Raw genomic sequence first — 288358 nt, 5'->3', positions numbered from 1 at the left:
CCACATAAGACTGCACCTGATGCTGCTCCCAGGAGTCACTACAACCCTCTTTCTCTCTGGGTCTTTATTTCTTTGTTAGGAAGGAACATCTTTAAGTGTCTTTCCATGTAAACCTGCAGCTAAAGCCAGTCCTTGTGTATCCGAGGGGCCAATGTCTGAACGAATCTGAGTATAATCAGAGAAGCCACCTTTCTATCTAAAAGGTGTCAAAGCAGCTTTATATAGATTCAGCATTCTCAAAGGCGAGCTGTTTAACTGCCAAAGTCCTGCTTCTGCATCTCTAATCAACCTGCTTGATACCTGCTTCAGCCTGGAGACAAAGTCCTGAAACAGCTCATCAGGTCCACGTTTTACATTAGAAAAGTGCTCAGCCTACTCTTTAAAAGATGGAAGTTTATTTATATGCAGGCCTTGTTGGCAGCTGCTTTAATTTGGGCAAATGTTGCTATATCAAAGTTTAAATGCTGATCTGTTCCTCTATAAGGCCCCTCACCTGCAGGCATATCCTACAAAATAGGAACTTGTTGGGCCATATTTCTCTCAGCTGTGGCCTGACATTGTTTTGCAAACTCATTTGTCCACAACAGATAGTTCCCTCCTGACAGGCAAGCTTTGGCCAACTGTTGCCAATCCTTGAGGACAGGGCTTCTAAAGCCATATTCTCCAGCTGTGTTTGCATAAAAGGGGCCACTGGATCATATTGTGTACAAACTATTTTTAATTCTTCTTGTAGTTTGAATGAGATTGGAGCATGTACCCTGACGTCCCTGAGAATGAAATATTTGAAACCCTTGCATATCCTTCCCTCTGTGTGCAATCTCTCTGTTGCTATCTTGCAAGGGAGATGCACAATTAATACTAAATGTGTGCCGTCCTCCTGGAGCTGTCTGCACCATAGACAGATCTAAACCAGCTATTATGGTAGGAAAAGGCTTACTCTTCTAATAAGAGGAGATTTGCAGAGTGTCTAGTTTCTATGAAAGTGATGCTATCAACTCGTTCAAGTCTTTTAGATCCTTCTGGATCTTCCCAGCAGGTCTTTGCCTCTCAGTATTCCAGATCATAAGGGAGGGAGGTGTAAACTCATCATTATGGTATTTAACGCTTCTTCCTTTCAGTCGTGAGGCTCAGACAGATCACAATCACACAGTCCTGTACATGCTTCCTCATCTAGCAGCTCCTCCAGCAGCTTGTAGGGCTCTGTTTCACTTCTAACTGTTTCAGGTGGAAGTATCTCCTACCATTTGGGGCATAAATTCAAACTTTTCTATACTGGTATACTATTTGCCTTTTAATAAATAAAACCTGCCTGAAGATCACAGGGCAATGCAACCATACTAGTCAGCCATACAGACCAGGAAGTGGTGGCGCACACCTTTAATCCCAGCATTTAGGAGATGGAGGTGGATGGATCTCCATGAGTTGAAGGCCACCATGGAGTACACAAGATTGAATCTGTCTAAAAGGGACACAGAGCTCATGAAAAGGGGATCCTAGAACTTGGGATCCCACACCTTTAATCAACACTAGGGAGGAAGAGACAGGATCTATGTGAATGGGAAGAGAAAGGAATATAAGGTGGGAAGAGACAGGAACTCAGTAGAGTGTGAAGTCTGAGGATTCATGGGTACAGGATCTTATCCTTTCTGTCTGCAGATTTCGGAGAGATAAAAGGTCTCCCTAGCAGTTGGATGCTTTTGCTTTTTTATTTTTAGCTTGAACTCTAATATCTGTCTGTGGGTTTTTATTATTCCTGCTACACTCTCCTGTATGAGTGTTCAGAAATGAAGAGTATCTCTACAGATATTTTCAGGCCCATATTTGTAATAATGTTGTTAGATTTTTTTATCCCAATTCCTTTCCATGTTCCCATGTCCAAGGTCCTGTACTTGGGAAACCAAGGGCTCAGCTGCCGTATAAATTCTAATATTCTGCTCTTGCTGCTGCTTCACTCGAGCCTCTTTGTCCTTTAAAGTGTCTCTAAGTAAGTTCACATAAAACTGATTACATTTTCCATGCCCCATATCTATAATTTTAATTTACATTTTTATCCTGATATTTTAACTGATTTTCTACTTTTATTACCTATTTGAATGCTTGATTCCCACCTCTGCACCTGCAGTGTGATATTCATATGCAATGTCCATCATTTTCTCTACCTGGACCACTCACTGGTCACACATCTGGGTGCCGTCAGGGTTCTGTCTTGATGGGTTTATCTGTTCCAGGGTAGAGGCATGTGGATTAGAAGTTATAGGTAGAAAAAAACAGAGACACAAAAGGAAAGGACAGAGACACAGAACAGAGTCAGGAGGGCAACCCATGAATACTGAATTTGCCTAAGTTTATGTTCCATATGCTTTATATACGCCAACCCCAATGGGGGGAAGAAGGCAAAAGACTACTTTACTATGACAGAAAGAACAAGCAGTAATTACCTCTTTAATACCTGAAACATCAAGTAACTACATCTTGAGTTCATTATTTCATCCTTTAGAGAAGACATGCAGTGACCACCCTCTAGGTGAAACATCCTGTAGGTTGCTACACCCTGGGTCAAGTATTCTGTTATAACCTTGAAGGAACAAGAATAGGCCTAAATTCCAATCTTTGGTCAAGTTAGAACAAATTCATTTCTGTGGGTTCTGACACTCCAGGTACCCTGGTTCACTTTTGTGAGTCTGCAGTTCTTCACCAATGATACAGTCTTATTTGAAGATGCCACCAAGACCAGTGAAATTCCTCCCAAGCTCTCAGCTGTGGTTATGTTTGTCTATGAGGTTTCTGACATAAAATTTGCAGGAAGATATACCAATATGGTCTCCTGATGCTCATAAAAACCAGCAGAACTGTGATTCTGCTTTTCTGACACAGGAGCCCAGATCTCAAGGTCCCATTGTAATCAAAGCATTGTTATGGCTATTTTCAGTATGAGGTGCACTTAGAGCTCATCAGAGAGTCACAGATAGATAGCAGGTGTCTTAATGCTTTCTCCTGCTGCTGGCAGCTGGTGCCCAGTAGTTGGATTTCTGAGTGTTTGAAAGTTGAAAGCTGTCTGTTATGTGACTGAACCCATAAGCCCAAAAGGGCCAGCTTCAAGCCCCAGAATTTTCTTTAGAAAAGGTTTAATATTAGGATCTGCCCCTGGTGATTAGTCAACTTTTGGGCACCTGTTTCCCATGCTGGATTACCTCCCCCAGCCTTGACACAAAGGGAGGAGCTGGGTTCTGGATCAATTTGAACTGCCATGCTTTTATCTAGCCTATGCTAGGCCTGATCCTTTGCCAATGGAGATGGAGGAGTTGATGGAGAGGAGGGTAGATGGGAGGTGGTGGGATGGAACTAGAAGAGATGAGGGAGGAGGAACAGTGGTCAGTATGTAAAATAAATGAAAAATGTTATTTAAATAAAATAAAAAGAGAAAACGTTTTGTGTCCTTAACCAGTATGATGGGAAGTTGGGGGATGGAATATTCTAGAAGAGCATGAAGATTGAACCTCTCTGTAGTACCTGCCCAAGGGAAAACTAGGGCAGAAACTTCTCAAGGCAGGGCACTTTATAAACTAATATGTTGTACCAAATAAGGAAGTCATTCCTGTCAGCTTTTTTTTTTCCTTTTCTCTCTGCTGGTTTTTCTTTCTGTAAAATGTTAAAACTACTTTTCTTATACTAATCTGTTTAATTTATTACATAGTTACAGTCTTGTTTCCCACATTGGTCTCTGATTGACACTGAACTCAGAAAACTTTCCATGGAGTTGGGGCTGAAGTGGGTTTTCAAGGTTGCTATTTTAAGGGGTAATATGGGGAAGAGAAGATGACCGTGAGTGGGTAGGAGTAAGACACCTGCTGGGTGTGTGTGACAGGTTCCTTACCAGAATCTCTTTGTTTGAAGGTGTTCAGTGTGAATTTATCTGGTGTAGTCCTGGAGTACTTGGGTCATCCTGGGGTTCCATGATACTTTCCTGTTCAGTCTTCAACTCATCTTCAGTGATTAGTGGATGGATGTAATGGTCCTGTCAGGCTCCAGGAGAAGTCCTAGAGTGGTTGGCTCTCATATGGTATATTAGAAATTTATTTAGAACTCCAAATGGACACAACCATGCATATTGCAATCAGGATGTCAAATGTTCAAAGTAAAGAGTGAAGTCTAAGAGACAAAAGGGCAGGGTCGAGTGGAACACAGAAGACCCTGCAGCAGAAGCTGAAGGTGCCCTGCATTCCCCTCCGGCCACCCTGGCAGGCAGACACTCACCCCTCTGGGTGGATAGCCTTAGAGCAGGAGCAGGAACTGTTCCTGGGCCAAGAACCTTGCAGACAATAGGGCGCTATCTCTTGTATTCTGTTGGCTATTCTTGTCTCTGTAGTCCCTGTTCGTTTACCAAGATTTTCCATAAAATCTTCTGGTACAGGATCAGGGCCACTTGCTGGCCAGGGACCTCACAGACAAAAGGATGCTCTTGCTGGGTGCAGGCTCAGTGGGTCAAAGAAACTCCTTCAGCAGTTGCCCTCACCGCTTTGTTTTCAGACCCCCAGCCCCGAAGCAGGCTGAACTGGGGGATCCTATGTCCCCACAGAAGGAAAGAAAAACAAAGACAACCACAAACAATTTTTTTATTAATATAGATGTACAAATTCTAATAAAATGCTTGTCTTTAATCCCAGTATTTAGGAGCAGAGGCAAGTTGATCTCTGAGTTTGAGTCTTGCATGGTCTACAAGGTAAGTTCCAAGACAGTCATGGCTACACAGAGAAACCTCATTTTAAAAAAGAAAAACAAAGCAAAAATCAAAATATTTTAATAAATTAAAAAAGATTACACATTCATATCAACTGGATCTTCAGCCTAGTAAAACAAGATTTTTTTTCAACACATGCAAATCAATTAATGCAATAAAAACACCATAAGTACAAACTGAAGGAGTGAAATCACATAATTCTTTCAATGGATTATTAAATGACGTAAGACAAAATTCAACATGCCGTTATGATGAAATTTCTAGAAATTTTTTGAATAGATCAAGCATATATCAAAATAATAAAGGCTTGGTCCAAAACTCTTGTAGGCAACACATATTAAATGGTTACTTACCAAAATATTTCTTCTAAAATCAGAAATGAGACAAGACAAGGAAGTCTCCATCCCATCTCTCTTTCAATATAGTTCTCAAAGTCTCACTGCTGACACATAGTCAAGAAAACACACAAAAGGACTAACAATAGGAAAGAAGAGTTCAAACTATCCCTACTTGAATATGACATAATTCTTTACTGAAAATGCCATGATGAATCCAGGATAAGACTCTTGGACCTAATAAACACTCGCAGTAAAGTGGAGTAGAAATCAGTATAAAGAGTAGTCTCCATTTGTAATAGTAGCCTACTCTTCAGAAAAAGAAAACAGGAAAAGTATTTCATCCAAAATGACTCACTCAAAATTGTTTAGGGATATACCTAATCAGAGACATCTCACAAGGTGCTGGTGTGTGCATTACAGTCAGGGCTGGGATCTCATTGATATTCAGAATTCCTAATATAATGTTTTATAGTCTTATTTACATATAGTATCTTCAAAGCTCAGCTTCATCAAATAGAAAGAAAAAATGGTGTTTGACAAAGCATTGAGATCAACAGGAATGATTAGGAAAAGGAAAAACAAGTTACTGAGTTAAGAATTGGCCCTTAAGAGTTATATGTTTTATCTATAATCCATAGCACACATAGGTAATAATAATAATATATATCTCAAAATTGAGAACGTGCCTTCTTTAAATATTGCCAATAGCATAACAAACACATGCTGACTGTATCAAATCATTGGATGACTATTTCTGCAGTGTCATACTTCAAAAATCAAGGAAAAGATCTACTATTTTGTAAGTATAATAAAAAATATAAGTTAAGTGTAACAGAGAGATGGCTCCAGTTAAGAAACGCTAATCAAACCTGCTTCCAGATACTCCCATTAGCTGCCAATGACTTCCTGCAACATTAGCTCCAGGAAATCTGAATCTATTTTCTGCTGTCTTGGGGCTGCTGCTCACATACAGAACACATAAGCAAACACACACGTATACAAATTGATAAATAAAAATAAAGCATACAAAACACAATGTAGACATAAGCAAACACACATACACACATACACAAATTGATAAATAAAAATAAAGTATACAAAACACTATGTAGACATAAAAGGTAAAACATTTATTAGAAATTATATAAGCAGAAGAATACTACTCCGAATAAATATGCCAGTACCAACTGTAAGATTGTTCTTTAAAAGTTCTTTCCAGGAGACCTCAGCATTTCCCCAAACAGCAGCTATTGTCATCTTCTTTGTTGCCCAGCAGAACTAGATCACTAGACTCTATTGCTAAAGACATTACATTTCTTTGATGTAAGACAGATATAAGTCAAGATGGAAGGGAGTTGAAAGCCTCCTCCTACTTGTACAGCTTTCATCAAGGTAATAGGAATAATGCTGTGTAGGCTGTGGTGGAGAAAAGGCATCAGTGGTCCGACCCAGCTGTGAACTCTACCAGCATCAGTACTAACCAACAAGGCAGCATGAGCCCACTGCTGTAGCTGTGACAAGGCTTTTACACAGGCAACCAAGCTAACTCTGATTGGATCTGAAGTCTATTCCAAAGGAGGAAATCCATGTCTGGTTCTATAACCTCTGTCAAAAACCCATGGCTAAGAAGGTCAGAGACTCTAAAAGTGTGATTCCTTTAAGATCCCTAAAGGGATCTATTATTGTTTTTTAATGAAACCAAGATGTCACTCATTTGCTCTCTAAACACACATGTTTGTAGCCACAGAGAAACAGTATGCTCAGACACAAGTTAGGTTAGATTGTTAATTGATTGGTCAGAATGCAGTGACTCTTGATTGCTTAGGATGCTAGAAAAAAGAATGGTTGTGTCCTCAGCCCTCCAATGTCTGTTATCACTCTAGAACTCATAGACTATAGTGTAAGAGCTGGAAGATATGGAGAAGGGCTGCAAAATGCTGTGTCCTGGTCATAACAAAATTATTGCCATCACTCATTCAGCAGCGGCTGTGGTTGCTTATACTGGACCCGTGCAGGGACAGCTCCATGAGTGATGACTCTTGGATAATGGAGGGGATCATGAGATCCTACTGCTTCCCTCATTAATTAATGAATTCTGATAGATTCTGGGTGAACAGAGTATTATATTCAGGTGTACGCTTTCTGGAGTACCCACTAAGATCCACTTGTCTTAATTCCATGGTTATATAGACAACCCTTGTTAAAGTTAATGGGTCCAAAACAAATCAAAATGAAATGAACATGTGCAGGGTCTTGAGGAAGAAAGGAGGTTGTGTGACAGGGACATGAGAAAGGTGAGAGATGTATGAGTCATTTACATGTATGTAAACTTCAGAACCCAAAATTAGTTAATAAAAACTAACAAATAAGCAACTAAAACATTTTTTTCTTTTCAAAGTATTTCAGAGACCTCTTTTTAAGCCAAATTCTCTTATCAGGATCCAGTTCTAACTAGAAAGTTGGGAGTTTACACTGGAAAGTCCACTCAGTGTGTCAGTGAACACAGCCAAGGAGCAATTCACCCCGAAGCTGAGCTCTGTTGCCACTAAAGGCACAGTCTTGTGTTACTGTGCAGCAGACACAGTGAGCAGGTTCTCTGTCTGCTCAGAAACAACCTCAATTGAGGATGCTCATGATCTGCAGGGGATGCTGTTGGTCCAAGTTTCACCAGGAATGATCATGTAGTGGGTAAGAGAAACATCTGGAGAGTGGGGGAGTCCCCTGAGGCTCTAAGGTTTCCTACCCTAACCTCAAATAACTGCAGAGACCATGTACAACATGTGATGTACTACTGTGTGTAACATATGACTATACTCTAAACTTAGTACAGTAAAAATTCTTTCTTAAGCAATATTGTACATATATTTTATTCCTTACATATGAACCTATTGGATGGACAAAATCAATGGCATTTACATAAAGTATAATAGAAATTTTCAAACATGAGGTATCAAACACCTGATCATCATCAGCTGCACCAGAATCAGTAGCAGCATCTGTAATTATATCTGTAACTACTTTTCTCTGGCAGGTGGGGTTTTCTCAGCTGGAATATATGATTGTGACCTGGATTTCAGGCCTTGATGTTCCATCCACAGTGTTGAGCCCATGCAATTCTGCTAAGAAAGTGTAGGAGACCTGGTATCAAGACATTGTCCACTGCCCCGTGAATCCCTCAGCTCAGAAGAAGGAGGGAATAAGATGGGCATAATTGCATACTCTGAACTTTGTCATAGGTTTTCATCATTTATTTTTCTGTGAATGTTTCCCCTAAAATGAAAGATTTTGATCAAAATAGTAATTGTATGGTTTTTGTAACTTGGGAAAAGAGAAGAAAGTCAATTAATTACAGAAGTCCCTTTGCATATCTAGGATCCTGAAAGTGGAGAAGTCCTCACAAATAAACCACAAGATAATCCCATTCATGAATTTATTCAATGTACTGAATACTCTGACTGATTTTACCATGTAACTTATTCTTTGTGGGAAGCAGAAATGGATTTCTCTGAGGGCTTCTGTGCCTTTTATAACAGACTGGCTCTTCCTGAATCTTAAACTTAAGTCCACCAGCAGGTGGGGAGGGCATGCAAATCTCTGCCTGCCCCACCCAACCCTGGGTGAAAAGCCAAAGTGGGGTCTGGGTACACTCGCTGGTGTGCAGTCATGGACAGGCTTATGTCCTCATTCCTGCTGCTGATTGTCCCTGCATGTGAGTGCCAAGTCTCCCTAAGGAATGAACTTCCATATCCTCGCCCTGTTCCAACATAACTTCATCCCTTTTCTCCACAGATGTCCTTTCCCAGGTTATCCTGAAGAATTCTGGTCCTGGGCTGTTGTAGCCCTCCCAGACTCTCAGTCTGACCTGCACATTGTCTGGGTTTTCACTGAGCACTTCTGGCATGGGTGTGGGCTGGATCCGTCAGTGCTCAGAGAAGGGTTTGGAATGGCTGGCAGACATTTGGTGGAATGACGAGAAGTATTACAACCCATCCCTGAAGAGCCAGCTCACAATCTCTAAGGACACCTCCAACAAGCAGGTATTCCTCAAGATCACCAGTGTTGACACTGCAGATACTGCCACATACTCCTGTGCTCGGAGAGCACAACAGAGCACAGAGACACAGCCTCGGCTGACAGCTGTACAATACTTCAAATTGTTCTCATCTCTGTTCCTTCCTCAAGCAGGGAGGAAGTCTGGTGGATGGGACAGAACTTCCCTGCTAGCCTCTGAGGTTTCCTCTTCATTTTGAGCTTCAGAGCCTGGATTTCCTGTCATATACCCTAGGTTTCTGTTAAAATGTTCAGAAATGAGGGTTTGTCTATGTTTGGTTTTATTAAGATAAAGGGTGCCTGGTCCCTAAACCAGGTGGTTCAGGACTGTGGTTCCTTTATCTGTAACAGGTTTCAGGTTATTGTGATTTCCACCTTCAGAAAACAATGGACTTCGAGAAGATAGGTTTTAGTGGATAAGCATACTCAAATGGAGTCATTGGCCAAAGAGGTCCCAGGAAATCTTGCAAATATCTCTGGCTATTACTAAGACTCCTACCCCCACAAGTTGATGGCAGCACCCTATCATTGAAAACACTACTTAAGTATTTCAGCGATCACAGAGAAGTTGAGCCCAAGTAGAAACTTAATCCCTACTGATAACATTCACAGTGTTGCATGCACTTAGCAAGCTTTCAGAGGACAAAGGTGCTTCTTCTTGAAATTGATTCGAAGTAACAGAGAACCACAAATGAACACTGTGTACAGAGAGATTCGTGAACTCAGCCCTAAAAGGAGGATCTTCATCAAACCTTCGTCTCAGAACGGATGGACCAAGGTAGAGGAGGAGGTGGAAAGATTGCAAGAGCCAGAGGTGTATAATATTTAAGAGAACCCACTCATGAATGCAACAGAAAGTTTCTCTTCTGGATCTGTGAGTGTCGATATCATACCAGGGTATAGTAATGACTTCAACCTACATAGATTTTTTTCCATTCACAGAAACCTGATTCAATAGGCAAAATTATATGGAGATTATTAAAGGTAGACTTACCATATCCACTGACAACTCTAGGAACAGTTTGTGCTGATCCTATTGTTCTTTACTACTGTGTGAGAAACACCATGACTAGTCATCACTGCAATTCCAAAAACAGTATTCTCTTCATGGGGGGCTGAATACCAGCAATGGGTGTTCAGCAAATGTGAGCTCATACTTACGCTAGGAGAAGGTCAGACATAGTAACTGTCTCCTTGCAGATTTGCAGTTGCCTTTCAACCTAACATTTATTTTTCCAGAATAATTCACCAAATTTATGGTGTACATTATTCTGTGACATCTCTTAATGTAAAATTATTCTTGAATTTTCTAAAATAAAATATTGTGGAATATCAGATCCCAAGGAAGCTCAGGAAAGCACAGAACTTTCTGTTGATTCTGGGCAGAACTTCAGTGGGATTTCCTGGCTAAGATAGTATTTGAGATTCTGGAGGAACCAAGAGAAAGGCAGGGAATGCTCCTGAATCTTGGAATCCTTATAAGTCTAAAACCTCCATTTCTCTTCATGAGGTACATTCTAAGATCAGATATGCTCAATTTTGACTTTTATCAGATGCACTTCCTCACCCTCAGACCGTCTGCACACTATGCACTTCACTTTGTTCCCTAGGAGAGAAAACATAGTTTCTGAATTTTGTAGTCTATTTTTATATAGATGGTCAAATTTATAGGACCTAGAATTACCTGGGAAATGAGTCTTGGACTTGCTTTTGATGGTGTCATTAGATTAGCTTTAGATATTAGATTGTCCAGTGAGAGAAGTACAAGATTGCTGAAACCGAGTTTAAAACCTGTCCCAAGTGTTGACAACACTATCGTTACAGTCTGGGGTCCTGACGTGAATATAAATTAGATAGCAAACTAAGTGTAAGTATTTATCTTTGCTGCTTCTAAATGTGGAATCTACGTGACTTGCTCCATCAAGGTCTTGAGTTCACGGCTTCCCTGTTGTGATGAACTGGGAACATATGTCTTTCCTCCTTGAGTTGTTATTGCCATATAGTTTTTCCCTGCAATACAACTAGTAACTAACACCATAAGTGGTGTCATTATTCTGAAAAGCTTGAATGCAACCTTATTGTTCTATTGCTATGGAGAGACACAATGACCAAGGTCACTTTTATAAGAGATAATATTTAATTGGAGAAGTTCTTGCATTTAAAGGGTATTCCTTTTCATCATAGTGGGTACCATGGTGGCCAATGAATCTAGTACAGGAGATGAGAGTTTTATCCTGATTTGCAGGTAGAGAAAGTCACAGGCCCTGGTACAGTTTATGAAACCACCAATCCACTCCCAGTGACTCTTTTTCTTCAACAAGGTCACAGACTCTAATTCATCTAATTTTTTGAACCTGTTTTATTCACTTGTTATTAATAAAAATATGCATCTATGTAGAATGTGCTTATTTAAAATTTACGACATTTAGCAACATTATTTCCTGCTTCTGAAAGGGTCTTTACACCATAGCTTAAAGTGACCGCTTTTCCCAATCTTGAAAGCTGAGGGCAGGCACAAAATAGCCGTTATCAATGACTATGGGGTCTTCGGTTTGTCAGAATAGCAAAACTTTAATGGAAAAAGTTCATTATCCTGTAATAATTCAAGACTTAATGGTGCAGTGTTAGTTTTGTACAAGTGTTAGTGTTTGGCTTGTACTGCAGATTTATATGGTATGCTTGTTTTATGAGTAGTACTGAAGTGTTGTAAAAGTCTTGAACTTATCAGATATGTATGCAAGGCCATTATCAGTTTTGATTATCTTAGGATTGTTCATAGAGGCATAGAGGCAAGCATGTAAGACTGATATGGTGTGAATAATACACTCTTCATGTTGTTGGGCTGCTACCCATGTCATATTTGGGAAGAAAGCTACTGAGATATTAGCATACTTTTTCCTTGACAAGTTCCAGGATTATCTCAATGTCCCTTACTGTATATAGCATACCATATATACAAATAGTCAAAGGCTATTTTTTTGTTTTTCAGGGATTAATCCTTGGAGATGATCACCATTTTTTCGACTACACCATTATCATTAACCAAGCTTACATTAAACACTTACAAGTCCTTGAAAATCTTTAGTAGCCATAACCTACATAAGAGTAGGCTGAACTTGGTGAAGTTAAATCCAGAGTGAGAATAGAGCTGCCTGAAGAAACTCAGAAAGATTTATGGCAAAAATGGACCACTCCACCCCTTTTAAGTCTTTTGTTTTTAAAAGTAATTTTATTAAATTATGAAAGTTTCCATTTCCGTCCCTCTTCCCAACACCCTCCCACTCCCCCCACTCCCTCTCCTCCTCCCTCTTCATCCCTTAGGGCAGTCAGGGTTTTTTGCCCTGTGGGAAGTTCAAGTTCCTCTCCCCTCCCTCCAGGTCCAGGAAGATGAGTATCCAAACAGACTGGATCCCCAAAATCCAGTATATGCAGAGGAAGCGAGTCCCAGTGTCATAGTCAATGGCTTTTCAGAAAGACTTCGGGCCAGCCACATTCAGTGAATCCGGCCAAATTCCGAGAATCTGGTTAGATCACGTCCTCGTTCAGTCCCAGTCCAACTGGCCTTGGTAAACTCTCATTAGATCCGTCCCCTTGTATCAGTGGGTAATAGCATCCCTCGCAGTCCTGATTTCCTTTTTCATGTTCTTCCTCCTTCTGCTCCTCATTTGGACCTTGGGGGCTCAGTCCGGTGCTCCAATGTGGGTCTCCATCTGTATCGCCATCCATCGTCGGATGAAGGTTCCCTCTGATCTTGCCTTCCTTGCTCACGTTCTCTTTCCTTCTGCTCCTCATTTGGACCTTGGGGGGCTCAGTCCGGTGCTCCAATGTGGGTCTCCGTCTGTATCGCTGTCCTTCGCCAGATGAAGGATCTATGGTGATAAGCAAAATATTCATCAGTATGGTTATGGGCCAAGGCCGGTTCAGGCACCCTCTCCTCTGTCCAGATAACAATCTGGGGATCTCTCCTTGGACCTGGGATCCCATATAAACTCAAGTCTCCTGTAAACCCTAAAATGACTCCCTTAGTTGAAATATATTCTTCCCTGATCCCATATTCATCCTTCCTCCCTCCCCCCATCCCAGGCCACCTAGCTTTACCCATTCCTCCCCTACTCCCTTCTCTCTAACCCTCTCCCCTTCCAACAACCCTCCCACCCCCCCATGCACCCGAGGTTACATTTTCAACAATTAGAGCCATCAGTCTACCACCACACTAGAGCATGAAGTAGAGTCTTAGAAACATCATGTAGACAATAACAGAAGATGAAATGCCAGATTAAGCCCATCCAGCACCATGAATTGTAGGAGAACTGTTCCTTTTTAATGAGGCAGTGCCTTGATGGTGCTGCCCTTTGGCCTGAAAGTCCCAATGACATCATACCAATTCTGTCCAGTGATAGAAGTCATGCAACTGAATGTTTCAAGATGCTTGTCTCCTGTGGTATTTAGTGCAACAGATTCATGATCCTGAAGTTAGAACAAAACATACATAAATAGGTAGACTTTCTGTAGCATGAATTTTTGTGTTTATATATGAAGTTGTATTTCAGACATTTAAAGAGGCAAATTGACAAAATTCTGGGTTGTATTATTGGTTTCTCTCATTCCTGGAGGAACCTTCCAAATTTAGCCTTCATTGAGAAAACATTCAGCTCCTAAAAGCTTTACTAACACATTCTCTGTCCAGGAGCATGAAGATTCTGAATTCATAGACGTAGACAGAGAGAGATTAAGCTGTCTAAGGAGACATACACTCTATACACAAGGACCCTTGTCAAATATTTCTTCTCTCCCCTTTCATTATCTTAAATACATGCAAATGCAGTATGAGAAATATATTGAGTCACAGTCCAAACTAACCTGAATTTAATCTCTATTTCAATATGAACATGTTTTTTTCTTTTTTGAGTTTTTAACTGGTCTGTGAATGCTTATTCTTTGTGTTGACTCCTATACCTGAGTTTTCAGGACACATGAATACATGGGGTATTACATCTGAACTAAAGATTCATTGTGCCTCTTTGACTTCTGGTGCTCTGCCCCAGTTGTAGCCCAATGAAGGCTGCAAAGAACATAGTCTCTCATTTTGTCACATATTATAAGTCACTGCCAGAACTGGATCTCCCAGTGCAGCGTCTGTGCAAGTATACAGCATATGGCAATTGATAATTCAGTAGTTGACCCACCAGATGTATAGTTTTTTGATGGATATGATTCTTTTTAGCAAGGCTTATAGGACCACTGACTCTGAAAATCAGTGGGCTGTATCTGTAATTCCCGTATCTGTAATTTCTCTCATGTGTCACTTCATTTCTTCTTTAAGAACTGCTTTGGCTCTATTCCACTGCTTGAGTGTTCATCTCTTGAAAATTTTCCATCTATTGCACTCTAATATAGCTGTGGATTGTGAGAAAGATGGTTTTGCTTAATAAAAATAATAGTAGGATATTTTACACTACTCAAACTGACATAGGATTCTCAGTCTCAAAGACAGCCTTTTGAACAGTCAGGTACTTTTGTACCCCAGAGAAGATTCACAGGATGATGGTTACACCTAGATAAAAATATCTGGTTTCCTCTAGACAAATAAATGAGGTCATTTTCCCAAATGTTTTGCTGATTCAAGACCAGAGCTTGAAGTAACTTTAAAAATAACTCCCTTCTACAATGGTTCTTTCTGCACATACTCTTCAACCTCAAAGTCCAGATAATAATATTGTTAAGTTTCAATATACAATACTGTGGGACAATGGTATTATTGCTTGTAAAGTTTTGTAAGTTGTACTGGTTTAATAAAATGCTGATTGCCAGTAGCCCAGCAGGAAGTATATGTGGGACAACCAGAATAGAATTCTGGGAAGAGGAAAGGTTCAGTCTGCAGTTGTTACCCAGGTGAAGAGGAAGCAAGATGAGAATGCCTCTCTGATAAAAGGCACCAAGCCATGTATGTAGCTGATACATACAAGAAATATTGGTTATATTAGGATAAAAGAGTTATTAGCCTGAGGTAAAAGGCCAACCAGTTTAAAATTAATGTAAACCCCTGTGTGTTTATTTGGGGCAGAACAGCTGCAGGATTGTATAGTACAGAAACTTCTGTCAACAATCCAATATCATTTTCTGTATGGAAAAGAGTTGTGTGCAAGGCCTAGGATTGATCACTGGTCACTCAGAATGCCGTTCCTATCCTAAGAGAAACTGTGTGACTTGTTTTCTGCTAAGGAAATGGCTTAGGTCCTAAAATTGTAACTTATAATTGTCCAGAGTTTTCACAGCGAGAAAAGAGCACAATTGGTAGGAGAGAGAGAGAAAGAGAGAGAGAGAGAGAGAGAGAGAGAGAGAGAGAGAGAGAGAGAGAGAGAGAGAAGAGGAGCCAGTGTAGGAGAAGAAGGTAGAGTTAATTAGAAGATGCTGAGTAGAACAGTGGAAGGAGATATGTAGGGCTAATTGGGAAGCTGTGTAGAGGAAGAGAGATTTTTAAGAGAGAATTTTTCAAGATAAAGTAAAAGAAAGTTACCATCAGAAAGCATCTGTATTTCATTATTTTCCCCTCAGATAGAAAAGTCTTGCTTGTCACCTTCATAGATTTTCTTACTTTCCCTGGTGTTGACTGGGGGCTGACACCTCCCATGTGTGTTACACACCAGAGGAGAGTCTGGCATAAATAACAGTCAATGTCTCCCTGAAAACAAAGTTTTTATCTCTGCACCTGGGCTCTGTGAGCACTAAAGCTTCAGGGATAAGTTGGTGCTCATGGCAGAAAGTACAACTTTAGTGTAAGCCATGACTAACCAACCTGCAGGGAAGCTCAGAATCAGCAGGGGTCACAATGGAGCCAAGAATCTCCATAGAGAGATGAGATCGGTGTGGAAGGGACTCTGTAGCCTCTGTGGTTTTAAAGACTGTTAACTGACCTGCACCTGCTGTGAATGACATGTTCATATGCTCAAACATAGTAACGATTTTTGTCAAACTCTTCAGAGGTTTACACTTTCTTGTTTATTTTATTCAGTTTTTATGTACTTTTTTATGTTTTTGAAAATAAATTTTGATTTTTTGAATTACTGATTCCCCTCCACCACTTTTTCCTAGATTCTTCATACCTCCCCTCTAGAACTCTTATTTCTCTTTGTAGAAAATAAACACATAGGTGAAAACAAAATAAAACAAAATATTTAAGAAATAGTAAAAACACAAAAACATACACAGAACACAGAAATACACCCGCCCAATCACCCCCAACAAATAAAATCCAAAACCAAACCAAATCAAAATAAAAGGAAAACCTACCAGAATACAACTATGGAGTCATTATATCAGACAAAAAGAAATGCACTAAAATTTGATGCGATAGAAAATGTCTGCAAACATACCATTGAGTTCATATTGTGTTGGCCTTCTACTGTAGGGCATGGATCCACTCTTCAGTGTGGTTAATATAACAAATGAGACAGGTTTAGATAAAAATATTTTTCCTTTGCCAGCAAGTTTCAATTGCTCAAACTTCTTGATTCGTGTTAAGAACCTAAGTCTGTGTCCTCGCAACTCTGTTACTCAATCTGTATTAAATCTGTGCACACCTTGTGTATGCTGTTACATTCTCAGTAGGATCATAAGTGCATTAGTCCTGCTATATCTAGAAGATTGTTTCCTTAAGTCATTCATATGCCCTGGATCCTACAATCTATTGTGTTTGAAATTTACCCAGAAATAAAGTCTAACTATTGAGTAATTTTGTGGGCAACTAAAAACAATGGCAGCACCGCATACTGTTTTCAGCATCTATTGGGTTGACCCAATAGATTGACCAGTAAAGCATAGGGAGTTAGCTGAGCTCGGCACTGAGACGTTCAATTAGTAACTCATGTCTTTGGAAGCAGCACTGTCCAGCCATGCAGATACTTCTGTAGAAAGGCTCACAGGTTAAAAAAAATACAAAATACAAAATACAAAAAGGCTCATCCATGTTTTTTGCCTTCAGCTTTCTGCAATAACTCAGATAACCATGGAATGTGATGAAGACCAGACCATTGAGACAATACTAATAGCTAAACTAAAAGTCTTACCTAAATATAATCAGTTTTGTCTATGGCTTTCTTCAGTTTTAAATTATTATACTTTTTTAGTAAAATACTGTATCAGCAGATACATGAAAGCCACACCAAAAGCTGAACAAAAATATTGTCAACACAAAGAAAATTGAAATTGCAATATAGAATTAGGTAAACATGAATTGGTCATTATATCCTCATGTTTTGTTATAGAAATAACAAAGGCAATTTATAGTTCTCTACTTTATAATGCTTTTCCCTTTACTACCAATATTATTACTGTTTTCTCATGATATACACATTCCATGTGTTTTGTGGATTTATTTTTTGCTTATTCTACAAGATCAAATATTGACACATAGTTTTATTTTCATCCCTAATTTCTGGATTGACCTACACCAATGCTGCATTTCTTCATTTTCCAACATCATTTCATGTTTGAGCCTTTTCTTCTCCAGTATCTCCAGCTGGTTTAACTTTATTCCTGTTTTACTATATCCTCTTCCCTACTTCTCCAGACCCTAATATCTTCTTTCTAGTCACTTGGCTTCTATAAATTAAACCCACCAAGCAAGTATTCAAACCTTGGAACCACATATAAATGAGAGCATGAAACATTTGTCTTCAAGGACCTGGGAGACCTCACTTAACATATTTTTACAAGTTCTATCCACTTAAATGTAAAGTTAACAATTCTTTTCTAACCACTGAGTAATATTCCATTGTCTGTATGTCTCACCTTTTCAACATATATTTGTTCTTTGTTGGAAATCAAGGCTGATTCTGTTTCCTAGGTTCTGTGACTAGATTGACAATAAACACTGATGTGTAAGTGTCTTTCTAGTAAAATGTATTCCTGTACCAGACCTTACAGCTTACAATATTAGACTTCAGGTAAGGTGCACCCTCTAGTACCTGACTCTTATTTAGTGATTAACTGATTTCTAATTGTATTCATTGCCTGATTCACAGGGAAGTCTTCATCCCAGGTAAATATGTCTTGGGATGACATAGGCCCTAGTAGACCTTATGCTAGTATCTTTGCTAATAGCTTTGTAATCAAACTGTCTCATACATATTTATGTTTACACCCAATATATTAGTTCTGGTCACTTCCTTGATCACAGAAACTTCCATATGCCAGATGTAATGATAAATACAGACATTCGCCTCTGGCCAAAGTGCTAAGAATATGACTGAATATTCATCCACAGATGAGTCTTCTTTGTTTATGTTCCACCCACAACTCAAGGACTCTCATAAAAAAGATTGGAAAGCATTAAGATCCAGAATATGGAATTGACAGCCTTGAAATGCTGTCTCCAGGACCTGACATGACCTCTGTACACATGAGCTCACAGCAGCTATAATTACCAGCAGAGGACCTTAATTAAGTCAAACTTAGCAGTATTATTTTGGTTGCTTGGACTACGTGGTGGAAATGTGAATTCAATATCATAAGTTGTTCTTCAAGATTCTTTCATGCAACTTGCTGAATTTTTGCCTTGATTTCAGCAATAAACAAAATGTAACATGTTTTAAAAATATTAGAACATGACTAGTTGAGGCTCTATGTCTCCCATTACTAAGAGTCTTTGCTAGGGTTAACTTCATAGATTGCATGAATTTTCCATTGTATTTGGTTTCATGAATTCACTATCTTCTGTACAGGGCCTAAAGTGAAAGGATCAGATACCAAAGCAGTCAGAAATCCTTTGACCTACAGTTAGGTTGTCCTGTCTGGAGAGTTTTCTGGGACCGGAATGTAGCCCAATCATCGTGAAAGAGACCAGAGAGACTTCATCCAGAAACTTATGAGAGCAGGTGCACAGTGACACAGCCAAACAATAAGTGGAATTCATGTAGTCATATAGAGGAGAGGAAGAAAATATTGGGGGAACCAGAGTGTAGTGGCAGCAAGAATAGGAGGGGCAGGAGAAAATGATAAGCCAGCGCAGACGGGTGCTGGGTACACTAGTGTTAGTGTGTGGCACCCACACAGCTTCTTGAAACCCTGCCCACTGCTTCCTGTGGCTGCTGCAGTTTGGCAGCTTACCCCAGCGTCATGTGTGTGCAGCTACCTACGTGGCTTCCACAGTTTTCTTGACTCCTGCATCCCATGGGCAACTTCTGTACATCCTTCCTGACCTGTGTCTCTTTAACAAAAGTCTGTTCAGTTTGGTTTTGAGTTCTGCTTCAAAAATCAACAGAGTTTTCTGGCTCATGTTGTTATAAAACCTTAAAAGTATAAGCTAAGGCAGGATTTTAACAGAGGTAAGTCATCTGCTAACTATATATATTTTTGAATTTATAAATCACTTCTAAGATAATGTCTGATAATATCCCCATTCAGGAATTTAATATTTTTTTCATTTCTATTATGAGTGAAATTCTAGGAGAGGTCTATGACCTAACTGGGGTGTATACACTCTTAGTCACAGTTGCTATCAGTTTGATAATTCATATTATATCTTTAAAGAAAAGGTTTGATAATAGAGCCAAGAATGAGAGGCTTTTAGAAATGATACAGACTTTACAGACTAGTAATGGGAAGGTGGCAGAAAGGATTCATACCACTGAAAATGGTAACCATAAATTGAGAGGTAAAACTGATTCCATGTCAATGGGTTATGAAACCATACCAAATGATACTGAGAGATTATCTGAAAGGATTCATACTATTGAAATTGACAATCAAATCGTTAAAAAGTTATGATAAGCCATTAGATCGAACATACCTCCTGGAAGGCAATCTACATGCCATCCAAATAATCTTTAAGGATGAGAAGATATCATTAATGGAAAAATTAAAAAAAACTTGAAATCACATGTGCAGAATGAGAACTAGGAATTATTGGATTTGAGGAAATCATTAGAAATTTTCACAGGCCAGTAGATTCAAACCTTATAAAATACAGTGATAAAAAGATTTGAATCAATTTAGGAACTTGTCAGAACTAGCAAGCAAGGAGAGAAGGTAGAGGCAAAAGACAAGTGAAAATTTAGCATCTCCAGCACCTTTCAGAGTCAGAGATCACTTACCAAGAGTTTCTGCTACTTTTGCTGTTGCTACCTATAAAAAGTCACCAAATACACAATACCCAAAAGGGATCTAGAAGTAGTATCAAAAAGTTACACAATAGCTCAGAATGGACTATAGCAAATATTTACTTATTTGGGGGTAAACTCATAGTAAGGGTAGCTATCCACAGACCTCTGCATGTGCTGATAAATGGAACCAAATCTAGAAAAATGGGAGTTGCACATGTTTATCATCTGCACTTATAGTACATGAGAATATGCCCTAAATGGCTGGTATCTTAAATGCTATTGTTTGAAGGAGTTCCCACAACAGTTTATAGAATGAAAATGGGAACCTAACATATGAAAACTCTGAAAGATATTAAGCAAGCAATGGTGTCATATGGCATATTTTCACCATATATTGAGGGAGTTGATAAAGTCATGGGCTTCAAGAAATAAGGTTTTTCCACATGATTGGTTTCAACAAATCTCAGCTATACTAGACCATGGGCCACAGCTTCAGTGAAAGAGTTTTTGGAGTAAAGAAACTAAGGCCCTTTAACATCAAAGTAGAGTCAGAGGTTTTGAGGTCTTCCAAGATCAGATTCTTGGTGAGGGCCCTTATTCTGATTCAGATAGGCAAGATATATACAATGATTACATCTCGTCCCTATGCCATACAGCAGTCATGAATGGTTGGGACAAGATTCAAGAACCTGGAAAATAATCCAATTACATACTAAGGTTATTTAAAGCTCAAGAGATCCTTTTAGTTAATCTTTATGAAGATTAACTATAGCTGATAGATAGGGCTCGCATATCTAGAATCCAGAGAAGTACTCATTGAATCTCTGGCTTTTGAAAATGCTAACTTAGAATGCAAAAAAATACTTTAGCCCTTAAATATAGATCAGCACCAACTGATGAATGGATCCTACACAAACCAATATTGAGTCCTTTGACTATATCACTGAGTCTTTTTAGCTAACAGCCCAGACCAGAACTTGGATTAGAATTCCAGCTTTAGGAATTGGAATCTAAATGAAGCCACCTGGGTTTGGGACAACTGCTAGCACTTTCCGCTCCTTTTGCTGCCATGCCCATCATTGCTGCCACTACACCAGAGAAGTCATGAACACCATGAGATATTGGCCCACCGATCAACTGACTGGGACAAATATGGCTAGCAGAATTCAGGGTGCCTCTAGGGACCTAACTTAGGTCGTCTGCATATGTGTTATTGTTGAGGAGCTCGGAGTGCTTGCGTGATTACTAACTGGGAGTAGGTCCTCTCTCTGTCTCTTTTGACTACTTGCAGGACCCCTTTCTTCCTACTTAGTTGTCTAATCAAGACTTTATATAACGGTAAGTGATTCGTCTTATTGTAGCTTACTGTGAACCATTTGTTAAATATCCCTGGGATGCCTGCTCTTTTCTCAGGGGAAGCAAAGAGGGTTGAATGTTGGGAAGAGGGGGAAGTATGGGTAAGAGGCTGGGGGAAAGGGGAATTGTCATCATTATTTATACCCCAGCAATGTTCAAATAAGCATGGACAGCATGCTTACTGCAATTCTCCAGTTGTTCCTATCCTGGGCAGTTCTAGATGCTTGGGTGTGGGAGCATTTAATTGCCCAAGTTTCAGAGATGTAAAGAAAGCAGCTCAAGACAAGTGTCTCATATATTTGTAATTTTGTTGTTGTCGTTATGTTTCTTGCTGACCAAACCTTTTCCAATGTCTGGAATGCAGCCCTCGCTATGGCTATCCACCTCTTGACATCTGAAATAGTTCCCTCCTTTTATCTGAGGTTTCCTCCCTGATAGAAATAATTGTCTGGTTTTTTTTGAAGTTCTGATTATTTATTACAATGTTAAAATCCTCTTGTGCCCTTCCCATGTATTGTATCTTAGTCCTTTATGTTTACTTTCATATAAATATTTTTGTTTACTTCCACCACTCTATCTACCATGGTCTGCAGCTCATTTGGGCTTTCTGCAAGTAGTGATGATCATCAGTAAGATATTTCAGTTAGTGAACATCTTTCAGTAAGGTCTTCTCCCCCATTGTGCTGAAAAGGACCAAGGCCAGAGCAGAAGAAATCCTAGCAGAGGCCCAGAGTGGATTCATAGCACAAATTATCATATCTTCACCTTGAGGTACCTGGACGAAAAAATATGAAGATTTTGGAAAAGACTTGCATATCTGTTACATTGACTTCAGGAAGGTATTTGATAGCATTTGAAGGAAAGGACTTTGGGAAACAATGAGGTTCTATGGGTAAACAGAGAAAACCGTAAGAACACAAGAAAAGACCTATAAAGACACCTTTGCATCAGTCAAAGTCTGTGGAGAACTAAGTGATTAGTTTAAGATAAATGTAGGAGTGTTGTGGGATGTTTCCTGTCATCAGTACTCTTTAATACATTCCTGGAATTCATAATAACAACAATAATGGAGGATGAGGAGATGGACATGCACATAGGTGGTGTGTGAATCAATACTTGCATTTCACTGACAATGAGGGGGAACTGTGGTCAGGATGTAATATATGAGAGAAGAATTAAAAGTTGAAGTAATGTTTAAAATAACATTACAACATGACAAAGAGGGACTGTTGGGGGCCCCATGAAACTTTGGGTCTATTGGCATTTGATAACTGATGAGAAAAATACAATCACTTTGTTTAGGAAGGCTTTTAAAGGTTCCTTATGTACTAGTGAATGACAACATGTTTGTCTACAGCTAGCCCTGACTAGCTAGACTGACTAGGACTCAGTCTGTTATTATGAAAGAAAGAGGTCAAGAAGTTGGAGGAGAGACTTATTAAAAGGTCCTAATGGAAGTCAGTGGGACATACTTGGGGATACACAGAATCACAATATATTTAATACGTGATTGGAAATTTCAAAGAATATAAAATTATTTGGAATTATGAAAATACATTTTTATACATGTTTATAATTTTATACCTTTATATTATACACTCTGCTAAACTTCCCCCCAAATTTCCACCCTTCTTTTTCTTGATATTCCAGTTTTTTGCTATATTCAAATACACAGTTTCATTTATATGTTGTTATATATTTGTATACATAGTTCTGTGTACCTATTCAATTTCTAAAAATTAGAGTCTCATATAATGTCTGTGTTTCAGAGATAATCTTAATTAATACAGTTATCTCCAGTTTGCTACAATTTATACAGTGGTATAATTTCCTTATTATTTCACATGAAATATTTCTCTTCCGTTGCATGTATATCCATATCTTCTTGATGCAATCATCTAATGATAGACATGAGGTTTATTTCTTTATGTTATTGAAGATAGTGCTGAATAAACAACCATGTATAAACATTTATGAGAAGTGTTCCCTTTAGGTAATTTCAATAAGTTTTTTTTGTTTGCAAACTTATGGAATGGCAATATTAATTGTAAGTATCTAAAAGGAGGTTGTGAATTCTCAAAACTTAGCAGACTTTAAAATTTCCAGTCACCACCATCATCATCACGATCTCCTTCTGCGCATCAATCTGACAACCATGTTACAAAGTAGAACAACTGCCTCAGACCAGAAATCTTTTGTGAGCTTGGGTCCTGATGTAACACCCAAAGCATCTGCAGAGCTGAGGGAAGTTGAGTGGGATGGATTTGTTCAGATAGGAATCAAATTAGAGCTCAGTTTTGTGTGATTTGACCAGGGTGTGCTGCCTCCAACTTCTCCAGCTAGAGTAGGTCCTTATCTAAGAAGTTCATTGCTCATGAATATGCAAATTACACGAATATATTATGGTAAATGCTGGGATGCCCACATCCCAGACGAACATATAATCCTTGCCCTCTCTACAGTCACTGAGCACACAGGTCCTCACCATGGGATGGAGCTGAATTGTTCTCTTCCTCATGTCAGCAACTACAGGCAAGGCACATTCCAGTTCCAAACCTACAGAAGAAACAGGGACTGACGTGACACTGACATCTAAAATGCCTTTCCTCCACAGCTCTCCACTCCCAGGCCCAGATGCAGCAATCTGGGCCTGAGCTGGGAAACCCTGAAGCCCCAGTGAGTTGTCCTGTAAGACTTCTGGCTATACTTTCACTGACTACTTTACTACCTGTGTGAAGCAGAGGACTGCACAAGGCCTGGAGTGGATTAGATGAATTGATCCTGAAGATGGTTAAACTAAATATGCTCAGAAGTTCCAGGGACAGAACATGCTGACTGCAGACACATCCTCTAGTACAGCCTACATAGATCTCAGTAGCAGCAGACCCTGCAGTCAATCACTGCGTGAGACACAGCATTGCAGCCACATCCTGAGACTGTCAGAAGCCCAGGAGTAGCAGGAAGCAGTTCTGGGACAGAGATGACAGAGAATATTAGACTGGAGACTTGCTCATAAATAATCTCTGAGTGTCCATTTTGTGCCTCATCCTCATAGTACTTTAGTTTTCTATATTTTTCATATTACAAACATAAATAATATGATGCTGATTGAACAAGTTCTCATTATATCATACTGTGACATTCTCTTCACCAATGACCATCTCCAGTGACAAGTATGTTCCTTAATAAAATAATAAAAACTGAAAGCTGGGATTATGCTTTATGACAAAATACCTCTGGATTATTAAAAACTGGGCCCTTTGGCAGGGTAACTTTCAATGAAATAAATACAAATTTGGCAAATAAGAGGTCAATAAATAAAGTGTAGCTAAACAAAACCATTTTCATGCTCTTAAATGTTACTTAATATCATATGTATGGTTAAGTCTGGCTTTCTCGTCCAGCAGAAGTCCAGTGTCTTAGAATGTATAAAAATGCACAGCCACATGAGTGTAATTTCTGCAAGTTTGTTTTACTAAAGTACATTTCACAAAAATCATTAAGCCAATCAATGCACTTTCTAATTGAGGTGTGATCTGAGATCATACATTACTCCTTGGTCTCATATTTACTTCCTTCATGGTCTCAGAAACCTGTCCTACAGTCTCAAGTATTAACAGAATGTGAACCTATACTGATACAGCACCAACTCTCACAGGCCATTGGATTCCTGCTGGTCATCTTTCCTGTGTAGTGTATTTTTATTTTGTCCAGGTGGAGTGCTTGTAGACATCCATCATCTGTTGAGGTGTGTATCAACTTCATCATCAGTGATGACTGCTACAGATAGACCTCTCAACACCTAAAGAAAGGAGTGGGTTTTGTGGAGATGTGGAAAACGGCTATGCACAGCTCACCATTCTTCCTTGAATCATCTACTCAACATCACCTGAGGACACTGAAGACAGACGTCAGAGTCATAGTTTGGGCACTGTGTGAGCTCATATATAAACTTGTATTAGCCGATTCTTCAAACCAGCAGGTGGCACTGTAGGTCCATCCACCAATGCCTGAGAAATAAAAGACAGCAGAAACTGATAAGGAAGTTGTGCACTGACTGATTTCCTCTGTGGATTCCATTGCCAACATTATTATATTCAGAGACTGTAGAGTAGTTGAAATGTGAGATCCCTGTGGTGCTACAATACTTGAGAGCTTCTTTGTTTAATACAATCAATACGTGACGTCAAATTGTAAAATATGAGCTAAATTGAAATTAGTCTATTGCCACTGGATAGGAAACTAGGTCATGAACCACTCATTATTATAGGTTAAGAGTATTTGGGCCTCAGGATCATGGGAAATATTTTGGGGAAAATTGTCCCCAAACACACAGATGATATCTCAGGCGTATTCAAAGTTCTGCAGACCACTGGTAATGAATGGACGACAGCAGTGTCCAGTGTTCTATGCTAGTGTCTGTTGGGGGCAGGATGGTCAATGCATCTTCACAGCATCACTGTTATGGTGGACTCTGAGGAGAACCAGATGGCCCATCAACCATTTACATGTGGGTCACATTAACAAACATGGATGTGACATTGTTCTCAGCGTGATGGCAGAGCTCTGTCTGCAAAGGTGCAATAATGGAACACGGAATGCATTTCCCCAGACAGGTTTAGGACTTGAAACTCACCATCCCAGTGACTAACACAGAGAACCTTTATTTTTCTCTGTCCAACAGATTCCTGCTTTGATTGAAGGAAAGCTGTTTTTCATGTGTAAATTTCAGAAATTATGTTTTTAAACACATTTATGTTCATCTACCCCACAGTGACACATTAATATTCTCTTGTTCACTATCCCTGAGCACACAGGTTCTTAGCATGAACTGCTGGTAGATCATACTCTACCTACAGGTAAGTATGTTCCCAGAACCGGGTTTGGTGTGAAGCCACAGTATGGGGTTACAAAGGCATTCTTTCCAAATTGTCTACTCTTATATTCACATACAGCAACCTGTGGCTGAACCTAGGAATCCTGGAGGCACATTAAATGTGTCCTACAAGGATATTTACTCATATCTTCCCCACTGGGTATTGTAGAACACTGAACATGGGATTGAAAGGATTAGGTGGAAACTCCTAAGCATTATGAGAACAGCACATGGACAGAAGCTTGAGGACAGAGCTCCTCTGGATGTAGACACAATGCCTGATACTTCCTACATGGAGCTCAGAAGCCTGATATGAGTAGTCTGCCATCTATTACTGTGTAAGTAAGACACAGTGTCATGACCACAGCTGAGCTGTTTCAGAAACTCTGAAGGAGCAGGAGACTGTCTTGGGATGAGAGAACAGGAAAGGGTAACTTAAAGACTTGCTCAAAACTTGTGATTAAGTATTGATGAAATAAATATTTGACAAAAATTAATACTTATTGTGTAAAGAAATTCCTAATCACCATGCATGCAAAAATCAGTTTTTAATTTGTAAAGTTGACCCACATATCCCCCTGCTATTGTCAGTGTCAACACCTGTGTCTGCCATAATTGGGTCAACACTGAAACAGAAATGTTTGATCACATATTAAATAAATGTCTAACTCCTAGGACATTACCAATATTGCTGTTGGGATATTAAAAGTACTGATTGATCAATACAATCCATATTTATGTGTTTTGAGAAATAGATTCAGGGTTTAAGACATCAATAATCTCACAGAGTACCAGGCCTTGCAGTCCTCTCTATCAGCCTCCAGGTAAGAGGTACCAACTAGTGGTTCCTGTTACACGCTGAATAACCATTTGCTAAATCGAATTGTGACCTGTTCCATAGTAAAGACTTCATCCCAGGTGAACTTGTTCAAAAACTCATGACTAGGAATGATATAGCCCAAGTAGACTCTAGTTGTATTACTAATGGTCATGTTGTCTAACTGCCTATAAATATATATGTTTATATATAATAGATTAGTGCTGCTTTCAGTCTTAATCATGGAAGCATCTGTATGCAGTGTGCAATGATCTTTGTACACATTCATGACTGGTCAAATTGATGAGAATGAATGACTGAGTGAGTACTCAGCCACTGTGAATCCTCTTTGTCAACCTCCTCCCTTCCTAGAACACAGGTAGAGGAAGGACACCCCATGGATCTCTGTAAGCTAAAATGATGTTAGGATTGGAAGAATGCATAAGAAGTTAGAATCACTTTTTTTTAGAAATATGGCCACTTGGCAGTTACTCATGACCTAGTAGATAACATGCACCATATCCATATAGACAGCTTTTATTAGACATACTGAATTATTCATTAATAAAACAAAAGAGATCAATATGTTAGAAGAAAGACCTTTTTTGGGAGATCTTAAGGAGAGCAAGAGCCATATAGTGGCTGAGAATATGATCAAGATATATTGCATTCATAAATGAAAAGTTCAAGGGATGAACAAAATCCTTTGAAATAGCAATATTCCATATGTTTAGAATTTTCATATAGGTGTATAATTTACACTGTACATATTTAACCTATAAAGTCATTCTAGCATTTTCTCCCCCCCACATCTATTTGCCACTTTTATTTCATTGGACATTTTCAGTTCTATGGCCTTACATATGTGCATTGACAATTATTTCTAACTATATGATATCTAAGGACTACAAATTAAACTCAGAAAATATCTGTTTCTGAGAGGGTCTTAGATTACTTAATAATGTCATCACCAATTGCATTCATTTTACTCAAAGTGATATAAGTTCCTTATACATTACTGATGAATAGACCATGTTTTAAGCATATATATCATGTTTTCTTTATACAGTCATTTGTTCAAAGACATATAGTTTGTGTCTATAATTTATCTACTGTAGACAGTGCTGCAATAACATTTGTGTACAAAAATTTCTGAGACATTTTCACTTTTAATCATTTGTGTAGGTGTTTTAGAATGCAATCTTCTGGAAAAACACTTGCCAATGTAATGTATATTAACAAAGACAAGAAGTTCTCTTAATTTATGATTTTTGAAATCCTTTTCACAACTACTAACTGTAAATCTTTTGTCACAAGAGGAACAGCTGTCTATAGCTCAAGTCACATTGTAAACTGTGAGCTTATGTCTGGATGTTACATCCACAGGTCTACACAAGGCTTGGGGATATAGTATTTGCTTCATTTATGCAGACAGGATTAGAACTGGACTTCGGCATCCTCCTGCCTGACCCAAGGTACCCTACCTCTTTCATCCAAAGCTGTACTAGGACCTTATCTAAGAGGTACACTGTTCATGAATATACAAATCACATGGAAAATATAGAGATGTCCACTCCCCAGAACAACATATGATCAGTGCCCTCTCCACAGTCACAGAGCACACAGGTCCTTACCATGGAGTGGAGCTCAATCACTCTCTTCCTCATGTCACTAACTACAGGTAAGGGGCATTCCAGTTCCAAATCTGAAGAGGAAACAGGGACTGAGGTGACAAAGAAACACAAACTGTTTTTTCTCTACAGGTGTCCACTCCCAGGTACAGCTGCAGCAGTCTGGGCCTGAGCTTGTGAGGCCTGGGACCTCAGTTAAATTGTCCTGCAGGACCTCTGACAATATCGTTAATTACTATATTTACTGGGTGAAGCAGAGTCCTGGTCAGGGCCTAGAGTGGACTGGAGATATTGATCCTGAAGATGGTAATACTGAATACAATCAGAAGCTCCAGGGAAAAGCCACACTGACTGCAGACAAATCCTCCAACACAGCCTACATGGAGCTCAGAAGCCTGACATCTGAAGACTCTGCGGTCTATTACTGTGCGAGACACCGTGTTGCAACCACATCCTGAGTGTGTCAGAAACCTTGGAGGAGCAGGAAGTTGTCCTGGGACTGAGATGACAGAGACGACTAGCCTGAAGATTTACACAGAAATAATCTTCTGAGTGTCTGTTTTTCTGCCTCCTTCTCTATAAATAAAATGATACTAATTGATCTCCATTTACATGTTTCTCTGTAATAAAACCCTAAGGAAGGGAAAATTGTGTTAATGCGCAGTGACAGAATTATCTCTGGATTCAAAGAGACTTGAAATTTTTGGAGTAGCTTTGAATAATGTATTATATGAATTTTATCAGTAAAGTTTACCTAAAAAGTATATTACCAATCCAGAACTCCTCACACATTTTTAAGTAGCATGAATGTGCGTTTTTTAATTCTACCTCTGTTGTGTAGCAGAATTTCAGTTTCTCAGAAAAGAAGATTTATTTACATCATAATGTACTACCACATAAGTGTAAATCTTATAAGCTGACAAAATATGATTAAATTACATTTCATAGTACTGGTTTATTTACCCAGTGTGTATACATGTCAGTTAATAATAGGTTTGAGATTCTTCATATTAATCTGATCTTAAGTTTACTGCCTTTCTAGATCCAGTACCCTGACCTACAGTCTCAGGCTTTTACAGACACTGTCTTACTCTGACATGCCATCATCCTTCATGTTCCTCTGGATATGTTGAAGTCACTCTTGTTCTATAGAGTGATTGGTTTTGGATACCTGGGCCAATAGCAAACAACATGGAATCCTGTTTGAATTTAAAATACTGTCTTCATAAAGCTCTCTCCTGTCTCCACCAACAGAAAAGCATTAATGATTAACTGGCAAGTGAATCTCCCAATCCTGTCCTCTGAATTGAATAAGACTCAACAATGTAAGGCGTCAGTCAAGTGACTGTAAGTCCTAGATTCAGGCAGTTGTCTGTTGCATGCTTCAGAGCCACTTTGAAGTACCCAAACCCCTAATACTGCAAACTTAAACACCTTGTACTCCCTACTTTGTAGAGCCACTGTGGAATCTGTGTGACTTCCACAGAGGAAGACAAGAATTGACCTACCCCAGCATCTAGCTATACCACTCTGGAGCATATAACCAAATGACTCTCCATCCTACTAGAGACACTCACTCAAAAATTTTCACTGCTACTATGCAGATAACAGCCAGAAAATGGAAAGAGGCTCTTTACTCCTGTTATCAACTATCCCAGGATCCTTTTTTCCTGAGTAGCCATTCTACTCCCTGCCTTTGATGAGGTTATTTATGATGATCTTTGAATCTCATGGAGATAATGTCACATACTTTCCTATTTCAATTTCTTTCTTCAAAACCTTAAAGTTCCTATCAAATAGATCTTTCATTCCCTTGGTGAGAGTTACCCCAAGATACTTTATGCTATTTGTGGCTATCGTGAAAGGTGATGTTTCTCTGATTTCCCTCTCTGTATCTTTGTTCTTTGTGTATAGAAGGGCAACTGATTTTTTTTGGAGTTGATCTCGTATCCTGCCACAGTACTAAAGGTGTTGATCAGCTGTAGGAGTTATCTGGTAGAGTTTTTGGGGTCACTTATGTACACTATCATATCATCTGCAAATAATGAAATTTGACTTCTTAGTTTCCAATTCGAATCCCCTTGATCTCTTTATGCTGTCTTATTGCTATTTCTAGAACTTCAAGCACTATATTGCAGAGCTATGGAGAGAGTGGACAGCCTTGTCTTGTTCCTGATTTTAGTGGGAAGGCTTTGAGTTTCTCACCATTTAAATTAATGTTAGCTGTCAGCTAGCTGTATATTGCTTTTTACTATGTTTAGGAATGAACCTTGTAGCCCTAATCTCTCCAAGACCTTTATCATAAAGGGGTGTTGAATTTTGTCAAATGCTTTTTCAGCATCTAATGAAATGATCATGTGGTTTTGTTCCTTCAGTTTATTTATTTTTTATTTTTTTATTTTTTTTGTTTTGAGAACTCTTTTTTACTTTAGGATATCTGTCAGTATAAAATTTTGTATCATATGGATTTCTTTTTCTTTTTTAACTTTGAAGACACTACCCTCAATTTGTCTCACTTGGTGGTCAAAACAATCCATGAACCAGGCATGGAAATTAAATAACTATTACTCTTAATAAAGATGAAACTGAAGTTCCGAGACCTCTAGGGGCTCAATTATTCAGTGACCCTGATGAGTCTGATGGTGTTTTTTTTTTCTTGTTGTTGTTTTATTTATTTATTTATTTATTTGCTTGTTTGTTTGTTTATAAAAATTTCCACTTCCTCCCCTTCTCCCCATACCCTCCCATTCCCCCCACTCCTTCTACTCCCCCCCAATCCCTGTCCTCCTCCCTCTCCAGTCCTAAGAGCAGTCAGGGTTTCCTGCCCTGTGGGAAGTTCAAGTTCCTTCCCTCTCCCTCCAGGTCTAGGAAGGTGATCATCCAAAAAGGCTAGGATCCCAAAAAACCAGTACATGCAGATGAAACAAGACCCAGTGCCCTTGTCAATGACTTCTCAGTCAGCCCCCATGTCAGCCACATTCAGAGACTCCGGTTTGATCACATGCTCGTTCAGTCCAAGTCCAGCTGGCCTTGGTGAGCTCTCATTCGATCAGTCCCCTTGTATCAAAGGGTGAACGCACCCCTAGCGGTCCTGACTTCCTTGTTCATGTTCTCCCTACTTCTGCTCCCCATTTGGACCTTGGGGGCTCAATCCAGTGCTCCAATGTGGGTCTCCGTCTCTATCTCCATCTATCGTCAGATGAAGGTTCCCTCTGGTCCTGCCTTTCTTGCTCACGTTCTCCCTCCTTCTGCTTCTCATTTGGACCTAGGGAGTTAAGTCCAGTGTTCCTATATGTGTCTCTGTCTCTATCTCCATCCATCGCCAGATGAAGGTTCTATGGTGATATGCAAAATATTCATCAGTATGGTTATGGGCCAAGACCAGTTCAGGCATCCTCTACTCTGCTGCCCAGGGAACAATCTAGGGACCTCTTCTTGGGCCTGGGAACCCTTCCAGAATCAAGTATCTTACAAACCCTAAAATGGCTCCCTTAGTTGAGATATATACTTCCCTGCTCCCATATCCATCCTTCCTCCCTCCCTCTCCATCCCATTCCCCCAAGCCATCCCCAATCCTCCCCCTCTACCTTCTCTCTAACCATCTCCCCTTACTTCCACCCTCCCATCCTCCGTGCACCCAAGTTTTCCTGGCAATCTTGTCTACTTCCAATATCCAGGAGGATAACTATATGATTTTCTTCAGGTTCACCTCCTTATTTAGCTTCTCTAGGATCACGAATTATAGGCTCAAAGACTTTTAATTATGGCTGGAATCCACTTATGAGTGAGTACATACCATATTCCTCTTTTTGGGTCTGGGTTACCTCACTCAGTAAAGCGTTTTCTATTTCCATCCATTTGCATGCAAAATTCAAGATGTCATTGTTTTTTGCTGCTGAAGCAATAATGTATTATTGGAGTTGTTTTAATTTTAATTTCATGGGCGAACTGAGGACTTTGGTTGCAGGCCATAGAGAATTCAGTCTTGAAATGAACAGGAAATTCTCTCTGCTGGTTATGTTTTCTACTGCAGGAAGGTTCTATGAAGCCTGCAGGGAGAGAAAGACATCAATAATCTTACACAGTACCAGACCTTGTAGTCTACTCTATCAGCCTCCAGGTAAGAGGTACAAATCAGTGATTCCTTTAGATGCCGAATAACTAATGTCTAAATGGATTTGTGACATGCTCCATAGAAAAGACACCATCCCAGATAAAAATTATCATATGGGTTTTTTTCCTTCAGCTTATTTATATGATGGATTATGCTAATAGATTGTCGTATGTTGAACCAGCCCTGCCTCTCTGGGATGAAGCCTACTTGATCATAATGGATAATTTTTGAATATTTTCTTTGTTTCTGTTTGCTAGTAATTTATTGAGAATTTTTTGCATCGATGTTCATGAGTGAGATTGGCATGTAATTCTCTTTCTCCGTTGTGTCTGTGTGTGGTTTTGGTATCAGGGTGACTGTAGCCTCATAAAAGGAGTTAGGCAATGAGTCTTCTGTTTCTATTTTGTGAAACACTTTAAGGAGTATAGGTATTAACTCTTCTTGGCAGTTCTGATAGAATTCTGCATTGAAACCATCTAGTCCAGGGTTTTTTTTGGTAGGGAGGTTTGTGATGAAAGCTTCTATTTCCTCACGACTTACAGGTCTTTTTAAACTGCTCACCTGGTCTTGATTTAATTTCGGTATATGGTATTTATCTAAAAAAGTATCCATTTCTTTCATATTTTCCAATTTTGTAGCATACAGGCTTTTGTAGTAAGATCTAATGATTCTCTGAATTTCCTCTGTGTCTGTGGTTATGTCCCACTTTTCATTTCTGATCTTGTTAGTTTGCATGTTCTCTCTCTGTCGTTTGGTTAGTTTGGATAGGGGTTTGTCAATCTTGGTGATTTTCTCCAGGAACCAGCTTTTTGTTTCATTGATTCTTTGGATTATTTTCTGTGTTTCAGTTTTGTTGATTTCAGCCCTCACTTTATTTCCAGTCTTCTGCTCCTCCTGGGTGAATCAGCTTCTTTTTTTCTAGAGCTTTCAGGTGTGCTGTTAAGTCTCTAATGTGTGCTTTCTCCGTTTTCTTTAATTGGGCACTTAGTGCTATGAACTTTCCTCTTAGCACTGCTTTCATAATGTCCCATAGGTTTGGGTATGTTGTGTCTTTATTTTCATTGTATTCAAGGAAGACTTTAATTTCTCTCTTTATTTCTTCCTTGACCCAGGGATGGTTCAGTAGTTGACTGTTCAGTTTCCATGAGTTTGTAGGTTTTCTGGGGTTAGAATTGTTGTTGAATTCTAACTTTATTCCATGGTGATCTGATAGTTTCTTGTAGGCAGCAGAATGTTGGATCCTGATTTCGTATTCATTCTCTTAACCTGTGCCTTTTTATAAATGAGTTAAGTCCATTGATATTAAGCGATATTAATGATCAGTGATTGTTGAGTCTGGATATTTTTCATGGTGGTAGCATTTGTGTGTTTCCCTTCTTTGAGTTGTGCTGGTGGAGGGTTGTCAGATACTTGAGTTATTATGGGTGTTGTTGGTTTCTTTGGTTTGTGATTTTCCTTCTAGTATTTTCTGTAAGGCTTGGTTTGTGGCTATGTATTGTTTAAATCTGTTTTTGTCCTGGAATATCTTGTTTTCTCTGATGGTGAATGCAAGCTTTGCTGGGTATAGTAGTCTGGGCTTCCTTCCTTGGTCTCTTAGTTTCTGAAGCACATCTATCCAAGACCTTCTGACTTTCATGGTTTCCATTGAGAAGTCAGTTGTAATTCTGATAGGTTTTCCTTTGTATGTTACTTGATCTTTTCCCCTTGCCGCTCTTAATAGTTTTCTTTATTTTGTATGATTGTGTTTTGATTATTATATGGTGAGGGGATTTCTTTTTGATCCAGTCTATTTGGTGTTCTGTATGCTTCTTGTACCTTCATAGGAATATCTTCTTTATATTGGGAAAGTTTTCTTCAATAATTTTGGTGAATATATTTTCTTGGCCTTTGAGCTGTATATCTTCTCCCTCTACTACCCCTATTATTCTTAGGTTTAGTCTTTTAACGGTGTCCCAGATTTCCTGGATGTTTTATGTTAAGAATTTGTTGAATTTGTTTTGATCTTTAATCAGTGTGTTTATTTCCTCTGTAGTATCTTCAGTGTCTGAGATTCTTTCTTCTATCTCTCGTATTCTGTTGGTAATACTTGTCTCTGCAGTTCCTATTCGTTTACTCAAATTTTCCATATGCAGCTTTCCCTCGGTTTGTGTTTTCTTCATTACCTCTATTTCATTTTTCAAGTCTTGAACTGTTTTCCTTACCTGTTTGATTGCTTTTTCTTGTTTTTCTTGGGTTTCTTTGAGAGATTTATTCATTTCAGCTACCTTTTTATTTGTTCTCTCCATTTCTTTATGTCAGTTTTTCACCTCCTGTTTAAGTTCCTCTATTATTTTTCATATAGTTCCATTTAAAGTTGATTTATTCTACTTCTTTTGTGGTAGGGTGTTCAATTCTTCTTGTTTCGTGATCCCTGCATTCTGGTGATGTCATGTTGCCTTTCGGGTTGTTGGAGGAATTCTTGCACTGGTGCCTGCCCATCTCTTCCTTCAAATGCAGCCAGGAGAGTGTTGGTGTCTTGGTCCCACCTTTGCTGTGACTGACTCTGGGTGGATCTCCTCAGTGCTGGCGCAGGAACTGTTCCCAAGTTGGCAGGTCTGAAAGGTTGTCCCCAGCACAGGGGCAGGACTCCTGGAGGTCTAACGACCCAGCAGTCAAAAGGGTGAAGTCGAGGGTGAGGGGAGAGTTGTGCGGAGCCAAGAAGCCCCTACAGCAGGAGCTGGAGGGACCATGCAGGCTGGGTGGGTGCAACTAACATAGATTTCTTTCTTTTTTTAAATTAATTAATTTATTTATTAAAAATTTCCACCTCCTCCCCACCTTCCTTCCTCCCCTCCCCATCTCCTCATCCCTCTCTAGTACTAAGAGCACTCAGGGTTCCCTGCCCCGTGAGAAGTCGAGGGTCCTCACCCCTCCATCCAGATTTATAAAGGTGAGCATCCAAATAAACCAGGCTCCCATAAAGTCAGTCCAGGCAGTAAAATCAAAATCCAGTGCCTTTGTCCTTGGCTTCTCAGTCAACCTAATTGCCATCCACATTCAGAGTGCCCAGTTTGATCACATGCTCCATCACTCCCAGTCCAGTTGGCTTTGGTGAGCTCCCATTAGATCAGTCCCACCGTCTCTGTTGGTGGACACACCATTCGTGGTCCTGACTTCCTTTCTCATGTTTTCCTTTCTTCTGCTCCTCATTTGGATCTTGGGAGCTCAGTCCAGTGCTCCAATGTGGGTCTCTGTCTCTATCTCCATTCATTGCCAGATGAAGGTTCTATGGTGATATGCAAAATATTCATCAGTGTGGCTATGGGACAAGGCCAGTTCAGGCACCTTCTCCTCTGCTGCCCAAGGACCAATCTGGGGACCTCTCCTTGGACCTGGGAACCCCTCTAGAATCAAGTCTCTTGCAAACCCTAAAATGGCTCCCTTAATTAAGATATTTACTTCCCTGCTCCCACATCTATTCTTCATCCATCCCACCCATCCCATTCCACCAAGCTTTCCCGAATCCTCCCCTTTTCCCTTCTCTCTACCCATCTCCCCTTACATTCACCCCTTCTCACCCCTGTGCACCCAATTTTTGCCTGGCAATCTTGTCTACTTCCAATATCCAGGAGGATAACTATATGATTTTCTTAAAGTTCACCTTCTTATTTAGCTCTCTAAGATCATGAATTAAAGGCTCAATGTCCTTTAATTATGGCAAAAATCCACTTATGATTGAGTACATACTTTATTCCTCTATTGGGGTCTGGGTTACCTCACTCCATAAAGCGTTTTCTATTTCCATTCATTTGCATGCAAAATTCAAGATGTCATTCATTTTTACTGCTGAGTGAAACTCCAATGTGTATATGTTCCACAGATTCTTTAACCATTCTTCTATTTAGGGCACCTAGGTTGTTTCCAGGATCTGGCTATTACAAATAGTGCTGCTATGAACATAGTTGAACAAATGCTTTTGTAGTATGATAGAGCATCTCTTGAGTATATTCCCAAGAGTGGAATTGCTGGGTCCTGAGGTAGGTTGATTCCCAGTTTCCTGAGAAACCACCACGCTGACTTCCACAGTGGATGCAGAAGTTTGCATTCCCACCAACAATGGATGAGTGTTCCCCTTAGTCCACATCCTCTTCAGCATAGACTATCATTGGAGTTTTTAATTTTAGCTATTCTGACAGGTATAAGATGGTATCTCAAAGTTGTTTTCATTTGCATTTCCCTGATTGCTAAGGAGGTTGAGCATGTCCTTAACTGATTTTTGGCCATTTGAACTTCTTCTGTTGAGAATTCTCTGTTCAGTTCAGTACCCCATTTTTTAATTGAGTTAATTAGAGTTTTAGTGTCTAGTATCTTGAGATCTTTGTATGTTTTGGGGATCAGCCCTTTGTCTGATGAGGAGTTTGTGAAGATCTTCTCCCAGTCAGAGGGTAACCTTTTTGTTTTACTGACAGTGTCCTTTGGTTTACAGAAGCTTCTCAGTTTCAGGAGGTCCCATTTATTCATTGATTCTCTTATTGTCTGTTCTACTAGGTTTCTATTTAGGAAGTGGTCTCCTGTGCCCATGTCTTGTAGACTACTTCCCACTTTCTCTCCTATGAGGTTCAATGTGGTCAGATCAATATTGAGGTCTTTGATCCATTTGAACTTGAGTTTTGTGCATGGTGATAGATATGAATCTACTTTCATTCTTCTACAGGTTGACATCCAGTTATGCCAGCACCATTTATTAAAGATGCTTTCTTTCGGTAGCAGAAGATTCATCTGAGGGGTGCGTGTGCTCCTGACCCTGGCAGAAGCCCCGAAACGGAGCACAGTCTTTCTCCGGCCCCCTTAACTCCCTGGTCATTCTGCAGGGGCTGCTCCACGCTGCTACAACCTCTCTGTTCCTATCCCATCCCAGCTTTCACCCTGGAACCCCTTCCCTTCTTCTTTCCTTCCTTGGGCCCATAAAATCCCCCAGCTCAGCCTGTTTGGGCGTTGGGATGGGCTGGTGAGTGCAACTGGGAAGGCAGGAGTTACTTTGTTTCAACAGCCTGCCCCCAGAAAGGTAGGCCTTTTGCCAGTGAGATCCCTGACCAACAAGGGAACCTGACCCTGTACCAGAAGATCCATTAGAGAGCATTTGAAGGAAGAGGTGGGCAGGCGCCAAGGAAAGAATTCCTCCAACAATCTGAAAAACAACATGAAAGCACCAGAACCCAGCGATCTTACAACAGAAGGACTTAAATACCCTAATCCAGAAGAAGTGGAAAACAGTGACATAATGAACATGATATAGTCCCTTAAATAGAATATGAATAACCTCCTTAAAGAAATGGAAGAGAGGTATAACAAAAAGTTTGTAGAAATGAGTAAATCCGTAAATGATACACTCAGAAACCAAGCAAAAACAATCAAACAGGTAATGGAAACAGTTCAGAAATTGAAAACTGAAATGGAGGCAATGAAGAAAACACAAACCAAGGGCCAGCTGGATATTGAAAGTCTGGGTAAACGAACAGAGACTATAGAAACAAGCATAACCAATAGACTACAAGAGATAGAAGAATGAATTTCAGATTCTGAAGACACCATAGAGAAAATAAACACTCTGATCAAAGAAAACAGCAAATTTAACAAATTCTCATCACAAAACATTCAGGAAATCTGAGACACAATGAAAAGACCAAACCTAAGAATAATTGTTGTAGAACAAGGAGAAGAATTGCAGATCAAAGGCCCAGAAAATATATTCGACAAAATTATAGAAGAAAACTTTGCCAACCTAAAGAGCAATATTCCTATGAAGGTTCAAGAAGCATACAAACCAGGCTCCCACAAAGTCAATCCATGCAGTAGAATAAAAATCCAGTGCCATTGTCCTTGGCTTCTCAGTCAGCCTTCATTGCCAGCCACATTCAGAGTGTCCATTTTTATCACATGCTCCAATACTCCCAGTCCAGCTGGCCTTGGTGAGCTCCCATTAGATCAGTGCTGAGGAGTTCCATCCAGAGGGGTGAGTGTGTGCTATCTGGTGTGGACTGTCACCCAAGAGAGCACAGTCCCCATGCCCTGCTTCTGCTGTAGCATCTTCTTTGTTCCACTCAACTCTATCCTGCCCCCACGGTCGCCCTTTTGTCTCCTGTGTTCTTGGAATACCAACTGTCCCTATTTCAGTGCTGAAGAGTTCCATCCAGAGGGCTGAGTCTGTGCTATCTGGGGCGGACTGTCCTGGTAGAGAAAACAGTCCCACTACCTAGCTTCTGCTGCAGGGTCTTCTGTGTTCCACTCGACTCTGCCCTGTCCCCACGGTCACCCTTTTGTCTCCTGTGTCCTTGGAATACCAGCTGTCCCCATTTCAATGCTGAGGAGTTCCATCCAGAGGGGTGAGTGTGTAGCATAAATTTTTGTGTTTATATATGCAGTTATATTTCAGACATTTAAACAGGAATATTGACAAAATTCTGTGTTTTGCTCTTGGTTTCTCTCATTCCTGGAAGAACCTTCCAAATTGAGCCTTCATTCTGAAAACATCCAGCTCCTAAAAGCTTTACTAACATACTCCCTGTCCAGGAGTAAGAAGGTCCTGAATTCATAGAGGTAGACAGAGAGAGATTACACTGTCTAAGGAGACATACCCTCTTACCCACGAGGACCTTTGTCAAATATTTCTTCTGTCTCCTTTCATTCTCTTAAATACATGCAAATGCAGTATGGGAAATATAATGAGTCACAGTCCAAACTGACCTGAGTTTTGATGTAGGTGGGTCTTCTGTCTATGTGTTATTTTCATTGGTTAATAAAGAAACTGCCTGGGCTTTCTATAGGATAGCAGTTTAGGTAGACAGAGTAGACAGCACAGGATCCTGGGAGAAAGAAGCAGAGTCAGGCAGGTGCCATGCCTCTCCTTTCCTCTCCGAGACTGACACCGGTTAGTCTCATCCTGGTAAGCCACAGTCAAATGGTGATACAGATTATTAGAAATGGGTTAAAAGAGTATGTAAGAGTTAGCCAAGAAGTGGCTAGATATAATGTGCCAGGTAGTGTTTAAAAGAATAGTTATTGTAAAAAAAAAAAAGAATACAGTTTCCATGTCATTATTTCCGGTAAAGCTAGCCAGGTGTCCAGAAGATGGGCAGGACAAAAAGCAGCCCACTGTTCCTTCTACAGAGTTTAATCTCTTTTTCAATATGAAAATGTTTTCTTGAGTTGTTAACTGGTCTGTGAGTGCTTATTCTTTGTGTTGACTCCTGTACCTGAGCTTCTCAGGACACATGAATACATGGGGTATTATATCTGAACTAAAGATTGATTGTGCCTCTTTGACTTCTGGTGCTCTGCTCCTGTTGTAGCCCAATGAAGGATGCAAGAACATAATTAAAAGTTGCTGAGTAGAAGAGTGGAAGGAGATATGTAGGGCTAATTGGGAAGCTGTGTAGTAGAGGAAGAGAGATTTTTCAGAGAGAATTTTTCAAGATAAAGTAAAAAAAAGTAACCATCAGAAAGCATCTGTATTTCCTTACTTTTCTCTTAGATTGAAAAGTCTTACCCTCATCATCTTCATGGATTTTCTTACCCTGGTACTGACTGGGGGCTGGCCCCTCCCATGTATGGTACACACAAGAGGAGAACCTGGCATTAAGAGGTATAATGGTGATTATATAGACAATATTTAAAATAAATATCTGTAATAAACAGTCAATATCTCCCTGTAAACAAAGTTTTTATCTCTGCAACTGAGCTCTGTGAGCACTAAACCTTCAGGGATAAGTTGGGGCTCATGGCAGAAAGTGCAACTTTAGTGTAAGCCTTATCAATCCCATCTGCAGGGGAGCTCAGAGCCAGCAGTGGGCACAATGGAGCTAAGAATCCCCATAGAGAGATGAGGTACCTGTGGAAGGGACTCTGTAGCCGCTGTGGCTTTAAAGTCTGTTAGCTGACCTGCACCTGCTGTGGTTGACATGTGAAATTTATATGCTCAAACATAGTAACGATTCTTTGTCAAACTCTTCAGAGGTTTACACTTTTTTGTTTATTTTATTCAGTTTTTATGTACTTTTTTATATTTTTCAAAATAAATTTTGATATATTTTCATTACTGATTCCCCTTCACCACTTTTTCCTAGATTCTTCATACCTCCCCTCTAGAACTCTTATTTCTCTTTGTAGAAAATAAACACATAGGTGAAAACAAAATAAAACAAAAATATTTAAGAAATAGTAAAAACATAAAAACATACACAGAACACAGAAATACACCCACCCAATCACCCCCAACAAATAAAATCCCAAACCAAACCAAATCAAAATAAAAGAAAAGCCTATAAGAATACAACTATGGAACCATATTATCAGACAAAAAGAAATGCACTAAAATTTTGTGCGATAGAAAATGTCTGCAAACATACCATTGAGTTCATATTGTGTTGGCCTTCTACTGTTGGACATGGATTCACTCTTCAGTGTGGTTAATATATCAAATGAGACTCCTTTAGAAAAAAATATTTTTCTTTTGCCAGCAAGTTTCAATTTCTCAAACTTCTTGATTCATGTGAAGAACCTATGTCTGTGTCCTCGCAACACTGTTACTCAATCTGTATTAAATCTGTGCACACCTTGTGTATGCTGTTACAATCTTGGTAGGTTCATAAGTGCATTAGTCCTGCTATATCTGGAAGATTGTTTCCTTAAGTCATTCATATGCCCTGGCTCCTACAATCTATTGCGTTTGATAGATATTTGATATTGCGTTTTCTGTGCCTATATCTTGTAGACTACTTCCCACTTTCTCTTCTATCAGGTTCAAACTGGACAGACTAATGTTGATGTTTTTAATCCATTTGGACTTTAGTTTTGTGCATGGTGATAGATATGGATCTACTTTCATTCTTCTACAGGTTGACATCCAGTTACGCCAGCACCATTTGTTAAAGATGCTATCCTGCTCCCATTGTATACCTTTAGTTCCCTTCTCGAAAATCAGGTGTTCATAGGTTTGTGGGTTAATATCCGGGACTTCTATTCGATTCCATAGGTCGACTTCTCTGTTCTTATGCCAATATCAAGTTGTTTTCAATACTGTAGCTCTGTAATAGAGTTTGAAGTCAGGGATGGTAATGCCTCCAGAATTTCCTTTATTGTATAAGATTGTTTTGGCTATCCTGGGTTTTCTGTTTTGCCATATAAACTTGATTATTGTTCTCTCAAGGTCTGTGAAGAATTTTGATGGGATTTTGATGGGGATTGCATTGAATCTATAGATTGCTTTTGGTAGAATTGCCATTTTTACTATGTTGATTCTCCCAATCCAAGGGCAGGGGAGGTCTTTCCATTTTCCGGTATCCTCCTCAATTTCTTTCTTCAAAGACTTAAAGTTCTTGTCAAATAGGTCTTTCACTTCCTTGGTTAGAGTTACCCCAAGATATTTTATGCTATTTGTGGCTATCATGAAAGGTGATGTTTCTCTGATTTCCCTCTCTGCTTCTTTATCCTTTGTGTATAGGAGGGCAACCAACTTTTTGGAGTTGATCTTGTATCCTGCCCCATTACTAAAAGTGTTTCTCAGCTGTAGGAGTTCTTTGGTAGAGTTTTGGGGTCGCTTATGTACACTATCATATCGTCTGCAAATAAAGAAAGTTTAACTTCATCATTTCAAATTCGAATCCCCTTGATCCCCTTATGTTGTCTTATTGCTATTGCTAGAACTTCAAGCACTATATTGAAGAGGTACGGAGAGAGTGGACAGCCTCGTCATTTTCCTGATTTTAGTGGAATGGCTTTGAGTTTCTCTCCATTCAATTTGATGTTAGCTGTCGGCTTACTATATATTGCTTTTATTATATTTAGGTATGATCCTCATATCCCCAATCTCTCCAACACCTTCATCATAAAGTGGTGTTGAATTTTGTCAAATGCTTTTTCAGTATCCAATGAAATGATCATATGGCTTTTTCTTTCAGTTTATTTATATGATGGATTACATTGATAGCTTTGCATATGTTGAACCAGTCCTGCATCTCTGGGATGAAGCCTACTTGATCATAATGGATAATTTTTCTAATGTGTTCTTGGATTCGTTTTGTAAGTATTTTATTGAGAATTTTTGCGTCAATGTTCATGAGAGAGATTGGCCTGTAATTCTCTTTCTTGGTTGTGTCTTTGTGTAGTTTTCTTATCAGAGTAACTGTAGCTTCATAAAAGGAGTCTGGCAATAAGTCTTCTCTTTCTATATTGTGAAATACATTAAGGACTGTAGGTATTAGCTCTTCCTGGAAGTTCTGGTAGAATTCTGCATTGAAACCATCTGGTTCTGGGCTTTTTTTGGTAGGGAGATTTTTGATACCAGCTTCTAATTCTTCACGACTGACAGTTCTATTTAGATTGTTCACCTGGTCTTGGTTCAATTTCGGTATATGCTACTTATCTAAAAAAAACTGTCCATTTCTTTTACATTTTCCAATTTTGTGGCGTACAGGTTTTTGTAGTAAGATCTAATGATTCTCTGAATTTTCTCTGTGTCTGTGGTTATGTCCCCCTTTTCATTTTATTAATTTGCATGTTCTCTCTCTGCCGTTTGATTAGTTTGTGGAGGGGTTTGTCAATCTTGTTGATTTTCTCCAAGAACCAGCTTTTTGATTCATTGATTCTTTGGATTGTTTTTTGTGTTTCTATTTTGTTTATTTCAGCCCTCAGTCTGATTACTTCCAGTCTTCTGCTCCTCCTGGGTGAATCAGTTTCTTTTTTTTTCTAGCATTTTCAAGTGTGCTGTTAAGTCTCCAATGCGTGCTCTCTCCGTTTTCTTTAATTGGGCACTTAGTGCTATGAACTTTCCTCTTAACACTGCTTTCATAGTGTTCCATAGGTTTGAGTTTGTTGTGTCTTTATTTTCATTAAATTCAAGGAAGTCTTGAATTTCTTTCTTTATTTCTTCCTTGACCCAAGGGTGATTTAGTAGTTGACTGTTCAACTTCCATGAGTTTGTTGGCTTCCTGGTTGGTAGCATTGTTGTTGAATTCTATCTTTAATCCATGGTAGTCTTACAAGACACAGATGGTTGCTAATATTTTTTTTTGTATCTTTGGAAGTTTGCTTTGTTACCGAATATGTGGTCAATTTTCGAGAAGGTTCCATGAGCTGCAGAGAAGAATGTACATTCTCTCCTATTTGGGTGGAGTGTTATATAGATGTTTGTTATGTCCATTTGATTCAATACCTCCAATAATTCTCTTATTTCTCTCTTATGTTTCTGTCTGATTGACTGGTGAGAGAGGAGTGTTGAAGTTTCCTACTATTAGTGTCTGTGGATTGATGACTGCCTTGAGTTCTTGAAGTGTTTCTTTTACATTATTCCCTGGTCCCATATTTACTTCCTTCATGGTCTCAGAAACCTGTCATACAGTCTCAAGTATTAACAGAACGTGAAGCAATACTGATACAGCATCAACTCTTACAGGCCATTGGATTCCTGCTGGTCATCTTTCTTGTAAAGTGTGATTTGATTTTGGCCAGACTTGTAGAGTCCCTCCATCAGTTGAGCTGTGTATCAACTTCATCATCAGTGGTGGCTGCTACAGATAGATCTCATAACACCTAAGAAAAGACTGGGATTCATGGAGATGTGGAAAACGACTATGTGCAGCTCACCATTCATCCTTGAATCATCTACTCAGCATCACCTTAGGACACTGAAGACAGATTGAGATTTATAGTTTGGGCACTGTGTGAGCTCATACACAATCTTGTATTAGCTGATTCTCCAAACCAGCAGGTGGCACTGTAGATCCATCCACCAATGTTTGAGAAAAAAAAGGTAGCAGAAGCTGATTAAGAAGTTGTGCACTGACTGATTTCTCCTGTGGATTCCATTGCCAACATCATTATATTCAGAGACTGTGTAGTAGTTGAAATGTGAGCTCCCTGTGCTACAATACTTGAGAGCTTCTTTGTTTAATACAATCAATACGTGACATCAAATTGTGAAATATGAGTTAATAGGAATTTGCCTATTGCCACTGGATAGGAAACTAGGTCACGAACAATTCATTATTATAGGTTAAGAATATTTGGGCCTCAGGATCATGGGAAATATTTTGGGGAAAATTGTCCCCAGAATACACAGATGATATCTCAGGTGTATTCAGAGTTCTGCAGACCACTTAATGAATGGACGACAGCAGTCTCCAGTGTTCTATGTTAGTGTCTGTTGGGGGCAGGATGATTAATGTATCTCCACAGCATCACTGCTATTCTGGACTCTGGGACGGAACAGATGGCCATGAACCATTGACATGTGGGTCACATTAACAAACATGGATGTGACGGTATTTTTCTCAGTGAGATGGAAGAGCTCTTGTCTATATAGGTGCAATAATGAAACAGGGAATGCATTTCCCCAGACAGGTTTAGGACTTGGAACTCACCATCCCACTGACTAACTCAGAGATCCTTTATTTTTCTGTGTCAAACAGATTCCTGCTTTGATTGAAGGAAAGCTCTTTTTCATTCATGTGTAAATTTCAGAAATTACGTTTGCAAATACAGCGATGTGCACCTACCCCACAGTCCCACAATAATACTCTCTTGTTCACTGCTCCTGAGCATACAGGTGCTCAGTCTGTACTGCAGTTAGCTCATCCTCTACCTGGTGTCAGCAGCTACAGGTAAGTGTGTTACAGGAACCAGGTTTGGTGTGAAGCCACAATATGGAGTTACAAAGGCATTCTTTCCAAATTGTCTACTCTGACGTTCACTTACAACAGCCTGTGGCTGAACATAGCAATCCTGGAGGCATTTTAAATGTGTCCTGCTAGGATATTTACTCATACCTTCCCCACTGTAGAACATTGTACATGGGATTGAGAGGATTAGGTGGAAACTCCCAAGCATTATGAGAACAAAACATGGACAGAAGCTTGAGGACCGAGCTCCTCTGGATGGGATGTAGACACAATGCCTGATACTTCCTACATGGAGCTCAGAAGCCTGATATGAGTAGTCTGTCATCTATTACTGTGTAAGACACAGTGTCATGTCCACAACTGAGCTGTTTCAGAAACTCTGAAGGAACAGGAGGCTGTCTTGGGATGAGAAAACAGGAAAAGGTAACCTAAAGACTTACTCAAAACTTGTGATTAAGTATTGATGAAATAAATATTTGACAAAAATTAACACTTATTGCATAAAGAAATTCCTAATCACCATGCATGCAAAAATCAGTTTTAAATTTGTAAAGTTGACCCACATATCCCCCTGCTGTTGTCAGTGTCAACACCTGTGTCTGCCATAATTGGGTCAACACTTTGGAACAGAAATGTTTGATCACATATTAAATAAATGTTTAACTCCTAGGACATTACCAATATTGCTGTTGGGATATTAAAAATACTGATTCATCAATCCAATCCATATTTATATGTTTGGAGAAATAGATTCAGTGTTTAAGCATTTCACATAGTCTTCTCCAGTCTGAATAACTTTCCCTGTAATCACAAACCTGTTACATATTGGATACTCAATTTGTGCACCTTAGGAGATGATGCCCTTCTCATTTCTCCACAATCTCACAGAGTCCGGGACTTTGTGAATGAATTCCCTGATGATAACTGGATGTCTCTGTTAATCTATACTGCTTAATCTGGAAAGTATTTCTCTATTATCACCTATGATAGGAATCAGCATTCTATCAAACTGCTCTTTTCCTTCCTTCTCTTCCTCCAATTCCTACCTACATTTTCCCCAGTTCCCCCATCCAGTTCTCAATTTCTATTCAGTGGAGGTCAGGTTTCCCATGGATATCAATAAAGCATGGCATATCAATTTGGTGAGGCAATTCAATATGAACAAAAGGGTCCCAAAAGCCAATAAATGTGTGAGAGACAGATGCCCACTTTTCAGAATCCTACAAGAAGACCAAGTTACGTAACTGTAACCTATACAGAGGGCCTAGGTCAGGCTCTGCTTTCCAGTTAAGACTCTGTGACCCCTTATCAGCTTACATTGATACTTTGGCTTTTCTTGTAGTGGTCGTGACACCTCTGGACTCTACAATCTTTCCTCCTCCTCTTCTACAGGATTCCCTGAGTCTGCCTAATGTTTGACTGTGGGTCTCTTTATTTGTTTCCAATAGCTGTTTTATGAAGCCTTTCTGATGACAACTGGGCTAGGCACCAGTCTATGAGTATAGCAGAATAGCATTAGTAATCATTTCATTAATTTTACAGAGTCACGTGTGGTTTTATTTTAGGTCACTGGACTATCCATCCTCTGGATCATGGCCCTGCAAGCAGGGTTAAGGGTGGTCTCCCTTTCATGCCATGGCTCTTAACATGGACCAATCATTGCTTGACCACTCCCAAATTTCTGTGCCACCTACACCCTAGCATATCTTGTACCTAGGACAAATTGTAGACTGGATTTTTTTGTGGATGGATTGGTGGCCCAGTCCCTCCACTGAAAGTTTTACCTGGTTATTGGAGATTGTCAGTCAAGATTCTGTATCTTCCATTGTTAGAGTTACCTTCATAGATTCCAGGGAATTTCTATTGTGATAAGTATCTATCTTGTCCCCCAGATGCCTCCCCAATCCAGTTGTCTCTCCCAGCACACTCTCCTTTCCATCCTCCCTACACTTGACCCCTTCTGTTCCTGTCCCACTTAAGCCTCACCTCCAGCCATGATGTCTATTCCATTTCCCCATCATAGGGAGATTCATGTGTTACTCATTGATCTCCCCTTCTTACTTTGATTACCTGTGGATTATAGCACGATTTTCCTTTACAGATAATATCCACTTACAAGTGAGTACATTCCATGTTTGTCTTTTGAGATCTTGGTTGCCTCACCCAGGATGAATTTTTCTAGTTCTATTCATTTTCCCACAATGTCACGATGTAATTTTTTAATACCTGAGTATTCCTTCATTGTGTAAATGTATCACAATTTCTTTATTCACTCTCTGTTGAGGGACATCTAGTTTGTTTGCAGTTTCTAGCTATTATGTATAATGCTGCTATGAATACAGTTGAGCAAGTATCATTGTGACAAGGTGGAGTGTCATTTCAGTATATGCTCGAGATTGGTATAGGTAGATCTTGTGGTAGAGTTTCCCCATTTCTGGGTAAATTACATATGATTTCCAAAGTGTCTGCACAAGTTTGCACTCCCATCATCAGTGGAAGAGAGTTTCTCTTGCTCTATATCCTCTGCAGGATGATGTATTGTTATGATTTTAATGTTAGCCATTATGACAGGTATAAGATGTAATCTCAGAGTTATTTTGTATTGGGGACCTCTGAGAGACAGCGTCAGAGTCCTGTCAGTGTTCATGATGACTAACAATGTTTAAAATCTTTTTAAAGTGCTTCTCCAACATTGAATTTATTGAATTTTTGCTTTTTATTAATTTTTATTGAGCTCTGTAAACTGCCATATAGTTTCTTTGATAGTTTCCTTTGCCTTACAAAAGCTTTTTATTTTCATCTGGTGCCATATGTTAATTGGCGATCTTATTGCCTGTGCAATTGATGCTCTATTCAGGAAATTTTCTCCTGTGCCAATGTGTTCAAGGCTATTCCCCACTTGATCATCTATCAGGTGCACTGTATTTCGTTTTATGTTGAGGTCTTTTATCCACTTTGCCTTGAATTTTTGCAGGGTGATAGATGTGGACCTATTTGTACTCTTCTGCATGCTGACATCCATTTAGACCACCATTTTTGAAGATGCTTTCTTTTTCCATTGTATAATTTTTTCTTCCTTCTCAAAAACCAAGTGCCCATAGGTGTGTGAATTTACCTCTGGGCCTTCAGTTCAAGTCCATTGATCTACCTGTCTCTTTTTATGTCAATACAACAAAATTTTTATAACATTTCTCTACAGTACAGGTTGAAATCAGGGATGGTGATACCTCCAGATGTTCTTTTTTTAAAAAGTTTATTAAATTATGAAAGTTTTCATTTCCGCCCCTCCTCCCAACACCGTCCCACTCCCCCCTCCCCCTCCTCCTCCCTCTTCATCCCTAAGAGCAGTCAGGGCTTCCAGCCCTGTGGGAAGTTCAAGTTCCTCCCCACTCCTTCCAGGTCCCTGAAGGTGAGTATCCGAACAGACTGGATCCCAAAAATCCAGTATATGCAGAAGAAACAAGTCCCAGTGTCATTGTCAGTGGCTTTTCAGAAAGGCTCCAGACCAGCCACATTCAGAGATCCAGCCATATTCAGAAAATCTGTTTGGATCACATGCTCGTTCAGTCCCAGTCCAAGTGGCATTGTTGAACTCTCATTAGATCAGTCCCCTTGTATCAGTGGGTGCTCGCACCCCTCGCGGACCTGAGTTTTTTTTCATGTTCTTCCTTTTTCTGCCCCTCATTTGGACCATGGTGGGCTCAGTCTGGTGCTCCAATGTGGGTCTCCATCTGTATCGCCATCCATCGTCAGATGAAAGATCTATGGTGATAAGCAAAATCTTCATCAGTATGGTTATAGGCCAAGGCCGGTTCAGGCACCCTCTCCTCTGTCTAGAGAACAGTCTGGGGATCTCTCCTCGGACCTGGGATCCCATTTATAATCAAGTCTCCTGTAAACCCTAAAATGACTCCCTTAGTTGAGATATATTCTTCCCTGATCTCATATCCATCCTTCCTCCCTCCCCACATCCCAGTCCACCTAGCTTTCCCCATTCCTCCCCTACTCCCTTCTCTCTAACCCTCTCCCCTTCCAACAACCCTCCTACCCCCCATGCACCCGAGGTTACCTGGGACTCTTGTCTATTTCCAATCTCCAGGCAGATAGCTACATGATTTTCAACAGGTTCACGTTCTTATTTAGCTTCTCTATGATCACGAATAATAGGTTCAAAGACCTTTAATTATGGTTAGAATCCACATATGAGTGAATACATACCATATTCCTCTTTTTGGGTCTGGCTTACCTCACTCAGTAAGGCGTTTTCTATTTCCATCCATTTGCATGCAAAATTCAAGATGTCATTGTTTTTTACCGCTGAGTAGAACTCTAATGTGTATATGTTCCACACCTTTACTAACCATTCTTCTATTGAGGGGCACCTAGGTCAAAACAACTTTGAGATATCATCTTACACCTGTCAGAATAGCCAAACTCAAAAACACCAATGATAGCCTATGCTGGAGAGGATGTGGAGGGAGGGGAACACTCATCCATTGTTGGTGGGAATGCAAACTTGAGCAGCCACTGTGGAAATCAGTGTGGCGGTTTCTCAGGAAACTGGGAGTCAACCTCCCTCAGGACCCAGCAATTCCACTCTTGGGAATATACCCAAGAGATGCCCTATCATACCACAAAAGCATTTGTTCAACTATGTTCATAGCAGCACTATTTGTAATAGCCAGATGTTCTTTTATTGTACAGTATTATTTTAGCTATCCGCAACCTGATTTCTAAAGTCACTACAGAAGTTTACACTTACATCAACATGTGTCTATAGATTACCCTTTCCCTACATCCATGTCTGCATTTGTTGTCTTTTATTTGCTTGTTTACAGTCATTCTTTTTGAGCCAATAATGTAGCATTGGAGATGTTTTAATATGAATTTCATGGATGAACTAAGGACTTTGGTTGCAGACCATAGAGAATTCAATCTAGAACTAAACAGGAAATTCTTTCTGCTGGCTATGTTTTCTAATACAAGAAGGTACTATGAAGGATGCAGGGAGATAAAGACATCAATAATCTCACAGAGTATCAGGCCTTGCATTCCCCTCTATCAGCCTCCAGGTAAGAGGTACCTACTAGTGGTTCCTGTTACATGCTGAATAACCGCTTTCTAATTGGAATTGTGACCTACTCCTTAGGAAAGACTTCATCCCCGGTGAACTTGTTCAAAAACTCATGACTAGGAATGATATAGCCCAAGTAGACTCTAGTTGTATTGCTTATGGTCATGTTGTCTAACTGCCTATAAATATATATGTTTATGTATAATAGATTAGTGCTGATTTCAGCCTTGACACAGAAGCATCTTTGTGCAGTGTGTAATGATCCCTGTAGACATTCATGAATGGTCAAAGTGCAGATAATGTACAACTGAATACTCAGCCACAGTGAATCCTCTTTATCAAGGTCCTCCTTTCCACCAAATTAACGATCATCATGAAACAGAGAAAAGAAAGAATGTAATTTTCAGAGAATGAGGTTGAAAGTCATGGAATTCTATCCACAGAGATTGAAATGTTCTCATTGCACAAATGACCTCCTAGCAGCTCTTGAAACCAACCTAGGTCCTGCACAAAATCAAATCAGTTAAAATTACAGTGGCAAAGCCTGTGGAAAGGCTAAGCAAGTAAATACGTCTCTTGGCAAAACTGACAAAGTTAGTTTGATTTCTGAAAGCCACCTCTTAGAAGAAGAGAACAACTGAACACAATAAATTGTCTTCTATGTCCTTGGCACATGTGTGCCCTGCCCCTCCCCCTACTAAACCCAGTATATCTTAAAAGACTACAACACAGGTAGGGGAGGGACGCCCCATGGATCAGTAAGAGGAGATGTTAGGACTGGAAGAATTCTTAGAAGTTAAAATCACTTTTATTCTAGAAGTGTGCCCACTTGGAGGTTACTCATGACCTAGTAGATAAGGCCCACCATATCCAAACAAACAGCATTTATTAGACTAACTGAGTTATTCATTAATAAAACAAAAGAGATCAATATGTTAGAAGGCACATCCTTTGTTTTGGGAGATCATATGGGGAGCATGAGGGATATAGTGGGTGAGAATATGATCAAGAATATTGCATTCATAAATGACAATTTCAAGGGATAAACAAAATCATTCTGAAATAGCAATATTCCATATGTTTACAATTTTCATATAGATGTATAATGTCAACTGTACATATTTTCCCTACAAAGTCAACTTATCATTTTCTTGCCCCTCTACATTTGTCACTTTTATTCCATTGGACATTTTCAGTTCTACGTTCTTATATATGTGTGCGTTCGCAATTATTTCTAACTATATGATATATAAGGACTATAAATAAAACTCAGAAAATATCTGTTTCTGAGAGGGTGTTAAATTACTTAATAATGTTATCACCAATTGCATTCATTTTCCTCAAAGTTATATAACTTCCTTATACATTACTGATGAATAAATTATGTTTTATAGCATATGTATCATGTTTTCTTGATACAGTCATTTGTTCAAAGACATGTAGTTTGTGTCTATAATTGATCTACTATAGGCAATGCTGCAATAACATTTGTGTGCAAAAATTTCTGAGAAATTTTCTCTTTTAATCATTTGTGTAGGTGTTTTAGTATGCAATCTTCTAGAGCAACACTTGCCAACTTCATGTATATGAGAAAAGACAAGAAGTTCTCATAATATACTAGTTTTGAAATTCTTTTCACAACTACTAACTGTAAATCTTTTGTCACAAGAAGAAGAAATGTCTCTGGCTGAAGTCTTTTGTAAGCTGCGAACTTATGTCTTGGTGTTACATCCACAGGTCTACACAAGGATTGTGGATAGTAGGTGCTTAATTTATACAGATAGGATTAGAACTGGACTTTAGCATCCTCCTGCCTGACCCAAGGTCCCCTCCCTCTTTCTTCTAAAGCTGTACTAGGATCTTATCTAAGAGGTACACTGTTCATGAATATACAAATCACATGGTAAATATAGAGATGTCCACACCCCAGAACAACATATGATCAGTGTCCTCTCCACAGTCACAGAGCACACAGGTCCTTACCATGGAGTGGAGCTGGATAACTCTCTTCCTCATGTCACTAACTACAGGTAAAGGGACATTCCAGTTCCAAATCTGAAGAGGGAACAGGGACAGAGGTGACAATGATACCTAAACTGTCTTTTCTCTACAGGTGTCCACTCCCAGGTACAGCTGCAGCAGTCTGGGCCTGAGCTTGTGAAGCCTGGGACCTCAGTGAAATTGTCCTGCAGGGTCTCTGACGATATCAGTTATTACAATATTGACTGGGTGAAGCAGAGTCCTGGTCAGGGCCTGGAGTGGATTGCATGGATTTATCCTGGAGATGATGACACTAAATACAACGAGAAGTTCCAGGGCAAGGCCACACTGACTGCAGACACATCCTCCAACACAGCCTACATGGAGCTCAGAAGCCTGACATCTGAGGACTCTGCGGTCTATTACCGTACAACACACAGTGCTGCAACCACATCCTGAGTGTGTCAGAAACCCTGGGCGAGCAGGAAGTTGCCCTGGGACTGAGATGACAGAGACGACTAGCCTGAAGATTTACACAGAAATAATCTTCTGAGTGTCTGTTTTTCTACCTCCTTCTCTATAAATAAAATGATGTTAATTGACCCCCATTTACATACTTCTCAGTAATAAAACACTAAAGAAGGGAAAACTGTGTTAATACATAGTGACAAAATTATCTCTGGATTCGAAGTGACTTGAACTTTTTGAAGTAGCTTTGAATAATGTGTAATATAAATTTTACCAGTAAAGTTCACATAAACATCATCCTACCAAATCAAAACTCCTCTCACCGTCTTAAGTAGCATGATTGTTTTTTTTTTTAAAATTCTACCCATGTTGTGCAGCAGAATTTCAATTTCTCAGAATGGAAGAGACATTTACATCATAAAGTACTACCACATGGGTGTAAATCTTATAAGTTAACAAAAATATCACTAATCAATTTTCATAGAACTGATTTATTTACCCAGTGTGTACACATGTCAGTTAGAATAGGACTGAGGTTATTCATATTAATCTGATCTTAAGTTTATTGCCTTTCCAGAATCAGTACCCTGACCCACCGTCTCAGGCTTTTACTATGACATGACATCATCCTTCATGTTACTCTGGAGATGATGAAGTCACTCTTGTTCTATAGAGTGATTGGTTTTGGATATCTGGGCCAATAACAAGAACCATGGAATCCTGTGGTACTTGATAATTTCAAGGGGTTGATTCAGTACGAAATCTCTGTAGTGTAGAAGGATAGTTTGGCATTTTCCTGTAACCAACAAAAATCCCCTTGAAATATGAATTCTATGTACTGAATATCAATGTCATAATGTTCATATGCTGTGGTAGGCAGAAATACCATTGGCCTATTCTATGATAGAGACATTTAAACCTGTCTTCATAAAGCACTCTCCTGTCTTTACCAACAGAAAAGCATTAATGACCAGCTGGAAAGGGAATCTCCTGATTCTGTCCTTGAATTGGATAAGACTCAGCAATGTAAGGTATTAGTCAAATACCTATAAGACCTTCATTCTAGCAGCTGTCTATTGCATGCTGCATAGTCATTTATAATGCCCAAACCACTTATACTGCAAACTTAAACACCTTGTACTCGCTACTTTGTACAGCCACTGTGGAATCAGCTTGACTGCTCCAGAGGAAGACTGGAATAGACCTACCCTGGCATCCAGCTGTACCACTCTGGAACATAACCCAAAAGACTCTACATCCTACTAGAGACACTCACTCAATAATGTTCACTGCTACTCTAAAGATAATAGCCAGAAATTGGAAAGAGTCTCTTTGATCTTGTTATCATCCATTCTAGGATTCTTTTTTCTTGTGGATCCATTCTACTACCTGCCTTTGACAAGGATATTTATGATGATCTATGAATCTCATGGAGATAATGTCAAATACATTCCTATTTCAATATATGTAATTTAATCATAAATGAAAAGTCATTGTGACATTGAAATGCCTTGGAAAATGAACCAAGTTAGGTGTAGGCCTTATTGCCCATCCTTCCATGAGGGTTCAGTGCCTCAGCTGGCTCTCAGCATTGAGAGTTTAGTTTGTTTATATTGTGTTACTATAACTTTGTGATAAGTGCAAACTCATGGTTTAGACACATCTTTATGCCTTCATATTTTAAACATTTAAATAAAATATAGTTTATTCCTAAAAATGAGTTGATCATTTTTGACATAGATTTCTTTAAAGAAATCAGTTTACTCAAGTTTTTTTTTTGACATTTACAGTCATATTAATATCACAGTCACTGCGAAAGGTGTTCAAAGTTAGGCAAATAATTGTCTTTCTTAACTCTGAAACATCCAAAGTGGCAAAAAAGAGATTTCATTGTGTTTTAACATCACAGAACCAGTGAATAAAATCCTTGGCCCTGTGCGGTGACTTTCAGTGTCTTCTGTCCTTCTGGCCCTCCTCCAGTATTCTCGAGGTCTGAGAGAAATAAGTTAACTAATCATGTCTTTGCCTACAGCTTGTGTTTTCTGTTGGTGCAGTTTTTAAAGAATCGGAGGGCAGCATAAAGATGAAGCTACTGTTATTGAATAAATAGAAATGCAAATACATGAGGCAGAAATTAAATGACTATTAACAGTCAATGAAATATCACTCTCTTCCGTGTAATTACAGACTGCATAGCCGCCAGCCTGCAAGGGCACCTACTTTTTCTTGCTGCATTCACACAGTGCCCATCTGATGTGTTGTACACTGAACGCCTGTCTCTACCAGGTGGGCTACTTTCTTTGCGGAAATAGTTAACTCCCATGAGGGCTTCTGTGCCTCTCCTCACAAATGGCTCCCCCTGAATCCTGAAACTTAAGTCCTTCATCAAAGCCAGTTCCTGGCATGGAATGCAAGTCTTTTCTGGATCCCCCCAACCCTGGGTTGAAAAGCCAAAGCTGTGTCTGGGTACTCATGGTGTGCAGCCATGGACAGATTTACTTCTTCATTCCTGATGCTGATTTGCCCTGCATGTGAGTGTCAAGGCTCATTACAGGGCAGAATTATATTATCACCTATTCCGACCTTATCCCATGCTTTCCTTTATCCACAGTTGTCCTGTCCCAGGTTACCCTGAAGGAACCTGATCCTGGGCTCTTGCAGCCCTCCAAGGATCTCATACTGACCTGCTCTTTCTCTGGGTTTTCACTGAGCACTTCTGGTATAGGTGTTGGTTGGATCTGCCAGCCCTCAGTAAGGGGTTGGAAGTGGTTTGCAAACATTTGTTGGCATGATACTAAGTTCTACAACACACCCACGATGATCTGGCTCACAGTCTCCAAGGACACCAACAACTGGGAATTCCTCAAGGTCACCAGTGTGTATGCTGCATGTACTGCTAAATACTATTGTGCACGGCGAGCACACTGACAAAGTCTCAGTCGACAACTGCTTCTCAGTTGAGGGTGCTTCTCATATCCATGCCTTCGTCCTACAATTTATGGGTTTGGGAGTGAACACAGATTTTCTGCTCGCTTCTCAGGTTTCCTCTCTACTCTTTGTTTCAGAATCCTGGCATTCTGATAAACAAATGAAGTTCCCTTTGAAAATTATTCAGAAATGAGAATCTGTTGCTAAGATTTTTGTGGAGATACAAAAATGTGAACCTATTTCCAGCTTGTCTGAATGTCAGAGAATTTTTACTTGTCCAAAGTTGTTGACAAGTGTGATTGCACATCCTGACCTATGGTGCAGTTACTTGGTCCTTTTGACATTGAGATGGTCCATATAGGCAGATCCACTCCATCCTGACTAATGATCATGATTTTTAAGCATACCTCTTCTCCTTATTTTGAAATAGGAGTTTTCACCTTGGGAATCTCTTCCTTCAGGATAATTGGTCTAGGGTAGGTTCACTGCCTAAACAACAAAGTGCTAATAACTTGATCTCTTAAAGTACTGAAACAAATAACTGTTCTAGTTGTCCTTTGTATCATGTTAAAGCAGTTGCTTGTCTTCTGTTGTATTATGTGTGGAAAATTAAATGCAGCTAATTTTCAGTATTCACTGTAACCTTCTCTCGATACTATCCTATGCTTTGTTTTATTATTTTTATTCGTGTACTCATACTCTTTACTGATATTTCTAATCTCCATACCCCTACCCTGGTAAGTGGTATCTTTACTGAACCTGGTCTCCAACAGTTTTTTTTAAATTTTTATTGCTATATAAATAATAACATTCAAAATTTCCACTTTCTGCTCTCTTTCCCCCTTCCTCCTGGGGCCACAAGATCTCCCCAGAGCTGCTCCCTTACACACTGAGTCTGGGCTGTGGGCTCAGCCGGGCAAGGGCAGTTCCTGTGCTTTGAGAGCCTGCCTGAGGACAAGTAGGCCCTGAATCAGCTAAGCCACATTCCTGGCCAGCAGGAGACAGTGAACTTCTAGCAGACATCCATTGGAGGAGGGGTGAGTTTGCTCCTGGCCCGAGGGCTTCGGCTAGGAGGAATTCAGACTTTTCCCGCTCCCCTCAACTTTCTGGTTGCCCTGCAGTGGTGGCTCCACCCTGTGGAGCTCTCCCGAATCCCATCCCAGCCTTCATCCAGGTACACCTTCCTCTCTTTCCTCCTTCCCCCTGGGGCCACAAGATCTCCCCAGAGCAGCTCCCTTGCGTGCTGGGCTGGGGTTGTGAGTGTAACACGGAAGGAGGGAGTGCCTGTGTTTCAATAGACTGCCTGAGGAAAGGTAGACCTTCTGTCAGTGAAGTCCCTGCCCAACAAGGGAACCTGACCTGGTACCAGAAGATCCAATAAAGAGCAGTTGAAGGAAGAGATGGGCAGACGCCAAGGCAAGAACTCCTCCAACCATCTAAAAAACAACATGAAATCACCAGATCCCAACGACCCTACAATAGAAGTACTTGAACCTCTTAATTCAGAAGAAGTGGAAAAAAGTGTCATTATGAAAGCAATAGAGTCCCTTAAACAGGATATGAATAATTACCTTAAATAACTGGATGAGATGTACAACAAAAAGATTGAAGAAATGAGTAAAGAAATGGATGAGAAGTATAACAAAAAGTTGGAAGAAATGAGTAAATCCATGAATGATACACTGGGAAACAAAGAAAAAACAATCAAACAGGTAATGGAAACAGTTCAAGAATTGAAAACTGAAATGGAGGCAATGAAGAAAACACAAAACGAGGGCCGGCTGGATATGGAAAATCTAGGTAAACGAACAGAGACTACAGAATCAAGCATAACCAATAGGATACAAGAGATGGAAGAAGGAATCTCAGAGTCTGAAGATACCATAGAGAAAATAAATGCTCAGATCATAGAAAACAGCAAATCCAACAAATTCTCATCACAAAACATTCAAGAAATCTGGGACACAATAAAAAAACCAAATCTAAGAATAATTGGAATTGAAGAAGGACAAGAACTGCAGATCAAAGGTCCAGAAAATATATTCAACAAATTATAGAAGAAAACTTTCCCAACCTAAAGAATGATATTCCTATGAAGTTTCAAGAAACATACAGAACACCAAAAAGACTTGATAAAAAAAAATCCCCTCTCCATATAATAATCAAAACACAAAACATACAGATTAAAGAAAGAATATTAAGAGCTGCAAAGGAAAAAGGTCAAGTAACTTATAAAGGTAAACCTATCAGACTTACACTGGACTTCTCTATGGAAACCATGAAAGCCAGAAGATCCTGGATAGAGGTACTGCAGAAACTAAGAGACCATGGATGCAAACCCAGACTACTAGACCCAGTCAAGCTATCATTCACTATCAACGGAGAAAACAAAATATTCCAGAATAAGAACAAATTTAAACAATTCATAGTCACAAACCCAGACTTACAGAAAGTAATAGAAGGAAAATCACAACCCCAGGAAGCCAACATTGCCAACACTGCCTACAATAACTCAGACATCTAGCGACCCTTCACGAGCTTAACTCAAAGAAGGGACACATACAAACTCTATAAAACAAACAAACAAAAAATAATAGTAACTGGAGTCAACAACCACTGGTCATTAATATCACTTAATATTAATGGACTCAATTCACCTATATAAAGGCACAGACTAAGAGATTGGATATGAAAATATGACCCAACATTCTGCTGTTTACAAGAAACACACCTCAACCACAAAGACAGAAATCTACTCAGAGTAAAGGGCTGGGAAAAGGTTTTCCAAGCAAATGGACCTAAGAAACAAGAGGGTGTGGCCATTGTAATATCGAACAAAATTGACTTCAAACTAAAATCAATCAGAAGAGATGGAGATGGACATTTTATACTCATAACAGGAACAATTCATCAGGAGGAAGTCTCAATCCTGAATATCTATGCCCCTAATATAAAGATACCCACATATGTAAAAGAAACACTTCTAGAACTCCAGGCAATCATAAATCCACAGACACTAATAGTAGGAGACTTCAACACTCCTCTATCACCAATGGACAGGTCAATCAGACAGAAATCTAGCAGAGAAATAAGAGAATTATTGGAGGTATTGAATCAAATGGACTTAACAGACATTTATAGAACATTCCACCCAAATAGGAAAGAATATACCTTCTTCTCTGCAGCTCATGGAACCTTCTCGAAAATTGACCACATACTGGGTAACAAAGCAAACTTCCACAGATACAAAAAAATATTAGTAACCACCTGTGTCTTGTCAGACCACCATGGATTAAAGTTAGAATTCAAGAACAGTGCTACCCCCAGGAAGCCAACAAATTCATGGAAGTTGAACAGTCAACTACTGAATCACCCCTGGGTCAAGGAAGAAATAAAGAAAGAAATTAAAGTCTTCCTTGAATTTAATGAAAATAAAGACACAACATACTCAAACCTATGGGACACTATGAAAGCAGTGCTAAGAGGAAAGTTCATAGCACTAAGTGCCCAATTAAAGAAAACGGAGAAAGCACACATTGGAGACTTAACAGCACACTTGAAAGCTCTAGAAAAAAAAGAAGCTGATACACCCAGGAGGTCTAGAAGACTGAAAATAACCAAACTGAGGGCTGAAATCAACAAAATAGAAACACAGAAAACAATCCAAAGAATCAATGAATCAAAAAGCTGGTTCTTGGAGAAAACCAACAAGATTGACAAACCCCTATCCAAATTAATCAAACGGCAGAGAGAGAACATGCAAATTAATAAGATCAGAAATGAAAAGGGGGACATAACCACAGACACAGAGGAAATTCAGAGAATCATTAGACCTTACTATGAAAATATATATGCCACAAAGTTGGAAAATGTAAAAGAAATGGACATTTTTTTAGATAAGTACCATATACCAAAGTTGAACCAAGACCAGGTGAACAATCTAAATAGACCTGTCAGTCGTGAAGAATTAGAAGCTGTTATCAAAAATCTCCCTACCAAAAAAAGTCCAGGACCAGATGGTTTCAATGCAAAATTCTACCAGAACTTCCAGGAAGAGCTGATACCTTTACTCCGTAATGTATTTCACAATATAGAAACGGAAGAATCATTGCCAAACTCTTTTCATGAAGCTACAGTTACTCTGATACCAAAACCACACAAAGACACAACCAAGAAAGAGAATTACAGGCCAATCTCACTCATGAACATTGACAAAAAAATACTCAATAAAATACTGGCAAACCGAATCCAAGAATATATTAGAAAAATCATCCATTATGATCGAGTAGGCTTCATCCCAGAGATGCAGGACTGGTTCAACATATGCAAAGCTATCAATGTAATCCATCATATAAATAAACTGAAAGAAAAAACCATATGATCATTTCATTGGATACCGAAAAAGCATTTGACAAAATTCTATACCCCTTTATGATAAGGGTGTTGGAGAGATTGTGTTTATGAGGATCATACCTAAATATAATAAAAGCAATATACAGCAAGCCGACAGCTAACATCAAATTGAATGGAGAAAAACCTCAAAGCCATTCCACTAAAATCAGGAACACGAAAAGGCTGTCCACTCTCTCCATACCTTTTCAATATAGTGCATGAAGTTCTAGCAATAGCAATAAGACAACATAAGGGGATCAAGGGGATTTGAATTGGAAAGGATGAAGCTAAACTTTCGTTATTTGCAGACGATATGATAGTGTACATAAGCGACCGCAAAAACTCTACCAAAGAACTCCTACAGCTGATAGACACCTTTCGTAATGTGGCAGGAGACAAGATCAACTCCAAAAAATCGGTTGCCCTCCTATACACAAAGAACAAAGAAGCAGAGAGGAAGTCAGAGAAACATCACCTTTCATGATAGCCACAAATAGCATAAAATATCTTGGGGTAACTCTAACTAAGGAAGTGAAAGACCTATTTGACAAGAACTTTAAGTCCTTGAAGAAAGGAATTGAGGAGGATACCAGAAAATGGAAAGACCTCCCCTGCTCTTGGATTGGGAGAATCAACATAGTAAAAATGGCATTTCTACCAAAAGCAATCTATAGATTCAATGCAATTCCCATCAAAATCCCACCAAACTTCTTCACAGACCTTGAGAGAACAATAATCAAGTTTATATGGAAAAACAAAAAACCGAGGATAGCCAAAACAATCTTATACAATAAGGAACTTCTGGAGGCATAACCATCCCTGACTTCAAACTCTATTACAGAGCAACAGTGTTGAAAACAGCTTGGTATTGGCATAACAGGAGAGACGTCGACCTATGGAATGAAGTAGAAGACCCGGGTATTAACCCACAAACTTATGAACACCTTATTTTTGACAAGGGAGCTAAAGGTATACAATGGAAGAATGATAGCATCTTTAACAAATGGTGCTGGCATAACTGGATGTCAACCTGTAGAAGAATGAAAATAGATCCATATCTATCACCATGCACAAAACTCAGGTCCAAATGGATTAAAGACATCAACATTAATCTGACCACTTTGAACCTGATAGAAGAGAAAGTGGGAAGTAGTCTATAAGATATATCACAGGAGACCACTTCCTAAGCAGAACACTAGCAGTGGAGACAATAAGAGAAACAATGAATAAATGGGACCTACTGAAGTTGAGAAGCTTCTGTAAAGCAAAGGACACTGTCAGTAAGACAAAAAGTCTAACTTCCGACTGGGAGAATTTCTTCACAAATCCCTCATTAGACAAAGGTCTGATCTCCAAAATATAGAAAGAACTCACGATACTAGTCACTAAAACTCTAATTAACCCAATTAAAAAATGGGGTACTGATCTAAACAGAGAATTAACAACAGATGAACTTCTAATGGCCAAAAGGCACTTAAGGTCATGCTCAACCTCTATCAATCAGGGAAATGCAAATCAAAACAACTTTGAGATACCATCTTACACCTGTCAAAATAGCCAAACTCAAAATCACCAATGATAGCCTATGCTGGAGAGGATGTGGAGGGAGGGGAACACTCATCCATTGTTGGTGGGAATGCAAACTTCTGCAGCCACTGTGGAAATCAGTGTGGCTGTTTCTCAGGAAACTGGGAGTCAACCTCCCTCAGGACCCACCAATTCCACTCTTGGGAATATACCCAAGAGATTTCCTATCATACTACAAAAGCATTTGTTCAACTATGTTCATAGCTGCACTATTAGTAATAGCCAGCACCTGGAAACAACCTAGGTGCCCCTCAATAGAAGAATGGTTAAAAAAGGTGTGGAACATGTACACATTAGAGTTCTACTCAGCGGTAAAAAGCAATGACATCTTGAATTTTGCATGCAAATGGATGGAAATTGAAAACGCTTTACTGAGTGAGGTAAGCCAGACCCAAAAAGAGGAACATGGTATGTGTTCACTCACAAGTGGATTCTAGCCATAATTAAAGGTCTTTGAGCCTATTATTTGTGATCCTCGAGAAGCTAAATAAGAAGACGAACCTGATGAAGATTATTTATCTATCTGCCAGGAGATAGGAAATAGACAAGAGTCCCAGGTAACCTCGTGTGCATGGGGGGTTGGGAGAGTTGTTGGAAGGGGAGAGGGTTAGAGAGAAGGGAGTGGGGGAGTAATGGAGAAAGCTTGGTGGACCGGGATGGGGGGGAGGGAGGAAGGATGAATATGGGATCAGGGAAGAATATATTTCAACTAAGGGAGTCATTTTAGGGTTTACAGGAGACTTGATTATAAATGGGATCCCAGGTCCCAGGAGAGATCCCCAGATTGTTCTCTGGACAGATTAGAGGGTGCATGAACCGGCCTTGGCCCATAACCATACTGATGAATATTTTGCTTATCACCACAGAACCTTCATCTGGCGATGGATGGAGATAGAGACAGAGACCCACATTGGAACACTGGACTTAACTCCCTAGGTCCAAACGAGAAGCCAAAGGAAAGAGAATGTGAGCAAAGAAGGCAAGACCAGAGGGGAACCTTCATCCAAGGATGGATGGCGATGCAGACGGAGACCCACATTGGAGCACTGGACTGAGCCCCCCAAAGTCCAAATGAGGAGCAGAAGGAGGAAGACAATGTAATAGTAAATCAAGACTGTGAGGGATGCGATCACCCACTGATACAAGGGGACGGATCTAATGAGAGTTCACCAAGACCAGTTGGACTGGGACTGTACGAGCACGTGATCCAACCAGATTCTCCGAATTGGCTGGCCCGGAGTCTTTCTGAAAAGCCATTGACAATGACACTGGGACTTGTTTCCTCTGCATATACTGGATTATGGGGATCCAGTCTGTTCGGATACACACCTTCCTGGACCTGGAGGGAGGGGGGAGGAACTTGAACTTCCCACAGGGCAGTAAACCCTGATTGCTCTTAGGGATGGAGAGGGAGGAGGAGAAGGAGTGGTGGGAGTGGGAGGGTATTGGGAGGAGGGGCGGAAATGGAAACTTTTATAATTTAATAAAATTACTTTCCCATAAAAAAAATTTCCACTTTCTCCCCTCCTCCCATATCCTTCCCACTCTCCAACTCACCTTTTCCCCCACCCCTCCAGTACTAAGTGAGGGCAGGGTACTCTGCCCTGTGGGAATTCCAAGGCCCTCCCCTTCTCCCCAGGCCTAGGAAGGTGAGCATTCAAACAGACTAGGATCCCCAAAAGCCAGGAAATGCAGTAGAGACAAATCCCAGAGCAATTATCATTGGCTTCTCAGTCTCCCCCAGTGTCAGCCACATTCAGAGTGTCCGGTTTGATCACATGCTGATTCAATCCCAGTCCAACTGGCATTGGTGTGCTCCCATTAAATTAGGCACATTGTCTCAGTGGGTGGACCAACTCCTGGAGGTCCTGTCTTCCTTGCTCATGTTCTCCCTCCTTCTGTTCTTCAATTGGACATTGGGAGCTCAGTCCAGTGCTTCGATGTGGGTCTCTGACTCTGTTTCCATCTGTGGCAGGATGAAATTTCTATGATGATATTCAAGATAGTCATCAGTATGACTATGGGACAAAGCCAGTTCAGGCACCCTCTCCTTTACTGCCTAAGGACCTAGCTGGGGATATCCCCATGGACCCCTGGGAACCCTTCTAGAGCCAAGTCTCTTGCGATCCCAAATTGGCTCCCTTAATTTCGATATATTCTTCCTTGCTCACATATCTGCTCTTCTTCCATCTCAACTATCCCGCTCCCCCAAGCTCTCCCCAATCCTCCCGTTTTCCTATCTTTCTCCCCCTCTCTCCTTCTTCATTACTTCACTCCCACACCCATGCTCCCAACTTTTGCCTGGTGATCTTTTCTGCTTCCAATTTCCAGGAGGATATATATATATATATATATATATATATATATATATATATATATAAAATTTGGGGGAGTTCACCTTATTATTTAGCTTCTCTAGGATCTCAAACTATAGGCTCAATGTCCTTTGCTTATAGCTAGAATTCACTAATGAGTGAGTACATACCATATTCATATTTTTGTGAGTGGGTTATCTCCCTCAGGATAATGTTTTCTATTTCCATCCATTTTCATGCAAAATTCAAGGTGCCATTTTCTTTTCTGGCTGAGTAGTACTCTAATGTGTACATGTGTCACATCTTCTTTACCCATTCTTCCATTGAGGGGCATCTAGGATTTTTCCAGGTTCTTACTTTTACAAATAATGCTTCTATGAACATAGTTGAACAAATGCTTTTGTAGTATGATTGGGCATCTCTTGGGTATATTCCCAAGAGTGGTATTGCTAGATTTCGAGGTTGGTTGACTCCCAATTTTGAGAAATCGCCACACTGACTAGCACAGTGGCTGCACAAGTTTATATTCCCACCTTCAATTGATGAGTTTTCCCCTTATTCCATATTCTCTGTAGAATAGGTTATCATTGGTGTTTTTAATTTTTAGCCATTCTGATAGGTGTAAGATGGTATCTCAAAGTTGTTTTGATTTTCATTTCCCTGATCGCTAAGAAGTTGAACATGACCTTAAGCATCTTTTTTCCATTTGACTTTCTTCTGTTGAGAATTCTCTGTTCAGTTCAGTACACCATTTTTAAAGGAGTTATTTAGAATTTTAATGTCTAGTTTCTTGAGTTCTTTATATATTTTTGAGATCAGATCATTGCCTGATGTGGAATTGGTAAAAATCTTCTCCCATTCAGTAGGTTGCCTTTTTGTGTTAATGACAGTGTCCTTTGTTCTACAGAAGCATCTCAGTTTCAGGAGCTCCTATTTATTCACTGTTGCTCTTATTGTTCATGCTGCATAGGAAGTGGTCTCCTGTGCCCATGTATTGCAGGTTACTTCCCACTTTCTCTTCTATCATGTTCAGTGTGGTCAGATTTATATTGAGGTCTTTAATCCACTTGGTTTTGACTTTTGTGCATTGTGTTCGATATGGATCTATTTTCATTCTTCTACAGGTTGACATCCAGTTATGCAAGCACCATTTGTTAAAGATGCTTTCTTTCTTCCATTGTATAATTTTAGTTTCTTTTTCAAAAATCAGGTGTTCATAGGTTTGTGGATTAATATCCGGGTCTTTAATTCAATTCCATTAGTCAATGTCTCTGTTTTTATGCCAATACCAAGCTGTTCTCATTACTGTATCTCTATAATAGAGTTTGAAGTCAGAGACGGTAATTACTTCGGAAGTTCCTTTGTTGCATAGGAATATTTTGGCTATCTCCATATTTTTTCCATATAAAGTTGATTATTGTTCTCTCAAGGTCTGTGAAGAATTTTGTTAGAATTTTGATAGAGATTGCATTGAATCTATAGATTGCCCTTGGTTGAACTGCTCATTTTTACTATGTTGATCATCCCAATCCAAGAGCAAGGGAGATCCTTCCATTTTCTGGTATCCTCTTCAATTTCTTTCTTCAAAACCTTAAAGTTCTTGTCAAATAGATCTTTCACTTTTTTGGTTAGTGTCACCCCAAGATACTTTATGCTATTTGTGGCTATCGTGAAAGGTGATGTTTCTCTGATTTCCCAATCTGCTTCTTTATCCTTTGTGTATAAGAGGGCTACTCATTTTTCTGAGTTGATCTTGATTCTGCCACATCACTGAAGGTATTTTTCAGATATAGAACTTCTTTTGAAGAGTTTTTGGGGTCACTAGTGTACACTATCATATCACCTGAAAATAGCAAAAGTTTGACTTCTTCCTTTCTAATTTGAATCTCCTTGATCTCCTTATGTTGTCTTATTGGTATTGCTAGAAGTTGGAGAAAATGGTCAGCCTTGTCTTGTTCCCCGATTTTAGTGGAATGGCTTTGAGTTTCTCTCCATTTAATTTGATGTTAGCTGTCAGCTTGCTGTATATTGCTTTTATTATATTTAAGAATGGACCTTGTATTCCTAATCTCTCCAAGACCTTTATCATAAAGTGGTGTTGAACTTTGTCAAATGCTTTTTTGGCATCTAATAAAATGATCATATGGATTTTTTTCTCAGTTTATTTATATGATTGATTACATTGATAAATTTTTTATGTTGATTCATCCCTGCATCCTGGGATGAAGCCTATTTGATCATAATGTATGATTTTTTTGTTTTCTTGGATTTGGTTTACCATTATTCTATTGAAAATTTTTGCATCGATGTTCATGAGCGAGATTGGTCTGTAATTCTCTTTCTTGGTTGAGACCTTTTGTGGTTTTGGTATCAGGGTAAGTGTACCTTCATAAAAAGAGTTTGGCAATAACTCTTCTGTTTCAATATTGTGAAATACATTAAGGAGTGTAACATAAGGAGTGTTAGCTCTTCTTGGTAGTTCTGGTAGAATTCTGCATTAAAACTATCTGGTCATGGGCTTTGTTTTAGTAGCGAGGTTTTTGATGACTGCTTCTAATTCTCACGACTTATAGATCTATTTATATTATTCGCCTGTTCTTGATTTAATTTTAGAATTGTTAGTTATCTAAGAAATGTCCATTTCATTTACATTTTCCAATTTTGTGGCATACAGGTTTTTGTAGTAAGACCAATGACTCTGAGTTTCCTCTGTGTCTGTAGTTATGTCCCTGTTTTCATTTCTGATCTTATTAATTTGCGTGTTCTCTCTCTGCCGTTTGATTAGTTTGGATAGGGGTTTGTCAATCTTGTTGATTTTGTCCAAGAACCAGCTTTTTGTTTCATTGATTCTTTGGATTGTTTTCTGTGTTTCTATTTTGTTGATTTCAGCCCTCAGTTTATTTATTTCCATTCTTCTACTCCTCTTGGCTCCTGGGTAAGTCTCCTTTTTTTCCTCGAGCTTTATGTTATGCTGTTAAGTCTCTAATGTGAGCTTTCTCCGTTCTGTTTTTTTTTTTTTTTTATTGTGGGCGCTTAGTGCTATGAACTTTCCTCTTAGCACTGCTTTCATAGTGTCCCACAGGTCTGGGAGTGTTGTGTTGTGTCTTTATTTCCGTTTAATTGAAAGAAGACTTTCATTTCTCTTTTTTTTCTTCTGTGACCCAAGGTTGGTTCAGTAGTTGACTGTTCAGTTTCCATGAGTTTGTAGGCTTTCTGGGGGTAAAACTGTTGTTGAATTCTAACTTTTTTCCATGATGATCCAATAGTACACAGGTGGTTACTACAATTTTTGTTTTGTATCTGTGGATGTTTGCTTTGTTACCGATTATATGATCATATTTTGAGAAGGTTCCATGAGATGCTGGGAAGAAGGTATATTCTTTTCTGTTTGGGTGGAATGTTCTATAGATGTCTGTTAAGTCCACTTGGTTCATTACATCTATTAGTTCTCTTATTTCTCTGTTAAGTTTCTGTCTGGTTGACCTGTCCATTGGTGAGTTAGGAGTGTTGAAATCTCCTGCTATTAGAGTGTGGGGTTTGATGTATGCTTTGAATTCTAGTAATGTTTCTTTTACAAATGTGAGTGCTTTTATATTAGGGGCACAGATATTCAGGATTGAGACATCTCCTGATGAATTGTTCCTGCTATGAGTATAAAATGTCTTTCTCCATGTCTTCAAATTGATTTTAGTTTGAAATCAATTTTGTTAGATATTAGTATAGCCATATCCACTTGTTTCTTAGGTTCATTTGTTTGGAAAACCTTTTCCCAAACCTTTAATCTGAGGTTGTCTGCCTTTGAGGTTGAGGTATGTTTCTTATAAACAGTAGAATGTTGGGTCCTGTTTCCATATCCATTTTCTTAACTTGTGCCTTTTTATAGGTGAATTGAGTCTATTGATATACCACCCGGTTCTGCATCACCCTTTCGGTACGGTCCACGCACCTCCATACCGATCACGAGTTTGGGCAAAGGCCTGGAGATTGAACAAAAGACACAACACAAGAGACCAGGGTCATCCAAAAAGAGATCACTGAATGCCACATTATTTAGCTGAATGCAAGGCTAATATACCTTGGTCCCAGTAAGGGAACTCCCTCCCAACCCTAGGGGAAACTGGCGCTGTATGGGACCTGTCACCATAGGGAATTCCATCCCAGGCAGGGCGTGAAGAGCAGCAACAGCAGGGAGACCTTGGCGCCATGTAATTCTCCAGGGCAGGTGGGAAATTACCATACCAAAGGTGGACTGTGCCCTGTAGCTAAATCACCAGGCTAGCAGAATGAGCACAAGAATTAGCAGGAAGCTTTAGCTGGCTGACCAGGACTGTCCTCAGCGACGCACCCTAGGGAGTAAGGGGAGACAAGGTCCAACACATTGATATTAAGTGATATTAATGACCAGTGGTTTTTAACTCTGTTTTTTTTTGGGGGGGGTAGTAGTGTTTCTGTGTTTCCCTTATTTGTGTTGTGCTGGTGGAGGGTTGTCAGATGCCTGTCTTATTATGGGTATTTTAGGCTTCCTTAGGTTTTGGTTTCTTTCTAATACTTTCTGTATGACTAGGTTTGTGGATACATATTGTTTAAATCTGCTTTTGTCTTGGAATATCTTGTTTTCTCCATTGATTGGAAATGCAAGTTTTGGTGGGTATAGTTGTCTGGGCTTGCATTCATGTTCCCCTAGTGTCTGCTGCACATCTATCCAATACCTTTGACTTTCGTGGTTCCCATTGAGAAGATAGGTGTAATTCTGATAGTACCTTTATATGTTACTTGACCTTTTTCCCTTGTGGCTCTTAATATTTGTTCTTTATTCTGTATGTTTTGTGTTTTGATTATTATATGGTGAGGGGATTTTTTTTTGATCCAGTCTATTTGGTGTTCTGTATGCTTCTTGTACCTTCATAGAAACATGGTTCTTTAGGTTGGGAAAGTTTTCTTCTATAATTTTGTTGAATATATTTTCTGGGCCTTTTAGCTGTAGTTCTTCTCCTTCTTCTACCTCTATTATTTTTAGGTTTTGTCTTTTCATGGTGTCCCAGATTTCCTGAATGCTTTGTGTTAGGAATTTGTTGGATTTCTTCTTTTCCTTGGTCAATGAGTTTATTTCCTCTATTATCTTTTGTATCTGAGATTGTTTCTTCTATCTCTTGAATTCTGTTGGTTATACTTGTCTCTAGTTCCTGTTCCTCTACCCAGATTTTTCGTATCCTGCCATCTCTCGGTCTGTGTTTTCTTCATTGCCCCCATTTCATTTTTTAAATCATGAACTGTTTCCATTACCTGTATGACTGCATTTTTTTTGTTTTTCTTGGGTATCTTTGAAAAAATTATTCATTTCTTCTATCTTTTTGTTTGTCTTCTCCCTTTCTTTAAAGGAGTTTTTCACATCCTGTTTAAAGTCCTCTATTATTTTCATAATGTTATGTTTAAAGTCTATTTCTCCTTCTTCTGAAATAGGGTGTTCAAGTCTTCTTGTTGCATGATCCCTGGATTCTGGTGTTGTCATGTTGCCTTTCAGGTTGTTGGAACAATTCTTGCATTGGTGCCTTCCCATCTCTTCCTTCAAATGCAGCCAAGACAGTCTTGGTTTCTTGGTCTAATCTTTACTGTGGCTGACTGTATACTTGGGGAATTTTCTTGATTTGGCTTCTCTTAGGGCTTCTTGGCACTGGAGCTGGCCATGCTGGTGGGTCTTAGGACCTTACAGAGGGAAAGAAGTGCCCTCTGGATGTTTTATTTAAGAGCAGAAACAGGATCTGTTCCTGAGCCAAGGACCTCTCAGACAGCAGGGCAGGCTTGTGGGAGGCAGGGAAATGTGGAACAAAGAAGCCCCTACAGCAGGAGCTGAAGGGGCCCTGTGCTCCATTCCAAGACCATCTGCCCCAGGCTGGCACATACTCATCTGTCTGGTTGGATCTCCTCAGTGCAGGAGCAGGGACTCCTGGTAGTCCAATGACCCCACAGACAAAAGAGCAAACTTGGAGGGGGGGGACAGGGTCATGTAGAACAAAGAAGCCCCTGCAGCAGGAGCTGGAGGGGCCTTGCAGTGGCTTTGTCACTATCCCCTGCATTGGAGCAAAGCAAAAGGATGGGTGTGCCCAGGGCAGTTCATGCTGTTTATCAGCCACTAGAAGCTTCCTGGCTTTTAGTGCTCTATGCCTAGCCTCTGGGGTTTCTTTTTCTGTGTACTACATCTAACCTCCCGAGTGACTCATTCCCCCCCAGTTTTGAAACAAATAACAGGGCAGATTTTAAAACAAGATTTGTCTTGATGCCTACAGTGTTTCCAGGTGAGACTCGGAAACAGCACGATCTGCTGGTTAAAAGGGAAAATGACAGGTTTCATTTTTAATGGGACTCTTGCTGCGGTTTTTGCTGCCACTTTGGAAGAAATCAGAAGAGGCCTTTATGCCTATGGAGATAATGTCAGGGCTAGGCCCCATGATTTCTCACAGTTAGCATCCGTGGTGTGGGAAGATGGACCTTCCTTGATGTTTGGAATTTATTTCAGAGAAGAATCCAAACATATGGAACAGCAAGGGAGAGCAAAGGGTGTGGAGTTTCCCAGGATCAAATTCTTGGTGTAGGAGCTTGTGCTGATCCACAGGTCCAAGTTCTTTTCGATGAAGAAGTATTGTCCCTATGCTACAAAGCAGCCTTGAATACTTGGGATAGAATACCAGAAGTAGGAAAAAATAAAAAAAAATAGAGTCATATACCAGAGTTATGCAGAGACATGGAGAATAGTATACTAACTTTTTGCATAGATTAATTAAGGCTCTGAACATAGGAGTAACAGACCCAGAAACTAGAAGAATAGTTCTTAGCAAACCTCTACAAATGTTCAGAGACCAAGGCTGAGAGTATATGTAAATGGAATTGTGATTGTTGACTTGATCGACACAGGCGCAGATGTATCATCAGTCCATTATCTTGGCATCAAAATTGGCCTCTTCAAGAGGCAAATGTTCAATCATTAGGAATTGGAACCTTATCTCTAGATATACAAAGAATGAGATGAGTTGACTGTATTGGGACAGAAGGTCAAAAAGGAAATCTAAGGCCATATGTAGATGATATTGCAATAAATTTATGGGGCCATGACCTGCTACAGCAATGGAATATGCAGATTAACATTCCTGCATTCCCAGGAACTCATAATTCTGGGAAGGATGTATTAAAGTACTATGCACGAAGGTCACCATCCATTCATGCTGTACAAGAACATAAAGCAACTAACAAACCTTTAGAGGTACATACAGTCCTACCTTTAAAATGGCTGACTGTGAAGTCAATATGGGTTAAACAATGACCTGTAACTGAAGATAAATTGCAGGCTTTAGAACAGTTGGTACGGGAGCAATTAGATGCTTGACATATTGAGGAGTCAGCTAGCCCTTGGACATCTCTGGTGTTTGTTTTAGAAAAGGAATCTAGCAAATGGAGAATGGTGACAGATCTAAGGGCTATCAACAAGCTAATTCAACCTATGGGCTCTCTACAGTCTGGAATTCCTTTGCCTTCTCTGTTACCCAAAGGATGGCCTCTTATAGTTATTGATTTGAAGGATTGCTTCTTCACTATACCTTTACAAGAAAAGGATAGAGAAAAATTTGCCTTCACGGTGTCTACTTATAATAAGTCTCAGCATACTAGGAAATGCCACTGAACTGTCCTACCAAGAGAATGCTCAATAGCCCTAGCCTGTGTCAATACTTTGTAAGCCATTAGAAATAATATGTAAGCAATTCCCTAAGTCTATAATTTACCATTGCATGAATGACATTTTGCTATCTAATTCAAACATGAATATATTGGACAGAATGTTTGAGGAAATAAAGATAGTTTTGCCGAAATGGGCAAAATTTTCAAGATTGCTCCTGAAAACATTCAAAGAGGAGATTCTGTTAATTATCTAGGTTTCAGAATAGGTTTACAGAAAATTAGAACATAAAAGACACAAATTATGAGAGACTGGTTACAGACTCTTAATGACTTTCAAAGATTGTTAGGAGACATTTCCAGCCTACGACTGTTTGTTGGGATAAAACCTGATCAAATAGTTCATTTAAACAAAACCTTAGATGGTGACAAAGGTTTGAATATCCCCAGAGAATTGACAGCTGAAGGAGAAAAGGAACTTATGATGGTTCAGGAAAAATTACAGGAGGTACATGTGAATAGGGTGAATCCTAATCTTAGTTGTATTCTAGTCATATTACCTTCTAGAATTTTCCAACAGGAATTTTAATGCAGAGGGAAGGAATTATTTTCGAATGGAACTTTTAAACACACAAACCAAGTAAAAATTTAAAAACTTATATAGAAAAGGTCTCTGAATTAATTACAAAAGGTAAACTGAGACTTTGTCAACTAGCAGGTATAGACCCAGCAGAAATTACAGTGCCCTTCACTACTGATGAAATAAAAAGAGTTATGGGAAGACAATGAAGCATGGTATAGGTTTTGTTCTAATTTTGGGGGGAGAAATTAATAGCAACTATTCCCAAAACAGTAGACTTTACCTTATAAAGAGAACTTCCTGGATTCTTCCTCAAATTGTATGTGATACTCCAATAACTCGAGCCCATACATTTAATACTGATGCTAATAAATCAGGGAAGATGGGTTACAAATCAAACAGATTGATTATAGTGAAACAAACCTTTATACATCTGTCTAGAAGGCACGTTTATATGCCATTCTTATGGTGGTAAGGGATTTTAAAGAACCTCTTAATATAGTTATGGATTCACAACATGTAGAAAAAGTTCTCTTACATATTGAAACCGCTGAATTTATACCAGATGATACAGAGTTGACTTCATTGTTTATCCAGGTACAAGACATATTCAGGAATAGGCTTTGTCCGGTGTATATAACACACATCCATTCTCATAGAGGTCTGCCATTTCCTCTAGCACAAAGTAATGCAGAAATTGATGAATTATTGATTGGAAGCATGTTGCAGGCCTCAGAATTTCATAAAAAATCATGTCAATAGCAAAAGTTTAAAGACAGAGTTTTCTATTACATGGCGACAAGCTAAGGAGATTACAAAGTGATGTCCTACTTGCTCTTTACATATCCAAACACTGCTACCTTCAGGGATTAACCCAAATGTTACTATGGTACTCAAAGGAATTAAATCTGACAGATTGATGTGTTCTACTGTGCAGAATTTGGAAAATTAAAATATGTACACCATACCATTGACACTTATTCAGGCTTTCAATGGCCAACTGCTTTAAGCTCAGAAAAAGCTGATTTAGTAATCACACATTTATTAGAAGTTATGGCCACCATGTTCATACCGTCACAAATAAAAACTGATAATGGCCCAGCTTATGTCTCTAGGAAAATGAAACTGTTTTTCGCTTATTATAATATTAAGCATATTACAGGTATACCACATAATCCTATATGTCAAATAGGGATAGAAAGATCAAATCGAACTATAAAGGATATGTTAAATAAACTGAAAGGGGTGAAAAATGCACCCAGAAATAGATTACATAGTGCCTTATTAACCTTGAATTTTCTTAACGCTAATGAGAAAGGACCAACAGCGGCAGAAAGACATTGGATAATGGAAAAGTCTGCTGAACTAAATCAACTGGTTTATTTCAAGGATGTGTTGATCTCTCAATGGAAGCCAGGAGATATGCTGCATTGGGGAAGGGGTTTTGCTTTTATTTCCTGAAGAGAAGAAAAATTGTGGATACCACCAAAATTAATAAAAGTTCTATTTGAAGAGGAGAAACCCCTTGGATAAGAGAAATGACAGCTCATCCACAATGATGATAATCATACAGGTGGTAAGAAAAACATGTATAATGGGGGCAGGGTTCTGCTCTTATCCCTGCAGAACAACACTCATCTTCAAAAATTTCAAGGGACCCTGGATATTTGAATACTGGCAGATGGAAAAAATTGCTACCCAGTACAGATCACCAAGAAAATCGAATAGTTTCTGTAAGTAATAATGTTTGCAAATATTTTTGTTAATTTTCACTCATAAGTATATAGAGCTGGTTTTGGAGTTTAATTCTGGCTCAGTTCCTCTCAAATTCCAAGCCTATTGTTAAGAGAAAAGCCCAGAGTTTCTGTCTCATGTCAAGTGCCTGAATATGGGACAGAAGGAAAAAAGGAATTTGGAAAACATCTTTGCTTTTCTTCATATCTATCATACTTTTCATTGAGTATATCTATCATGCCTTTCATTGAATATATGTATGTCTGTATGTGTTTATATAATTAATGTTTAAGTTTTCCACAATGAACAATGAAGTTTTCTGTAAAAATCTTTGAAGTTTCCAGGAAAAAGATGGGTCCCCACAAAAACAACTCCACCTGGTTGATATGATATCATGATACTGATAGCATGACTACAAGGACTGTTTTGGGTGTCAACTGCTCAAAATGGTTCCAACTTGGTTAGCTGAAATGGTACACATCTTTTACAGCATTCTGGCCAGACCTCCACAAAATACTCAGAGACTATTTGCAAACTTATCAGACTTTAATCCTGAAATTTAACTATAATTTTACTTTCACAGGATCCCCTAGAAAGAACATCGCCCCATGACAGCTGGAAGTAATTCTAGTCAACAATGTCCCTGAGTTTGTCTTCGGGTTTAAGGACATCGTTTAGGGGTTGATTATAATTAGTATACAGTTGAGGGTTGGTGAAGGAATTTATAAACTCAGGGATCGTTTTAGGAAAAAAAGGGAAAATTGGATGATGGTATAATACATTGGTATTTGTGAGTTATTGTTTATAGATAATAACATTGGCATAGATTTTTGTATATGGATACAAATTTAAATTATATTGATATTGTATGCATGCAAGCTTCTACCTCTGTTTAAAACAGTTTTTACGTGTTGATATATATATATATATATATATGTAGTATTAATATATATATATTTACTATATTGCAGTGTACATTTTTACCTCTGATTAAGAAACTTACATATTTTTACGTATTGATATATATTTATCATATTGCAATGTATTATTGTACATTGTTTTTATTTGGAGGTTATTGTCCTTATTCATTGCACAGTTGTTTATTCTCTTAGTCCTTAGTAAGAAAGATATTAAGAATTGTAGATCAATAGTCATCTATGTTTGTCATATTTATACTTAGACTAATCAGATTTTTTAGATACATAGAGTATATATTCTGTATAAATAATCTTCAACTTCTTCAAAGAGTTGTAGAAAATGGCATTTACTTTAATCTTAGAGTACTGTGGTAGTGAGACACAATTGCTCCTGGCAACCCCGATCTATTCCCGAGAGATTGTTGAGCACCAAAGACACTCCACTTGGTGCTTGTCTTCTTGGCAAATCGGCCTCTGGGCAAGGAACTACCCATACTTCAACTACTGACAAAATACATAGTATCCACAAATGGATAAGCAGAACTGTCAAATCTTGCCAAGACGGGATAAGACGGTTTTGAAAAATTTCTTGCCTACTAAAATTAATCTGCCAGTTTTTCTAGGCCTTAACCAAAGTTGGTTGCTTCAACGCTGCAAACGTGTCTTTGGGTGATTGCCCAGGTAGCCAGTTGCCTCTGTGATTTGTTGCATATTTTAGAAGTTGTTTGATTGCACCTCCCAATTACTCAGGTACATTATTTCCCTTCTCAGATCTTCGATAGGGTTGAAGACTGTATAAATGTAGTTACTTTCCTCTCATAACTTGGCCAAGTTATTTATTATACAAGACTTAAGCTAGTTAGAATAGGATATTTGTTCTTATTGTATATAATTTCATTGTAGGTTTAGAACTCTGTTACATAAACAAAAGGGGGAGGTGCTGAGGGAGCTCCTTCTGCTCCTTCAGCCAATATCTACTGAGATATCAGCCCACTGTTGTGTGGTCTCTCTCACTTTAAAAAGCAACAGCAGCTCTCAGCTCACACTCTTGCTCCAGCGACTAGACTTCTTTCCTGGCTATCGTGTAGGACAGTGTTCTGGAAGTTTTTCCCCTCAAATAAATACACTTTTGAATCCAAGCTTGTGTGGAATTGTTTCACACATTAAATATACAAAGGAAAATTCTTATGTATTTTTGAAAACCTTGCTAAAGCCTGGTTACAATATACTAACTTAGATCCAGAAACCACAGAAGGGAGACAGTTACTCATGACTCACTTTTTTTCCTGAGTGCTTCCCTGGCATGCAGGCTAAACTTAGACATTTGGAGAAAGGTCCCTTGACCCCACAAGCAGAAGTCGTAGAGTTGGCTTTTAAGGTGTACCATGTGAGGAATGACAAAGCCCACAATCATCACTGTCATTTGATAGCTACAGCCCTCTGACAAGTTGAGGCAACAGACTTCCCTATCTGTGCTGTCTTTGCTGACAGAACTTCTTTAAAGTAATTTTTGTAACTCCCACAGCTGCTAAGCTTGAGATACTCTCCTATTGGATCTACCTGTCTCACCTGAAACCGTTTACTCTTCTAGCTCAACATATTTCCTTGTATATGGGAACTCAAACAGGGCTACTCACTTAAGTTCCAGAGGGCAACAAGATCAGTCACTCTCTAGTTCTCGAAAAATAAAATTTTCTTTCTTTTTTTTCTCAAAGTTTATTAAAATACAAAAGCCTCCATTTCCGCCCCTCCTCCCAACCCCCTCCTACTCCCCCCACTCCATCCCCTCCTCCCTCTCCATCCCCAAGAGCAGTCAGGGTCTCCCACCTTGTGGATAGTTCAAGCTCCTCCCCCCTCACTCCAGGTCCAGGAAGGTGAGCATCCAAACAGACTGGATCCCAGAAATCCAGTATATGCAGAGGAAACAAGTCCCAGTGTTATTGTCAATGGCTTTTCAGAAAGACTCCAGGCCAGCCACATTCAGAGAATTCGGCCTCATTCAGAGAATCTGGCTTGATCACGTGCTCGCTCAGTCCCAGTCAACTGACCTTGGTGAACTCTCATTAGATCAGTCCCCTTGTATCAGTGGGTGATTGCACCCCTTGCGGTCCTGATTTCCTTTTTCATGTTCTTCCTCCTTCTGCTCCTCATTTCGACCTTGGGGAATCCCGTCCAGTGCTCTAATGTGGGTCTCCCACTGTATCGCCATTCATCGTCGATGAAGGTTCCCTCTGATCTTGCCTTCCTTGCTCACGTTCTCTTTCCTTCTGCTTCTCGTTTGGACCTAGGGAGTTAAGTCCAGTGTTCCAATGTGGGTCTCTGTCTCTATCTCCATCCATCGCCAGATGAAGGATCTATGGTGATAAGCAAAATATTCCTCAGTAAGGTTATGGGCCAAGGCCAGTTCAGGCATCCTCTCCTCTGTCCAGAGAACAATCTGGGGATCTCTCCTTGGACCTGGAATCCCATTTATAATCAAGTCTCTAGTAAACCCTAAATTGACTCCCTTAGTTGAGATATAGTCTTTTTTTTTTCATTTGCATGGTTTGCTGGCTTATTTTTTTAAAAGTAATTTTATTGAATTATAAAAGTCTCCATTTACGCCCCTCTTCCCAACACCCTCCTACTCCCTCCCCTCCCTCTCCTCCTCCCTCTTTGTCCCTAAGGGCAGTCAGGGTTTCCAGCCCTGTGGGAAGTCCAAGTTCGTCCCCCCTCCCTCCAGGTCCAGGAAGGTGAGTATCCAAACAGACTGGATCTCAAAAATCCAGTATATGCAGAGGAAACTAGTCCCAGTGTCATTGTCAATGGCTTCTCAGAAAGACTCCGGGCCAGTCACATTCAGAGAATCCGGCAACATTCAGAGAATCTGGTTGGATCACGTGCTCATTCAGTCGCAGTCCAACTGCCCTTGGTAAATTCTCATTAGATCCGACCCCTTGTATCAGTGGGTGATAGTATCCCTCGCAGTCCTTCGTCATTTTCTTCCTCCTTTTGCTCCTCGTTTGGAACTTGGGGGGCTCAGTTCGGTGCTCCAACGCGGGCCTCCATCTGTATCGTCATCCAACGCCAGGTGAGGGATCTATGGTGATAAGCAAAATATTCATCAGTATGGTTATGGGCCAAGGCCGGTTCAGGCACCCTCTCCTCTGTCCAGAGAACAATCTGGGGATGTCTCCTTGAACCTGGGATTCCATATATAATTAAGTTTCCTATAAACCCTAAAATGACGCCCTTAGTTGAAATATATTCTTCCCTGATCCCATATTCATCCTTCCTCCCTTCCCCCCATCCCAGTCAACCAAGCTTTCTCCATTCCTCCCCTACTCCATTCTCTCTAACCCTCTCCCCTTCCAACAACCCTACTACCCCCCCCATGCACCCAAGGTTACCTGGGACTCTTGACTATTTCCTATCTGCCTGGCAGATAAATAAATAATCTTCATTAGGTTCGTCTTCTTATTTAGCTTCTCTAGGATCACAAATAATAGGCTCAAAGACCTTTAAATTATGGTTAGAATCCACTTATGAGTGAATACATACCATGTTCCTCTTTTTGGGTCTGGCTTACCTCACTCAGTAAAGCGTTTTCTATGTGCATCCATTTGCATGCAAAATTCAAGATGTCATTATTTTTTACCTCTGAGTAAAACTCTAATGTGTATATGTTCCACACCTTTTTTAACCATTCTTCTATTGAGGGGCACCTAGGCTGTTTCCAGGTTCTGGCTATTAAAAAAGTGCTGCTATGAACATAGCTGAACAAATGCTTTTGTAGTATGCTAGGGAATCTCTAGGGTATATTCCCAGGAGAGGAACTGCAGGGTCCTGAGGGAGGTTGACTCCCAGTTTCCTGAGAAACAGCCACACTGATTTCCACAGTGGCTGCACGAGTTTGCATTCCCACCAACAATGGATGATTGTTCCCCTCACCCCACATCCTCTCCAGCATAGGCTATCGTTGGTGTTTTTGACTTTAGCTATTCTGACAGGTGTAAGATGGTATCTCAAAGTTGTTTTGATTTGCATTTCCCTGATCGCTAAGGAGGTTGAGCATGACCTTAAGTGTCTTCTGGCCATTCGAAGTTCATCTGTTGTTGATGGAGGAGGGTTATCTGTCTATTGTGTTATTTTCATTGGTCAATAAAGAGACTGCCTTGGCCCTTTGATAAGACAGAAAATTAGATAGGCGGAGTAAACAGAATAGAATGCTGGGAAGAGGGCAATGAGGCAGACACCATGGAGCCAGCCACCAGATCAGACATGCTGAATCTTTCCCGGTAAGCCACCACCTCGTGGTGCTACCACGAGATTATTAGAAATGGGTTAATATCAAGATATGAGAGTTAGTCAGTAACTAACTCTCTAGAGATAATGGGCCAGGCAGTGCTTAAATGAATACAATTTGTGTGTTGTTATTTCTGGGACTAAGCTAGCCATGCGGGAGCTGGGTGAGGCAAAAAGCAGGCCTGCCTATAGCCCCTCACTACAGATGGCGCCAACGTGGATAACTGAATCCACAGAAAGCTTAAGAAAGTTTGGGAAAGAATAGAGTAAGGCATGTTTTCTTGGTGGCAGCAATTTCTCGGGTCTGTTCTGCTTGCTAGAGGCAAGCAATGCTCTCATTTAAGAGAGGCTTCCTGACTCAGCTTTAGATGCAAAACTTTGTATCTCATTAAGAGGTCCTGCCGCGAAACACTTAAATGGTATTGATGAAAAGCTGAATGCATGCTTTTCAGTTTTCAGTCGTAGCAGGAAAAGCGCTGCGCTGTTTTAAAATGCCGGTTTTCTGGGCCGTCCTGCCAGGGCAAACTCTGATTCTTTCAGGCAGGCAGTCCGACTGAGTGTGGTCTGTGAGCAGAATGCTCCAGCTTGTTTGCTGGCAGGGACCTTGAAACGCCATAGAGTTGTGGCAGTAAAAGGCTCCAATGGTACCTCTAATATGAGTCTGGAAAGCTAAAAAATGGACTGGGTCTAACCGTCAAAGCCACGGTTTTAGACTCATGTGGTCACAAAAAAGAGAGAGAGATACAGTAAAGAGAGGTTCAAAGACAAAGAAAACCTCTAAATGGTTTACTATGTGTTAAAAATATATGCAGGCTAAAGGTTAAAGTTCTTAGGGTAAAAGAGGAAGAAAGAAAGTAGTTGGATGTGGTGGTAGCATACACCTTTAATCCCAACACTTGGGAAGCAGAGGTAGATTGACCTCTGTGACCTCAAGGTGTGGTAGTACACACCTTTAATCCCAATGCCTGGGAGGCAAAGGTATATTGACCTTTGTGACTTCAAGGGGCAGAGGTAGATTGACCTCTGTGACTTCAAGGTGTGGTAGTACACACCTTTAATCCCAATGCCTGGGAGGTAGAGACAGGCTGATCTCTGTGAGTTCAAGGACAGCCTGGTCTACAGAGTTATTCCAGGACAAAGATATACAGAGAACCTGTCTCTAAAAGTAAAAGTAAAAATAAAAGAAATAGAGGTTAAAATAAAGCTGCATAAAGATGGAAAATACACAGAGAATCTTGTTACTGTATGCTATTTTGCTCTCTTTGAATTGTTTGAATGCTGAGGAAGGAGCAACAGCTGCTAAAAGATATTTGTTTATAAATGCTGCTGAACTAATCCAAGATAGATATGTTGAAAATACCTTGACTTCTGAATTTGGATCTAAGGATATAATACTTTGGAAAGGAGGTTCTTCTTTTGTTTTCACAGAGGATGAGACCCTGTTGATTGCTTCTATCCCAATATGGTATGATAGACCACGCCCTCCTGAAAGGTTTCTGTAAACACCCTCAAAAAATTTCTTCACTCAACTGCCGACTGAGATGAACCTGGCAGACAGGTTATACCATGAAAGACCTGATTAACTGCGCCCCTATACAGCAGGAAGAAGTTTGGAGAGAAATAACTACGTCCATATTCCCAAATATTGTTTATAAATGTTCTTTTACATTTAAAGGGGGATATGATATAGATATGAATAATTTGCTTTGTTTTGGATTTTAAGGTCAATTTTGTATATGTTTCTGATCTTGATTGAGATATTGTGATTGTGTAGTTTATTTAAAAATGCAATGTATAATTAAAAATACAGGTTGTTAATGGATAATACTAGCTTGTAGTAATGTTAGTCTGATTTTCTAGAAGTGCATAGATATATTTCAGATAGACATTCATATCTTTCAAAGACTACAGAACATGGCATTTAATGTTTTAATAACTTAGGACTTTTCATGACAATGAGACACGTCTGCTCCTGGCAGTACCAATCTACTTCAAGAGGAAGATGGGCATCGAAGAGGCTCCTTATGGAGTTGGTTAGCCATTTGGACAAGAAACTGCCCTTGCCTGGACTGTTATATAAACTGGACACAGAGAACCCGCAGAGAGAGGACTGCTGAACTTGCCTAAGGTGAAATGATCTTTCGGGGTTCCTGATTCATGAAAGAGTCTGCGAGACATTCTGCATGACACAGCAGATAGTGACTGAATTGCCTTTGAAATTTCCTGCTTCATGGAAATGTCTCTGGATATTATGGGCCTGAAGGCCGAAGATGGGTGCCCCAACGATACAGAGGAACTTTGGGTGACTGTTCAGGCAACGAGATGTCTCTGTCATTTCTAGAGTTTTGGAAGTTGCTTACTTCTTGTTTACTTAGGTAATATATCCTTCTGGAGTCTTTGATGGAGTTAAAGAATGGATAGTCGTAGTTATAGTTTTCCGTTATTATGATAAAGATATAGTTATAAATATTGTGACTGTAATTCATGCTTGATAACTGTTTTATTATGTGTAATTTTACTATGTTAAAATGAAAGCCTTTCTTTTTTGTTTAAACAGAAAAAGGGGAAATGATGGAGGAGGGTTATCTGTCTATTGTGTTATTTTCATTGGTCAATAAAGAGACTGCCTTGGCCCTTTGATAGGACAGAAAATTAGATAGGCGGAGTAAACAGAATAGAATGCTGGGAAGAGGGCAATGAGGCAGACACCATGGAGCCAGCCACCATATCAGACATGCTGAATCTTTCCCGGTAAGCCACCACCTCGTGGTGCTACCACGAGATTATTAGAAATGGGTTAATATCAAGATATGAGAGTTAGTCAGTAACTAACTCTCTAGAGATAATGGGCCAGGCAGTGCTTAAATGAATACAATTTGTGTGTTGTTATTTCTGGGACTAAGCTAGCCATGCGGGAGCTGGGTGAGGCAAAAAGCAGGCCTGCCTATAGCCCCTCACTACATGTTGTGAATTCTCTGTTCAGTTCAGTACCCCATTTTTTAATTGGGTTAATTAGAGTTTTAGTGCCTAGTTTCTTGAGTTCTTTGTATATTTTGGAGATCAGACCTTTGTCTGATGAGGGGTTGGTTAAGATCTTCTCCCTGTCAGAAGGCAGCCTTTTTGTCTTACTGACAGTGTCCTTTGCTTTACAGAAGCTTCTCAGTTTCAGTAGATCCCATTTATTCATTGTTTCTCTTATTGTCTGTGCTACTGGGGTCCTGCTTAGGAAGAGGCCTCCTGTGCCTATATCTTGTAAACTACTTCCCACTTTCTCTTCTATCAGGTTCAAAGTGGACGGATTAATGTTGATGTCTTTAATCCATTTGGACCTGAGTTTTGTGCATGGTGATAGGTATGGATCTACTTTCATCCTTCTACAGGTTGACATCCAGTTACGCCAGCACCATTTGTTAAAGATGCTTTCCTTCTTCCATTGTATACCTTTAGCTCCCTTGTCAAAAATTAGGTGCTCATAGGTTTGTGGGTTAATATCCGGGTCTTCTATTTGATTCCAAAGGTCGATTTCTCTGTTCTTATGCCAATACCAAGCTGTTTTCAATACTGTAGCTCTGTAATGGAGTTTGAAGTCAGGGATGGTAATGCCTCCTGAAGTTCCTTTATTGTATAAGATTGTTTTTGCTATCCTGGGTTTTTTGTTTTGCCATATAAACTTGATTATTGTTTTCTCAAGGTCTGTGAAGAAGTTTGATGGGATTTTGATGGGGATTGAATTGAATCTATAGATTGCTTTTGGTAGAATTGCCATTTTTACTATGTTGATCCTCCCAATCCAAGAACAAGGGAGATCTTTCCATTTTCTGGTATCCTCCTCAATTTCTTTCTTCAAAGACTTAAAGTTCTTGTCAAATAGGTCTTTCACTTCCTTGGTTAGAGTAACCCCAAGATATTTTATGCTATTTGTGGCTATCGTGAAAAGTGATGTTTCTCTCATTTCCCTCTCAGCTTCTTTATCCTTTGTGTATAGGAGGGCCACTGATTTTTTGGAGTTGATCTTGTATCCTGCCACATTACTAAAGGTGTTTATCAGCTGTAGGAGTTCTCTGGTAGAGTTTTTGGGGTCACTTATGTAAACTATCATATCGTCAGCAAATAACGAAAGTTTAACTTCATCCTTTCCAATTCGAATCCCCTTGATCTCCTTATGTTGTCTTATTGCTATTGCTAGAACTTCAAGCACTATATTGAAGAGGTATGGAGAGAGTGGACAGCCTTGTCGTGTTCCTGATTTTAGTGGAAAGGCTTTGAGTTTCTCTCCATTCAGTTTGATGTTAGCTGTCGGCTTGCTGTATATTGCTTTTATTATATTTAGGTATGATCCTTGTATCCCCAGTCTCTCTAACACCTTTATCATAAATGGGTGTTGAATTTTATCAAATGCTTTTTCAGCATCCAATGAAATGATCATATGGTTTTTTTCTTTCAGTTTATTTATATGATGGATTACATTGATAGATTTGCGTATGTTGAACCAGCCCTGCATCTCTGGGATGAAGCCTACTTGATCATAATGAATAATTTTTCTAATGTGTTCCTGGATTCGGTTTGCCAGAATTTTATTGAGAATTTTCGCGTCGATGTTCATGAGTGAGATTGGCCTGTAATTCTCTTTCTTGGTTGTGTCTTTATGTGGTTTTGGTATTAAGGTAACTGTAGCTTCATAAAAGGAGTTTGGCAATGACTCTTCTGTTTCTATATTATGGAATACATTAAGGAGTATAGGAATTAGCTCTTCCTGGAAGTTCTGGTAGAATTCTGCATTGAAACTATCTGGTCCTGGGCTTTTTTTGGCAGGGAGATTTCTGATAACAGCTTCTAATTCTTCACGATTAACAGGTCTATTTAGATTGTTCACCTGGTCTTGGTTCAACTTTGGTATATGGTACTTATCTAAAAAAAATGTCCATTTCTTTTTCATTTTCCAACTTTGTGGCATATAAACTTTCGTAGTAAGATCTAATGATTCTCTGAATTTCCTCTGTGTCTGTGGTTATATCCCCCTTTTCATTTCTGATCCTATTATTTTGCATGTGCTCTCTCTGCCGTTTCATTAGTTTGGATAGGGGTTTGTCAATCTTGTTGATTTTCTCCAAGAACTAGCTTTTTGCATCATTGATTCTTTGGATTGTTTTCTGTTTTTCTGTTTTGTTGATTTCAGCCCTCAGTTTGATTATTTCCAGTCTTCTACTCCTCCTGGGTGAATCAGCTTCTTTTTTTTCTAGAACTTTCAAGTGTACTGTTAGGTCTCCAATGTGTGCTTTCTCCGTTTTCTTTATTTGGGCACCTATTGCTATGAACTTTCCTCTTAGCACTGCTTTCATAGTGTCCCATAGGTTTGAGTATGTTGTGTCTTTATTTTCATTAAATTCAAGGAAGACTTTAATTTCTTTCTTAATTTCGTCCTTGACCCAGGGGTGATTTAGTAGTTGACTGTTCAACTTCCATGAGTTTGTTGACTTCCTGGGGGAAGCATTGTTGTTGAATTCTAATTTTAGTCCATGGTGATCTGACAAGACACAGGTGGTTACTAATATTTTTTTGTATCTGTGGGAGTTTGTTTTGTTACTGAGTATGTGGTCAATCTTCGAGAAGGTTCCATGAACTGTAGAGAAGAAGGTGTATTCTTTCCTATTTGGGTGGAGTGTTCTATAGATGTCTGTTAAGTCCATTTGATTCAATACCTCCAATAAATCTCTTAATTCTCTGTTTGGTTTCTGTCTGATTGACCTGTCCATTGGTGAGAGAGGAGTTTTGAAGTCTCCTTCTATCAGTGTGTGTGGTTTGATGACTGCCTTGAGTTCTAGAAAAGTTTCTTTTACATATGTGGGTGCCTTTACATTCGGGGCATAGATATTCATGATTGAGACTTCTTCCTGATGAGTTCTTCTTGTTATGAGTATGTAATGTCCATTTCCATCTCTTCTGATTGATTTTAGTTTGAAGTCGATTTTGTTAGATATTAGAATGCCCACACCCGCTTGTTTCTTAGGTCCATTTGCTTGGAAAACCTTTTCCCAACCCTTTACTCTGAGTAGGTGTCTGTCTTTGTGGTTGAGGTGTGTTTCTTGTAAACAGCAGAATGTTGGATCCTGTTTTCGTATCCAATCTCTAAGTCTGTGCCTCTTTATAGGTGAATTGAGTCCATTGATATTAAGAGATATTAATGACCATTGGTTGTTGACTCCGATCATTTTTTTTTTTTTAGGTAGTAGAGTGTATGTGTTTTTCTTCTTTGATTTGTGCTTGTGAAGGGTCACTAGATGTCTGAATTATTGTAGTCAGTGTTGGCAATGTTGGATTCCTTGGGATGTAATTTTCCTTCTAAAATTCTCTGTAAGGCTGGATTAGTAGTTACGTATTGTTTAAATTTGTTTTTATTCTGGAATATTTTGTTTTCTCCGTTGATAGTGAATGAAAGCTTGGCTGGGTAAAGTAATCTGGGCTTGCATTCATGGTCCCTTAATTTCTGCAGTACCTCTATCCAGAACTTTCTGGCTTTCATGGTTTCTATAGAGAAGTCTGGTGTAAGTCAGATAGGTTTACCTTTATAGGTTACTTGACCTTTTTCCTTTGCAGCTCTTCATATCCTTTCTTTAATCTGACTGCTTTGTGCTTTGATTATTATATGGCGAGGGGATGTTTTTTCTGATCCAATCTATTCGGTGTTCTGTATGCTTCTTGCACCTCCATAGGCATATCCCTCTTTAGGATGGGAAAGTTTTCTTCTATAATTTTGTTGAATATATCTTCTGGACCTTTGATCTGCAATTCTTCTCCTTCTTCTACTCCTATTATTCTTAGATTTGTTTTTTTTTTTTTGTTGTGTCTCATATTTCCTGAATGTTTTGTGATGAGAATTTGTTGGATTTGCTGTTTTCTTTGGTCAGGGCATTTATTTTCTCTATGGTGTCTTCATAATCTGAGATTCGTTCTTCTATCTCTTGTATTCTATTGCTTAAGCTTGATTCTGTAGTCTCCGTTCGTTTACCTAGATTTTCCATATCCAGCCGGCCCTCGGTTTGTGTTTTCCTCACTGCCTCCATTTCAGTTTTCAATTCTTGAACTGATTCCATTACCTGTTTGATTGCTTTTTCTTGTTTTTCCAGGGTATCATTTACGAATTTACTCATTTCTTCAAACTTTTTGTTATATTTGTGTTCCATTTCTTTACTCATTTCTTCCATCTTTTTGTTATATTTCTCTTCTATTTCTTTAAGTGAGTTATTCATACCTTGTTTAAGAGACTCTATTGCTTTCATAATGACACTGTTTTCCACTTCTTCCGTAATAGGGCGTTCAAGTCCTTCTGACGTAAGATCGCTGGGATCTGGTGTTTTCATGTTGTTTTTCAGATTGTTGGAGGAATTCTTGCCTTGGCGCCTGCCCATCTCTTCCTTCAGATGCTCTCCAATGGCTCTTCCCTCCGCTGGGTCTTCTTCTACTGGATTAGTGCCCCTTGCTATCCAGGAATCACTTTGCCTGCAGTCTTAGCTTGCTGCAGGCAGGCTATTAGAACAAAGGGACTTCCTTCCCTTTGCACTCACCACCTGTCCCGACTCGCGGTGCCCACCCCGGCTGAGATGGAGCAATTTAAGCCCGAAAAAGGGAGAGAGGAGGGGAGGGGTTTGAGGCCGAAAGCTGGGATGGCGTAGCAGGAGAGAGGGATTAGCTGGGGGAAGCTGCCCCTTTGGAGTAGCCAGGGAGATAAGGATGGCGGGAATATTGTGTGTTCCCTAACCGGACTTGTATGGCGGTCAACACACTTACCCCTCCACAGGATCAGAGCCCCTTGCTGGTCAGAAGACTCCCTGCCTTCGGTCTTAGCTTGCTGCAGGCCGGCTATCAGAACAAATGGACTCCCGTCCCTTTGCACTCACCACCTGTCCCGACTCGCGGTGCCCACTCCGGCTGATATGGAGGAATTTAAGCCCCGAAAAAAAGAGAGAGGACAGGAGGGGTTCGAGGCCGAAAGCTGGGATTGCGTAGCAGGAGAGAGGGATTAGCTGGGGGAAGCTGCCCCTTTGGAGCATCCAGGGAGATAAGGATGGTGAGAATACCGTGTGTACCTAACCGGACTAGTATGGCAGTCAACACACTCACCCCTCCACAGGATCAGAGCCCCTCGCTGGTCAGAAGACTCTCTGCCTGCGGTCTTAGCTTGCTGCAAGCCGGCTATCAGAACAAAGGGCAAGATATATTCTTCCCTGATCCCATATCTATCCTTTCTTCCTCCTCCCCTCCCAGTCCCCTGAGCATTCCCCATTCCTCCCCTACTCCCTTCTCTCTAACCCTCTCCCCTTCCAACAACCCTCCTACCCCACCCCATGCACCTGAGGTTACCTGGGACTCTTGTCTATTTCCAATCTCCAGGAGGAAAACTACCTGAATTTTCTTCAGGTTCACCCTCCTATCCAGCTTCTCTAGGATCACGAATAATAAGCTCAAAGACCTTTAATTATGGCTAGAATCCATTTATGAGTGAATACATACCATATTCCTGTTTTTGGATCTGGCTTACCTGACTCAGTAAAGTGTTTTCTTTTCTAGAGAATTCACAACAGATGAACTTCGAATGGCCAGAAGACACTTAAGGTCATGCTCAACCTCCTTAGCGATCAGGAAAATGCAAATCAAAACCACTTTGAGATACCATCTTACACCTGTCAGAATAGCTAAACTCAAAAACACCAACGATAGCCTATGCTGGAGAGGATGTGGAATGAGGGGAACACTCATCCATTGTTGGTGGGAATGCAAACTTGTGCAGTCACTGTGGAAATCAGTGTGGCGGTTTCTCAGGAAACTGGGAGTCAACCTCCCTTAGGACTCAGCAATTCCACTCTTGGAAATATACCCAAGAGATGCCCTATCATACTACAAGAGTATTTGTTCAAATATATTCATAGCTGTACTATTTGTAATAGCCAGAACATGGAAACAACCTACGTGCCCTTCAATAGAAGAATGGTTAAAAAAGGTGTGGAACATGTATACATTAGAATTTTACTCAGCAGTAAAAAACAAGGACATCTTGAATTTTGCATGCAAATGGATGGAAATAGAAAACACTTTACTGAGTGAGGTAACCCAGACCCAAAAAGAGGAATATGGTATGTACTCACTCATAAGTGGATTCTAGCCATAGTTAAAGGTCTTTGAGTCTATAATTTGTGATCCTAGAAAAGCTAAATAAGAAGGTGAACCTGAAGAAAATCATATAGTTATCCTCCTGGATAGTGGAACTAGGCAAGATTGCCAGGCAAACTCGGGTGCATGGGGGTGGGGGGATGGAAGTAGGGGAAGATGGTCAAGGAGTGGGGATAGGGGGAGGATTGGGGAAGGCTTGGGGGAAGGGAGGGAAGGAGGAAGAATGGTTGGGGGGAGCAGGGAGGTTTATATCTCAGCTAAGGGAGCCATTTTAGGGTTTGCAAGAGACTTGATTCAGGAGGGGTTCCCAGTAAAAATTAAATAAAAAATAAAAATAAATAAAAAATTAAAAAAATAATAATAGAAAGAAAAATAATATTTTCATCACCATACTCAACTCTCCTGTGCCCAAACTGCCATATACTCTCTCTTCCTGTTTCTCCTATCGGCCTTACCAACTTCTCTATATCTCCAATGTCATACTTAAATTTTCATTTAACCACTCAGCTTTGATTACAAAGACCATCATTAAACACAGAGCTGGAGGTACAAGAATTGCCAAAAGCCCAGATGGTAAAAAATAATAATGAGTTTGAGGAAATTCATAGCCCCAGCTCCAAAAACTCACAAAGCATACTTAGACATAACAGGTTAATTAGAGACCACAACAATGCCATCTGGATGTTAAGGTAATACCATGATGCTAAAGAGAACAAGTGCCTTAAGATTTGCTTCAGATAAAACACTGAGAGGTCTAAAAATTTCCCTTTCTAATAATTACACTTTCCACCATCCTACCCACATTCTTCCTTTCCAACACTATATCATTGTGATCATAAACATTTAATATGTCTTAAATTTATTTCTTTTCAAACATTTTTTCATAGGCTCCAGAGAGCCAATTGTATTAACAGACCATATTTGTCCAGAATAAGTTTCATTTATTTTCTTCCTTATCATTCTTGGTCTCAGAAACCTTTGAGAAATTCTGTCCTCCAACCCCCACTCCTATATTAAACTCTATCTACCATCTTGGAACTCTCCTCCCTTAATCATCAAGATCTACAATATGTCCAGACATAATTTTCTGCGTTTCTAGCAACTTGCGAGGTCCAAGCTGCCAGGCAGCCAGTTCCAAAGAGCCCCAAAAAGACAAAAGCAATTAGTCACCCCAGGATGTGGTCAAGCATCTCAATTCCCTGACGCCCACAAAATCAGTAGAAAGCAGTCACAAAAACCTTATGATGCCCCATTCCCATCTATTAAAGCCCCCATATTGTAGTATGGAGGAAACTTTTTGTTTATTCTTGGCCACTTTGCCCCAAAATAATCATATAGAAACTGTATTAATTAAATCACTGCTTGACCATTAGCTCTAGCTTCTGACTGGCTGATCACTTACATATTAATTTAATCCATTTCACCACCAAGCTCCTTAAATCTTTTTTTTCATTTTTATTTTTGTTAAAAATTCAAGCATTTTATTTTTATTGCTTTAAAAATAATACCATTCAAAATTTCTACCTCCTCCCCTCCTCCCATTTCCTTCTCACTCCACTCATCCTCCCTCCTCCACCTCCATTCCTAAGAGAAGGTAGGGTACCCTACCCTGTGGGAAGTCCAAGGCCCTCCCCCTTCTATCCAGGCCTAGGAAGGTGTGCATCCAAGCAGACTAGGATCCCAAAAAGTCAGTACATGCAGTAGAATCAAATCCTAGTGCCAAGTGCCATTATCATTGGTTTCTTAGTCATCCCCTATTGTCCAGTTTGATTACATGCTCATTCAGTTCCAAACCAGCTGGCATTGGTAAGCTAGCCTTAGATTAGTCACACTGTCTTAGTGGGTAGATGAACCTCTCGTGGTCCTGACTTCCTTGTTTACCTTCTTCCTCTATCTGCTCATCAACTGGACCATGAAAGTTCAGTCCAGTACTCTGATGTGGGTCTCTGTCTATCTCTATCCATCGCCTGATGAAGGTTCTATCATGATATTCAAGATATTCATCAGTGTCGTTATGGGACAAGGCCAGTTAAGGAACCCTCTTCTCTACTGCCCAAGGACCTAGCTGGGGACATCCCCTTGGACACCTGGGAGCCCCTCTAGTTCCAAGTTTTTTTTTAAATAAATTTTTATAGTAAACAAAAAGGTGGAATGTTATGATTTCAGCCACAATAAGGCTGATACTTCTGCTTCTAGGGACATACTAATGGCCCTGGGGATGTTAAAGGGCCCTGAGTGACTCATGTATGGTATAGTAAGTCCTTCTTCCTATGTGTTGCTTGCATTGGTTAATGAATAAAGAAACTGCCTTGGCCTCATAGGAGCAGAACCTAGGTAGGCAGAGAAGACAGAAATGAATTCTGGGAGGAGGAAAGCAGAGTCATAGAGAAGTCATGGGTCCTCTGCCTGAGATGGACATTGGTTAGAATCTTTCCCAGTAAGCCACTGCCACACGGTAATAAACAGATTAGTAGAAATGTGTTAAATCTAGATGTGAGTGTTAGCTAATAAGAGGCTGGAAATAATGGTCCAAGCAGTGGTTTAATGAATACAGTTTCTGTTTGAGTATTTTGGGTGTAAGCTAACTGGTGGCCTTGAAGAACAAGGTGCCCTCTTCTTACTACAATTGGCACTCCAATGTGATCAATTAAATCTACATAAACCTTAGAGGGCTTGAAAAAGATAATTCTAGAATAAAAAAATATAGAGGGAACTTAACACATCCTTTTTTCTGTTTAGTGTTCATGTGCTGAAGCTCCTTGAAGAAAGATATTCCTGACTCAGCAACCACAGCAGAAGAAAAGCCACACAATTTTAAAATGCTTACTTTCTAGACTATGCTGAAAGCTCTTTTGTGAGACCAGCATTTGGATAGGGCTTGTGAGTAAAGTGCTACAACTCACTTGATGGCAACATGAACTTGCCCTGTACCTGAATGTGGGGCACTGCTCGGCTCAGAGGCACAAGCGGCTCTGCCATGCTAGGCTGTTCAGAGCAGCAGGAACTACGGTATTTATCATAATAACGGCACAGCTTAAGTTTTAGACTAGGCAGTCAAAGAGTTGGTATCGTATTGCCCTTACTAATGGTGCATCTTTAGTTTTTTAAAAAGTGCTTATCAGTCGGGCGGGGCAGGGTCCCGGTGAGGAGGAGCTTGGGCGTTCCCCGACCCCATAGACGCCCAGGTCGCCCTGCAGTGCTGGCTCCCCCCTCCCGCCTGCCATCCCAGCTCCCATCCAGGTACGAATTCCTATATTTCTCCCTTCCCCCTGGGGCCATAAAATTTCCCCAGCTCAGCTGCCTTGCGAGCTGGGCCTGGGCTGTAGGCACATCCCGGCTGGAGGCAGTTGCTGGGTCTTAAAGGCCTCCCTGAGGTCAGGTGGACCAGAGGCCAGCTCAGCCACATTCCTGACCAGCAGGGGCCCTGACTTCTATCTGAGGGCCATCAGAGGGGTGAGTTTCCTTCAGGCCGGAGCAGGGTCCCGGTGAGGAGGAGCTTGGGCGTTCCCCGACCCCATAGACGCCCAGGTCGCCCTGCAGTGCTGGCTACCCCCTCCCGCCTGCCATCCCAGCTCCCATCCAGGTACAAATTCCTATATTTCTCCCTTCCCCCTGGGGCCATAAAATTTCCCCAGCTCAGCTGCCTGGCAAGCTGGACCTGCATTGTAAGCACATCCTGGAAAGAAGGAGTGCCTGTGCTTCAATAGCCTGCCTGAGGAAAGGTGGGCATTCTGTCAGTGAAGTCCCTGCCCAAGAAGGGAACCTGACCCAGTAACAGAAGTTCCAATAGAGAACATTTGAAGTAAGAGATGGGCAGACGCCAAGGCAGGACCTCATCCAACAATCTGAAAAACAACATGAAAACACCAGATCATAAGGACCCTACAATAGAAGGACTTGAACACCTTAACCCAGAAGAAGTGGAAAAAAGTGCCATTATGAAAGCAATAGAGTCTCTTAAACAGGATATGAATAACTCCCTTAAAGAATTGGATGAGAAATATAACAAAAAGTTTGAAGAAATGAGTATAGAATTAGATGAGAAATAAAACAAAAAGTTTGAAGAAATAAGTAAATCCGTGAATGAGACCCTGAGAAACCAAGAAAAACAATCAAACAAGTAAAGGAAACAGTCCAAGAATTGAAAACTGAAATGGAGGCAATGAAGAAAACACAAAACGAGAACCGGCTGGATATGGAAAACCTAGGTAAACGAACGGAGACTACAGAATCAAGCATAACCAATAGAATATAAGAGATAGAAGAACGAATCTCAGAATCTGAAGATACCATAGAGAAAATAAATGCTCTGGTAAAGAAAATGGCAAATCCAACAAATTCTCTTCACAAAACATTCAGGAAATCTGGGACACAATAAAAAAACCAAATCTAAGAATAATAGGGATTGAAGAAGGAGAAGAACTGCAGATCAAAGGCCCAGAAAATATATTCAACAAAATTATAGAAGAAAACTTTCCCAACCTAAAGAACAATATTCCTATGAAGGTTCAAGAAGCATACAGAACACCGAATAGACTGGATCAGAAAAAAACATCCCCTCGCCATATAATAATCAAAACACAAAACATACATATTAAAGAAAAAATTTTAAGAGGTGCAAAGGAAAAAGTCAAGTAACTTATAAAGGTAAACCTATCAGACTGACACCAGATTTCTCTATGGAAACCATGAGAGCCAGAAGATCCTGGATAGAGGTACTGCAGAAACTAAGAGACCATGGATGCAAACCCCGACTACTATACCCAGCCAAGCTATTGTTCACTATCAACAGAGAAAACAAAATATTCCAGGATAAAAACAAATTTAAACAATACGTAACTACTAATCCAGCCTTACAGAGAATTTTAGAAGGAAAATCACTACCGAAGGAATCCAACATTGCCAACACTGACTACAATAACTCGAACATTTAGCGACCATTCACAAGCACAAATCAAAGAAGGAAAACACATACACTCTACTACCTAAAAAAAAAATGACCGGAGTCAACAACCACTGGTCATTAATATCACTTAATATCAATGGACTCAATTCACCTATAAAGAGGCACAGACTTAGAGATTGGATACGAAAACAGGATCCAACATTCTGCTGTTTACAAGAAACACACCTCAACCACAAAGACAGACACCTACTCAGAGTAAAGGGTTGGGAAAAGGTTTTCCAAGCAAATGGACCTAAGAAACAAGCGGGTATGGCCATTCTAATATCTAACAAAATCGACTTCAAACTAAAATCAATCAGAAGAGATGGAGATGGACCTTTCATACTCATAACTGGAACAATTCATTGGGAGGAAGTCTCAATCCTGAATATCTATGCTCCTAATGTAAAGGCAGCCACATATGTAAAAGAAACTCTTCTGGAAATCAAGGCAGTCATAAAACCACACACACTAACAGTAGGAGACTAAAACACTCCTCTCTCACCAATGGACAGGTCAATCAGACAGAAACCAAACAGAAAATTGAGAGATTAATTGGAGGTACTGAATCAAATGGACTTAACAGACATCTATAGAACAGACATCTATAGACATCTCCACCCAAATAGGAGAGAATATACCTTTTTCTCTGCAGCTCATGGAACCTTCTCGAAAATTGACCAAATACTCGGTAACAAAGCAAACTTCCACAGATATAAAAAAATATTAGTAACCACCTGTGTCTTGTCAGATCACCATGGATTAAAATTAGAATTCAACAACAATGCTTCCCCAGGAAGTCAACAAACTCATGGAAGCTGAACAGTCAACTACTAAACCACCCCTGGGTCAAGGAAGAAATAAAGAAAGAAATTAAAGTCTTCCTTGAATTTAATGAAAACAAAGACACAACATACTCAAACCTATGGGACACTATGAAAGCAGTGCTAAGAGGAAAGTTCATAGCACTAAGTGCCCAATTAAAGAAAGCAGAAAAAGCACACATTGGAGACTTAACAGCACACTTGAAAGATCTAGAAAAAAAGAAGCTGATTCACCCAGGAGAAGTAGAAGACTGGAAATAATCAAACTGAGGGCTGAAATCAACAAAATAGAAACAGAGAAAACAATTCAAAGAATCAATGAATCAAAAAGCTGGTTCTTGGAGAAAGTCAACAAAATTGACAAACCCCTCCATAAACTAATCAAACGGCAGAGAGAGAACACGCAAATTAATAAAATGAAAAGGGGGACATAACCACAGACACAGAGGAAATTCAGAGAATCATTAGATCTTACTATGAAAGTTTATATGCCACAAAGTTGGAAAATGTAAAAGAAATGGACATTTTTTTAAATAAGTACCATATACCAAAGTTTAACCAAGAACAGGTGAACAATCTAAATAGACCTGTTAGTCGCGAAGAATTAGAAGCTGTTATCAAAAATCTCCCTACCAAAAAAAGCCCAGGACCAGATGGTTTCAATGCAGAATTCTACCAGAACTTCCAGGAAGAGCTAATACCTATACTCCTTAACGTATTCCACAATATAGAAACAGAAGAGTCATTGCCTAACTCCTTTTATGAAGCTACAGTAACCCTAATACCAAAACCACACAAAGACACAACCAAGAAAGAAAATTACAGGCCAATCTCTCTCATGAACATCGACGCGAAAATTCTCAATAAAATACTGGCAAACCGAATCCAAGAACACATTAGAAAAATTATCCATTATGATCAAGTCGGCTTCATTCCAGAGATGCAGGGCTGGTTCAACATACGCAAATCTATCAATGTAATCCATCATATAAATAAACTGAAAGAAAAAAGCCATATGATCATCTCACTAGATGCAGAAAAAGCATTTGACAAAATTCAACACCCATTTATGATAAAGGTGTTGAAGAGACTGGGGATACAAGGATCATACCTAAATATAATAAAAGCAATATACAGCAAGCCGACAGCTAACATCAAACTGAATGGAGAGAAACTCAAAGCCTTTCCACTAAAATCAGGAACATGACAAGGCTGTCCACTCTCTCCATACCTCTTCAATATAGTGCTTGAAGTTCTAGCAATAGCAATAAGACAACATGAGAAGATCAAGGGTATTCGTATTGGAAAGGATGAAGTTAAACTTTCGTTATTTGCTGACGATATGATAGTTTGCATAAGTGACCCCAAAAACTCTACCAAAGAACTCCTACAGCTGATTAACACCTTTAGTAACGTGGCAGGATACAAGATCAACTCCAAAAAATCAGTGGCCCTCCTATACACAAAGGATAAAGAAGCAGAGAGGGAAATCAGAGAAACATCACCTTTCACGATAGCCACAAATAGCGTAAAATATCTTGGGGTTACTCTAACCAAGGAAGTGAAAGACCTATTTGACAAAAACTTTATGTCTTTGAACAAAGAAATTGAGGAGGATACCTGAAAATGGAAAGATCTCCCCTGCTCTTGGATTGGGAGAATCAACATAGTAAAAATGGCAATTCTACCAAAAGCAATCTATAGATTCAATGCAATCCCCATCAAAATCCCATCAAACTTCTTCACAGACCTTGAGAGAACAATAATCAAGTTTATATGGCAGAACAAAAAATCCAGGATAGCCAAAACAATCTTATACAATAAAAGAACTTCTGGAGGCATTACCAACCCTGACTCAAACTCTATTATAGAGCTACAGTATTGAAAACAGCATGGTATTGGCATAAGAACAGAGAAGTCGACCTATGGAATCGAATAGAAGACCCAGATATTAACCCACAAACCTATGAACACTTGATTTTCGACAAGGGATCTAAAGGTATACAATGGAAGAAAGAAAGCATCTTTAACAAATGGTGCTGGCATAACTGGATGTCAACATGTAAAAAAATGAAAGTAGATCCATATCTATCACCATGCACAAAAATCAAGTCCAAATGGATTAAAGACATCAACATTAATCCATCCACTTTGAACCTGATAGAAGAGAAAGTGGGAAGTAGTTTACAAGATATAGGCACAGGAGGCCTCTTCCTAAGTAGGACCCCAGTAGCACAGACAAGAAGAGAAACAATGAAAAAATGGGATCTACTGAAACTGAGAAGCTTCTGTAAAGCAAAGGACACCGTCAGTAGGACAAAAAGGCTGCCTTCTGACTAGGAGAAGATCTTCACCAACCCATCATCAGAAAAAGGTCTGATCTTCAAAATATACAAAGAACTCAAGAAACTAAACACTAAAACTCTAATTAACCCAATTAAAAAATGGGGTACTGAACTTAACATAGAATTCACAACAGATGAACTTCGAATGGCCAGAAGACACTTAAGGTCATGCTCAACCTCCTTAGCGATCAGGGAAATGCAAATCAAAATAACTTTGAGATACCATCTTACACCTGTCAGAATAGCTAAAGTCAAAAACACCAACGATAGTCTATGCTGGAGAGGATGTGGGGTGAGGGGAACACTCATCCATTGTTGGTGGGAATGCAACCTCGTGCAGCCACTGTGGAAATCAGTGTGGCTGTTTCTCAGGAAACTGGGAGTCATCCTCCCTCAGGACCCAGCATTTCCACTCTTGGGAATATACCCTAGAGATTCCCTAACATACTACAAAAGCATTTGTTCTACTATGTTCATAGCAGCACTATTTGTAATAGCCAGAACCTGGAAACAGCCTAGGTGCCCCTCAATAGAAGAATGGTTAAAAAAGGTGTGGAACATATACACATTAGAGTTTTACTCAGGAAAACCTGACTGCACTAAGGGACCAAGAGGGAGGAGGAGAGGGAGTGGGGGGAGTGGGAGGGTGTTGGGAAGAGGGGCGGAAATGGAAACTTTTATAATATAATAAAATTTACTTTAAAAAAAAGTGCTTAGCATTACAAGAAGTTCTTTTGGACAGTAAACCATTACAGATTTACAATAGGACAGATTCAGACATAAACGACCACTAGATGGGTCAAAATGTTTGATAAATGGACATAGGTTTGGGAAAAAAAGAAAAAGAGTATAGAGAGTCATACAATAAAGTTAATGTTTTTAAAAGGGGGTAAAGTCTTTAAAGAGATAGAGTACAGTTAATTATATATGAAAACGAGTAAAGAAATGTAAGCCACATACAAATGGAAAATTCACAGGGAGTCTGGATCATGTATATTGTGTTTTCTTTGAATTATTTGACTGTGAAAGTGCTAAGTACAGAGAGACATTTCATTGTATGGGCCACTAAGCTAAACCAGAACGTATATTATAAAGGTATCTTGACTTCAGAATTTGGGTCTAAGGATATGGTGCTTAGAAAAAAAGGTTCTTCTTCTGTTTTCATAGAAGATGAGATCCTGTGAATTGCTTCTACACCAATATGGTTTCATGGATCAAGGCTACCTGAAAGGTCAACGTGAACACCCTGAAACAACTACTTTGCTCTGTTGGTGACTGAGATGGACCTAGCACACAGGCAATACCATATAAGACCTAATTAATGAGGCCCTCAAACAGCAGGAATCACCAGGAATGGTACTAAAGCCATATTCCCAAAATTGTCTATAAATGTTTCTTCATATTTATAGGGGATATGAAATGGGTATGAATAATTTGTACTGGAATGGATCTTGGTTTTATTGATAAAAATTTAAGGTTAATTTTGTTATATGCATGTTTCTGCTCTTGATTAAGGTATCCTGTTTGTGTAGCTCATTTAAAAAATATAATGTATAATTAAGAAATATAGGTTAGTAGATAATCATCAATAATAGTCAAGTTTGTAGTCATGTTAGTTAGTTTTTTCTAGATGTGCAGAGAAGTATTTCAGATGGATAGGGATTCTTCAATCTTTCAGAGACCTTCAGAATATGGCATTTAAATGTTTTAAAATTTTAGGACTTTTCATGACAATGAGACACATCTATTCCTGTCAGCACCAATTACTTCAAGAGGAAGATGGGCATTGAAGAGACCATTTGGGCAAAAAACTGCTCTTGCCTGAACTGCTTCCCTGGACATGCAGTACTCACAGAAAGGTGATGCTGAACTTGCCTAAAAGGTGAGATGATCCTTCGGGATTCCTGTTTCATGAAAGAGTCTGTGAAACATGCTGCAGGATACAGAATAAAGTGACTGAGCTGTCTTTGAATTTACTTCCTTCATGTAAAAGTCTGCTGGAGCCTATGGGCCTGTAGGCTGAAGATGGATGCCCCAGTGGTACAGAAGCTCTCTGGGTAACTATCCAGATAGCGAGATGTGTCTGTCAATTCTAGAGCTTTGGAAGTTGCTTAAAATGCACTTTATGTTTATTTAAGTAATACTATATTCTGGATTCTCTGATGGAATTGAAAAATAGATAGTAATAATATAGCTATCCTTAGTTATAAAAGATAAAGTCGATTAAAATATTGTAATTGTAATTCTTATTTGACACCTATTTTGTCTTATGTAATTTTACTATGCTAATTTTAAAAGCCTTCCTATTTGTTTGAACAGAAAAGGAGAAATGGTATAGGAGGTCCTTCTTTCTATGTGTTCCTTGTATTGGACAATGAATTAAGAAACTGCCTAGGCCTGATAGGGGCAGGACTTAAGTGAGTGAAGAAGACAGAACTGAATTCTGGGAGGAAGAATGCAGAGTCAGAGAGAAGCCACGGATCATCTGCCTGAGATGAATGCTGGTTAGAATCTCTTCCAGTAAGGCACTGCCATGCGGTGATATACAGATTAAGAGAAATAGGTTAAATCAAGATATGAGAAGCCAAGGACAATGGCTCTGGGTTTTTATTCTACTGTATGAACTGACTTTTTGGGAGCCTGGTTTGTTTGGATGCTCACCTTTATAGACCTGGATAGAGCGGGGAGGACCTTGGACTTCCCACGGGGCTGGGAAACATGACTGCTCTTAGTACTAGAGAGGGATGGGGAGGTGGGGAGGGGGAGGAAAAAGGGAGGTGGGGATGAGGTGGAAATTTTTAATAAATAAATAAATTAATTAATTAAAAAATAAATTAAAAAATAATTACATAGAAACTCTATTCTTTTAAACACTGCCTGGCCCATTATCTGTAGCCTCTTATTGACTAACTCTCACATCTTGACTAACCCATATCTAATAATCTGTGTATAACCATGAAGTGGTGGCTTACTGGGAAGATTCTAACAACTGACTGTCTTGGGTAGGAGAAACATGGCATCTGACCCACCTCCCTTCTTCCCAGCATTCTGTTCTGTCTACTTGCCTACCTATGTTCTGACCTATCAGGCCAAGCAGTTTCTTTATTAATTAATCAATGAAAGCAACAAATAGAAAGAAGACCCACCTACATTAGAGTCTAATAATTATCCTTATCATTAATTTCCTCCTTCTTCCTCCCTCCCACTATTTTCCATTTTATTGTTATAATCATAAACTGTTAATCTGTCTAAAATTTATTTCTTTTCAAACATTTTTATAAGCTCCAGGGAGCCAATTTGACCTACCTAATTGGATCAGACTTGCCCGGAATAAGTATCATTTAATTATTTCCTTGTCATTCCTGGTTTCAGGAACCCTTAACTCCCCTCTATCTTTCATCTTAATCCTCTCCTCTATTAATCACTAGAATCTAATTTTTTTCAGCCAAACATAATTTTGTCTTTCCAGACTTTTGCAAGGTTCAAGCTGCCAGCCTACCCCGTTCCTCTGAGCACGGAAAATACAGCCATAATCAGTCACCCCAGGATGTGTGGTCAAACATCCCAAACTCCTCAACGTCCACAAAGTCAGCGTGAAGCAATCATGAGAGACCTTACTGCACCCCATTCACACCCATTAAGATCCTCAAACACCCCAAATTTTTTTTTTTTGTAATTTTATTAAATTATAAAAAGTTTCCATTTACGCCCCTCCTCCCAACGCCCTCCCACTCCCCCCCTCCCTCTCCTCCTCCCTCTTTGTCCCCTAGGGAAGTCAGGGTCTCCTGCCCTGTGGGAAGTCCAAGTTCCTCCCCCCTCACTCCAGGTCCAGGAAGGTGAGCATCCAAACAGACTGGATCCCAAAAATCCAGTATATGCAGAGGAAACCAGTCCCAGTGTCATTGTCAATGGCTTCTCGGAAAGACTGCAGGCCAGCCACATTCAGAAAATCCGGCCACATTCAGAGAATCTGGTTGGATCACATGCTCGTTCAGTCACGGTCCATCTGGCCTTGGTAAACTCTCATTAGATCCGACCCCTTGTATCAGTGGGTGATAGTATCCCTCGCAGTCCTTCGTCATTTTCTTCCTCCTTTTACTCCTCGTTTGGATCTTGGGGGGCTCAGTTCGGTGCTCCAACGCGGGCCTCCATCTGTATCGTCATCCAACGCCAAATGAGGGATCTATGGTGATAAGCAAAATATTCATCAGTATGGTCACGGGCCAAGGCCGGTTCAGGCACCCCCTCCTCTGTCCAGAGAACAATCTGGGGATCTCTCCTTGGACCTGGGATCCCATATATAATCAAGTTTCCTGTAAACTCTAATATGACTCCCTTAGTTGAAATATATTCTTCCCTGATCCCACATTCATCCTTCCTCCCTTCCCCCCCATCCCGGTCAACCGAGCTTTCTCCATTCCTCCCCTACTCCCTTCTCTCTAACCCTCTCCCCTTCCATCAACCCTCCCCCCCCCCCATGCACCCAAGGTTACCTGGGACTCTTGACTATTTCCTACCTCCTGGCGGATAGGTAAATAATCTTCATCAGGTTCGTCTTCTTATTTAGCTTCTCTAGGATCACGAATAATAGGCTCAAAGAAAATTTTTATAATAAACAAAAGGGTAAAATGTAATTATTCATCCACCCATAAGGTTACACTTCTGGGTTGTAAGGCAGGCACATGTGGGTGCACCCTTGGGAACAAAGGGTCTGTGTGACCCACGTGCACGCATGCATGGTTACCTTCACCTGCGACTCAACTAACTCCCTGTGTGCGCTTGTGTGGGTCGCCCACCATCTGTGTCATCAGTGTCTGATGTGTTCACGCACAACCCCTGTGTGCATGTGCAAAGAGTAGGGTTGCCCTTCATCAGTGTCTGATGTAGGCACGTCTTCCCCCTCATGTGCATGGAAGCCTTTAATAGCAGGACGCGCCATCTTTACCCTCTCCCCCTGCCCCACACACTGTTTCCTCAGGCTCGTGAGCACATTCCTCTTTTTTATTTTATTTTACTTTTTCTCAACGTTTATTAAAATACAAAAGTCTATATTCCTCTTCTTTAATAAACTCCTATGTGGGTTTGTTTTTGTCTCATGTCTTTTTCTCACTCACATACAACATTTCATACATAGAAACTGTGACTAAGCAAGCCATTTAGGTTGGACTCAAATTTTAGCTACTGACCCAGTTCTGGCTCCAGGCTGGCTTGAAGAGGATTCTGAAACCCTGAATCTTGAGATTCATGGACCTTCTTTCCCTTACTAATGTTGTAAAACTGATAAAGGATTTCTTAAAGTGTCCCAAACTCTCATAATTCATAAAATATAATTGGAAATACGTTATTAATAATCTCACAGTCACCACACAATTTAACTGATGCAATTTGAGAGTCCTCTTGAAAGCAATTCCTTAAAAATAATACTGTGATAGAATTTGTTTCCCTAAAGTTTAAATTACACAAAAGTTAGTTAATCACCCCAAAAGAAAGGTTTATTTTTTGTTTCTCTTTTTACTATAATTTTGTCACATTTAAGATACGCAAATAATAGTATGAAACAAGTCAACTCATATGAAAGTAGTGGTTATTGCATTAGCTAGATTTTCTAAAGTGTATGTATGTGCCACTATATGCCTTAATTATTATTTTTATCATTGTGACTGATATCTTATGATATAAACGAGGTCCAGAATGAAAGAAATTTGTTGAAGACAGACTCATAAATAATTTTTCAAATACTACTTTTTCAACTCAACCCTTGTCAAGAGAGCCAAGTAAATATTACCCCAAAGAGAGATGAAGGCTACAAGTGTAATATTCTGGACCCTGGTTTATAGAAAATGAAGCCATGATTCAAGAGTCACACAAATGCTCTGCTATCATAAGGGTGGATAAGTGGTAAGCCAAGATCTGACCCAGATTTCTCTTGTTTTGCTGCTAAAGAAGAAAGTAGATAAAATTTACATTTAATTTTTTATATAGTAAGTAATAAGAATAATTAGCAACATACTTCTTTGCAATCAACACAAATAGCTGGTTTAAGTAATGCTATAAAATTATACACGGGGAACTCAATTTCTTTTGTGACTCAGTGAAGATGTACAGACTGTGGTGGTTCTTTACTACAGAGATGGCAGAAAGGCTCTGGTTTTTATGGTTTTCTGTGAATCCCACGGCAGACTTGACTGTTTTCACTCATAGATTTTCTCACAGGGTGTTGATCTATGAGAAAGTCGATTCTCCCTCTTCTCCTTCTAGCAGAAACCAAGGGAACATGGAAGTCTGTGCTGAGAAAGAAAAGCATAAAACAAGAATCTTCTCTGCTCTCTGAGACTCCTGACCCACGATACTAAATCTTCTCTGAGAACAGGTTGCTTAATGCTACTCTTCTCAGATGGCGAGGGATGGCTCACCATCTATGAATAACTCAGGTAAAGAAACACACTCACCTCTCTGTGCTTCATGGAGCAGTGGACTTAAAAAACACCTGCTTCCTAGAAAGAAGACCAGTACCCCAGAGTCTGGAGACTGTCCACATTTGTGCTTGCTGTCTAAGATTAACAGTTAGCAGTGACCCCTTCCCTTTGAAAATATTCCTGTTTTCAGAATAAATGATATTATCACTTTAATGATAAAAAAGATAAGAGTTAGCCAAGAAGATGCTAGAGATAATGGGCCAAGCAGTGTTTTAATGAATATAGTTTCTGTGTGATTATTTCAGGTGTAAGCTAGCCAGGCAGCCAGGAAGAACAAGTGGCTCTCTCCCTAAAACACACCTGTGGTGTGGTTGCCTCATTTATATATGACTCAGCTAAGGCCTTGTGCATATGCGTGGTTGCTAAAACCATTTATGACTCAGCTAAGCCCTTGTGCCCATGCATGAGCTCCATAATCTATGTATGGCTAAGTCATGTCAACCCCCAGTGTTTGTGTGCTAGGCAGCTTTTAAGAGCTGGATATGCCATCCCCCTCTTTCTCTCTCTCTTTCTCTCTTTCTTTCTCTCTGTGCAGACAGACTTTATAGGCCTGTACCCGCCCCCTCTAATAAACTCCCAAGAATTTTTGCTGCATGTTCCATGTTTCCTTCTAACTTGGGGAAGGTAGCTTTATGTACAGCACATGGATATTACTCACATTGCAGAGTTTGGAAAATTAATATATGTGCATGTGACAGTTGATATACAGTAAGAATTCTTGATGGCCATTGCACAAATTGGAGAAGCCATTAAGCATGTAATAACTTCTTACTTAAAATGCTTCTGATGTATGGGAACCCCAAAAATCATAAAGATGGATAATGGGTCAGGATATGCTAGGAAAACATTTCAACAATTTTGCAATTTTGAAATTGCAAACATAAGACAGGTATTCAAGGAAAGGAATTCTGGAACATGCCATGGCTCCTTGAAAACATAACTTCAAAAAATAAAAACAGGACAATTATATCTTCAAACACCACATAGTGCCTTGAGCCATGCACTTTTTACACTATACTTCTTGACTATGGATATCCATGAGCAATCTGCGGCAGACAGATTTTGGCATGATGACACAAAGGCGACCTTTGCTAAAACAAGGTAAAAAGACAATTGTACTGGATTATGGAAGGGATCCAATCCTGTATTAATTTGGTATTGAGATTAGGCTTGTGCTTTTTCCACAGAAAAAAATAAAGCTATATGAGATGAGGTATATGCAGAAGGAGCCTATAGTTCACCACCCTAGAAAAGCTAAGTAATAAGGAGAACACAAAGAAAAACATGCATAGATTCCCCTGAGATGGGAAAAAGAAAAGTTCTCCTGAGAAAATTAGAAGTGTGTTGGTCGGGGAAAAGGGAATGCAAAGTTCACAATGATATACATTGCTGAGGTCAAAATACAAAGCAGCTCTCTTATTGATAGCTGATGTAATTTTCTTGCTATGGTAGATTTATAAACAAAGGTTATGATTATTTCCATATGTCTGTCCTCAATTTCCTGATATAAGAAACTATTGATGAGTGGGTATATGCTCTAAAGTTTTAAAGTAGAGTTGACTGATTCTTTTTTATGTATAGATGCTTAGATCTGTGATTCCATTAAGATTCCTTATTAAATCACCTCTCAAGATAAAGAATTAAGTAATTGTTTTTTTGAAAGTGTAAAATGTAGCCTGCCAGTGAAAGATCTGACTAAAAAGAATACCTTCCTTGCCATCACAGTTAATCTTTAAGAACTTACTTGGATGTTTCACTTGAAAAGCAAAATGAAGTCACATTGTAATTCCTAATTTGCCAGAAAAGCTTTGTTGAGGAATATAAATTACAGAAAAAGTTCACAGTATAAAGAGCATGGAAACAATAATCAATAAAGAGGAAAACAATGAAGCGAGTGTTTGAGTGTCTTTTTCCTACCCCACCACCCAGACAGAAAAATCATAGTATGCATTATAATCTGGGATTCTGTTTGAGTCTCTGTAGGCTGGCAACCAAGACTGTAGTAGAAAATACTTTAGCTAACTATCCAATAGGATTGGAAGTTGGGGAATAAAATATTCAAAATGATTATGAAGGTAAAATCTCTCTGGAGTACCTGCCTGTGGGAAAAAGAGGGCATAAATTTCTTAAGGCCAGTGACTTTATGAACTAACATTTTGTACTATATTAGAAACACAACCATTTTTTTCTTTTTACCTATGTTAGTTTTTCTTTCTGTAAAATGTTAAGACTGGTTTCCCTTCACTAGTCCTGTTAATCAATTATGCAGTGTCAGTCTTGTTTCTTACAACATTCATGATTTCCATTGAATACAGAATATTTCCCATGGAGCTGGGTCTGAAGTGGGTTTTCTAGTGTTGCTCTTTTAAGAGGTAAATTATGGGGAAAGTGAAGCTGAATATGTGTGAACATGAGTGAGAGTGATGTTGTGTGCCTGTAACCAGATCCTGACCAGAAATATTTTGAATTATGTCTTCAGTGTGAATGCATTACTTGAGTCTTGGGGGTACTTGGGGTAGCATGGGGGTCCCATGATACTTTCTTGTGCAGTTTTTAGATTCAGCCACAATGAAAAATAAATGTGTTGAATTGTCCTGTCAGGCTCCAGGCAAATTTCTGAGATCATTGAATTACATAGGTATGGTAGAAAAGCTATTTAGAACTCCTTGTCACATTCAAATAACATGTCAAATATTCTTAATAAAAAATTAAGTCCAAAAGAAGCATGGGAAAGAACTGACAACTGACATAGAAAGACAAACACTAGTAATAGCTAAGATTTTTATCAGCAGTCATGAAGTTGGAAGGAAATGGAATGCACTATTTTAATTTCTTAAAGTAACCAACTCTGAACCAAGAAAACTACTCTGTTAGACTACCTTTCAATACTTATTGAAAAATCAAATATTTCAAAGCAAACACATAATTAGGGCAACTCATGACAACTAACTCAGAAGTACAGTAATTTCTTTGGGATTACTTTCTAGGAATTCAGATTAAATATAGCCTGACAGTACATAAACTAGTCATGGGTATTAAACAGCCATGCTCTCTATACAGCAGATTTGCAAATCCCCAAAACTAGCATGGGAAAAAGAAAAGAAAGAATCAATATCTCTGAAAAAAAGAACATCACTAAAAAATGTTTATTGGAAATACCAAAGCTCTTTCTACACTATACTTATATGTAAATAGCTCTAGTAAATCACCAAAAAATACAACAAATCAATGAGATAAAAAACCAACTATATTTTGTGCTCAGGGAACACACTTTATCTGGAAAGATACCTAAAATCTCATTATAAAAGGATGAAAAAGCACTGTCCCCAATTGGAAATTGTACAAAAGCATGTGTAGTTATCCTCATATCAATCAATGTAAACTAACTAAAAATAATTGGAAATAATTTTAGTGAAAGTAAGAATTAATCCAGGAGATATAACAATTACAAACTTTTATTCTAAAGTTTTCCATTTAGAATTTTTATAAAACAAACCCTAAAAGATAAAATACTATATACATCCTGACATTCTAGTTATATGGAACATCTATACTCTACTCTAAAATTAAGATTGTTTTTCCAACTAAAATCTAGTAAACAAAATTCAGATCTACCATGTACTAAGAATTAACTTCATTTATGAGTTATATGAGACTATTCCACCTAACCTCTTTGGAATACACCATATTTTACTTATGAAACCTCTCAAATTCACTTCATTGGACACAAGTTAAATCTTGAGAAATTCTAAACATTGAGATAATATATTATTTTCTATAAGAAAAGTACAGTAAAATTAGAAGTCAACAGGAGAAATGACAGAAACCAGAAAAGAGCTTGGAGAGTAAACATCTGACTTCTTAACTGAACAACAGGTTATCCAGGAAATCACAGATGGTATTTTTTTAAGGATTGATAATTGCAATTATCATAATTTCTGTAAATTAAAACAGTTCCTGTCACACAGTTTAGTTTTGCTAAGGCAGTCTATGAGAAAAGTTAATAGCAAGAAATGTTTATTTAAAACATCTGAGAGATCTCATATGAATTTATTTATGCACTTCAAAACTCTTAAACAACATTTAACTGCAAACACAGTTGATGATAATAAATAATAAATATTGAAGAAAAAAATTAATGGCATTTAGGTTAAAATACGACACAAAAGCAGTCAAAGAAATGGCACTTTAAAAAATTTAATAATATAGACAAATTTTCAGCTAAACTGACAAAAAGACATAGGAAAATTACATGTTGCTATAGCTTCAAAATGAAAATAGTGTTGTTATAAATGATTCCAAGAAAATTCAGAATATCATTAGAAATTGCTATAGAAATTTATGTTGTGCAGTGCTGAGTGACTTAGAAGAAATATGTTGGTGGTGGCTTCTCATTCATCCCAGCTGTCCAGACCTGAAATAAACACACAGATCATTTGGTAGATCATGAGACTCTTAATCTCAGGGTCATGGGTTTGTGCCCCACATGGGGTGCCATTCTGGTAACAGAGGCTGCATGGTCATTCCTGGCCACTCAGACTCAAAATATTCACACAGAAACTATATTATTTGCAATAGTGCTTGACTAATAGCTTAAGCATTTTTCCAGCCAGCTCCCACATCCTAAATTAACCCATTTCTATTCATCTGTGTAATGTCACATGTCTAGGGCTTACTAGGCAAAGTTCTGGTATCTATCTATTCCAGTGGCTTCATTGTTTCTCCTAGATTCTGAATACTTTCCTCCTCTATCTGGTTGCAATTCCCACCCGGCTCTATTCTGCTAAGCCACTGGCTGAAACAACTTTATTCATTAACCATTAGAAGTAACGCATATCCAGAAGGACTGAAAAATTCTAAATATAAAATACAAAGTTTAGATGCATTTTTTCCTTGTTGTTGCTGAATGGGCTCTGTTTTCTGAAGGCGAACAGGGTTACCATACCTCCTTTAAGACAGGTCTTACTAATTCAGCATTAGCAGAAAAAAATGAGGCTTTTTAAAGAAATGATGGCTTTCTGTTTTGTTATAGCTTCACATCCAGGTCTGGCTCTTTCAGAAGGCCAAGCATTTAAATGGAGTCTGTGAGAAGTATGTTACAAATTGCTTAATGGTGACACAGTTCCACTCTGATCCTAGATCTTGGTGGAGAGAATATGCTCTCAGCAGCAGCCGACATGCCTCCACCACGCTGTGCTGGATTGGGTGGAATAAGCAGAGGGTGGGGACTGCGGAGATCGTTCTAGCCATGGCTGCTTAGCATTTAAAAGAAAAAACTGCTCCTGTTCAAAAAATAAAGATATGCACACAATAAAGACAAATCCAGATAAAAAAGACCTCTAAATGAGTCAGATTGTTGGATTATTGTACATAGACTTGACAGAGAAATGAAAAAGAGTATAGACAGTTAGGATATAAGAGTACAGACCGTCATAGTTTAAAGGAGTAAAGATGTTGAAATGAATAATAAACTTTAGAAAAAGTAATGGAATAAGAATAATAAACCATGGGTCAATTGAATATTCACAGAGAGACTGGATTATGTACGCAATTGTGTTTTCTTTGAATTTTTGACAGTGAATGAGCTAAGTACAAAGAGACATTTCATTGTATGCACTAAAAGCTAAACCAACATATATCTGATAAAGGTATCTTGGCTTCAAAATTTGAGTCTAAGGATATGTTGCTTAGGAAAACAGGTTCTAATTTCGTTTCTCAAAGGATTAAAACCTGTGGATTCTTCCCAGACTAATGTTGACTGATCAAACAAGAGCCCCTGAAACAATGCCCTAGATGATCCAATATCCATCACGGCTTCAGGACTGCTGGCTGAGATGGACCTACCATACAGGATATACATGACAGACCAGATGAACAGCACTCCCCATAAGCAGGAAGTATTCTAGACAACTTGCAAATTCCCTAAATAATTCTTTATACATGTTTGTTTACATGTAAAGTAGGATATACTAGAGATATGAATATTTTGCATTGGTTTGGATCTTGGTCTAATGATAAAAATTTGATGAAAATTTGTTTTATGTGCATTTCTGTTCTTGATTAAGGTATTGTGTTTGTTAGGCTGATTTAAAATGTAATTTATGAAGTCAGGAGCAAATCCGGTTCCGGGAGCCAACCCAGTCCTTGGACACTTGCAGACCAAGACTGAAGCAGTGACCTGATCCAGAGTTTGCGATCTCCACGGCAACGAAAGTGTGACTGAACCAGATATCTAGGACAGAGAGGCCTAAGGAAGTAAGCTCTCCTGGGAGTAGAAGCCAGGAGCAAATCTAGTCACTGTTGTCAACCCAGTCCCAGCAGATAAGAACTGAGCCAGCGAACAGATTCCGAGCCTGTAATCTCCACTGGAGTAGGTATTTACTTCTGTCATAGGCTCAGAAACCGGTTCTATAGTCACAAGTATTAACAGAACATGAACCTATACTGATACAGCATCAGCACTCACAGGCCATTAATAACCTGCTGGTCACCTTTGGTGTATAGTGTGTTTGGATTTTGGCCTGGTGGCGTGTTTGTAGACTCCCTCTATCAGCTGAGTTCATCATCAGTGGTGACTGCTACAGATGGATCTCATAACACATAAAGAAAAGACTGGGTTTCAGGGAGATGTAAAAAATGGCTATGCACAGCTCATCATTCATCCTTGAATCATCTACTCAACGTTACCTGAGGACACTGAAGACAGATGTCAGAGTCATAGTTTGGGCACGGTGTGTGAACTCATATATAAACTTGTATTAGCTGATTCTTCAAACCAGCAGGTGGCACTGTAGGTCCATCCACCAATGCCTGAGAAATAAAAGATAACAGAACCTGATAAAGAAGTTGTGCACTGACTGATTTCCTCTGTTGATTCCATTGCCAACATCATTATATTCAGAGACTGTAGAGTAGTTGAAATGTGAGGTCCTGTGCTACAATACTTGAGAGCTTCTTTGTTTAATACAGTCAATACATGAGGTCAAATTAGAATATGTGAGCCAAATTACAATCCTATTGCCCCTATATAGGAAACTAGGGATGTACCACTCATTATTATAGGTTCAGAATGTTTGGGCCTCAGGATCACGGGAAATATTTTGGAAATTGTCCCAAAAGCACAAAGCTGATATCTCAGGTGTGTCCACATTTTTGCTGACCATGGTAATGAATGGATGACAGCACTCTCCAGTGTTCTATGCTAGTGTCTGATGGGGGCAGGATGGTCAATGCTTCTTCACAGCTTTTATGTGAATCACTTTTATGGCTGACTGTGAGGAAGATCAGATGGCCCATGAACCATTGACATGTGCGTCACATTAATAAACATTGATGTAGTGACATTGTTCTCAGTGGTATGGAAGAGCTCTTGTCTATATAGGTGCAATAAGACATTTCCTAATCACCATGCATGCAAAAATCAGTTTTAAATTTGTAAAGTTGACCCACATATCCCCCTGCAATTGTCAGTGTCAACACCTGTGTCTGTCATAATTGGGTCAACACTGCAACAGAAATATTTGATCACATATTAAATAAATGTCTAACTCCTAGGACATTACCAATATTGCTGTTGGGATATTAAAAGTACTGATTCATCAATACAATCCATATTTATGTGTTTTGAGAAATAGATTCAGGGTTTAAGCATTTCACATAGTCTTCTCCAGTCTGAATAACTTTCCCTGTAATCACAAGCCTGTTACATATTGGATACTCAATTTGTCTACCTTAGGAGAAGATGCTCTAATCATTTCTCCACAATCTCACAGAGTCCAGGACTTTGTGAATGAATTCCCTGATGAGAACAGGATTTCTCTGTGAATCTACTCTGCTTAATCATGCAAGTATTTCTCTAGTATCACCTGTGATAGGTTCCAGCATTCCACCATACTGCTATTTTCCTTCACACTTCTTCCTCCAATCCATACCTACATTTTCCCCTGTTCTCTCATCCAGTTCTCAATTTCTATTCAGTGGAGGGCAGGTTTCCCGTGGATATCAATAATACATGGTATATCAAGTTGGTGAGGCAATTTAATATGAGTAAATGGGTCCCAAAAGCCAATCAAAGTGTGAGAGACAGATGTATTCCCACTTTTCAGAATCCTATAAGAGACCAAGTTACATAACTGTAACATATACAGAGGGTCTAGGTCAGCTCAATGCAGGTTCTCTGCTTTTCAGTTTAGACTCTGTGAGCCCTTATGAGCCTACATTGATTTTTTGGCTTTACTCGTAGTGCTCATGACACCCCTGAAATCTACCTACCTTCCTCCCCCTCTTCTACTGGATTCTCTGAGCATGCCTACTGTTTGACTGTGGGTCTCTTCATTTGTTTCCATTAACTATTTTTGAAATCACTCTGATGACAATTGGGCTAGGCACCAATCTATGAGTATAGCAGAAGAGTGTTAGCCTTCATTTCATTAATTTTTTTCACAGTCATGTGTAGTTTTATCCTAGGACACTGGGTTATTCACCCTCTGAATTCTTGTCCTCCAAGCAGTGTCAGGGTAGGTTCCCTTGCATGGCATGTGTCTCAAGGTGGACCAGTCATTGCTTGACCACTCTCACAATTTCTCTTCCACCTTTACCCTAGCATATCTTGTGCCAGGAAAAATTTTAGGCTGGAGGTTTTGTGGATGGTTTGATGTCCCAGTCACTCCACTGAAAGTTTTACTTGATTATGAGAAATTGTTAGTTCAGATTCTGAATCTCCCATTGTTAGGATTCACAGTTGGGGTCACCTTCATAGAGTCCATGGAATTTCTATTTTGATAGGTGGCTAAATTGTTCCTGAGATGCCTCTCAGATTCAGCCATCTCTCCCAGTACTCTCACCTCTTCATCCTCCCTACTCTTGACCCCTTTTGTTCTGTCCCACTTAAGTCTCAACTCCAACCATGAAGTCTATTTTATTTCCCATCCCAGGGACATTCATGTGTTACCATTTGAACTCTCCTTGTTACTTTTGTTACCTGTGGATTGTAGCTTTGTTCTCTTTTGTAAATATCCACTTACAAATGAGTACATAACATGTTTGTCTTTCGACGTCTTGGTTACATCACTCAAATAAAAATTTCTAGTTCTATCCATTTGTCCAAAAATGTCATGATGTCATTTTTTAATATCTGAGTATTCCTTCATTGTGTAAATGTATCACAATTTCTTTATCCACTCTTTGTTTGAGGGCCATCTAGTTTGTTTCCAGTTTCTGTTTATTATGTGTAATATTGCTATGAACATAGTTGAGCAAGTGTCCTTGTGTTATGGTGGAGTGTCCTTTGGGTATATGCCAGAGGTGGTTATAGGTAGATCTTGAGGTAGAGGTCCCTCATTTCTGAGAAACTGACATATTGATTTCCAAAGTGGTTGTACAAGTTTACACTCCCATCATCAGTGGAGGAGAGTTTCTTTTCTCTATATCCTCTTCGACATGATGTGTTGCTGTGATTTTAATGCTAGTCATTCTGACAGGTGTACGATGGAACCTCAGAGTCATTTTGTAATGGGGACCTCTGAGTGCCAGCCTCAGTGTCCCCTCAGTGTTCATGATTGCTAACAATGTTGAAAATTTCTTAAAGTGCTTCCCCAACATTTGAGATTTCTCTGTTGAAGATTTTCCTTTTAGATCTATACCCTATTTTTATATTGAATTTTTTCTTTTTCATGAATTTTTATTGAGTTCTACATTTTTTTCTCTGCTACCCTTCCTGCTTCTCCCCTCCCCTTCCACCCTACTCAAGGTCCCCATGGACCAATTTACTCAATAGATCTTGTCTTTTTCTACCTCCCTTAGAGACTAGATTGATGTATGTCTCTCTTAGGGTCCTCATTGTTGTCTAGGTCTCTGGGAATTGTGATTTGTGGGCTGGTTTTCTTTGCTTTATTTTTGAAAACTACTTATGAGTCAGTATATACGATAATTGTCTTTCTGGGTCTGGGTTACCTTACTCTAAATGATGTTTTCTAGCTCCATATATTTTCCTGCAAAATTCATGATGTTGTTATTCTTTTCTGCTGTGTAGTACTATGTTTATAGCAACATTCTTTGTCATAGCCAGAACCTGGAATTATTTTTTTATGCCTATTCTTGAGTTCTTTATATATTTTAAATATTAACCCTCTGTTTGATGTATGGTTGGCAAAGACCTTTACCACTTTGTAAACTGTCATTTAGTTATTTTTATAGTTTCCTTTGCCTTACAAAAGCTTTTTAGTTTCATCAGGTGCCATTTGTTAATTGGTGATCTTATTACCTATGCAATTGATGCTCTGTTTAGGAAATTTTCTCCTGTGCCAATGTGTTCAAGGCTATTCCCCACTTTATCATCTATCAGATTCAGTATATCAGATTTTATGTTTAAGTTTTCTATCCACTTTGCCTTGAGTGTTATGCAGTGTGGTAGATATGGACCCATTTGCTCTCTTCTACATGTTTACATCCATTTAGACCACCATTTGTTGAAGATGCTTTTTTCCATTGTATAATTTTTTCTTCCTTCTCAAAAATCAAGTGTCCATAAGTATGTGGTTTACTTCTGGGTTTTCAGTTGAATTCCATTGATCAACCTGTCTGTTTTTATGTCAATACAATGAAACTTTTATTCCTTTTCTCTACAGTACAATTGAAATCAGGGATGGTGATAATTCCAGAAGTTCTTTTACCGTACAGGATAGTTTTAGCTATCAGCCACCTGATTTCCAAGGTCACTGCACAAGTTTACACTTATGTCAACATGTGACTATAGATTATCCTTTCCCCACATGCATGCTTGTATTTGTTTTCTTTTATTTGCTTGTTTACAGTCATTTTTATTGAGGCAATAATCTATCATTGGAATTGTTTTCTTCTGAATTTTATGGGAGAACTAAGGACTTTGGTTGCAGGGTCATAGAGAATCTAATCTTGAACTGAACAGGAAATTCTCCATGCTGGTTTTGTCTTCTAGTGCAGGAAGTTTCTATGAAGCCTGCAGGGAGAGAAAGACATCAATAATCTCACACAGTCCTAGACCTCACAGACTACTCTATCAGCCTCCAGGTAGGAGGTAACAACTAGTTATTATGCTGAATAACTGCCTTCTAATTAGATTTATGACCTGCTCCATAGGAAAGACACCATTCAAGGTAAACATGCTTAAAAACCCCCAACTACGAATGATACAGCCTAAGTAGACCCTAGTTGTATTGCTGATTGTCATGTTGTCCAACTGCCTACAAATATATATATATATATATATATATATATATATATATATATATATTCCCACTTTCCCCCAAAGCAGCCCCTGCTGATACTGGCCTGGAGATACCACGTGTGTGTTGGGTGGGGGTCGGTGGATTGGCAGCAAGGACACCAACTTCAAAGCTGCACATAGATCGCCGGGGAAGGGAGTTTCGATCGCCCAAAGGCTGATTAGTGCTTGTTTCAACCTTGATCATGGAAGTATCTGTGTGCAGTGTGCAATGGTCATTGTAGACATTCATGACTGGTCAAAGTGCTGAGAATGAATGACTGAGTTTTCAGCCACCATGAATCCTCTGTATCAACCACCTCCCTCCCCCAAATAAATGATCATCATGAAAGAGAGTAAAGAAAGAATGTAAGGTTCAGAGAATGAGACTAAAAGTCATGGAATTCTATCTACAGTGATTGACAGGTTCTAATGGCACAAATGAGCTCTTAGCAGCTATTTTTACCAGCATAACACCTGCACATAATCAAATCAGTTAAAATTGCAGTGTGAAAGCCTGTGGAAAGGCTAAGCAGGTAAAAATGACAATATTAGTTTGACTTCTGAAAGCCACCTCTTAGAAGAACAGAACTGAACTCCATAAGTTGTCTTCCAAGTTCCTTAGCACATGCATGCCCTGTCCCCTTCCCCTACTAAACAAAGTATATTTAAAAGACTATAACACAGGTGGGTGAGGGACTCCCCATGGATCACTGCCAGATGAGGAGATGTTTGGATTGGAAGAATGCATAGGAAGTTAGAATCACTTTTTTTAGAAGTGTGTCCACTTGGCAGTTACTTATAAGTTAGTGGATAGTGCCCAAAATATCCATATAGACATCATTTATTGGACTTACTGAGTTATTCATTAATAAACAAAAGAGATAGAAGAAAGAACTTTTGTTTTGGGATATCATAAGGGGAGCAAGAGTGACATAATGGGTTAAAATATGATTAAAATGTATTGTATTCATAAATTAAAATTACAAGGGATAAACAAAATCATTCTGAAATAGCAATATACCATATGTTTAGAATTTTCACATAGGTGTATAATGTCCACTGTACATATTTACACTAAGAAGTCAACCTTTCATTTTCTTGCTCCTCCATATTCATTTGCCACTTTTATTCCATTGGACAATTTCAGTTCTATGTTCTTACATATGTGCATTCACATATATAAGATATTCTAACTATATGATATCTAAGAACTCCAAATAGAACTTAGACAATATCTGTTTCTGAGAGGGTCTTAAATTACTTAATAATGTTATCACCAACTGCATTTAATTTTCTCAAAGTTATATAAGTTCCTTATACATTACTGATGATTAAATTATGTTTTATTGCATATATATCATGGTTCTTGATACAGTCATTTGTTCAAAGACATGTAGTTTGTTTCTATAGTTTATCTACTATAGATAATGCTGCAATCACATTTGTGTGCAAAAATTTCTGAGACATTTTCACTTTTGATCATTTGTGTAAGTGTTTTAGTATGCAATCTTCTGGAGAAATACTGGCCAACTTCATGTATATGAGAAAAGACTAGAAGTTCTCAGAATGTACAAGTTTTGAAATCCTTTTCACAACTACTAACTGTAAATCTTTTGTCACAAGAAGAAAAACTGTCTCTGGCTGAATTCTCTTTGTAAATTGAGAGCTTATGTCTTGATGTTACATCCACAGGTCTGCACAGGGCTTTGGGATAAAGAATGGGTTTCATTTCCTCAGACAAGATTAGAACTTGGATTTGGCATCCTGCTGCCTGACCAAGCTCAACTACCTGTTTCTTCTAAAGCTGTACTAGGACCTTATCTAAGAGGTACACTGTTCATGAATACACAAATTACATGGTAAATATAGAGATGTCCACACCCCAGAACAACATATGATCAGTGCCCTCTCCACAGTCACCGAGCACACAGGTCCTTACCATGGAGTGGAGCTGGGTCACTCTCTTACTTATGTCACTGACTACAGGTAAGGGGGCATTGCAGTTCCAAATCTGAAGAGGGAACAGGGACAGAGGTGACAATGATACCTAAACTGTCTTTTCTCCACAGGTGTCCACTCCCAGGTACAGCTGCAACAGTCTGGGCCTGAGCTTGTGAGACCTGGGACTTCAGTGAAATTGTCCTGCAGGGCCTCTGAGGATATCAGTTATTACTATATTAACTGGGTGAAGCAGAGTCCTGGACAAGTCCTGGAGTGGATTGGAAGAATTTATCCAGCAGATGGTGATACTGATTACAATCAGAAGTTCCAGGGCAAGGCCACACTGACTGCAGACACATCCTCCAACACAGCCTACATGGAGCTCAGAAGTCTGACATCTGAAGACTCTGCAGTCTATTACTGTGCGAGACACAGTGTTGCAACCACATCCTGAGTGTGTCAGAAACACTGAAGGAGCAGGATGTTGCCCTGGGACTGAGATGACAGAGACGACTAGCCTGAAGATTTACACAGAAATAATCTTCTGAGTGTCTGTTTCTCTGCCTCCTTCTCTATAAATAGAATGATGCTAATTGACCTCCATTGACATGTTTCCCTGTAATAAAACACTAAAGAAGGGAAAACTGTGTTGAAGCATAGTGACAGAATTATCTCTGGATTCGAAGAGACTTGATCTTTTTGGAGTTGATTTGAATAATGCATAATATGAATTTTATCAGTAAAGTCTACCTAAACAGCATATTACCCATCCTAAACTCCTCACACAGTTTTAAGTAGCATGAATGTGTGTTTTTAAATTATACCTATGTTGTGTAGAATTTCAGTTTCTCAGAAAGGAAGATTTATTTACATCATAATGTACTACCACATAAGTGTAAATCTTATAAGCTGACAAAATATAATTAAATTACTTTTCATAGTACTGATTTATTTACCCAGTGTGTATACATGCCAGTTAATAATAGGTTTGAGATTCTTCATATTAATCTGATCTTAAGTTTACTGCCTTTCTAGAACCAGTACCCTGACCTACAGTCTCAGGCTTTTACACACACTGACTTACTCTGACAAGCCATCATCGTTCATGTTCCCCTGGATATGTTCAGGTCACTCTTGTTCTATAGAGTGATTGGTTTTGGATACCTGGGCCAATAGCAAACAACATGGAATCCTGTTTGAATTTAAAATACAGTCTTCATAAAGCTCTCTCCTGTCTCCACCAACAGAAAAGCATTAATGATCAGCTGGCAAGGGAAACTCCCAATCCTGTCCTCTGAATTGAATAAGAATCAACAATGTAAGGCATCAGACAAGTGACTGTAAGACCTAGATTCAAGCAGTTATCTGTTGCATTCTTCAGAGCCATTTTGAAGTGCCCAAACCCCTTATACTGCAAACTTAAACATCTTGTACTCCCTACTTTGTACAGCGACAGTGGAATCTGTGTGACTTGACAGAGGAAGAGTGGAATAGACCTACCCCAGCATCTAGCTATACCACTCTGTAGCATTTACCCAAATGACTCTACATCCTACTATAGACACTCACTCAGTAATGTTCACTGCTACTCTACAGATAAGAGCCAGAAATTGGAAAGAGACTCTCCTATTCTTATCAACTATCGCAGGATCCTTTTGTCTTGTGTATCCATTCTACTCCCTGACTTTGATGAGGATATTTATGATGATCTTTGAATCTCATGGAGATAATGTCACACACACACACTCCTATTTCAATTTTTTTCTTCAAAACCTTAAAGTTCTTGTCAAATAGATCTTTCACTTCCTTGGTCAAAGTTACACCAAGATACTTCATGCTATTTGTGGCTATCGTGAAAGGTGATATTTCTCTGATTTCCCACTCTGTATCTTTTTTCTTTGTGTATAGGAGCGAAACTGATTTTTTGGAGTTGATCTTGAATCCTGCCACAGTACTAAAGGTGTTGATCAGCTGTAGGAGTTATCTGGTAGAGTTTTTGGCGTCACTAATGTACACTATCATATCATCGGCAAATAATGAAAGTTTGACTTCATCCTTTCCAATTCGAATCCCCTTGGTCTCCTTATGTTGTCTTATTGCTATTAATAGAACTTCAAGCACTATATTGAAGAGTTATGGAGAGAGTGGACAGCCTTGTCTTGTTCCTGATTTTAGTGGGCTGACTTTGAGTTTCTCTCTATTTAATTTAATGTTAGCTGTCAGCTTGCTGTAGATAGCTTTTATTATATTTAGGTATGATCCTTGTATCCCTAGTCGCTCCAAAACCTTATCATAAAGTGGTGTTGAATTTTGTCAAATGCCTTTTCAGCATCTAATGAAATGATCATATAGTTTTTTTCCCTTCAGTGTATTTATATGATGGATTATGCTAATAGATTTTCGTATGTTGAACCAGCCCTGCCTCTCTGGGATGAAACCTACTTGATCATAATGCATAATTTTTTTTGGATGTGTTCTTTGATTCTGTTTGCCAGTAATTTATTGAGAATTTTTGCATCGATGTTCATGAGTGATATTGGTCTGTAATTCTCTTTCTTGGTTAAGTCTTTGTGTGGTTTTGGTATCAGGGAGACTGTAGGTTCATAAAAGGAGTTAGGCAATGACTCTTCTATTTCTATTTTGTGAAACACTTTAAGGAGTATAGGTATTAACTCTTCTTGGAAGTTCTGATAGAATTCTGCATTGAAACCATCTGGTCCAGGGCTATTTTTGGTAGGGAGGTTTCTGATGACAGCTTCTATTTCTTAGCGAATTACAGGTCTATTTAAACTGCTCACCTGGTCTTGACTTAATTTTGGTATATGGTATTTATCTAAAAAATGTGTCCATTTCTTTCACATTTTCCAATTTTGTGGCATACAGGCTTTTGTAGTAAGATCTAATGAATCTCTGAATTTCCTCTGTGTCTGTGGTTATATCCCCCTTTTCATTTCTGATCTTGTTAATTTGAGTGTTCTCTCTCTGGCATTTGATTAGTTTGGATAGGGGTTTATCAATCTTGTTGATTTTCTCCAGGAACCAGGTTTTTGTTTCATTGATTCTTTGGATTATTGTTTGTGTTTCAATTTTGTTGATTTCAGCCCTCAGTTTGATTATTTCCAGCTGTCTACGCCTCCTCGGTAAGTCTGCTTCTTTTTTTCTAGAACTTTCAGGTGTGCTGTTAAGTCTCCAATGCGAGCTTTCTCCATTTTATTTAATTGGGAACTTAGTGCTATGAACTTTCTTCTTAGCACTGCTTTCATAGTGTCCCATAGGTTTGAGTATGTTGTGTTTTTGTTTTTGTTGAATTCAAGGAAGACTTTAATTTCTCTCTTCATTTCTTCCTTGACCCAGGGATGGTTCATTAGATGACTGTTTAGTTTCCATGAGTTTGTAGGCTTTCTGGGGTTAGAATTGTTGTTGAATTCTAACTTTATTCCATGGTGATCCAATAGTACACAGGTGATTACTACAATTTCTTTATATCTATGGATATTTGCTTTGTTACCAATTATGTGATCAATTTTTTAGAAGGTTCCATGAGACGCTGAGATGAAGGTATATTCTTTTCTGTTTGAGTGGAATGTTCTATAGATATCTGTTAGGTCCATTTGGTTCATGATATCGGTTAATTCTCTTATTTCTCTCTTAAATTTCTGTCTGGTTGTCCTGTCCATAGGTGAGAGAGGAGTGTTGAAATCACCCACTATTAGAGTGTGGGGTTTGATGTATGCTCTGAGGTCTAATAATGTTTCTTTTACATTGTGGGTACTTTTATACTTCGGGTGAAGATATTCAGGATTGAGACTTCCTTCTGCTGAATTGTTCCTGATATGAGTATAAAGGGTCCATCTCTGTCCCTTCTAATTGATTTTAGTTTGAAATCAATTTTGTTAGATATTAGTATAACCACAACCACTTGTTTCTTTGGTCCATTTGTTTGGAAAACCTTTTCCCAACCCTTTACTCTGAGGTAGTGTCTGTCTTTGTGTTTGAGGTATGTTTCTTGTAGGCAGCCGAATGTTGAGTCCTTATTTCGTATCCATTCTCTTAACCTGTGCCTTTTTATAGGTGAATTGACTTCTTTTTATATTAAGCGATATTAATGACCAGTGGTTGTTGACTCTGGTTATTTTTCCTGGTGGTTGTGTTTGTGTGGTTCCCTTTTTTGAGTTGTGCTGGTGGAGGATTGTCAGATGCTTTTGTTATTATGGGTGTTTTTGACTTCTTGTTTTGTGATTTTCTTTCTAGCATTTTCTGAAAGGCTGGGTTTGTGGCTACATATTTTTAAGTTTGTTTTTGTCCTGGCATATTTTGTTTTCTACATCGATGGTGAATGCAAGCTGTGCTGGGTATAGTACTCTGGGCTTGCATCCTTGGTCTCTTAGTTTCTGCAGCACATCTATCCAAGACCTGGCTTTCATGAGAAGTCAGGTGTAATTCTGATAGGTTTCCCTTTATATGTTACTTGACCTTTTTCCCTTGAAGCTCTTAATATTTGTTATTTATTCTGTCTGTTTTGTGTTTTGATTATTATATGGTGAGGGGATTTTTTTAATTTTATTTTTATTTTTTCAAAGTTTATTAAATTATGAAGTTTCCATTTCCGCCCCTCCTCCCAACACCCTCCCACTCCCCCCTCCCCCCCTCCTCCCTCTCCATCCCTATGGGCAGTCAGGGCTTCCAGCCCTGTGGGAAGTTAAAGTTCCTCCCCGCTCCCTCCAGGTCCAGGAAGGTGAGTATCCAAACAGACTGGATCCCAAAAATCCAGTATATGCAGAGGAAACAAGTACCAGTGTCATTGTCAATGGCTTTTCAGAAAGGCTCCGGGCCAGCCACATTCAGAGAATCCGGCCACATTCAGAAAATCTGGTTGGATCACGTGCTCGTTCAGTCCCAGTCCAATTAGCCTTGGTGAACTCTCATTAGATCAGTCCCCTTGTATCAGGGGGTGATTGCACCCCTCGCAGTCCTGAGTTTTTTTTCCTGTTCTTCCTCCTTCTGCTCCTCATTTGGACCATGGGGGGCTCAGTCCGGTGCTCCAATGTGGATCTCCGTCTGTATTGCCATCCATCGTCGGATGAAGGATCTATGGTGATAAGCAAAATATTCATCAGTATGGTTATGGGACAAGGTCAGTTCAGGCACACTCTCCTCTGTCCAGATCTCTGGACATCTCTGGGGATCTCTCCTTGGACCTGGCATCCCCTTTATAATCAAGTCTCTTGTAAACCCTAAAATGACACTCTTAGTTGAGATATATACTTCCCTGATCCCATATACATCCTTCCTCCCTCCCACTCAACCCAATCCCCCGAGCTTTCCCCATTCCTCCCCTATTACCTTCTATCTAACCCTCTCCCCTTCCAACAACCCGCCCACCCCCCTATGCACCCGAAGCTGCCTGGCACTCTTGTCTACTTCCCATCTCCAGGAGGATAACTACATGATTTTCTTCAGGTTTACCTTCATATTTAGCTTCTCTAGGATCATGAATAATAGGCTCAAAGACCTTTAATTATGGCTAGAATTCACTTATGAGTGAATACATACCATATTCCTCTTTTTGGGTCTGGGTTACCTCACTCAGTAAAGCATTTTCTATGTCCATCCATTTGCATGCAAAATTCAAGATGTCGTTGTTTTTTACCGCTGTGTAAAACTCTAATGTATATATGTTCCACACCTTTTTAAACCATTCTTCTATTGAGGGGCACCTAGGTTGTTTCCAGGTTCTAGCTATTACAAATAGTGCTGCTATGAACATAGTTGAGCAATTGCTTTTGTGGTATGATAGGGCATTTCTTGGGTATATTCCCAAGAGTGGAATTGCTGGGTCTTAAGGGAGGTTGACCCACAGTTTCCTGAGAAACTGCCACACTGATTTCCACAGTGGCTGCACAAGTTTGCATTCCCACCAACAATGGATGAGAGTTCCCCTCTCTCCACATCCTCTCTAGCATAGGCTATCATTGGTGTTTTTGAATTTAGCTAATCTGTCCGGTGTATAATGGTATCTCATAGTTGTTTTGATTTGCATTTCCCTGATTGCTAAGGAGGTTGAGCATGACCTTAAGTGTCTTTTGGCCATTCGAAGTTCATCTGTTGAGAATTCTCTGTTCAGATCAGCACCCCATTTTTTAATTGTGTTAATTAGAGTTTTAGTGTCTAGTTTCTTGAGTTATCTGTATATTTTGGAGATCAGGCCTTTATCTGATGAGGGGTTGGTGAAGATCTTCTCCAAGTCAGAAGGTAGCCTTTTTGTCTTACTGACGGTGTCCTTTGCTTTACAGAAGCTTCTCAGTTACAGGAGGTCCCATTTATTCATTAATTCTCTTATTGTCTGTGCTATTGGGGTTCTACCTAGAAAGTGGTCTCCTGTGCCTATGTCTTGTAGACTACTTCCCACTTTCTCTGCTATCTGGTTCAAAGTGGTCAGATTAATGTTGAGGTCTTTAATCCATTTGGACTTGATTTTTGTGCATGGTGATAGATATGGATCTACTTTCATTCTTCTACATGTTGACATCCAGTTACGCCAGCACCATTTGTTAAAGATGCTTTCCTTCTTCCATTGCAGACCTTTAGCACCCTTGTCGAAAATCAAGTGTTCATAGGTTTGTGGGTTAATATCTGGGTCTTCTATTCAATTCCATAGTTCGACTTCTCTGTTCTTATGCCAGTACCAAGCTGTTTTCAATACTGTAGCTGTGTAATAGAGTTTGAAGTCAAGGATAGCTAAACCTCCAGACATTCCGTTATTATATAAGATTGTTTTGGCTATCCTGGGTTTTTTGTTTTTCCATATAAAATTAATTATTATTCACTCAAGGTCTGTGAAGAAGTTTGATGGGATTTTGATGGGGATTGCTTTGAATCTATAGATTCCTCTTGGTAGAATTGCCATTTTTACTCTGTTGATCCTCCCAATCCAAGAGCAAGGGAGATCTTTCCATTTTCTGGTATCCTCCTCAATTTCTTTCTTCAAAGACTTAAAGTTCTTGTCAAATAGGTCTTTCACTTTCTTGGTCAGAATTATCCCTTGAAGCTCTTAATATTTGCTATTTATTCTGTCTGTTTTGTGTTTTGATTATTATATGGTGAGGGGATTTTTTTTTTTGATTCAGTCTATTTGATGCTATTCTATATGCTTCTTGTACCTTCATAGGAATATCCTTCTTTAGATTGGGAAAGTTTTCTTCAATAATTTTGGTGAATATATTTTCTGGGCCTTTGAGCTGTAAATTCTTTCCTTCTTCTACCCCTATTAGTGTTAGGTTTGGTCTTTTCATGGTGTTTCAGATTTCCTGGATGTTTTGTGTTAAGAATTTGTTGGATTTGTTTTGTTCTTTTATCAGTGAGTTTATTTCCTCTGTAGTATCTTCAGTGTCTGAGATTCTTTCTTTTATCTCTTGTGTTCTGTTGGTAATATTTGTCTCTGCAAGTCCTATTTGTTTACCCAATTTTCCATATCCAGCCTTCCCTCATTTTATGTTTTCGTCATTACCTCCACTTCATTTTTTAATTCTTGAACTGTTTCCCTTACTTGTATGATTGCTCATCTTGTTTTTCTTGGGTTTCTTTGAGAGATTTATTCATTTCATCTACCTTTTTGTTTTTATCTCCATTTCTTTATGGCAGTTTTTACCTCCTTTTTAAGTTCCTCTATTATTTTCATATAGTTCGTTTAAAGTCTATTTATTCTACTTCTTCTTTAGTAGGGTGTTCAATTCTTCTTGTTTCGTGATTCCTGGATTCTGTTGATGTCATGTTGCCTTTTGGAGGAATTCTTGCACTGGCTCCTGCCCATCTCTTCCTTCATATGCAGCCAGGAGAGTCTTGGTGTCTTGGTCCAACCTTTGCTGTGACTGAATCTGGGTGAATCTCCACAGGGTAGGCACTGGAACTGTTCCCAGGTTGGCAGGTCAGTCTGAAAGGTTGTCCTCAGCACAGGGGCAGGAATCTTGGAGGTCTAAGGACCCCACAGACAAAAGTTCAAACTCGAGTGGGAGGGGAGAGCTGTGCAGAGCCAAGAAGCCCCTGAAGCAGGAGGTGGAGGTGCCTTGCACTTCCCTCTGGCCGGGTGGGTGCGCAATCATCCCTCTGGGTGGGTAGCCTCAGTGAAAGAGCAGGACCTGTTCCTGGGCCAAGGACCTCACAGACAACAGCGCAGGCTTGGGGGGTGGTGAGCAGTGGGCAGAGAAGTGTGAAACAGAGAAGCCCCTGCAGCAGAAGCTAAAGGGGTCCAGTGCTCCCCGGGTCCCAGGATGGCACCCACTCACTGGTCTGAAAGGCTGTCCTCAGCACAGGGACAGGACTCTTCAAGGTCTAAGGCCCCTGCAGACAAAAGGGCAAACACGAGGGGGGGCATTTTTTCTTTTCAAACAGATTTCAGAGATCTCTTTTTAAGCCAAATTCAAATGATCCAGTTCTAGTAAGATAGTAGGCAGCTTTCACTGAAAAGTCTACTCAGTGTGCCAGTGAACACAGTCAAGAAGCAGTTCACTCTGAAGCTGAGTTCTGTTGCCATTAAAGGCAGAGTCTTGTGTTACTGTGCAGCAAACACAGTGATCGGGTTCTCTGTCTGCTCAGAAACAACCTCAATTGAGGATGCTCATGAACTGCAGGAGATGCTGTTGATCCAACTTTGACCAGGAATGAACATGTAGTCGGTAAGAGAAACATCTGCCGAGTTGGGGAGTTCCCTGAGACTCTAAGGTTTCCTACCCTAACCTCAAGTATCTGCAGAGACCATGTACAACCTGGGATGTAGCTACTGTGGCTAGACTCTAATCTTCTAATCTGTGACTAGACTCTAGAAATCTTTGTTAAGCAATATTGTACATATATATTTTTAATTCCTTACGTATGAACCTATTGGACTGGCAAAATCAATGGCATTTACATAAAGTATAATAGAAATTTTGAAACATGAGTTATACAACACCTGTTCATCAGCAGTAGCACCAGAAACAGTAGCAGCAACTGTAATTCTACCTGTAAGTTCTTTTCTCTGTCAGGAGGGGTTTTCTCAGCTGGAATATATAATTGTGACCTGGATTTCAGGCCTTGATGTTTGATGTTCCATCCACAGTGCTGAGCCCATGCAATTCTGCTAAGCAAGTGTAGGAGACCTGGTCCGAAGGCATTGTCCACTGCTCAGTAAAGGAGAGAAGAAGATGGGCACAATTGCATGATCTGGACTTCATTGTAGGTTTTCCTCATTCATTTTTATGTGAAAGTTTTCCCTAAAGGGAAAGATTTTTAGTCAAATTAATAATATTAAACTGTAACATATGTTTTTGTCACTTGGGAAAAGAGAAGAAACTCAATTAATTACAGATGTCCCTTTGCAAATTTGGATCATGAAAATGAAGATGTGATGTACTCACAAATAAACCACACGATTACACCATTCATGAATTTCTACAATGTTCCTGACACATCCTGGGTTTGAGGTCACCTTCATCTGTTCACAGCATGCTGGACTGCAGGTGTAATTAGGTCCCTCTCCTTCTAGTACTGTATTTAATGGATGAGAGTCCTTCAATCTGGTGATTTTCTAGGTGAATGTACCCACCCTGTCCTAGTGCTCAGATTTACTCCCAGAAATAGAAAGTAATATAAAGATAAAGCCACTGACTGTCAAATAAATAGAAATATTAAATCTGTGAGTCAAGATATGACAGACAAGTAAAAACAGCAAACTACCATTCTCTTCCATGGAAGTTTAGAGTTCCAACTGGCAGATTGTAATGCCCTTAAACTATACAAAAGTCACCAATCACTGGACCATTTTGTGGAAAATATTTTTATTGACAAGGCTCAGATAGGAATCCTTCTCTGTATCCTGGTACAGAGCATCATAAAGGTAAGAAGAACATCAAATCTTTGAGGTCTTTTTATGTCCTCCAGGATAAAATTGGGTAATGAACCCTGGATGAGTGAGGACTCAGGTCCCTTCATTCTGGAGTGATCTTTAATCTTGCTGCATCCACACAGCACTCATCAGAAGCATTGTGCACTGAACAATCTGTCTGATTTTACCATGTAACTTACTCTCTATGGGAAGCAGAAATGGATGTCCATAAGGGCTTCTGTGCCTTGGCATCACAGACTGACTCCACCTGAATCTTAAACTTAAGTCCACGAACAGTTGGTGAGGGCATGCAAACCTCTCCTGATTCCACCCAACCCTAGGGTGAAAAGCCAAAGTTGGGTCTGGGTAATCGTTGGTGTGCAGTCATGAACAGGCTTACCTTTTTCATTCCTGCTGTTGTTTGTCCCTGCATATGAGTTCCAAGACTCCCTAAGGAATGAACTTGCATATCCTTGTCCTGTTCCAACATAACTTTATCCATTTTCTCCACAGATGTCCTTTCCCAGATTATCATGAAAAATTCTGACACTGGCCTTTACAGCCCTCCCAGACTCTAAGTCTGACTTGCCTATTGTCTGGGGTTTCACTGAGCATTTCTGCCATGGCTGTGGGCTGGATCTGTCAGTCCTCAGAGAAGGGTTTGGAATGACTTACAGACATTTGGTTGGAGTGATGAGAAGTATTACAACCCATACCAATCTTGAAAGCTGAGGGCAGGCACCAAATAGCAGTTATCAATGACTATGGGTCCTTCGATTAGTCAGAATAGCAAAACTTTAATGGGAAAAGTTTGTTATCCTGTAATAATTCAAGACTTAATGGTGCCATGTTAGTTTTGTACAAGTGTTAGTGTTTGGCTTGTACTGCAGATTTATATGCTATGCTGGTTTTATGAGAAAACTGAAGTGTTGTAAAAGTCCTGAACTTATCAGATATATATGCAAGGCCATTATCATGTTTGATTATCTTAGGATTGTTCATTGAGGCATAGAGGCAAGCACGTAAGGGTGATATGGTGTGAATAATACACTCTTCATGTTGGACTGCTACCCATGTCATATTTGGGAAGAAAGCTACTGAGATATGAGCATACTTTGTTCTTGACAAGTTCTAGGACTACCTCAATGTCCATTATTGTATATAGCATACTATATGTACATATAGTCAGAGGCTTTTTTTTGTCTTTCAGGGATTAATCATTGGAGATGATCACCATTTTTCATCTACACAGTTATCATTAACTAAACTCAAATCAAACACTTTCAAGTCCTTGAAAATCTTTAGTAGCCATAACCTACATAAGAGTAGGCTTGCCTTTTGTCTCCTGTGTCCTTGGAATACCAGCTATCCCTATGTCAGTGCTGGGGAGTTCCATCCAGAGGGGTGAGTGTGTGCTATCCGGGGCAGACTGTCCTGGAAGAGAGCACAGCCCCCCGCCCCCCAGCTTCTGCTGCAGGGTCTTCTGTGTTCACTCAACTCTGCCCTGCCTCCACAGTCACCCTTTTGTCTCCTGTGTCCTTGGAACACCAACCATTCCTATTTTAGTGCTGAGGAGTTCCATCCAGAGAGGTGAGTGTGTGCTATCTGGAGCAAACTGTCCTGGAAGAGAGAAAAGTCCCCCTGACCAGCTTCTGCTGCAGGGTCTTCTGTGTTCCACTCGACTCTGTCATGCCCCCACGGTCACCCTTTTGTCTCCTGTGTCCTTGGAATACCAGCTATCCTTATTTCAGTGCTGAGGAATTCCATTCAGAGGGGTGGGTGTGTGCTATCCGGGGCTGACTGTCCGAAAAGAGAGCACTGCACCGCCCCCCCCCCCCACCTTCTGCTGCAGGGTCTTCTGTGTTCCACTCGACTCTGCCCTGCTCCCACAGTCGCCCTTTTGTCTCCTGTATCCTTGGTATACCAACTATCCCTATTTCAATGCTGAGGAGTTCCATCCAGAGGGGTGAGTCTGTGCTATCCGGGGCTGACTGTCCCGGCAGAGAGCACAGCCCCCCAGCTTCTGTTGCAGGGTCTTCGGTGGTCCACTTGACCCTACTCTGCTGCCATGGTCGTACTTTTGTCTCTTGTGTCCTTGGAATACCAGATGTCCCTATTTCAGTACTGAGGAGTTCCATCCAGAGGGCTGTCTCTATTTCAGTGCTGAGGAGTTCCATTCCGATGGCTGTCCCTATTTCAGTTCTGAGGAGTTCCATCGAGAGGGCTGTCCCTATTTCAGTGCTGAGGAGTTCCATCCAGAGGGCTGTCCCTATTTCAGTGCTGAGGAGTTCCATCCAGAGGGACAGGAACATTTCCTGCTCCTGCACTGAAGAGATCCACCCAGAGAGTCAGTCACAGCAAAAATTGAACCAAGACACCAAGACTCTTCTGGCTCCATTTGAAGGAAGAGATGGGCAGGAACCAATACAAGAATTCCTCCAACAACCTGAAAGGCTAAATGACAACACCAGAATTCAGGGATCACTAAACTAGAAGAATTGAACACCCTACTCCAGAAGAAATAGAAGAAATCAACTCTAAGTGGAACTATATGAAAATAATAGAGGGTGTGTCAGCTCAGCGACATTCCTAACCAGCAAGGGTCACTGACTTCTAGCAGACAACCATCGGAGGGATGAGTTTGCTTCTGGTCTGTGGCAGGAGCCCAGCGAGGAAGAGTTCAGACTTTCCCTGACATGCTAGACTCCCAGGTCACCCTGCAGTGGTGGCTCCACCCTGCTAACCTCTCCTGCCTGCCATCCCAGTTTCCATCCAGGTACACCTTCCTATATTTCTCTCTTCCCCCTGGGACAATAAAATTTCCCCAGCTCAGCTGCCCTGCGCACTAGGCTTGGGCTGTAGGCGCAACCCGGAAGGAGGGAGTGCCTGTTTTTCAATAGCCTGCCTGAAAAAAAGGTAGGCCTTCTGTCAGTGAAGCCCCTGCCCAACAAGGGAACCTGACCCGGTACCAGAAGATCCAATAGAGAGCATTTGAAGGAAGAGATGGGCAGACGCCAAGGCAAGACCTCCTTCAACAATTTGAAAAACAAAATGAAAACACCAGTTCCCAACGACCATACAATAGAAGGACTTGAACACCTTAATTCAGAAGAAGTGGAAAAAAGTGCCATTATGAAAGCAATAGAGTCCCTTAAACAGGATATGGATAACTTCCTTAAAGAATTGGATGAGAAGTATAACAAAAAGTTTGAAGAAACGAGTAAAGAAATGGATGAGAAGTATAACAAAACGTTTGAAGAAATAAGTAAATCTGTGAATGATACCCTGGGAAATCAAGAAAAAACAATCAAACAGGTAATGGAAACAGTTCAAGAATTGAAAACTGAAATGGAGGCAATGAAGAAAACACAAACCGAGAACCGGCTGGATATGGAAAACCTAGGTAAACGAACGGAGACTACAGAATCAAGCATAACCAATAGAATACAAGAGATAGAAGAACGAATCTCAGATTCTGAAGATACCATAGAGAAAATAAACGCTCTGATCAAAGAAAACAGCAAATCCAACAAATTCTCTTCACAAAACATTCAAGAAATGTGGGACACAATAAAAAACCAAATCTAAGAATAATAGGGATTAAAGAAGGAGAAGAATTGCAGATCAAAGGCCCAGAAAATATACTCAACAAAATTATAGAAGAAAACTTTCCCAACCTAAAGAACAATATTCCTATGAAAGTTCAAGAAGCATACAGAACACCGAATAGACTGGATCCAAAAAAAATCCCCTCGCCATATAATAATCAAAACACAAAACATACAGATTAAAGAAAAAATATTAAGAGCTGCAAAGGAAAAAGTTCAAGTAACTTATAAAGGTAAACCTATCAGGCTCACACCGGACTTCTCTATGGAAACCATGAAAGCCAGAAGGTACTGGATAGAGGTACTTCAGAAACTAAGAGACCATGAATGCAAACCGAGACTACTATACCCAGTCAAGCTATCGTTCGCTATCAACGGAGAAAACAAAATATTCCAGGCTAAAAACAAATTTAAAGAATTCGTATATATGTTCCATACCTTCTTTAACCATTCTTCTATTGAGGGGCACCTAGGTTGTTTATAGGTTCTGGCTATTACAAATAGTGCTGCTATGAACATAGCTGAACAAATGCTTTTGTGGTATGATAGGGCATCTCTTGGGTATATTCCCAAGAGTGGAATTGCTGGGCCTTGAGGGAGGTTGACTCCCAGTTTCCTGAGAAACCGCCACACTGATTTCCACAGAGGCTGCACAAGTTTGCATTCCCACTAACAATGGATGAGAGTTCCCCTCTCTCCACATCCTCTCCAGCATAGGCTATCATTGGTGTTTTTGACTTTAGCTATTCTGACAGGTGTAAGATGGTATCTCATAGTTGTTTTGATTTGCATGGAACATACATACATACATTAGAGTTTTACACAGCCTTAAAAAACAATGGCATCATGAATAGTGCATGCAAATGGATGGACATAGAAAACGCTTTACTGAGTGAGGTAACCCAGACCCAAAAAGAGGAATATGGTATGTATTCACTCATAAGTGGATTCTAGCCATAATTAAAGGTCTTTGAGCCTATTATTCGTGATCCTAGAGAAGCTAAAGAAGAAGGTGAACCTGAAGAAAATCATGTAGTTATCCTCCTGGAGATGGGAAATAGACAAGAGTGCCAGGCAGCTTCGGGTGCATGGGGGGGGCGGGTTGTTGGAAGGGGAAAGGGTTAGATAGAAGGGAATAGGGGAGAAATGTGGAAAGCTCAGGGGATTGGGTTGAGTGAGAGGGAGGAAGGATGGATATGGGATCAGGGAAGTATATATCTCAAATAAGAGTGTCATTTTAGAGTTTACAAGAGACTTGATTATAAAGGGGATGCCAGGTCCAAGGAGAGATCCCCAGATTGTTCTCTGGACAGAGGAGAGTGTGCCTGAACCGGCCTTGGCCCATAACCATACTGATGAATTTTTTGCATATCTCCATAGAACCTTCATCCTGCGATGGATGGAGATTGAGACAGAGACCTACATTGGAACACTGGACTTAACTCCTTAGGTCCAAACGAAAAGCATAAGGAAAGAGAATGTGAGCTTAGAAGGCAAGACCAGAGGTAACCTTCGCCCCTTGATGGGTGGAGATTGAGACAGAGACCCACATTAGAGCACTGGACTGAGCCCCCAAGGTCTAAATGAGGAGCAGAAGGAGGGAGAACATTAACAAGACAGGCAGGACCGTGAGGAGTGCGTTCACCCACTGATACAAGGGGACTGATCTAATGACAGTTCACCAAGGCCAGTTGGACTGGGACTGAACGAGCACATGATCCAACCAGATTCTCTGAATGTGGCCGGATTCTCTGAATGTGGCTGGCACGAGGTCTTTCTGAAAAGCCATTGACAATGACACTGGGACTTGTTTCCTCTGCATATACTGCATATACTGGATTTTTGGGATCCAGTCTGTTTGGGTGTTTACCTTCATAGACCTGGAGGGAGGGGGGAGGAACTTGAATTTCCCACAGGGCAGAAAACCCTGACTGCTCTTAGGGATGGAGAGTGAAGAGGAGAGGGAGTGGGGTGAGTGGGAGGGTGGTGGGAGGAGGGTTGGAAATGGAAACTTTTATAATTTAATAAAATTACTTTCTAAAAAAATAAAATTAAAGGAAAAGATGAAAAAAAGAAATAGTAAAAACATAAAAACATATACAGAACACAGAAATACACCCACCCAATCACACCCAACAAATAAAATCCCAAACCAAACCAAATTAAAAAAAAGAAAAACCTATAATAATACAACTATGGAGCCATAATATCAGACAAAAATAAATGCACTAAAATTTGGTGCGATAGAAAATGTCTGCAAACATATCATTGAGATTTTATTGTGTTGGCCTTCTACTGTTGAACATGGATCCACTCTTCTGTGTGGTTAATGTATCAAACAAGACTCCTGTAGAAAAAAATATTTTTCCTTTGCCAGCAAGTTTCAATTATTCAAACTTCTTGATTCATGTGAACAACCTATGTCTGTGTCCTTGCAACACTGTTACTCAATCTGTATTAAATCTGTGCACACCTTGTGTATGCTGTTACAATCTCGGTAGGCTCATATGTGCATTAGTTCTGCTATATCTGGAAGATTGTTTCCTTAAGTCATTCATATGCCCTGGCTCCTACAATCTATTGCGTTTGAAATTGTCCCAGGAATAAAGTCTAACTATTGAGTTATTTTGTGGGCAACTAAAAACAATGGCAGCACCGCATACTGTTTTCAGCATCTATTGGGTCTCTCTGACCACTAAAGCACAGGCAGTTATCCGAGCTTGGCACTGAGATGTTCAATTAATAACTCATGTCTTTGGAAACAGCACTGTCCAGCCATGCAGATACTTGTGTAGAAAGGCTCACAGGTTAAAAAAAATACAAAATACAAAAAGGCTCATCCATGATTTTTTGCCTTCATCTTTCTGCAATCACTCAGATAACCATGGAATGTGATGAAGACCAGACCATTGAGACAATACTAATAGCTAAACTAAAAGTCTTATCTAAATATAATCAGCTTGTCTATGACTTTCTTCAATTTTGAATTATTAATCTTTTTTAATAAATTACTGTACCAGCAGATACATAAAAGGCACACCAAGAGCTGAATAAAATTATTGTCAACACAAAGAAAATTGAAATTACAATTTAGAATTAGGTAACCATGAATTGTTCATTATATTCTCATGTTTTGTTATAGAAATAACATGGGTAATTTACATTTCTCTACTTTAGAGTGCTTTTCCATTTATTATCAATATTCTTACTGTTTTCTCATGATATACACATTCTATGTGTTTTGTGGATTTATTTTTTGCTTATTCTACAAGATCATATATTTACACATAGTTTTATTTAAATCCCTAATTTCTGGTTTGCCTTACACCAATGCTGCTTTTCTCCATTTTCCCCAAACTGTTTCATGTTTGAGCCTTTCCTTCTCCAGTATCCCCAGCTGGTTTCATTTTATTTCTATTTGATTATATCCTCTTCCTTAATTCCTCAGATCCTACTGTCTTCTTTCTAGTCATGTGGCTTCTATAAATTAAACCCACCAAGCTAATATTCAAACCTGGGAGCCACATATAAGTGAGAACATGAAACATTTGTCTTCAAGGACTTGGATGACCTCACTTAACATATTTTTACAAGTTCCATCTACTTAAATGTAGAGTTAACAATTCTTGTTTTACCACTGAGTAATATTCCACTGTCTGTATGTCTCACCTTTTCAACATATTTGTTCTTTGTTGGAAATCTAGGTTGATTCTGTTTCCTAGGTTCTGTGAATAGATTGACAATAAACATTGATGTGTAAGTATCTTTCTAGTAAAATGTATTTCTGTATCAGACCTTACAGCTTACAATATTTGACTTCAGGTAAGATGTACCCTCTAGTACCTGACTCTTATTTAGTGATTAACTGATTTCTAATTGTATTCATTGCCTGATTCACAGGGAAGTCTTCATCCCAGGTAAATATGGTTTGGGATGACATAGGCCCTAGTAGACCTTATGCTAGTATTTTTGCTAATAGCTTTGTAATCAAACTGTCTCATACATATTTATGTTTACACCCAATAGATTAGTTCTGGTTTCTGCCTTGATCACAGAAACTTCCATATGTAACATGTAATGATAAATTCAGACATTCACATCTGGTCAAAGTGCTAAGACTATAACTGAATATTCATTCACAGATGAGTCATCTTTGTTTACGTTCTACCCACAACTCAAGGACTTTCATAAAAAAAAAAGACTGGAAAGCATTAAGATCCAGAATATGGAATTGACAGCCTTGAAATGTTGTCTCCAGAACCTGACATGACCTTTGTACACATGAACTCACAGCAGCAATAATTACCAGCAGAGGATCTTAATTAAGTCACGCTTAGCAGTATTATTTTGGTTGCTTGGACTACTTGGTGGAAATGAGAATTCAATTTCAAAAGTGGTTCTTCAAGATTCTTACATGCAATTTGCTGAATTTTTGCCTTGATTTCAGCAATAAACAAAATGTAACATGTTTGAAAAATATTACAACATGGCTAGTTCAGGCTCTATGTCTCCCATTACTAAGAGTCTTTGCTAGGGTTAACTTCATAGATTGCATGAATTTTCCATTGTATTTGGTTTCATGAATTCACTATCTTCTGTAACCATGCAAGTCCTAAAGTGAAAGGATCAGATACCAAAGAAGTCAGAAAACCTTTGACCTGCAGTTAGTTTGTCCTGCCCAGAGAGTTTTCTGGGACCGGAATGTAGTCCAATCATCGTGAAAGAGAACAGAGAGACTTCATCCAGCAACTTATGAGAACAGGTTCACAGTGACACAGCCAAACAATAAGTGGAGTTCATGTAGTCATATGGAGGGGAGGAAGGAAATATTGGGGGAACCAGAGTGTAGTGGCAGCAAGAATAGGAGGGGCAGGAGAAAATGATAAGCCAGCGCAGATGGGTGCTGGGTGCACTAGTGTTAGTGTGTGGCACCCACACAGCTTCTTGAAACCCTGCCCACTGCTTCCTGTGGCTGCAGCAGTTTAGCAGCTTGCCCCCAGTCTCATGTGTGTGCAGCTACCTACGTGGCTTCCACAGTTTTCCTGACTTTTGTATCCCATGGGCAACTGCTGTACATCCTTTCTGACCTGTGTCTCTTTACAAATTCTCTTCAGTTTGATTTTGAGTTCTGCTTCAAAAATCAACAGAGTTATGGGCCATGGCCGATTCAAGCACCCTCTCCTCTGTCCAGAGAACAATCTGGGGGATCTCTTCTTGGACCTGGGATCCCATATATAATCAAGTCTCCTGTAAACCCTAAAATGACTCCCTTAGTTGAAATATATTCTTCCCTGATCCCATATTCATCCTTTCTCCCCCCCCATCCCAGGCCACCGAGCTTTCCCCATTCCTCCCCTACTCCCTTCTCTCTAGCCCTCTCCCCTTCCATCAACCCTCCCACCCCCCCATGCACCCAAGGTTACCTGGGACTCTTGTCTATTTCCTACCTCCTGGTGGATAGCTAAATAATCTTCATCAGGTTCGTCTTCTTATTTAGCTTCTCTAGGATCACGTATATTTTGCTTATCACCATAGATCCTTCATCTGGCGGAGGACGGCGATACAGGCGGAGACCCACATTGGAGCACCGGACTGAGCCCCCCGAGGTCCAAATGAGGAGCAGAAGGAGGAAGAACATGAAAAACGAAATCAGTACTGCGAGGGATGCTATCACCCACTGATACAAGGGAACGGATCTAATGAGAGTTTACCAAGGCCAGTTGGACTGGGACTGAATGAGAAGGTGATCTAACCAGATTCTCTGAATGAGGCCGAATTCTCTGACTGTGGCTGGCCCGAAGTCTTTCTGAAAAGCCATTGACTATGATACTGGGACCTGTTTCCTCTGCATATACTGGATTTTGGGGATCCAGTCTGTTTGGACACACACCTTCCTGGACCTGGAGGGAGGGGGAAGGAACTGGAACTTCCCACAGGGCAGGAAACCCTGACTGCCCTAAGGGACGAAGAGGGAGGAGGAGAGGGAGTGGGGGGAGTGGGAGGGTGTTGGGAAGAGGGGCGGAAATGGAAACTTTTATAATTTAATAAAATTTACTTTCAAAAAAAAAGAATGTTTGCACGCTTACATTTTCCCTAATGTTAAGGGAAAATTAGTTAATGTATGTTAAGAACTAATAAGGGGTATGTGAAGTTCAAGTTGCAAAAAATAAAGGTCATACTGAAAGCAAAAAAAAAATCAACAGAGTTTTCTGGCTCATGTTGTTCTAAAACCTTAAAGTATCAACGAAGGCAGGATTTTAACAGAGATAAGTCGTCTGCTAACTATATATTTTTTTTGAATTTGTAAATCACTTCTATGATAATGTCTGATAATATCCCCATTCAGGAATTTAATAATTTTTTCATTTCTGTTATGGATGAAATTCTAGGAGAGGTCTATGACCTAACTGGTGTGTATACACTCTTAGTCACAGTTGCTATCAGTTTGATTATTCATATTATATCTTTAAAGAAAAGGTTTGATAATAGAGCCAAGAATGAGAGGCTTTTAGAAATGATACAGACTTTACAGACTAGTAATGAGAAGATGGCATAAAGGATTCAGACCACTGAAAATGGTAACCATAAATTGAGAGGCAAAACTGATTCCATGTCAATGGGTTATAAAACCATACCAAATGATACGGAGAAGATTATCTGAAGGGATTCATAGCATTGAAATTGACAATCAAATCAAATCAAAAGTTATGATAAGCTATCAGATCGAACATACCTCCTGAAAGGCAATCTTCATGCCATCCAAATAATCTTTAAGGATGAAAAGATATCATTAATGAAAAAATTAAATTATGTTATGTAATGGTATGTGCTTGGTCCTATTGTAGCTTACTGTGCACCATTTGTTAAATATCTTTGGAATGCCTGCTCTTTTCTCAGCGGAAGCAAAGAGGGTTGCATGTGGGGAAGAGAGGGAAGTATGGGGAAGAGGCTAGGGGGAAGGGGAATTGTCATCATTCTTTATACCCCATCAATGCTTAAATAAGCATGGACAGCATGCTTACTGCAATTCTCCAGTTGTTTCTATCCTGGGCAGTGCTAGATACTTGGGTGTGGAACACCCAAGGTTCCACAGTCTTCCTTATGCCATCTATCCAACATTTTTGAGCCTTCCTCTTCACTTTGTCCTGTGCACTCCTCTAAGCAGTACTATTTTGGGGTATCTGCCATCAGTCATTCTCATAACATGGCCAAAATATCTCAAGTCCCATTGCTGTATCTTGTAGTTTAATCCTTCTGTAGGTGGAGATGTTCTTAAAGTCATCATTGTGTAGTCAATCTCTTCATTTGATTACTAGAATCCTCCTGATTCTAATGTGTTACCTCCAACACATTCAGTCTCTGTCCTGAGGAGCATTTAATTGCCCAAGTTTCAGAGTTGTAAAGAAAGCAGTTCAAGACAAGTGTCTCATGTATTTGTAATTTTGTTGTTATGTTTCTTGTTGACCATACCTTTTCTAGTGTCTGGAATGCAGCCCTCACTATGGCTATCCACCTCTTGACAGCTGAAATAGTTCCCTTCTTTGAACTGAGGTTTCCTCTCAGATAGAAATAATTGTCTGTTTTTTTGAAGTTCTGATTATTTATTACAATGTTAAAATCCTCGTGTGCCCTTCCCATGTACTGTATCTCAGTCCTTGATGTTTACTTTCATGTTTTGTTCATTTCCACCACTCTATCTACCATGATATGCAGCTCATTTGGACTTTCTGCAAGTAGTTATGATCATCAGTAAGATATTTCAGTTAGTGAACATCTTTCAGTAAGGTCTTCTCCCCCATTGTGCTGAAAAAGGACCAAGGCCAGAGCAGAGGAAATCCTAGCAGAGGCCCCGTGTGGATTCATAGCACAAATTATCATATCTCCACTTTGAGGTACCTGGAAGAAAAATTATGAAGAATTTGGAAAAGATTTGTATGTCTGTTACACTGACTTCAGGAAGGTATTTGATTGCATTTGAAGGAAAGGACTTTGGGAAACAATGAGGTTCTATGGGTACACAGAGAAAATCGTAAGAACACAAGAAAATGCCTACAAAGACACCTTTCCATCAGTTAAAGTCTGTGGAGAACTAAGTGATTAGTTTAAGATAAATGTAGGAGTGTTGTGGGTTGTTTCCTGTCATCAGTACTCTTTAATACATTCCTGGAATTCATAATAACAACAGCACTGGAGGATGCAGAGATGAGAACGCAGATAGGTGGTGTGTGAATCAATACTTGCATTTCACTGACAATGAGGGGGAACTGTGGTCAGGATGTAATATATGAGAGAAGAATTAAAACTTGAAGTAATGTTTAAAAGAACATTACAACATGACAAGGAGGGACTGTTGGGAGCCCCAACAAGCTTTCGGTCTATTGGTATTTGATAACTGATGAGAAAAATATAATCACTTTATTTAAGGAGGCTTTTAAATGTTCCTTATGTACTAGTGAATGACAACATGTTTGTCTATAGCTAGCACTGATAGGACTCAGTCTGTTATTATGAAAGAAAGAGGTCAAGAAGTTGGAGGAGAGACTTATTAAAAGGTCCTAAGGGAAGTCAGTGGGACATAGTTGGGGATACACAAAATCACAATATATTTAATACGTGACTGGAAATGTCAAAGAATATGTAAAATTATTTGAAAATATGAAAATAACAATTTTATATATGTTTATAATTTTATACCTTTATATTATACACTCTGCTAAATTTCCCCCAAAATTTCTACCCTTCTTTTTCTTGACATTCCTGTTGTTTGCTATATTCTGCTACACAGTTTCATTTATACATTGTTATATATTTGTATACATAGTTCTGTGTACTTATTCAATTTCTAGAGTCTCATATAATGTCTGTGTTTCAGAGATTATCTTAACTAGTATAGTTGTCTCCAGTTTGCTACAATTTTCCTAATAGTGGTATAATCTCCTTATTATTTCACATGAAATATTCCTCTTCCGTTGCATGTATATCCATATCTTCTTGATGCAATCAGCTAATGATAGACAAGGGGTTTATTTCTTTAAGTTATTGAAGATAGTGCTGAATAAACAACAATGTATAAACATTTCTGAGAAGTGTTCCCTTTAGGTAATTTCATACTCCTTCTGCACATCAATCTGATAACCATGTTACAAAGTAGAACTACTGCCTCAGGCCTGAAATCTTTTGTGAGCTTAGGTCTTGATGTAACACCCAAAGCATCTGCAGAGCTGAGGGAAGGTGAGTGGGATGTATTTCTTCAGACAGGAATCAAATTAGAGCTCAGTATCATGTGATTTGACCCAAGTGTGCTGCCTCCAACTTCTCCAGCTAGAGTAGGTCCTTATGTAAGAAGTTCATTGCTCATGAATATGCAAATTACATATAGTATGGTAAATGCTGAGATGTCCACACCCCAGACGAACATATAATCCTTGTCCTCCTTATGGTCCCTGAGCACACAGGTCCTCACCATGAGATATAGGTGGATTGTTCTCTTCCTCATGTCACAACTACAGGTAAGGGGCATTCCAGTTCCAAACCTGCAGAAGGAAGAGAGACTGAAGTGACAGTGACACCTAAAATGCCTTTCCTCCACAGCTGTCCAGTCCCAGGCCCAGCTGGGCCTGAGATGGGAAACCCTGAAGCCCCATTGAGTTGTCCTGTAAGACTTCTGGCTATACTTTCACTGACTACTTTACTACCTGGGAGAAGCAGAGGACTGCACAAGGCCTGGAGGGGATTAGATGAATTGATCCTGAAGATGGTTAAAGTAAGTATGCTCAGAAGTTCCAGGGACAGAACACGCTGACTGCAGACACATCCTCTAGTACAGCCTACGTAGAGCTCAGTAGCAGCAGACTCTGCAGTCAATTACTGCGTGGGACACAGTGTTACATCCACATCCTGAGACTGTCAGAAGCACAGGAGTAGCAGGAAGCAGTTCTGGGACAGAGATGACAGAGAATATTAGACTGGTGACTTGCTCCTAAATAATCATCTGAGTGTCCATTTTCTCCCTCATCATCATAGTACTTTAGTTTTTTTTCAACTTTTTTCATATTACAAACATAAATAATATGATGCTGATTGAACAAGCCCTCATTATATCGTACTTGACAATCTCTTCACCAATGACCATCTCCATTGACAAATATGTTCCTAAATAAAATAATAAAAACTGAAAGCTGGGATTATGCTTTGTGAAAAAATACCTCTGGATTATTAAAAACTGGGCCCTTTGTCAGGGTAACTTTCAATAAAATAAATATGAGTTTGGCAAATAAAGGGTAAATAAATAAAGTGTAGCTAAACAAAACCATTTTCATGCTCTTAAATGTTACTTAACATCATATGTATAGTTAAGTCTGGCTTTGTAGTTTTCGTGGAGATGTGGAAAACGACTATGTGCAGCTCACCATTCATCCTTGAATCATCGACTCAACGTCACTTTTGGACACTGAAGACAGACGTCAGAGTCATAGTTTGGGCACTGTGTGAACTCATATATAAACTTGTATTAGCCAATTCTTCAAACCAGCAGGTGGCACTGTAGGTCTATCCACCAATGCCTGAGAAATAAAAGATAGCAGAAACTGATAAGGAAGTTGTGCACTGACTGATTTTTCCTGTGGATTCCATTGCCAACATTATTATGTTCAGAGACTGTGGAGTAGTTGAAATGTGAGATCACTGTGCTACAATGTTTGAGAGCTTCTTTTTTAATACAATCAATACGTGACATCAAATTGTAAAATAAGAGCTAAATTGGAATTTGCCTATTTCCACTGGATAGGAAACTAGGGATGAACCACTCATTATTATAGGTTAAGAGTATTTGGGCCTAAGGATCATGGAAAATATTTTGGGGTAAATTGTCCCAAAAATACACAGCTGATACCTCAGATTTGTCCACAGTTCTGCAGACCACTGTTAATGAATGGATGATGGCAGTTTCCAGTGTTCTATGCTAGTGTCTGTTGGGGGCAGGATGGTCAATGCATCTTCACAGCACCACTGTTATGGTTGACTCTGAGGAGGATAAGATGGCCCATGAACCATTTACATGTGGGTCACATTAACAAACATGGATGTGATGACATTGTTCTCAGTGGGATAGGAGAGCTCTGTCTGCAAAGGTGCAATAATGAAACAGAGAATGCATTTCCCCAGAGAGGACTTGAAACTCACCATCCCAGTGACTAACATAGAGAACCTTTATTTTTCTCTGTCCAACAGATTCCTGCTTTGATTGAAGGAAAGCTGTTTTTCATGAGTAAATTTCAGAAATTATGTTTTTAAACACAGTTATGTTCATCTATCCCACAGTGACACATTAATATTCTCTTGTTCACTATCCCTGAGCACACAGGTTCTTAGCATGGACTGCAGTTAGATCATTCTCTACCTACAGGTAAGTGTGTTCCCAGAACCTGGTTTGGTGTGAAGTCAAAAATATGGAGTTACAAAGACATTCTTTCCAAATTGTCTGCTCTTACATTCACCTACAGCAGCCTGTGGTTGAACATAGGAATCCTGGAGGCACATTAAATGTGTCCTACAAGGATATTTACTCATATCTTCCCCAATGGGTATTGTATTACAATTGACATGGGATTGAAAGGATTAGGTGGAAACTCCCAAGCATTATGAGAACAAAACATGGACAGAAGCTTGAGGACAGAGCTCCTCTGGATGTAGACACAATGCCTGATACTTCCTACATGGAGCTTAGAAGCCTGATATGAGTAGTCTGCCATCTATTACTGTGTAAGTAAGACACAGTGTCATGTCCACAGCTAAGCTGTTTCAGAAACTCTGAAAGAGCAGGAGGCTGTCTTGGGATGAGAAGACAGGAAAGAGTAAACCGAAAGACTTGCTCAAAACTTGTGGTTAAGTATTGATGAAATAAACATTTGACAAAATTAATACTTATTGCATAAAGAAATTCCTAATCATCATGCATGCAAAAATCAGTTTTAAATTTGCAAAGTTGACCCACATATCCCCTGTTATTGTCAGTGTCAACACATGTGTCTGCCATAATTGGGTCAACACTTTGGAACAGAAATGTATGATCACAAATTAAATAAATGTTTAACTCCTAGGACATTACCAACACTGCTGTTGGGATATTAAAAATACTGATTCATCAATTCAAGCCATATTTATGTGCTTTGAGAAATAGATTCAGAGTTTAAGCATTTCACATAGTCTTCTCCAGTCTGAATAACTTTCCCTGTAATCACAAGCTTGTTACCTATTGTGATACTCAATTTGTACACCTTAGGAGAAGATGCCCTTATCATTTCTCCACAATTTCACAGAGTCCAGAACTTTGTGAATGAATTCCCTGATGAGAACAGGATGTCTCTGTGAATCTAAACTGCTTAATCTGGAAAGTATTTCTCCATTATCACATATGATAGGCATCAGCATTCCACTAAACTGCTGTTTTCCTTCCTTCCTCTTCCTTCAATACCTACCTACGTTTTCTCCAGTTCCCCAATCCTGTATCCATTTCTATTCAGTGGAGAGCAGGTTTCCCATGGATATCGATAAAGCATGGTATATCAATTTGGTGAGGCAATTCAGTATGAGTAAAACCAAAAGTCACTAAAAGTGTGAGAGACAGATGCCATTTCACTTTTCAGAATCCTACAAGAAGACCAAGTTACATAACTGCAACATATACAGAGGGCCTAGGTCAGCTCAATGCAGGCTCTGCTTTTCAGTTTAGACTCTGTGAGTACTTATGAGCTTATACTGATTCTTTGGTTTTCCTTGTAGTGGTCGTGACACCTCTGGTATCTACCTCCCCCCCTTCTACAGGATTCCTTGAGTCTAATGTTTGACTGTGGGCTTCTTCATTTGTTTCCATTAGCTGTTTTGTGAAGTCTCTCTGATGACAACTGGGCTAGCCACCAATCTATGAGTATAGCAGAATAGCATTAGTAATCACTTCATTAATTTTTACAATCGTGTGGTTTTATTTTAGGTCACTGGGCTATCCCTCTGTATCATGGCCCTCCAAGCAGGGTTAAGGGTGGACTCCCTTGCATGCCATGGGTCTTAATCTGGACCATTCATTGCTTGACCACTTCCACAATTTTTGTGCTACCTATACCCTGGCATATCTTGTAGTAAGGGCAAATTGTAAGCTGGGGGTTTTGTGGATGGATTGGTGTCCCAGAACCTCCACTGAAAGTCTTACCTGGTTATTGGAAATTGTCAGTTAAGATTCTGTGTCTCCCATTGTTTGGGTCACCTTCATAGATTCCAGGGAATTTCTATTGTGATCATTGTCTATATTGTCCCCGAGATGCCTCCCCAATCCAGTTGTCTCTTCAAGTACTCTCTCCTCTCCATCCTGCCTACATTTGACCCCTTCTGTTCCTGTCCCACTTAAGCCTCACCTCCAACCATGATATCTATTCTATTTCCCCAGAAATCCATGTGTTACCCCTTGATCTCTCCTTCTTACTTTGATTACCTGTGGATTTTAACACTGTCTTCCTTTACAGATAATATCCACTTACAAGTGAATACATGCCCATGTTTGTCTTTTGAGGTATTGGTTACCTCACTCAGGAAGAATTTTTCTAGTTCTATCCATTTGTCCACAGTTTCAGGATGTCATTTTTTAATAGCTGAGTATTCCTTCATTGTGTAAATGTATCACAATTTCTTTATCCACTCTTTGTTTGAGGGCCATCTAATTTGTCTCCAGTTTCTGGCTATTATGTTTAATGCTGCTATGAACATAGTTGAACAAGTATAATTGTGATAGAGTGAAATGTCCTTTGGGTATATGCCTGAGGTTGGCATAGATAGATCTTGAGGTAGAGGTTCCCCCTTTTGGGAAAATGACACACTGATTTCCAAGGTGTCTGCACAAATTTGCACTCCCATGATCAGTGGAAGAGAGTTTCTCCTGCTCTATATCCTCTTCAGCATGACGTGTTGTTGTGATTTTAATGTTAGTCATTCTGATTACATGTAAGATGTAATCTCAGAGTTATTTTGTATTGGAGACCTCTGAGTGACAGTGTAAGTGTCCCGTCAGTGTTCTTGATGGCTAACAATGTTTAAAATTTTTTAAAGTGCTTTTCCAACATTGAATTTATTGAATTTTTTTCTTTTTATTAATTTTTATTGAGCTCTGTAAATTGACTTAAGTTATTTTGATAGTTTCCTTTGCCTTACAAAAGATTTTAATTTTCATCTGGTGCCATTTGCTAATTGGTGATCTTATTGCCTGTGTAATTGATGCTCACTTCAGGAAATTTTCTCCTGTGCCAATGTGTTCAAGGCTATTCACCATTAGATTGTCTATCAGGTTCAGTGTATCTGGTTTCATGTTGAGGTCTTTTATCTACTTTGCCTTGAGTTTTGTGCAGGATGATAGATATGGACCTATTTGCACTCTTCTACATGCTGACATCTATTTAAATCATCATTTGTTGAAGATACTTTCTTTTTCCATTGTATAATTTTTTTCTTCCTTCTCAAAATTCAAGTGTCCGTAGGTATGTGGATTTACTTCTGGGCCTTCAGTTCAAGTCCATTGATCAACCTGTCTGTTTTTTTTGTCAATACAACAAAATTTTTATTACATTTCTCTACAGTACAAGTTGAAATCAGGGATAGTGATTCCTCCAGAAGTTCTTTTATTGTACAGGATTATTTTAGCTATCCGCAACCTGATTTCTAAAGTCACTACAGAAGTTTACACTTACATCAACATGTGACTACAGATTACCCTTTCCCTACATCCATTCCTGCATTTGTTATCTTTTATTTGCTTGTTTACAGTCATTCTTATTGAGCCAATAATGTAGCATTGGAGATGTTTTAATATGAATTTAATGGGTGAATTAAAGACTTTGGTTGCAGGCCATAAAGAATCCAATCTTGAACTGAAGAGGAAATTCTCCATGCTGGTTATGTTTTCTACTGCAGGAAGGTTCTGTGTAGTCTGCAGGGAGAGAAAGACATCAATAATCTCACAGAGTACCAGTTTTGCAGTCTTCTCTATCAGCCTCCAGGTAAGAGGTACCAACTAGTGGTTCCTGTTACACGCTGAATACCTGCTTGCTAATTAGAATTGTAACCTGCTCCATAGGAAAGACTTCATCCCAGGTGAACTTGTTCAAAAACTCATGACTATGAATGATATAGCCCAAGTAGACCCTACTTGTATTGCTAATGGTCATGTTGTCTAACTGTCTATAAATATATATATATGTTTATATATAATAGATTAGTGCTAGTTTCAGCCTTGACACAGAAGCATCTGCGTGCAATGTGTAATGATCCCTGTAGACATTCATGAGTGGTCAAAGTGATGAGAATGAATGACTGAGTACTCAGCCACAGTGAATCCTCTTTATCAACCTCCTCCTTTCCCCAAATCAAGCAATATCATGAAACAGAGAAAAGAAAGAATGTAATTTTCAGAGAATGAGGTTGAAAGTCATGGAATTCTATCCACAGAGATTGAAATGTTCTCGTTGCACAAATGACCTCTTAGCAGCTCTTGTTACCAGCCTAGGTCCTGCACAAAGTCAAATCAATTCAAAATACAGTGTCAAAGCCCGTGGAAAGGCTAAGCAGGTAAATGTGTCTCTTGGCAAAACTGACAAAGTTAGTTTGATTTCTGAAAGCCACCTCTTAGAAGACGAGAACAAATGAACACCATAAATTGTCTTCTAAGTCCTTGGCACATGTGTGCCCTGTCCCCTCCTCCTACTAAGCACAGTATATCTTAAAAAACTACAACTCAGTTGGGGGAGGGAAGCCCCATGAATCAGTAAGAGGAAATATTAGGACTGGAAGAATTCTTAGAAGTTAAAATCACTTTTTTCTAGAAGTGTGCCCACTTGGAGGTTACTCACGACCTAGTAGATAACGCCCACCGTATGCAAACAAACAGCATTTATTAGACTAACTGAGTTATTCATTAATGAAACAAAAGAGATCAATATGTTAGAAGAAAAATCCTCTGTTTTGAGAGATCATAAGGGGAGCATGAGGGATATAGTGGGTGAGAATATGATCAAGAATATTGCATTCATAAATGAAAACTTCAAGGGATAAACAAAATCATTCTGAAATAGAAATATTCCATATGTTTACAATTTTCATATAGATATATAATGTCTACTGTACATATTTTTCCTATAAAGTCAACTTATCATTTTCTTGCCCCTCCACATCCATTTGTCACTTTTATTCCATTGGAAATTTTCAGTTCTACGTCCTTATGTATGTGTGCATTCGCAATTATTTCTAACTATATGATATCTAAGGACTATAAATACAACTCAGAATATATCTGTTTCTGAGAGGGTGTTAAATTACTTAATAATGTTATCACCAATTGCATTCATTTACTTCAAATTTATATTAGTTCCTTAAACATTACTGATGAATAAATTATGTTTTATAGCATATGTGTCATGTTTACTTGATACAGTCATTTGTTCAAAGACATGTGGTTTGTGTCTATAATTTATCTACTGTAGACAATGCTGTAATAACATTTGTGTGCAAAAATTCCTGAGAAATTTTCACTTTTGATCATTAGTGTAGGTGTTTTAGTATGTAGTTTTCTAGAGCAACACTTGCCAACTTCATGTATATGAGAAAAGACTAGAAGTTCTCATAATGTACTAGTTTTGAAATCCTTTTCACAACTACTAACTGTAAATCTTTTGTCACAAGAAGAAAAACTGTCTCTGGCTGAAGTCTTTTGTAAACTCTGAGCTTTCGTCTTGGTGTTACATCCACAGGACTACACAAGGATTGTGGATATAGTAGGTGCTTAATTTATACAGACAGGATTAGAACTGGACTTTAGCATGCTCCTGCCTGATCCAAGGTTCCCTCCCTCTTTCTTCTAAAGGTGTACTAGGATCTTATCTAAGAGGTACACTGTTCATGAATATACAAATCACATGGTAAATATAGAGATGTCCACACCCCAGAACAACATATGATCAGTGTCCTCTCCACAGTCACTGAGCACACAGGTCGTTACACCATGGAGTGGAGCTGGATCACTCTCTTCCTTATGTCACTAACTACAGGTAAAGGGGCATTCCAGTTCCAAATCTGAAGAGGGAACAGGGACAGAGGTGACAATGACAACTAACCTGTCTTTTCTCTACAAGTGTCCACTCCCAGGTACAGCTGCAGCAGTCTGGGCCTGAGCTTGTGAGGCCTGGGACCTCAGTGAAATTGTCCTGCAGGGCCTCTGAAGATATCAGTTATTACTATATTAGCTGGGTGAAACAGAGGCCTGTTCATGGCCTGGAGTGGATTGCAGGGATTGAATTTACAAATGGTAATACTGACTACAGTCAGAAGTTCCAGGGCAAAGCCACACTGACTGCTGACAAATCCTCCAACACAGTCTACATGGAGCTCAGCAGCCTGACATCTGAAGACTCTGCGGTCTATTACTGTGCGAGACACAGTGTTGTAACCACATCCTGAGTGTGTCAGAAACCCCGGAGGAGCAGGAAGTTGTCCTGGGGCTGAGATGGCAGAAATGACTAGCCTGAAGATTTATACAGAAATTATCTTCTGAGTGTCTGTTTTTCTGCCTCCTTCTCTATAAATAAAATGATGTTAATTGACCCCCATTTACATACTTCTCAGTAATATAACACTAAAGAAGGGAAAGCTGTGTTAATGCATAGTGACAGACTATCTCTGGATTCGAAGAGAATTGAACTTTTTGGAGTAACTTTGAATAATGTATAATATGAATTTTACCAGTAAAGTTCACATAAACATCATCCTACCAAACCAAAACTCCTCTCATAGTCTCAAGTAGCATGATTGTGCTTTTAAATTCTACCTGTGCTGTGCAGCAGAATTTCAGTTTCTCAGAATGGAAGAGTTATTTACATCATAATGTACTACCACAAAAGTGTAAATCTTATAAGTTGATAAAAATATCATTAAATTACTTTTCATAGAACTGATTTATTTACCCAGTGTGTATACATGTCAGTTAAGAACAGGTTTGACATTATTCATATTAATCTGATCTTTAATTTACTGCCTTTCAAGAACCAGTACCCCAGCCTACAGTCTCAGGCTTTTACACACACTCCTTCTCTGACATGATATCATCCTTCATGTTACTCTGGATATGTTGAAGTCACTCTCGTTCTATAGAGTGATTGGTTTTGGATACCTGGGCCAATAACCAGAAACATGGAATCTTGTGGTACTTGATATTCTCAAGGGATTGATTCAATAAGAAATTTCTGGAGGATAACTACATGATTTTCTTCAGGTTCACCTTCATATTTAGCTTCTCTAGGATCACGAATAATAGGCTCAAAGACCTTTAATTATGGCTAGAATCCACTTATGAGTGAATACATACCATATTCCTCTTTTTGGGTCTGGCTTCCCTCACTCAGTAAAGCGTTTTCTATTTCCATCCATTTGCATGCAAAATTCAAGATGTCATTGTTTTTTACCGCTGAGTAAAACTCTAATGTGTATATGTTCCACACCTTTTTTAACCATTCTTATATTGAGGGGTACCTAGGTTGTTTCCATGTTCTGGCTATTACAAATAATGCAGCTATGAACATAGTTGAACAAATACTTTTGTAGTATGATAGGGCATCTCTTGGGTATATTCCCAAGAGTGAAATTGCTGGGTCCTGAGGGAGGTTGATTCCCAGTTTCCTGAGAAACCGCCACACTGATTTTTACAGTGACTGCACAAGTTTGCATTCCCACCAACAATGGATGAGTGTTCCCCTCACCCCACATCCTCTCCAGCATAGGCTATCGTTGGTGTTTTTGATGTTAGCTATTCTGACAGGTGTAAGATGGTATCTCAAAGTGGTTTTGATTTGCATTTCCCCGATTGCTAAGGAGGTTGAGCATGACCTTAAGTGTCTTCTGGCCATTCGAAGTTCATCTGTTGTGAATTCTCTGTTCAGATCAGTACCCCATTTTTTAATTGGGTTAATTAGAGTTTTAGTGTCTAGTTTCTTGCATTTCCCCGATTGCTAAGGAGGTTGAGCATGACCTTAAGTGTCTTCTGGCCATTCGAAGTTCATCTGTTGTGAATTCTCTGTTCAGTTCAGTACCCCATTTTTTAATTGGATTAATTAGAGTTTTAGTGTCTAGTTTCTTGAGTTCTTTGTATATTTTGGAGATCAGACCTTTGTCTGATGAGGGGTTGGTGAAGATCTTCTCCCAGTCAGAAGGCAGCCTTTTTGTCCTACTGACAGTGTCCTTTGCTTTACAGAAGCTTCTCAATTTCAGTAGATCCCATTTTTTCATTTTTTCTCTTATTGTCTGTGCTACTGGGGTCCTACATAGGAAGAGGCCTCCTGTGCCTATATCTTGTAGACTACTTCCCACTTTCTCTTCTATCAGGTTCAAAGTGGACGGATTAATGTTGATGTCTTTAATCCATTTGGACTTGATTTTTGTGCATGGTGATAGATATGGATCTACTTTCATTCTTCTACAGGTTGACATCCAGTTATGCCAGCACCATTTGTTAAAGATGCTTTCCTTCTTCCATTGTATACCTTTAGCTCCCTTGTCGAAATTAGGTGTTCATAACTTTGTGGGTTAATATCTTGGTCTTCTATTTGATTCCATAGGTCGACTTCTCTGTTCTTATGCCAATACCAAGCTGTTTTCAATACTGTAGCTCTATAATAGAGTTTGAAGTCAGGAATGGTAATTCCTCCAGAAGTTCTTTTATTGTATAAGATTGTTTTGGCTATCGGGGTTTTTTGTTTTTCCATATAAACTTGATTATTGTTTTCTCAAGGTCTGTGAAGAAGTTTGGTGGGATTTTGATGGGGATTGCATTGAATCTATAGATTGCTTTTGGTAGAATTGCCATTTTTACTATGTTGATTCTCCCAATCCAAGAGCAGAGGAGGTCTTTCCATTTTCTGGTATCCTCCTCAATTTCTTTCTTCAAAGACTTAACGTTTTTGTCAAATAGGTCTTTTACTTCCTTGGTTAGAGTAACCCCAAGATATTTTATGCTATTTGTGGCTATCGTGAAAGGTGATGTTTCTCTGATTTCCCTCTCTGCTTCTTTATCCTTTGTGTATAGGAGGGCCACTGATGTTTTGGAGTTGATCTTGTATCCTGCCACGTTACTAAAGGTGTTTATCAGCTGTAGGAGTTCTTTGGTAGAGTTTTTTGGGGTCACTTATGTATACTATCATATCGTCAGCAAATATCGAAAGTTTAACTTCATCCTTTCCAATATGAATCCCCTTGATCTCCTTATGTTGTCTTATTGCAATTGCTAGAACTTCAAGCACTATATTGAAGAGGTATGGAGAGAGTGGACAGCCTTGTCGCGTTCCTGACTTTAGTGGAAAGGCTTTGAGTTTCTCTCCATTCAGTTTGATGTTAGCTGTCGGCTTGTTGTATATTGCTTTTATTATATTTAGGTATGATCCTTGTATCCCCAGTCTCTCCAACACCTTTATCATAAAGGGGTGTTGAATTTTGTCAAATGCTTTTTCAGCATCCAATGAAATGATCATATGGTTTTTTCTTTCAGTTTATTTATATGATGGATTACTTTGATAGATTTGCGTATGTTGAACCAGCCCTGCATCTCTGGGATGAAGCCTACTTGATCATAATGGATAATTTTTCTAATGTGTTCCTGGATTCGGTTTGCCAGGATCTTTGAGAATTTTCGCGTCGATGTTCATGAGTGAGATTGGCCTGTAATTCTCTTTCTTGGTTGTGTCTTTGTGTGGTTTTGGTATTACGGTAACTGTAGCTTCATAAAAGGAGTTTGGCAATGACTGTTCCGTTTCTATATTGTGGAATACATTAAGGAGTATAGGTATTATCTCTTCCTGGAAGTTCTGGTAGAATTCTGCATTGAAACCATCTTGTCCTGGGCTTTTTTTGGTAGGCAGATTTCTGATAACAGCTTCTAATTCTTCGCGACTAACAGGTCTATTTAGATTGTTCACCTGTTCTTGGTTCAACTTTGGTATATGGTACTTATCTAAAAAAATGTCCATTTCTTTCACATTTTCCAATTTTGTGGCATGCTGGCTTTTGTAGTAAGATCTAATGATTCTCTGAATTTCCTCTGTGTCTGTGGTTATGTCCCCCTTTTCATTTCTGATCCTATTAATTTGCATGTTCTCTCTCTGCCGTTTGATTAGTTTGGATAGGGGTTTGTCAATCTTGTTGATTCTCTCCAAGAACCAGCTTTTTGATTCATTGATTCTTTGGATTGTTTTCTCTGTTTCTATTTTGTTGATTTCAGCCCTCAGTTTGATTATTTCCAGTCTTCTACTCCTCCTAGGTGAATCAGCTTCTTTTTTTTCTAGAGCTTTCAAGTGTGCTGTTAAGTCTCCAATGTGTGCTTTCTCCATTTTCTTTATTTGGGTACCTATTGCTATGAACTTTCCTCTTAGCACTGCTTTCATAGTGTCCCATAGGTTTGAGTATATTGTGTCTTTGTTTTCATTAAATTCAAGGAAGACTTTAATTTCTTTCTTTATTTCTTCCTTTACCCAGGGGTGATTTAGTAGTTGACTGTTCAACTTCCATGAGTTTGTTGACTTCCTGGGGGTAGCACTGTTGTTGAATTCTAATTTTAATCCATGGTGATCTGACAAGACACAGGTGGTTACTAATATTTTTTTGTATCTGTGGAAGTTTGCTTTGTTACCGAGTATGTGGTCAATCTTCGAGAAGGTCCCATGAACTGCAGAGAAGAACGTATATTCTTTCCTATTTGGGTGGAGTGTTCTATAGATGTCTGTTAAATCTATTTGATTCAATACCTCCAAGAAATCTCTTAATTCTCTGTTTGGTTTCTGTCTGATTGACCTGTCCATTGGTGAAAGAGGAGTGTTGAAGTCTCCTACTATTAGCGTGTGTGGTTTGATGACTGCCTTGAGTTCTAGAAGAGTTTCTTTTACATATGTGGGTGCCTTTATATTAGGGGCATAGATATTCAGGATTGAGACTTCTTCCTGATGAGTTGTTCCTGTTGTGAGTATGAAATGTCCATCTCCATCTCTTCTGATTGATTTTAGTTTGAAGTCAATTTTGTTAGATATTAGAATGGCCACACCCGCTCGTTTCTTAGGTCCATTTGCTTGGAAAAACTTTTTCCAACCCTTTACTCTGAGTAGATGTCTGTCTTTGTGGGTGAGGTGTGTTTCTTGTAAACAGCAGAATGTTGGATCCTGTTTTCGTATCCAATCTCTAAGTCTGTGCCTCTTTATAGGTGAATTGAGTCCATTGATATTAAGAGATATTAATGACCAGTGGTTGTTGACTCCGGTCATTTTTTTTTTTTTTGGGTAGTAGAGTGTATGTGTTTTCCTTCTTTGAGTTGTGCTAGTGAAGGGTCGCTAGATGTCTGAGTTACTGTAGGCAGTGTTGGCAATGTTGGATTCCTTGGAATATAATTTGCCTTCTAATTTTCTCTGTAAGGCTGGATTAGTAGTTACGTATTGTTTAAATTTGTTTTTATCCTGGAATATTTTGTTTTCTCCGTTGATAGTGAATGAAAGCTTGACTGGGTATACAGGTCTGGCCTTGCATCCATGGTCCCTTAGTTTCTGCAGTACCTCTATCCAGGACCTTCTGGCTTTCATGGTTTCCATAGAGAAGTCCGGTGTAAGTCTGATAGGTTTACCTTTATAGGTTACTTGATCTTTTTCCTTTGCAGCTCTTAATATCCTTTCTTTAATCTGAATGCTTTGTGTTTTGATTATTATATGGAGAGGGGATTTTTTTTCTGATCCAGTCTATTCGGTGTTCTGTATGCTTCTTGCACCTTCATAGGAATATCACTCTTTAGGATGGGAAAGTTTTCTTCTATATTTTTTGAACATATTTTCTGGACCTTTGATCTGCAATTCTTCTCCTTCTTCTACTCCTATTATTCTTAGATTTGGGCTTTTTACTATGTCCCATATTTCCTGAATGTTTTGTGATGAGAATTTGTTGGATTTGATGTTTTTTTTGGTCAGGGCGTTTATTTTCTCTATGGTGTCTTCATATTCTGAGATTCGTTCTTCTATCTCTTGTATTCTATTGGTTATGCTTGTTCCTGAAGTCTCTGTTTGTTTACCTAGATTTTCCATATCCAGCCGGCCCTCAGTTTGTGTTTTCTTCACTGCCTCCATTTCAGTTTTCAATTCTTGAACTGATTCCATTACCTGTTTGATTGTTTTTTCTTGGTTTCCCAGGGTATCATTTACGAATTTACTCATTTCTTCAAACTTTTTGTTACATTTGTCTTCCATTTCTTTACTCATTTCTTCCATCTTTTTGTTATATTTCTCTTCTATTTCTTTAAGTGAGTTATTCATACCCTGTTTAAGAGACTCTATTGCTTTCATAATGACACTGTTTTTCACTTCTTCCGGAATAGGGTGCTCAAGTCCTTCTGTCGTAAGAATGCTGGGATCTGGTGTTTTCATGTTGTTTTTCAGATTATTGGAGGAATTCTTGCCTTGACGCCTGCCCATCTCTTCCTTCAGATGCTCTCCAATGGCTCTTCCCTCCGCTGGGTCTTCTTCTACTGGATTAGTGCCCTTGCTATCCAGGAATCACTTTGCCTGCAGCCTTCGCTTGCTGCAGGCCGGCTATTAGAACAAAGGGACTCCAGTCCCTTTGCACTCACTGCCTTTCCCTGCCTGTGGCGCCCACCCCGGCTGAGATGGAGGAATTTAAGCCCTGAAAAAGGGAGAGGGGAAGGGTAGAGTTCCAGACAGAAAGCTGGGATGGCATAGCAGGAGAGAGGGTTTAGCTGGGGGAAGCTGCCCCTTTGGAGTAGCCAGGGAGATAAGGATGGCGGGAATATTGTGTGTTCCCTAACCGGACTTTGTGTGACGGTCAGGAACAACACACTTCCCCCTCCACAGGATCAGAGCCCCTCGCTGGTCAGAAGTCTCCCTGCCTGCAGTCTTAGCTTGCTGCAGTCTGGCTATCAGAACAAATGGACTCCCGTCCCTTTGCACTCACTGCCTGTCCTGGCCCGTGGCGCCCACCCTGGCTGAGATGGAGGAATTTAAGCCCCGAAAAAGGGAGAGGGGAGGGTAGGGGCTCCAGGCAGAAAGCTGGGATCTTATTATTATTTCTCAAAGAATAGTCTGAGATATCTTCAATGCTAATTTATTTTTTTAATTGTTTTTTTGGTTTTTCGAGACAGGGTTTCTCTGTAGCTTTGTAGCTTGTCCTGTAACTAGCTCTTTTTTTAAAATTTATTTATTTATTATATATACAATATTTTGTCTGTGTGTATATCTCCAGGCTAGAAGAGGGCACCAGATCTCATTACAGATGATTGTGAGCCACCATGTGGTTTCTGGGAATTGAACTCAGGACCTTTAGAAGAGCAGGCAATGCGCTTAACCACTGAATATTCTCTCCAGCCATCAATGCTAATTTAATATATACTTTATGTTTTCAGTAATGAGGATAAATCTTGGGACTTGTGGGTGCTACACTGTCCCACTATGCTATGCCCTCAGCTCAGTTTTGTTACATTAATTTTTTATATACTTTCATTATTCATTGAAGTTTGTTAATTACACTAAAATTATAACATTGTAATTTTTATTTCAAAACTTCCTATGAGTTTATTGTACAATATCTGGTAAGACAGGCAGTGAAAGGTTTGTGTGGACAAGAAACATAAATTGAAGTTGCTACGTTTTATTGCAAATACAAAAGGAACAACATTTTGATGAAATCATGCTTACTTTGCTACTTCCTTTTTTTTTCGGACACTTGCACCATTAACTGCTGTCCCAAAGGCTCACAGGTCAGAGCATAAGATATGCAGCAAAATATGCAAATATGGCCTTCCTCTGCTCGTGAAAACCAGCCCTGCCCTGACGCTGCAGGTCAGGCAGAGGACTCTAGCCCTGTCTTCCCATTTGGAGATCAGCACTGGAAACAGAACAATCAACATGGGATTGGGCCTGAACTGCGTCATTTTGGTTGTTCTTTTAAAAGGTAAATAACAATGGATACTGAGTGTATGAGTAGACGTGATTGAGAGATACAATAGACTTTCGTGACAGTTTCTTGATCAAGATCCTCTTTGTTTGCAGGTGTCCATGGTGAGGTGCAGCTCGTTGAGTCTGGGGGAGGATTGGTGCAGCCTAAGGGGTCATTGAAACTCTCCTGCGTGACGTCTGGATTCACTTTTAGTGACTATGCCATACACTGGATCCGCCAGGCTCCTGGGAAAGGGCTTGAGTGGGTTGCTCGCATAAGAAGTAAAAGTAATAATTATGCAACAAATTATGCTGATTCAGTGAAGGACAGATTCACCATCTCCAGAGATAATTCCCAAAGCACAGCCTACCTGCAGATGAACAATCTTCAAACTGAGGACACAGCCATGTATTACTGTTCTAGAGACACAGTGAGCAGTCTTCAGTGTGAGCACCCTACAAAAACCTCCCTGCCAGGTACAATAACCAGCAGAGGGCGCTCAGCACACATAAAGCCCAGGGGCCTACATAGCATTTTTTTTCCTGTGTTATCTGGGCACCCTCTCCATCTAATCCTCTTTACAATTACAATTACAGACTGTAGGAATTGATCATGTTTCAGAAAATAAAAAATAGACTGACTTTCTTAAAAGAGATATGCCATCTAGTCTCACCTGAGGGAAAAAAAAAGCAAGTATCTAAGAGGGCAAAAGTGGTTCTCTGTGGTCCCAGGATCCGGAACTGGAGATGCTCAGGAACCTCTGATAGACTCTTCCTTCAGACTGACATTAGGGAAGACCTCTATTGGAACAGAGTAAGTAATTCAGAATGAAAAAAGCGGAAGGGGGCAAGAAATATCCATACCAGCATCCAGAAGACGAGAAAAGGTTTTTCCATTTATAAACAAAGTGAGTTCTGGTTGCTGTGAATGATGGCTAGTAGCCAATAGGCATCAGATGAACCAAATCCAGCCTCTCCCCCCCTCACCTTCCTTAACTTGATTATTTGTAGGTTGCACTTGAGGAAGGAAAATTAAGTGTACAAGCCTCTGGTGAGTGAGTCATAACCCGGACTTCTCCTTCAATATCGGTGTCAATCACTCCAGGAGCAACAAAGACCCCTTGTACAGTGGAGCTATTCTCCCCAATAGTATTCCTGCAGCGCTTCCTGGTAAAGTCCATTAACCCCAGTGGGGAGAGCTATTTCTCCCCAATAGTAGTCCTGCAGCGCTTCCTGGTAAAGTCCATTAACCCCAGTGGGGAGAGCTTGCATACCCACTTCAGGAGTTAAAATTGTGTAAATGGAAGATCTGAGAACGAGCCCTGCACTGCCAGGGGAGGCTGTGCTAAGGTCCTGAATAGATTTCCTTGTGGAGGAACAGGCTGCTTGATTACCCCATAGATTTGTCTTGGGCCCTGAGATGGGCCCCTCTCCTCATTTCCTGACATGGAATTCCCCTGGGAATCTTTCTTTGATCGGCATTTGTTAGTCTAATGTTTCCCTCTCCTGTATCTCAGGCACAATCCTGGTTCCTTCCTCCCACCTGGGCTTACTTTCCTCGTGTGACACTGCTTGATCTGATGCCACATAAGACCGCACCTGATGCTGCTCCCAGGAGTCACTACAACCCTCTTTCTCTCTGGGTCTTTATTTCTTTGTTGGGAAGGAACATCTTTAAGTGTCTTTCCATGTAAACCTGCAGCTAAAGCCAGTCCTTGTGTATCCGAGGGGCCAACGTCTGAACAAATCTGAGTATAATCAGAGAAGCCATTTTTCTATCTAAAAGGTGTCAAAGCAGCTTTATATAGCATCAGCATTCTCAAAGGCGAGCTGTTTAACTGCCAAAGTCCTGCTTCTGCATCTCTAATCAACCTGCTTGATACCTGCTTCAGCCTGGAGAAACAGTCCTGAAACAGCTCATCAGGTCCACGTTTTACATTAGAAAAGTGCTCAGCCTACTCTTTAAAAGATGGAAGTTTATTTATATGCAGGCCTTCTTGGCAGCTGCTTTAATTTGGCCAAATGTTGCTATATCAAAGTTTAAATGCTGATCTGTTCCTCTATAAGGCCCCTCACCTGCAGGCATATCCTACAAAATAGGAACTTGTTGGGCCATATTTCTCTCAGCTGTGGCCTGACATTGTTTTGCAAACTCATTTGTCCACAACAGATAATTCCCTCCTGACAGGCAAGCTTTAGCCAACTGTTGCCAATCCTTGAGGACAGGGCTTCTAAAGCCATATTCTCCAGCTGTGTTTGCATAAAAGGGGCCACTGGATCATATTGTGTACAAACTATTTTTAATTCTTCTTGTAGTTTGAATGAGATTGGAGCATGTACCCTGACGTCCCTGAGAATGAAATATTTGAAACCCTTGCATATCCTTCCCTCTGTGTGCAATCTCTCTGTTGCTATCTTGCAAGGGAGATGCACAATTAATGCTAAATGTGTGCCCTCTTCCTGGAGCTGTCTGCACCATAGACAGATCTAAACCAGCTATTATGGTAGGAAAAGGCTTACTCTTCTAATAAGAGGAGATTTGCAGAGTGTCTAGTTTCTATGAAAGTGATGCTATCAACTCGTTCAAGTCTTTTAGATCCTTCTGGATCTTCCCAGCAGGTCTTTGCCTCTCAGTATTCCAGGTCATAAGGGAGGGAGGTGTAAACTCATCATTATGGTATTTAACGCTTCTGTATGAGTCGTGAGGCTCAGACAGATCACAATCACACAGTCCTGTAAATGCTTCCTCATCTAGCAGCTCCTCCAGCAGCTTGTAGGGTTCTGTTTCACTTCTAACTGTTTCAGGTGGAAGTATCTCCTACCATTTGGGGCATAAATTCAAACTTTTCTATACTAGTATACTATTTGCATTTTAATAAATAAAACCTGCCTGAAGATCACAGGGCAATGCAACCATACTAGTCAGCCATACAGACCAGGAAGTGGTGGCGCACACCTTTAATCCCAGCATTTAAGGGATGGAGGTAGATGGATCTCCGTGAGTTGAAGGCCACCATGGAGTACACAAGATTGAATCTGTCTAAAAGGGAAACAGAGCTCATGAAAAGGTGATCCCAGAACTTGGGATCCCACACCTTTAATCAAAACTAGGGAGGAAGAGACAGGATCAATGTGAATGGGAAGAGAAAGGAATATAAGGTGGGAAGAGACAGGAACTCAGTAGAGTGTGAAGTCTGAGAATTCATGGAGACAGGATCTTACCCTTTCAGTCTGCAGATTTGGGAGAGATAAAAGGTCTGCCTAGCAGTTGGATGCTTTGCCTTTTTTATTTTTAGCTTGAACTCTAATATCTGTCTGTGGGTTTTTATTATTCCTGCTACACTCTCCTGTATGAGTGTCCAGAAATGAAGAGTATCTCTACAGATGGTTTCAGGCCCATATTTGTAATAATGTTGTTAGATTTTTTTATCCCAATTCCTTTCCATGTTCCCATGTCTAAGGTCCTGTACTTGGGAAACCAAGGGCACAGCTGCCATATAAATTTTAATATCCTGCCCTTGCTGCTGCTTCACTCGAGCCTCTTTGTCCTTTAAAGTATCTCTAAGCAAGTTCACATAAAGTTGATTACATTTTCCATGCCCCATATCTATAATTTTAATTTACATTTTTATGCTGATATTTTCACTGATTATCTACCTTTATTACCTATTTGAATGCTCGATTCCCACCTCTGCACCTGCAGTGTGATATTCATATGCAATGTTCATCATTTTCTCTACCTGGACCACTCACTGGCCACACATCTGGGTGCCGTCAGGGTTCAGCCTTGATGGGTTTATCTGTTCCAGGGTAGAGGCTTGTGGATTAGAAGTTATAGGTAGAAAAAAACAGAGACACAAAAGAAAAGGACAGAGACACAGAATAGAGTCAAGAGGGCAACCCATGAATACTGAATTTGCCTAAGTTTATGTTCCATATGCTTTATATACTCCAACCCCAATGCGGGGGGGGGGGGCAGGGGAAGAAGGCAAAAGACTACTTTACTATGATAGAAAGAAGAAACAGCAATTACCTCTTTAATACCTGAAACATCAAGTAACTACATCTTGAGTTAATTATTTCATCCTTTAGAGAAGACATGCAGTGACCACCCTCTAGGTGAAACATCCTGTAGGTTGCTACACCCTGGGTCAAGTATTCTGTTATAACCTTGAAGGAAAAAGAATAGGCTTAAATTCCAACCTTTGGTCAAGTTAGAACAAATTCATTTCTGTGTGTTCTGACACTCCAGGTACCCTGGTTCTCTTTTGTGAGTCTGCAGTTCTTCACCAATGATACAGTCTTATTTGATGATGCCACCAAGACCAGTGAAATTCCTCCCAAGCTCTCAGCTGTGGTTATGTTTGTCTATGAGGTTTCTGACATAAAATTTGGAGGAAGATATACCAATATGGTCTCCTGATGCTCATGAAAACCAGCAAAACTGTGATTCTGCTTTTTCTGACACAGGAGCCCAGATCTCAAGGTCCCATTGTAATCAAAGCATTGTCATGGCTATTTTCAGTATGAGAGGTGCACTTAGAGCTCATCAGAGAGTCACAGATAGATAGGAGGTGTCTTAATGCTTTCTCCTGCTGCTGGCAGCTGGTGCCCAGTAGTTGGATTTCTGAGTATTTGAAAGTTGAAAGCTGTCTGTTATGTAACTGAACCCATAAGCCCAAAAGGGCCAGCTTCAAGCCCCAGAATTTTCTTTAGAAAAGGTTTAATATTAGGATCTGCCCCTGGTGATTAGTCAACTTTTGGGCATCTGTTTCCCATGTTGGATTACCTCCCCCAGCCTTGGCACAAAGGGAGGTGCTGTGTTCTGGCTCAATTTGAACTGCCATGCTTTTTTCTAGCCTATGCTAGGCCTGATCCTTTACCAATGGTGATGGAGGAGTTGATGGAGAGGAGGGTAGATGGGAGGTGGTGGGATGGAACTAGAAGAGATGAAGGAGGAGGAACAGTGGTCAGTATGTAAAATAAATGAAAAAATGTTATTTAAATAAAATAAAAAGAGAAAACGTTTTGTGTCCTTAACCAGTATGATGGGAAGTTGGGGGATGGAATATTCTAGAAGAGCATGAAGATTGAACTTCTCTGTAGTACCTGCCCAAGGGAAAACTAGGGCAGAAACTTCTCAAGGCAGGGGACTTTGTAAACTAATGTGTTGTACCAAATAAGGAAGTCATCCCTGTCAGCCTTTTTTTTTCTTTTCTCTATGCTGGTTTCTCTTTCTGTAAAAGGTTAAAACTACTTTTCTTATACTAATCTGTTTAATTTATTACATAGTGACAGTCTTGTTTCCCACATTTGTCTCTGATTGTCACTGAACTCAGAAAACTTTCCATGGAGTTGGGGCTGAAGTGGGTTTTCAAGGTTGCTATTTTAAGGGGTAATATGGGGAAGAGAAGATGACCGTGAGTGGGTAGGAGTAAGACACCTGCTGGGTGTGTGTGACAGGTTCCTTACCAGAATCTCTTTGTTTGAAGGTGTTCAGTGAGAATTTATCTGGTGTAGTCTTGGAGTACTTGGGTCATCCTGGGGTTCCATGATACTTTCCTGTTCAGTCTTCAACTCATCTTCAGTGATTAGTGGATGGATGTAAAGGTCCTGTCAGGCTCCAGGAGAAGTCCTAGAGTGGTTGGCTCTCATATGGTATATTAGAAAAGTTATTTAGAACTCCAAATGGACACAACCATGCATATTGCAATCAGGATGTCAAATGTTCAAAGTAAAGAGTGAAGTCTAAAAGACAAAAGGGCAGGGTCGAGTGGAACACAGAAGACCCTGCAGCAGAAGCTGAAGGTGCCCTGCACTCCCCTCCGGCCAGCTGGCAGGCAGACACTCACCCCTCTGGGTGGATAGCCTTAGTGCAGGAGCAAGAACTGTTCCTGGGCCAAGAACCTTGCAGACAATAGGGCGCTATCTCTTGTATTCTGTTGGCTATTCTTGTCTCTGTAGTCCCTGTTCGTTTACCAAGATTTTCCATAAAATCTTCTGGCACAGGATCAGGGCCACTTGATGGCCAGGGACCTCACAGACAAAAGGATGCACTTGCTGGGTGCAGGCTCAATGGGACAAAGAAACTCCTTCCGCAGTTGCCCTCACCGCTTTGTTTCCAGACCCCCAGCCCTGAAGCAGGCTGAACTGGGGGATCCTATGTCCCCACAGAAGGAAAGAAAATCAAAGACAACCACAAACAATTTTTTTATTAATATAGATGTACAAATTCTAATAAAATGCTTGTCTTTAATCCCAGTATTTAGGAGCAGAGGCAAGTTGATCTCTGAGTTTGAGTCTTGCATGGTCTACAAGGTAAGTTCCAAGACAGTCATGGCTACACAGAGAAACCTCATTTTAAAAAAGAAAAACAAAGCAAAAATAAAAATGTTTTAATAAATTAAAAAAGATTACACATTCATATCAACTGGATCTTCAGCCTAGTAAAGCAAGATTTTTTTTCAACACATGCAAATCAATTAATGCAATAAAAACACCATAAGTACAAACTGAAGGAGTAAAATCACATAATTCTTTCAATGGATTATTAAATGACGTAAGACAAAATTCAACATGCCATCATGGTGAAATTTCTAGAAATTTTTTGAATAGATCAAGCATATATCAAAATAATAATGGCTTGGTCCAAAACTCTTGTAGGCAACACATATTAAATGGTTACTTACCAAAATATTTCTTCTAAAATCAGAAATGAGACAAGACAAGGAAGTCTCCATCCCATCTCTCTTTCAGTATAGCTCTCAAAGTCTCACTGTTGACACATAGTCAAGAAAACACACTAAAGGACTAACAATAGGAAAGAAGAGTTCAAACTATCCCTACTTGAATATGACATAATTCTTTACTGAAAATGCCCTGATGAATCCAGGATAAGACTCTTGGACCTAATAAACGCTCAAAGTAAAGTGGAGTATAAATTAGTATAAAGAATAGTCTCCATTTGTAATAGTAGCCTACTCTTCAGAAAAAGAAAACAGGAAAAGTATTTCATCCAAAATGACTCACTCAAAATTGTTTAGGGATATACCTAATCAGAGACATCTCACAAGGTGCTGGTGTGTGCATTACAGTCATTGAAATTCAGAATTCCTATTATAATATTTTATAGTCTTATTTACATATAGTATCTTCAAAGCTCAGCTTCATCAAATAGAAAGAAAAAATGGTGTTTGACAAAGCATTGAGATCAACAGGAATGATTAGGAAAAGTAAAAACAAGTTACTGAGTTAAGAATTGGCCCTTAAGAGTTATATGTTTTATCTATAATCCATAGCACACATAGGTAATAATAATAATATATATCTCTAAATTGAGAACGTGCCTTTTTTAAATTTCGCCAATAGCATAACAAACACATGCTGACTGCATTAAATCATTCGATGACTATTTCTGCAGTGTCATACTTCAAAAATCAAGGAAAAGATCTCCTATTTTGTAAGTATAATAAAAATATAAGTTAAGTGTAACAGAGAGATGGCTCCAGTTAAGAAACGCTAATCAAAGCTGCTTCCAGATACTCCCATTAGCTGCTAATGACTTCCTGCAACATTAGCGCCAGGAAATCTGAATCTCTTTTCTGATGTCTTGGGGCTGCTGCTCACATATAGAACACATAAGCAAACACGCACATGTACAAATTGATAAATAAAAATAAAGCATCAAAACACAATGTAGACATAAGCAAACACACACATACACAAATTGATAAATAAAAATAAAGTATACAAAACACTATGTAGACATAAAAGGTAAAACATTTATTAGAAATTATATAAGCAGAAGAATACTACTCCTAATAAATATGCCAGTACCAAATGCAAGATAGTTCTTTAAAAGTTCTTTCCAGGAGACCTCAGCATTTCCCCAAACAGCAGCTATTGTCATCTTCTTTGTTGCCCAGCAGAACTAGATCACTACACAGTATTGCTAAAGACATTGCATTTCTTTGATGTAAGACAGACATAAGTCAAGATGGAAGGGAATTGAAAGCCTCCTCCTACTTGTACAGCTTTCATAAAGCTAATAGGAATAATGCTGTGTAGGCTGTGGTGGAGAAAAGGCATCAGTGGTCCGACCCAGCTGTGAACCCTTCCAGCATCAGTACTAACCAACAAGGCAGCATGAGCCCACTGCTGTAGCTGTGACAAGGCTTTTACACAGGCAACCAAGCTAACTCTGATTGGATCTGAAGTCTATTCCAAAGGAGGAAATCCATGTCTGGTCCTATAACCTCTGTCAAAAACCCATGGCTAAGGAGGTCACAGACTCTAAAAGTGTGATTCCTTTAAGATCCCTAAAGGGATCTATTATTGTTTTTTAATGAAACCAAGATGTCACTCATTTGCTCTCTAAACATACATGTTTGTAGCCACAGAGAAACAGTATGCTCAGACACAAGTCAGGCTAGACTGTTAATTGATTGGTCAGAATCCAGTGACTCTTGTTTGCTTAGGACACTAGAAAAAAGAATGGTTGTGTCCTCAGCCCTCCAATGTCTGCCATCACTCTAGAACTCATAGACTATAGTGTAAGAGCTGGAAGATATGGAGAAGGGCTGCAAAATGCTGTTTCCTGGTCATAACAAAATTATTGCCATCACTCATTCAACAACGGCTGCGGTTGCTTATACTGGACCCGTGCAGGGACAGCTCTATGAGTGATGACTCTTGGATAATGGAGGGGATCATGAGATCCTACTGCCTCCCTCATTAATTAATGAATTCTGATAGATTCTGAATGAACAGAGTAATATATTCAGGTGTACCCTTTCTGGAGGACCCACTAGGATCCACTTATCTTAATCCCATGGTTATATAGACAACCCTTGTTAAAGTTAATGGGTCCAAAACAAATCAAAATGAAATGAACATGTGCAAGGTCTTGAGGAAGAAAGGAGGTTGTGTGACAGGGACATGAGAAAGGTGAGAGATGTATGAGTCATTTACATGTATGAAAACTTCAGAACCCAAAATTAATTAATAAAAACTAACAAATAAGTAAGCAACTAAAACATTTTTTTTCTTTTCAAAGTATTTCAGAGACCCTCTTTTAAGCCAAATTCTCTCATCAGGATCCTTTTCTAACTAGAAAGTGTGGAGTTTACACTGGAAAGTCCACTCAATGTGTCAGTGAACACATCCAAGAAGCAGTTCACCCTGAAGCTGAGCCCTTTGCTACTAAAGGCACAGTCTTGTGTTACTGTGCAGCAGACACAGTGAGCAGGTTCTCTGTCTGCTCAGCAACAACCTCAATTTAGGATGCTCATGACCTGCAGGGGATGCTGTTGGTCCAAGTTTCACCAGGAATGAACATGTAGTCGGTAAGAGAAACATCTGGAGAGTGGGGGAGTCCCCTGAGGCTCTAAGGTTTCCTACCCTAACCTCAAATAACTGCAGAGACCATGTACAACATGTGATGTACTACTGTGTGTAACATATGACTATACTCTAAACTTAGTACAGTAAAAATTCGTTATTAAGCAATATTGTACATATATTTTATTCCTTACATATGAACCTATTGGATGGACAAAATCAATGGCATTTACATAAAGTATAATAGAAATTTTCAAACATGAGGTATCAAACACCTGATCATCATCAGCTGCACCAGAATCAGTAGCAGCATCTGTAATTATATCTGTAACTACTTTTCTCTGGCAGGTGGGGTTTTCTCAGCTGGAATATATGATTGTGACCTGGATTTCAGGCCTTGATGTTCCATCCACAGTGTTGAGCCCATGCAATTCTGCTAAGAAAGTGTAGGAGACCTGGTATCAAGACATTGTCCACTGCCCCGTGAATCCCTCAGCTCAGAAGAAGGAGAGAATAAGATGGGCATAATTGCATACTCTGAACTTTGTCATAGGTTTTCATCATTTATTTTTCTGTGAAAGTTTTCCCTAAAATGAAAGATTTTGATCAAAATAGTAATTGTATGGTTTTTGTAACTTGGGAAAAGAGAAGAAAGTCAATTAATTACAGAAGTCCCTTTGCATGTCTAGGATCCTGAAAGTGGAGAAGTGATGTCCTCACAAATAAACCACAAGATAATCCCATTCATGAATTTATTCAATGTACTGAATACTCTGACTGATTTTTCCATGTAACTTATTCTTTGTGGGAAGCAGAAATGGATTTCCCTGAGGGCTTCTGTGCCTTTTATCACAGACTGGCGCTTCCTGAATCTTAAACTTAAGTCCACCAGCAGGTGGGGAGGGCATGCAAATCTCTGCCTGCCCCACCCAACCCTGGGGTGAAAAGCCAAAGTGGGGTCTGGGTACACTCGCTGGTGTGCAGTCATGGACAGGCTTATGTCCTCATTCCTGCTGCTGATTGTCCCTGCATGTGAGTGCCAAGTCTCCCTAAGGAATGAACTTCCATATCCTCGCCCTGTTCCAATATAACTTCATCCCTTTTCTCCACAGATGTCCTTTCCCAGGTTATCCTGAAGAATTCTGGTCCTGGGCTGTTGCAGTCCTCCCAGATTCTCAGTCTGACCTGCACATTGTCTGGGTTTTCACTGAGCACTTCTGGCATGGGTGTGGGCTGGATCTGTCAGTCCTCAGAGAAGGGTTTGGAATGGCTGGCAGAAATTTGGTGGAATGACGAGAAGTATTACAACCCATCCCTGAAGAGCCAGCTCACAATCTCCAAGGACACCTCCAACAAGCAGGTATTCCTCAAGATCACCAGTGTTGACACTGCAGATACTGCCACATACTACTGTGCTCGGAGAACACAACAGAGCACAGAGACACAGCCTCGGCTGACAGCTGTACAATACTTCAAATTGTTCTCATCTCTGCTCCTTCCTCAGCAGGGCAGAAGCCTCGTGGGTGGGTCAGAACTTCCCTGCTAGCCTCTGAGGTTTCCTCTTCATTTTGAGCTTCAGAGCCTGGGTTTCCTGTCATATACCCTAGGTTTCTGTTAAGATGTTCAGAAATGAGGGTCTGTCTGTGTTTGGTTTTATTAAGATAAAGGGTGCCTGGTCCCTAAACCAGGTGGTTCAGAGCTGTGGTTCCTTTATCTGTAAGTCTCAATTCCCACAACAGGTTTCAGGTTATTGTGATTTCCACCTTCAGAAAACAATGGACTTCGAGAAGATAGGTTTTAGTGGATAAGCATACTCAAATGGAGTCATTGGCCAAAGAGGTCCCAGGAAATCTTGCAAATATCTCTGGCTATTACTAAGACTCCTGCCCCACAAGCAGATGGCAGCACCCTATCATTGATGACACTACTTAAGTATTTCAGTGATCACAGAGAAGTTGAGCCCAATTAGAAACTTAATCCCTACTGATAACATTCACAGTGTTGCATGCACTTAGCAAGCTTTCAGAGAACAAAGGTGCTTCTTCTTGAAATTGATTGGAAGTAACAGAGAACCACAAATGAACACTGTGTACAGAGAGATTCGTGAACTCAGCCCTAAAAGGAGGATCTTCATCAAACCTTCGTCTCCGGACTGATGGACCAAAGTAGAGGAGGAGGTGGAAAGATTGCAAGAGCCAGAGGTGATGGATGTCTCCAAAGAAACGGTCTCCTCTGGACTCAATCGGACTGATGCACATATAAACTCAGGGAGACTGCGAAGGAAGCACAGGGCTTGCATAGGATTAATCTAGATTAGGTCCCAGAGATGAGAGAGGGAACTGGACATGGGCTGCTACCCCTAACCAAGAAACTATCAGCAATAGGCACCCAGTGGCAAAATTAGTCTTTTGAATGGATCTCGCTGACTATATGAAGACACGTGAAGGTAGGCTCTATGTCCAGGAGCTGGATAAACGAAACTAGCAAAATGCTATTTTTGTCAAGTGTTTGTGTCATTCTCAAATAGCTTTGTTCAGTAAGTTTTTTGTCTTATTCTACATTTGTTTCCAAATATGTTTTCTTCTCTCCCTCCCTCTCTCTCTCTCTCTCTCTCTCTCTCTCTCTCTCTCTGTCTGTGTGTGTGTGTTTCTGTGTGCTTCTGTGTGTGTGTGTGAAAGAGAGACACACACAGAGAAAAAGACATCGAGTCAAAAAGATATTGTTCACTGTTTCTTTTAATTTTTCTTTTGTGTTTTGTAAAGATTGAAAGAAGGAAAAGCCATGGGTTAGGTTGGTAAGGAGGTTAGGAGGATCTGGGAACATCTGGAAAAGAGAAAATTTTTAAACAGAATGTATTGTTTACAAATGATTTTTTCCTAAGGAAATAAAACCACTATAATTCCTCCCATCCTACCAAAATAAAATTGTGTCTTTATTGTTCTTAAATAAATGAGGACATAGTAGTTATGTGTTTATTTATATTTCTGGCATGTAATCACACAACCTGTTTGCAGAATTCTCAAAAATTTCTAGTCAGCTGCCTACTGCTCTGATAAGCTTTGAATCCTCAGTGATTGGAAATCTGTCACTACTGATGAAAAAACCAATCAAACTGAATCAAGAATCCCAGGTTTAATCTGAGCAAAGCATTCCTGGGTGGCCCCAGAAGACGAGGACAACCCATGAAGGAAAACCATAAGGAGGGGCCTTTTAAATTTCCCTGGGGGTGAAATCACCAAGGCTGAGAACTTTATATGGCATCTTTATATGACAATGAATCATAAAGACTATAGAGGGAGAAGGGGTTGGAAAGTCCCATCCTTGGTGACTTTGATCTTAGCATTGACAGTAGAGCTGCCATGATCACAACCACTTCCTAAAGGCCTCACCTTCCAGCACTGGGCATGTGGTAATCAAATGGCAAACATGTGTGTGTGTGTGTGTTAGTGTGTGTGTGTGTGTGTGTGTGTGTGTGTGTGTGTGTGAGAGAGAGAGAGAGAGAGAGAGAGAGAGAGAGAGACAGAGAGAGAGACAGAGAGAGCGAGAGAGAGAAAGAGAGAAAGAGAGATGAATTCATTCCATACCACAGCTCACAGACAATTGTGTAGTATTTAAGAGAACCCACTCATGAATGCGACAGAAAGTTTCTCTTCTGGATCTGTGAGAGTCGATATCATACCAGGGTATAGTAATGATTAGAACCAACATAGATTTTTTCATTCACAGAAACCTGATTCAATAGCCAAAACCACATGAAGATTATTAAAGATAGACTTACCATATCCACTGACATCTGTAGGAGCAGGCTGTATATTCAAATGGGCAGTTTGTGCTGATCATATTGTTCTTTACTACTGTGTGAGAAACACAGTGGGTAGTCATCACTGCAATTCCAAAACAGTATTCTCTTTGTGGGGTGCTGAATAGCAGCAATGGGTGTTCAGCAAATGTGAGCTCATATTTACCCTAGGAGAAGGACAGCCATAGTAACTGTCTTCTTGTAGATTTGCAGTTGCCTTTCAACCTAACATTTATTTTCCAGAACAATGCACTAAATTTATGGTGTACATTATTCTGTGACAGCTCTTAATGTAAAATTATTCTTGATTTTTCTAAAATAAAAAATTGTGGAATATCAGATCCCAAGGAAGTTCAGGAAAGCACAGAACTTTCTGTTGATTCTGGGCAGAACTTCAGTGGTATTTCCTGGTTAAGATTGTAGTTGAGATTCTGGAGGAACCAAGAGAAAGGCAGGGCAATGCTCCTGAATCTTGGAATCCTTGTAAGTCTAAAACCTCCGTTTCTCTTCATGAGGTGCATTCTAAGTTCAGATATGCTCAATTTTGACTTTTAGCAGATACACTTCCTCACCCTCAGTCCATTTTCACACTCTGCACTTCACTTTGTTCCCTAGGAGAGAAAACATAGTTTCTGAATTTTGTAGTCTATTTTTATAGAGATGCTCAAATTTATATGACCTAGAATTACCTGGGAAATGAGTCTTGGCTTTTAATGGTGTGATTAGATTAGCTTTAAACATTAGAATGTCTAGTGAGAGAAGTACAAGACTGCTGAAACCAAGTTTAAGACCTGCCCCAAGTGTTGGCAACACCATTGCTACAGTCTGGGGTCCTGACGTGAATATAAATTAGATAGCAAACTAAGTATAAGCATTTATCTTTGCTGCTTCTAAATGTGAAAGCTACATGACTTGCTCCATCAAGGCCTTGAGTTCACGACTTCCCTGTTATGATGGACTGTACATCAAACTGGGAACATATGTCTTTCCTCGTTGAGTTGTTATTGTCATATAGTTTGTCCCTGCAATACAACCAGTAACTAACACTGTAAGTAGTGTTATTACCCTGAAAAGCTTGAATGCAGCCTTATTGTTCTATTGCTATGGAGAGACACAGTGACCCAGGTCACTTTTATAAGAGATACAATTTAATTGGAGATGTTCTTGCATTTAAAGGGTATTCCTCTTCATCATAGTGGTCACCATGGTGGCCAATGAATCTAGTACAGGAGATGAGTGTTTTATCCTGATTTGCAGGTAGAGAAAGTCACAGGCCCTGGCACAGTTTATGAAACCACCAATCCACTCCCCGTGACTCTTTTTCTCCAACAAGGTCACACACTCTAATTCATCTAAATTCTTGAACCAGTATTATTCCCTTGTTATTAATAAAAATATGCATCTATATAGAATATGCTTATTTAAAATTTACTACCTTTACCATCATTTCCTGTTTCTGAAAGGGTCTTTACACCATAGTTTAAAGTGACAGCTTTTCCCAATCTTGAAAGCTGAGGGAAGGCACCAAATAGCAGTTATCAATGACTATGGGTCCTTCGATTAGTCAGAATAGCAAAACTTTAATGGGAAAATTTGTTATCCTGTAATAATTCAAGACTTAATGGTGCAATGTTAGTTTTGTACAAGTGTTAATAATCTTGTACTGCAGATTTATATGGTATGCTGGTTTTATGAGAAAACTGAAGTGTTGTAAAGTCCTGAACTTATCAGATATATATGCAAGGTCATTATCATTTTTGATTATCTTATTTTTGTTAATTGAGGCATAGAGGCAAGCATGTAAGGGTGATATGGTGTGAATAATTCACTCTTCATGTTGGACTGCTACACATGTCATATTTGGGAAGAAAGCTACTGAGATATAAGTATACTTTTTCCTTGACAAGTTCTAGGACTACCTCAATGTCCATTATTGTATATAGCATACTATATACACATATAGTCAGAGGCTATTTTTTTGTCCTTCAGGGATTAATCGTTGGAGATGATCACCATTTTTTCATCTACACAGTTATCATTAACCAAGCTCAAATCAAACACTTCCAAGTCCTTGAAAATCTTTAGTAGCCATAACCTACATAAGAGTAGGCTGACCTTTTGCCTCCTGTGTCCTTGGAATACCAGCTATCCCTATTTCAGTGCTGAGGAGTTCCATCCAGAGGGGTGAGTGTGTGCTATCCAGGGTGGACTGTCCCAGAAGAGAGCACAACGCCTCCCCCCTCAGCTTCTGCGGCAGGGTCTTCGGTGTTCCACCGGACCCCTCCCTGCCCCCACTGCTGCTGCCTTTTTGTCTCCTGTGTCCTGTAAACACCAGCTATCCCTGCTGCAGTGCTGAGAAGTTCTATCCAGAGAGGTGAGTGGGTGCTCGCCTGGGCTTTCTGTCCCAGAAGAGAGCATAGCCCCTCCCCACTCAGCTTCTGCGTTAGGGTATTCGGTGTCTCACAGGAGCCCTCCCTGAACCCACCACTGCCGCCCTTTTGTCTCCTGGGTCCTGAAAACACCAGCTAGCCCTGCTGCAGTGCTGAAAAGTTCTATCCAGAGAGGTGAGTGGGTGATTTCCTGGGCTCTCTGCCCCAGAAGAGAGCACAACCCCTCCCCCCTCAGTTTCTGCGGCAGGGTCTTCGGTGTTCCACCGGACCCCTCCCTGCCCCCACTGCTGCTGCCTTTTTGTCTCCTGTGTCCTGTAAACACCAACTATCCCTGCTACAGTGCTGAGGAGTTCTATCCAGAGAGTACTGAGGAGTTTCATCCAGAGAAGAGGAGATGGGCAGGCGCCAATGCAAGAATTCCTCCAACAACCTGAAAGGCAACATGACATCTCCAGAATCCAGGGATCACGAAACTAGAAGAATTGAACACCCTACTCCAGAAGAAATAGAAGAAATCGACTCTAAGCGGATTTTTATGAAAATAATAGAGGAACTTAAACAGGAGGTGAAAATCAGTCGTAAAGAAATGGAAGATAAGTATAACAAAAAGATTGAGGAAATGAGTAAAGAAATGGAAGAGAAATATACCAAAAGGTTTGAAGAAATGAGTAAATCTGTAAATGAAATTCTGGGAAACCAAGAAAAAACAATCAAACAGGTAATGGAAACAGTTCAAGATTTGAAAACTGAAATGGAGTCAATGAAGAAATCACAAGCCGAGGGCCGGTTGGCTATGGAAAATCTAGGTAAACGAACAGAGACTTCAGAATCAAGCATAACCAACAGAATACAAGAGATAGTAGAAAGAATCTCAGACTCTGAGGACACCAAAGAGAAATTAAACGCTCTGACAAAAGAAAACAGCAAATCCAACAAATTCTCATCACAAAACATTCAGGAACTGTGGGACACAATAAAAAAATCTAAGAATAGGGGCTGGAGAGATGGCTCAGAGGTTAAGAGCATTGACTGCTCTTCCGGAGGTCCTGAGTTCAATTCCCAGCAACCACATGGTGGCTCACAACCATCTGTAATGAGATCTGGTGCCCTCTTCTGGCCTGCAGGCATACATGGAGGCTGAACATTGTGTACAAAGTAAATAAATAAATAAATAAATCTTTAAAAAAAAATCTAAGAATAATAGGGGTAGAAGAAGGAGAAGAATTGCAGATCAAAGGTCCAGAAAATATATTCAACAAAATTATAAAAGAAAACGTCCCCAACCTAAAGAATGATATCCCTACGAAGTTTCAAGAAGCATACAGAACACCGAATAGGCTGGATCAAAAAAAAAAAATCCCCTCGCCATATAATAATCAAAACACAAAACATTCAGATTAAGGAGAGAATATTAAGAGCAGCAAAGGAAAAAGATCAAGTAACTTATAACAAAAGTTATATCAGACTATCAGACTTACACCGGACTTCTCTATGGAAACCATGAAAGCCAGAAGGTCCTGGATAGAGGTACTGCAGAAACTAAGAGACCATGGATGCAAGCCCAGACTACTTTACCCAGCCAAGCTATCGTTCACTATCAACAGAGAAAACAAAATATTCCAGGACAAAAACAAATTTAAACAATACGTCACTACAAATCCAGCCTTACAGAAAGTATTAGAAGGAAAATTGCAACCCAAGGAATCCAACATTCCTAACATCGCCTACAATAACTCAGGAATCTAGCGACCCTTCACAAGCAGAACTCAAAGAAGGGAAAAACATACACTCCACTACCCCCCCAAAATAACTGGAGTCAACAACCACTGGTCATTAATATCACTTAATATCAATGGACTCAATTCACCTATAAAAAGGCACAGACTTAGAGATAGGATACGAAAACAGGATCCAACATTCTGCTGTTTACAAGAAACACACCTCAACCACAAAGACAGACATCAACTCAGAGTAAAGGGCTGGGAAAAGGTTTTCCAAGCAAACGGACCTAAGAAACTAGCAGGTGTGGCCATTCTAATATCTAACAAAATTGACCTCAAACTAAAATCCATTAGAGGAGGCAGAGATGGACATTTCAAACACATAACAGAAACAATTCATCAGGAGGAAGTCTCAATCCTGAATATCTATGCCCCTAATATAAAGGCACCCACTTATGTAAAAGAAACACTTCTAGAACTCAAGGCAGTCGTCAAACAAAACACAGTAATAGTGGGAGACTTCAACACACCTCTCTCACCAATGGACAGATCAATCAGACAGAAACCCAATAGAGAAATAAGAGAATTATTGGACCTATTGAATCAAATGGACTTAACAGATATCTATAGAACATCCCACCCAAATAGGAAAGAATATACCTTCTTCTCTGCTCCCATGGAACCTGCTCAAAAATTGACCACATACTTGGTAACAAAGCAAACTTCCACAGATACAAAAAAATATTAGTAACCACCTGTGTCTTGTCAGATCACCATGGATTAAAGTTAGAATTCGTATCCAATCTCTTAGTCTGTGCCTTTTTATAGGTGAATTGAGTCCATTAATATTAAGTGATATTAATGACCAGTGGGTGTTGACTCCAGTTATTATTATTTTTTGTTTCTTTATTTAATAGAGTTTGTATGTATCCCTTCTTTGAGTTAAGCTCATGAAGGGTCGCTAGATGTCTGAGTTATTGTAGGCAATGTTGGCGATGTTGGATTCCTTGGGTTGTGATTTTCCTTCTATTACTTTCTGTAATGCTGGGTTTGTGGCTACGAATTGTTTAAATTTGTTCTTATCCTGGAATATTTTGTTTTCTTCATTGATAGTGAATGATAGCTTGGCTGGGTATAGTAGTCTGGGTTTGCATCCATGGTCTCTTAGTTTCTGCAGTACCTCTATCCAGGACCTTCTGGCTTTCATGGTTTCGATAGAGAAGTCCGGTGTAAGTATGATAGGTTTACCTTTATAAGTTACTTGACCTTTTTCCTTTGCAGCTCTTAATATTCTTTCTTTAATCTGTATGTTTTGTGTTTTGATCATTATATGGCGAGGGGATGTTTTTTTTTGATCAAGTCTATTCAGTGTTCTGTATGCTTCTTGAACCTTCATAGGAATATCATTCTTTAGGTTGGGAAAGTTTTCTTCTATAATTTTGTTGAATATATTTTCTGGTCCTATGATCTGCAGTTCTTCTCCTTCTTCAATCCCTATTATTCTTAGATTTGGTTTTTTTATTGTGTCCCAGATTTCTTGAATGTTTTGTAATGAGAATTTGTTGGATTTGCTGTTTTCTTTGATCTGAGCATTTATTTTCTCTATGGTATCTTCAGACTCTGAGATTCGTTCTTCCATGTCTTGTATCCTATTGGTTATGCTTGATTCTGTAGTCTCTGTTCATTTACCTAGATTTTTCATATCCAGCCGGCCCTCGTTTTGTGTTTTCTTCATTGCCTCCATTTCAGTTTTCAATTCTTGAACTGTTTCCATTACCTGTTTGATTGTTTTTTCTTGGTTTCCCAGTGTATCATTCACAGATTTACTCATTTCTTCAAACTTTTTGTTATACTTCTCTTCCATTTCTTTACTCATTTCTTCAATCCTTTTGTTGTACTTCTCATCCAGTTCTTTAAGGGAAATATTCATATCCTGTTTAAGGGACTCTATTGCTTTCATCATGGCCTTTTTTTCCAATTCTTCTGATTTAAGAGGTTCAAGTCCTTTTATTGTAGGGTCGTTGGGATCTGGTGATTTCATGTTGTTTTTTAGATTATTGGAGGAGTTCTTGCCTTGGCGTCTGCCCATCTTTTCCTTCAACTGCTCTATATTGGATCTTCTGGTACCAGGTCAGGTTCCCTTGTTGGGCAGGGACTTCAGTGACAGAATGTCTACCTTTCTTCAGGCAGTCTATTGAAACACAGGCACTCCCTCCTGCCGTGTTGCACTCACAGTCCTGGCCCAGTGTGCAAGGGAGCTGCTCTGTGGAGATCTTGGGGGGAAGAGAGGAAGGTGTACCTGGATGAAGGCTGGGATGGGATTCAGGAGAGCTCCTCAGGGTGTAGCCACCACTGCGGGGCAACCAGAAAGTCGAGGGGGGTGGGGAAAGTCTGAATTCCTCCTAGCCAAAGCCCTCGGGCCAGGAGCAAACTCACCCCTCCTCCAATGGATGTCTGCTAGAAGTTCACAACAGCAACTCCACCTGGTTGATATGATATCATGATACTGATAGCACGACTACAAGGACTCTTTTGGGTGTCAGCTGCACAAAATGGTTCCAACTTGGTTAGCTGAAATGGTGCACATCTTTTACAACATTCTGCCCACACCTCCCCAAAATACTCAGAGACTATTTGCAAACTTATCAGATTTTAATCCTGAAATTTAACTATCATTTTACTTTCACAGGATCCCCAAGAAAGAACATTGTCCCCATGACAGCTGGAAGTAATTCTAGACAATGATGTCTCCTTTCTCAGCAAAGTTTGTCCTCGGGTTTAGGTACATCATTTAGGGGTTGATTATAATAAGTATACGGTTGAGGGTTGGTGGAAGAATTTATAAGCTCAGGGATCTTTTTGGAAAAAAAAGGAAATTTGGATGATGGGATGATACACTGGTATTTGTGAGTTATTGTTTATATATAATTACATTGGCATAGATTTTTGTATATGGACACAAAATTAAATTATATTGATATTGTATGCATGCATGCTTCTACCTCTATTTAAAAATATATATTTAAATATATATATAGAAATACTATGTATAAATGAATTTAGTATTTATATATATATATTTACCATAATGCAGTGTACATTTTTACCTCTGATTAAGATACTTATATATTTTTTATGTATTGATATATATTTACCATAGTGCAATGTATACTTGTACATTGTTTCTGTTTGGAGGTTATTGTCCTTATTTATTGCACAGTTGTTTATTCTGTTAGTCTTTAAGTTAGATAGGTAATAAGAATTGTAGATCAATAGTCATCTATGTTTGTCATATTTATAGTTAGACTAATCAGGTTCTTTAGATACATAGAGATTATACTCTGTATAAATAATCTTCAACTTCTTCAAAGAGCTGTAGAAAATGACATTTACTTTAATCTTAGTGAGATTAGTGTGGTAGTGAGACACAATTGCTCCTGGCAACACTGATCTATTCCCGAGAGATTGTTGAGCACCAAAGACACTCCACTTGGTGCTTGTCTTCTTGGCAAAACCGGCCTCTGGGCAAGGAACTGCCCATACTTCAACTACTGACAAAATACATAGTATCCACAAATGGATAAGCAGAACAGGCAAATCTTTTCAAGACAGGGTAAGACGGTTTTAAAAAATTTCTTGCCTGCTAAAATTAATCGGTCCATTTTTCTAGGCCTTAGCCAAAGTTGGTTGCTTCAACGCTGCAAACATGCCTTTGGGTGATTGCCCAGGTAGCCAATTGTCTCTATGATTTGTTGCATATTTTAGAAGTTGTTTGATTGCACCTCCCAATTACTCAGGTACATTATTTCCCTTCTCAGATCTTTGATGGGGTTGAAGACTGTATAAATGTAGTTACTTTCCTCTCATAACTTGGCCAAGTTATTTATTATACAAGACTTAAGGTAGTTAGAATAGGATATTTGTTCTTATTGTATATAATTTCATAGTAGATTTAGAACTCTGTTACATAAACAAAAGGGGGAGGTGCTGAGGGAGCTCCTTCTGATCCTTCAGCCAATATCTACTGAAATATCAGCCCACTGGGGTTTGGTCTCTCTCTCTCTTTAAAAAGCAGCAGCAGCTCTCAGCTCACACTCTTGCTCCAGTGACTAGACTTCTTTCCTGGCTATCGTGTAGGACAGTGTTCTGGAAGTTTTTTACCCTCAAATAAATACCCTTTTGAATCCAAACTTGTGTGGAATTGTTTTGCACATTAGATATATAAAAGGAAAATTCTTATGTATTTTTGAAAACCTCGCAAAAGCCTGGTTACAATATACTAACTTAGATCCAGAAAGCACAGAAGGGAGACAGTTACTCATGACTCACTTTTTTCCTCAGTGCTTCCCTGGCATTCAGGCTAAACTTAGACATTTGGAGAAAGGTCCCTTGACTCCACAGGCAGAAGTCGTAGAGTTGGCTTTTAAGGTGTACCATGTGAGGAATGACAAAGCCCACAATCATCACTGTCATTTGCTAGCTACAGCCCTCTGACAAGTTGAGGCAACAGACTTCCCTATCTGTGCTGTCTTTGCTGACAGAACTTCTTTAAAGTAATTTTTGTAACTCCCACAGCTGCTAAGCTTAAGGGACTCTCCTATTGGATCTACCTGTCTCAACTGAAACCGTTTACTCTTCTAGCTCAACATATTTCCTTGTATATGGGAACTCAAACAGGGCTACTCACTTAAGTTCCAGAGGGCAACAAGATCAGTCACTCTCTAGTTCTCGAAAAATAAAATTTTCTTTTTTTTCTCAAAGTTTATTAAAATACAAAAGTCTCCATTTCAGCCCCTCCTCCCAACTCCCTCCCACTCCCCAAACTCCCTCCCCTCCTCCTTCTCCATCCCCAAGAGCAGTCAGGATCTCCAGCCCTGTGGGTAGTTCAAGCTCCTCCCCTTTCCCTCCAGGTCCAGAAAGGTGAGCATCCAAACAGACTGGATTCCAGAAATCCAGTATATGCAGAGGAAACAAGTCCCAGTGTCATTGTCAATGGCTTTTGAGAAAGACTCCGGGACTGCCACATTCAGAGAATTCGGCCTCATTCAGAGAATCTGGCTGGATCACATGCTCGCTCAGTCCCAGTCAACTGGCCTTGGTGAACTCTCATTAGATCAGTCCCCTTGTATCAGTGGGTGATCGCACCCCTCGAGGTCCTGATTTCCTTTCTCATGTTTTTCCTCCTTCTGCTCCTCATTTGGACCTTGCGGGACTCCGTCCGGTGCTCCAATGTGGGTCTCCATCTGTATTGCCATCCATCATCGGATGAAGGTTCCCTCTGATCTTGCCTTCCTTGCTCACGTTCTCTTTCCTTCTGCTTCTCGTTTGGACCTAGGGAGTTAAGGCCAGTGTTCCAATGTGGGTCTCCATCTCCATCTCCATCCATCGCCAGATGAAGGATCTATGGTAATAAGCAAAATATTCATCAGTATGGTTATGGGCCAAGGCCAGTTCAGGCACCCTCTCCTCTGTCCAGAGAACAATCTGGGGATCTCTCCTTGGACCTGGGATCCTATTTATAATCAAGTCTCTAGTAAACCCTAAACTGACTCCTTTAGTTGAGATATATTCTTCCCTGATCCCATATCTATCCTTCCTCCCTCCACCCTTCTAATCCCCCGAGCATTACCCATTCCTCCCCTACTCCCTTCTCTCTAACCCTCTCCCGTTCCAACAACCCTCCTACCTCCCCCATGCACCCGAGGTTACCTGGGACTCCTTTCTATTTTCAATCTCCAGGAGGAAAACTACCTGAATTTTCTTCAGGTTCACCCTCCTATCCATCTTCTCTAGGATCACGAATAACAGGCTCAAAGACCTTTAATTATGGCTGGAAACCATTTATGAGTGAATACATACCATATTCCTCTTTTTGGGTCTTGCTTACCTGACTCAGTAAAGCGTTTTCTTTTCTAGAGAATTCACAACAGATGAACTTCAAATGGCCAGAAGACACTTAAGGTCATGCTCAACCTCCTTAGCGATCAGGGAAATGCAAATCAAAACCACTTTGAGATACCATCTTACACCTGTCAGAATAGCTAAAGTCAAAAACACCAACGATAGCCTATGCTGGAGAGGATGTGGGGTGAGTGGAACACTCATTCATTGTTGGTGGGAATGCAACCTCGTGCAGCCACTGTGGAAATCAGTGTGGCGGTTTCTCAGGAAACTGGGAGTCAACCTCCCTCAGGACCCAGCAATTCCACTCTTGGGAATATACCCAAGAGATGCCCTATCATACTACAAGAGTATTTGTTCAACTATGTTCATAGCTGCATTATTTGTAATAGCCAGAAAATGGAAACAACCTACATGCCCCTCAATAGAAGAATGGTTATAGAAGGTGTGGAACATATATACATTAGAGTTTTACTCAGCGGTAAAAAACAATGACATCTTGAATTTTGCATGCAAATGGATGGAAATAGAAAACGCTTTACTGAGTGAGGTAACCCAGACCCAAAAAGAGGAATATGGTATGTACTCACTCATAAGTGAATTCTCGCCATAGTTAAAGGTCTTTGAGTCTATAATTTGTGATCCTAGAGAAGCTAAATAAGAAGGTGAACCTGAAGAAAATCATATAGTTATCCTCCTGGATAGTGGACCTAGGCAAGATTGCCAGGCAAACTCGGGTGCATGGGGGGTGGGGGGTGGAAGTAAGGGAAGATGGTCAGGGAGAGGGGAGAGGGGGAGGATTGGGGAAGGCTTGGGGGAATGGGAGGGGGGAGGGAGGAAGGATGGTTGGGGGAGCAGGGAGGTTTATATCTCAGCTAAGGTAGTCATTTTAGCGTTTGCAAGAGACTTGATTCTGGAGGGGTTCCCAGTAAAAATTAAATAAAAAAATAAATTAAAAAATTAAAAAAAAATAATAAAAAAAAGAAAAATAAAATTTTCATCACCATACTCAACTCTCCTGTGCCCAAACTGCCATATTCTCGCTCTTCCTGTTTCTCCTATCAGCCTTACCAACTTCTCTATATCTCCAATGTCATACTTAAATTTTCATTTAACCACTCAGTTTTTATTACAAAGACCATCATTAAACACAGAGCTGGAGGTACAAGAATTGCCAAAAGCCCAGATGGTAAAAAATAATAATAAGTTTGATGAAACTCACAGCCCCAGCTCCAAAAACTCACAAAACAGACTTAGACATAACAGGTTAATAAGAGACCACAACAATGTCATCTGGATGTTAAGGTAATACTATGATGCTAAAGAGAACAAGTGCCTTAAGATTTGCTTCAGATAAAACACTGAGAGGTCTAAAAACTTCCCTTTCTAATAATTACACTTTCCACCATCCTCCCCACATTCTTCCTTTCCAACACTATATCATTGTGATCATAAACATTTAATATGTCTTAAATTTATTTCTTTTCAAACATTTTTTCATAGGCTCCAGAGAGCCAATTGTATTAACAGACCATATTTGTCCAGAATAAGTTTCATTTATTTTCTTCCTTATCATTCTTGGAAACCTTTGAGAAATTCTATCCTCCAACCCCCACCCCTAAATTAAACTCTATCTACCATCTTGGAACTCACCTCCCTTAATCACCAAGATCTACAAAATGTCCAGACATAATTTTCTGCCTTTCTAGCAACTTTCGAGGTCCAAGCTGCCAGGCAGCCAGTTCCAAAGAGCCCAAAAAAGACAAAAGCAATTAGTCACCCCAGGATGTGGTCAAGCATCTCAATTCCCTGACGCCCACAAAATCAGCAGAAAGCAGTCACAAAAACCTTATGATGCCCCATTCCCATCTATTAAAGACCCCAAATTGTAGTATGGAGGAAACTTTTTATTTATTCTTGGCCACTTCACCTCAAAATAATCATATAGAAACTGTATTAATTAAATCACTGCTTGACCATTAGCTGTAGCTTCTGACTGGCTGATCACTTACATATTAATTTAATCTATTTCACCACCAAACTCCCCAAATCTTTTTTTTTATTTTTATTTTTTTAAAAATTCAAGCATTTTATTTTTATTGCTTTAAAAATAATACCATTCAAAATTTCTACCTCTTCCCCTCCTCCCATTTCCTTCTCACCTCACTCATCCTCCCTCCTCCGCCTCCATTCCTAAGAGAAGGTAGGGTACCCTACCCTGTGGAAAGTCCAAGGCCCTCCCCCTTCTATCCAGGCCTAGGAAGTTGTGCATCCAAGCAGACTAGGATCTCAAAAAGTCAGTACATGCAGTAGAATCAAATCCCAGTGCCATTATCATTGGTTTCTTAGTCAGCCCCATTGTCCAGTTTGATTACATGCTCATTCAGTTCCAATCCAGCTGGCATTGGTAAGCTAGCCTTAGATTAGTCACACTGTCTCAGTGGGTAGATGAACCCCTCGTGGTCCTGACTTCCTTGCTTACTTTCTTCCACTATCTGCTCATTAACTGGACCATGAAAGTTCAGTCCAGTACTCTGATGTGGGTCTCTGTCTATCTCTATCCATCGCCTGATGATGGTTCTATCATGATATTCAAGATATTCATCAGTGTCGTTATGGGACAAGGCCAGTTCAGGAACCCTCTTCTCTACTGCCCAAGGACCTAGCTGGGGACATCCCCTTGGACACCTGGGAGCCCTTCTAGTTCCAAGTTTTTTTTTAAATAAATTTTTATAGTAAACAAAAAGGTGAAATGTTATGATTTCAGCCACAATAAGGCTGATACTTCTGGTTCTAGGGACATACTAATGGCCCTGGGGATGTTAAAGGGCCCTGAGTGACTCATGTATGGTATAGTAAGTCCTTCTTCCTATGTGTTGCTTGCATTGGTTAATAAATAAAGAAACTGCCTTGGCCTCATAGGAGCAGAACCTAGGTAGGCAGAGAAGACAGAAATGAATTCTGAGAGGAGGAAAGCAGAGTCTTAGAGAAGTCATGAGTCCTCTGCCTGAGATGGACATTGGTTAGAATCTTTCCCAGTAAGCCACTGCCACACGGTAATAAACAGATTAGTAGAAATGGGTTAAATCTAGATGTGAGTGTTAGCTAATAAGAGGTTGGAAATAATGGTCCAAGCAGTGGTTTAATGAATGCAGTTTCTGTTTGAGTATTTTGAGTGTAAGCTAACTGGCGGCCTTGAAGAACAAGGTGCCCTTTTCTTACTACAATTGACACTCCAATGTGATCAATTAAATCTACATAAACCCTAGAGGGCTTGAAAAAGATAATTCTAGAATAAAAAAATATAGAGGGAACTTAACACATCCTTTTTTCTGTTTAGTGTTCATGTGCTGAAGCTCCTTTAAGAAAGATATTCCTGACTCAGCAACCACTGCAGGAGAAAAGCCGCACAATTTTAAAATGCTTACTTTCTAGACTATGGTGAAAGCTCTTTCGTGAGACCAGCATTTGGATAGGGCTTGTGAGTAAAGTGCTACAACTCACTTGATGGCAACATGAACTTGCTCTGTACCTGAATGTGGGGCACTGCTCGGCTCAGAGGCACAAGCGACTCTGCCATGCTAGACTGTTCAGAGCAGCAGGAACTACGGTATTTATCATAATAACAGCACAGCTTAAGTTTTAGACTAGGCAGTCAAAGAGGTGGTATCGTATTGCCCTTACTAATGGTGCAACTTCAGTTTTTTAAAAAGTTCTTAGCATTATAAGAAGTTCTTTTGGACAGTAAAGCATTACAGATTCACAATAGGACAGATTCAGACATAAACAACCACTAGATGGGTCAAAATGTTTGATAAATGGACATAGGTTTGGAAAAAAAGAAAAAGAGTATAGAGAGTCATAAAATAAAGTTAATGCTTTTAAAAGGGGGTAAAGTCTTTAAAGAGATAGAGTACAGATAATTATATATGAAAAGGAGTAAAGAAATATAAGCCACATATAAATGGAAAATTCACAGAGAGTCTGGATCATTTATATTGTGTTTTCTTTGAATTATTTGACTGTGAAAGAACTAAGTACAGAGAGACATTTCATTGTATGGGCCGCTAAGCTAAACCAGAACGTATATTATAAAGGTATCTTGACTTCAGAATTTGGGTCTAAGGATATGGTGCTTAGAAAAAAAGGTTCTTCTTCTGTTTTCATAGAAGATGAGATCCTGTGAATTGCTTCTACACCAATATGGTTTCATGGATCAAGGCTACCTGAAAGGTCAACGTGAACACCCTGAAACAATTACTTTGCTCTGTTGGTGACTGAGATGGACCTAGCACACAGGCAACACCATATAAGACCTAATTAATGGGGCCCTCAAACAGCAGGAATCACCAGGAATGGTACTAAAGCCATATTCCCAAAATTGTCTAAAAATGTTTCTTCATATTTACAGGGGATATGAAATGGGTATGAATAATTTGTACTGGAATGGATCTTGGTTTTATTGATAAAAATTTAAGGTCAATTTTGTTATATGTATGTTTCTGCTCTTGATTAAGGTATCCTGTTTGTGTAGCTTATTTAAAAAATGTAATGTATAATTAAGAAATATAGGTTAGTAGATAATCATCAGTAATAGTCAAGTTTGTAGTCATGTTAGTTAGATTTTTCTAGATGTACAGAGAAGTATTTCAGATGGATAGGGATTCTTCAAATCTTTCAGAGACCTTCAGAATATGGCATTTAAATGTTTTAAAATTTTAGGACTTTTCATGACAATGAGACACATCTATTCCTGGCAGCACCAATTACTTCAAGAGGAAGATGGGCATTGAAGAGACCATTTGGGCAAAAAACTGCTCTTGCCTGGACTGCTTCCCTGGACATGCAGTACTCACAGAAAGGTGATGCTGAACTTGCCTAAAAGGTGAGATGATCCTTCGGGATTCCTACTTCATGAAAGAGTCTGTGAAACATGCTGCAGGATACAGAATAAAGTGACTGAGCTGTCTTTGAATTTACTTCCTTCATGTAAAAGTCTGCTGGAGCCTATGGGCCTGTAGGCTGAAGATGGATGCCCCAGTGGTACAGAAGCTCTATGGGTAACTATCCAGATAGCGAGATGTGTCTGTCAATTCTAGAGCTTTGGAAGTTGCTTAAAATGCACTTTCTGTTTACTTAAGTAATACTATATCCTTCTGGATTCTCTGATGGAATTGAAGAATAGATAGTAATAATATAGCTATCCTTAGTTATAAAAGATAAAGTCGATTAAAATATTGTAATTGTAATTCTTATTTGACACCTCTTTTATCTTATGTAATTTTACTATGCTAAATTTAAAAGCCTTCCTATTTGTTTGAACAGAAAAGGGGAAATGGTATAGGAGGTCCTTCTTTCTATGTGCTCCTTGTATTAGATAATAAATAAAGAAACTGCCTAGGCCTGATAGGGGCAGGACTTAAGTGGGTGAAGAAGACAGAACTGAATTCTGGGAGGAAGAATGCAGAGTCAGAGAGAAGCCACGGATCATCTGCCTGAGATGGATGCTGGTTAGAATCTCTTCCAGTAAGACACTACCATGCGGTGATATACAGATTAAGAGAAATAGGTTAAATCAAGATATGAGAAGCCAAGGACAATGACACTGGGTTTTTATTCTACTGCATGAATTGACTTTGTGGGAGCCTGGTTTGTTTGGATGCTCACCTTTATAGACCTGGATGGAGGGGGGAGGACCTTGGACTTCCCACGGGGCTGGGAAACATGACTGCTCTTAGTACTAGAGAGGGATGGGGAGGTGGGGAGGGGGAGGAAAAAGGGAGGTGGGGATGAGGTGGATATTTTTAATAAATAAATAAATTAATTAATTAAAAAATAAATTAAAAAAAAATTACACAGAAACTGTATTCTTTTAAACACTGCCTGGCCCATTATCTGTAGCCTCTTATTGACTAACACTCACAACTTGACTAACCCATATCTAATAATCTGTGTACAACCACGAAGTGGTGGCTTACTGGGAAGATTCTAACAACTGACTGTCTTGGGTAGGAGAAGCATGGCATCTGACCCACCTCCCTTCTTCCCAGCATTCTGTTCTGTCTACTTGTTTACCTATGTTCTGATCTATCAGGCCAAGCAGTTTCTTTATTAATTAATCAATGAAAGCAACAAATAGAAAGAAGACCCACCTACATTAGAGTCTAATAATTTTCCTTATCATTAATTTCCTCCTTCTTCCTCCCTCCCACTATTTTCCATTTTATTGTTATAATCATAAACTGTTAATCTGTCTAAAATTTATTTCTTTTCAAACATTTTTTATAAGCTCCAGGGAGCCAATTTGACCTACCTAATTGGACCCGACTTGCCCAGAATAAGTATCATTTAATTATTTCCTTGTCATTCCTGGTTTCAGGAACCCTTAACCCCCCTCTATCTTTCATCTTAATCCTCTCCTCTTTAATCACTAGAATCTAATTTTTTTCAGCCAAACATAATTTTGTCTTTCCAGACTCTTGCAAGATCCAAGCTGCCAGCCAACCCAGTTCCTCTGAGCATGGAAAATACAGCCATAATCAGCCACCCCAGGACATGTGATCAAACATCCCAAACTCCTCAATGTCCACAAAGTCAGTGTGAAGCAATCATGAGAGACTGTACTGCACCCCATTCACACCCATTAAGATCCTCAAACACCCCAAATTTTTATAATAAACAAAAGGGTGAAATGTAATTATTCACCCACCCATAAGGTTACACTTCTGGGTTGTAAGGCAGGCACATGTGGGTGCACCCTTGGGAACAAAGGGTCTGCGTAACCCACGTGCACACATGCGTGGTTACCTTCACCTGTGACTCAGCTAACTCCCTGTGTGCGCTTGTGTGGGTCGCCCACCATCTGTGTCATCAGTGTCTGATGTGTTCACGCACAACCACTGTGTGCATGTGCAAAGAGTAGGGTTGCCCGTCATCAGTGTCTGATGTAGGCACGTCTTCCCCCTCATGTGCATGGAAGCCTTTAACAGCAGGATCTTTACCCTCTCCCCGTGCCCCACACACTGTTTCCTCAGGCTCGTGAGCACATTCCTCTTTTTTATTTTATTTTATTTTTTCTCAAAGTTTATTAAAATACAAAAGTCTATATTCCTCTTCTTTAATAAACTCCTATGTGGGTTTGCTTTTGTCTCATGTCTTTTTCTCACTCACATACGACATTTCATACATAGAAACTGTGACTAAGTAAGCCATTTAGGTTGGACTCAATTTTAGCTACTGACCCAGTTCTGGCTCCAGGCTGGCTTGGAGAGGATTCTGAAATCCTGAATCTTGAGATTCATGGACCTTCTTTCCCTTACTAAAGTTGTAAAACTGGTAAAAGATTTCTTAAAGTGTCCCAAACTCTCATAATTCATAAAATATAATTGGAAATACGGAATTAATAATCTCACAGTCACCACACAATTTAACTGATGCAATTTGAGAGTCCTCTTGAAAGCAATTCCTTAAAAATAATACTGTGATAGAATTTGTTTCCCTAAAGTTTAAATTACACAAAATTTAGTTAATCACCCCAAAAGAAAGGTTTATTTTTTATTTCTCTTTTTACTAAAATTTTGTCACATTTAAGATACCCAAATAATACTATAAAACAAATCAACTCATATGAAAGTAGTGGTTATTGCATTAGCTAGATTTTCTAAAGTGTATGTATATGCCACTATATGCCTTGATCATTATTTTTATCATTGTGACTGATATCTTATGATATAAACGAGGTCCAGAATGAAAGAAATTTGTTGAAGACAGACTCATAAATAATTTTTCAAATACTACTTTTTCAACTCAACCCTTGTCAAGAGAGCCAAGTAAATATTACCCCAAAGAGAGATGAAGGCTACAAGTGTAATATTCTGGACTCTGGTTTATAGAAAATGAAGCCATGATTCAAGAGTCACACAAATGCTCTGCTATAGTAAGGGTGTATAAGTGGTAAGCCAAGGTCTGACCCAGATTTCTCTTGTTTTGTTGCTAAAGAAGAAAGTAGATAAAATTTACATTTAATTTTTTATATAGTAAATAATAAGAATAATTAGCAATATACTTCTTTGCAATCAACACAAATAGCTGGTTTAAGTAATGCTATAAAATTATACATGGGGAACTCAATTTCTTTTGTGACTCAGTGAAGATGTACAGGCTGTGGTGGTTCTTTACTACAGAGATGGGTGGTGGTTCTTTACTACAGAGATGGCAGAAAGGCTCTGGTTTTTATGGCTTTCTGTGACTCCCATGGCAAACTTGACTGTTTTCACTCATAGATTTTCTCACAGGGTGTTGATCTATGAGAAAGTAGATTCTCCCTCTTCTCCTTCTAGCAGAAATCAAGGGAACATGGAAGTCTGTGCTGAGAAAGAAAAGCATAAAACGAGAATCTTCTCTGCTCTCTGAGTCTCCTGACCCACGATACTAAATCTTCTCTGAGAACATCAGGTTGCTTAATGCTACTCTTCTCAGATGGCGAGGGATGGCTCACCATCTATGAATAACTCAGGTAAAGAAACACACTCACCTCTCTGTGCTTCATGGAGCAGTGGACTTAAAAAACACCTGCTTCCTAGAAAGAAGACCAGTAGAGAGTCTGGAGACTGTCCACATTTGTGTTTGCTGTCTAAGATTAACAGTTAGCAGTGCCTCCTTCCCTTTGAAAATATTCCTGTTTTCAGAATAAATGATATTATCACTTTAATGATAAAAAGATAAGAGTTAGCCAAGAAGATGCTAGAGATAATGGGCCAAGCAGTGTTTTGATGAATATAGTTTCTGTGTGATTATTTCAGGTGTAAGCTAGCCAGGCAGCCAGGAAGAACAAGTGGCTCTCTCCCTAAAACACACCTGTGGTGTGGTTGCCTCATTTATATATGACTCAGCTAAGGTCTTGTGCATATGCGTGGTTGCTAAAAACATTTATGACTCAGCTAAGCCCTTGTGCCCATGCATGAGCTCCATAATCTATGTGTGGCTAAGTCATGTCAACCCCCAGTGTTTGTGTGCTAGGCAGCTTTTAAGAGCTGGATATGCCATCCCCCTCTTTCTCTCTCTCTTTTTCTCTTTCTTTCTCTCTGTGCACACAGACTTTATAAGCCTGTACCCCCCCTCTAATAAACTCCCAAGAATTTTTGTTGCATGTTCCATGTTTCCTTCTAACTTGGGGAAGGTAGCTTTATGTACAGCAAATGGATATTACTCACATTGCAGAGTTTGGAAAATAATATATGTGCATGTGACAGTTGATATACAGTAAGAATTCTTGATGGCCATTGCACAAATTGGAGAAGCCATTAAGCATGTAATAACTTCTTTCTTAAAATGCTTCTGATGTATGGGAACCCCTAAAATCATTAAGATGGATAATGGGACAGGATATGCTAGGAAAACATTTCAACAATTTTGCAATTTTGAAATTGCAAACATAAGACAGGTATTCAAGGACAAGGAATTCTGGAACATGCCATGGCTCCTTGAAAACATAACTTCAAAAAATAAAAACAGGACAATTATATCTTCAAACACCACATAGTGCCTTGAGCCATGCACTTTTTACACTATACTTCTTGACTATGGATGTCCATGAGCAATCAGCGGCAAACAGATTTTGGCATGATGACACAAAGGCGACCTTTGCTAAAACAAGGTAAAAAGACAATTGCACTGGATTATGGAAGGGATCCAATCCTGTATTAATTTGGGATTGAGATTAGGCTTGTGCTTTTTCCACAGAAAAAAATAAAGCTATATGAGATGAGGTATATACAGAAGGAGTCTATAGTTCACCACCCTAGAAAAGCTAAGTAATAAGGAGAACACAAAGAAAAACATGCATAGATTCCCCTGAGATGGGAAATAGAAAAGTTCTCCTGAGAAAATTAGAAATGTGCTGGTCGGGGAAAAGGGAATGCAAAAGTTCACAATGATATATATTGCTGAGGTCAAAATACAAAGCAGCTCTCTTATTGCTAGCTGATGTAATTTCCTTGCTATGGTAGATTTATAAACAAAAGTTATGATTATTTCCATATGTCTGTCCTCAATCTCCTGATATAAGAAACTATTGATGAGTGGGTATATGCTCTAAAGTTTTAAAGTAGAGTTGACTGATTCTTTTTAATGTATAGATGCTTAGATCTGTGATTCCATTAAGATTCCTTATTAAATCACCTCTCAAGATAAAGAATTAAGTAATTGTTTTTTTTAAAGTGTAAAATGTAGCCTGCCAGTGAAAGATCTGACTAAAAAGAATACCTTCCTTGCCATCACAGTTAATCTTTAAGAACTTGGATGTTTCACTTGAAAAGCAAAATGAAGTCACATTGTAATTCCTAATTTGCCAGAAAAGCTTTGTTGAGGAATATAAATTACAGAAAAAGTTCACAGTATAAAGAGCATGGAAACAATAATCAATAAAGAGGAAAACAATCAAGAGAGTGTTTGAGTGTCTTTTTTCTACCCCACCACCCAGACAGAAAAATCATAGTATGCATTAAAATCTGGGATTCTGTTTGAGTCTCTGTAGGCTGGCAACCAAGACTGTAGTAGAAAATACTTTAGCTAACTATCCAATAGGATTGGAAGTTGGGGAATAAAATATTCAAAAAGATTATGAAGGTAAAATCTCTCTGGAGTACCTGCCTGTGGGAAAAAAAGGGCATAAATTTCTTAAGGCCAGTGACTTTATGAACTAACATTTTGTACTATATTAGAAACACAACCATTTTTTTTTCTTTTTACCTATGTTAGTTTTCCTTTCTGTAAAATATTAAGACTGGTTTCCCTTCACTAGTCCTGTTAATCAATTAAGCAGTGTCAGTCTTGTTTCTTACAACATTCATTGATTTCCATTGAATACAGAATACTTCCCATGGAGCTGGGTCTGAAGTGGGTTTTCTAGTGTTGCTCTTTTAAGAGGTAAATTATGCGGAAAGTGAAGCTGAATATGTGTGGACATGAGTGAGAGTGATGTTGGGTGCCTGTAACCAGATCCTGACCAGAAATATTTTGAATTATGTCTTCAGTGTGAATGCATTACTTGAGTCTTGGGGGTACTTGGGGTAGCATGGGGGGTCCCATGATACTTTCTTGTGCAGTCTTTGGACTCAGCCACAATGAACAATAAATGTGTTGAATTGTCCTGTCAGGCTCCAGGCAAATTTCTGAGATCATTGAATTACATAGGTATGGTAGAAAAGCTATTTAGAACTCCTTGTCATATTCAAATAACATGTCAAATATTCTTAATAAAAAATTAAGTTCAAAAGAAGCATGGGAAAGAACTGACAACTGACATAGAAAGACAAACACTAGTAATAGCTAAGATTTTCATCAGCAGTCATGAAGTTGGAAGGAAATGGAATGCACTATTTTAATTTCTTAAAGTAATCAACCCTGAACCAAGAAAACTATACTCTGCTAGACTACCTTTCAATATTTATTGAAAAATCAAATATTTCAAAGCAAACACATAATTAGGGCAACTCATGACAACTAACTCAGAAGTACAGTAATTTCTTAGGGATTACTTTCTAGTAATTCAGATTAAGATAGCCTAACAGTACATAAACTAGTCATGGGGATTAAACAGCCATGCTCTCTATACAGCAGATTTGCAAATTCCCAAAGCTAGCATGGGAAAAAGAAAAGAAAGAATCAATATTCCTGAAAAAAAGAACATCACCAAAAAAAATGTTTATTGGAAATACCAAACCTCTTTTTACACTACACTTAAATGTAAATAGCTCCCAGTAAATCACCAAAAAATACAACAAATCAATGAGAAAAAAAACAACTATATTTTGTGCTCAGGGAACACACTTTATCAGGAAAGATACCTAAAATCTCATTATAAAAGGATGAAAAAGCACTGTCCCCAATTGGAAATTGTACAAAAGCATGTGTAGTTATCCTCATATCAATCAAAGGGAAACTAACTAAAAATAATTGGAAATAATTTTAGTGAAAGTAAGAATTCATCCAAGAGATATAACAATTACAAACTTTTATTCTAAAGTTTTCCATTTAGAATTTTTATAAAACAAACCCTAAACGATAAAATACTGTATACATCCTGACATTCTAGTTATATGGACATCTATACTCTACTCTAAAATTTAGATCGCTTTTCCAACTAAAATCTAGTAAACAAAATTCAGATCTAACATGTACTAAGGATTAACTTGATTTATGAGTTTATGAGAATATTCCACCTAACCTCTTTGGAATACACCATATTTTACTTATGAAACCTCTCAAATTCACTTCATTGGACACAAGTTAAATCTTGAGAAATTCTAAATATTGAAATAATATATGATTTTCTATAAGAAAAGTACAGTAATAATTAGAAGTCAACAGGTGAAATGACAGAAACTAGAAAAGAGCTTGGAGAGTAAACAACTGACTTTATCGAACAACAGGGTTATCCAGGAAATCACAAGAGGGTATTTTTTTAAGGATTGATAATGCAATTGTCATAATTTCTGTACATTAAAACAGTTCCTGTCACACAGTTTAGTTTTGCTAAGGCTGTCTATGAGAAAAGTTAATAGCGAGAAAGGTTAATTTAAAAACATCTGAGAGATCTCATATTCATGCACTTCAAAACTCTTAAACAACATTTAAATGCAAACACAGTTGATGATAATAAATAATAAATATTGAAGAAAAAATTAATGGCATTTAGGGTAAAATATGACACAAAAGCAGCCAAAGAATTGGTACTTTAAAAAATTTAATAATATAGACAAATTTTCATCTAAACTGACAAAAAGACATAGGAAAATTACATGTTGATGTAACTTCAAAATGAAAATAGTGTTGTTAAATGATTCCAAGAAAATTCAGAATATCATTAGAAATGCTATAGAAACTTACGTTGTGCCGTGCTGAGTGACTTAGAAGAAATATGTTGGTGGTAGCTTCTCATTCATCCCAGCTGTCCAGACCTGAAATAAACACACAGATCATTTGGTAGATCATGGGACTTTTAATCTCAGGGTCATGGGTTGTGCACCACATGGGGTGCCATTCTGGTAACAGAGGCTGCATGGTCATTCCTGGCCACTCAGACTCAAAATATTCACACAGAAACTATATTATTTGCAATAGTGCTTGACTAATAGCTTAAGCATTTTCCAGCCAGCTCCCACATCCTAAATTAACCCATTTTCTATTCATCTGTGTAATGTCACATGTCTAGGGCTTACTAGGCAAAGTTCTGGTATCTATCTATTCCAGTGGCTTCATTGTTTCTCTAGATTCTGAATACTTTCCTCCTCTATCTGGTTGCAATTCCCACCCGGCTCTATTCTGCTAAGCCACTGGCTGAAACAACTTTATTCATTAACATTAGAAGTAACGCATATCCAGAAGGACTGAAAAATTCTAAATGCAAAATACAAAGTTTAGATGCATTTTTTCCTTGTTGTTGCTGAATGGGCTCTGTTTTCTGAAGGCGAACAGGGTTACCATACCTCCTTTAAGACAGGTCTTCCTAATTCAGCATTAGCAGAAAAAAATGAGGCTTTTTAAAGAAATGATGGCTTTCTGTTTTGTTATAGCTTCACATCCAGGTCTGGCTCTTTCAGAAGGCCAAGCATTTAAATGGAGTCTGTGAGAAGTATGTTACAAATTGCTTAATGGTGACACAGTTCCACTCTGATCCTGGATCTTGGTGGAGAGAATATGCTCTCAGCAGCAGCCGACATGCCTCCACCATGCTGTGCTGGATTGGGTGGAATAAGCAGAGGGTGGGGACTGCGGAGATCGTTCTAGCCATGGCTGCTTAACATTTAAAAGAAAAAACTGCTCCTGTTCAAAAAATAAAGATATGCACACAATAAAGACAAATCCAGATAAAAAAGACCGCTAAATGGGTCAGGTTGTTGGATTATTGTACATAGACTTGACTGAGAAATGGAAAAGTGTATAGACAGTTAGAATATAAAAGTACAGACTGTCATAGTTTAAAGGAGTAAAGAAAATGAAATGAATAATAAACTTTAAAATAGTAATGGAATAAGAAAAATAAACCATGGGTCAATTGAATATTTACAGAGAGACTGGATTATGTATGCAATTGTGTTTTCTTTGAATTTTTGACAGTGAATGAGCTGAGTACAAAGAGACATTTCATTGTATGCACTAAAAAGCTAAACCAGCATATATCTGATAAAGGTATCTTGACTTCAAAATTTGAGTCTAAGGATATGTTGCTTAGGAAAACAGGTTCTAATTTTGTTTCTCAAAGGATTAAAACCTGTGGATTCTTCCCAGACTAATGTTGACTGATCAAACAAGACCCCCTGAAACAATGCCCTAGATGATCCAATATCCATCATGGCTTCAAGACTGTTGGCTGAGATGGACCTACCATACAGGATATAATATGACAGACCAGATGAACAGCACTCCCCATGAGCAGGAAGTATTCTAGACAACTTGCAAATTCCCTAAATAATTGTTTATAAATGTTTATTTACATGTAAAGTAGGATATGTTAGAGCTATGAATATTTTGTATTTGTTTGTATCTGGGTCTAATGATAAAAATTTGATGAAAATTCGTTTTATGTGCATTTCTGTTCTTGATTAAGGTATTATGTTTGTTAGGCTCATTTAAAAATGTAATTTATGAAGTCAGGAGCAAATCCAGTTCTGGGAGCCAACCCAGTCCTTGGACACTTGCAAACCAAGACTGGAACAGTGACCTGATCCAGAGTTTGTGATCTCCACTGCAACCAAAGTGTGACTGAACCAGCTATCTAGGACAGAGAGGCCTAAGGAAGTAAGCTCTCCTGGGAGTAGAAGTCAGGAGCAAATCTAGTCACTGTTGTCAACCCAGTCCCAGCAGATAAGAACTGAGCCAGCGAACAGATTCTGAGCAAGTAATCTCTACTGGAGTAGGTATTTACTTCTGTCATAGGCTCAGAAACCTGTTCTATAGTCACAAGTATTAACAGAACGTGAACCTATACTGATTCAGCATCAACTCTCACAGGCCATTAATAACCTGCTGGTCACCTTTGGTGTATAGTGTGTTTGGATTTTGGCCTGGTGGCGTGTTTGTAGACTCCCTCCCTCTTATAGATGCAATAAGACATTTCCTAATCACCATGCATGCAAAAATCAGTTTTAAATTTGTAAAGTTGAATCACATATCCCCCTGCTATTGTCAGTGTCAACACATGTGTCTGCCATAATTGGGTCAACACTTTGAAACAGAAATGTTTGATCACATATTAAATAAATTTCTAACTCCTAGGACATGACCAATATTGCTGTTGAGATATTAAAAGTACTGATTCATCAATACAATCCATATTTATATGTTTTGAGAAATAGATTCAGGGTTTAAGCATTTCACATAGTCTTCTCCAGTCTGAATAACTTTCCCTGTAATCACAAGCTTGTTACATATTGTGGTACTCAATTTGTCTACCTTAGGAGAAGATGCTCTAATCATTTCTCCACAATCTCACAGAGTCCAGGACTTTGTGAATGAATTCCCTGATGAGAACAGGATTTCTCTGTGAATCTACTCTGCTTAATCAGGCAAGTATTTCTCTAGTATCACCTGTGATAGGTTCCAGCATTCCACCATACTGCTATTTTCCTTTACAATTCTTCCTCCAATCCACACCTACATTTTCCCCTGTTCTCTCATCCAGTTCTCAATTTCTATTCAGTGGAGGGCAGGTTTCCCGTGGATATCAATAATACATGGTATATCAAGTTGGTGAGGCAATTTAATATGAGTAAATGAGTCCCAAAAGCCAATAAAAGTGTGAGAGACAGATGTCTTCCCACTTTTCAGAATCCTATAAGAGACCAAGTTACATAACTGTAACATATACAGAGGGTCTAGGTCAGCTCAATGCAGGTTCTCTGCTTTTCAGTTTAGACTCTGTGAGCCCTTATGAGCTTACATTGATTTTTTTGGCTTTACTCGTAGTGCTCATGACACCCCTGAAATCTACCTACCTTCCTCCCCCTCTTCTTCTGGATTCTCTGAGTATGCCTACTGTTTGACTGTGGGTCTCTTCATTTGTTTCCATTTACTATTTTTGAAATCACTCTGATGACAATTGGGCTAGGCACCAATCTATGAGTATAGCAGAAGAGTGTTAGCCTTCATTTCATTAATTTTTTTCACAGTCATGTGTAGTTTTATCCTAGGACACTGGGTTATTCACCCTCTGAATTCTCGTCCTCCAAGCAGTGTCAGGGTGGGTTCCCTTGCATGGCATGTGTCTCAAGGTGGACCAGTCATTGCTTGACAACTCTCACAATTTCTCTGCCACCTTTACCCTAGCATATCTTGTGCCAGGAAAAATTGTGGGCTGGATGTTTTGTGGATGGCTTGATGTCCCAGTCCCTCCACTGAAAGTTTTACTTGATTATGAGAAATTGTTAGTTCAGATTCTGTATCTCCCATTGTTAGGATTCACAGTTGGGGTCACCTTCATAGAGTCCATGGAATTTCTATTGTGATAGGTGGCTAAATTGTTCCTGAGATGCCTCTCAGATTCAGCCATCTCTCCCAGTACTCTCACCTCTTCATCCTCCCTACGCTTGACCCCTTTTGTTCCTGTCCCACTTAAGTCTCAACTCCAACCATGAAGTCTATTTCATTTCCCATCCCAGGGACATTCATGTGTTACCATTTGAACTCTCCTTGTTACTTTTGTTACCTGTGGATTGTAGCTTTGTTCTCTTTTACAGATAATATCCACTTACAAATGAGTACATAACATATTTGTCTTTCGACATCTTGGTTACATCACTCAAATAAAAATTTCTAGTTCTATCCATTTGTCCAAAAATGTCATGATGTCATTTTTTAATATCTGAGTATTCTTCATTGTGTAAATGTATCACAATTTCTTTATCCACTCTTTGTTTGAGGGCCATCTAGTTTGTTTCCAGTTTTTGTTTATTATGTGTAATGTTGCTATGAACATAGTTGAGCAAGTGTCCTTGTGTTATGGTGGAGTGTCCTTTGGGTATATGCCGGAGGTGGTTATAGGTAGATCTTGAGGTAGAGGTCCCTCATTTCTGAGAAACTGACATATTGATTTCCAAAGTGGTTGTACAAGTTTGCACTCCCATCATCAGTGGAGGAGAGTTTCTTTTCTATATATCCTCTTCGACATGATGTGTTGCTGTGATTTTAATGTTAGTCATTCTGACAGGTGTAAGATGGAATCTCAGAGTCACTGCCAGCCTCAGTGTTCCCTCAGTGTTCATGATTGCTAACAAGGTTGAAAATTTCTTAAATTGCTTCCCCAACATTTGAGATTTCTCTGTTGAAGATTTTCCTTTTAGATCTATACCCTATTTTTATGTTGAATTTTTTTCTTTTTCATGAATTTTTATTGAGTTCTACATTTTTTTCTCTGCTCCCCTTCCTGCTTCTCCCCTCCCCTTCCACCCTACTCAAGGTCCCCAGTTACTGGACCAATTTACTCAGTAGATCTTGTCTTTTTCTACCTCCCTTAGAGACTAGATCGATGTATGTCTCTCTTAGGGTCCTCATTGTTGTCTAGGTTCTCTGGGAATTGTGATTTGTGGGCTGGTTTTCTTTGCTTTATTTTTGAAAACTACTTATGAGTCAGTATATACGATAATTGTCTTTCTGGGTCTGGGTTACCTTACTTTAAATGATGTTTTCTAGCTCCATATATTTTCTGCAAAATTCATGATGTTGTTATTCTTTTCTGCTGTGTAGTACTATGTTTATAGCAACATTCTTTGTCATAGCCAGAACCTGGAATTATTTTTTTATGCCTATTCTTGATTTCTTTATATATTTTAAATGTTTACCCTCTGTCTGATGTATGGTTGGCAAAGATCTTTACCTCTCTGTAAACTGTCATTTAGTTATTTTGATAGTTTCCTTTGCCTTACAAAAGCTTTTTAGTTTCATCAGGTGCCATTTGTTAATTGGTGATCTTATTACCTATGCAATTGAGGCTCTGTTTAGGAAATTTTCTCCTGTGCCAATGCGTTCAAGGCTATTCCCCACTTTATCATCTATCAGATTCAGTATATCAGATTTTATGTTTAGGTTTTTTATCCACTTTGCCTTGAGTGTTATGCAGGGTGGTAGATATGGACCTATTTGCTCTCTTCTACATGTTTACATCCATTTAGACCACCATTTGTTGAAGATGCTTTTTTTCCCATTGTATAATTTTTTCTTCTTTCTCAAAAATCAAGTGTCCATAAGTATGTGGTTTACTTCTGGGTTTTCAGTTGAATTCCAATGATCAACCCGTCTGTTTTTATGTCAATACAATGAAACTTTTATTCTTTTTCTCTACAGTACAATTGAAATCAGGGATGGTGATAATTCCAGAAGTTCTTTTACCGTACAGGATCGTTTTAGCTATCAGCCACCTGATTTCCAAGGTCACTGCACAAGTTTGCACTTATGTCAACATGTGACTATAGATTATCCTTTCCCCACATGCATGCTTGCATTTGTTTTCTTTTATTTGCTTGTTTACAGTCATTCTTATTGAGGCAATAATCTATCATTGGAATTATTTTCTTCTGAATTTTATGGGAGAATTAAGGACTTTGGTTGCAGGGTCATAGAGAATCTAATCTTGAACTGAACAGGAAATTCTCCCTGCTGGTTTTGTTTTCTAGTGCAGGAAGTTTCTATGAAGCCTGCAGGGAGAGAAAGACATCAATAATCTCACACAGTCCTAGACCTCGCAGACTACTCTATCAGCCTCCAGGTAGGAGGTAACAACTAGTTATCATGCTGAATAACTGCCTTCTAATTAGATTTATGACCTGCTCCATAGGAAAGACACCATTCAAGGTAAACATGCTTAAAAACTCCCAACTACGAATGATACAGCCTAAGTAGACCCTAGTTGTATTGCTGATTGTCATGTTGTCCAACTGCCTACAAATATATATATATATATATATATATATATATATATATATATATATATATATATATATATATATATATATATTCCCACTTTCCCCCAAAGCAGCCCCTGCTGATACTGGCCTGGAGATACCATGTGTGTTTTGGGTGGGAGTCGGCGGATTGGCAGCAAGGACACCAACTTCAAAGCTGCACATAGATCGCCGGGGAAGGGAGTGTCGATCGCCCAAAGGCTGATTAGTGCTTGTTTCAACCTTGATCATGGAAGTATCTGTGTGCAGTGTGCAATGGTCATTGTAGACATTCATGACTGGTCAAAGTGCTGAGAATGAATGACTGAGTTTTCAGCCACCATGAATCCTCTGTATCAACCACCTCCCTCCCCCAAATAAATGATCATCATGAAAGAGAGAAAAGAAAGAATGTAAGGTTCAGAGAATGAGACTAAAACTCATGGAATTTTATCTACAGGGATTGACAGGTTCTAATGGCACAAATGAGCTCTTAGCAGCTGTTTTTACCAGCATAACACCTGCACATAATCAAATCAGTTAAAATTGCAGTGTGAAAGCCTGTGGAAAGGCTAAGCAGGTAAAAATGACAATATTAGTTTGACTTCTGAAAGCCACCTCTTAGAAGAACAGAACTGAATCCCATAAGTTGTCTTCCAAGTTCCTTGGCACATGCATGCCCTGTCCCCTTCCCCTACTAAACAAAGTATATTTAAAAGACTATAACACAGGTGGGTGAGGGACTCCCCATGGATAACTGTCAGATGAGATGTTTGGATTGGAAGAATGCATAGGAAGTTAGAATCACTTTTTTTTAGAAGTGTGCCCACTTGGCAGTTACTTTTAAGTTAGTGGATAGTGCCCAAAATATCCATACAGACAGCATTTTTTAGACTTACTGAGTTATTCATTAATAAACAAAAGAGATAAATATGTTAGAAGAAAGACCTTTTGTTTTGGGATATCATAAGGGGAGCAAGAGTGACATAATGGGTTAAAATATTATTAAAATGTATTGTATTCATAAATTAAAATTGCAAGGGATAAACAAAATCATTCTGAAATAGCAATATACCATATGTTTAGAATTTTCACATAGGTGTATAATGTCCACTGTACATATTTACCCTAAGAAGTCAACCTTTCATTTTCTTGCTCCTCCATATTCATTTGCCACTTTTATTCCATTGGACAATTTCAGTTCTATGTTCTTACATATGTGCATTCACATATATAAGATATTCTAACTATATGATATCTAAGAACTCCAAATAGAACTTAGACAATATCTGTTTCTGAGAGGGTCTTAAATTACTTAATAATGTTATCACCAACTGCATTTATTTTTCTCAAAGTTATATAAGTTCCTTATACATTACTGATGATTAAATTATGTTTTATAGCATATATATCATGGTTCTTGATACAGTCATTTGTTCAAAGACATGTAGTTTGTTTCTATAGTTTATCTACTGTAGGTAATGCTGCAATCACATTTGTGTGCAAAAATTTCTGAGACATTTTCACTTTTGATCATTTGTGTAAGTGTTTTAGTATGCAATCTTCTGGAAAAATACTGGTCAACTTCATGTATATGAGAAAAGACTAGAAGTTCTCATAATGTACAAGTTTTGAAATCCTTTTCACAACTACTAACTGTAAATCTTTTGTCACAAGAAGAAAAACTGTCTCTGGCTGAATTCTCTTTGTAAATTGAGAGCTTATGTCTTGATGTTACATTCACAGGTCTGCACAGGGCTTTGGGATATACAATGGGTTTCATTTCCTCAGACAAGATTAGAACTTGGATTTGGCATCCTGCTGCCTGACCAAGCTCAACTACCTGTTTCTTCTAAAGCTGTAATAGGACCTTATCTAAGAGGTACACTGTTCATGAATACACAAATTTCATGGTAAATATAGAAATGTCCACACCCCAGAACAACATATGATCAGTGCCCTTTCCACAGTCACCGAGCACACAGGTCCTTACCATGGAGTGGAGCTGGATCACTCTCTTCCTTATGTCACTAACTACAGGTAAGGGGGCATTGCAGTTCCAAATCTGAAGAGGGAACAGGGACAGAGGTGACAATGATACCTAAACTGTCTTTTCTCCACAGGTGTCCACTCCCAGGTACAGCTGCAACAGTCTGGGCCTGAGCTTGTGAGGCCTGGGACCCCAGTGAAATTGTCCTGCAGGGCCTCTGAGGATATCAGTTATTACTATATTCACTAGGTGAAGCAGAGTCCTAGTCAGGGCCTGGAGTGGATTGCATGGATTGATCCAGCAGATGGTAATACTGAATACAATCAGAAGTTCCAGGGCAAAGCCACACTGACTGCTGACACATCCTCCAGCACAGCCTACATGGAGCTCAGCAGCCTGACATCTGAAGATTCTGCGGTCTATTACTGTAAAAGACACAGTGTTGCAACCACATCCTGAATGTGTCAGAAACCCTGGATGAGCAGGAAGTTGTCCTGGGACTGAGATGACAGAGACAACTAGCCTGAAAATTTACACAGAAATAATCTTCTGAGTGTCTGTTTTTCTACCTCCTTCTCTATAAATAGAATGATGCTAATTGACCTCCATTGACATGTTTCCCCGTAATAAAACACTAAAGAAGGGAAAACTGTGTTGAAGCATAGTGACAGAATTATCTCTGGATTCAAAAAGACTTGAACTTTTTGGAGTTGATTTGAATAATGCATAATATGAATTTTATCAGTAAAGTCTACCTAAACAGCATATTACCCATCCTAAACTCCTCACACAGTTTTAAGTAGCATGAATGTGTGTTTTTAAATTATACCTGTGTTGTGTAGAATTTCAGTTTCTCAGAAAGGAAGATTTATTTACATCATAATGTACTACCACATAAGGGTAAATCTTATAAGCTGACAAAACATAATTAAATTACTTTTCATAGTACTGGTTTATTTACCCAGTGTGTATACATGTCAGTTAATAATAGGTTTGAGATTCTTCATATTAATCTGATCTTAAGTTTACTGCCTTTCTAGAACCAGTACCCTGACCTACAGTCTCAGGGTTTTACACACACTGACTTACTCTGACAAGCCATCATCGTTCATGTTCCTCTGGATATGTTCAAGTCACTCATGTTCTATAGAGTGATTAGTTTTGGATACCTGGGCCAATAGTAAACAACATGGAATCCTGTTTGAATTTAAAATACAGTCTTCATAAAGCTCTCTCCTGTCTCCACCAACAGAAAAGCATTAATGACCAGCTGGCAAGGGAATCTCCCAATCCTGTCCTCTGAATTGAATAAGACTCAACAATGTAAGGCATCAGACAAGTGACTGTAAGACCTAGATTCAAGCAGTTGGCTGTTGCATTCTTCAGAGCCATTTTGAAGTGCCCAAACCCCTTGTACTGCAAACTTAAATATCTTGTACTCCCTACTTTGTACTGCCACTGTGAAATCTGTGTGACTTGACAGAGGTGGTCTGGAATAGATCTACCCCAGCATCCAGCTATACCACTCTGGAGCATATACCCAAATGACTCTCCATCCTACTAGAGACACTCACTCAATAGTGTTCACTGCTACTCTACAGATAAGAGCCAGAAATTGGAAAGAGGCTCTTTCCTCCCGTTATCAACTATTCCAGGATCCTTTTTTCTTGTGTATCCATTCTACTCCCTGCCTTTGATGAGGATATTTATGATGATCTTTGAATCTCATGGAGATAATGTCACATACATTCCTATTTCAATTTTTTTCTTCAAAACCTTAAAGTTCTTGTCAAATAGATCTTTCACTTCCTTGGTTAGAGTTACCCCAAGATACTTCATGCTATTTGTGGCTATCTTGAAAGGTGATGTTTCTCTGATTTCCCACTATGTATCTTTTTTCTTTGTGTATAGGAGCGAAACTGATTTTTTTGGAGTTGACCTTGAATCCTGCCACAGTACTAAAGGTGTTGATCAGCTGTAGGAGTTCTATTGTACCACAAAAGCATTTGCTCAACTATGTTCATAGCAGCACTATTTGTAATAGCCAGAACCTGGAAACAACCTAGGTGCCCCTCAATAGGAGAATGGTTAAAAAAGGTGTGGAACATATACACATTAGAGTTTTACTCAGCAGTAAAAAACAATGACATCTTGAATTTTGCATGCAAATGGATGGAAATAGAAAACTCTTTACTGAGTGAGGTAACCCAGACTCAAAAAGAGGAATATGGTATGTATTCACTCATAAGTGGATTCTAGCCATAATTAAAGGTCTTATTTAAGGAAACTCAGCCCACTGATGGTCCTCTGCTAGAAGTCAGGTCCCCTGCTGGATGGGAGCTGGGATGGCCGGCGAGAGGGGGTGACTTTCTTCAATTTTGAATTATTATTCTTTTTTAATAAATTACTGTACCAGCAGATACACACCAAAAGCTGAATAAAAATATTGTCAACATAAAGAAAATTGAAATTACAATTTAGAATTAGGTAACCATGAATTGTTCATTATATTCTCATGTTTTGTTATAGAAATAAGATGGGTAATTTACATTTCTCTACTTTAGAGTGCTTTTCCCTTTACTATCAATATTCTTACTGTTTTCTCATGATATACACATTCTATGTGTTTTGTGGATTTATTTTTTGCTTATTCTACAAGATCATATATTTACACATAGTTTTATTTAAATCCCTTATTTCTGGTTTGCGTTACACCAATGCTGCATTTCTCCATTTTCCCCAAACTGTTTCATGTTTGAGCCTTTCCTTCTCCAGTATCCCCAACTGGTTTTATTTTATTTCTATTTGATTATATCCTCTTCCTTAATTCCTCAGATCCTACTGTCTTCTTTCTAGTCATGTGGCTTCTATAAATTAAACCCACCAAGCAAATATTCAAACCTGGGAACCACATATAAATGAGAACATGAAACATTTGTCTTCAAGGACTTGGATGACCTCACTTAACATATTTTTACAAGTTCCATCTACTTAAATGTAGAGTTAACAATTCTTGTTTTACCACTGAGTAATATTCCACTGTCTGTATGTCTCACCTTTTCAACATATATTTGTTCTTTGTTGGAAATCTAGGTTGATTCTGTTTCCTAGGTTCTGTGAATATATTGACAATAAACATTGATGTGTAAGTATCTTTCTAGTAAAATGTATTGCTGTATCAGACCTTACAGCTTACAATATTTGACTTCAGGTAAGATGTACCCTCTAGTACCTGACTCTTATTTAGTGATTAACTGATTTCTAATTGTATTTATTGCCTGATTCACAGGGAAGTCTTCATCCCAGGTAAATATGGTTTGGGATGACATAGGCCCTAGTAGACCTTATGCTAGTAATTTTGCTAATAGCCTTGTTATCGAACTTTCTCATACATATTTATGTTTACACCCAATAGATTAGTTCTGGTCTCTGCCTTGATCACAGAAACTTCCATATGTAACATGTAATGATAAATTCAGACAATCACATCTGGTCAAAGAGCTAAGAATATAACTGAATATTCATCCACAGATGAGTCATCTTTGTTTAAGTTCTACCCACAACTAAAGGATTTTCATTAAAAAAAGGACTGGAAAGCATTAAGATCCAGAATATGGAATTGACAGCCTTGAAATGTTGTCTCCAGGACCTGACATGACCTTTGTACACATGAACTCACAGCAGCAATAATTACCAGCAGAGGACCTTAATTAAGTCAAGCTTAGCAGTATTATTTTATTTGCTTGGACTACTTGGTGGAAATGAGAATTCAATTTCAAAAGTGGTTCTTCAAGTTTCTTACATGCAACTTGCTGAATTTTTGCCTTGATTTCAGCAATAAACAAAATGTAACATGTTTTAAAAATATTGCAACATGGCTAGTTCAGGCTCTATGTCTCCCATTACTAAGAGTCTTTGCTAGGGTTAACTTCATAGATTGCATGAATTTTCCATTGTATTTGGTTCCGTGAATTCACTATCTTCTGTAACCATTCAAGGCCTAAAGTGAAAGGATTAGATACCAAAGCAGTCAGAAAACCTTTGACCTGCAGTTAGTTTGTCCTGCCCGGAGAGTTTTCTGGGACCGGAATCTAGCCCAATCATCGTGAAAGAGAACAGAGAGACTTCATCCAGCAACTTATGAGAACAGGTTCACAGTGACACAGCCAAACAATAAGTGGAGTTCAAGTAGTCATATGGAGGGGAGGAAGGAAATATTAGGGAAACCTGAGTGTAGTGGCAGCAAGAATAGGACGGGCAGGAGAAAATGATAAGCCAGGGCAGACGGGTGCTGGTTGCACTAGTGTTAGTGTGTGGCACCCACACAGCTTCTTGAAACCCTGCCCATTGCTTCCTGTGGCTGCTGCAGTTTGGCAGCTTGTCCCAAGCCTCATGTGTGTGCAGCTACCTACGTGGCTTCCACAGTTTTCCTGACTTTTGTATCCCATGGGCAACTGCTGTAATCCTTTCTGACCTGTGTCTCTTTACAAATTCTCTTCAGTTTGGTTTTGAGTTCTGCTTCAAAAATCAGCAGAATTTTCTGGCTCATGTTGTTCTAAAACCTTAAAGTATCAACGAAGGCAGGATTTTAACAGAGATAAGTCAACTGCTAACTATATTTTTTTTGGAATTTGTAAATCACTTCTAAGATAATGTCTGATAATATCCCCATTCAGGAATTTAATAATTTTTTCATTTTTGTTATGGATGAAATTCTAGGAGAGGTCTATGACCTAACTGGTGTGTATACACTCTTAGTCACAGTTGCTATCAGTTTGATTATTCATATTATATCTTTAAGGAAAAAGTTTGATAATAGAGCCAAGAATGAGAGGCTTTTAGAAATGATACAGACTTTACAGACTAGTAATGAGAAGATGGCATAAAGGATTCAGACCACTGAAAATGGTAACCATAAATTGAGAGGCAAAACTGATTCCATGTCAATGGGTTATAAAACCATACCAAATGATATGGAGAAGATTATCTGAAGGGATTCATAGCATTGAAATTGACAATCAAATCGTTAAAAAGTTATGATAAGCTATCAGATTGAACATACCTCCTGGAAAGCAATCTTCATGCCATCCAAATAATCTTTAAGGATGAAAAGATATCATTAATGAAAAAATTAATTTACGTTATGTAATGGTATGTGCTTGGTCCTATTGTAGCTTACTGTGCACCATTTGTTAAATATCTTTGGAATGCCTGCTCTTTTCTCAGCGGAAGCAAAGAGGGTTGCATGTGGGGAAGAGAGGGAAGTATGGGGAAGAGGCTAGGGGGAAGGGGAATTGTCATCATTCTTTATATCCCATCAATGCTTAAATAAGCATGGACAGCATGCTTACTGCAATTCTCCAGTTGTTTCTATCCTGGGCAGTGCTAGATACTTGGGTGTGGAACACCCAAGGTTCCACAGTCTTCCTTATGCCGTCTATCCAACATTTTTGAGCCTTCCTCTTCACTTTGTCTTGTGCACTCCTCTAAGCAGTACCATTTGGGGGTGGTATCTGCCATCAGTCATTCTCATAACTTGGCCAAAATATCTCAAGTCCCATTGCTGTATCCTGTAGTTTAATCCTTCTGTAGGTGGAGATGTTTCTTAAAGTCATCATTGTGTAGTCAATCTCTTCGTTTGATTATTAGAATCCTCCTGATTCTAATGTGTTTCCTCCAACACATTCAGTCTCTGTCCTGAGGAGCATTTAATTGCCCAAGTTTCAGAGTTGTAAAGAAAGCAGCTCAAGACAAGTGTATCATGTATTTGTAATTTTGTTGTTGTTATGTTTCTTGTTGACCATACCTTTTCTAGTGTCTGGAATGCAGCCCTCACTATGGCTATCCACTTCTTGACAGCTGAAGTAGTTCACTACTTTGAACTGAGGTTTCCTCTCAGATAGAAATAATTGTCTGTTTTTTTGAAGTTCTGATTATTTATTACAATGTTAAAATCCTCGTGTGCCCTTCCCATGTACTGTATCTCAGTCCTTGATGTTTACTTTCATGTAAATGTTTTGTTCATTTCCACCACTCTATCTACCACGGTCTGCAGCTCATTTGGACTTTCTGCAAGTAGTGATGATCATCAGTAAGATATTTCAGTTAGTGAACATCTTTCAGTAAGGTCTTCTTCCCCATTGTGCTGAAAAAGGACCAAGGCCAGAGTAGAGGAAATCCTAGCAGAGGCCCAGTGTGAATTCATAGCACAAATTATCATATCTCCACTTTGAGGTACCTGGAAGAAAAATTTTGAAGAATTTGGAAAAGATTTGTATGTCTGTTACACTGACTTCAGGAAGGTATTTGATTGCATTTGAAGGAAAGGACTTTGGGAAACAATGAGGTTCTATGGGTACACGGAGAAAATCGTAAGAACACAAGAAAATGCCTACAAAGACACCTTTCCATCAGTCAAAGTCTGTGGATAACTAAGTGATTTGTTTAAGATAAATGTAGGAGTGTTGTGGGTTGTTTCCTGTCATCAGTACTCTTTAATACATTCCTGGAATTCATAATAACAACAGCACTGGAGGATGCGGAGATGAGAACGCAGATAGGTGGTGTGTGAATTAATACTTGCATTTCACTGACAATGAGGGGGAACTGTGGTCAGGATGTAATATATGAGAGAGGAATTAAAAGTTGAAGTAATGTTTAAAAGAACATTACAACGTGACAAGGAGGGACTGTTGGGAGCCCCAACAAGCTTTCGGTCTATTGGTATTTGATAACTGATGAGAAAAATATAATCACTTTATTTAAGGAGGCTTTTAAATGTTCCTTATGTACTAGTGAATGACAACATATTTGTCTATAGCTAGCACTGATAGGACTCAGTCTGTTATTATGAAAGAAAGAGGTCAAGAAGTTGGAGGAGAGACTTATTAAAAGGTCCTAAGGGAAGTCAGTGGGACATACTTGGGGATACACAGAATCACAATATATTTAATACGTGATTGGAAATTTCAAAGAATATAAAATTATTTGGAATTATGAAAATACAATTTTATATATGTTTATAATATTATACCTTTATATTGTACACTCTGCTAAACTTCCCCCCAAATTTCCACACTTCTTTTTCTTGATATTCCTGTTTTTTGCTATATTCTGCTACACAGTTTCATTTATATGTTGTTATATATTTGTATACATAGTTCTGTGTACCTATTCAATTTCTAAAAATTAGAGTCTCATATAATGTCTGTGTTTCAGAGATAATCTTAATTAATACAGTTATCTCCAGTTTGCTACAATTTATGCAGTGGTATAATTTCCTTATTATTTCACATGAAATATTCCTCTTCTGTTGCATGTGTATCCATATCTTCTTGATGCAATCATCTAATGATAGACATGAGGTTTATTTCTTTATGTTATTGAAGATAGTGCTGAATAAACAACCATGTCTAAACATTTATGAGAAGTGTTCCCTTTAGGTAATTTCAATAAGTTTTTTTTTGTTTGCAAACTTCTGGCATGACAATATTAACTGTAAGTATCTAAAAAGAGGCTGTGAAATCTCAAAACTTAGCAGACTCTAAAATTTCCAGTCACCACCATCATCATCATGATCTCCTTCTGCACATCAATCTGATAACCATGTTACAAAGTAGAACAACTGCCTCAGGTCAGAAATCTTTTGTGAGCTTAGGTCCTGATGTTACACCCAAAGCATCTGCAGAGCTGAGTGAAGGTGAGTGAGATGTATTTCTTCAGACAGGAATAAATTAGAGCTCAGTTTTGTGTGATTTGACCCAAGTGTGCTGCCTCCAACTTCTCCAGCTAGAGTAGGTCCTTATCTAAGATCATTGCTCATGAATATGCAAATTACATATAGTATGGTAAATGCTGAGATGTCCACACCCCAGATGAACATATAATCCTTGTCCTCCTTATGATCACTGAGCACACAGGTCCTCACCATGAGATGGAGCTGGATCGTTCTCTTCCTCATGTCACAACTACAGGTAAGGGGCATTCCAGTTCCAAACCTGCAGAAGGAAGAGGGACTGAAGTGACAGTGACACCTAAAACGCCTTTCCTCCACAGCTGCCCACTTCCAGGCCCAGCTGCAGCAGTCTGGGCCTGAGCTGGGAAAACCTGAAGCCCCAGTGAGTTGTCCTGTAAGACTTCTGGCTGTACTTTCACTGACTACTTTACTACCTGGGAGAAGCAGAGGACTGCACAAGGCCTGGAGGGGATTAGATGATTTGATCCTGAAGATGGTTAAAGTAAATATGCTCAGAGTTCCAGGGACAGAACACCCTGACTGCAGACACATCCTCTAGTACAGCCTACATAGAGCTCAATAGCAGCAGACTCTGCAGTCTATTACTGTGTGAGACACTGTTGCAGCCATATCCTGAGACGTCAGAAGCACAGGAGTAGCAGGAAGCAGTTCTGGGACAGAGATGACAGAGAATATTAGACTGGAGACTTGCTCCTAAATAATCATCTGAGTGTCCATTTTCTCCCTCATCATCATAGTATTTTAGTTTTTTCAATTTTTTTCATATTACAAACATAAATAATATGATGCTGATTGAACAAGTTCTCATTATATCATACTGTGACAATCTCTTCACCAATGACCATCTTCATTGACAAATATGTTCCTAAATAAATTAATAAAAACTGAAAGCTGGGATTATGCTTTATGAAAAAATACCTCTGGATTATTAAAAACTGGGCCCTTTGACAGGGTAACTTTCAATAAAATAAATATGAATTTGGCAAATAAAGGGTCAATAAATAAAATGTAGCTAAACAAAACCATTTTCATGCTCTTAAATGTTACTTAACATCATATGTATAGTTAAGTCTGGCTTTGTAGGTTTCATGGAGATGTGGAAAACGGCTATGTGCAGCTCACCATTCTTCCTTGAATCATCGACTCAACGTCACCTTAGGACACTGAAGACAGCTGGTAGTTTGGGCATGGTGTGTGAACTCATATATAAACTTGTATTAGCCGATTCTTCAAACCAGCAGGTGGCACTGTAGGTCTATCCACCAATGCCTGAGAAAGACAAGCAGAAACTGATAAGGAAGTTGTGCACTGACTGATTTCTCCTGTGGATTCCATTGCCAACATTATTATATTCAGAGACTGTGGAGTAGTTGAAATGTGAGATCCCTGTGCTACAATGTTTGAGAGCTTCTTTTTTAATACAATCAATACGTGACATCAAATTGTAAAATAAGAGCTAAATTGGAATTTGCCTATTTCCACTGGATAGGAAACTAGGGATGAACCACTCATTATTATAGGTTAAGAGTATTTGGGCCTAAGGATCATGGAAAATATTTTGGGGGTAAATTGTCCCAAAAATACACAGCTGATACCTCAGATTTGTCAGAGGTATCAACAGTTCTGCAGACCACTGTTAATGAATGGATGACGGCAGTTTCCAGTGTTCTATGCTAGTGTCTGTTGAGGGCAGGATGGTCAATGCATCTTCACAGCATCACTGTTATGGTTGACTCTGAGGAGGATAAGATGGCCCATGAACCATTTACATGTGGGTCACATTAACAAACACGGACGTGATGGCATTGTTCTCAGTGGGATGGGGGAGCTCTGTCTGCAAAGGTGCAATAATGAAACAGGGAATGCATTTCCCCAGACAGGTTTAGGACTTGAAACTCACCATCCCAGTGACTAACACAGAGAACCTTTATTTTTCTCTGTCCAACAGATTCCTGCTTTGATTGAAGGAAAGCTGTTTTTCATGTGTAAATTTCAGAAATTATGTTTTTAAACACAGTTATGTTCATCTACCCCACAATGACACATTAATATTCTCTTGTTCACTATCCCTGAGCACACAGGTTCTTATCATGGATTGCAGTTAGATCATTCTCTACCTCCAGGTAAGTGTGTTCCCAGAACCTGGTTTGGTGTGAAGTCAAAATTTGGAGTTACAAAGACATTCTTTCCAAATTGTCTACTCTTATATTCACCTACAGCAGCCTGTGGTTGAACATAGGAATCCTGCAGGCACATTAAATGTGTCCTACAAGGATATTTACTCATATCTTCCCCAATGGGTATTGTATTACAATTGACATGGGATTGAAAGGATTAGGTGGAAACTCCCAAGCATTATGTGAACAAAACATGGACAGAAGCTTGAGGACAGAACTTCTCTGGATGTAGACACAATGCCTGATACTTTCTACATGGAGTTCAGAAGCCTGATATGAGTAGTCTGCCATCTATTACTGTGCAAGTAAGACACAGTGTCATGTCCACAGCTAAGCTGTTTCAGAAACTCTGAAAGAGCAGGAGGCTGTCTTGGGATGAGAAGACAGGAAAAGGTAAACCGAAAGACTTGCTCAAAACTTGTGGTTAAGTATTGATGAAATAAACATTTGACAAAATTAATACTTATTGCATAAGGAAATTCCTAATCATCATGCATGCAAAAATCAGTTTTAAATTTGTAAAGTTGACCCACATATCCCCTGTTATTGTCAGTGTCAACACATGTGTCTGCCATAATTGGGTCAACACTTTGGAACAGAAATGTATGATCACAAATTAAATAAATGTTTAACTCCTAGGACATTACCAGTACTGCTCTTTTGATATTAAAAATACTGATTCATCAATTCAAGCCATATTTATGTGTTTTGAGAAATAGATTCAGAGTTTAAGCACTTCACATAGTCTTCTCCAGTCTGAATAACTTTCCCTGTAATCACAAGCTTGTTACATATTGTGATACTCAATTTGTGCACCTTAGGAGAAGATGCCCTTATCATTTCTCCACAATTTCACAGAGTCCAGAACTTTGTGAATGAATTCCCTGATGAGAACCGGATGTCTCTGTGAATCTAAACTGCTTAATCTGGAAAGTATTTCTCCATTATCACCTATGATAGGCATCAGCATTCCACTAAACTGCTGTTTTCCTTCCTTCCTCTTCCTTCTATACCTACCTACATTTTCCCCAGTTCCCCAATCCTGTCTCCATTTCTATTCAGTGGAGAGCAGGTTTCCCATGGATATCGATAAAGCATGGTATATCAATTTGGTGAGGCAATTCAATATGAGTAAAACCAAAAGTCACTAAAAGTGTGAGAGACAGATGCCATTTCACTTTTCAGAATCCTACAAGAAGACCAAGTTACATAACTGTAACATATACAGAGGGCCTAGGTCAGCTCAATGAAGGCTTTTCAGTTTAGACTCTGTGAGTACTTATGAGCTTATATTGATTCTTTGGTTTTCCTTGTAGTGGTTGTGACACCTCTTGTATCTACCTCCCCCCCTTCTACAGGATTCCTTGAGTCTAATGTTTGACTGTGGGCTTCTTCATTTGTTTCCATTAGCTGTTTTGTGAAGTCTCTCTGATGACAACTGGGCTAGCCACCAATCTATGAGTATAGCAGAATAGCTTTAGTAATCACTTCATTAATTTTTACAATCGTGTGGTTTTATTTTAGGTCACTGAGCTATCCCTCTGTATCATGGCCCTCTAAGCAGGGTTAAGGGTGGGATCCCTTGCATGCCATGGGTCTTAACCTGGACCATTATTGCTTGACCACTTCCACAATTTTTGTGCCACCTATACCCTGGCATATCTTGTAGTAAGGGCAAATTGTAAGCTGGAGGTTTTGTGGATGGATTGGTGTCCCAAAACCTCCACTGAAAGTCTTACCCGTTTATTGGAGATTGTCAGTTAAGATTCTGTGTCTCCCATTGTTAGGGTCACCTTCATAGATTCCAGGGAATTTCTATTGTGATCATTGTCTATATTGTCCCCGAGATGCCTCCCCAATCCAGTTGTCTCTTCAAGTACTCTCTTCACTCCATCCTGCCTACACTTGGCCCCTTCTGTTCCTGTCCCACTTAAGCCTCACCTCCAACCATGATATCTATTCTATTTCCCCAGAAATTCATGTGTTACCCCTTGATCTCTCCTTCTTACTTTGATTACCTGTGGATTTTAACACTGTCCTCCTTTACAGATAATATCCACTTATAAGTGAATACATGCCCATGTTTGTCTTTTGAGGTCTTGGTTACCTCACTCAGGAAGAATTTTTCTAGTTCTATCCATTTGTCCACAGTTTCAGGATGTCATTTTTTAATATCTGAGTATTCCTTCATTGTGTAAATGTATCACAATTTCTTTATCTACTCTTTGTTTGAGGGCCATCTAATTTGTCTCCAGTTTCTGGCTATTATGTTTAATGCTGCTATGAACATAGTTGAACAAGTATAATTGTGATAGAGTGAAATGTCCTTTGGGTATATGCCTGAGGTTGGCATAGATAGATCTTGAGGTAGAGGTTCCCTCTTTCTGGGAAAATGACACATTGATTTCCAAAGTGTCTGCACAAGTTTGCACTCCCATCATCAGTGGAAGAGAGTTTCTCCTGTTCTATATCCTCTTCAGCATGACGTGTTGTTGTGATTTTAAAGTTAGTCATTCTGATTACGTGTAAGATGTAATCTCAGAGTTATTTTGTATTGGGGACCTCTGAGTGACAGTGTAAGTGTCCCGTCAGTGTTCTTGATGGCTAACAATGTTTAAAATTTTTTAAAGTGCTTTTCCAACATTGAATTTATTGAATTTTTTCTTTTTATTAATTTTTATTGAGCTCTGTAAATTGACGTAAGTTACTTTGATAGTTTCCTTTGCCTTACAAAAGATTTTAATTTTCATCTGGTGCCATTTGCTAATTGGTGATCTTATTGCCTGTGCAATTGATGCTCACTTCAGGAAATTTTCTCCTGTGCCAATGTGTTCAAGGCTTTTCGCCACTAGATCGTCTATCAGGTTCAGTATATCTGGTTTCATATTGAGGTCTTTTATCTACTTTGCCTTGAGTTTTGTGCAGGATGATAGATATGAACCTATTTGCACTCTTCTACGTGCTGACATCCATTTAGATCATCATTTGTTGAAGATACTTTCTTTTTCCATTGTATAATTTTTTTCTTCCTTCTCAAAATCCAAGTGTCCGTAGGTATGTGGATTAACTTCTGGGCCTTCAGTTCAAGTCCATTGATCAACCTGTCTGTTTTTTTGTCAATACAACAAAATTTTTATTACATTTCTCTACAATACAGGTTGAAATCAGGGATAGTGATTCCTCCAGAAGTTCTTTTATTGTACAGGATAATTTTAGCTATCAGCAACCTGATTTCTAAAGTCACTACAGAAGTTTACACTTACATCAACATGTGACTACAGGTTACCCTTTCCCTACATTCATTCTTGCATTTGTTATCTTTTATTTGCTTGTTTACAGTCATTCTTATTGAGCCAATAATGTAGCATTGGAGATGTTTTAATATGAATTCTATGGGTGAACTAGAGACTTTGGTTGCAGGCCATAAAGAATCCAATCTTGAACTGAAGACGAAATTCTCCATGCTGGTTATGTTTTCTACTGCAGGAAGGTTCTGTGTAGTCTGCAGGGAGAGAAAGACATCAATAATCTCACAGAGTACCGGTCTTGCAGTCTTCTCTATCAGCCTCCAGGTAAGAGGTAGAAACTAGTGGATCCTGTTACACACCGAATAACTGCTTGCTAGTTAGAATTGTGACCTGCTCCATAGGAAAGACTTCATCCCAGGTGAACTTGTTCAAAAACTCATGACTAGGAATGATATAGCCCAAGTAGACCCTACTTGTATTGCTAATGGTCATGTTGTCTAACTGTCTATAAATATATATGTTTATATATAATAGATTAGTGCTGGTTTCAGCCTTGACACAGAAGCATCTGCGTGCAGTGTGTAATGATCCCTGTAGACATTCATGAGTGATCAAAGTGATGAGAATGAATGACTGAGTACTCAGCCACAGTGAATCCTCTTTATCAACCTCCTCCTTTCCCCAAATCAAGCAATATCATGAAACAGAGAAAAGAAAGAATGTAATTTTCAGAGAATGAGGTTGAAAGTCATGGAATTCTATCCACAGAGATTGAAATGTTCTCGTTGCACAAATGACCTCTCAGCAGCTCTTGTTACCAGCCTAGGTCCTGCACAAAGTCAAATCAATTCAAATTACAATGTTAAAGACTGTGGAAAGGCTAAGCAGGTAAATGTGTCTCTTGGCAAAACTGACAAAGTTAGTTTGATTTCTGAAAGCCACCTCTTAGAAGACAAGAAAAACTAAACATCATAAATTGTCTTCTAAGTCCTTGGCACATGTGTGCCCTGTCCCCTCCTTCTACTAAGCACAGTATATCTTAAAAAACTACAACACAGTTGGGGGAGGGACTCCCCATGAATCAGTAAGAGGAGATGTTAGGACTGGAAGAATTCTTAGAAGTTAAAATCACTTTTTTCTAGAAGTGTGCCCACTTGGAGGTTACTCACGATCTAGTAGATAACGCCCACCGTATGCAAACAAACAGCATTTATTAGACTGAGTTATTCATTAATAAAACAAAAGAGATCAATATGTTAGAAGAAAGATCCTTTGTTTTGAGAGATCATAAGGGGAGCACGAGGGATATAGTGGGTGAGAACATGATCAAGAATATTGCATTCATAAATGAAAATTTCAAGAAATAAACAAAATCATTCTGAAATAGCAATATTCCATATGTTTACAATTTTCATATAGATGTATAATGTCTACTGTACATATTTTTCCTATAAAGTCAACTTGTCATTTTCTTGCCCCTCCACATCCATTTGTCACTTTTATTCCATTGGACATTTTCAGTTCTACGTCCTTATATATGTGTGCATTCACAATTGTTTCTAACTAAATGATATCTAAGGACTATAAATAAAACTCAAAAAATATCTGTTTCTGAGAGGGTGTTAAATTACTTAATAATGTTATCACCAATTGCATTCATTTACTTCAAATTTATATTAGATCCTTAAATATTACTGATGAATAAATTATGTTTTATAGTATATGTATCATGTTTACTTGATACAGCCATTTGTTCAAAGACATGTGATTTGTGTCTATAATTTATCTACTGTAGACAATGCTGCAATAACATTTGTGTGCAAAAATTCCTGAGAAATTTTCACTTTTGATCATTAGTGTAGGTGTTTTAGTATATAGTTTTCTAGAGCAACACTTGCCAACTTCATGTATATGAGAAAAGACTAGAAGTTCTCATAATGTACTAATTTTGAAATCCTTTTCACAAATACTAACTGTAAATCTTTTGTCACAAGAGGAACAAATGTCTCTGGCTGAAGTCTTTTGTAAACTCTGAGCTTTCGTCTTGGTGTTACATCTACAGGTCTACACCAGCATTGTGGATATAGTAGGTGCTTAATTTATACAGACAGGATTAGAACTGGACTTTAGCATGCTCCTGCCTGACCCAAGGTTCCCTCCCTCTTTCTTCTAAAGGTGTACTAGGATCTTATCTAAGAAGTACACTGTTCATGAATATACAAATCACATGGTAAATATAGAGATGTCCACACCCCAGAACAACATATGATCAGTGTCCTCTCCACAGTCACTGAGCACACAGGTCATTACACCATGGAGTGGAGCTGGATCACTCTCTTCCTTATGTCACTAACTACAGGTAAGGGGGCATTACAGTTCCAAATCTGAAGAGGGAACAGGGACAGAGGTGACAATGACAACTAACCTGTCTTTTCTCTACAGGTGTCCACTCCCAGGTACAGTTACAGCAGTCTGGGCCTGAGCTTGTGAGGCCTGGGACCTCAGTGAAATTGTCCTGCAGGGCCTCTGAAGATATCAGTTATTACTATATTAGCTGGGTGAAACAGAGGCCTGGTCATGGCCTGGAGTGGATTGCAGGGATTGAATTTACAAATGGTAATACTGACTACAGTCAGAAGTTCCAGGGCAAGGCCACACTGACTGCAGACACATCCTCCAACACAGCCTACATGGAGCTCAGCAGCCTGACATCTGAAGACTCTGCGGTCTATTACTGTGTAACACACAGTGCTGCAACCACATTCTGAGTGTGTCAGAGACCCTGGAGGAGCAGGAAGTTGCCCTGGGACTGAGATGCCAGAGACGACTACCCTGAAGATTTACACAGAAATTATCTTTTGAGTGTCTGTTTTTCTGCCTCCTTCTCTATAAATAAAATGTTAATTGACCCCCATTTACATACTTCTCAGTAATAAAACACTAAAGAAGGGAAAACTGTGTTAATGCATAGTAACAGACTATCTCTGGAGTCGAAGAGAATTGAACTTTTTGGAGTAACTTTGAATAATGTATAATATGAATTTTACCAGTAAAGTTCACATAAACATCATCCTACCAAACCAAAACTCCTCTCACAGTCTCAAGTAGCATGATTATTTTTTTAAAATTCTACCCATGTTGTGCAGCAGAATTTCAGTTTCTCAGAATGGAAGAGATATTTACATCATAATATACTTCCACATAAGTGTAAATCTTATAAGTTGATAAAATAACATTAAATTACTTTTCATAGAACTGATTTATTTACCCAGTGTGTATACATGTCAGTTAAGAACAGGTTTGACATTATTCATATTAATCTGATCTTTAATTTACTGCCTTTCCAGAACCAGTACCCCAGCCTACAGTCTCAGGCTTTTACACACACTCCTTCTCTGACATGACATCATCCTTCATGTTACTCTGGATATGTTGAAGTCACTCTTGTTCTATAGAGTGATTGGTTTTGGATACCTGCGCCAATAACCAGAAACATGAAATCTTGTGGTAATTGATAATCTCAAGGGCTTGATTCAATAAGAAATTTCTGGAGGATAACTACATGATTTTCTTCAGGTTCACCTTCTTATTTAGCTTCTCTAGGATCACGAATAATAGGCTCAAAGACCTTTAATTATGGCTAGAATCCACTTATGTGTGATTATATACCATATTCCTCTTTTTGGGTCTGGCTTACCTCACACAGTGAAGCTTTTTCTATGTCCATCCATTTGCATGCAAAATTCAAGATGTCATTGTTTTTTTTTACAGCTGAGTAAAACTCTAATGTGTATATGTTCCACACCTTTTTTAACCATTCTTCTATTGAGGGGCACCTAGGTTGTTTCCAGGTTCTGGCTATTACAAATAGTGCTGCTATGAACATAGTTGAACAAATACTTTTGTAGTATGATAGGGCAACTCTTGGGTATATTCCCAAGAGTGGAATTGCTGGGTCCTGAGGCAGGTTGACTCCCAGTTTCCTGAGAAACCACCACACTGATTTCCACAGTGACTGCACAAGTTTGCATTCCCACCAACAATGAATTGATGTTCTTCTTACTCTGCAACCTCTCCAGTATAGGCTATCATTGGTGTTTTTGACTTTAGCTCTTCTGACAGGTATAAGATGGTTTCTCAAAGTGGTTTTGATTTGCATTTCCCTGATCACTAAGAAGGTTGAGCATGACCTTAAGTGTCGTCTGGCCATTCGAAGTTCATCTGTTGTGAATTCTCTGTTCAGTTCAGTATACCATTTTTTTAATTGGGTTATTTAGAGTTTTAGTGTCTAGTTTCTTGAGTTCTTTGTATATTTTGGAGATCAGACCTTTGTCTGATGAGGGGTTGGTGAAGATCTTCTCCCAGTCATAAGGCAGCCTTTTTGTCTTACTGACGGTGTCCTTTGCTTTACAGAAGCTTCTCAGTTTCAGGAGGTCCCATTTATTCATTGTTTCTCTTATTGTCTGTGCTCCTGGGGTCCTACTTAGGAAGAGGCCTCCTGTGCCTATATCTTGTAGACTACTTCCCACTTTCTCTTCTATCAGGTTCAAAGTGGACAGATTATTCTCCTGGAGACTGGAAATAGACAAGAGTCCCAGGTAACCTCGGGTGCATGGGGGGTGGGAGGGTTGATGGAAGAGGAGAGGGTTAGAGAGAAGGGAGTAGGGGAGGAATGGGCAAAGCTCGGGGGACTGGAATTGGGGGGGAGGGAGGAAGGATGGATATGGGATTAGGGAAGAATATATCTCAACTAAGGGAGTCATTTTAGGGTTTACAAGAGACTTGATTATAAATGGGATCCCAGGTCCAAGGAGAGATCCCCAGATTGTTCTCTGGACAGAGGAGAGGGTACCTGAACCGGCCTTGGCCTATAACCATACTGATGAATATTTTGCTTATCACCATAGAACCTTCATCTGACGGTGGGTGGAGATAGAGACAGAGACCCACATCGGAACACTGGACTTAACTCCCTAGGTCCAAACGAGAAGCAGAAGGAAAGAGAATGTGAGCAAAGAAGGCAAGACCAGAGGGAAACTTCTTCCGATGATGGATGGCGATACAGACGGAGACCCACATTGGAGCACTGGACTGAGCCCCCCAAGGCCCAAATGAGGAGCAGAAGGAGGAAGAATATGAAAAAGGAAATCAGGACCGCGAGGGGTCCGATCACCCACTGATACAAGGGGACTGATCTAATGAGAGTTCACCAAGGCCCATTGGACTGGGATTGAATGAGCACGTGATCCAACCAGATTTTCTGAATGTGGCCGGATTCTCTGAATGTGGCTGGCCTGGAGTCTTTCTGAAAAGCCACTGACAATGACACTGGGACTTGTTTCCTCTGCATATACTGGATTTTTGGGATCCAGTCTGTTTGGATACTCACCTTCCTGGACCTGGAGGGAGGGGAGAGGAACTTGAACTTTCCACAGGGCAGGAAACCCTTTCTGCTCTTAGGGATGGAGAGGGAGGAGGAGGGGAAGTAGGGGGAGTTGGAGGATGTTGGGAGGAGGGGAGGAAATGGAAACTTTTATAATTTAATAAATTTCAGACAGTTGATGTCTACCAGAAAAAAAAACTCAAAAAAAATATTTCTGTAGTGTAGAAGGATAGTTTGGCATTTTCCTGTAACCAACAAAAATCCCCTTGAAATATGAACTCTATGTACTGAATATCAATGTCATTATGCTCATATGGTGTGGTAGGCAGGAATACCGTTGGCCTATTCTATGATAGAGATATTTAAACCTCTGTTTAATTTAAAATACTGTCTTCATAAAGCACTCTCCTGTCTCCACCAACAGAAAAGCATTAATGACCAGCTGGCAAGGGAATCTCCTGATTCTGTTCTTGAATTGAATAAGACTCATCAATGTAAGGCATTAGTCAAGTGCTTATAAGATCTTGATTCAAGCAGTTGTCTGTTGCATGCTGCAGAGTCATTTTGAAGTGCCTAAAACCCCTTATACTGCAAACTTAAATATCTTATACTCCTTACTTTGTACAGCCACTGTGGAGTCAGTGTGACTGCTCCAGAGGAAGATTGGAATAGACCTACCCCAGCATCCAGCTATACCACTCTGGAGCATATACCCAAATGACTCTACATCCTACTAGAGACACTCACTCAATAATGTTCATTTCTACTCTAAAGATAATTGCCAGAAATTGGAAAGAGTCTATTTGCTCTTTTTATCACCCATTCTAGGATTCTTTTCTTCTTGTGGATCCATTCTACTCCCTGCCTTTGACAAGGATATTTATAATGATCTTTGAATCTCATGGAGATAATGTCAAATACATTCCTATTTCAATATATGTAATTTAATCATAAATAATACGTCATTGTGACGTTGAATTGCCCTGGAAAATAAACCAAGTTATGTGTAGGTCTTATTGCCCATCCTTCCATGAGGGTTCAGTGCCTCAACTGGCACTGAGCATTGAGAGTTTAGTTTGTTTATATTGTGTTACTATAACTTTGTGATAAGTGCAAACTCGTTGTTTAGACACATCTTGATGCCTTCATATTTTAAAATTTAAATAAAAAGATAGTGTATTCCTAAAAATGAGTTGATCATGTCTGACATAGATTTCTTTAAAGAAATCAGTTTACTCGAGTTTTTTTTCTATATTTACAGTCATATTAATATCACAGTCACTGTGATAGGTGTTCAAAGTTAGGCAAATCATTGTCTTTCTTAACTCTGAAACATCCAAAGTGGCAAAAAAGAGATTTAATTGTGTTTTAACATCACAGTACCAGTGAATAAAATCCTAGGCCCTGTGTGGTGACTTTCAGTGTCTTCTGTACTTCTGGCCCTCCTCCAGTATGCTCGAGGTCTGAAACAAATAAGTTAACTAGTCATGTCGTTGCCTACAGTTTATGTTTTCTGTTGGTGCAGTTTTTAAGGAATCAGAGGACAGCATAAAGATGAAGCTACTGTTATTGAATAAATAGAAATGCAAATACATAAGGCAGAAATTAACAGAGTATTAACAGTCAATGAAATATCACTCTCTTCCATGTAATTACAGACTGCATAGCTGCCAGTCTGCAAGGGCACCTCTTTTTCCTTGCTTCATTCACATAGTGCCCGTCTGATGTGTTGTACACTGAACGCCTGTCTCTACCAGGTGGACTACTTTCTTTGTGGAAATAGTTAACTCCCATGAGAGCTTCTGTGCCTCTCCTCACAGACGGCTCCCCCTGAGTCCTAAAACTTAAGTCCTTCATCAAAGCCAGTACCAGGCATAGAATGCAAGTCTTTCCTGGATCCCCCAAAACCTGAGTTGAAAAGCCAAAGCTGGGTCTGGGTACTCATGGTGTACCCATGAGCAGCCATGGACAGATTTACTTCTTCATTCCTGATGCTGATTTACCCTGCGTGTGAGTGTCAATACTCATTACAGGGCAGAATTATATTATCACCTATTCCAATCTTATCCCAGGGCAGAATTATATTATCACCTATTCCAATCTTATCCCATGCTTTCCTTTCTCCACAATTGTCCTGTCCCAGGTTAACCTGAAGGAACCTGACCCTGGGCTCTTGCAGCCCTCCCAGGATCTCATACTGACCTGCTCTTTCTCTGGGTTTTCACTGAGCACTTCTGGTAAAGAAACTGCCTGTGCTTTCTATAGGACAGGAGCTTAGGTAGGCGGAGTAAACAGAACAGGATGCCTGGAGAAAGAAGCAGAGTCAGGCAGATACCACGCCTCTCCTCTGCTCTCCAGGACTGATGCCGGTTAGACTCATCCTGGTAAGCCACAGTCAAATGGTGATACAGATGATTAGAAATGGGTTAAAAGAGTATGTAAGAGTTATCCAAGAAGAGGCCAGATATAATGGGCCAGGCAGTGTTTAAAAGAATACAGTTTCCATGTAATTATTTCCAGTAAAGTTAGCCAGCCGGCCAGAAGCCAGGCAGGACAAAAAGCAGCCCACTGCTCCTTCTACAGAGTTTAATCTCTATTTCAATATGAACATGTTTTCTTGAGTTGTTAACTGGTCTGCGAATGCTTATTCTTTATGTTGACTCCTGTACCTGAGTTTCTCAGGACACATGAATACATGGGGTATTACATCTGAACCAAAGATTCATTGCTCTTCTTTGACTTCTGGTGCTCTGCCCCAGTTGTAGCTCAATGAAGGCTGCAAAGAACATAGCCTCTCATTTTGTCACATATTATAAGTCACTGCTAGAACTGGATCTCCCAGTGCAGCGTATTTGCAAGTATACAGCATATGGCAATTGATAATTCAGTAGTTGACCCACCCGATGTATAGTTTTTTGATGGATGTGATTCTTTTTAGCAAGGCTTATAGGACCACTGACTCTGAAAATCAGTGGGCTGTATCTGTAATTCCTGTATCTGTAATTTCTCTCATGTGTCACTTTATTTCTTCCTTAAGAACTGCTTTGGCTCTTTTCCACTGCTTGAGTGTTCATCTCATGAAAATATTCCATCTATTGCACTGTAATATAGCTGTGAATTGTTAGGTAGATGGTTTTGCTTAAGCTGTATAGTTTTGATTAATAAAAATAATTGTAGGATATTTTACACTACTCAAACTGACATTGGATTCTCGGTCTCAAAGACAGCCTTTTGAAAAGACAGGTAATTTGGTACCTCAGAGAAGATTCACAGGAGACTGGTTGCACCTAGACAAAGATATCTGGTTTCCTCTAGACAAATAAATGAGGTAATTTTCCCAATGTTTTCTGATTCAACACCAGAGCTTGAACCAACTTTAGAAATAACTCCCTGCAATAATGGCTCTTTCTGCATATACTCTTCAACCTCAAAGTCCAGATAATTGTATTGTTAAGTTTCAAAATACAATGCTGTGGGACAATGGTCTTGTCCTTGTAAAGTTTTGTAAATTGTACTGGTTTAATAAAATGGTAATTGCCAGTAGCCTGGCAGGAAGTAAAGATGAGATGACCAGAATAGGAGAATTCTGGGAAGAGGAAAGGTTCGGTCTGCAGTTGTTACCCAGGTGAAGAGGAAGCAAAATGAGAATGCCTCTCTGATAAAAGGCACCAAGCCATGTATGTAGCTGATACATACAAGAATTATTGATTATATTAGGATACAATGGTTAATAAGCCTGTGGTAATAGGCCAACCAGTTTAAAATTAATGTAAACCCCTGTTTGTTTCTTTGGGGCAGAACAGCTGCGGGATTGTATAGTACAGAAACCCCTGTCAACATTCCAATGTCATTTTCTGTATGGAAAACAGTTGTGTGCAATGCCTAGGATTGTTCATTGGTCACTTAGAATGCCATCCCTATCCTAAGAGAAACTGTGTGCCTTATCTTGTGTTATGGAAATGGATTAGGTCCTAAAAATGTAACTTACAATTATCCAGAGTTTTGGCAGTGAGAAAAAGAGCAGTATTGGTAGGGGAGAGAGAGAGAGAGAGAGAGAGAGAGAGAGAGAGAGAAGGAGGCAGTGTAGAAGAAGAAGGTGGAGTTAACTAGAAGTTGCTGAGTAGAACAGTGGGAGGAGATATGTAGTGCTAATTGGGAAGCTGTGTAGTAGAGGAAGAGACATTTTTCAGAGAGAATGTTTCAAGATAAAGTAAAAGAAAGTTACCATCAGAAAGCATCTGTATTTCCTTACTTTCCTCTTGGATAGAAAAGTCTTACTCTCATCGCTTTCATGGATTGTCTTACTTACCCTGGTATTGACTGGGGGCTGACCCCTCCCATGGATGTTACACACCAGAGGAGAACCTGGCATTAAGAGGTATATTGGTGATTATATAGACACAATTTAAAATCAATATCTGTAATAAACCGTCAATATCTCCCTGAAAACAAAGTTCTTATCTCTGCAACTGAGCTCTGTGAGCACTAAAGCTTCAGGGATAAGTTTGTGCTCATGACAGAAAGTGCAACTTAGTGTAAGCCATGACAAACCAACCTGCAGGGGAGCTCAGAGCCAGCAGGGGGCACAGTGGAGCTAAGAATCCCCATAGAGAGATGGGGTCCATGTGGAAGGGACTCTGTGGCCTCTGTGGTTTTAAAGTCTGTTAGCTGACCTGTACCTGCTATGATTGACATGTGATGTTTATATGCTCAAACATAGTACACAATTCTTTGTCAAACTCTTCAGAGGTTTACACTTTCTTGTTTATTTTATTCAGTTTTATGTACTTTTTATATTTTTGAAAATAAATTTTGATATATTTTCATTACTGATTCCCCTCCACCACTTTTTCCTAGATTCTTCATACCTCCCCTCTAGAACTTTTATTTCTCTTTGTAGAAAATAAACACATAGGTGAAAACAAAATAAAACAAAAATATTTAAGAAATAGTAAAAACATAAAACATACACAGAACACAGAAATACACCCATTCAATCACCCCCAACAAATAAAATCCAAAACCAAACCAAATCAAAATAAAAGAAAAACTGATAAGAATACAACTATGGAGCCATAATATCAGACAAAAAGAAATGCACTAAAATTTGGTGCGATAGAAAATGTTTGCAAACATACCATTGAGTTCATATTGTGTTGGCCTTCTACTATTGGACATGGATCCAGTCTTCATTGTGGTTAATGTATCAAACGAGAAACCTTTAGAAAAAAATATTTTTCCTTTGCCAGCAAGTTTCAATTGCTCAAACTTCTTGATTCATGTGAAGAACCTATGTCTGTGTCCTTGCAACTCAATCTGTATTAAATCTGTGCACACCTTGTGTATGCTGTTACAATCTTGGTAGGTTCATAAGTGCATTAGTCCTGCTATATCTGGAAAATTGTTTCCTTAAGTCATTCATATGCCCTGGCTCTTACAATCTATTGTCTTTGAATTTTTCCCAGATATAAAGTCTAAATATTGAGTTATTTTGTGGGCAATTAAAAACAATGGCAGCACCGCATACTGTTTTCAGCATCTATTGGGTCTCTCTGACCACTAAAACATAGGGAGTTATCCGAGCTTGGCACTGAGATGTTCAATTCATAACTCATGTCTTTGGAAGCAGCACTGTCCAGTCATGAAGATACTTCTGTAGAAAGGATCACAGGTTAAAAAAAATACAAAATACAAAAAGGCTCATCCATGTTTTTTGCATTCAGCTTTCTGCAATGACTCAGATAACCATGGAATGTGATGAAGACCAGACCATTGAGACAATACTAATAGCTAAACTAAAAGTCTTATCTAAATATAATCAGCTTTGTCTATGGCTTTCATCATTTTTAATTATTCTTTTTTAGTAAAATACTGCATCAGCAGATACATAAAAGCCACACCAAGAGCTGAATAAAAATATTGTCAACACAAAGAAAATTGAAATTGCAATCTAGAATTAGGTAACCATGAATTGTTCATTATATCCTCATGTTTTTTATATAAATAACAAGGGGAATTTACATTTCTCTACTTTAGTGTGCTTTTCCTTTTACTATCAATATTCTTACTGTTTTCTAATGATATACACATTCCATGTGTTTTGTGGATTTATTTTTTGCTTATTCTACAAGATCATATATTTACACATAGTTTTATTTAAATCCCTAATTTCTGGTTTGCCTTACACCAATGCTGCATTTCTCCATTTTCCCCAAACTGTTTCATGTTTGAGCCTTTCCTTCTCCAGTATCCCCAGCTGGTTTCATTTTATTCCTATTTTACTCTATCCTCTTCCTTAATTCCTCAGATCCTACTGCCTACTTTCTAGTCACGTGGCTTCTATAAATTAAACCCACCAAGCAAATATTCATACCTGGGGACCACATATAAATGAGAACATTAAACATTTGTCTTCAATTACTCAGATGACCTCACAACATATTTTTACAAGTTCCATCCACTTAAATGTAAAGCTAACAATTCTTGTTTTACCACTGAGCAATATTCCATTGTCTGTATGCCTCCACTTTTTTTTAAAAAGTAATTTTGTTAAATTATAAAAGTTTCCATTTCCGCACCTCTTTCCAACACCCTCCGACTTCCCCCACTCCCTCTCCTCCTCCCTCTTCGTCCCTTAGGGCAGTCAGGGTTTCCTGCCCTGTGGGAAGATCAAGTTCCTCCCCCCTCCCTCCAGGTCCAGGAAGGTGATTATCCAAACAGACTGGATCCCCAAAATCCAGTATATGCAGAGGAAACAAGTCCCAGTGTCATAGTCAATGACTTTTCAGAAAGACTTTGGATCAGCCACATTCAGAGAATCCGGCCAAATTCAGAGAATCTGGTTAGATCACGTCCTCGTTCAGTCCCAGTCCAGTTGGCCTTGGTAAACTCCCATTAGATCCGTCCCCTTGTATCAGTGGGTGATAGCATCCCTCGCAGTCCTGATTTCTTTTTTCATTTTCTTCGTCCTTCTGCTCCTCATTTGAACCTTGGGGGGCTCAGTCTGGTGCTCCAATGTGGGTCTCCGTCTGTATCGCAGTCCTTCGCCAGATGAAGTATCTACGGTGATAAGCAAAATATTCATCAGTATGGTTATGGGCCAAGGCCGGTTCAGGCACCCGCTCCTCTGTCCAGAGAACAATCTGGAGATCTCTCCTTGGACCTGGGATCCCATATATAATCAAGTCTCCTGTAAACCCTAAAATGACACCCTTAGTTGAAATATATTCTTCCCTGATACCATATTCATCCTTCCTCCCTCCCCCCCATCCCGGTCAACCGAGCTTTCCCCATTCCTCCCCTTCTCTCTAACCCTCTCCCCTTCCAACAACCCTCCCACCCCCCCCCCATGCACCCGAGGTTACCTGGGACTCTTGTCTCTTTCCTACCACCTGGCAGATAACTAAATAATCTTCATCAGGTTCATTTTCTTATTTAGCTTCTCTAGGATCACGAATAATAGGCTCAAAGACCTTTAATTATGGTTAGAATCCATTTATGAGTGAATACATACCGTGTTTCTCTTTTTGGGTCTGGCTTATCTCACTCAGTAAAGCATTTTCTATTTCCATCCATTTGCATGCAAAATTCAAGATGTCATTATTTTTTACCGCTGAGTAAAACTCTAATGTATATATGTTCCACACCTTTTTTTAACCATTCTTCTATTGAGGGGCACCTAGGCTGTTTCCAGGTTCTGGCTATTACAAATAGTGCTGCTATGAAGATAGTTCAACAAATGGTTTTGTAGTATGTTCGGGAATCTCTAGGGTATATTCCCAAGAGAGGAATTGCTGGGTCCTGAGGGAGGTTGACTCCCAGTTTCCTGAGAAACCGCCACACTGATTTCCACAGTGGCTGCACAAGTTTGCATTCCCACCAACAATGGATGAGTGTTCCCCTCATTCCACATCCTCTCCTGTATAGGCTATCATTGGTGTTTTTGACTTTAGCTATTCTGACAGGTGTAAGATGGTATGTCAAAGTGGTTTTGATTTGCATTTCCCTGATCGCTAAGGAGGTTGAGCATGACCTTAAGTGTCTTCTGGCCATTCGAAGTTCATCTGCTGTGAATTCTCTGTTCAGATCTGTTGGGAGCCACCTGGAGGCACAGGTGGTCCTGCAGTTTGGAGGTAGCCACGTGGGGCTGAGCACCCTTGCCTGCACATGCTCAGAACAGCAGAATGGCATTAACCAATCAGGACAGCGTTCAAGCCGATCCACCGTTTAAAAGCAGCTGCCTCGGGGCCCAACGCTCTCTCTCTAAGCTTTCTCTCGTCCCTGCTCTATCTTCCCTTCCCCCAATTTTCCTCAAGGGAATGCTCCAAATAAAGATGTGACCAGAGAAGGAATTCTCGTTTTTGGTGGCGTTCATTCCTGCGGGACAGGATGGCCCCCCGCACAGATCAGTACCCCATTTTTTATTGGGTTAATTAGAGTTTTAGTGTCTAGTTTCTTGAGTTCTTTGTATATTCTGGAGATCAAACCTTTGTCTGATGAGGGGTTGGTGAAGATCTTCTCCCAGTCAGAAGGCAGCCTTTTTGTCTTACTGACAGTGACCTTTGCTTTACAGAAGTTTCTCAGCTTCAGGAGGTCCCATTTATTCATTGTTTCTCTTATTGTCTGTGCTACTGGGGTCCTACTCAGGAAGAGGCCTCCTGTGCCTATATCTTGTAGACTACTTCCCACTTTCTCTTCTATCAGGTTCAAAGTGGACAGATTGATGTTGATGTCTTTAATCCATTTGGACTTGAGTTTTGTGCATGGTGATAGATATGAATCTATTTTCATTCTTCTACAGGTTGACATCCAGTTATGCCAGCACCATTTGTTAAAGACGCTTTCCTTCTTCCATTGTATACCTTTAGGTCCCTTGTCAAAAATTAGTTGTTCATAGGTTTGAGGGTTAATATCTGTGTCCTCTATTCGATTCCAAAGGTCGATTTCTCTGTTCTTATGCCAATACCAAGCTGTTTTCAATACTGTAGCTCTGTAATAGAGTTTGAAGTCAGGGATAGTAATGCCTCCAGAAGTTCCTTTATTGTATAAGTTTGTTTTGGCTATCCTGGGTTTTTTGTTTTGCCATATAAAATTGATTATTGGTCTCTCAAGGTCTGTGAAGAAGTTTGATGGGATTTTGAGGGGGATTGCATTGAATCTATAGATTGCTTTTGGTAGAATTGCCATTTTTACTATGTTGATTCTCCCAATCCAAGAACAGGGAAGGTATTTCCATTTTCTGGTATCCTCCTCAATTTCTCTTTTCAAAGGCTTAAAGTCCTTGTCAAATAGGTCTTTCACTTCCTTGGTTAGAGTTACCCCAAGATATTTTATGCTATTTGTGGCTATCGTGAAAGGTGATGTTTCTCTGATTTCCCTCTCTGCTTCTTTATCCTTTGTGTATAGGAGTGCCACTGATTTTTTGGAGTTGATCTTGTATCCTGCCATGTTACTAAAGGTGTTTATCAGCTGGAGGAGTTCTTTGGTAGAGTTTTTAGGGCCGCTTATGTACACTATCATATCGTCAGCAAATAACGAAAGTTTAACTTCATCCTTTCCAATTTGAATCCCCTTGATCTCCTTATGTTGCCTTATTGCTATTGCTTGAACTTCAAGCACTATATTGAAGAGGTATGGAGAGAGTGGACAGCCTTGTCGTATTCCTGATTTTAGTGGAAAGGCTTTGAGTTTCTCTCCATTGAATTTGATGTTAGCTGTCGGCTTGCTGTATATTGCTCTTATTATATTTAGGTATGATCCTTGTATCCCCTGTCTCTCCAACACCTTTATCATAAAGGGGTGTTGAATTTTGTCAAATGCTTTTTCAGCATCCAATGAAATGATCACATGGTTTCTTTCTTTCAGTTTATTTATATGATGGATTACATTGATAGATATGTGTATGTTGAACCATCCCTGCATCTCTGGGATGAAGCCCACTTGATCATAATGGATAATTTTTCTAATGTGTTCTTGGATTCGGTTTGCCAGGATTTTATTGAGAATTTTCGCATCGATGTTCATGAGTGAGATTGGCCTGTAATTCTCTTTCTTGGTTGTGTCTTTGTGTGGTTTTGGTATTAGGGTGACTGTAGCATCATAAAAGGAGTTTGGCAGTGACTCTTCTTTTTCTATATTATGGAATACATTAAGGAGTATAGGTATTAGCTCTTTCTGGAAGTTCTGGTAGAATTCTGAATTGAAACCATCTGGTCAGGGGCTTTTTTTGGTAGGGAGATTTTTGATAACAGCTTCTAATTCTTCATGACTAACAGGTCTATTTAGATTGTTCACCTGGTCTTGGTTCAACTTTGGTATATGGTACTTATCTAAAAAAATGTCCATTTCTTTTACATTTTCCAACTTTGTGGCATATAAACTTTTGTAGTAAGATCTAATGATTCTCTGAATTTCCTCTGTGTCTGTGATTATGTCCCCCTTTTCATTTCTGATCCTATTAATTTGCAAGTTCTCTCTCTGCCGTTTGATTAGTTTGGATAGGGGTTTGTCAATCTTATTAATTTTCTCCAAGAACCAGCTTTTTGCATCATTGATTCTTTGGATTGTTTTCTCTGTTTCTATTTTGTTGATTTCAGCCCTCATTTTGAATATTTCCAGTATTCTACTCATTCTGGGTGAATCAGCTTCTTTTTTTTCTAGTGCTTTCAAGTTTTCTATTAAGTCTCCAATGTGTGCTTTCTCCGTTTTCTTTAATTGGGCACTTAGTGCTATGAACTTTCCTCTTAGCACTGCTTTCATAGTATCCCATAGGTTTGACACAGGTTTGAATAGGTTGTGTCTTTGTTTTCATTATATTCAAGGAAGACTTTAATTTCTTTCTTTATTTCTTCCTTGACCCAGGGGTTATTTAGTAGTTGACTGTTCAACTTCCATGAGTTTGTTGGCTTCCTGGGGGTACCATTGTTGTTGAATTCTAATTTTAATCCATGGTGATCTGACAAGACACAGGTGGTTACTAATATTTTTTTTATATCTGTGGAAGTTTGCTTTGTTACCAAGTATGTGGTCAATCTTCGAGAAGGTTCTATGAACTGCAGAGAAGAAGGTATATTCTTTCCTATTTGGGTGGAGTGTTCTATAGATGTCTGTTAAGTCCATTTGATTCAGTACCTCCAATAAATCTCTTATTTCTCTGTTATATTTCTGTTTGATTGACCTGTCCATAGGTGAGAGAGGAGTGTTGAAGTCTCCTACTATTAGTGTGTGTGGTTTGTTGACTGCCTTGAGTTCTAGAAGAGTTTCTTTTACATAAGTGGGTGCCTTTATATTAGGGGCATAGATATTCAAGATTGAGACTTCTTCATGATGAATTGTTCCAGTTATGAGTATGAAATGTCCATCTCCATCTCTTCTGATTGATTTTAGTTTGAAGTCGATTTTGTTAGATGTTAGAATGGCCACACCCACTTGTTTCTTAGGTCCGTTTGCTTGGAAAACCTTTTCCCAACCCTTTACTCTGTGTAGGTGTCTGTCTTTGTGGTTGAGGTGTGTTTCTTGTAAACAGCAGAATGTTGGATCCTGTTTTCATATCCAATCTCTAAGGCTGTGCCTCTTTATAGGTGAGTTGAGTCCATTGATATTAAGTGATATTAATGACCAGTGATTGATGACTCCGTTCATTTTTTTGGGTAGTAGAGTGTATGTGTTTTCCTTCTTTGAATTGTGCTTGTGAAGGGTCGCTAGATGTCTGAGTTAATGTAGGCAGTGTTGGGAATGTTGGATTCCTTGGGTTGTGATTTTCCTTCTAATATTCTCTGTAAGGCTGGATTAGTATCTACGTATTGTTTAAATTTGTTTTTATCCTGGAATATTTTGTTTTCTCCGTTGATAGTGAACAATAGCTTGGCTGGGTAAAGTAGTCTGGGCTTGCATCCATTGTCTCTTAGTTTCTGCAGAACCTCTATCCATGACCTTCTGGCCTTCATGGTTTCCATAGAGAAATCTGGTGTAAGTCTGATAGGTTTACCTTTATAAGTTACTTGACCTTTTTCCTTTGCAGCTCTCAATATCCTTTCTTTAGTCTGAATGCTTTGTGTTTTGATTATTATATGACTAGGGGATGTTTTTTTCTGATCCAGTCTATTCGGTGTTCTGTATGCTTCTTGCACCTTCATAGGAATATCGTTCTTTAGGATGGGAAAGTTTTCTTCTATAATTTTGTTGAGTATATTTTCTGCACCTTTGAAATGCAATTCTTCTCCTTCTTCTACTCCTATTATTTTTAGACTAGGTTTTTTTATTTTGTCCCACAGTTCCTGAATGTTTTGTGATGAGAATTTGTTGGTTTTGCTGTTTTCTTTGATCAGAGTGTTTAATTTCTCTATGGTGTCCTCAGAGTCTGAGATTCTTTCTTCTATCTCTTGTATTCTATTGGTTATGCTTGTTTCTGAAGTCTCTGTTTGTTTATCTAGATTTTCCATAGCCAGCCGGCCCTCGGTTTGTGATTTCTTCATTGACTCCATTTCAGTTTTCATATCTTGAACTGTTTCTATTACCTGTTTGATTGTTTTATCTTGGTTTCCCAGAATGTCATTTACGGATTTACTCATTTCTTCAAACTTTTTGGTGTATTTCTCTTCCATTTCTTTACTCATTTCCTCAATCTTTTTGTTATACTTATCTTCCATTTCTTTACGGCAGATTTTCACCTCCTGTTTAAGTTCCTCTATAATTTTCATAAAGAAGTGCTTAGAGTCGATTTCTTCTATTTCTTCTGGAGTAGGGTGTTCAATTCTTCTAGTTTCGAGCTCCCTGGATTCTGGAGATGTCATGTTGCCTTTCAGGTTGTTGGAGGAATTCTTGCATTGGCGCCTGCCCATCTCCTCCACTCTGGATGAAACTTCTCAGCACTTTCTGGATAGAACTCCTCAACACTCTCTGGGTAGGGCTTCACAGCACTCTCTGGATAGAGCTCCTCAGCCCTCTCTGGGAAGAACTGCTCAGCAGTGCAACAGGGCTAGCTGGTCTTCCCGGGACCCGGGAGACAAAGGGCCCGCCTGCCTCCACTTTTCAAAATATATTTGTTCTTTGTTCAAAATCTAGGCTGATTCTGTTTCCTAGGTTTTGTGAATATATTGACAATGAACATTGATGTGTAAGTGCCTTTCTAATAAAATGTATTTCTGTACCAGACCTTACAGTTTACAGTATTAGCCTTCAGGTAGGATGTACACTCTAGTACCTGACTCTTATTTAGTGATTAACTGATTTCTAATTGTATTCATTGCCTGATTCACAGGGAAGTCTTCATCCCAGGTAAATATGGCTTGGGATGACATAGGCCCTATTAGACCTTTGCTAATACTTTTGCTAATAGCCTTGTCATCAATCTGTCTCATACATATTTATGTTTACACCCAATAGATTAGTTTTGGTTTCTGCCTTGATCACAGAAACTTCCATATGTAACATGTAATGATAAATACAGACATTCACATTTGGTCAAAGTGCTAAGAATATGACTGACTATTCATCCATAGATGAGTCATCTTTGTTTACTTTCCACCCACAACTCAAGGACTCTCATAAAAAAGACTAGAAAGCATTAAGACCCAGAATATGGAATTTACAGCCTTGAAATATTGTCTCTAGGACCTGACATGAACTTTGTACACATGAACACACAGCAGCTATAATTACCAGCAGAGGACCTTAATTAAGTCAAGCTTAGCAGTATTATTTTGGAAGCTTGGACTACTTGGAGGAAATGAGAATTCAATTGCACAAGTTGTTCTTCAAGATTCTTATGTGCAGCTTGCTGAATTTTTGCCTTGATTTCAGCAATAAACAAAATGTAACATGGCTAGTTCAGGCTCTATGTCTCCCATTACTAAGAGTCTTTGCTAGGGTTAACTTCATAGATGGCATGAATTTTCCATTGTATTTGGTTTAGTGAATTCACTATCTTCTGTAACCATGCAAGGCCTAAAGTGAAAGGATCAGATACCAAAGCAGTCAGAAAACCTTTGACCTACAGGTAGTTTGTCCTGCCCAGAGAGTTTTCTGGGACCGGAATCTAACCCAATCATCGTGAAAGAGACCAGAGAGACTTCATCCAGCAACTTATGAGAACAGGTTCACAGTGACACAGCCAAACAATAAGTGGAGTTCAAGTAGTCATATAGAGGGGAAGAAGGAAATATTAGGGAAACCTGAGTGTAGTGGCAGCAAGAATAGGGCGGGTAGGAGAAAATGATAAGCCAGTGCAGACGGGTGCTGGGTGCACTAGTGTTAGTGTGTGGCACCCACACAGCTTCTTGAAACCCTGCCCACTGCTTCCTGTGGCTGCTGCAGTTTGGCAGCTTGTCCCAAGCCTCATGTGTGCAGCTACCTACGTGGCTTCCACAGTTTTCCTGACTTTTGTATCCCATGGGCAACTTCTGTACATCCTTCCTGACCTGTGTCTCTTTAACAAAAGTCTGTTCAATTTGTTTTTGAGTTCTGCTTCAAAAATAAACAGAGTTTTCTGGCTCATGTTGTTATAAACCCTTAAAAGTATCAACGAAGGCAGGATTTTAACAGAGGTCAGTCATCTGCTAACTATATTTTTTTTGAATTTGTAAATCACTTCAAAGATAATGTTTGATAATATCCCCACTCAGGAATTTAATTTTTTTTTCATTTCTGTTATGGATGAAATTCTAGGAGAGGTCTGTGACCTAACTGGGGTGTATACACTCTTAGTCACAGTTGTTCTCAGTTTGATAATTCATATTATATCTTTAAGGAAAAAGTTTGATAATAGAGCCAAGAATGAGAGGCTTTTAGAAATGATACAGACCTTACAGACTAGTAATAAGAAGGTGTCAGAAAGGTTTCATACCACTGAAAGTAGTAACCACAAATTGACAGGCAAAATTGATTCCATGTCAATGGGCTATGAAACCATACCAAATGATACTGAGAGATTATCTGAAAGGATTCATACTATTGAAATTGACAATCAAATCATTAAAAAGTTATGATAACCTATCAGATAGAACATACCTCATGGAAGGCAATCTACATGCCATTCAAATAATCTTTAAGGATGAGAAGATATCATTAATGGAAAAATTTAAAAAAAACTTGAAATCACATGTGCAGAATGAGAACTAGGAATTGTTGGATTTGATGAAATCATTAGAAATTTTCACAGGCCAATAGATTCAGACCTTATAAAAGACAGTGATAAAAAGATTTGAATCAATTTGGGAACTTGTCAGAACTAGCAAGCAAGGAGAGAAGGTACAGGCAAAAGACAAGTGAAGATTTAACACCTCCCGCACCTTTCAGAGTCAGAGATCACTTACCAAGAGTTTCTGCTACTTTTGCTGTTGCTACCTATAAAAAGTCACCAAATACACAATACCCAAAAGGGATCTAAAAGTAGTATCAAAAAGTCACACAATGGCTCAGAATAGACTAGAGCAAATATTTACTTATTTGGGGGTAAACTCATAGTAGGGTAGCTATTCACAGACCTCTGCATGTGCTGAGAACTGGAACCAAATCTAGAAAAATGGGAGTTGCACATGTTTTTCATCTGCACTTATAGTACGTGAGAATATGCCCCAAATGGCTGGTATCTTAAATGCTATTGTCTGAAGGAGTTCCCACAACAGTTTATAGAATGTAAATGGGAACCTAACATATGAAAGCTCTGAAAGATATTAAGCAAGCAATTGTATCTTATGGCATGTTTTCACCATATATGAGGGAGTTGATAAAGACATGGGCTTCAAGAAATAAGGTTATTTCACATGATTGGTTTCAAATAGTCTCAGCTATACTAGACCATGGGCCACAGCTTCAGTGGAAGTGTTTTTGGAGAAAAGAAACTAAGGCCCTTGAAGATCAAGGTAGAGTCAGAGGTTTTGAGGTCTTCAAGATCAGATTCTTGGTGAGGGCCCTTATTCTGATTCAGATAGGCAAGATATATACAATGATTACATCTTGTCCATATGCCATATAGCAGTCATGAATGGTTGGGACAACATTCAAGAACCTAGAAAATAAGTTAATTACATACTAAGGTTATATAAAGCCCAAGAGATCCTTTTAGTTAATCTTTATGAAGATTAACTAAAGCTGTTAGATAGGGGTAGCACATCTAGAAGCCAGAGAAGTACTCATTGAATCTCTGGCTTTTGAAAATGCTAACTTAGAATGCAAAAAGATACTTTAGCTCTTATTTATAGATCAGCACCAACTGATGAAGGGATCCTACACAAACCAATATTGAGTCCTTTGACTTTATCACTGAGGCTTTTTAGTCAACAACCCAGACCAAAACTTGGATTGGAATTCCAGGTCTAGGAACTGAAATCCTAATGAAGCTACCTGGGTTTGGGCAAGCACTAACACTTTACGCTCCTTTTGCTGCCATGCCCATCATTGCTGCCACTACACCAGAGGAGTCATGAACACCATGAGATATTGGCTCGTCAATCTACTGACTGGGACAAATATGGCTGGCAGAATTCAGGGTGCCTCTAGGGACCTAACTTAGGTCATCTGCATATGAGTTATTGTTGAGGAGCTTGGAGCACTTGTGTGATTAATAACTGGGAATAGGTCCTCTCTCTGTCTCTTTTGACTACTTGGAGGACCCCTTTCTTCCTATTGAGATGTCTAATCAAGATTTTATATAATGAGATGTGCTTGGTTCTATTGTAGCTTACTGTGTACCATTTGTTAAATATCCCTAGGATGCCTGCTCCTTTCTCAGGGGAGGCATGTGGGGAAGAGGGCGGAGTATGGGTAAGAGGATGGGGGGAAGGGGAATTGTCATCATTATTTATATCCCAGCAATGCTCAAATAAGCATGGACAGCATGCTTACTGCAATTCTCCAGTTGTTCCTATCCTGGGCAGTGCTAGATGCTTGGGTGTGGAACACAAAAGTTTCCACTGTCTTCCTTATGCTGTTTATCCAACATTTTTGAGTCTTCCTCTTCACTTTGCCCTGTGCACTCCTCTAAGCAGTGTCATTTTTGGGTATCTGCCATCAGTCATTCTCATAACATAGGCAAAATATCTCAAGCCCCATTGCTGTATCCTGTAGTTTATTTCCTTCTGTAGGTGGAGATGTTTCTTAATGTCATCACTGTGTAGTCAATCTCTTCATTTGATTCTTAGAATATTTCTGAGAAATGCTATCTCTAACACATTCAGTCTCTGTCCTGAGGAGCATTTAATTGCCCAAGTTTCAGAGTTGTAAAGAAAGCAGCTCAAGACAAGTATCTCATATATTTGTAATTTTGTTGTTGTCGTTATGCTTCATGCTGACCAAACTTTTTCTAGTGTCTGGAATGCAGCCCTCACTATGGCTATCCACCTCTTGATATCTGAAATACTTCCCTCCTTTGAAATGAGGTTTCCTCCCTGATAGAAATAATTGTCTGTTTTTTGAAATGCTGATTATTTATTACAATGTTAAAATCCTCGTGTGCCCTTCCCATGTATTGTATCTCAGTCCTTGATGCTTACTTTCATATAATTTTTTTTGTTTATTTCCACCACTCTATCTACCACGGTCTGCAGCTCATTTGGACTTTCTGCAAGTAGTGATGATCATCAGTAAGATATTTCAGTTAGTGAACATCTTTCAGTAAGGTCTTCTCCCCCATTGTGCTGAAAAGGACCAAGGCCAGAGCAGAGGAAATCCTAGCAGAGGCCCAGTGTGGATTTATAGCACAAATTATCATATCTTCACTTTGAGGTACCTGGAAGAAAAAATATGAAGAATTTGGAAAAGACTTGCATGTCTGTTGCATCGACTTCAGGAAGGTATTTGATAGCATTTGAAGGAAAGGATAATGAGATTCTATGGGTACAGAGAGAAAATCGTCAGAACACAAGAAAATGCCTATAAAGATAACTTTGCGTTAGTCAAAGTCTGTGGAGAACTAAGTGATGAATTTAAGATAAATGTAGGCGTGTTGTGGGATGTTTCCTGTCCTCAGTACTCTTTAATACATTCCTGGAATTCATAATAACAGCACTGGAGGATGAGGAGATGGGCATGCAGATAGGTGGTGTGTGAATCAATACTTGCATTTCATTGACAATGAGGGGGAACTGTGGTCAAGATGTAATATATGAGAGAAGAATTAAAAATTGAAGTAATATTTAAAATAACATTACAACGTGATGAGGAGGGACTCTTGGGGGCCCCACCAGGCTTTGGGTCTAATGGCATTTGATGACTGATGAGAAAAATACAATCACTTTGTTTAGGAAGGCTTTTAAAGCTTCCTTATGCACTAGTGAATGACAACATGTTTGTCTATAGCTAGCACTGATAGGACTCAGTCTGTTATTATGAAAGAAAGAGGTCAAGAAGTTGGAGGAGAGACTTATTAAAAGGTCTTAAGGAAAATCAGTGGGACACAGTTGGGGATAGACAGAATCACAATATATTTAATACATGATTGGAAATCTCTAAGAATATTATATGTAAAATTATTTGAAAATATGAAAATAACAATTTCATATATGTTTATAATTTTATACCTTAAGATTGTACATTCTGTTTATTTCCCCAAAATTTCTACCCTTCTTTTCCTTGACATTCCTGTTTTTTTTGCTGTATTCTGCTACACAATTTCATTTATACATTGTTATATATTTGTATAAATAGTTCTGTGTACCTATTCAATTTCTAAAAATTAGAGTCTCATATGTCTGTCTTTCAGAGATAATCTTAATTAATACAGTTATCTCCAGTTTGCTACAATTTTCCTAAAAGTGGTATAATTTCCTTATTCTTTCACATGAAATACTCCTTTTCTGTTGCATGTATATCCATATCTTCTTGATGCAATCATCTAATGATAGACATGGGGTTTATTTCTTTAAGTTATTGAAGATAGTGCTGAATAAACAACAATGTATTTACATTTCTGAGAAGTGTTCCTTTTAGGTAATTTCAGTAAGTTTTTTTGTTTTCAATCATCTGGAATGACAATATTGATTGAAGTATCTGAAAGGAGGTTATGAATTCTGAAAACTTAGCAGATTTTGAAATTTCCAGTCACCACCATCATCATCACGATTTCCTTCTGTGCATCAATCTGATAACCATGTTACAAAGTAGAACAACTGCCTCAGGTCAGAAATCTTTTGTGAGCTTGGGTCCTGATGTAACACCCAAAGCATCTGCAGAGCTGAGGGAAGTTGAGTGGGATGTATTTCTTCAGACAGGAATCAAATTAGAGCTCAGTATCATGTGATTTGATCCAAGTGTGCTGCCTCCAACTTCTCCAGCTAGAGTAGGTCCTTATCTAAGAAGATCATTGCTCATGAATATGCAAATTACCTGAATATTATGGTAAATACTGGAATGTCCACACCCAAGACGAACATATAATCCTTGTCCTCTCTACAGTCACCAAGCACCCAGGTCCTCACCATGGGATGGAGCTGAATTGTTCTCTTCCTCATGTCACAACTACAGGTAAGGGGCATTCCAGTTCCAAACCTGCAGAAGGAAGAGGGACTGAAGTGACAGTGACACCTAAAAAGCCTTTCCTCCACAGCTGTCCACTCCCAGGCCCAGCTGCAGCAGTCTGGGCCTGAGATGGGAAAACCTGAAGCCCCAGTGAGTTGTCCTGTAAGATTTTGGCTGTACTTTCACTGACTACTTTACTACCTGGGAGAAGCAGAGGACTGCACAAGGCCTGGAGTGGATTAGATGAATTGATCCTGAAGACTGTTAAACTAAATATGCTCAGAAGTTCCAGGGACAGAACACGCTGACTGCAGACACATCTTCTAGTACAGCCTACATAGAGCTCAGTAGCAGCAGACTCTGCAGTCTATTACTGTGTGAGACACTGTTGCAGCCATATCCTGAGACTGTCAGAAGCCCAGGAGTAGCAGGAAGCAGTTCTGGGACAGAGATGATAGAGAATATTAGACTGGAGACTTGCTCCTAAATAATCATCTGAGTGTCCATTTTCTGCCTCATTCTCATAATACTTTAGTTTTCTAAACTTTTTCATATTACAAACATAAATAATATGATGCTGATTGAATAAGTTCTCATTATATCATACTGTGACAATCTCTTCACCAATGACCATCTCCAGTGACAAGTATGTTCCTTAATAAAATAATAAAAACTGAAAGCTGGGATTACGCTTTATGAAAAAATACCTCCGGATTATTAAAAACTGGGCCCTTTGGCAGGGTAACTTTCAATAAAATAAATACAAATTTGGCAAATAAGAGGTCAATAAATAAAGTGTAGCTAAACAAAACCATTTTCATGCTCTTAAATGTTACTTAACATCATATGTATAGTTAAGTCTGGCTCTGTCGTCCAGCAGAAGTCCAGTGTCTTAGAATGTAAGATTTGTATAGAAATGCACAGCCACATGAGCGTAATTCCTGAAAGTTCGTTTTAGTAAAGTACTTTTCACAAAAATCATTAAGCCAATCAATGCACTTTCTAATTGAGGTAGGATCTGAGATCATACATTTTCCTTGGTCCCATATTTACTTCCTTCATGGTCTCAGAAACCTGTCCTACAGTCTCAAGTATTAACAGAATGTGAACCTATACTGATACAGCACCAACTCTCACAGGCCATTGGATTCCTGCTGGTCATCTTTCTTATAAAGTGTGTTTTGATTTTGGCCAGATGGAGTGCTTGTAGACTCCCATCATCAGTAGAGCTGTGTATCAACTTCATCATCAGTGATGACTGCTACAGATAGATCTCTCAACACCTAAAGAAAGGAGTGGGTTTTGTGGAGATGTGGAAAACGGCTATGCACAGCTCACCATTCTTCCTTGAATCATCTACTCAACGTCACCTTAGGACACTGAAGACAGACGTCAGAGTCATAGTTTGGGCACGGTGTGTGAACTCATATATAAACTTGTATTAGCTGATTCTTCAAACCAGCAGGTGGCACTGTAGGTCCATCCACGAATGCCTGAGAAATAAAAGAGAGCAGAACCTGATAAGGAAGTTGTGCACTGACTGATTTCTCCTGTGAATTCCATTGTCAACATCATTGTATTCAAAGACTGTGGAGTAGTTGAAATGTGAGATCCCTGTGCTACAATACTTGAGAGCTTCTTTGTTTAATACAATCAATACGTGACATCAAATTGTAAAATATGAGCTAAATTGAAATTAGCCTATTGCCACTGGATAAGAAACTAGGTCACGAACCACTCATTATTATAGGTTAAGAATATTTGGGCCTCAGGATCATGGGGAATATTTTGGGGGAAATTGTCCCAAAAAGACACAATTGATACCTCAGGTTTATCCACAGTTCTGCAGACCACTGTTAATGAATGGATGACGGCAGTTTCCAGTGTTCTATGCTAGTTTCTGTTGGGGGCAGGATGGTCAATGCATCTTCACAGCATCACTGTTATGGTGGACTCTGAGGAGAACCAGATGATCCATGAACCATTTACATGTGGGTCACATTAACAAACATGGATGTAATGACTTTGTTCTCAGTGGGATGGGAGAGCTCTGTCTGCAAAGGTGCAATAATGGAACACGGAATGCATTTCCCCAGACAGGTTTAGGACTTGAAATTCTCCATCCCAGTGACTAACACAGAAAACATTTATTTTTCTCTGTCCAACAGATTCCTGCTTTGATTGAAGAAAAGCTGTTTTTCATGTGTAAATTTCAGAAATTATGTTTTTAAACACAGTTATGTTCATCTACCCCATAGTGACACATTTATATTCTCTTGTTCACTATCCCTGAGCACACAGGTTCTTAGCATGGACTGCAGTTAGATCATTCTCTACCTACAGGTAAGTGTGTTCCCAGAACCGGGTTTGGTGTGAAGCCACAGTATGAGGTTACAAAGGCATTCTTTCCAAATTGTCTACTCTTATATTCACATACAGCAACCTGTGGCTGAACCTAGGAATCCTGGAGGCACATTAAATGTGTCCTGCAAGGATATTTACTCATATCTTCCCCACTGGGTATTGTAGAACACTGGACATGGGATTGAAAGGATTAGGTGGAAACTCCCAAGCATTATTAGAACAAAACATGGACAGAAGTTTGAGGACAGAGTTCCTCTGTATGTAGACACAATGCCTGATACTTCCTACATGGAGCTCAGAAGCCTGATATGAGTAGTCTGCCATCTATTACTGTGTAAGACACAGTGGTGTCATGTCCACAGCTGAGCTGTTTCAGAAACTCTGAAAGAGCAGGAGACTGTCTTGGGATGAGAGAACAGGAAAGGGTAACCTAAAGACTTGCTCAAAACTTGTGATTAAGTATTGATGAAATAAATATTTGACAAAAATTAATACTTATTGCATAAAGAAATTCCTAATCACCATGCTTGCAAAAATCAGTTTTAAATTTGTAACGTTGACCCACATATCCCCCTGCTATTGTCAGTGTCAACACCTGTGTCTGTCATAATTGGGTCAACACTTTGGAACAGAAATGTTTGATCACAAATTAAATAAATGTTTAACTCCTAGGATATTACCAATATTGCTGTTGTGTTATTAAAAATACTGATTCATCAATACAATCAATATTTATGTGCTTTGAGAAACAGATTCGGAGTTTAAGCATTTCACATAGTCTTCTCCAGTCTGAATAACTTTCCCTGTAATCACAAGCCTGTTACTTATTGTGATACTCAATTTATCCACCTTAGGGGAAGATGTCCTTATCATTTCTCCACAATCTCATAGAGTCCAGGACTTTGTGAATGAATTCCCTGATGAGAACCTGATGTCTCTGTGAATCTAAACTGCTTAATTTGAAAAGTATTTCTCTATTATCACCTATGATAGCCATCAGCATCCCACTAAACTGTTTTCCTTCTTTCCTCTTCCTTCAATATCTACCTACATTTTCCCCAGTTCCCCCATCCAGTCTCCATTTCTATACAGTGGAGGGCAGGTTTCCCATGGATATTGATAAAACATCGCATCTACAAGAAGACCAAGTTACATAACTGTAACATATACAGAGGGCCTAGGTCAGCTCAATGCAGGCTCTGCTTTTCAATTAAGACTCTGTGAGCACTTATGAGCTTATATTGATTCTTTGGTTTTCCTTGTAGTGGTCATGACACCTCTGGTATCTACCTTTCTTCCCCCCACCCTACAGGATTCCCTGAGTCTACCTAATGTTTGACTGTGGGTCTCTTCATTAGTTTCCATAAGCTGTTTTGTGAAGCCTCACTGATGACAACTGGGCTAGGTATCAATCTATGAGTATAGCAGAATAGCATTAGTAATCACTTCATTAATTTTCACAGTCGTGTAGTTTTATTTTAGGTCATGGGGCTATCCATCCTCTGTATCATGACCCTCCAATCAGGGTTATGGGTGGGCTCCCTTGCATGCCATGGGTCTTAACCTGGACCATTCATTGCTTGACCACTCCCACAATTTTTGTGCCACCTATACCCTGGCACATCATGTACTAAGGGCAAATTGTAGGCTGGAGGTTTTGTAGATGAATTGGTATCCCAGACCCTCCACTGAAAGTCTTACCTGGCTATTGGAGATTGTCAGTTAAGATTTTGTATCTCCCATTGTTAGGGTAACCTTCATAGATTCCAGGGAATTTCTTTTGTGATCATTGTCTATCTTGTTCCCGAGATGCCTCCCCAATCCAGTTGTCTCTCCCAGCACTCTCTCCTCTCCATCCTCCCTACACTTGACCCCTTCTGTTCCTGTCCCACTTAAGCCTCACCTCCAACCAAGATGTCTATTCTATTTCCCCATCACTGGGCGATCCATGTGTTACCCCTTGATCTCTTCTTGTTACTTTGATTACCTTTGGATTTTAACACGGTCCTCCTTTACAGATAATATCCACTTACAAGTGAGTACATACCATGTTTGTCTTTTGAAGTCATGGTTACCTCACCCAGGATGAATTTTTCTAGTTCTATTTGTCCACAGTTTCATGATGTCATTTTTTAATATCTGAGTATTCCTTCATTGTGTAAATGTATCACAATTTCTTTATCTATTCTTTGTTTTAGGGCCATCTAATTTGTCTCCAGTTTCTGGCTATTAAGTATAATGCTGTTATGAACATAGTTGAGCAAATATCATTGTGATAGGGTGGAGTGTCCTTTGGGTATATGCCCGAGGTTGGTATAGGTAGATCTTGAGGTAGAGCTTCCCCATTTCTGGGAAAATGACATATTGATTTCCAAAGTGTCTGCACAAGTTTTCACTCTCATCATCAGTGGAAGAGAGTTTCTCTTGCTCTATATCCTCTGCAGCATTATGTGTTGTTGTGATTTTAATGTTAGTCATTCTGACAGTTGTAAGATGGAAACTCAGAGTTATTTTGTATTGGAGACCTCTGAGTGACAGCGTCAGTGTCCCGTCAGTGTTCATGATGGCTAACAATGTTTAAAATTTTTTAACGTGCTTCCCCAATATTGAATTTATTGAAGTTTTTCCTATTTTATTAATTTTTATTGAGCTCTGTAAACTGCCATATAGTTATTTTGATACTTTCCTTTGCCTTACAAAAGCTTTTTATTTTCATCGGGTGCCATTTGTTAATTGGCGATCTTATTGCCTGTGCAGTTGATACTCTATTCAGGAAATTTTCTCCTGTGCCAATGTGTTCAAGGCTATTCCCCCATTGATCATCTATCAGGTGCAGTGTATCTGGTTTTATATTGAGGTCTTTTAAACACTTTGCCTTGACTTTTGTGCAGGGTGAAAGATATGGACCTGTTTGCACTCTTCTACATGCTGACATCCATTTAGACCACCATTTTTGAAGATACTTTCTTTTTCCATTGTATAAATTTTTTTCTTCCTTCTCAAAATTCAAGTGTCCATATGTGTGTGGATTTACTTCTGGGCCTTCAGTTCAATTCCATTGATCAATCTGTCTGTTTTTATGTCAATACAACAAAATTTTTATTACTTTTCTCTACAGTACAGATTGAAATCAGGGATGGTGATACCTCCAGAAGTTCTTTTATTGTACAGGATAATTTTAGCTATCAGCATCATGATTTCTAAAGTCTCTACAAAAATTTACACTTACTTCATCATGTGACTGTACCCTTTCCTACATGCATACCTGCATTTGTTGTTTTTTATTTGCTTGTTTATAGTCATTCTCATTGAGTGAATAATTTTTCATTGGAGATGTTTTAATCTGAATTTCATGAGTGAACTAAGGACTTTGGTTGCAGGCCATAGGGAATCCAATCTAGAACTAAACAGGAAATTCTTTCTGCTGGTTATGTTTTCTAATATAAGAAGGTACTATAAAACATGCAGGGAGATAAAGACATCAATAATCTCACAGAGTACCAGGCCTTGCAGTCCTCTCTATCATCCTCCAGGTAAGAGTTACCAACTAGCGATGCTTGTTACACGCCGAATAACCGCTTGCTAATTAGAATTGTGACCTGCTCCACATTAAAGATTTCATCCCAGGTGAACTTGTTCAAAAACTCATTACTAGGAATGATATAGCCCTAGTAGACTCTAGTTGTATTACTAATGGTCATGTTGTCTAACTGCCTATAAATATACATGTTTATATATAATAGATTAGTGTTGCTTACCGTCTTGATCATGGAAGCATCTGTGTACAGTGTGCAATGATCTTTGTAGACATTCATGACTGGTCAAATTGATGAGAATGAATGACTGAGTACTCAGCCACAGTGAATCCTCTATGTCAACCCCCTCCTTTCCCAAAATCAAGGATCATCATGAAACAGAGAAAAGAAAAAATGTAATGTTCAGAGAATGAGGTTGAAAGTCATGGAATTCTATCCACAGATATTGAAGTGTTCTCATTGCACAAATGACCTCTTAGCAGTTATTGTTATCAGCATAAGACCTGCACAAAATCAGATAAATTAAAATTACAGTGAAAGCCTGTGGAAAGGTTAAGCAGGTAAACATGTCTTTTGGCCAAACTGACAATGTTAGTTTGATTTCTGAAAGCCACCTCTTAGAAGAAGAGAACTGAATTCCTTAAGTTGTCTTCTAAATTCCTTGGCACATGTGTGCCCTGTCTCCTCCCTGTACTGAACAAAGTATATCTTAAAAGACTACAACACAGGTGGAGGAAGGACACCCCATGGATCACTGTAAGCTAAAATGATGTTAAGACTGGAAGAATGCTTAAGAAGTTAGAATCACTTGTTTTTGTTTTTTTTTTTTAGAAATATGGCGACTTGGCGATTACTCATGACCTAGTAGATATCACCCACCATATCCATATAGATAGCATTTATTAGACATACTGAGTTATTCATTAATAAAACAAAAGAGATCAATATGTTAGAAGAAAGATCTTTTGTTTTGGGAGATCATAAGGGGAGCACGAGGGATAAAGTGGGTGAGAATATGATCAAGAATATTGCATTCATAAATGAAAATTTCAAGGGATGAAAAAAATCATTCTGAAATAGCAATATTCCATATGTTTAGAATTTTCATATAGGTGTATAATATCCACTGTACGTATTTAACCTATAAAGTCATCCTAGCATTTTCTTTCCCCTCCACATCCATTTGACAATTTTATTTCATTGGACATTTTCAGTTCTACATTCTTACATATGTGCATTCACAATTATTTCTAGCTATAAGATTTCTAAAGACTACAAATTAAACTCAGAAAATATCTGTTTCTTAGTGGGTCTTAAATTACTTAATAATGTCTTCACCAATTGCATTCATTTTTCTCAAAGTGATATAAGTTCCTTATACATTACTGATGAATAGACCATGTTTTAAGCATATATATATCTTGTTTTCTTTATAAAGTCATTTGTTCAAAGACATATAGTTTGGTTTTATAATTTATCTACTGTAGACAGTGCTGCAATAACATTTGTGTGCAAAAATTTCTGAGAAATTTTCACTTTTGATCATTTGTGTAGGTGTTTTAGAATGCAATCTTTTGCAAAAACACTTGCTAATGCCATGTATATGAACAAAGACTAGAAGTTCTCTTAATTTATGAGTTTTGAAATCCTTTTCACAACTACTAACTGTAAATCTTTTGTCACAAGAGGAACAACTGTCTATGGCTCAAGTCACATTGTAAACTGTGAGCTTATGTCTTGATGTTACATTCACAGGTCTACAAAAGGCTTGGGGATATAGTATTTGCTTCATTTATGCAGACAGGATTAGAACTGGACTTTGGCATCCTCCTGCCTGACCCAAGGTACCTATCTCTTTCTTCCAAAGCTGTACTAGGATCTTATCTAAGAGGTACACTGTTCATGAATATACAAATCACATGGTAAATATAGAGATGTCCACACCCCAGAACAACATATGATAAGTGCCCTCTCCACAGTCACAGAGCACACAGGTCCTTACCATGGAGTGGAGCTGGAGCACTCTCTTCCTCATTTCACTAACTACAGGTAAAGGGGCATTCCAGTTCCAAATTTGGAGAGGAAACAGGGACTGAGGTGACAATGAAACCTAAACTGTCTTTTCTACACAGGTGTCCACTCTCAGGTACAGCTGCAGCAGTCTGGGCCTGAGCTTGTGAGGCCTGGGACCTCAGTGAAATTGTCCTGCAGGACCTCTGACAATATCGCTAGTTACTATATTCACTGGGTGAAGCAGAGTCCTGGTCAGGGCCTGGAGTGGATTGCATGGATTGATCCTGCAGATGGTAGAACTGGCTACAATCAGAAGTTCCAGGGCAAGGCCACACTGACCGCAGACACATCCTCCAACACAGCCTACATGGAGCTCAGAAGCCTGACATCTGAAGACTCTGCGGTTTATTACTGTACAAGACACAGTGCTGCAACCACATCCTGAGTGTGTCAGAAAAACCTGGAGGAGCAGAAAGTTGTCCTGGGACTGAGATGACAGAGACGACTAGCCTGAAGATTTCCACAGAAATAATCTTTCTGAGTGTCTGTTTTTCTACCTTCTTCTCTATAAATAGAATGATGCTAATTGACCTCCATTTACATGTTTCTCTGTAATAAAACACTAAAGAAGGGAAAATTGTGTTGAAGCATAGTGACAGAATTATCTCTGGATTTGAAGAGACTTGAACTTTTTGGAGTTGCTTTGAAATGCATATAGTATGATTTTATCAGTAAAGTTTCCTAAACAGCATATTACCTATCCAAAACTCCTCACACAGTTTTAAGTGGCATGAATGTGTGTTTTTTAATTCTACCTCTGCTGTGTAGTAGAATTTCAGTTTCTCAGAAACGAAGATTTATTTACATCATAATGTACTACCACATAAGGGTAAATCTTATAAGCTGACAAAACATAATTAAATTACTTTTCATAGTACTGGTTTATTTACCCAGTGTGTATACATGTCAGTTAATAATAGGTTTGAGATTCTTCATATTAATCTGATCTTAAGTTTACTGCCTTTCTAGAACCAGTACCCTGACCTACAGTCTCAGGGTTTTACACACACTGACTTACTCTGACAAGTCATCATCGTTCATGTTCCTCTGGATATGTTCAAGTCACTTTTGTTCTACAGAGTGATTGGTTTTGGATACCTGGGCCAATAGCAAACAACATGGAATCCTGTTTGAATTTAAAATACTGTCTTCATAAAGCTCTCTCCTGTCTCCACCAAGAGGGAAACATTAATGATCAGGTGGCAAGGGAATCTCCCAATCCTGTCCTCTGAATTGAATAAGAATCAACAATGTAAGGCATCAGACAAGTGACTGTAAGACCTAGATTCAAGCAGTTGTCTGTTGCATGCTTCAGAGCCATCTTGAAGTACCCAAACCCCTAATACTGCTAACTTAAACACCTGGTACTCCCTACTTTGTACTGCCTCTGTGAAATCTGCGTGACTTTCACAGAGGAAGACAGAAATTGACCTACCCCTGCATCTAGCTATACCACTCTGGAGCAACTACCCAAATGACTCTACATCCTACTAGAAACACTCACTCAATTATGTTCACTGATACTCTACAGATAACAGCCAGAAATTGGAAAGAGGCTCTTTCCTCCTCTTATCAACTATCCCAGGATCCTTTTTTCTTGAGTATCCATTCTACTCCCTGCCTTTGATGAGGATATTTATGATGATCTTTGAATCTCATGGACATAATGTCACATAGATTCCTATTTCAATTTCTTTCTTCAAAACCTTAAAGTTCTTGTCAAATAGATCTTTCACTTCCTTGGTAAGAGTTACCCAAAGATACTTTATGCTATTTGTGGCTATCGTGAAAGGTGATGTTTCTCTGATTTCCCTCTCTGTATCTTTGTTCTTTGGGTATAGGAGGACAACTGATTTTTTGGAGTTGATCTTGAATCCTGCCACAGTACTGAAGGTGTTTATCAGCTGTAGGATTTATCTGGTAGAGTTTTTGGGTTTGCTTATGAACACTATCATATCATCTGCAAATAAGGAGTGTTTAACTTCTTACTTTCCAATTCAAATCCCTTTGATCCCCTTATGTTGTGTTATTGCTATTGCTTGAACTTCAAGCACTATATTGAAGAGGTATAGAGAGAGTGGACAGCCTTGTCTTGTTCCTGATTTTAGTGGGAAGGCTTTGAGTTTTTCTCCATTTAAATTAATGTTAGCTGTTGGCTTGCTGTATATTGCTTTTATTATATTTAGGAATGAACCTTGTATCCCTAATCTCTCCAAGACCTTTATCATAAAGTGGTGTTGAATTTTGTCAAATGCTTTTTCAGCATCTAATGAAATGATCATATGATTTTTTTCCTTCTGTTTATTTATATGATGGATTACTCTAATAGATTGTTGTATGTTGAACCAGCCCTGCCTCTCTGAGATGAAGCCTACTTGATCATAATGGATAATTTTTATAATGTGTTCTTGGATTCAGTTTGCCAGTACTTTATTGAGAATTTTTTGCATCGACGTTCATGAGTGAGATTGGCCTGTAATTCTCTTTCCTGATTGTGTCTTTGTGTGGTTTTGGTATCAGGGTGACTGTAGCTTCATAAAAGGAATTTGGCAAAGACTCTTCTGTTTCTATATTGTGGAATACATTAAGGAGTATAGGTTTTAGCTCTTCCTGGAAGTTCTGGTAGAATTCTGCATTGAAACCATCTGGTCCTGGGCTTTTTTTGGTAGGGAGATTTTTGATAACAGCTTCTAATTCTTCACGACTGACAGGCCTATTTAGATTGTTCACCTGTTCTTGGTTCAACATTGGTATATGGTACCTATCTAAAAAATGTCCATTTATTTTACATTTTCCAACTTTGTGGCATATAAACTTTCATAGTAAGATGTAATGATTCTCTGAATTTCCTCTGTGTCTGTGGTTATGTCTCCCTTTTTATTTCTGATCTTATTAATTTGCATGTTCTCTCACTGCCATTTGATTAGTTTCGATAGGGGTTTTTTGATCTTGTTGATTTTCTCCAAGAACCAGCTTTTTGTTTCATTGATTCTTTGGATTGTTTTCTGTGTTTCTATTTGGTTGATTTCAGCCCTCAGTTTGATTATTTCCAGTTTTCTACTCCTCCTGGGTGAACCATTTTCTAGAGCTTTCAAGTGTTCTATTAAGTCTCCAATGTGTGCTTTCTCCGTTTTCTTTAATTGGGCACTTAGTGCTATGAATTTTCCTCTTAGCTCTGTTTCATAGTGTCCCATAAGTTTGAATATGTTGTGTCTTTATTTTCATTAAATTCAAGGAAGACTTTAATTTCTTTCTTTATTTCTTCCTTGACCCAGGGGTGATTTAATAGTTGACAGTTCAACTTCCATGAGTTTGTTGGCTTCCTGGGGGTAGCACTGTTGTTGAATTCTAACCTTAATCCATGGTGATCTGACAAGACACAGGTGGTTACTAATATTTTTTGTATCTGTGGAAGTTTGCTTTGATACCCAGTATGTGGTCAATTTTTGAGAAGGTTCCATGGGCTGCAGAGAAGAAGGTATATTCTTTCCTATTTGGGTGGAATGTTCTGTAGATATCTGTTAAGTCCATTTGATTCAATACCTCCAATAATTCTCTTATTTCTCTGTTAGGTTTCTGTCTGATTGACCTGTCCATTGGTGAGAGAGGAGTGTTGAAGTCTCCTACATTTAGTGTGTGTGGTTTGATGACTGTCTTGAGTTCTAGAAGTGTTTCTTTTACATAAGTAGGAGACTTTATATTAGGGGCATAGATATTCAGGATTGAGACTTCCTCCTGATGAATTGTTCCTGTTATGAGTATAAAATGTCCATCTCCATCTCTTCTGATTGATTTTAGTTTGAAGTCATTTTTGTTGGAGATTAGAATGGCCACACCTGCTTGTTTCTTAAGTCCGTTTGCTCTAAAAACCTTTTCCCAGCCCTTTACTCTGAGTAGATGTCTGTCTTTGTGGTTGAGGTGTGTTTCTTGTAAACAGCAGAATGTTGGATCATGTTTTCGTATCCAGTATCTTAGTCTGTGCCTTTTTATAGGTGAATTGAGTCTATTAATATTAAGTGATATTAATGACCAGTGGTTGTTGACTCCGGTTATTATTATTTTTTGTTTGTCTGATTAATAGAGTTTGTATGTGTCCCTTCTTTGAGTTAAGCTCTTGAAGGGTTGCTAGATGTCTGAGTTATTGTAAGCAGTGTTGGCAATGTTGGATTCCTTGGGTTGTGATTTTCCTTCTATTCCTTTCTGTAAGGCTGGGTTTGTGGCTATGAATTGTTTAAATTCGTTCTTATCCTGGAATATTTTGTTTTCTCCATTGATAGTGAATGATAGCTTGGCTGGGTATAGTAGTCTGGGTTTGCATCCATGGTCTCTTAGTTTCTGCAGTACCTCTATCCAGGACCTTCTGGCATTCATGGTTTCCATAGCGAAGTCCGGTGTAAGTCTGATAGGTTTACCTTTATAAGTTACTTGCCCTTTTTCCTTTGCAGCTCTTAATATTCTTTCTTTAATCTGTATGTTTTGAGTTTCGATTATTATATGGTGAGGGGATTTTTTTTTTGATCAAGCCTATTCGGTGTTCTGTATGCTTCTTGAACCTTCATAGGAATATCATTCTTTAGATTGGGAAAGTTTTCTTCTATAATTTGGTTGAATATATTTTCTGGTCCTTTGATCTGCAGTTCTTCTCCTTCTTCAATCCCTATTATTACTAGTTTTGGTTTTTTTATTGTGTCCCAGATTTCTTGAATGTTTTGTGATGAGAATTTTTGCATTTGCTGTTTTCTTTGATCAGAGCATTTAATTTCTCTATGGTATCTTCAGACTCTGAGATTCATTCTTCCATCTCTTGTATCGTATTGGTTATGCTTGATTCTGTAGTCTCTCTTCGTTTACCTAGATTATCCATATCCACCCGGCCCTCGTTTTGTGTTTTCTTCATTGCCTCCATTTCAGTTTTCAATTCTTGAACTGTTTCCATTACCTGCTTGATTGTTTTTTCTTGGTTTCCCAGTTTATCATTCATGGATTTACTCAATTCTTCGATCTTTTTGTTATATTTTTCATCCATTTCTTTACTCATTTCTTCAATCTTTTTGTTATACTTCTCATCCAATTCTTTAAGGGAGCTATTCATATCCTGTTTAAGGGACTCTATTGCTTTCATAATGGCATTTTTTCCCGCTTCTTCTGAATTAAGAGGTTCAAGACCTTCTATTGTAGAGTCATTGGTATCTGGTGTTTACATGTTGTTTTTTAGATTGTTGGAGGAGTTCTTGCCTTGTCGTCTGCCCATCTCTTCCTTCAAATGCTCTCTATTGGATCTTCTGGTACCAGGTCAGGTTCCCTTGTTGGGCAGGGACTTCACTGACAGAAGGTCTACCTTTCCTCAGGCAGTCTATTGAAACACAGGCACTCCCTCCTGCCGGGCTGCTCTCACAGCCCCAGCCCAGCACGCAAGGGAGCTGCTCTGTGGAGATCTTATGGCCCCAGGGGGAAGGGGGGAAGAGAGAAAGGTGTACCTGGATGAAGGCTGGGATGGGATTCGGGAGAGCTCCGCAGTGTGTAGCCACCACTGCAGGGCGACCAGAAGATCGAGGGTTGCGGGGAAAGTCTGAATTCCTCCTAGCCAAAGCCCTTGGTCCAGGAGGAAACTCACCCCTCCTCCAATGGATGTCTGCTAGAAGATCACTGTCTCTTGCTGGCCAGGAATGTGGCTGAAACGATTCAGGGCCTGCCTGTCAGGAAGGCTCTCAAAGCACAGGAACTGCCCCTGCCTGGCTGAGCCCACAGCCCAGGCTGAGCGTGCAAGGGAGCAGCTCTGGGGAGATCTTGTGGCCCCAGGGGGAAGGGAGAAAGAGAGGAAGGTGTACCTGGATGAAGACTGGGATGGGATTCGGGAGAGCTCTGCAGGGTGTAGCCACCACTGCAGGGCGACCAGAAGGTCGAGGGGGCCCTCTTTATTTTTTTCATCCTGGTTTTACTCTGTTAAGCCATTAGCTGAAAGTAGTTTCTTTATTAACCAATGGCAATAAAACATATTCACAGCATACATCAACTCCCACATTATATGCTCATGAATATATGTATGCATAAGTATACACACACACACACACACGCACACACACACACACACACGCACACACACACACACACACACACACACACACACACACATATATATATATATATATATATATATGAGAGTAATCATATGTTCAAACTGTATGCAACTTACATTTATTGTCCCCAACAAGAACTGTGGTGGTAGATCACTTTGCTGGACCCATCTACATGTGTGGAGGACCCTAGAACACAAGGAAAGTCATGGAAAGGACACCCAGTATCCATAGTCTAGACCTGGATGGGTCCCAGCTGGCGGCCTGACTCTGAAGTGACTGAGCAGAAGCAGAGCCCCAGACAAGAACTATCCTGTTTCAGGAGGTTGCAGGTCATCAGGCGGTGCTCACAGCTCAGCCAGGGCAGCAACCCGAGGAGCAGATGCATACAGCAGACAGCAAGGGAGGTTCCAGGATCCATCAGGGTTTCTTCCTTTCTCTTAAACACGTTACACAGTCAGTCAAGATCCCAAAAATCATTTCTTTCTGAACTGTACAGAATTCTTTCTTTTTATGTTTCTCTGGAGGACCCAAAGCAGAAGTACCTACAGATAAATGTCACTGTTCCTGGGATGTTATGTAAATAGAAATGCCACAACCCACAGGACCTCTTAGTCACAGTGAAGACAGTTTTCCCTCACAATAGGATGAATTATCACACTGAAAAAGTAGAAAGCATGTATTTTTCTCATAGAGGGAGCTGAAACAACTGTCTTAATCTTGGATCTTAGCCATGGCTACTATGGGAATGTCATGCCATTAGGTAGACAAGAGATTCCAGGCTGCAGACTCCTCTCCATCTTCTGATGACTGCAGATATAGGACCTATGCTTATTTGGAAGACAATAAATAGTGATTTGATTTCTAAGGATGTTTAAACAAACACCCCACACAGAGATATCCTGAAACATGCAAGTAGAGATTTTCCAATTGTTTATATTATTAATCAAACAATATTTTTTAAATTAATTTTCTTCAGTGTTGTGAATCCCCAGGACTCTATGTATGCTAGATTACTAAGTTATATCTTCAAATCAATTTGTTAATTTAGATGTATGAATTAAATATTCATTAAGTTTTCTATTTGTCCTCCAGCACATAAAATTATTTTATTTGTTTTGTGAGACAGGAAAGGCAAAGAAAAAAGTGTTATGGGTAAGATGCACAAACACTTGATAATATTACACAGTTATGTCCACCATTCCCTTTATTCCATGTTGGTCATCTGCACTGACAACTGACCTTTCAGCTCCTACTCAAGAATTCCCTATATAGCAGTAGGACATGCCAATGGTTCTTCAGCTCATGGAAACCGGACCAGCCCTGACCCTTGCTCTTAGAGGGCACCCAAACCCCTGAACTCCCAGGTTTTCCCATGCAGCAATTAGCACTGAACACAGAACCCTCACCACAGAGTTGTCGATCACCTAGGTTATCTTGTTGGTGTTTTAAGGGTTAATTTGCATAGAATAAGAGATGCCAAGTGTGTGAATAGACATGAATGACAGGGAATGTGGACACGTGACAGTTTTCTGACCAGGCTTTTTTTGTGTTTGCAGATATGTGTCCAGTGTGAGGTGCAGCAGGATGAGTCTTAGGCACTCTCTTGTCCAGACATTGATTTCACCTTTAGTAATTACTGGATGAATGTGTCTGCCAGGCTCTGGGGAAATAGCTCGAGTAGGTCCCAGTGGTTACTTCTGGGAACAGTGAATATGACCCAGACTCTGTGAAGGACCTATTCTCAGTGACTCCAGAGACAATTCCGACAACACTTTCCATCTCCACTGAACGTTTGAGATCTGAGGACACTGCTGTCTACTGCGTATTACTGTACTAGAGGCATAGTGAGGGGACTTCCACGTGAGTCCAACATAAACCACTCCAATGGTTTGTTCTCTGCTTTGTGTTTGCATTTGAAGATGTGATCTTTCAGCTTCCTGCTCCCGCCACCATGCCTGTCCATGCAGAAGTCTCTTTTTACAGAACCACTCGAGGGGGGGGGGGTTCTTCTTGAGACCTGATTGAATCACCATCCTCAGAAACCTAAAGTCTACACTAAAATCAGTGACAAGGAAGAATAGACAAGAAGTACCAGTAGGAAGGGAAGATGGGAACGCGAGAGGGAATGAGAGGTGAGGAAAGGAGAGAGAGAGAGAGAGAGAGAGAGAGAGAGAGAGAGAGAAAAGGAGAGAGAGAAAGAGAGAGAGAGAGAGAGAGAGAGAGAGAGAGAGAGAGAGAGAGAGAGAGAAGGTTTGGTGATACATTTGGGAAGGAATTGGAGGGCGTTATCAAAATACATTGCATGACAAGATTAATAAAAAAGAGAAGAATAAAATAAATACAAGCCTATAAGGCTTAAAAATATCTATTGCTTTTTGTTGGATTTGAGAGACAAGAAATCAGGAAGCAAATTTCTAGCCAAGTAATTGTCAGCCCTTAGTTCATCAAGAGCCTCATCTGATTCATGCTATCACTGAATACAAAACACAATCCTGGATCATCAGATGTCTTGGCTGAGAACAAGCTTCTATCTAGAACAGGACCCTGAAATCATGAAGAAGAAACATAACTGAAAATGTCCCTGATGCTTTACTCTTATCCCTTCTCTGACAGCTGAAGTGGAATTGATCATTTGGTTTTATGCAGTTATTTCTAGGTTATTGCACTGATAAATTTAAATGCTTTCAATTCCTAAGAAATATGATGAGGCCAATCTAAACATTCATGTTCATTTCATTGCAGTCTACTACACATCTATCAGAAGTATTCCTAGAATATTGCCCAGGTATCCTTGTGAGAAGAAAACCACTGAGACGGCAGCATCTACATGTGCAAAGGAGCACTGAGCTCAAGAGAAACCATGCAGCAGAAGTCTATGTCTACATGGTAGGCCTGGATGAGTCCTACATATAATCTATACCCTGTTTTAGGAGCAAATCCAGGCAAGATCAACCTGATGCAAAAGGAATGTATGTCTACAGGTGATACTGACACCTCAGCCATTCGGTGCCCCAAGGGTCAGGTGCCAACACAGGACAGCAAGAGAGGTTACTGCATCCGTCCAAAGTTTCTTCATTTAACTTACCCAGATATAATCATGTTAAATATATGAAACCCATGGAAGAAATGATTTGATCACTTAAGGAACAAAACAGAAATGACTTCAGATCACCAGCTCACTGCATTTGGTTGTTTAATTAGATCTATTTACCTGAGAATGCCACAGAAACAAAAATACTGCAATCCACAAACTGTTTTAGCCATGCCAAAAACAATTTCTCTATTAGTAGAATTAATTAATTACTCTATTGGACAGTTAGTCCCCATTTCTCCTTTCTAATACGGGGGTAGCTATTCCAAGGGTCCTCTTGAGACTGATCCCACAATCAGCAAGGACGTCCTACTTCAATTCAGGGGAACTGAATAAGTAAGAAGACAGATAACTCTGACACTACAGACAGGTAGCAGACTCTTCTCCTTCCTGTGGGAACCACAGACAAAGACATAGACTTTGTTTGGGGAAACTGAAATAATAATGGCATTATTGCCAAGGATGTTAATGAACACATCCACATATAAGCATACAAGATATATGTAAACAAAAGTTTGTTTATTATTATTTCTCAAAGAATAGTCTGAGATATCTTCAATGCTAATTTATTTTTTTCTAATTTTCTTTTTGTTTTTCGAGACAGGGTTTCTCTGTAGCTTTGGAGCTTGTCCTGTAACTAGCTCTTTTTTAAAAAAATATTTATTTATTTATTATATATACAATATTTTGTCTGTGTGTATGTCTCCAGGCCAGAAGAGGGCACCAGATCTCATTACAGATGATTGTGAGCCACCATGTGGTTTCCGGGAATTGAACTCAGGACCTTTGGAAGAGCAGGCAATGCTCTTAACCACTGAACCATCTCTCCAGCCATCAATGCTAATTTAATATATACTTTATCTTTTCAATAATGAGGATAAATCTTGGGACTTGTGGGTGCTACACTGTCCCACTATGCTATGCCCTCAGCTCAGTTTTGTTACATTAATTTTTTATATACTTTCACTATTCATTGAAGTTTGTTAATTACACTAAAATTATAATATTGTAATATTTATTTCAAAACTTCCTATGAGTTTATTGTATAATATCTGGTAAGACAGGCAGTGAAAGGTGATTGTGGACAATAAACATAAATTGAAGTTGCTACGTTTTATTGCAAATACAAAAGGAACAACATTTTGATGAAATCATGCTTACTTTGCTACTTCACTTTTTTTTCCGGACACTTGCACCATTAACTGCTGCCCCAAAGGCTCACAGGTCAGAGCATAAGATATGCAGCAAAATATGCAAATATGGCCTTCCTCTGCTCATGAAAACCAGCCCTGCCCTGACCCTGCAGATCAGGCAGAGGACTCTAGCCCTGTCTTCACATTTGGACATCAGCACTGGAAACAGAAAAATCAACATGGGATTGGGGCTGAACTGTGTCATTTTGGTTGTTCTTTTAAAAGGTAAATAACAACGGATACTGAGTGTATGAGTAGACGTGACTGAGAGATACAATAGTCATTCATGACAGTTTCTTGATCAAGATCCTCTTTGTTTGCAGGTATCCATGGAGAGGTGCAGCTTGTTGAGTCTGGGGGAGGATTGGTGCAGCCTAAGGGGTCACTGAAACTCTCCTGCGTGACCTCTGGATTCACCTTTAGTAACTATGCCATGCACTGGATCCACCAGGCTCCTGGGAAGGGGCTTGAGTGGGTTGCTAGCATAAGAAGTAAAAGTAATAATTATGCAACATATTATGCTGATTCAGTGAAGGGCAGATTCACCATCTCCAGAGATGATTCCCAAAGCACAGCCTACCTGCAGATGAACAATCTTCAAACTGAGGACACAGCCATGTATTACTGTACACAGTGAGCAGTCTTCAGTGAGAGCCCCTGACAAAAACCTCCCTGCCAGGTACAATAACCAGCAGGGGGCGCTCACCACATATAAAGCCCAGGGGCCCACATAGCATCTTTTTTTCTTTTTTATTGTGTTATCTAGGCACCCTCTCCATCTAATCCTCTTTACAATTACAATTACAGACTGTAGGTATTGATCGTGTCTCAGAAAATAGAAAATAGTCCAGTTTTGACTGACTTTCTTAAAAGAGATATGTCATCTAGTCTCACCTGAGGAAAAAAAAAGCAAGTATCTATGAGGGCAAAAGTGGTTCTCTGTGGTCCCAGGATCAGGTGCTGGAGACGCTCAGGAACCTCTGATAGACTCTTCATTCAGACTGAAGTTAGGGAAGACCTCTATTGGAACAGAGTTAGTAATTCAGGATGAAACAAGTGGAAGAGGGTCAGAAATATCCACACCAGCATCCAGAAGACGAGAAAAGGTTTTTCCATTTATAAACAAAGTGAGTTCTGGTTGCTGTGAATGATGGCTAGTAGCCAATAGGCATCAGATGAACCAAATCCAGCCTCTTCACTGTCACCTTCCTTAACTTGATTATTTGTAGGTTGCACTTGAGGAAGGAAAATTAAGTGTACAAGCCTCCGGTGAGTGAGTCATAACCCGGACTTCTCCTTCAATATCGGCGTCAATCACTCCAGGAGCAACAAAGACCCCTTGTACAGTGGAGCTATTCTCCCCAATAGTAGTCCTGCAGCGCTTCCTGGTAAACGTCCATTAACCCCAGTGGGGAGAGCTACTTCTCCCCAATAGTAGTACTACAGTGATTCCTGGTAAATGTCCATTAACCCCAGTGGGGAGAGATACTTCTCCCCAATAGTAGTCTACAGTGATTCCTGGTAAACGTCCATTAACCCCAGTGGGGAGAGCTTGCATACCCACTTCAGGAGTTAAAATTGTGTAAATGGAATATCTGAGAACGAGCCCTGCACTGCCAGGGGAGGCTGTGCTAAGGTCCTGAATAGATTTCCTTGTGGAGGAACAGGCTGCTTGATCACCCCATAGATTTGTCTTGGGCCCTGAGATGGGCCCCTCCCCTCATTTCCTGACATGGAATTCCCCTGGGAATTTTTCTTTGATCGGCATTTGTTAGTCTAATATTTTCCTCTCCTGTATCTCAGGCTCAATCCTGGTTCCTTCCGCGCACCTGGGCTTACTTTCCTCGTGTGACACTGCTTGATCCAATGCCACATAAGACTGCACCTGATGCTGCTCCCAGGAGCACAACCCTCTTTCTCTCTGGGTCTTTATTTCTTTGTTGGGAAGGAACATCTTTAAGTGTCTTTCCATGTAAACCTGCAGCTAAAGCCAGTCCTTGTGTATCCGAGGGGCCAACGTCTGAACGAATCTGAGTATAATCAGAGAAGCCACCTTTCTATCTAAAAGGTGTCAAAGCAGCTTTATATAGCATCAGCATTCTCAAAGGCGAGCTGTTTAACTGCCAAAGTCCTGCTTCTGCATCTCTAATCAACCTGCTTGATACCTGCTTCAGCCTGGAGAAACAGTCCTGAAACAGCTCATCAGGTCCACGTTTTACATTAGAAAAGTGCTCAGCCTACTCTTTAAAAGATGGAAGTTTATTTATATGCAGGCCTTGTTGACAGTTGCACTAATTTGGGCAAATGTTGCTATATCAAAGTTTAAATGCTGATCTGTTCCTCTATAAGGCCCCTCACCTGCAGGCATATCCTACAAAATAGGAACTTGTTGGGCCATATTTCTCTCAGCTGTGGCCTGACATTGTTTTGCAAACTCATTTGTCCACAACAGATAATTCCCTCCTGACAGGCAAGCTTTGGACAACTGTTGCCAATCCTTGAGGACAGGGCTTCTAAAGCCATATTCTCCAGCTGTGTTTGCATAAAAGGGGCCACTGGATCATATTGTGTACAAACTATTTTTAATTCTTCTTGTAGTTTGAATGAGATTGGAGCATGTACCCTGACGTCCCTGAGAATGAAATATTTGAAACCCTTGCATATCCTTCCCTCTGTGTGCAATCTCTCTGTTGCTATCTTGCAAGGGAGATGCACAATTAATACTAAATGTGTGCCGTCCTCCTGGAGCTGTCTGCACCATAGACAGATCTAAACCAGCTATTATGGTAGGAAAAGGCTTACTCTTCTAATAAGAGGAGATTTGCAGAGTGTCTAGTTTCTATGAAAGTGATGCTATCAACTCGTTCAAGTCTTTTAGATCCTTCTGGATCTTCCCAGCAGGTCTTTGCCTCTCAGTATTCCAGGTCATAAGGGAGGGAGGTGTAAACTCATCATTATGGTATTTAACGCTTCTTCCTTTCAGTCGTGAGGCTCAGACAGATCACAATCACACAGTCCTGTACATGCTTCCTCATCTAGCAGCTCCTCCAGCAGCTTGTAGGGCTCTGTTTCACTTCTAACTGTTTCAGGTGGAAGTATCTCCTACCATTTGGGGCATAAATTCAAACTTTTCTATACTGGTATACTATTTGCCTTTTAATAAATAAAACCTGCCTGAAGATCACAGGGCAATGCAACCATACTAGTCAGCCATACAGACCAGGAAGTGGTGGCGCACACCTTTAATCCCAGCATTTAGGAGATGGAGGTGGATGGATCTCCATGAGTTGAAGGCCACCATGGAGTACACAAGATTGAATCTGTCTAAAAGGGACACAGAGCTCATGAAAAGGGGATCCTAGAACTTGGGATCCCACACCTTTAATCAACACTAGGGAGGAAGAGACAGGATCAATGTGAATGGGAAGAGAAAGGAATATAAGGTGGGAAGAGACAGGAACTCAGTAGAGTGTGAAGTCTGAGGATTCATGGGTACAGGATCTTATCCTTTCTGTCTGCAGATTTGGGAGAGATAAAAGGTCTCCCTAGCAGTTGGATGCTTTTGCTTTTTTATTTTTAGCTTGAACTCTAATATCTGTCTGTGGGTTTTTATTATTCCTGCTACACTCTCCTGTATGAGTGTTCAGAAATGAAGAGTATCTCTACAGATATTTTCAGGCCCATATTTGTAATAATGTTGTTAGATTTTTTTATCCCAATTCCTTTCCATGTTCCCATGTCCAAGGTCCTGTACTTGGGAAACCAAGGGCTCAGCTGCCGTATAAATTCTAATATTCTGCTCTTGCTGCTGCTTCACTCGAGCCTCTTTGTCCTTTAAAGTGTCTCTAAGTAAGTTCACATAAAACTGATTACATTTTCCATGCCCCATATCTATAATTTTAATTTACATTTTTATCCTGATATTTTCACTGATTTTCTACTTTTATTACCTATTTGAATGCTTGATTCCCACCTCTGCACCTGCAGTGTGATATTCATATGCAATGTCCATCATTTTCTCTACCTGGATCACTCACTGGTCACACATCTGGGTGCCGTCAGGGTTCTGTCTTGATGGATTTATCTGTTCCAGGGTAGAGGCATGTGGATTAGAAGTTATAGGTAGAAAAAAACAGAGACACAAAAGGAAAGGACAGAGACACAGAACAGAGTCAGGAGGGCAACCCATGAATACTGAATTTGCCTAAGTTTATGTTCCATATGCTTTATATACGCCAACCCCAATGGGGGGAAGAAGGCAAAAGACTACTTTACTATGACAGAAAGAACAAGCACTAATTACCTCTTTAATACCTGAAACATCAAGTAACTACATCTTGAGTTCATTATTTCATCCTTTAGAGAAGACATGCAGTGACCACCCTCTAGGTGAAACATCCTGTAGGTTGCTACACCCTGGGTCAAGTATTCTGTTATAACCTTGAAGGAACAAGAATAGGCCTAAATTCCAATCTTTGGTCAAGTTAGAACAAATTCATTTCTGTGGGTTCTGACACTCCAGGTACCCTGGTTCACTTTTGTGAGTCCGCAGTTCTTCACCAATGATACAGTCTTATTTGAAGATGCCACCAAGACCAGTGAAATTCCTCCCAAGCTCTCAGCTGTGGTTATGTTTGTCTATGAGGTTTCTGACATAAAATTTGCAGGAAGATATACCAATATGGTCTCCTGATGCTCATAAAAACCAGCAGAACTGTGATTCTGCTTTTCTGACACAGGAGCCCAGATCTCAAGGTCCCATTGTAATCAAAGCATTGTTATGGCTATTTTCAGTATGAGGTGCACTTAGAGCTCATCAGAGAGTCACAGATAGATAGGAGGTGTCTTAATGCTTTCTCCTGCTGCTGGAAGCTGGTGCCCAGTAGTTGGATTTCTGAGTGTTTGAAAGTTGAAAGCTGTCTGTTATGTGACTGAACCCATAAGCCCAAAAGGGCCAGCTTCAAGCCCCAGAATTTTCTTTAGAAAAGGTTTAATATTAGGATCTGCCCCTGGTGATTAGTCAACTTTTGGGCACCTGTTTCCCATGCTGGATTACCTCCCCCAGCCTTGACACAAAGGGAGGAGCTGTGTTCTGGCTCAATTTGAAATGCCATGCGTTTTTCTAGCCTATGCTAGGCCTGATCCTTTGCCAATGGAGATGGAGGAGTTGATGGAGAGGAGGGTAGATGGGAGGTGGTGGGATGGAACTAGAAGAGATTAGGGAGGAGGAACAGTGGTCAGTATGTAAAATAAATGAAAAATGTTATTTAAATAAAATAAAAAGAGAAAACGTTTTGTGTCCTTAACCAGTATGATGGGAAGTTGGGGGATGGAATATTCTAGAAGAGCATGAAGATTGAACCTCTCTGTAGTACCTGCCCAAGGGAAAACTAGGGCAGAAACTTCTCAAGGCAGGGCACTTTATAAACTAATATGTTGTACCAAATAAGGAAGTCATTCCTGTCAGCTTTTTTTTTTTCCTTTTCTCTCTGCTGGTTTCTCTTTCTGTAAAATGTTAAAACTACTTTTCTTATACTAATCTGTTTAATTTATTACATAGTTACAGTCTTGTTTCCCACATTGGTCTCTGATTGACACTGAACTCAGAAAACTTTCCATGACGTTGGGGCTGAAGTGGGTTTTAAAGGTTGCTATTTTAAGGGGTAATATGGGGAAGAGAAGATGACCATGAGTGGGTAGGAGTAAGAGGGATGCTGGGTGTGTGTGACAGGTTCCTTACCAGAATCTCTTTGTTTGAAGGTGTTCAGTGTGAATTTATCTGGTGTAGTCCTGGAGTACTTGGGTCATCCTGGGGTTCCATGATACTTTCCTGTTCAGTCTTCAACTCATCTTCAGTGATTAGTGGATGGATGTAATGGTCCTGTCAGGCTCCAGGAGAAGTCCTAGAGTGGTTGGCTCTCATATGGTATATTAGAAATTTATTTAGAACTCCAAATGGACACAACCATGCATATTGCAATCAGGATGTCAAATGTTCAAAGTAAAGAGTGAAGTCTAAGAGACAAAAGGGCAGGGTCGAGTGGAAAACAGAAGACCCTGCAGCAGAAGCTGAAGGTACCCTGCATTCCCCTCAGGCCACCCTGGCAGGCAGACACTCACCCCTCTGGGTGGATAGCCTTAGTGCAGGAGCAGGAACTGTTCCTGGGCCAAGAACCTTGCAGACAATAGGGCGCTATCTCTTGTATTCTGTTGGCTATTCTTGTCTCTGTAGTCCCTGTTCGTTTACCAAGATTTTCCATAAAATCTTCTGGTACAGGATCAGGGCCACTTGCTGGCCAGGGACCTCACAGACAAAAGGATGCTCTTGCTGGGTGCAGGCTCAGTGGGACAAAGAAACTCCTTCAGCAGTTGCCCTCACCGCTTTGTTTTCAGACCCCCAGCCCCAAAGCAGGCTGAACTGGGGGATCCTATGTCCCCACAGAAGGAAAGAAAAACAAAGACAACCACAAACAATTTTTTTATTAATATAGATGTACAAATTCTAATAAAATGCTTGTCTTTAATCCCAGTATTTAGGAGCAGAGGCAAGTTGATCTCTGAGTTTGAGTCTTGCATGGTCTACAAGGTAAGTTCCAAGACAGTCATGGCTACACAGAAAAACCTCATTTTAAAAAAGAAAAACAAAGCAAAAATAAAAATATTTTAATAAATTAAAAAAGATTACACATTCATATCAACTGGATCTTCAGCCTAGTAAAACAAGATTTTTTTTCAACACATACAAATCAATTAATGCAATAAAAACACCATAAGTACAAACTGAAGGAGTGAAATCACATAATTCTTTCAATGGATTATTAAATGACGTAAGACAAAATTCAACATGCCGTTATGATGAAATTTCTAGAAATTTTTTGAATAGATCAAGCATATATCAAAATAATAAAGGCTTGGTCCAAAACTCTTGTAGGCAACACATATTAAATGGTTACTTACCAAAATATTTCTTCTAAAATCAGAAATGAGACAAGACAAGGAAGTCTCCATCCCATCTCTCTTTCAATATAGTTCTCAAAGTCTCACTGCTGACACATAGTCAAGAAAACACACAAAAGGACTAACAATAGGAAAGAAGAGTTCAAACTATCCCTACTTGAATATGACATAATTCTTTACTGAAAATGCCCTGATGAATCCAGGATAAGACTCTTGGACCTAATAAACACTCGCAGTAAAGTGGAGTAGAAATCAGTAGAAAGAGTAGGCTCCATTTGTAATAGTAGCCTACTCTTCAGAAAAAGAAAACAGGAAAAGTATTTCATCCAAAATGACTCACTCAAAATTGTTTAGGGATATACCTAATCAGAGTCATCTCACAAGGTGCTGGTGTGTGTATTACAGTCAGGGCTGGGATCTCATTGAAATTCAGAATTCCTAATATAATGTTTTATAGTCTTATTTACATATAGTATCTTCAAAGCTCAGCTTCATCAAATAGAAAGAAAAAATGGTGTTTGACAAAGCATTGAGATCAACAGGAATGATTGGGAAAAGGAAAAACAAGTTACTGAGTTAAGAATTGGCCCTTAAGAGTTATATGTTTTATCTATAATCCATAGCACACATAGGTAATAATAATAATATATATCTCAAAATTGAGAACGTGCCTTCTTTAAATATTGCCAATAGCATAACAAACACATGCTGACTGTATCAAATCATTGGATGACTATTTCTGCAGTGTCATACTTCAAAAATCAAGGAAAAGATCTACTATTTTGTAAGTATAATAAAAAATATAAGTTAAGTGTAACAGAGAGATGGCTCCAGTTAAGAAACGCTAATCAAACCTGCTTCCAGATACTCCCATTAGCTGCCAATGACTTCCTGCAACATTAGCTCCAGGAAATCTGAATCTATTTTCTGATGTCTTGGGGCTGCTGCTCACATATAGAACACATAAGCAAACACACACGTATACAAATTGATAAATAAAAATAAAGCATACAAAACACAATGTAGACATAAGCAAACACACATACACACATGCACAAATTGATAAATAAAAATAAAGTATACAAAACACTATGTAGACATAAAAGGTAAAACATTTATTAGAAATTATATAAGCAGAAGAATACTACTCCGAATAAATATGCCAGTACCAACTGTAAGATTGTTCTTTAAAAGTTCTTTCCAGGAGACCTCAGAATTTCCCCAAACAGCAGCTATTGTCATCTACTTTGTTGCTCAGCAGAACTAGATCACTACACAGTATTGCTAAAGACATTGCATTTCTTTGATGTAAGACAGATATAAGTCAAGATGGAAGGGAGTTGAAAGCCTCCTCCTACTTGTACAGCTTTCATCAAGGTAATAGGAATAATGCTGCGTAGGCTGTGGTGGAGAAAAGGCATCAGTGGTCCGACCCAGCTGTGAACTCTACCAGCATCAGTACTAACCAACAAGGCAGCATGAGCCCACTGCTGTAGCTGTGACAAGGCTTTTACACAGGCAACCAAGCTAACTCTGATTGGATCTGAAGTCTATTCCAAAGGAGGAAATCCATGTCTGGTTCTATAACCTCTGTCAAAAACCCATGGCTAAGAAGGTCAGAGACTCTAAAAGTGTGATTCCTTTAAGATCCCTAAAGGGATCTATTATTGTTTTTTAATGAAACCAAGATGTCACTCATTTGCTCTCTAAACACACATGTTTGTAGCCACAGAGAAACAGTATGCTCAGACACAAGTTAGGCTAGATTGTTAATTGATTGGTCAGAATCCAGTGACTCTTGATTGCTTAGGATGCTAGAAAAAAGAATGGTTGTGTCCTCAGCCCTCCAATGTCTGTTATCACTCTAGAACTCATAGACTATAGTGTAAGAGCTGGAAGATATGGAGAAGGGCTGCGAAATGCTGTGTCCTGGTCATAACAAAATTATTGCCATCACTCATTCAGCAGCGGCTGTGGTTGCTTATACTGGACCCGTGCAGGGACAGCTCCATGAGTGATGACTCTTGGATAATGGAGGGGATCATGAGATCCTACTGCTTCCCTCATTAATTAATGAATTCTGATAGATTCTGGGTGAACAGAGTATTATATTCAGGTGTACGCTTTCTGGAGTACCCACTAGGATCCACTTGTCTTAATTCCATGGTTATATAGACAACCCTTGTTAAAGTTAATGGGTCCAAAACAAATCAAAATGAAATGAACATGTGCAGGGTCTTGAGGAAGAAAGGAGGTTGTGTGACAGGGACATGAGAAAGGTGAGAGATGTATGAGTCATTTACATGTATGTAAACTTCAGAACCCAAGATTAGTTAATAAAAACTAACAAATAAGCAACTAAAACATTTTTTTCTTTTCAAAGTATTTCAGAGACCTCTTTTTAAGCCAAATTCTCTTATCAGGATCCAGTTCTAACTAGAAAGTGGGGAGTTTACACTGGAAAGTCCACTCAGTGTGTCAGTGAACACAGCCAAGGAGCAATTCATCCCGAAGCTGAGCTCTGTTGCTACTAAAGGCACAGTCTTGTGTTACTGTGCAGCAGACACAGTGAGCAGGTTCTCTGTCTGCTCAGAAACAACCTCAATTGAGGATGCTCATGATCTGCAGGGGATGCTGTTGGTTCAAGTTTCACCAGGAATGATAATGTAGTGGGTAAGAGAAACATCTGGAGAGTGGGGGAGTCCCCTGAGGCTCTAAGGTTTCCTACCCTAACCTCAAATAACTGCAGAGACCATGTACAACATGTGATGTACTACTGTGTGTAACATATGACTATACTCTAAACTTAGTACAGTAAAAATTCTTTCTTAAGCAATATTGTACATATATTTTATTCCTTACATATGAACCTATTGGATGGACAAAATCAATGGCATTTACATAAAGTATAATAGAAATTTTCAAACATGAGGTATCAAACACCTGATCATCATCAGCTGCACCAGAATCAGTAGCAGCATCTGTAATTATATCTGTAACTACTTTTCTCTGGCAGGTGGGGTTTTCTCAGCTGGAATGTATGATTGTGACCTGGATTTCAGGCCTTGATGTTCCATCCACAGTGTTGAGCCCATGCAATTCTGCTAAGAAAGTGTAGGAGACCTGGTATCAAGACATTGTCCACTGCCCCGTGAATCCCTCAGCTCAGAAGAAGGAGGGAATAAGATGGGCATAATTGCATACTCTGAACTTTGTCATAGGTTTTCATCATTTATTTTTCTGTGAATGTTCTCCCTAAAATGAAAGATTTTGATCAAAATAGTAATTGTATGGTTTTTGTAACTTGGGAAAAGAGAAGAAAGTCAATTAATTACAGAAGTCCCTTTGCATATCTAGGATCCTGAAAGTGGAGAAGTCCTCACAAATAAACCACAAGATAATCCCATTCATGAATTTATTCAATGTACTGAATACTCTGACTGATTTTACCATGTAACTTATTCTTTGTGGGAAGCAGAAATGGATTTCTCTGAGGGCTTCTGTGCCTTTTATAACAGACTGGCTCTTCCTGAATCTTAAACTTAAGTCCACCAGCAGGTGGGGAGGGCATGCAAATCTCTGCCTGCCCCACCCAACCCTGGGTGAAAAGCCAAAGTGGGGTCTGGGTACACTCGCTGATGTGCAGTCATGGACAGGCTTATGTCCTCATTCGTGCTGCTGATTGTCCCTGCATGTGAGTGCCAAGTCTCCCTAAGGAATGAACTTCCATATCCTCGCCCTATTCCAACATAACTTCATCCCTTTTCTCCACAGATGTCCTTTCCCAGGTTATCCTGAAGAATTCTGGTCCTGGGCTGTTGTAGCCCTCCCAGACTCTCAGTCTGACCTGCACATTGTCTGGGTTTTTACTGAGCACTTCTGGCATGGGTGTGGGCTGGATCCGTCAGTGCTCAGAGAAGGGTTTGGAATGGCTGGCAGACATTTGGTGGAATGACGAGAAGTATTACAACCCATCCCTGAAGAGCCAGCTCACAATCTCTAAGGACACCTCCAACAAGCAGGTATTCCTCAAGATCACCAGTGTTGACACTGCAGATACTGCCACATACTCCTGTGCTCGGAGAGCACAACAGAGCACAGTGACACAGCCTCGGCTGACAGCTGTACAATACTTCAAATTGTTCTCATCTCTGTTCCTTCCTCAAGCAGGGAGGAAGTCTGGTGGATGGGACAGAACTTCCCTGCTAGCCTCTGAGGTTTCCTCTTCATTTTGAGCTTCAGAGCCTGGATTTCCTGTCATATACCCTAGGTTTCTGTTAAAATGTTCAGAAATGAGGGTTTGTCTATGTTTGGTTTTATTAAGATAAAGGGTGCCTGGTCCCTAAACCAGGTGGTTCAGGACTGTGGTTCCTTTATCTGTAACAGGTTTCAGGTTATTGTGATTTCCACCTTCAGAAAACAATGGACTTCGAGAAGATAGGTTTTAGTGGATAAGCATACTCAAATGGAGTCATTGGCCAAAGAGGTCCCAGGAAATCTTGCAAATATCTCTGGCTATTACTAAGACTCCTACCCCCACAAGTTGATGGCAGCACCCTATCATTGAAAACACTACTTAAGTATTTCAGCGATCACAGAGAAGTTGAGCCCAAGTAGAAACTTAATCCCTACTGATAACATTCACAGTGTTGCATGCACCTAGCAAGCTTTCAGAGGACAAAGGTGCTTCTTCTTGAAATTGATTCGAAGTAACAGAGAACCACAAATGAACACTGTGTACAGAGAGATTCGTGAACTCAGCTCTAAAAGGAGGATCTTCATCAAACCTTCGTCTCAGAACGGATGGACCAAGGTAGAGGAGGAGGTGGAAAGATTGCAAGAGCCAGAGGTGTATAATATTTAAGAGAACCCACTCATGAATGCAACAGAAAGTTTCTCTTCTGGATCTGTGAGTGTCGATATCATACCAGGATATAGTAATGACTTCAACCTACATAGATTTTTTTCCATTCACAGAAACCTGATTCAATAGGCAAAATTATATGGAGATTATTAAAGGTAGACTTACCATATCCACTGACAACTCTAGGAACAGTTTGTGCTGATCCTATTGTTCTTTACTACTGTGTGAGAAACACCATGACTAGTCATCACTGCAATTCCAAAAACAGTATTCTCTTCATGGGGGGCTGAATACCAGCAATGGGTGTTCAGCAAATGTGAGCTCATACTTACGCTAGGAGAAGGTCAGACATAGTAACTGTCTCCTTGCAGATTTGCAGTTGCCTTTCAACCTAACATTTATTTTTCCAGAATAATTCACCAAATTTATGGTGTACATTATTCTGTGACATCTCTTAATGTAAAATTATTCTTGAATTTTCTAAAATAAAATATTGTGGAATATCAGATCCCAAGGAAGCTCAGGAAAGCACAGAACTTTCTGTTGATTCTGGGCAGAACTTCAGTGGGATTTCCTGGCTAAGATAGTATTTGAGATTCTGGAGGAACCAAGAGAAAGGCAGGGAATGCTCCTGAATCTTGGAATCCTTATAAGTCTAAAACCTCCATTTCTCTTCATGAGGTACATTCTAAGTTCAGATATGCTCAATTTTGACTTTTATCAGATGAACTTCCTCACCCTCAGACCGTCTGCACACTATGCACTTCACTTTGTTCCCTAGGAGAGAAAACATAGTTTCTGAATTTTGTAGTCTATTTTTATATAGATGGTCAAATTTATAGGACCTAGAATTACCTGGGAAATGAGTCTTGGACTTGCTTTTGATGGTGTCATTAGATTATCTTTAGAAGATTGCTGAAACCGAGTTTAAGACCTGTCCCAAGTGTTGGCAACACTATCGCTACAATCTGGGGTCCTGACGTGAATATAAATTAGATAGCAAACTAAGTGTAAGCATTTATCTTTGCTGCTTCTAAATGTGGAATCTACGTGACTTGCTCCTTCAAAGTCTTGAGTTCACGGCTTCCCTGTTGTGATGAACTGTACTTCAAACTGGGAACATATGTCTTTCCTCCTTGAGTTGTTATTGCCATATAGTTTTTCCCTGCAATACAACTAGTAACTAACACCATAAGTGGTGTCATTATTCTGAAAAGCTTGAATGCAACCTTATTGTTCTACTGCTATGGAGAGACACAATGACCCAGGTCACTTTTATAAGAGATAATATTTAATTGGAGATGTTCTTGCATTTAAAGGGTATTCCTCTTCATCATAATGGGCACCATGGTGGCCAATGAATCTAGTACAGGAGAAGAGCGTTTTATCCTGATTTGCAGGTAGAGAAAGTCACAGGCCCTGGTACAGTTTATGAAACCACCAATCCACTCCCAGTGACTCTTTTTCTTCAACAAGGTCACAGACTCTAATTCATCTAATTTTTTGAACCTGTTTTATTCACTTGTTATTAATAAAAATATGCATCTATGTAGAATGTGCTTATTTAAAATTTACGACATTTAGCAACATTATTTCCTGCTTCTGAAAGGGTCTTTACACCATAGCTTAAAGTGACCGCTTTTCCCAATCTTGAAAGCTGAGGGCAGGCACCAAATAGCCATTATCAATGACTATGGGGTCTTTGGTTTGTCAGAATAGCAAAACTTTAATGGAAAAAGTTCATTATCCTGTAATAATTCAAGACTTAATGGTGCAGTGTTAGTTTTGTACAAGTGTTAGTGTTTGGCTTGTACTGCAGATTTATATGGTATGCTGGTTTTATGAGTAGTACTGAAGTGTTGTAAAAGTCTTGAACTTATCAGATATGTATGCAAGGCCATTATCAGTTTTGATTATCTTAGGATTGTTCATAGAGGCATAGAGGCAAGCATGTAAGACTGATATGGTGTGAATAATACACTCTTCATGTTGTTGGGCTGCTACCCATGTCATATTTGGGAAGAAAGCTACTGAGATATTAGCATACTTTTTCCTTGACAAGTTCCAGGATTATCTCAATGTCCCTTACTGTATATAGCATACCATATATACAAATAGTCAAACGCTATTTTTTTGTTTTTCAGGGATTAATCCTTGGAGATGATCACCATTTTTTCGACTACACCATTATCATTAACCAAGCTTACATTAAACACTTACAAGTCCTTGAAAATCTTTAGTAGCCATAACCTACATAAGAGTAGGCTGAACTTGGTGAAGTTAAATCCAGAGTGAGAATAGAGCTGCCTGAAGAAACTCAGAAAGATTTATGGCAAAAATGGACCACTCCACCCCCTTTAAGTCTTTTGTTTTTAAAAGTAATTTTATTAAATTATGAAAGTTTCCATTTCCGTCCCTCTTCCCAACACCCTCCCACTCCCCCCACTCCCTCTCCTCCTCCCTCTTCATCCCTTAGGGCAGTCAGGGTTTCCTGCCCTGTGGGAAGTTCAAGTTCCTCCCCCCTCCCTCCAGGTCCAGGAAGATGAGTATCCAAACAGACTGGATCCCCAAAATCCAGTATATGCAGAGGAAGCGAGTCCCAGTGTCATAGTCAATGGCTTTTCAGAAAGACTTCGGGCCAGCCACATTCAGTGAATCCGGCCAAATTCCGAGAATCTGGTTAGAGCACGTCCTCGTTCAGTCCCAGTCCAACTGGCCTTGGTAAACTCTCATTAGATCCGTCCCCTTGTATCAGTGGATAATAGCATCCCTCGCAGTCCTGATTTCCTTTTTCATGTTTTTCCTCCTTCTGCTCCTCATTTGGACCTTGTGGGGCTCAGTCCGGTGCTCCAATGTGGGTCTCCATCTGTATCGCCATCCATCGTCGGATGAAGGTTCCCTCTGATCTTGCCTTCCTTGCTCACGTTCTCTTTCCTTCTGCTCCTCATTTGGACCTTGGGGGGCTCAGTCCGGTGCTCCAATGTGGGTCTCCGTCTGTATCGCTGTCCTTCGCCAGATGAAGGATCTATGGTGATAAGCAAAATATTCATCAGTATGGTTATGGGCCAAGGCCGGTTCAGGCACCCTCTCCTCTGTCCAGATAACAATCTGGGGATCTCTCCTTGGACCTGGGATCCCATATATAATCAAGTCTCCTGTAAACCCTAAAATGACTCCCTTAGTTGAAATATATTCTTCCCTGATCCCATATTCATCCTTCCTCCCTCCCCCCATCCCAGGCCACCTAGCTTTACCCATTCCTCCCCTACTCCCTTCTCTCTAACCCTCTCCCCTTCCAACAACCCTCCCACCCCCCCATGCACCCGAGGTTACATTTTCAACAATTAGAGCCATCAGTCTACCACCACACTAGAGCATGAAGTAGAGTCTTAGAAACATCATGTAGACAATAACAGAAGATGAAATGCCAGATTAAGCCCATCCAGCACCATGAATTGTAGGAGAACTGTTCCTTTTTAATGAGGCAGTGCCTTGATGGTGCTGCCCTTTGGCCTGAAAGTCCCAATGATATCATACCAATTCTGTCCAGTGATAGAAGTCATGCAACTGACTGTTTCAAGATGCTTGTCTCCTGTGATATTTAGTGCAACAGATTCATGATCCTGAAGTTAGAACAAAACATACATAAATAGGTAGACTTTCTGTAGCATGAATTTTTGTGTTTATATATGAAGTTGTATTTCAGACATTTAAAGAGGCATATTGACAAAATTCTGGGTTGTGTTATTGGTTTCTCTCATTCCTGGAGGAACCTTCCAAATTTAGCCTTCATTGAGAAAACATTCAGCTCCTAAAAGCTTTACTAACACATTCTCTGTCCAGGAGCATGAAGATTCTGAATTCATAGACGTAGACAGAGAGAGATTAAGCTGTCTAAGGAGACATACACTCTATACACAGGGACCCTTGTCAAATATTTCTTCTCTCCCCTTTCATTATCTTAAATACATGCAAATGCAGTATGAGAAATATATTGAGTCACAGTCCAAACTAACCTGAATTTAATCTCTATTTCAATATGAACATGTTTTTTTTTGAGTTTTTAACTGGTCTGTGAATGCTTATTCTTTGTGTTGACTCCTATACCTGAGTTTTCAGGACACATGAATACATGGGGTATTATATCTGAACTAAAGATTCGTTGTGCCTCTTTGACTTCTGGTGCTCTGCCCCAGTTGTAGCCCAATGAAGGCTGCAAAGAACATAGTCTCTCATTTTGTCACATATTATAAGTCACTGCCAGAACTGGATCTCCCAGTGCAGCGTCTGTGCAAGTATACAGCATATGGCAATTGATAATTCAGTAGTTGATCCACTCGATGTATAGTTTTTTGATGGATATGATTCTTTTTAGCAAGGCTTATAGGACCACTGACTCTGAAAATCAGTGGGCTGTATCTGTAATTCCCGTATCTGTAATTTCTCTCATGTGTCACTTCATTTCTTCTTTAAGAACTGCTTTGGCTCTATTCCACTGCTTGAGTGTTCATCTCATGAAAATATTCCATCTATTGCACTCTAATATAGCTGTGGATTGTGAGAAAGATGGTTTTGCTTAATAAAAATAATAATAGGATATTTTACACTACTCAAACTGACATAGGATTCTCAGTCTCAAAGACAGCCTTTTGAACAGTCAGGTACTTTTGTACCCCAGAGAAGATTCACAGGATGATGGTTGCACCTATATAAAAATATCTGGTTTCCTCTAGACAAATAAATGAGGTCATTTTCCCAAATGTTTTGCTGATTCAAGACCAGAGCTTGAAGCAACTTTAAAAATAACTCCCTTCTACAATGGTTCTTTCTGCATGTACTCTTCAACCTCAAAGTCCAGATAATTATATTGTTAAGTTTCAAAATACAATACTGTGGGACAATGGTATTATTGCTTGTAAAGTTTTGTAAGTTGTACTGGTTTAATAAAATGCTGATTGCCAGTAGCCCAGCAGGAAGTATATGTGGGACAACCAGAATAGAATTCTGGGAAGAGGAAAGTCTGCAGTTGTTACCCAGGTGAAGAGGAAGCAAGATGAGAATGCCTCTCTGATAAAAGGCACCAAGCCATGTATGTAACTGATACATACAAGAAATATTGGTTATATTAGGATAAAAGAGTTATTAGCCTGAGGTAATAGGCCAACCAGTTTAAAATTAATGTAAACCCCTGTGTGTTTCTTTGGGGCAGAACAGCTGCGGGATTGTATAGTACAGAAACCTCTGTCAACATTCCAATGTCATTTTCTGTATGGAAAAGAGTTGTGTGCAAGGCCTAGGATTGATCACTGGTCACTCAGAATGCCGTTCCTATCCTAAGAGAAACTGTGTGACTTGTTTTCTGTTAAGGAAATGGCTTAGGTCCTAAAATTGTAACTTATAATTGTCCAGAGTTTTCGCAGCGAGAAAAGAGCACAATTGGTAGGAGAGAGAGAGAAAGAGAGAGAGAGAGAGAGAGAGAGAGAGAGAGAGAGAGAGAGAGAGAGAGGAGAGGAGCCAGTGTAGGAGAAGAAGGTAGAGTTAATTAGAAGATGCTGAGTAGAACAGTGGAAGGAGATATGTAGGGCTAATTGGGAAGCTGTGTAGTAGAGGAAGAGAGATTTTTAAGAGAGAAGTTTTCAAGATAAAGTAAAAGAAAGTTACCAGTAGAAAGCATCTGTATTTCATTATTTTCCCCTCAGATAGAAAAGTCTTGCTTGTCACCTTCATAGATTTTCTTACTTTCCCTGGTGTTGACTGGGGGCTGACACCTCCCATGTGTGTTACACACCAGAGGAGAGTCTGGCATAAATAACAGTCAATGTCTCCCTGAAAACAAAGTTTTTATCTCTGCACCTGGGCTCTGTGAGCACTAAAGCTTCAGGGATAAGTTGGTGCTCATGGCAGAAAGTACAACTTTAGTGTAAGCCATGACTAACCAACCTGCAGGGAAGCTCAGAACCAGCAGGGGTCACAATGGAGCCAAGAATCTCCATAGAGAGATGAGATCGGTGAGGAAGGGACTCTGTAGCCTCTGTGGTTTTAAAGACTGTTAACTGACCTGCACCTGCTGTGAATGACATGTTCATATGCTCAAACATAGTAACGATTCTTTGTCAAACTCTTCAGAGGTTTACACTTTCTTGTTTATTTTATTCAGTTTTTATGTACTTTTTTATGTTTTTGAAAATAAATTTTGATTTTTTGAATTACTGATTCCCCTCCACCACTTTTTCCTAGATTCTTCATACCTCCCCTCTAGAACTCTTATTTCTCTTTGTAGAAAATAAACACATAGGTGAAAACAAAATAAAACAAAATATTTAAGAAATAGTAAAAACATAAAAACATACACAGAACACAGAAATACACCCGCCCAATCACCCCCAACAAATAAAATCCAAAACCAAACCAAATCAAAATAAAAGGAAAACCTACAAGAATACAACTATGGAGCCATTATATCAGACAAAAAGAAATGCACTAAAATTCGATGCGATAGAAAATGTCTGCAAACATACCATTGAGTTCATATTGTGTTGGCCTTCTACTGTAGGGCATGGATCCACTCTTCAGTGTGGTTAATATAACAAATGAGACTCGTTTAGATAAAAATATTTTTCCTTTGCCAGCAAGTTTCAATTGCTCAAACTTCTTGATTCATTTTAAGAACCTAAGTCTGTGTCCTCACAACACTGTTACTCAATCTGTATTAAATCTGTGCACACCTTGTGTATGCTGTTACATTCTCAGTAGGATCATAAGTGCATTAGTCCTGCTATATCTGGAAGATTGTTTCCTTAAGTCATTCATATGCCCTGGATCCTACAATCTATTGTGTTTGAAATTTTCCCAGAAATAAAGTCTAACTATTGAGTAATTTTGTGGACAACTAAAAACAATGGCAGCACCGCATACTGTTTTCAGCATCTATTGGGTTGACCCAATAGATTGACCAGTAAAGCATAGGGAGTTAGCTGAGCTCGGCACTGAGATGTTCAATTAGTAACTCATGTCTTTGGAAACAGCACTGTCCAGCCATGCAGATACTTCTGTAGAAAGGCTCATAGGTTAAAAAAAATACAAAATACAAAATACAAAAAGGCTCATCCATGTTTTTTGCCTTCAGCTTTCACAATAACTCAGATAACCATGGAATGTGATGAAGACCAGACCATTGAGACAATACTAATAGCTAAACTAAAAGTCTTATCTAAATATAATCAGCTTTGTCTATGGCTTTCTTCAGTTTTAAATTATTATTCTTTTTTAATAAAATACTGTATCAGCAGATATATGAAAGCCACACCAAAAGCTGAACAAAAATATTGTCAACACAAAGAAAATTGAAATTGCAATATAGAATTAGGTAAACATGAATTGGTCATTATATCCTCATGTTTTGTTATATAAATAACAAAGGCAATTTATAGTTCTCTACTTTATAATGCTTTTCCCTTTACTACCAATATTCTTACTGTTTTCTCATGATATACACATTCCATGTGTTTTGTGGATTTATTTTTTGCTTATTCTACAAGAACAAATATTTACACATAGTTTTATTTTCATCCCTAATTTCTGGATTGACTTACACCAATGCTGCATTTCTTCATTTTCCAACATCATTTCATGTTTGAGCCTTTTCTTCTCCAGTATCTCCAGCTGGTTTAACTTTATTCCTGTTTTACTATATCTTCTTCCCTACTTCTCCAGACCCTAATATCTTCCTTCTAGTCACTTGGCTTCTATAAATTAAACCCACCAAGCAAGTATTCAAACCTGGGAACCACATATAAATGAGAGCATGAAACATTTGTCTTCAAGGACTTGGGAGACCTCACTTAACATATTTTTACAAGTTCTATCCACTTAAATGTAGAGTTAACAATTCTTTTCTGACCACTGAGTAATATTCCATTGTCTGTATGTCTCACCTTTTCAACATATATTTGTTCTTTGTTGGAAATCAAGGCTGATTCTGTTTCCTAGGTTCTGTGACTAGATTGACAATAAACATTGATGTGTAAGTGTCTTTCTAGTAAAATGTATTCCTGTACCAGGCCTTCCAGCTTACAATATTAGCCTTCAGGTAAGGTGCACCCTCTAGTACCTGACTCTTATTTAGTGATTAACCGATTTCTAATTGTATTCATTGCCTGATTCACAGGGAAGTCTTCATCCCAGGTAAATATGGCTTGGGATGACATAGGCCCTAGTAGACCTTATGCTAGTATTTTTGCTAATAGCTTTGTTATCAAACTGTCTCATACATATTTATGTTTACACCCAATAGATTAGTTCTGGTCACTTCCTTGATCACAGAAACTTCCATATGCAAGATGTAATGATAAATACAGACATTCACCTCTGGCCAAAGTGCTAAGAATATGACTGAATATTCATCCACAGATGAGTCTTCTTTGTTTACGTTCTACCCACAACTCAAGGACTTTCATAAAAAAGATTGGAAAGCATTAAGATCCAGAATATGGAATTGACAGCCTTGAAATGTTGTCTCCAGGACCTGACACGACCTTTGTACACATGAGCTCACAGCAGCTATAATTACCAGCAGAGGACCTTAATTAAGTCAAGCTTAGCAGTATTATTTTGGTTGCTTGGACTACTTGGTGGAAATGTGAATTCAATTTCATAAGTTGTTCTTCAAGATTCTTACAAGCAACTTGCTGAATTTTTGCCTTGATTTCAGCAATAAACAAAATGTAACATGTTTTAAAAATATTAGAACATGGCTAGTTCAGGCTCTATGTCTCCCATTACTAAGAGTCTTTGCTAGGGTTAACTTCATAGATTGCATGAATTTTCCATTGTATTTGGTTTCATGAATTCACTATCTTCTGTACAGGGCCTAAAGTGAAAGGATCAGATACCAAAGCAGTCAGAAAACCTTTGACCTACAGTTAGTTTCTCCTGCCCGGAGAGTTTTCTGGGACCGGAATGTAGCCCAATCATCGTGAAAGAGACCAGAGAGACTTCATCCAGCAGCTTATGAGAGCAGGTGCACAGTGACACAGCCAAACAATAAGTGGAATCCATGTAGTCATATAGAGGGGAGGAAGGAAATATTGGGGAACCAGAGTGTAGTGGCAGCAAGAATAGGACGGGCAGGAGAAAATGATAAGCCAGCACAGATGGGTGCTGAGTGCACTAGTGTTAGTGTGTGGCACCCACATAGCTTCTTAAAACCCTGCCCACTGCCTCCTGTGGCTGCTGCAGTTTGGCAGCTTGTCCCCAGCCTCATGTGTGTGCAGCTACCTACGTGACTTTCAGTTTTCTTGACTCCTGCATCCCATGGGCAACCTCTGTACATCCTTCCTGACCTGTGTCTCTTTAACAAAAGTCTGTTCATTTTGATTTTGAGTTCTGCTTCAAAAATCAACAGAGTTTTCTGGCTCATGTTGTTATAAAACCTTAAAAGTGCTCTGATCCTGTGGAGGGGTAAGTGTGCTGACCGCCATACAAGTCCGGTTAGGGAACACACAATATGCCTGCATCCTTATCTCCCTGGCTACTCCAAAGGGGCAGCTTCCCCCAGCTAATCCCTCTCTCCTGCTACGCCATCCCAGCTTTCGGCCTTGAACCCCTCCCCTCCTCTCTCCCTTTTTCGGGGCTTAAATTCCCCCATCTCAGCCAGGGTGGGCACGGCGGGTCGGGACAGGTGGTGAGTGCAAAGGGAAGGAAGTCCCTTTGTTTTAATAGCCTGCCTGCAGCAAGCTAAGGCTGCAGGCAAAGTGATTCCTGGATAGCAAGGGGCACTAATCCAGTAGAAGAAGACTCAGCGGAGGGAAGAGCCATTGGAGACCATCTGAAGGAAGAGATGGGCAGGCACCAAGGCAAGAATTCCTCCAACAATCTGAAAAACAACATGAAAACACCAGATCCCAGAGATCTTATGACAGAAGGACTTGAACGCCCTATTCCGGAAGAAGTGGAAAACAGTGTCATTATGAAAGCAATAGAGTCTCTTAAACAGGGTATGAATAACTCACTTAAAGAAATAGAAGAGAAATATAGCAAAAAGATGGAAGAAATGAGTAAAGAAATGGAAGACAAATATAACAAAAAGTTTGAAGAAATGAGTAAATTCGTAAATGATACCCTGGGAAACCAAGAAAAAACAATCAAACAGGTAATGGAATCAGTTCAAGAATTGAAAACTGAAATGGAGGCAGTGAAGAAAACACAAACCGAGGGCCGGCTGGATATGGAAAATCTAGGTAAACGAACGGAGACTACAGAATCAAGCTTAACCAATAGAATACAAGAGATAGAAGAACGAATCTCAGATTATGAAGACACCATAGAGAAAATAAATGCCCTGACCATGAAAACAGCAAATCCAACAAATTCTCATCACAAAACATTCAGGAAATATGGGACATAATAAAAAAACCAAATCTAAGAATAATAGGAGTAGAAGAAGGAGAAGAATTGCAGATCAAAGGTCCAGAAAATATATTCAACAAAATTATAGAAGAAAACTTTCCCATCCCTAAAGAGGGATATTCCTATGAAGGTGCAAGAAGCATACAGAACACCGAATAGACTGGATCAGAAAAAAACATTCCCTCGCCATATAATAATCAAAACACAAAGCAGTCAGATTAAAGAAAGGATATTAAGAGCTGCAAAGGAAAAAGGTCAAGTAACCTATAAAGGTAAACCTATCAGACTTACACCAGACTTCTCTATGGAAACCATGAAAGCCAGAAGGTCCTGGATAGAGGTACTGCAGAAACTAAGGGACCATGGATGCAAGCCCAGACTACTATACCCAGGCAAGCTATCGTTCACTATCAACGGAGAAAACAAAATATTCTGGAGTTCTTCCCAGAGAGGTGAGTGGGTGCTCACCTGGGCAGCCTGCCTGTCCAAGAAGAAAGCACAGCCCTCCCCCCACCCCCCGAGCTTCTACAGCAGGGTCTTCAGTGTTCCAAGGGACCCCTCCCCTCCCCCGACTGCTGCGGGCCCTTTGCCTCCCGGGTCCTGGGAAGACCAGCTAGCTCTGTTGCACTGCTGAGGAGCTCTTCCCAGAGAGCTGAGTGGGTGCTAGCCTGGGCAGCCTGCCTGCCTGTCTGGGAAGGGAGCACAGCCCTTCCCCCCTCAGCTTCTGCAGCAGGGTCTTCGGTGTTCCAAGGGACCCCTCCCCTCCCCCCTCTGCTGCGGGCCCTTTGTCTCCCGGGTCCTGGGAAGATCAGCTAGCCCTGTTGCACTGCTGAGGAGTTCTTCCCAGAGAGGGCTGAGGAGCTGTATCCAGAGAGTGCTGTGAAGTCCTACCCAGAGAGTGCTGAGGAGTTCTATCCAGAAAGTGCTGAGGAGTTTCATCCAGAGTGGAGGAGATGGGCAGGCGCCAATGCAAGAATTCCTCCAACAACCTGAAAGGCAACATGATATCGCCAGAATCCAGGGAGCTCGAAACTAGAAGAATTGAACACCCTACTCCAGAAGAAATAGAAGAAATCGACTCTAAGCGCTTCTTTATGAAAATAATAGAGGAACTTAAACAGGAGGTGAAAATGTGCCGTAAAGAAATGGAAGATAAGTATAACAAAAAAATTGAGGAAATGAGTAAAGAAATGGAAGAGAAATACACCAAAAAGTTTGAAGAAATAAGTAAATCCGTAAATGAAATTCTGGGAAACCAAGAAAAAACAATCAAACAGGTAATAGAAACAGTTCAAGATATGAAAACTGAAATGGAGTCAATGAAGAAATCACAAGCCGAGGGCCGGCTGGCTATGGAAAATCTGGGTAAACGAACAGAGACTTCAGAAACAAGCTTAATCAATAGAATACAAGAGATAGAAGAAAGAATCTCAGACTCTGAGGACACCATAGAGAAATTAAACACTCTGACCAAAGAAAACAACAAATCCAACAAATTCTCATCACAAAACATTCAGGAACTGTGGGACACAAAAAAAACCCAAATCTTAGAATAATAGGAGTAGAAGAAGGAGAAGAATTGCATTTCAAAGGTCCAGAAAATATACTCAACAAAATTATAGAAGAAAACTTTCCCATCCTAAAGAACGATATTCCTATGAAGGTTCAAGAAGCATACAGAACACCGAATAGTCTGGATCAGAAAAAAACATCCCCTCGTCATATAATAATCAAAACACAAAGCATTCAGACTAAAGAGGATATTGAGAGCTGCAAAGGAAAAAGGTCAAGTAACTTATAAAGGAAAACCTATCAGACTTACACCAGACTTCTCGATGGAAACCATGAAAGCCAGAAGGTCCTGGATAGAGGTACTGCAGAAACTAAGAGACAATGGATGCAAGCCCAGACTACTTTACCCAGCCAAGCTATTGTTCACTATCAATGGAGAAAACAAAATATTCCAGGATAAAAACAAATTTAAACAATACGTAGCTACTAATCCAGCCTTACAGAGACTACTAGAAGGAAAATCACAACCCAAGGAATTCAACATTCCCAACACTGCCTACATTAACTCAGACATCTAGCGACCCTTCACAAGCACAACTCAAAGAAGGAAAAAACATACACTCTACTACCCAAAAAAATGACCGGAGTCATCGATCACTGGTCATTAATATCACTTAATATCAATGGACTCAACTCACCTATAAAGAGGCACAGACTTTGAGATTGGATACAAAAACAGGATCCAACATTCTGCTGTCTACAAGAAACACACCTCAACCACAAAGACAGACACCTACTCAGAGTAAAGGGTTGGGAAAAGGTTTTCCAAGCAAATGGACCTAAGAAACAAGCGGGTGTGGCCATTCTAATATCTAACAAAATCGACTTCAAACTAAAATCAATCAGAAGAGATGGAGATGGACATTTCATACTCATAACTGGAACAATTCATTGGGAGGAAGTCTCAATCCTGAATATCTATGCTCCTAATATAAAGGCACCCACATATGTAAAAGAAACTCTTCTAGAACTCAAGGCAGTCATCAAACCACACACACTAATAGTAGGAGACTTCAACACTCCTCTCTCACCAATGGACAGGTCAATCAGACAGAAACCAAACAGAGAATTGAGAGACCTATTGGAGGTATTGAATCAAATGGACTTAACAGACATCTATAGAACACTCCACCCAAATAGGAAAGAATATACCTTTTTCTCTGCAGCTCATGGAACCTTCTCGAAAATTGACCACATACTCGGTAACAAAGCAAACTTCCACAGATACAAAAAAATATTAGTAACTACCTGTGTCTTGTCAGATCACCATGGACTAAAATTAGAATTCAACAACAATGCTCCCCCCAGGAAGCCAACAAACTCATGGAAACTGAACAGTCAACTACTAAATCACCCCTGGGTCAAGGAAGAAATAAAGAAAGAAATTAAAGTCTTCCTTGAATTTAATGAAAACAAAGACACAACATACTCAAACCTATGGGACACTATGAAAGCAGTGGTAAGAGGAAAGTTCATAGCACTAAATGCCCAATTAAAGAAAGCGGAGAGAGCACACATTGGAGACTTAACAGCACACTTGAAAGATCTAGAAAAAAAAGAAGCTGATTCACCCAGGAGGAGTAGAAGACTGGAAATAATCAAACTGAGGGCTGAAATCAACAAAATAGAAACAGAGAAAACAATCCAAAGAACCAATGAATCAAAAAGCTGGTTCTTGGAGAAAATCAACAAGACTGACAAACCCCTATCCAAGTTAATCAAACGGCAGAGAGAGAACATGCAAATTAATAAGATCAGAAATGAAAAGGGGGACATAACCACAGACACAGAGGAAATTCAGAGAATCATTAGATCTTACTATGAAAGTTTATATGCCACAAAGTTGGAAAATGTAAAAGAAATGGACATTTTTTTAGATAAGTACCATATACCAAAGTTTAACCAAGAACAGGTGAACAATCTAAATAGACCTGTTAGTCGCGAAGAATTAGAAGCTGTTATCAAAAATCTCCCTACCAAAAATGCCCAGGACCAGATGGTTTCAATGCAGAATTCTACCAGAACTTCCAGGGAGAGCTAATACCTATACTCCTTAACGTATTCCACAATATAGAAACAGAAGAGTCACTGCCTAACTCCTTTTATGAAGCTACAGTTACCCTAATACCAAAACCACACAAAGACACAACCAAGAAAGAAAATTACAGGCCAATCTCACTCATGAACATTGACGCGAAAATTCTCAATAAAATACTGGCAAACCGAATCCAAGAGCACATTAGAAAAATTATCTATTATGATCAAGTCGGCTTCATTCCAGAGATGCAGGGCTGGTTCAACATACGCAAATCTATCAATGTAATCCATCATATAAATAAACTGAAAGAAAAAACCATATGATCATCTCACTAGATGCTGAAAAAGCATTTGACAAAATTCAACACCCATTTATGACAAAGGTGTTGGAGAGACTGGGGATACAAGGATCATACCTAAATATCCATATCTTCTTGATGCAATCATCTAATGATAGACATGAGGTTTATTTCTTTATGTTACTGAAGATAGTGCTGAATAAACAACCATGTATAAACATTTATGAGAAGTGTTCCCTTTAGTTAATTTCAATAATTTTTTTTTGTTTGCAAACTTCTGGAATGACAATATTAATTGTAAGTATCTAAAAGGAGGTTGTGAAATCTCAAAACTTAGCAGACTTTAAAATTTCCAGTCACCACCATCATCATCATGATCTCCTTCTGCGCATCAATCTGATAACCATGTTATAAAGTAGAACAACTGCCTCAGACCAGAAATCTTTTGTGAGCTTAGGTCCTGATGTTACACCCAAAGCATCTGCAGAGCTGAGGGAAGGTGAGTGGGATATATTTCTTCAAACAGGAATAAATTAGAGCTCAGTTTTGTGTGATTTGACCCAAGTGTGCTGCCTCCAACTTCCCCAGCTAGAGTAGGTCCTTATCTAAGAAGTTCGTTGCTCATGAATATGCAAATTACATGAATATATTATGGTAAATGCTGGGATGCCCACATCCCAGACGAACATATAATCCTTGTCCTCTCTACAGTCACTGAGCATACAGGTCCTCACCATGGGATGGAGCTGGATTGTTCTCTTCCTCATGTCAGCAACTACAGGTAAGGGGCATTCCAGGTCCAAACCTGCAGAAGGAAGAGGGTCTGAAGTGACAATGACATCTAAAATGCCTTTCCTCCACAGCTGTTCACTCTCAGGCCCAGCTGCAGCAGTCTGGGCCTGAGCTGGGAAACCCTGAAGCCCCAGTGAGTTGTCCTGTAAGACTTCTGGCTATACTTTCACTGACTACTTTACTACCTGGGAGAAGCACAGGACTGCACATGGCCTGGAGTGGATTAGATGAATTGATCCTGAAGATGGTTAAACTAAATATGCTCAGAAGTTCCAGGGACAGACCACCATGACTGCAGACACATCCTCTAGTACAGCCTACATAGAGCTCAGTAGTAGCAGACTCTGCAGTCTATTACTGTGTGAGACACAGCATTGCCGCCACATCCTGAGACGTCAGAAGTACGGGAGTAGCAGGAAGCAGTTCTGGGACAGAGATGACAGAGAATATTAGACTGGAGACTTGCTCATAAATAATCATCTGAGTGTCCATTTTCTGCCTCATCCTCACAGTACTTTAGTTTTTTTCATTTTTTTCATATTACAAACATAAATAATATGATGCTGTTTGAACAAGTTCTCATTATATCATACTGTGACAATCTCTTCACCAATGACCATCTCCAGTGACAAGTGTGTTCCTTAATAAAATAATAAAAACTGAAAGCTGGGATTATGCTTTATGACAAAATACCTCTGGATTATTAAAAACTGGGCCCTTTGTCAGGGTAACTTTCAATAAAATAAATACAAATTTGGCAAATAAGGGGTCAATAAATAAAGTGTAGCTAAACAAAACCATTTTCATGCTCTTAAATGTTACTTAACATCATATGTATAGTTAAGTCTGGCTTTGTGGTCCAGCAGAAGTCCAGTGTCTTAGAATGTAAGATATGTATAGAAATGCACAGCCACATGAGTGTAATTCCTGAAAGTTGGTTTTACTAAAGTACTTTTCCCAGAAATCATTAAGCCAATCAATGCATTTTCTAATTAAAGTAGGATCTGAGATCATACATTATTCCTTGGTCCCATATTTACTTCCTTCATGGTCTCAAAAACCTGTCATATAGCCTCAAGTATAAACAGAATGTGAACCTATACTGATACAGCACCAACTCTTACAGGCCATTTGATTCCTGCTGGTCATCTTTCTTGTAAAGTGTGTTTTGATTTTGGCCAGACTTGTAGACTCTTTCCATCTGTGTATCAACTTCATCATCAGTGGTGACTGCTACAAATAGACATCATAACACCTAAGAAGAGACTGGGATTCATGGAGATGTGGAAAATGACTATGCACAGCTCAACATTCATCCTTGAATCATCTACTCAACATCACCTTAGGACACCGAGGACAGGTGTCAGAGTCATAGTATGGGCACGGTGTGTGAACTCATATACAATCTTGTATTAGCTGATTCTTCAAACCAGCAGGTGGCACTGTAGATTCATCTACCAATGCCTGAGAAACAAAAGGTAGCAGAAGCTGATTAAGAAGTTGTGCACTGACTGATTTCCTCTGTGGATTCCATTGACAACATCATTATATTCAGAGACTGTGGAGTAGTTGAAATGTGAGGTCCCTGTGCTACAATACTTGAGAGCTTCTTTGTTTAATACAATCAATACGTGACATCAAATTCTAAAATATGGGCCAATAGGAATTGGCTACTGTCACTGGATAGGAAACTAGGTCACAAACCACTCATTATTATAGGTTAAGAATATTTGGGCCTCAGGATCATGGGAAATATTTCGGGGAAAATTGTCCCCAGAATATACAGATGATATCTCAGGCGTATTCAGAGTTCTGCAGACCACTGGTAATGAATGGATGACAGCAGTCTCCAGTGTTCTATGCTAGTGTCTGTTGGGGGCAGGATGATCAATGCATCTTCACAGCATCACTGCTATGGTTGACTCTGGGAAGGAACAGATGGTCCATGAACCATTGACATGTGGGTCAGATTAACAAACATGGATGTGACGGCATTTTTCTCAGTGAGATGGAAGAGCTCCTGTCTATAAAGGTGCAATAATGAAACAGGGAATGCATTTCCCCAGACAGGTTTAGGACTTGGAACTCACCATCCCACTGACTAACTCAGAGATCCTTTAGTTTTCTGTGTCAAACAGATTCCTGCTTTGATTGAAGGAAAGCTCTTTTTCATTCATGTGTAAATTTAAGAAATTACATTTGTAAATACAGCGATGTGCACCAACCCCACAGTCCCACAATAATACTCTCTTGTTCACTGTTCCTGAGCACACAGGTTCTCAGTCTGTACTGCACTTAACTCATCCTCTACCTGGTGTCAGCAAGTGCAGGTAAGTGTGTTCCAGGAACCAGGTTTGGTGTGAAGCCACAATATGGAGTTACAAAGGCATTCTTTCGAAATTGTCTACTCTGACGTTCACCTACAACAGTCTGTGGCTGAACTTAGGAATCCTGGAGGCACATTAAATGTGTCCTGCAAGGATATTTATTCATATCTTCCCCACTGGGTATTGTAGAACACTGGACATGGGATTGAAAAGATTAGGTGGAAACTCCCAAGCATTGTGAGAACAAAACATGGACAGAAGTTTGAGGACAGAGCTCCTCTGGATGGTATGTAGACACAATGCCTGATACTTCCTACATGGAGCTCAGAAGCCTGATATGAGTAGTCTGCCATCTATTACTGTGTAAGACACAGTGTCATGTCCACAACTGAGCTGTTTCAGAAACTCTGAAGGAACAGGAGGCTGTCTTGGGATGAGAAAACAGGAAAAGGTAACCTAAAGACTTACTCAAAACTTGTGATTAAGTATTGATGAAATAAATATTCGACAAAAATTAACACTTATTGCATAAAGAAATTCCTAATCACCATGCACGCAAAAATCAGTTTTAAATTTGCAAAGTTGACCCACATATCCCCCTGCTATTGTCAGTGTCAACACCTGTGTCTGCCATAATTGGGTCAACACTTTAGAACAGAAACATTTGATCACAAATTAAATAAATGTTTAACTCCTAGGACATTACCAATATTGCTGTTGGGATATTAAAAATGCTGATTCATCAATCCAGTCCATATTTATGTGCTTTGAGAAATAGATTCAGGGTTTAAGCATTTCACATAGTCTTCTCCAGTCTGAATAACTTTCCCTGTAATCACAAGCCTGTTACATATTGTGATAAACAATTTGATCACCTTAGAAGACGATGCTCTTAACATTTCTCCACAATCTCACAGAGTCCAGGACTTTGTGAACGAATTCCCTGATGAGAAAAGGATGTCTCTGTGAATCCAAACTGCTTAATCTGGAAAGTATTTCTCCATTATCACCTATGATAGGCATCAGCATTCCACTAATCTCCTGTTTTCCTTCCTTCCTCTTCCTTCAATACCTACCTATATTATCCCCAGTTCCCCATCCAGTCTCCATTTCTATTCAGTGGAGGGCAGGTTTCCCATGGATATCGATAAAACTTGGCATATCAATTTGGTGAGGCAACTCAGTATGAGTAAAACCAAAAGCCACTAAAAGTGTGAGAGACAGATGCCATCCCACTTTTCAGAATCCTACAAGAAGACCAAGTTACATAACTGTAACATATACAGAGGGCCTAGGTCAGCTGAATGCAGGTTCTGCTTTTCGGTTTAGACTCTGTGAGCCTTTATCAGCTTATATTGATTCTTTGGTTTTCCTTGTAGTGGTCGTGACACCTCTGGTATCTACATTTCCTCCCCCCCCCTCTTTTACAGGATTCCTTGAGTCTAATGTTTGAATGTGGATCTCTTCATTTGTTTCCATAAGCTGTTTTATGAAGCCTCACTGATGACAGCTGGGCTAGGTACCAATCTATGAGTATAGCAGAATAGAGTTAGTAATCATTTCATTAATTTTCACAGTCGTGTGGATTTATTTTAGATCACTGGGCTATCCGTCCTCTGTATCATGACCCTCCAAACAGGGTTAAGGGTGGACTCCCTTGCATGCCATGGTTCTTAACCTGGACCATTCATTGCTTGACCACTTCCACAAATTTTATGCCCCCTACACCTTAGCATATCTCATAGTAAGGGCAAATTGTAGGCTGGAGGTTTTGTGGATGGATTGGTGTCCCAAACCTTCCACTGAAAGTCTTACCTGGTTATTGGAGATTGTCATTTAAGATTCTGTATCTCCCATTGTTAGGGTCACCTTCATAGATTCCAGGGAATTTCTATTGTGATCATTGTCTATCTTGTTCCCGAGATGCCTCCCCAATCCAGTTGTCTCTCACAGCACTCTCTCCTCTCCATCCTCCCTACACTTGACCCCTTCTGTTCCTGTCCCACTTAAACATCACCTCCAACCATGATGTCTATTCTATTTCCCCATCACTGGGAGATTCATGTGTTACCCCTTGATCTCTCCTCGTTACTTTGATTACCTGTGGATTTTAACATGGTCCTCCTTGTTATATACCCACTTACAACTGAGTAATACCGTGTTTGTCTTTTGAGGTCATGGTTACCTCACCCAGGATGAATTTTTCTAGTTCTATCCATTTGTCCACAGTTTCATGATGTCATTTTTTAATAGCTGAGTATTCCTTCATTGTGTAAATGTATCACAATTTCTTTATCCACTCTTTGTGTTTTTTTTAAAGTAAATTTTATTAAATTATAAAAGTTTCCATTTCCGCCCCTCTTCCCAACACCCTCCCACTCTCCCCACTCCCTCTCCTCCTCCCTCTTCGTCCCTTAGGGTAGTCAGGGTTTCCTGCCCTGTGGGAAGTTCCAGTTCATTCCCCCTCCCTCCAGGTCCAGGAAGGTGAGTGTCCAAACAGACTGGATCCCAAAAATCCAGTATATGCAGAGGAAACAGGTCCCAGTATCATAGTGAATGGCTTTTCAGAAAGACTTCAGGCCAGCCACAGTCAGAGAATCCGGCCAAATTCCGAGAATCTGGTTAGATCACCTCCTCGTTCAGTCCCAGTCCAACTGGCCTTGGTAAACTCTCATTAGATCCGTTCCCTTGTATCACTGGGTGATAGCATCCCTCGCAGTACTGATTTCGTTTTTCATGTTCTTCCTCCTTCTGCTCCTCATTTGGACCTCGGGGGGCTCAGTCCTATCCACTCTTTGTTTGAGGGCCATCTAATTTGTCTCCAGTTTCTGGCTATTATGTGTAATGCTGCTATGAACATAGTTGAGCAAGTATCATTGTGATAGGGTGGAGTGTCCTTTGGGTATATGCCTGAGGTTGGTATAGGTAGATCTTAAGGTAGAGCTTCCCCATTTCTGGGAAAATGACATATTGATTTCCAAAGTGTCTGCACAAGTTCTCTCTAATCATCAGTGAAAGAGAGTTTCTCTTGCTCTATATCCTCTGCAGCATGATGTGTTGCTGTGATTTTTATGTTAGTCATTCTGACAGGTGTAAGATGTAATCTCAGAGTTATTTTGTATTGGGGACCTCTGAGTGACAACGTCAGTGTCCTCTCAGTGTTCATGATGACTAACAATGTTTAAAAATTTTTAAAGTGCTTCCCTAACATTGAATTTATTGAAGTTTTTCTTTTTTATTAATTTTTATTTAGCTCTATAAACTGCCATATAGTTATTTTGATACTTTCCTTTGCCCTACAAAAGCTTTTTATTTTCATCAGGTGGCATCTGTTAAATGGTGATCTTATTGCCTGTTCAGTTGATGCTCTGTTTAGGAAATTTTCTCCTGTGTCAATGTGGTCACGTCTATTCCATACTTTATCATCTTTCAGGTTCAGTGTATCTGGTTTTATATTGAGGTCTTTTAAACACTTTGCCTTGTGTTTTGTGCAGGGTGATAAATATGAACCTGTTTGCACTCTTCTACATGCTGACATCTATTTAGACCACCATTTTTGAAGATGCTTTCTTTTTCCATAGTATAATTTTTTCTTCCTTCCCAAAAATCAAGTGTCCATAGGTGTGTGGATTTACTTCTCGGCCATAAGTTCAATTCCATTGATCAACCTGTCTGTTTT

At 39.4% G+C, this 288358-nt stretch overlaps 1 pseudogene and 1 gene segment (V, D, J or C); both read left to right on the top strand.

The window, feature by feature from the left end:
- The first annotated feature begins 28912 nt into the window (after positions 1 to 28912).
- Positions 28913 to 29366, top strand: LOC148120321 (Ig heavy chain V region 3 pseudogene; annotated as a pseudogene).
- Positions 29367 to 52684: 23318 nt separating this feature from the next.
- On the top strand, positions 52685 to 245463 carry LOC148120320 (immunoglobulin heavy variable 1-84-like). The segment is given in 2 exon segments: positions 52685 to 52779; positions 245123 to 245463. Coding segments are annotated over 2 exon segments (372 nt in total).
- Positions 245464 to 288358: the final 42895 nt, after the last annotated feature.

Source organism: Myodes glareolus, chromosome 11, assembly GCF_982192425.1.
Source record: "Myodes glareolus chromosome 11, mMyoGla1.1, whole genome shotgun sequence".
NCBI classification, from domain to species: Eukaryota; Metazoa; Chordata; class Mammalia; order Rodentia; family Cricetidae; genus Myodes; species Myodes glareolus.
This window is presented reverse-complemented; position numbering and strand designations above follow the sequence as displayed.